Raw genomic sequence first — 243,793 nt, 5'->3', positions numbered from 1 at the left:
AGCACAGAGATGGTCCCTCTGCTCCTTTGCTCTTTTGTTGCTGGTATTTTCTTGCAATGTGCCTAGTGCCACCATCGGTGCAGCCTGTCTTGCAGCTCTCCATGAACCTGGTGTGACTTCTCCTGTCTGTTTGTCCACCGTGTCACCCTCCACCATGGCTGCTGCTGCCCCTCTGGTACGGATCAGGTTGTGGAGGACACATGCCGCGTAGACAATGGTCTGCACATTCTCGGGCTCCTGCTCCATTGTAGTCAGCAGGCATCTGAATCTGCTGGCAAGGATACCAAAAGCATTTTCCACGACCCTCCTAGCCCTGGACAGCCTGTAATTAAAGATCCTTCGCTCACTTGACATCTGCCTGTGAGGGTATGGCTTCATCATCCATGGCCTGAGTGCGAAGGCATCATCACCAACCAATGCGTAGGGGATGTCAGGGTTGTCTTCTCCCGGCAGAGGTTCTGGATCAGGAAGGCCTGCTCTCCCTTCTTCCAGTGCTTGCCCAAGGGAGGTCTCTGTCCAGATCCCTCCATCTGCGGCACTACCAGGTGTGCCCACATCCACATACAGGAAGTTGTAGTTTGCATCCACCACAGCTAAGAGCACGATGGAATGGAACTTTTTGTAGTTAAAGTACGTAGAACCTCCCCTGGGCGGACACCGGATGGCCACATGCTTCCCGTCAACTGCCCCACATGTGTGCAGGAAGTTCCATCTGGTTTGAAAGCCGTGCGCCACTCTCCTCCACTCGTCAGGGGTACTAGGACAGTCAATCATTTCTTCATATGCATTGTTGATGGCATCACAGGTCTCTCGGACAACCTTGCTGATGGTGTTGTGGGCCACACGGAAGTTGCACGAGAGGCTCCTGTAGGAATCCCCTGATGCAAGGTAGCAGAGGGTGATGGCTAGGCGCAGGCCTGGTTCCAGTGACTTCCTCATGAAGGTGTCCGTTTTCTGCAGAAGAGGACCGACTCGTGTCTTTAGCTCCTGAAACAGGTCAGGGGGGATCCTGGTGAAACATCTAAAGGCAGCCTCATCTTTCCGCTGCAGATCCGTCACCATGATCTCATACTGGCCCAAAGTGGGCCTCATCCGGAACAAAGACCTCGTCCACACAGACCTCTTCCTGGGTTTCTTGATAGCCTTCCTTGTTGTACTCTTGCCCAGCTGATCTGTGAGCATGAGGGCTGCTGCTAACAGAAGTCTCGCTTGCTGTTGCAGCAATGCAGTCTGTATCTCTTCCATCATGATGATGGTGTAACATTTATATGAGTGTAAATGACGTCACGCGCCAACTTCGCTTCCGGTTTTGTCGCGCCAGACGCGTGCAAGTGGGACAGGCCCTCCACTTACTTACTTACTCCTCTTTCCGGCATCCGTACTCACGTCTCCGACGTCAGCGGCGACGCACGCTGTCGGGGGCACGTATGTCGGTGGCGTGCGCCGAAGCCAAGCTGCGCCGGGGCTGGGGATGGCCGCACATGCGCTGAGGCGGCCGGTGCCGGCGAAGGTAGACTGCGCATGTGCCGTGGCGGCCGGTGTCGGCGAAGGTAGGCGCGCATGCGCTGCAGCGACCGGTGCCGGCGAAGGTAGGCCGCGCATGCGCTGAGGCGGCCGGTGCCGGCGAAGGTAGGCGCGCATGCGCTGAGGTGGACGCTGCCGGCGATGGTAGACCGCGCATGCGCATGTGCCGCCTCAGCCCCCCACTCCCCCCCACCGGGAAAAATCCGCACGGTGCAGCCCCCCCCCCCTGCGCACGCGCGGTGCCATCACCCAAACTGTCGAGCGACTAACATGGTGGGGATAAGCGTGTCCTAACTCCAGCAAATGGCAGCGGGCACCGGGCACAAGGTCTGGCGATGTACCGTGAGCTGCACCGAGCCTTGACTGCTCCTGGTGGCTGATCCCGGGGTTGGGAACAACGAGGCGGGCGGGCGGGCCGGCCGGCGGGTGGAGGTTAGGTTAAGGTTGTGTTGGCGAGGGACCCACCACGTTTGTTGCAGCGAGTGAGTGAGTGAGTGAGAGGGGGAGCGACAAGGCCGTCCCCTGACCTGAGCCACCATATTGCGCCGCCGCCGCCTGCTCTCCTGCCTCACTCCTTTTGCAATCTGCTCTTTGCACAAATTTCTCCCCGCAAGTCGGATTTTCTCCTGCAGCAGCAGCAGGGAGCAGGGAGAACATTCTCTTTTTTCTCCCAGCAGCAATCCCGGTGAGATGTTTGACCTTGTTTTATTTAAGCCACCTTTCCCGTTCCTACTTCGCAGGAGATTTTCTTTAAAAAGTACTAGTGTCTGGAGGGTCTATGTTGGATCCGGCGTGAGGGAGGGCAAGGTGAGGGGATGGTGGGGTTGTGGGTGTGGGGTTGTGTGTGTTTGTGGGGGGGGGGGTTGTGTGTGTGTGGGGGGGGGGGGGGGCGGTGCTGTGCTGTGTGTGTCTGTATGTGAGAACATGTCTCTCGGGCGGCTGCATGGCATTGAGCTGACCCGTTATGGAATCCACCCCTTTTTTGCTTCCTTTCCTCGCCTCCCTCTTTGACACGTTTTTTAAAATCATTGTTTTTAATTTTTTTAATATATAATAATAAATGAGGTGCAGAATAGAGAGGAAGAAAACCTAATAAACAAGGCCAGTTTCCACAGTAACAGCTGTGTGTGTGTGTGTGTGGGGCGTAACAATGGTGTGAAGCGGTGCGACGGGCTGGGCTGGGCCGGGCGGCGGGGTCGGGAGGAGCGTTCCCCGGGGGGTTGAGGGCAGCAGCAGCGGGGCCCGGGTCCGGTGGAGCGCTCCCCGGGCTGTGCTGGGCCGGGTAGCGGGGTCGGGAGGAGCGTTCCCCGGGGGGTTGAGGGCAGCAACAGCGGGGCCCGGGCGGCCACGTCAGTGCTACTCCACTCGCACGTGGTGGCGGAGAACTAGTGGCCGGGGCCGGGCTGCTCCATCCACTACACCCCATCTCCTCTTCTCCCCCCCCTGTACCCTGACAGTACCTGGTGGTCACTGCCTGCACCGTCCGGAGAGAGCATGTCTATTAACTAATTAGATAATAAATGTATCTATAAACTCTGCCCCACCCAACCCCAACATGCTTCTAACCTTGGACCAGCTGTTGCAGCTGCATCGGGCAATGGGGGCGACGTCTTCTATTTGATGGTTTACATTTTGTTTGATTTAACTAATTATTGTCTCTTGCATTCCACCCTGTCCCCTGCAATAAAAAAGCATCTCCATTTTTAAAAGGCTCTAAGTTTGCTCTCATTGATTGTGGGTCTGGGGAGGCGCTTTTAACTCTATTTTAACTGGCCAAGTGATTCTTTAAAGAGCAGCTTCCGAAGGACTGGACAAGCTAGAGATGCAGGAAAAATGTTCCCAATGTTGGGCGAGTCCAGAACCAGGGGCCACACAGTCTTAGAATAAAGCGGAGGTCATTTAAGACTGAGGTGAGAAAAAACTTTTTTACTCAAGAGAGTTGTGAATTTATGGAATTCCCTGCCACAGAGGGCAGTGGAGGCCAAATCAATGGATAGATTTAAGAGAGAGTTAGATAGAGCTCTAGGGGCTAGTGGAGTCAAGAGATATGGGGAGAAGGCAGGCACGGGTTATTGATAGGGGACGATCAGCCATGATCACAATGAATGGCGGTGCTGTCTCGAAGGGCCGAATGGCCTCCTCCTGCACCTTTTTTCCTATGTTTCTATTATACATTTTTTTTGTTTAATGGTCCTTTTCTAATTTTAATTCCGACAGTAAAAAGCGCCCAACAGATTATTTGTCGAGATTGAAGCACAAGGGGCGACCCAGCTGCTGGGGGCACCGACGATGGCTACCGACGTGGAGACTCCAATGCTCCAGCCCACCGACCACGACACTAGTAGCGGCGGCAACAGCAGCAGCAGCAGCAGCAGCTCTCAGGAAGAGCCGGCCGCCTGCCACCGGCCCCCATCGCCCGGCTCCGGGGGAGAGGAGAGACCAGACAGCGACCTGCTGGAGAGGCTGGAGCCGCAGCCCTCAGGCCCAGAGCTGGAGATAGAGCTGAACAAGGAGAACGACCAAAACCAGCAGGAGCCTGCGGATAAATTGCTGAAGAACTTCACCGAAGCGCCCCCTCCTAAAATCAACCCGTGGACCAAGAAGAAAAACATGGTCACCGCCAACAGCGTGAACGTCAGCAGTCAGGAGACAGGTTTGTGCACGAAATTGATTTTAAATCTCCCTGTCAGTGGGTTTGTAGCTGCAAGTGACAGTCAAGAGGCGATTGCCTTTATTGTTTGATTATTGCTGGCTCCGTTTTGTTGTAATACTTGGACAAAGTAAGGATTTTAAAATTCGTTTGTCCACTTTTTTTGTTGTTGCATATCTGGCTTGCTGATTGATAGTCGCTTTGACTGTCAATCTTTGGGTTTGCTGACATGAAGCAAATAATTGGATTAGTTTATAGGCCACGTGTCTCTTTAAAATAAGCAGCTTTCAAACCTGGAATAAATGAACGCGTTCGTCCTGTATTGTCACATCATTGACATCCCAGTTTTGTTTATATTTCAAGAAATTGAACGTATTCTGGGATTCTGGCCAGTCTTTTATAAAATATACGACTATTCTGTGTATTGTAGTATTGTAGTATTGAGAGAGGATGTTGGTCGGCCAGCTGCAAGTCTATTCCCTGGAATTAAAACATTAATGTTATAGTTTGACAGGAGTTTGTATATTATCATTGTCACTATATTAAGTCAGTCCTTTTACACCACCCTTCCTCCTGATGGCAGATAGTCGTTAAAAGAATTGATTATTTTTTAAGTACTAAGGTGTACAAGCAATTTCTATTAACCAGACTAGGGTCATTTGGTCTTGCTCACGTCTACTAGAAGTAAACGTCGCGTTTTGTGCGAACTACTATAGATGTTCATTTTTCTAACCGCACGTTCAAACTGGAAATCTTAAATAAGTGTTTGATCTGCCTCGCTTGCCTCTCATTGCTTGCGTTTCTTGGAGACTAGCAGTAAACGGACGGATATGCTGATGGCAGCGCATTCAACCTTGAGGTGCCGTTTAAATGCCGCCCTTCCCCCATTCCTAATCAAATTTCAGACGAGCACGTGTAGACCGACTGTAGGCAAGCAGCATTTCAAGTGAAGCAAATTATGTTGGAATTAAATGTTGAAGTCACTACTAACTGTTCATAGGAAAATACTGCAGTTTTGTTTGGCTTGGTAGAAAAACTTGTTTAATTTGGATCTAAACGGAATGTTTGTAGGCGTATTTCACTGGGTGAATATATTGTGTTAGCCAACTTGATTAAAATGTGCAACAAAGTTACTAAAAATGCTCAGTGGCATGTAATCGAATTTTTATATTGATCCTTGGTGAATTCTGAATGACAATGGCGTCATTTGTTAGTTTGACAGGTTTACTTTATCTAGTGGCAGTAAAACAAACTTGAGGTGCTGTGGGTGTATTTTCAGGCTCATTATTAAATATGCCCTCTTTATCAATATTTTTGGTGACCTTTTGCATTAGCCCTTGTTTGGACTCTATTTCTACAAGTTGTGCAGTTTCATCAGCAACTTGCACCAAATCCTGACCATATACCTGCTCAGCTGTAAGACACGTCCTGTTTCCCTCCAGGATATAACATTGTGGCCAATAATCCAGGGACTATTGATGGCAAGATTTTATGTTGCCTATATTTCATGAGAATCATATTTGATTTAGTCCTAAAATTATATGAATGTAAGTGTCAGCTGAATCTTTGTTTACTGAACATTTGTTAAGTTTACTCCTGTCTTTCCATGTTATAAAATTGTACACCCCAATTAACACTCCCCTCTGCTCCACTATTTTAAGAAAGCAACCTCATCAGCAAGTCTGCTCTCATGAGAACACTTCCTTAGCTCACAACATTCTTGTAAATCCCTGTACCCTCTCTACTGCTATTAGATTCTTCCTGTGAGATAACCAGTTTAAAACTTTTATCATGACTGACCTGTTCTTCTATACTTCACCTTGACCAATAAAAACCAGCATAGCATTTGTATTCATAATCATCTTATCTACTTGTTATCATGGTACCATGCCGTCAGAGATTTGATATTTTAAGTTCCACTGTTCATTCTTATTAGTAATATGCCTAATATTCATTTTGCTCTTCTCAAATATATTCTTTCTCTACGGAATGAACCGTGTGCGACTTTTCTGTTGCCGAAACAGACCATTGTCATTTTCCTACAGCTTTCTTCAATTATAATTTGTAAATATTGTCTGAAAACATATGCGCCATGACAGCTCTAAATCATTATTGCATACCACAAAGCAAAGGACATAATGGGAAGTCCTTGAGAGCCCCACATCAAATAGCTTTCTGGTCTGTAAAATGTCTGTCAACCAATGCACTTTGTCTCCTGTTACTGAGCTGATTTTGGATCCAATTTGACACATTTCTTTGGATACCTGTTTTTTGTTGCAGCATCTTGTCGAGCGCCTTGCTGAAATCCATATGGAATATGTATGTACTCTTTTCTCCACAGCCCCCGCCCAATTGACACTTGCTGTCAGACCCAGCCTTCTCTTAAGTCCACTGATTGGATTTTAATGCACTGGTTTTTAATAGTGATCTATGCAAGTCTCAGAATTTTAATTATAATGCTTTTAATGTTATTTCCAGAGAAAATTGAGCTCTGAGTATTTGGCCATCAGCTTTTGTTTCCATCATCCTACTCTCTGTTCTCCTTTACATCAAGGACAAGTAGATTTTGGACGACCTGGCCTTTTTAGAAACAGAAAATAGGTGCAGGAGGAGGCCATTCGGCCCTTCGAGCCTTTGGCCCTTGAGTCATTTTTCTTAGGGAAATGGTATCCGTTCCAAACTTTTGCTTTATCCAGTCTTCCTTTTATATGGGCACTGATTTGACTTTGGAGTCTCTAGTCCAGTTAAAGTTTACAATACTGAAGGGATTAGGTGAAGGGCTTTGCAGACCAGAGTATTGCTTATTTATTTCATTTAGTAATTTTGAACTAATCTCATTTGAGCATCAGTGGCAATTGGCGGAGAGTCGCACAGGTTTCTTGTTGCCTATCACTCATTGTTGTATCCATTTGGAGTAAGTATGTGATGAAGAGATCAGACCTTTTACTACTTGTACAACAAATTAACTTTGGCCAACAACTGTCTTGACTCTTGACTATTTACCATTTTACCACACTGTCTGGCACCTACATAACTCTATCCTTGAAGATCATTAATATGCTTAGAGGGGGGAAAAAATAAAATTTTCTGAGTTCAAAGAATGTAATTTTCGCCTTAAAATTGAAAGGTTCATTGGGACTAAAAAGGGCTAAGCTTGTTATTCAATTGGATGAGATTGATTGGACTGGAGATTAGATTTCTCCACCATATTTTTAAAAATTTATTTTTCTTCCCCCCTCTTTAGGTCTCCCTGCACCACCCCCCCCTGCCGAGAGAGGGCGGGCAGGCGACCTGCTCCCAGGCCTCTGCCAAAGCTGCTCTAACCAGTTGCTAGGAGGTGTGCAAGAGCATCCCAGGGTGAGTTGCCCTCAGCTTTTATTCCCCCACCCCCTCAACTGTTGGGAATTGGCTAACCTCTTCTATGCCTTTTCACCTCTGTTTCCACCCCTCCACCAAACCTTGCCCTTTCCCATTTGAGGTTAAGCACTCCACCTGTGGTCATTTGGAGGCATGAACTTATGGTAAACCAGTTGTGCACTGAGTTCATAATTCCAAGTATAGATAATTTAAAATAACAAGGAGGGGGGGGGAGAGAGAGTTGGTGCTGGAGTCTATCTAGTGAGTTATACCGAAGCTTTTACTATTCGGAACATAAAATAATTGCCTCAAAGCCCAACGTTTTAAAAACAAAGGATAAATCCACAGATCCTGGGCATCTCTCCATTTCACCCATGTGTGTTTGCTAGATTTCAGACATTGCATATCAGGTGATAACTACTAACTTAACAACTGAGTAATCCTAAAACAATTTGACTTTTAGTTTTAAAGACCATTTGACAACCAGCACTAAACTGTTTGTAAATTTTCTGCACTGCAACCTAGTGGTGGAGGAAGTGAACTAGTGGATAGCCTAGTGGATGAACTATCAAACAAATAGGTGGTTTTATTCTGGATGTCGTTCACTTTGATGATTGGAGCTGCACTTTTCTAGGAAAGTGAAGTGTGTTTCATCACACTGCTGACATGTTAGGGGAAACCTGTGTAACTCTCCTCATTGCTTGGGATGCTGAGATAGGGTTGGTTCTAGAGCAAGGGTTCACAACCTGGGGTAAATTTACCCCCAGGGGGTACATTTCACCCACCCGGGGGGGGGGGTAAATTTGTTGATTTTGGATTTGTACATATTTTTTCTCATTGACTGACTGTAATGGATCATTAGTTGTTCATAAATAAGTGAAATAACATTGTTATGTGCTATTAAAGTTGCCAGGGGTAAAAGGGACGAAAAAGATTGTGAATCCCTGTTCTAGCGGCTATAGAAATCTGGCTTCTAACCTGCTTTTGTGACTAGTCCAAAAAAGTTTGATCTCCCAGCACATTGGGGAATTTGTCGCTGACAAATTGAAGTTGAGATTCTCTAGTTGGTAAAGGTCTTGTGTAGTGCAAATCTTATATGACACTTGCTTCACCTTTCAATACTCTGCTCACCAGATCAGTTATAAAACCAGGCCATTCACAGTGATATGCATTGAATTTCTGTTCAACCTGAAGAATGAATCAGCAGAAGATGTACCTAACCTGGTTCTACATGACTTCTGGAATCAGTCATGTGCAAACTCTGTTCTGTCGTTGCAAAGGGGCCAATTGAGGAAATGTCAGGTTAATTAAAAGATACGATTTTTCTGAATGTAACCATGTCAGGCAGGTTTGGCCGATTTGTGGCTTAATGTCTGGTTCAAAAATAGCTCCTCAAATGGTTTTGACAGAATTTTCCAGAATTTTCGTGAATGTTTCTTACAGTGATAGCCTTCCAAATCAGAAACTTATACATTTTGTTTAATAACTATATTTCTATTGGCATTGCCATTACAAAACTATAGGGATATAAATATTTATATGATTTCACTATTGAACATAAATTAGAATTTTACATTTGACCAGGGATAATTATATGAAGGGAAAAAAAGATTTGAACAGGATGTATTCACGTGAGGATTGTGACAGTTTTGTTTAGGTCTTTTTTTCTGCTGGGAGAAAAAGCCAAGAATACCCAAAGTCCACTCCTTGGAGTGTCATGTAAGGTCTTTTATTTAACCCTGCTGGTTACTAGCTTGTTCACATAAATCATCTGACTTTTCTCCATACTGCTGTGCCTTCATTTTAAAACAAAAGCGTTTTTGTGTATGTCAATTTTTGTGGTCATTTGTTGACCAGTCGTGGTTTCGAATGAAAGAACATCTATTTTTATTGGACTAATTGCTAGTCATTCAAAATTGTGTAATATTTACAATATTTATCTTTGGTGAAGTTAGATTATATAAACAACATTGCAATTGCTATATCACTCCCACTGCTATCAGCATTAGGTCCCTTGCATTACTAGAGTGACTGTGGCAACCTGGCTGGTTGCATGCTGGTTCTTTTGATTCCAGAAGGGTCAGGAATTTGTGCGGTTCAAGTGGCTGAATATGGACTAGAAAAGGGGAAATAAATCAGATACTCATTGCACGTATGACTTAATACCTGAAAGTCTATGGGCACAGCATGAAGAGAAGATTGGATTGACCTGTGATGTCATTGATATTTATGTACAGGATACTGAGTTGGATGATCAGCCATGATCATATTGAATGGCGGTGCAGGCTCGCTGCACCTATTTTCTATGTTTCCATGTACCATTTTTATACCTGATAAACAATTTAAGATTGGCTCATTGTCTGTAGATTTCTTGCAACTACAGATTTGTTTGTCATCAAATTACTAAACTAAATGACCATGAAGGAATGACATCTGTAACTGTATCTCAGCAAAGTTGTTCATCATGTGGAAAGCAGGAAATAATGGTGTTGGACGTGAGGAGCTTTACCTAACATTTTCATTTAGATAAAGAAGTGTGTTTTTATTGTCACATGCTTCGTTCAAGTAAAATACTTCAGTTTGGAAGTTTGCAGGCTTGTGTGAATTCTAAAAGTTTGGATTTTCATATAAAGTTGTAAATAACTGAATTCAATGTAGAAATTGACAGGCCCAATTTAATTGATGTAAAATTAAGCCCCAAGTAATTTGTCTCGCCCCTCTGGGTCTATAATATTCTACTTGGAGATTGAGAAACACTAGAGGCAGGTTACATGTTCCCGATGTTGGGGGAGTCCTGAACCAGGGGCCACGGTTTATGACTAAGGAGTTAGCCATTTAGAACGGAGACGAGGAAACACTTTTTCTCACAGAGAGTAGTGAGTGTGGAATTCGCTGCCTCAGAGGGCGGTGGAGGCAGGTTCTCTAGATACTTTCAAGAGAGAGCTAGATAGGGCTCTTAAAAATAGCGGAGTCAGGGGATATGAGGACATGGCAGGAACGGGGTACTGATTGGGGATGATCAGCCATGATCACATTGAAGTAGGATGGCTCGAAGGGCCGAAGGGCCTACTCCTGCACCTATTGTCTATTGAAAGTAGACAAAGGAAAGAAAGACATTTTCTCAGTGTGATAGAAGATACGAGGTTCATTTATTCCCCCATTCTGGAAGTTCTCACTGTTCACTTAGTGAAACCAGTCTCTTAATGTTGTTTTGTATTCAAGAATGCAGTTTCCATTGTGTTGCTGGGAAAATACACTGCTTTATTCACTTGTCTGTAGAACGCAGCAAAGAATTGTAAAATATACAAACATGTACTTTCCAGTGGTTTCTTTGCATTTTTATTGGGGTAGTTCATGCATCAAAAGTTGTGAATTTAAAAAAATCTTGTGAACTAGTTTAAATATTTGATAGAGAAATGCATAAACAAATTCGTATTTGTTTTTCCTATTTATATCTGAAAGTTTTGGATTTAACAAGTGATGCTGCTAAAATGTCAACGTGTTGATAAAGACTCAATGATACATCTGAATTTACAGGATGGCATTAATTCCAAATACTAAATTTAAGGAGTTATTTTCTTAGTTTTAAATCAGCTTTTTGGATAGGGGGCTAAAACTAATTTTGTGTTGGATTTGCAGATTTTGCTGTTATGGTTTGTGCACCAAGATGAGAGTGTTTATTTACCCGTCCAAAAACACTTTTTCCTCCATGTTTCTGGATCAGAACATTAACAACTACATAAATTGTCACTCTGGGCCAACTGTTGGGAAGTTTCAAGGACAGCTTTCATCAAAAGTAGATTTCCAGTTCATCCAAAAACAACACCCTAGTTGAATAATTTGAGAATCAATCTCATTTAGTTGCTGCTACCATATTGCTAGTTTTAAGTATTACTGTAAGATATTTGCAGGGCTTAAATATTGAGAAATGTTTCCCATTATCAGATTAATTGGTTTAAAGTATGAATAGGAGATTTAGAGGGGGGGCTTTCACCCAGAGAGTGATTGAAACTCAGAACTCACTGAGAGAAGAGTTGATGGAGGCATACACCCTCAAATATAGATAAACACTTGAAATACTATGGCATGGAAGAATACTCGTCAAATGTTCGTAATTAGGATGCTTACAGGCTCATCACAGTTGGTGGGGAAGTCTGTTTTAGTGCTAGATGATTCTTTGATTCTTAATCTCTATATAACTAAAAGTCTTCGACTTGTTTGTGTGTGCCCACGATGTGTCAATCTGCTTTTCCCATCTTCTTCCAAATGCTAGGCCACAGCCTTCCCACTTTCACATGTCCTACTCACATTTTCCCCGTCGTGGCGATAAACATCTTCCCATCGCATTTCCGTAGTTATTAATCCTTTAAAATTTAAAAACAGCCCCAAAACCTCACCCATTTCGGGGGAAAGAAACAACCCACCCCCATCCTCTCTGCCTCCCCTCCCTCTCTGCCTCCCCTCCCTCTCTGCCCCCCCTCCCTCTCTGCCCCCCCCTCCCTCTCTGCCCCCCCTCCCTCTCTGCCCCCCCTCCCTGTCTGCCCCCCCTCCCTGTCTGCCCCCCCTCCCTGTCTGCCCCCCCTCCCTGTCTGCCCCCCCTCCCTGTCTGCCCCCCTCCCTGTCTGCCCCCCCTCCCTGTCTGCCCCCCCCTCCCTCTCTGCCCCCCCCTCCCTCTCTGCCCCCCCTCCCTCTCTGCCCCCCCTCCCTCTCTGCCCCCCCTCCTCTCTGCCCCCCCTCCCTCTCTGCCCCCCCCTCCCTCTCTGCCCCCCCCTCCCTCTCTGCCCCCCCTCCCTCTCTGCCCCCCCTCCCTCTCTGCCCCCCCTCCCTCTCTGCCCCCCCTCCCTCTCTGCCCCCCCTCCCTCTCTGCCCCCCCTCCCTCTCTGCCCCCCCCTCCCTCTCTCCCCCCCCTCCCTCTCTGCCCCCCCTCCCTCTCTGCCCCCCCCCCCCTCTCTGCCCCCCCCTCCCTCTCTGCCCCCCCCTCCCTCTCTGCCCCCCCCTCCCTCTCTGCCCCCCCCCTCCCTCTCTGCCCCCCCCTCCCTCTCTGCCCCCCCCTCCCTCTCTGCCCCCCCCCTCCCTCTCTGCCCCCCCCTCCCTCTCTGCCCCCCCCTCCCTCTCTGCCCCCCCTCCCTCTCTGCCCCCCCCTCCCTCTCTGCCCCCCCTCCCTCTCTGCCCCCCCCTCCCTCTCTGCCCCCCCCTCCCTCTCTGCCCCCCTCCCTCTCTGCCCCCCCCTCCCCCTCTGCCCCCTCCCCCTCCCTCTCTGCCCCCCCTCTCTCTCTGCCCCCTCCCCTCCCTCTCTGCCCCCTCCCTCTCTGCCCCCTCCCCCTCCCTCTCTGCCCCCCCTCCTCTCTGCCCCCTCCCCCTCCCGCTCTGCCCCCTCCCTCTCTGCCCCATCCCCCCTCCCTCTCTGCCCCCACCCCCCCCCTCCCTCTCTGCCCCCTCTCTGACCCCCCCCCCTCTCTGACCCCCCTCCCTCTCTGACCCCCTCCCTCTCTGCCCCCTCCCCCTCCCTCTCTGCCCCCTCCCTCTCTGCCCCCTCCCCCCTCCCTCTCTGCCCCCTCCCCCTCCCTCTCTGCCCCCTCCCCCTCCCGCTCTGCCCGCTCCCCCTCCCTCTCTGCCCCCTCCCCCTCCCGCTCTGCCCCCTCCCCCTCCCGCTCTGCCCCCTCCCCCTCCCTCTCTGCCCCCTCCCCCTCCCTATCTGCCCCCTCCCTCTCTGCCCCCTCCCCCCTCCCTCTCTGCCCCCTCCCCCCTCCCTCTCTGCCCCCTCCCCCCTCCCTCTCTGCCCCCTCCCCCCCTCCCTCTCTGCCCCCTCCCCTCCTCCCTCTCTGCCCCCTCCCTCTCCCTCTCTGCCCCCCCCCCTCTCTGCCCCCTCCCCCCTCCCTCTCTCTAACCCCCCTGCCCCCCTCCCCCCCAGCCAAACTACAGTGTCTTATATCTTCTGTATTGAATGATCAGGCTTGGGTAATGTGTAGAAAAGAACTCTGCTATGTTCGGGCACCTCGTGTTTTATGCGGGGGATTCGCGCTTGATAAGCAGCGCATAAATCGAAAGGTGCACATATCAAACATAGGCCGGGCATGGCACAACAAGTGGAATGATATAAAATGGCATCCCCGGGCAAAAATCACTCAATGGTAGACAAGCTCCTTGTCTGGTATTTTCCCCTCCTGAATCTGTTCCAATTCTAGGAGCTGCAGGTGCACCTTTTTGTGCCTTGAAAGCTGGCATTCATTTCTTCTATTGTGAAGTGTGAACCTGTCTAGTCATCCTGAATAATAGGCCTGAGGCTGAAATTTGAGAGAGTACAGCTACATGTACGTAGACTTTTATGACTGGCTAATATGCATTTCAGAGACCAGCGGACTGGAAAGCATTTGAGTGAAGGCATTTTATAATGCAATTCCTAAACTCATTTTTAAAATGAAATGGTAGCTTTGGTAACTTTTTTAATACTACAAAATGATTTGTTTTTGTTGTATGATTTTTGTGTGATTTATTCATTAAAATTGACTTCAACTACGAGAGTGTAACTATGTTTACAACTAGGTAGAATCAATAAATATCAATTGGACGAATTTAAATTGTTTAATAGAAAAATAACCTCCCATGTCAATGAGGAGGATATTTGTAGTTAGTTAACAATAGGAATGACCAGACTAGAAGCTTCATCCAGCCTCTGTTTAAATCCAATTTATTCATGTGAGATGTGGGCAAGATTTTTTTTACACTTTAAAACTTCAAACATTGATAAAGTTGGATTATTATTCTAATCCCCTTTGTTTTTTTAATAGTTTCTAGCGATGATCACTGCAAAGATTCCTCAAATACAAGATTCCTTTCATCTTTCCATTTACAGAAGGCAATAATCTATTTAATTAGTATTTGAGGAATCATCTTAATGTAGAAACAACATTACAATGTTGAAGAAACATTGTAGAAGCTGTCGGTCAAAAATTTTGAAACGTGCTTTTCCTATTCCTGTTATACATTTTAAACTGTTTTAGAACAGGAGTCAATAAACTAGCAAGTATAACAGTTTAAGAGCTAGGTAGGATTCTAAAAAGTAATGTGCAATTATTTATTACATTGATTTGTATTAAAGTACATTTTTGAATCTGAACTTTTTTGGTAATACAAAACAGAAATGAATGTTGTGAAATGCTTTAAGAGAAAAAATAAAGGCTAGATTTGCTAATATCCATGTAAAGTTGAGATCTATTTTCATTTAGGATTTTGTCAATGTATGCAAAACAAAATTGAAGTTAGGTCTGTTGATTAAGAAATAAACTTTGTGTTTCTGCTTGTAGCCATTTTACTTCAGGGAAAGAGTCAGCACAGCGTTAAATTTTTTTGCACCTTGCTTGGTAGAATGAATTGAGAATAGGGAGATAGGAAAATGAAATACAATGAAGTGTATCTTTAATGTAATAGAAACAGAAATTTGTATCATTCGTTATCTTAATTCTCTCCTGTTCTCCCATAAACTCTTCCTTACTGCTTGCTTCCACCCCAATCGTTCATTACCCTCTTAATAAATAATTTGAATGTGAACTACACTTTGTTGCTGTATTCTAAATTTCCAGCTACTGTATTTATTGGCGTCGAAGACACACCCCCATTTTGAGTTGCTAAATTTTGAAAAAAGGCTGGCGGGACAGGATCAAGGGTTTGGTTCAAGGAAGCAATGAGGACCGGGGAGCCTCCATCTTCGCCTCTCCCACAATGCGCTGTGCGGTTCAGGTCTGAGGGACGGGGACTTCCTGGCTCAGGGAAATCACACAACAGCGAGAGAGAGCCCGGGATGGAGCAGCCAGCCTTCTGCCCGCCAACGACCACCTCCACCGGTTGCGCCTGTGCCGAAGGACATCTTGGCTCGTGGGCCGGCAGAAGGCGCTGAGGTGGCGGCTAGTTCCACTGTTCGGTCCCGGCGACCGCTCGCAGCCACCCCAGCTACTGAGTGAGTGAGTTGCTGACATGATCCCCGACCCCCTCCTTCTCAACGCTCCTGCCCTCCCCGCAACTTTACCCCTGGCGGCCCAGCCATGTTTGCTGCGTTGTGCAGCCCAGGACGTGCTGACCCGGGCCAGACTCCCCACACGCTGTGGAAAGGAACTCTTCCCTCCCCCCCCCCCCCCCCCCCGCAGCACTGTCCTTTTACTGCCACTTCCCACTTCCCACAGTTCCGGGGTTGAAGGCGTGGCAGGTTCCGCCGAGCAATTCAAAATATTTTTTCTGCACTTTGATTTTTGTCATGTAATTCCTGAATTCTGTTCTCAAATGCAGAAATGGCACCGAAAATTAATTGACAGATATTTAAGTGTTCTTAAGGGTCTGACCATGTAATTCATTTAAAATGTTATATACACAGCAGATACATTTTTTTTTTTTTTACCTTGGCCCAGATGTATATCAATAGGAAAATATCCAAAACATTGAAAACATGCAGAAAGCATGTCACAGTTCATCGTTATGACTTGCAGGGCATTGCATTGTAAGCTCCTATTGTTTAATTTCCATTAAGCATAGTCTGAAGAAGGGTCTCGACCCGAAACCTCACCCATTCCTTCAGTCCAGAGATGCTGAGTTACTCCAGCATTAAGTTACTCAAGCTTAAATTATTCATTAATGGCATGTTGTAGTTCAAGCGCTTCCACACAGCACCTAATGTTTTTTACCTACCAAATAACCAAACACCAGTGTGTTTACAAAGCTTGCTATGTAAAATTACTATTTTAAAATCTGTATAATTCACTATTGCAACATTACACTTAACAGAACATTCAGGGTAGAATGAGAGATCACATGGAAAAGGTGTTTTTAATTTTTATCATGCAATTTTGTATTTTTTTTAATATTGTCTGTTTAAATTGATGAGATAATTTATTTTCCATGTTTACATTCACAAAACCAAAGAGGAAATTTCATTTGAAGATATAACTTATCATGCTCGAAGGAAATATGACACTAGTTGGGAAGACATTTTCCTAATTTGAAAGCATAGACTCCTGATGCAAATCATTGATTTCAGGTGTATTGAAAGCAAAGGTTGCAAATATGTGGTAGTGATCTATTCAATACTCATTAATTTTCAAGGTCTTGGTGTTGTGCATGGGATGAAAATTAGATTTGACGTTTATAATTGATACATCCAAGCAAGCATGATTAAACAGATCTCTCTGTGATAGGTGGTTTATAGCCAAGTACATCAGAATATTGAGGCTTCTACATGATGGCATGTCAGTCACAGTGCTCAGCAAGTACGACTCTGAGTCTGAGCCCTTCACTGTGGAAACAGGGATGCATCATCGCACCCACACTGTTTGTAGTCTTCATTGCTGCCATACTTCACCTCATTGGTGAAGAGCTGCCACAGGGGATCCCAATCCTCTACTGAACTGACAGTGGGATCTTCAACTTTAATAGGTTGAAGGCCAAGAGCAAAGTCAGTAACACCGCCATCATGGAGCTTCAGTGTGCAGACGATTGTGCCATTGCAGCACACTACACAGAAGATCTCCACAGCATCCTGAATGCCTTTGCCAAGGCATACAGAGCCATGGCCTAGCCTTAAATATCAAGAAGACCCAGATCCTACATCAACCTCCACCCAACCAGCATCTTACCCAGCCCACTACAAAAGTGGACGACACCACTCTTGAAAACGTTGACCACTTCCCCTACCTTGGCAGCATTCTTTCCTCAAAAGCTGACATTGCTTCTGAGGTCAACCATCCCCTAAGTTGTGCCAGTGGAGCTCACACCAGACTCGGGAAAAGAGTCTTTGAAGACCAAGACTTCAAGGCTCAAACAAAACTGCTGGTCTACAGAGCCGTTGTCCTCTTCACCTTGTTGTATGGAGCCGAGTCATGGACCACCTACAGCAGGCACCTGAGAGCCCTGGAACAATACCATCAAAGATCCTTACGAAAGATTCTGAGGAGCAGCTGGGAGGACAAACGCACCAACATCAGCGTTTTGGAGGAAGGCAACATGACCAGCATCACCACCACAATAAAGCAGCACCAACTTCGATGGACTGGCCATGTCATCCGCATGTCCAACACAGGTCTCCCTAAACGCATCCTGTACTCTCAAGTGAAGGAAGGTCAGCGAGCCCCTGGCGGGCCAAAGAAACGCTTCAAGGACAACATCAAGAATAGCCTGAAGAAATTCCACATCACATCAAGCAACTGGGAGCACATTGCACTGGACAGGCGCTCCTGGAGGTAATCCGTGCAGGAAGGAGCTGCACGTCACGAAATGGAACTACGCCGTGTCACAGAGACAAAGCAACAGCACCGTAAGGAGAGAGAGAAGGGGGCTCGACCACCGCCAGTCTCCACTGCCCACGTTGCACCAAGGTGTGTGGATCGCGGATCGGCCTCTACAGACATCTGCAAACCCACCAGTAGACGGCCCTATGGAGAGGAGAGGACCGTCATACTTGTTTCGAGTGACCGCCAATGGGTGCAGTAGTTAGATTTTGAAATGTGTTGATTGATTATACTTCAGTCCAATAACTAAAATAAAATGTTGTGGTGTTAATGTGTATATGGGCAAGCTAGGTGTTGGAGGTTAAATAACATCTTGGGCTCACTGGAAAGATTCAACCAGCTCACACAAAATGTTCACAATTCACCGTAAGGATAAATGAGCCAACGTCAGAGCTTTCTCAGGCTGACATCCTTAGAATGGAAACTCTAATTATACTCGAGTCCATCAGGAAAGGTTAGTCTTGCGTGTTGCCAGCATCAGACACCTGGAAAAGCCACTACACCAAATTGTTGTGCAGAGTTTTTGCCGAGAGAAAAGAGGAAGAGGTTCGAATACTTAAAGCTACCGTGTAATGAATGTATCACTGAATCATGGGAACAACTAGCCCGTGACCATTCGAAGTAGAGAAGGAGTATTTTGAATGGCATGGAGAATTGTGAGTCGGTGTGTTGTAAGTAAATAAAAAGTGTAAATGGGCACACTATCTCCCAAACAATGCACTCACCTGTTCTGTTAGATGCTTCTTGTCCTGTGAAAGAGCTTGTATTTCACTTCTCCCTCAGAACCAGAAAGAAAGCAAGTACAGTAAACCCTCGTTATTACAGACCTCTTTTTATAAACAGCGGTTGGAGCATCCTCATATTAGTCTGAAGAAGGCTCTCGACCCGAAACGTCACCTATTCCTTCGCTCCATAGATGCTGCCTCACTCGCTGAGTTTCTCCAGCATTTTTGTTTACCTCCTCGTATTAATCCGACACCACAGTTGCATTAAGAATACAGGCCCCAAGTTACACTATGGGGTGATTGAAATTGACAAGCTTTGATCCACACTTGTGCAATGATGAAGGACACAAAGTGCTGGAGTAACTCTGCTGGTCTGGAGAGCATGGATAGATGGCGTTTCAGTCAAGACCACCCCTGCTGGATCACTGCGCATCCCATAGCCATAAGGCCGGGACCCACAGCTGCGTAGGGAGATGCAGTGCCAACGTTTACCACCTCCGAGGCCCGGACCACTGAAGCTTCCACCACCCCAGCTGCTTCCAGGCCAGAACTACTGACCTTCACTGCCAGGCCGTACTACCGTTGCCAACCCAGACCGCTCCCTCTGTCCGCTTTCAGACCTGACCTACCTAGGCAGCACCCGCCAGGTTGGACTGCCAACGCCGGCCCGGGTTGCCAGGTTCCCTGGCTACATCTACTGCTGGCATTCCGCTCGCCCGCGGGCCCTGACCAATGATTCTACTGATCCTCTCCTCTTCCCCCAACTGCCAGCATCTCGCCTGCATTCCAGGGCTAGTTCCAGACGGACAGTCTGAAGAAGGGTCCAAAATGTCACCCGTATCCATGTTCTCCAGCAATGCTGCCTGAGGTGCTCCAGTACTCCAGTGTGCTTTTGGGAATTAATCAGCATTTGCAGTTCTTTGTTTCTACTACGTGCAATTCTTCTTCCTCGTGTCCGGCCATCTTCCATATCACGTCTTTCTGATCGGTCAGTGACGGTTGACGGTCGGTGGTTACAGAATTGGCTACTTCAGTCAGTCACTGTGGTACAGTTTCTGTCGTCAGCATTGCCCGGGATGCGCCACGTGGAGGCTTCTGCTTGCACCCCTCTACGTGCAATTATTACTCTGTAATCCTATACTCGGGTATAGTGGACAATCGGCAATAACAAAAACCATTTCCCCCCTCCCATGATCCGTTATAAAGAGGGTTTACTGTGTTATCCAATCTCATAGAAACATAGAAAATAGGTGCAGGAGTAGGTTATTCGGCCCTTCGATCCTGCACCGCCATTCAATATGATCATGGCTGATCGTCCAACTCAGTATCCCATCCCTGCCTTCTCTCCATACCCCCTGATCCCTTTAGCCACAAGGGCCACATCTAACTCGCTCTTAAATATAGCCAATGAACTGGCCTCCAACTACCTTCTGTGGCAGAGACTCTGGAAACAAAAGTCACTTTTCAGTCACTTTTTTCTTGTCTAGATTATTGGTTATTTAAAGTGTTTTTCTACCGTTTTTAAAAATCATTTGAATTATTTATTATTTCAATTGTCAATAACATTTAAACTCCATTCAAAATTAATAACTGGTTTTAGTCAAATACGTAGTTTTCCCCCCCAGCTTCAACACCTATAGTTTAGGGACAGTGCTTCCTGAGGTTATGCTGCCTGAGGCCTTGATCCTAGATTTAAGGATCGAAAGAGCCGAAGGGAGATGCGTTCTGCATCTAGCTTTGGTAAGTGTTTGTGCACAATGTCTAATTTTCAGATCTAAGATATCCAGCATGATCCAACCGGGACTTTTATGTTGTCAGGAAAAATGGAAGCTAAATGAAAAGTGACAATGAAAAATGGCAGTACTGAATAGAAAGGAGGAGTTCTGAAGAACTGCCACAGGCATGAAAATGCTGATGACTGGTTGAGACAGGGCAAAGGTAGAAATATGGTATTGGTTCACATTGAAATGTTGAACTGGCTTGAGAGTTTTAACCATCCTTTTATATTTTGTATCCTTGTGTAGGATTTAATTAAATATTAGCAAACATTATCTGGTATTATAATTGATGTTACCTTAAAGTTATTATTGTCTAAATCTCCAAATTCGTTAGGATTAGACTTGGTACTATTCTTTTTGTGTATGAGAAATGAAGCATTAATCAGGAGACATGCAAACAGCATAGTTGATTGCTCATAGGCAAGGTTTTAAATGTGTTCTACAAAAAGTTTATTGCGAACATCTTGTGTATAATTAACTATTGTACACATCCTGGTTCAAAACGTATCTTCAAGTTGGAGCACCTATCACTTTCTTGGGTTGCTGGCCCAATTGATAGCATCACATTGTTGTTAAGATTCCTCGGTAACGCAAGCATCACAGCATGTGCATTTGCAGCGTCAAAATTAATTATGGTGGCTGTCATTTTTATGTCACTTGGATACCGTGTGAGGCCAAACTGTCAATGGAAAAAAGTTTTGGAAACTAGTCAAAGAGGTCCTTCTGCAGTTGCACAGAGCCCTAGTGAGACCACACCTGGAGTATTGTGTGCAGTTTTGGTCCCCTAATTTGAGGAAGGACATTCTTGCTATTGTTCTTGCAGCGTAGGTTTACAAGGTTAATTCCCGGGATGGCAGGACTGCCATATGCTGAGAGAATGGAGCAGCTGGGCTTGTACACTCTGGAGTTTAGAAGGATGAGAGGGATTCTTATTGAAACGTATAAGATTGTTAAGGGTTTGGACACGCTAGATGTCCTGATGTTGGGGGAGTCCAGAACCAGGGGCCACAGTTTAAGAATAAGGAGTAAGCCATTTAGAACGGAGACGAGGAAACACTTTTTCTCACAGAAAGTGGTGTGTCTGTGGAATTCTCTGCCTCAGAGCGCGGTAGAGGCAGGTTCTCTGGATGCTTTCAAGAGAGAGCTAGATAGGGCTCTTAAAAATAGCGGAGTCAGGGGATATGGGGAGAAGGCAGGAACGGGGTATTGATTGGGGCTGATCAGCCATGATCACATTGAATGGCGGTTGAATAGCTCTAAGGGCCAAATGGCCTACTCCTGCACCTATTGTCTATTGAGTCTAGAGACACAAGTTTACACAAATAAGTGTAGGAGATGGGTAATAAAGTAGATTTTGCTAAAAGGAAGTACATAGATAAACTAAGATTCCGGTAACGAACCATAGTCAATCGACATGAGATTGAGGAGAGGTGTTGATTGGTATTTAGTATGTATGGTGGTTGATGGTTGGTGTGCGTGCAGAGAATCTCTTGATACCTGCTGACAAATGTTTGTGTGCCACAACCTCACAGTCAACATACGCTGTTAATTAATTTTCTACCAGTATTCACAATAACCCATCAGCTATTGGCTCTCAGTGGTCGAAGTAAAACTAAGTAGCATTTTGAAATTACAACAGAGTTACTTCTCTGATACAGTGGCTATTTCTACAATTAGATCTGTTATTACACCGCCATTATGTCTTCCTTGTCTGCTTACGAATAAACTTAACATGTCATTGCCCAACTAGAAGACAGCTTCATGTTGCAGTCGTTACTGTGACATGTATCTAAATAATGCTGTACATATAGTTTGGAGTAGTAAAGCATTATGTTAAAACGGCGTAAGATTTTCTTTGGTCTTTATTAGAACTAGGCATTTTATTTTTAGTGTAAGGAGTTAGATTTTATGACTTGAATCACAGCCCAGTGTCACAGAATGTTAGTCAAGTAAGGAATCAACATATTACCTACTGAAAGTTTCTATTGTTATTGGATGAAGACATTGTTTTGAAAGAGAATAAGGAACATTGATTGCTTTTCACTGTGATCAGTAATTGAGAATCCCAGCTGAGGAGCTGCAGTCCTTGTGTATAACATCAAAATGAATGATGAGAAAGTAAAAGAAAGTTAAGAGTCAGGCATTTGATATGTTGCTACATAAAAGACTATTGCAGAAAGAAAGAAGGTAATATACTGGAGGTCTGTTTGTCTGGCTAATGAAAAACAGTCGAGGTAAATGAGCCATTTTCATACGACTGATTGTAACTGCAGCTCGTGGGGATTATTGCTGGGGCCTTAACTTGGATTCATGGACGATGTGCACCAATGGGGCCTGTTCCTGTGCTATATCATTCTATGATTAACTACACAATATACATTACACATGGTGAAATGCACTAAAGCCAAATTTTCTGATGGTACAAATATTAGCAAATTATGAGTTACAATGGGATTCGTAGATGGGTTAAGTGAATGGATAAAATCTTGGCAGATTATAATGTGTGCGTATTCCGTTTCGAAGAAGAAATGAAGAGAAAATTATTATTAGACCAATCTACAAAATATCGTGATACAAACGGATCTTGGGGTCCCATGCATGGCCTGCAACTGCACTCATTATGTTTGCGAAGAATGTAAATGGGGAGTATTTTGAAATGGAGTAAGTCAAGAGCAGAATACCGGGTGCGTTTTCAGCATGGAGCAGGAAAAACAGTAAACTTGTGTTTATTAACTGTATCAAAAAAAACATGAATTATTGTTGGTTTTACATTGCCTTTTCGTAATGTGTTAAAGAAATTAGGATGAGAAACTGACAATGTTCGACATTGGAAGATTTTTTCTTTCTAATAGCTTTTTCTTCAATAGATTGTATTCCATTTTGAACCGTGCATAGTTAATTAATTATCTGATTACTTTTATGCACTATCAGAAAACATAGGGTTGCAATTTGGTATTTAAAAAACAATCTTTGTTAAATTAGGTCTGTTATTTGGTTTCAATCTTCTATAATTGCGTATTCCATTGTTTCAATAAGTAGTAGAATGTTTATTACCTAAATAATCATGACAGAATGTTTAAGTAGTGTCTTTGACTGGTATTGGAACATTGGTCAACCAGTTACATACTGTTGTTTTTCAAAAAAACTGCCTTTATCCTGTTCCCAGCTGCATGTGTTGGAGGGTAGTTGTGATAGCAAACTGGCAATTTGTCACAACGGATTTCTTTGAATAAGGTAGAGAGAATTTAACACACATTTTTGAATGGCCAAATAAGGAGAAATGAAGTAAGACTCCTCAGAATTACAAACAACTGCATTTTTTTGAGGGAATTTTTCAAATTCAGCAGGTGAGCTTACTCCAGAACCTTTATCCTTTGACATGAAAATATGACACCTGTTTAAAATGTGATGGCAGGGATTTATTACAAGTGTAACGCTTTGAAGAAGTATCAATTTGGTGTAAAACCCTTGCCCAATACCACCCCCCCCACTTTTTTTTTTTTTAGAATAGTTTTAAAGTAAGGAAGACTTTTATAAATTCTGTCGTTCTGGAGCATGATGTTTTCATTCTCAACAGCTTGTCCGAGGTGTACTTTCCTGTGTCTGAATCTTTCTTTGAAAGTTGGATGAAAGTTAGATAATTCTGGTGATTGGGAAATTTATATAATGGGTATCCAATCCCTTATATTATGGGATTTGTGATATACAGGCTATCAAGACATTGCTGATTTTATGACTATTGTGCAATAAGTAAATTGTGCTCCATTGAGGGGCTGCTGTAAATGCATCCTCAAATTACCATCTCTTCTCATAATCTTTCCTTGCCAGCTTTTCCTGCCCCCAATTGCACATGTAGATACAACATATATCCATCCTGAACCGTGACTTGTGACTGCGAGCCAGGTTCTAAACGCTCACATTGGTAATGAAATATCCCCCTCATTTGGCGATATGCATTTACATTGAGGAGTCTGCTGAATGTAAATTAGTTTTATGTCCACCACCAACCTGCCTGGGAAATCTCCACATTTGACTCTGTATATCTGGTAATTTGTGACATTTCATGGATCTCTGCTTGATTTGTCCCAAGTATCTGACGCTGATTATGTACTGCCAAATTGCAGATAATTAGGCCCTGAGCTCAATTTGACGTGCAAGTCTCCACAAAGGAGATTGTCTGAGTGGTGTGACAAGAAAAATCACTGGGCCAGTTTACTGCAAGATTTCCCAGTTACGTATATCTGAACTTTTTTTGAGATGTTTTCTGAGTGCCTTTGTTGAAGAACGGTTTCCTGTGCACAAAGATTCTCAAATGAGTTTCAAGTTTAGTCGATCCTTGTAAAGCAGCCTGGCCATTCCAGGTTCTAATAGTCTATTATACCTTCCCTTAAAGTGCTTTAAATGCATCAAAGTCATTTAATAGGTTCACTGCAATGCACAGTTCTCGTGATGAGGTCTTGCCTGTGCCTATGTAACTGGGTCAAATCTCCCTACTTTTATGTTGAGTTCCCCTAAAAATAAATGATATTGAGTTGGCCTTCTTGACTGTTGTAAAGGTGCACTGCCCTGTTTCAACAAGTTACGTAGTAAAATGCTTTAAATTTCCCTAATCTTGAAAATGAGCATAATTATTGTGCACAGTAAAATTTACTGAGAAGATGCAAGAAAGTACTTTTGTGGAGAGGTATTCAGAAAACAGAAGTTAATATGATTAGATTTTTGTATACTGATCAGATCCATACTGATTTTTCCCCCCTATCACTGCATTTTAAGAGATTTTGCTGTATGAATATTGGCTGCAGTATTTTAAACTGCTCTGTCAATGCGCTTAATTGATTATAGGTTTCTTTGTCACATTCTGAAAGGTGTTTGTATATATTAAAATTGAATGATTTTTCTACGTTTTGATTTCTGTTCTCTGACTTACCTCTACATTTTAGTTTCAGAAGCCCAAAGTGCAACCAAAGTCATCAAGGCAAACAAGCCCAAGACGATAAAGAAATCTGGCAAGGTATGTAAAAGAAACAAATAGATTGTCTCTGTGAACTTAATAATGGGCCTATTCTATCACAGCCCCAACGTATGTAAAAAACAATTAACCCCTTGCCACAGCCACTCCCACCCCCTGGCTCATTTGGCTCTCCTATTTCTTTGCTCTTTTTCTTCTATTCTTGAAGCTCTTGTGTCCAGCTCCCCAAATCTTAGATTATTAAAAATGTCTTGGCTGAGTCCATTTGCAGCCATTCAATTCCTTTGATACCATTACTTCTGCTTCACTCACCAAATGTTGCGTGATTTTTGAGTGTTTCTAGCTTTTCTGCTTTTATTTCAGATTTCCTACCTGTAGTTTTTGATTATCCATCTTTTCCTTCTTAACAGCATCTGGTGTGCTGGAATCGGTGCTAAGCAGAAATATTTTCGTCATGATTTGACTTTTTTTTCTTGCATTGTTTTCTTGTAGCAGGTTAAATGAGCATGAGGCAATAACAATTTAGAAGTTTTTATATTAATAGCCTTCTTGGTAACACCTGTTGGAAGGAAAACGTTTTCTGGCAATCCCCACAGACTAAATTACACAAATTATCACTTTCCCTTAGGACTAGATAACATTCACCACTAAGGAATTTACTTGAAAGTAATGAGTTCTGAAAGCTCCTATAAAGACATTGGCTTCAGTGCATGCTACATACGACAAATTCTGGTTATTGTGCCTCTAAATATTCTACAAAATATTCTGGTGACAAAAACAAAACAATTTACCACCTGACTAAGTAGTGTTATGCACTACGGCACTTTGTTTAATACTGGTCTATAACGGAGCATGTTGCACTTGATTACAATTACATTATTTTTGTTTTGTTACTTATTTTTATAGTGAAGGTGTAACTAAACTGTGGAACTAAATCCTAACCAAGGTTGTCAAAGTTTAGAGATAAGGGAGATGGGTTAAACAAGACTAGATAGGATTGGAGGTATTCTGAACAGCTGGATTGTATTCTTTCCCTTGAGAAAGCAAGCCACATTTATTTTTGTTTTTCCTCTTGCATAAAAGCCATCATGCTGTGGGAGGAGAAGACATGAGAGTCAAATACAGCCATTTTTATAAAGGTTGTCTTAGCCTTTATTGAAACCTTGTTCTGAATTAAACATCTGCCTTTTTCCTTTCTACTTAGTCGTACAACACACGAGCGGGCCCTTCAGTCCACCAAACTTGTATCAACTATTAAGCACACATTTGCAATGGCAACAGTAATCCCATTTAATTTATCCCACATTCCTGTCATTACCACACTCCACCAATCTGCACATCTATGGGAGAAACAGGAGCACTCTCAGGAACCCCATCTCAGGAAATCCCAATCTAACTTCACTTAGACGTCCTTTACAGATTACTGTATTTGAATCCTTTTGCATCAAAGGTGTACATATGTTGTTATGACCTTTTCCTTCTTGATATACACTGGTTACGATACTACTTAGCTAACCTACAATATGCCATATTGTAATGTCATTTCTCTAACTTTCCAAATCACAGTCATCAAATGACACTGCACCTGCACTCTTTTATAGCCACAGTTAATTTTAATCGGACACTAACACCAACTTGATTTGTGAAACCATAAAGGAACAGCTGTCTCTTTGCCAGTGCTAATGACAGCACCCACACCAAGCTTTGAGAATAACATTAACAAGAATGCTTTCCCGATTTTCCAACCGACCTCATTGCGACCGTTGAGTTTCTTTTCTCAAACTGTAGCGCTACAATGCCTGGATAGAGTGGATGTGGAGAGGATGTTTCCACTAGTTGGGAGAGTTTAGGACCAGAGGTCACAGCCTCAGAATAAATGGACGTCCTTTCAGAAGGCGATGAGGAACATTTATTTTAGTCAGAGGGTGACAAATCTGTGGAATTCATTGCCACAGAAGTCTGTGAAGGCCAGCTCAATGGATATTTTTTAACGCAGAGATAGATTTTTGTGTCAGGGGTTAGAGGGAAAGATAAATCAACCATGATTGAATGGCGGAGTAGACTTGATGGGCTGAATGGTTTAATTCTGCTCCAAGACCATATGAACCTATGCTGGAAAACGACATTCTGCACTTGCGTATTGTTCTCTGTGCACTACCCGTTGTACTTGTGTAAGGCATGATTGTACTTGTGTGCAGTGACAATAATAAACCAATACACTGAGCTTACCATTCCAATAGGATGGTTATTGAACCTATATCTATCTATATTACTAAAAGTCTGTTCTTGACTGGCTTTGGCCATCTGTGCTGCGATTTCCGAGAGAACGCCGCCACCTATGGCCGTCATTTTTGGCCACCTCGCTCAGAGCCCCCCTCCGACGTATGTGTGCCGAGGATTTTTCCCGTAGATGAAATATGACAGAGATATTAATGATTTTACAAAATTCCCCATTCTCTCTGCTGCTCCTGCTGGCGGCAGGGGGGAGGGACTATAAAACCAGGAAGTGGTGTGCCTCAATCAGTGTCTGCAAGCTGGAGGAAGGCAGAGGGTCACGTTTCTCCGAGCTGTGAATAACACTGAACACATGTCTACACAAATGTAAGTGTCCTTAGTGGTTCTAAAATGCTTGCAGAATGTGTCTATTGGTTCTAAAATGTTTGCAAAAAGTGTTTATTGGTTCTAAAATGTTTGCAAAAGGTGTCTCTTTTGGTTCTACAATGCTTGCAGAATGTGTCTTTTTTGGTCCTAAAATGTTTTTTAGGTTCTCCCCCCCCTTTCCTCTCCCCCCCCCCCCCCATTTCCTCTCTCCTCTCCCCCTCCCTCCTCTCCTCCCCCCCCCCCTCCCCTCCCCCCCCCCCCCTCTCCTACCCCCCCCCTCTCCTACCCCCCCCCCCTCTCCTACCCCCCCCCCTCTCCTACCCCCCCCCCCTCTCCTACCCCCCCCCTCTCCTACCCCCCCCCTCTCCTACCCCCCCCCTCTCCTACCCCCCCCCTCTCCTACCCCCCCCTCTCCTACCCCCCCCCTCTCCTACCCCCCCCCTCTCCTACCCCCCCTCTCCTACCCCCCCTCTCCTACCCCCCCCTCTCCTACCCCCCCCTCTCCTCTCCGCCCCTCTCCCCCCCTCTCCTCCCCCCCTCTCCGCCCCCCCCTCCTCCTCCTCCTCCTCCCCTCCCCTCCTCCTCCCCTCCCTCTCCTCCCCCCCTCGCTCCTCCCCCCCTCTCCTCCCCCCCCTCTCCTCCCCCCCTCTCCTCCCCCCCCTCTCCTCCCCCCCCCCTCCTCCCCCCCCCTCCTCCCCCCCCCCTCTCCTCCCCCCCCTCTCCTCCCCCCTCTCCTCCCCCCCCTCTCCTCCCCCCCCTCTCCACCTCGCCCCTCTCCTCTTCCCCCCCTCTCCTCTTCCCCCCCCTCTCCTCTTCCCCCCCCCTCTCCTCTCCCCCCCTCTCCTCCCCCCCCTCTCCTCCCCCCCCTCTCCACTCGCCCCTCTCCTCTTCTCCCCCCCTCGTCCTCTTCCCCCTCTTCTCTTCCCCCTCTTCTCTTCCCCCTCTTCTCTTCCCCCTCTTCTCTTCCCCCTCTCCTCTCCCCCCCTCTCCTCTCCCCACTCTCCTCTCCCTCCCTATCCTCTCCCCCCCTCTCCTCTCCCCCCTCTCCTCTCCCCCCTCTCCTCTCCCCCCCCTCTCCTCTCCCCCCTTCTTCCTCTCCCCCCCTCTCCTCTCCCCCCCCTCATCCTCTCCCCCCCTCTCCTCTTCCCCCTGCATCCTCTTCCCCCTCTCCTCTTCCCCCTCTCCTCTCCCCCCCCTCTCCTCTCCCCCCCTCCTCCTCTTCCCCCTCTCCTCTCCCCCCCCTCTCCTCTCCCCCCCCTCTCCTCTCCCCCCCCTCTCCTCTCCCCCCCCCTCTCCTCTCCCCCCTCTCCTCTCCCCCTCTCTTTCTCCCCCCCTCCCCCACCATTCCTCCCCCCCTCCCCCACCATTCCTCCCCTAAACCCCCTCCCCTCCACACACCCCTACCTCCACCCTCCCTCCCCCTCCCTGCTCCCCACCTCTCCCCCTCCCCTCTCAGCACACCCTCTCTCTCCCCTCTCCTCCCCTCCTCCCCTCCATCCCCTCCCCCACCCTCCCTCCCCTAAACCCCCTCCCCTCCACACCCCCTACCCTCTTCCCTCCACCCTCCCTGCTCCCCACCTCACCCCCCTCTCAGCACCCCCTCTCTCTCCCCCTCACTCTCTCCTCCCCTCCTCCCCCACCTTTCCCCCCTCACCCACCCTCCCTCTTATCCTCCTCTCCACCCCCCTATCCCTCTTGCCCCTCTCTCTGTGTTTCTGTCTCTCTCTCTCTGTCTCTGCCCCTTCTCTCTCTGCCCTCACTCTCTACCCCCGCCCGCCCCTCTCTCTAGATGTGATTGCAAGTTGGGGGCTATGCGTCAGTAGATAGGGTGGTTATGGGGTAAAAGGAGCAAATTAATAATATTAATATAATATCAAGGGGGGTAATTAGCGTGAGTGCGGGGGGGGGGGGGGATAGTTAGTGTGTGTGACGCTGCATGCCGCCTCCCCCCCCCCCCCCCCCCCCCCCCCCCCCCCACAACCGCACGTTGGGGGAACAGACCCAACGGGTCTGCACTTGGTCTAGTGTATGTTATAGGGTGAATAAGTATACAGTTTAAAATGTACATACACACGCATACATATAAAATGGGGACTTTTTTAAAATGAGAGGCTTTGGTTGGGGGGGGGGGGTGGTATTTGGATTATTTTGATAGTTCTACCATACTATATCAGTAGTAAAGAAAGCAAATTCAATGCTGGAATTTATTTCAAGAGGGCTTAGATACAAAAACAGGGGTGTCATGTTGAACCTCTAAGGCACTGATAAGACTGCATTTGGAATATTGTCATCAATTTTGGGCACCATATCTGAGGAAGGAAGTGCTGGTTCTGCAGAGGGTCCAGAGGAGGTTTACAAGAATTATCCCAGGAATGAGAAGGTTAACCTATGATGAGTGTTTGTCGGCACTGGGCCTGTACTCGCTGGAGTTTAGAAGAATGAGGGGGGACCTCATTGAAACAGAATAGTGAAAGGCTTGGATAGAGTGGATGTGGAGAGGATGTTTCCACTAGTGGGAGAGTCTAGGTCATAGCATCAGAATTAAAGGACCTTCCTTTAGAAAGGAGACGAGGAGACATTTATTTAGTCAGAGGGTGGTGAATCTGTGAAATTCTTTGCCACAGAAGGCTGTGGAGGCGAAGTCAGTGGATATTTTTACGGCAGAGATAGATAGATTATTGTGAAGGTGTCGGTTATGCGGAGAAGGCAGGAGAATGGGGTTAGGAGGGAGAAATATATCAGTCATGATTGTATGTCAGAGCAGACTTGATGGGCTAAATGGCCTAATTCTACTATTCCGGATGACATATCCTTCTATGCTGTAAACGTTTATGAAGTCTATTGCTTTTCATTATTTTCTTTTTTTTTAGGCAAGTGATTTCAGTGACATCACAAACTGGCCGACTCCAGGAGAGATGGCTAATAAAGAGGTATGTATGCTGCTTTGCTGTATGCTGGGAATAAACAAATACTTCACAAGCTGGTCTCTCAAATAGAACAAAATACTAATGCAATGCTGGTGGAAAACAAACTAGCTGCTGCCTGTCCATGGAGACGTTTTTTTTAAAGAAGGAAGATGGCCATTTACCCCTACTGAATAGGAAGTTCTTAAGTCGGATGTACAAGGAAAAATTAGCATTATAAATCTTTTGATTTATATCTTTGAGATGAGTGTCATTTTTTTCCATCCTGTATCCACATATATCTTGCTTATTTGTTGTCGTCTTTGATATTCATTTCTCTTAATGACCTGGAATTTATTTATTATTTGTAAGCAACACTGTCAGAACTCATTACATTTTGATAAATGTAACAGCTGCTTCCAAGTCTGCATAAGTACAGTTAAACACAGGTGAAGTGACACGTTTTTGGCCATGTGATTGACAGTAAGGAGGAAAGGTTTAGACTACAGAAAGATACAGATGGTCTGTATGGAATAAAAAGAAAGAACCCAAGGTTGCATGAACTTGAAAACTCGCTATCCGAAAGAACTCGAAACCTGAATATTTTTTTAAATGTACAGGTTGAACGATGATTTTCCGGCACACTCCGTTCCAGAGCCTTTAAGGATTATCGGTTTTCAGACCAACAGAGGTCAGGAGATAATGAAACATTACATCCCTAGCCTGCTAATGACACCTGTCTGTGTCTCTACAGCACCATGGATGCCATAAACGTAAAAATGTAAACTGAATGTGAATGGACTGACCTACCGACCCATCCCTGGCTCCCCACCGTTCCCTGGATGTTTACAGCTCTGGTTTGCAACCCCACTCCACCTGGCAAGGTGCACCGGCGATCCCCGCTCACCTGCTGCTGTTTCTTGCTGTCGGCAGTGGCTTTATCCGCTCCGCACTCGACCGCCACCGCCTGTGTCCAATCATCCTTTTCCCACTCCGCCCACCCGCAGTTTCTCCCGAGAGTTGCCGCCAACAGCAGATGAGAGGGGTGGGGGAGCCCAGTGCTGGAGTAACTCAGCCCACTGAATCAGTCTGAGGAAGGGTCCCGGTGTCACCTGTCCGTATTGTCCAGAGATCCTGACCCGCTAAATTACTCCAGCACTTTGTGTCTTTTTCTCTATTAACCATCATCTGCATTAATGGATGCCACTGCCTCCGCTGTGGTCTGTTTACAGTAAACCCTCGTTATATCGCTGCAGTAGTTGTCATTGAAACCTTGCTTTAAGCGATGCTGTTAGTTTTTATTGATCAAATCACGGTTACAGTGTGAACTAAAACTAATTACACCCACTGATCCGCTTTAAGGTCAAGAGAAAAATGAATCTCGAACCTTGGAAGAAAATTATTTTCCCGATTTTTAAAAATTTTATTTGTTTATTTTTTTAAATCTTCAGTATCTTCCCTAATTTTGTGTGCATCCCCCAATTTTTAGTTCACATCTTAATAATTTAAATGTCATTTAGATTTCTTCTATTTTCTATTTCTTCTCTGGGCTTCTGTGGGGATTTGCTATTCTTATAACTGTTCCAAATGCTTAACCCATTTAGAGACTGTTTACAGTATTCATTTCAGAATAATGTTGAATGCAAAGCTTGGGTTAATCATTGTTATTTATCTTCCCAGTTTCATTATCTGTTTTCATTATTCCCAGTATCTAAGAAGATTTAGAAAAGTGACCTTGATTTAAAACCAACAGTAGATTACTTTAAAACGGTCAATATAATTATGTTTAAAGATATGTCCCATTATAGATTTGTATGAGCTTTTTGAAGATATAAATGTGATCTTTGATTGTATCTTTTCACTTGTAGCATCATAACATCATGAACCAACCAAGCAAAAAGCCTCTGAATAAAAATAAGAAGAAAGATAAGACTGAAAAGAAGGACAACAGCGAGAGCAAAGAAAATAGAGAAACGCTCCAAAATGATGATGAGGAGAAGTCGGCCATTGATGATGAATCCCAGGGATCTTCACAAAAGGGGAAAAAAGGTAGTTTCTTCTATACTGAAAAACCTTAACTTTATGATTTGGATTCTCATCCTTCAACCTTCCCACATAAGGAACTCAAGAATAAAATTACAGTTTAAAAAAAAAAAAACTACAATCCATTGTGAATGCCCAAACACGTCATAGAAATGTAAAGATGTGCTGTTGGCCATAATATATCCAAGAGAAGCACATCTCCATGGTCTCTGGCTGCTATGGTTCTCCAACTGGATTGGAAAATCGTAGCTGTAAAGTTGCATCAAACATGACACAGTGTGATTATGCATCCTTTTCTCACTTTTCCCCTTGCCACATTTTTCAGATTTAATAGCTCATTTTTATGGGTAGCAGACAATTCCTAATCTTGGTATAGTTGGAGAGTGCTATATTTGTCTGCCTCTTTATCCATGTATATTAAGCATTTTTCCTGTTTGTCTTTGATTTTAAGTAAAAGAAAAATAGAGACAATCAAACATTTGTGTAGTATGTTTCAAAATCATTGCAAAGCCAATGATCATGCGTTTATAGTCAAAGTTGAACAAAGAATGAGCTGTAAAACATTAGTCAACATCATTTATAAAACCCAGAATGTTTTTAAATAGAAAATGCCTCTGCATATACTTCCTGTTGGAGGAAAATGCATGTTACATAATATATTTTCTATATTTATTTATGCTTTTGTTTGGTGCATTTTAACAAATGTACAAAAATATTGTTCATAATTGCGTGGAAGCTAAATTATATTTCTGCAAGTTATTTTTCATATTAATGGCAGGCATGCAAATAAATAATATGGAATTTGAATCCAAAATTAGATAAACAGTGAGGTCAATTAGTGATTTTGCAAATTAGCTGCTACTTTTGATGATCCTGACCAATCAATTATCATAGTACTTTGTTGAATAATATTAGAGGCATTTACATTCCAACATAAAGCTGCTGCATTTTTTAGTACAATGTAGCACTTAAAATGCCGCAGCTCTATGTTGGAATGTAAATGCCTCTAATATTATTAGAGGCAGTTTTTTGTATTTATTAAATAGTTTAATTAAGTGCTGTACAATAGTCTATGCTATTTTTGGCTCATGCTGTACTTTTGTACATGCAGTCAAATAATTCAGCTTATTATTGATAGAGTCAAATTTATTAAAATGTCGTGATTTCCATTCATGGTTTTTATATTTGGAGTCATGATTGCTTTTCAGAGATGATGATAAGTTGGTCAATTTGTCGTTTAAGGAAGTAAATATGGATAAATTGGCATATTATTGGCCAGTGAGCCTTGGGTTGTCAAAACACAGCAGGCAAAAGTGTCCATTAGTGGTGGGGGAGTTAATTGACAGGAATCTTAAGGATAGCATTTGCCTCCATTTTGAAAAGCATGGGCTTATTATCGACTGGGCAGGGCAGGTCTTGTTTTGGTCTGCATTTCAAGGAAGTGACCAAGATGATTGATATGGGTCGAGTCGTGGATGTTGGCTGCATAAGGTCACTTGTGATAGGCTAATCCAGAAAATATAAATGCATGGGGTTCATGGGGACTAGGCCAATTAGATTCAGTTCATTATTATTATTGGAATTAATTTGGTATCATGGTCTGCACAGCCATTGTGGGCTGAAGGGCTAATTTATGCTGTGCTCTTCTATGTTCTATCTCATTGGAGACAAAATCTTGGTTTTTCACTTCCAAACTAAAAGATGACTTCCTACATTTCCCTTGTTTTACAACTTTTATTTGTATTCTGGAAAATCATCTTGATGGAGAGTAAAATATAACCAAGCACAGTTATTATTGTTTTCTTTTAAAACATTAGCCACAAAGCATAAATGGGTTCCGCTACATCTAGATGAAGTGAAGCAAGATGGGCAAGAGAGACCAAGTTCACGCAACAGTTCACGATCTCAATCGGATACAACGCGATCAGTTCAAAACAACAAAAGAAATGATTATTCAAGAAGTAAGTGGTTGGAATATATTTAAGTTTGGTGCAATATTTCAATGTTTACTTGGGATTGGAATCAAAGCTATTAATCACTCGGAACGTGAGAAAAATACCAGTTATCATAAATGATAGGAGTAGAATTAGGCCGTTCAGCCCATCAACACTCTACCATTCAATCATGGCTATTCTATCTCTCCCTCTAACCCCATTCTCTCACCTTCTCCCCATAACCTCAGATTTCTGATTAGTACAGGTGTCAATCTATCTCTACATTTAAAAGGACGGACGGCCTCTGTAGCCTCCTGTGGCAAAGAATTCTACAGATTCACCACCCTCTGACTAAATACATTTCTCCTCGTCTCCTTCCTAAAAGAACGTGTAATTCTGAGGCTCTGACCTCTAGTCCTAGACTCTCCCACAGTTACCAAATAGTAATGATTCATCCTGGGGAAATATACATGTGCCCAAAGTAGATATCCAACGTACATTGAATTTAATAATGCAGTAGCGGTTTTGTAATAGAATGCATACATGTGCTTCAATCGGTTTGATATTGCAGCTTTCATTTGGAATAGTCAGCCTTCAAAGCTTAAGTTAAAGCATGGATACAAACTAAATTAAAGCTGTTGTTTCGCCATGACATTTATAACTGGGAAATAGTTTTCATTCTTTGAAATATTTGTATGGATTTTTTTTTAATTTCCATAAGCTTGCTGAATGATTTTATATTTGCGGGAAAGGGAATTACATGATCTAGGTCTGTGATTAAATTGATTTGGAAGTACTAAATGATAAACTGCATGTTTAATCAAACCAAACAGTTAACTTTGGACATTTTTTTCACTTTCTCCTTGTGAGCTAAAAGTTGGGAACCGCCAAAATTGCTCCACTAAATTATTCGCATTTATCATTGCTATAAAATATTGTAGTTATTTTATTAAAAATCTCATTTCAATGTGGAATCCTGTGGAATTCTCTACCTCAGAGGGTGGTGGAGGCGGGTTCTCTGGATGCTTTCAAGAGAGAGCTAGATAGGACTCTTAAAAATAGCGGAGTCAGGGGATATGGGGAGAGGGCAGGAACGGGGTACTGATTGGGGATGATCAGCCATGATCACATTGAATGGCCCGAAAGGCCAATCCTGCACCTATTGTCTAATGGCTATTTATTCACAAAGGTTGGCGCCGGGATGACAAGCGTGATCGAGACAGAAGAGAAGATGCTGATGAAGTTGGCAGCGTTAGGAGTGAGAGCGGTGGCATGCGTGGAGGTTTTAGAGGCAGAGGTCGTGGAAGAGGGAGAGGCAGAGGGCGTGGCAGAGGAAATTCGCATGGTATGTACTTTTGCTGTAGAATTTGCCAATAATTTTATTAGTGAATAATTTACTACTTAATTTATCAATTTACAATTTGACATGGTTATGCTTGTGGCTACAGTATTGGTTGGGAAAAAATGGCTTGTGCATATGAAGACATTTTAAGTCAACAAAGGTTACGGCCTGTTGTGCAAGGATTGATTCAAAATGCAATATAGATCTGTTTAAGAAGGAACTGCAGATGCTGGAAAATCGAAGGTAGACAAAAGTGCTGGAGAAACTCAGTGGGTGCAGCAGCATCTATGGAGCAAAGGAAATAGGCAACGTTTCGGGCCGAAACGTTGCCTATTTCCTTCGCTCCATAGATACTGCTGCACCCGCTGAGTTTCTCCAGCACTTTTGTCTACATGCAATATAGATCTGCCAGAAGATTATTTTTTTGATTTTGTAGTTAACAACCGGTTACAATATTCCTGAGATGAGAAACTAACATTTGCAATGCGGTAAACGGTCCAGTGTCATTATATTAGAATAAACGAAATACTTTTTCTGCATTCCAGTGTTTGGTTTAACACAGAAAACACTTTGTGTAATCATTGTATACAGAAATCTATCCCATGTGCTAGATTTGTAAATGGTGAGTTAGGAGATGATGTCAACAATGAAGGTAAATTCTATAATGTCACTAATTTAACTTTTCCTTAGTGAATTATGATTACCCTTATGGGTACAAGCATTCATACGAGACATCTGACCAATATATACCAGAATACAACACTAACATGATGTACTATTATGATGATGGAAGTGGAGCGCAGATGTACACTGTGGATGAAACTCTACTGAAGGAGTACATAAAACGACAAATGTACGTAACTTTTGGTTAAATAATCCTTTACTAAAGATAACAACTGGAAAGTATTTTAACGTTGATCACTTCTTTTTAAAGCGAATATTACTTCAGTACCGAAAACCTGGAAAGAGATTTTTTTCTACGGAGGAAGATGGACGAACAAGGTTTTCTACCCATTTCCTTGATTGCCAGTTTTCATCGAGTACAGGCACTAACCACAGATGTAAATCTTATTTTGGAGGTAAATGTCTTTTTTTATGTCTCTGTTGTGTTGATTACAGGAAATAGTGCATTTCTAAATGCATTTTTTCCTCATGTTATATATGATTCTTTTAAATGGTGCGGGGGAATCCAGTTACATGGATAACTGGGCTCACCTCCAGGGCAGGTGTGGAGGTTTGAATGAGGGTGGTCGGGGTGGGGGCCTGGGTGGGGGGGATCCATGCAATGGGTCAACACATGGGGGTATTCAAATGTTAGGTCAAGACATTGGTGCTGAAATCTCATTACTAGCTTTTGATGTGACTTTGAAATGCTCCTGTTTATGGATGCATGATTGAACAAGATTATTGATTACTTGTTTTTGTGTTTGTTGAGTTACCGCCAGCTGTAATATTAAGATGCGGCTTCCCATTACATTATCATGGGCTTAATGTGGGATTTTTATGCAACAGCGCAATCACTTGAATGCAAAGTATAATTTATCACCAATATTTTAGTTTGCACGTGGAGAGTGAACTCTTTATTGAAGATGTTGTCAATCATCCTTGTAAGAAGTATTGCACAAAAGTTATTAGATAGATTTTCCACAACTACAAGCTCTGCATATGTGAATGGTCTGTGAATGTGGGTAGCATTGGTCAATTATTCCTTGTGTAAAAGCTGTTGCTTTGTTCATTCCTCTGCCTTTAAATTCATTATTGGGGCTCTCAATGATCGTGAATGATGCCCCGGCATCAAAAACCTAACTTTTATTTGTGAAGTAATGCCCCTGTCCCACTGAGGAAACCTGAACGGAAACCTCTGGAGACTTTGCGCCCCACCCAAGGTTTCCGTGCGGTTCCCGGAGGTTTTTGTCAGTCTCCCTACCTGCTTCCACTACCTGCAACCTCCGGGAACCGCACGGAAACCTTGGGTGGGGCGCAAAGTCTCCAGAGGTTTCCGTTCAGGTTTCCTAAGTGGGACAGGGGCATAAATAAGGAACAATACAATTGGATAATTTACCATCCAATTGGAAAGTGTCCATCAGCTCAGAATTATAGAAGCCAGCAAAGCGAAACACATTTATTGTTTATTGTGTAGGTTTATTGCGGTCGCAGTTGTATCTTGAAAAAGACTAATACTTTACCATCTTTAACATGCTGAATTGATTGATAAAATACATCTCTTGATGCTCCTGAACACATCATCAGTGATGTGACCTGGGGTCATTGGGTGTTTCGGGTCTTTCAACATCAGACACCCTCACCCTGGCGACCCAGCCGTGGTTGATCAGACCACGACTTGTGTTCAGGTGGCATTCGCTCCTCCCCATGGACCTCCTCTCCTGATCCAGAGCCATCTCGAGGCCTTCTCCGCTGCCTCTGTGGTGTTCTTGATGGCCCTTCTCCTCGCCACTCCGTTGATGCACAGTGCACTCAAGGCTTTGTAGAGCGATTGCCCTGCTAAACCTCTGCAGCCAACCTCAATGGGCATACACCTAGCCTTCCAGCCCTGCTTACAGTAGTCTATGACCAGCTCTTCGTACTTGGTCATCTTCCTCTCGTGGGCCTCCTCCAGACGGTCCTCCCACGGCACTGTCAGTTCCAACAAGACAATGTTTTTTGTCACCTCTGAGACCAGGAGGATGTCTGGCCTCAGGTTGGTCGTGGCAATGTGCTGTGGGAACATCAGCTGTTTCACCAGGTCCACAGAAAGCTGCCAGTCCTGTGCAGTCGCCAGGATTCCTGACGGATTCCCTGCTGCTGTGGTTATTGGCAGCTGCACTCCAGCCTTCACGAAGGTGATCATCTGGGTGGTGGGGCGTGCTAGTCTGCAGCTGCTGATTCCCATGCTGATGGCTGCTTCAGATTATTCTGAATAACCTTAAAAAGCCTGTATGATGTTGTCTGAAAACGAGATATGAAAGCTGTGTTTGAGTTTGATGCATTGATGCAAAAAAAGATCTATTTGTTAATGCAGTAGTTTAATTTCCTAGGCTTTAAAAGGAAGTACAGAGGTACAAATTGTGGACCAGAAGATGAGGAAAAAAGAGTGTCCTGAAAAATGGCCAATTCCGGGGCCGCCTGTTTCTGATGTTCCAAGGACTGATTTCTCTCGTTTAATCAATTGTCCAGAGTTTATACCTGGACAAATGTATGGCTCTCAAACTGGTGAGAATACTGTCATTCTTTCAGTTCTGTTGATCCCGTGAATTGGCTGCAAAGGTATTTGGAGGTAGTCCTTCTGCTTTGACCCTTCCCTCAATCTTGACTTGCAGTCCTGATTGTTCTGCAAAGCTGAGCCACTGGGATTGACCTACGAATTAACAAGCTTCACCTCAGTGGAAATTGAAACTGATTTTAAACCGATGGCAAATGTTGAAGTTACCGTGGTGCATAAATATTGCAGATTTGGCATTCTATCTTTTTGTCATATGATTCTAGTTAACAAATATCCTGGCGTATGTGTTTTTATAGATTTACAAAAAAAACACCCATTGATCTAGCGATTATTTTAATTCCCATTTTGTATATTTGTCTTGCTTTGACACTTCAATTTTACTAATCAGTTCAAAGCAATACTTGTACATTAGTTCAGAATGAAGAGATCAGGGTTTCCAGTACTGCAAATGGTTGAGGATTTGCTGGAGGCATCAACTGTATAAGTGCTGATCACAACTAGTTAGAAGGTAGACAAAAATGCTGGAGTAACTCAGCGGGTGAGCAGCATCTATGGAGAGAAGGAATAGGTGACGTTTCGGGTAGAGAGCCTTCTTCAGATTGAGTTAGAATGTTTGTGCTAAGTTCTGCAGAGAAGCAAGAGGTCCAAATCTGATCTTCCACTTATTCCTAACTGTGGCTTCCTTTAGTCTTTGTTCTTTGCAGTTGTATGTAGTAATGCAACGTAATAATGTGGTTAATTATCTTGTGATTTCAGAATCTGCTCCTAGTTCCCCGAGGCTGGGCAGTCCTGTTGATGCAAAGACAAATGTTGAAACCAGTAACCTTCAAACAATGTCTAAAGGACTTTCTACAAGTTTACCTGATCTGGAATCAGATCCTTGGATTGAAGTGAAAAAGAGACACCGGCCATCACCACTTAATGTGAAGGTATAGCCAGATGTGTTATGAGTTGTCGTCTTCCTTGCAAGATGGAAATAAAATTCTGATATGCCTTGTAATTGGAGTGATGCAAGGTTTCAACGGAACAGTTCATTTATATAGTTTCAGAAGTACAGACCTCCTTTTCCATTCCAAAATGTGATATATTTGTGAGATCTTGCTTACTTGTCTGTACGGAAGGCTGTGTTGGGGTGTTAATCGTGTATTTACAAGCATACGTTTTTGTCCCTTTCTGTTTGGATTTGCTCTCCTACCCTCGATATCCTTTTTTCTTACTAATTTTGTTTTCTCTTGTTTCCGACCTTTCTTGCATTCTTTCTTAGATTTTTTTTTTCCTTCTCAAAGATCTAGTAAGAGTAGCATAAGGATATTACTGCTAGTTTTTTTAAAGGGTGGAGTATTCCTTCCTCTCCTGATAATTCTTGCCCCCGTAATAATCTGCTTTAGCTACATTGTGGATTCTTGTGATGATTTCTGCTGCTGGGAGTTTGATACGGAGTATCAAATATGGAGACTGGATAGACTCGGCTTGTACTCGCTGGAATTTAGAAGATTCAGGATCTTATAGAAACTTACAAAATTCTTAAGGGGTTGGACAGGCTAGTTGCAGGAAGATTGTTCCCGATGTTGGGGAAGTCCAGAACAAAGGGTCACAGTTTAAGGATAAGGGGGAAGTCTTTTAGGACCGAGATGAGAAAAATATTTTTCACTCAGAGAGTGGGGAATCTGGAATTCTCTGCCACAGAAGGTAGTTGAGGCCAGTTCATTGGTTATATTTAAGAGGGAGTTAGATGTGGCCCTTGTGGCTAAAGGTATCAGGGGGTATGGAGAGAAGGCAGGTACAGGATACTGAGTTGGATGATCAGCCATGATCATAATGAATGGCGGTGCAGGCTCGAAGGGCCGAATGGCCTACTCCTGCACCTGTTTTCTATGTTTCTATGTATACCCAGCATTCAGAAAGTATTCAGACCCCTTCACTTTTTCCACATTTTGTTACGTTACAGCCTTATTCTAAAATGGATTACATTCATTTTTTTAATCATTAATCTCCACACTATAGCCCATAATAAATAAAGCGAAAACAGGTGTTTAGAAATTTTTGCAAAGTAATTAAAAAGAAGTGACAGAAATAACACATTTACATAAGTATTCAGACCCTTTACTCAGTACTTTGTTGAGGCACCTTTGGCAGCGATTACAGCCTCAAGTCTTCTTGTGTATGATGCTACAAGCTTGGCACACCTTTATTTGGGTAATTCCTCCCATTCTTCTCTGTAGATCCTCTCGAGCTCTGTCAGGTTGGATGTGGGGCATTGATGCACAGCTATTTTCAGGTCCCTCTAGAGATGTTCGATCGGGTTCAAGTCCGGGCTCTGGCTGGGCCACTCAAGGACATTCATAGACTTGTCATGAAGCCACTCCTGCGTTGTCTTGGCTGTGTGCTTAGGGTCGTTGTCCTGTTGGAAGGTGAACCTCCTCCCCAGTCTGAGGTCCAGAACACTCTGGAGCAGGTTTTCATCAAGGATCTCTCTGTACTTTGCTCTGTTCATCTTTCCCTCGATTCTGACTAGTCTCCCAGTTCCTGCCGCTGAAAAACATCCCCACAGCATGATGCTGCCACCACCATGCTTCACCGTAGATATGGTATTGGCCAGGTGATGAGCGGTACCTGGTTTCCTCCAGACGTGACGCTTGGCATTCAGGCCAAACAGTTCAATCTTGGTTTCAGCAGACCAGAGAATCTTGTTTCTCATGGTCTGAGAGTCCTTTAGGTGCGTTTTGGCAAATTCCAAGCAGGCTGTCATGTGCCTTTTACTGAGGAGTGGCTTCTGTCTGGCCACTCCACCATAAAGGCCTGATTGGTGGAGTGCTGCAGATATAGTTGTCCTTCTGGAAAGTTCTCCCATCTCCGCAGAGGAACTCTGGAGCTCTGTCAGAGTGACCATCGGGTTCTTGGTCACCTCCCTGACCAAGGCCCTTCTCCCCCGATTGCTCAGTTTGGCCGGGCAGCCAGCTCTATGAAGAGTCCTGGTGGTTCCAAAGTTCTTCCATTTATGAATGACAGAGGCCACTGTGCTCTTTGGGACCTGCAATGCTGCAGAAATTGTTTCATACCCTTCCCCAGATCTGTGGCTCGACACAATCCTGTCTCGGATGTCTACGGACAATTCCTTCGTCTTCATGGCTTGGTTTTTGCTCTGACATGTACTGTCAACTGTGGGACCTTATATAGACAGGTGTGTGCCTTTCCAAATCATGTACAATCAATTTAATTTACCACTGGTGGACTTCAAGTTGTAGAAACATCTCGAGGATAATCAATGGAAACAGGGTGAACCTAAGCTCAATTTTGAGTGTCATAGCAAAGGGTCTGAATATTTATGTAAATGTGATATTTCAGCTATTTTCAATTACTTAGCAAACATTTCTAAACACCTGTTTTCGTTTCTTTATTCCGGGGTATCGTGTGTAGATTGATGATTTAAAAAAATAATTATTTGATTCATTTTAAAATGGGTGTAACGTAACAAAATGTGGAAAAAGAGAAGGGGTCTGAATACTTTCTGAACACACTGTATATCAGCCCAATTGTCTTTCATGTACTATGTAGCCCCTCATCCCTGGTGCAATGTTTCAAATGTCTTTTGAAAAAGGAACCAATGTTTGAACCACCGTTGGTTTCAATATATTTAAAAGAGAGTCCATAACACAAGAAATAACAGTCGATACTTATTTTATTAAGCTAAACCAACTCTGCGTTTTGCTTTCCAAAGATGATTTTCTTAAATAAAGTTAATAGTTTCATCTGGATTTGCAGGAAAGTGAATCGCCCAAACCTCAACAAACGCACAAACCGGAGCAAGAAGAACAGGAGGAGCTCGATTTCATGTTTGATGAAGAAATGGAACAGATAGAGGGCCGCAAAAATGCCTTCACTGACTGGTCAGATGATGACTCTGACTATGAAATTGATGACCGTGATGTGAACAAGATATTGATTGTGACCCAGACTCCACCTCACATGCGCAAACACCCAGGTGGTGACCGTACAGGAAATCATGTCTCTCGAGCAAAAATCACCACAGAGTTGGCAAAGGCTATCAACGATGGGTTGTACTACTATGAACAAGATCTATGGGTGGAGGAAAATGGACCAGAATATTCAATGATAAAGGTGAACTATCCTCTAGCTATCGGTCAGCTTAACATCATTGATGCTAATAGAAAATTAAATAGCTTGAATTTATTCTGCTTTCAATGCTCTGGCAATCAGATATCACCTTGTGATGATAGTAATTTATATTGACCTACATTTGAACATTCTGTACTTTGTGTTCCTCCCTTTTTTTGTTAAGATGGATTTAAATCTAGGTTAAAATTTACATTTAATTTGTTTAACCAAATTCTATGGATGGGAGTGGCATAGATGCGGCGGCTTGGTCAGTATTGGATGAATTCAGACAAAGGGCCTTTTGTTTGTGTGCTGTGTGATTCTAAGCAGATGTATATGCAATTAATGGGCATTCTGTTGCTTGTAAATTACCTTGGAACTGTATCCTTTAAAGATATAATATAAATAGACAAAGTAATTAAGTCTTTGTGGTTGGTAGGGAAGTACTAATTGGGGAGCAATGAGGTCAGTGTTGTGAAATATGAGTCTCTCTCTTTCTGCTCATTTCATAGATAATGAGTTAAATATTGTGGGCAAAACTACCACGTAATATTGTGAATTCCCAAATTGCATAGGCATCCATAATGTGCTAATCTATGTTGAGTGGGTCTTCACCATTTCAATATTGTTGAGTAACATATTAAATTAAGGCCCCGCAGTTGTACAGAGCCCTAGTGAGACCACACCTGGAGTATTGTGTGCAGTTTTGGTCCCCTAATTTGAGGAAGGACATTCTTGCTATTGAGGGAGTGCAGCGTGGGTTTACAAGGTTAATTCCCGGGATGGCGGGACTGTCATATGCTGAGAGAATGGAGCAGCTGGGCTTGTACACTCTGGAGTTTAGAAGGATGAGAGGGAATCTCATTGAAACATATAAGATTGGTCAGGGCTTGGACATGCTAGAGGCAGGAAACATGTTCCCGATGTTGGGGGAGTCCAGAACCAGGGGCCACAGTTTAAGAATAAGGAGTAAGCCATTTAGAACGGAGACGAGGAAACACATTTTCTCACAGAGAGTGGTGAGTCTGTGGAATTCTATCCTGAGGCAGGTTCTCTGGATGCTTTCAAGAGAGAGCTAGATAGGGCTCTTAAAAATAGCGGAGTCAAGGGATATGGGGAGAAGGCAGGAACGGGGTACTGATTGGGGATGATCAGCCATGATCACATTGAATGGCGGTGCTGGCTCAAAGAGCCAAATGGCCTACTCCTGCACCTATTGTCTATTGTCTGTCTGTTTTGGCAGAACCTGGGAGCTAAATGCTCTGGCCCATAATTTTCCCACTTTTGTGTAACAGGATGATGGAACTTGCTACAAAATCGCTACGTACTTTCTTCATTTTTTCTGAAACTATTTGTGATGTATTCACAGTGTCATGTTCTGACATGTTTTTCTTTTCTGGGATGACCGGGAGTCAGTTCCCACATCTGTCACTGAGGTTTAATCTGCATTCAAGTGAATTAAATCACTCCAGACCATGTCCACCCCTCTGATGTTCAATTGGCTCTATGGGAAGACAAAAGGGAAACTACGTCTTAAAAATCAACTTAGATTTATTTTTCTAAAAATAGAAACATAGACATAGAAAATAGGTGCAGGAGTAGGCCATTCTGCCCTTCGAGCCTGCCTGTTTTTATTTCAGATTGTCAGCATCTGCGGCTTGCCGATGACCAATGACCATGGTTAGGCCGGACTCGCTTCCTATCCCCCATTCAAGAACAAGGGCTTTCCATTTTAAAACCACTCGAGTTGTCCTTGACTGAACATCTGAACATGGCTGATCATCCAACTCAGTATCCTGTACCTGCCTTCTCTCCATACCCCCTGATCCCTTTAGCCACAAGGGCCACATCTAACTCCCTCTTAAATATAGCCAATGAACTGGCCTCAACTACCTTCTGTGGCAGAGAATTCCACAGATTCACCACTCTGTGTGAAAAATGTTTTTTTCATCTCGGTCCTAAAAGATTTCCCCCTTATCCTTAAACTGTGACTCCTTGTTCTGGACTTCCCCAACATCGGGAACAACCTTCCTGCATCTAGCCTGTCCAACCCCTTAAGAATTTTTTGCATCTATCAGGGAATAAATTGTGAAAAAGCTTTGTCCATGAGAATTTTCTAAAGTAATACCCTTTAAACTATGGTTAATAGTGGAATAATTGATTTGGAATAATTTGGTCATAACTAAAGTTACTTGGCTAGAATTCCCCAACGTTGACTCTGCTTGGTGGTAAATTAAAACCAAACACTGCCAGATAGAACCTGGCTTGATGTCTTTGTCACTTTATGGATATCCTGTCTTATCTTTGCCATAACTCAAACATGCTATTTATCTGGAGGAACAGGTGACTGCAGATGCAGGATTCTTGAGCAACAAACACTCAGTGGGTCAGGCAGCATCTGTGGAAGGAAATGGACAGACGACACTCAGTTTGGGATCCTTTATCACTGCAGTGCAGCCTGACCCACTGATTCCCTCCAACCTTTTGTTTTTTGCTTCAGCAACATTTGATTTGTTTGATAAGAAGATGCCCAATATTGATCAGAGAAACCAGGCAATAAAAGGGAACAAGTTATTTTACATTGGACCAGCACAACCCAAGTGCACACTTTCTCAAAATTATATAACTACAACTTGAATTTCAGCAGGCTCAGGTTGGGTAGCCAGGCGCTGTCCAGTATCATTGCATGTTTTGGTGTTTTATACTGAAAAAATGTAACATTAAATACTACTGCCAGAACAAAAGTAGTAATTATATTTTTCATATCCACGCTCGATAGACTAAGACATTTTGATTGCACTAGTGAATTATCACTTGTGTTGCCACTTTGTGCTACCATCCTTGGAGGGAATGGCTCTTTGAACAAGCACTGCCATTCAATATGATCATGGGTGGTCATCTAAAATCAGTACCCTGTTCCTGCTTTTCCCCCCATATCCCTTGATTCCGTTAGCTCTAAGAACTAAATCTAACTCTCTCTTGAAAACATCCAGTTATTTGGCCTCCACTGCCTTCTTGAATTCCACAGATTCACATCTCTCTGGGTGAAAAGTTTTTTCCACATCTCGGTCTTAAATGGCCTCCCCTTTATTCTAAAACAGTGACCCCTGGTTCTGGCCTCCCCAACATTGGGAACATTTTTCCTGCATCAAGCCTGTCCAATCCCTTAAGAATTTTATATGTTTCTATAAGATTCCCTCTCGGCCTTTTAAATTCCAGTGAATACAAGCCCAGTCGACCCATTCTTTCATCATATGTCAGTCCTGCCATCCCAGGAACTAACCTGGTGAACTTACGTTGCACTCCCGCAATAGCAATAATGTCCTTCAAATTAGGAGACCAAAACCGCACACAGTACTCCAGGTCTGGTCTCACCAGGGCCCTGTACAACTGCAGTCGCACCTCCTTGCTGCTAAACTCAAATCCTCTCGCAGTGAAGGCCAGCATGCCATTAGCTTTCTTCACTGCCTGCTGTACGTGCATGCTTACTTTCAGAGCAGGGGAACGTAATCTTGTGGCCATTTAGGTCAAGACACAAGGACGATCAAGAGCAAGGATGGAAAAATCATTGTCATAGTTACAAGAAATAATACCAACTTGTAGCCCTCTGACTAAGTAGATATAATTAGGTTGCAAAATGGGTCAAATCACGTCATGTAATAATGAGATAAGTATGTGTAGAAATGAGAAAAATGTATAACCTGGAAACTGGTTATGTTAGTTCACGATCTTTCTGGATTTCTTTCTAATGACTAAATAGTTTTGACATATTTTATGTTTATCTCAAGTGCTTCTCAGTTTGAGAGCAATTAAGGCTGGACAATAAGTGCTGACATTACCAGCACTATCCTCGTCCTTGGACCAAATATTTTTGTAATGTCAATGCCCAACCTTGTGAGGAAAGGACAAGCTTTAATGTCAGGTGTAAATGTGTACACAATGTGCTGATATAATCATTTTTACTTTTGGAACGGGGAATTTGTGATTCAGTTGTGAGTGGAAGTTTATGACTTCCTGAATAATAAACAGTGAGTTAGTAGTGCAAATTTATATGCATAATGTAATTAGTTCTGGAATTTTAAGTAGTAAATGATTAGTAGGGTAAAATCACAGCATTCTTTTAATTTATACTAAAATACATAATTATAATTTGCCTATCAATTATTGTGCGGAAAATCATCATGGCTCTTCTCTATCTCTGCTCGAGGCCTTGATACTGAAATTTAAAATCTATTTGAAACAAAAGATCAGGAAAACGTTTTTGCATATGTTACATGATGCATTATGTTGAAATAAATTAGTTGTCCGTCTTATTTTCACTGCACAGAAATCTCCTGCAGTTTTACTCAAATTGACAGTTGACCCAATTTGTTTTGGTGCTTGCACAGAAACCAATCCACAAGTCTACATAAATATATTTACAGCTAGCGGGAAATTGCTAAATATAGCTGGAAAGAGTGCAGAGAAGATTTACGAGGATGTCTGGATGCTTTCAAGAGAGAGCTAGATAGGGCTCTTAAAAATAGCAGAGTCAGGGGTTATGGGGAGAAGGCCGGAACGGTACTGATTGGGGATGATCAGCCATGATCACATTGAATGGTGGTGCTGGCTCGGAGGGCATAATGGCCTACTCCTGCCCCTATTGTCTATTGTATGTCGCCAGGGCCTGGGGGCCTGAGCTAGTGGGAGAGACTGGGGAAGCGCAGGAGACTGAAAGGTGTATAAAATCATGAGGGGAATTGATAGGTGAATGGACAGACCCTTTCTCCCCGGTTAGGGGAATCAAGAAACAGAGGACACTGGTTTAAGGTGAAAGGGGAAACGTAATGGGAACCTGAGTGGCAACCTTTTCACTCAGTGTGGTGGATGCATGGAATGAGCTGTCAGAGGAGGTAGTTGAGGCAGGTATGATAACAACATTTAAAATATATTTGCACGGGAAAGGAAAGTTTTTGAGAGATACAGCAGTCTACTGATGAGCCCCTCCAGCCGTTGAACAGTAGACAATAGGTGCAGTAGTAGGCCATTCGGACCTTCGAACCAGCACTGCCATTCAATGTGATCATGGCTGATCATTGTGATCATGGCTGATCATAGTTCATAGGCTGAACAACAGTAGTTCTCCAATGTTGTTCATTCTGGGCAAGATGTGTATAACTTTAATATCTCTCTGCAGCTAAATGGGGCTGACTTAGATGGGGCATCTTGGTCAGCATGGATGAGTTGGGCTGAAGGGCCTGTTTCCAAGCTGTTTGACAACATCTCACAAAGAGAAAGTAGGCTGATTTATCAAACATTTTAAAATGTGTAACTCATCTCCTTTTCTTATATTGAATATAGCAAGAAATTGAGAACTTTAAGAAGTTGAAAGTCATCAGCAAAGAGCATTTTGATACTCTGGCACCTGAACCATCAATTGAATCACACCAAGACGTGCCTCCTGGACCACCAAAGGCCCACCCAGGTAAGATCAGTATAACCTAGAGAGAACAAAGGTGTATTTTGGTCTATTGGCACAGAATGCACACCAAATCAACAACCACCTACCCCTTTCCAATAGAGTATTGAATGTACAACCATGTGGTATCAAGAGCAACCCCATTCAGTCACTGCATTGCATCAAATTTGGAAAATGAATAAGCTACAAATCCATCTTTTGCTGACATTTTGGACTAGTTGCCCGGGTGACCTACAGAATACTCAAACATTAGTTAAATGGTCATACTTGTGTAATCAATTCTTAAACAATAGCACCCCTCAGTACATAGCTGACCTTTGAGCATTGCAAAAAGATTTTGGGTGTGGATGAGAATGGCGTTTGGGAAATGTTTAAAATTGACTCTACAACCTTGATAAGCTTCGTAGCCCCAAGGCACATTTTGCTACAGTGACATGATAAGCATTAGCATCCTTCATCTCTCATGTTGATCATTGCAGGGAGCACGTGGGTGGCATGGACTTTAATATCTGCCAGCCCATCACTTGGCCCAATTGTTGGTACATACATGGGTTGCAACAAATGGCAAACTATTTTTCCTGACTATTGTCAATGATCTTAAATCTTAAATCCTCCCTCCCTGAGGAAAAAAGCAGTTTCCTCTGGTCTTTCCACAATCTGTTAATCTGACATGGATGTAGCAAATCTCTTTCTGCTTTCTAAATCTGTTTTCTTTTTCCTCTGTACACAGTATTTGGAACTATACACAGTACTTCCTCAGGATCATATTCTGTAATTTATAAATCTTTAGCATAATTGTTTACCTTGCATAGGTCCATATACAAGTCCATGTATCTGGCAAAGTTTTCTTTTCTTACTATATCAACCCCATGTGTCTTTAATTGACAATGTAAAGAGGACATAATCCACAGTCGGCTTCATGGCAACAGGTACTTGTGCCATGATGTCTCGTCATCGCAGGCTAAATTAAAACAACTGCCAGGAATTGATTACTGATAAACTGAAGATGGTGTATTCTGTACTCGTAAAATAGAAAAGACGTCTGCTTGCAACCCATGTGTGAACGCTTGCTATCTTTCACTTGGATCATGATTTTACAGTTGTGCAAGTAGTATTTTGTATCTTGGCTTCAACTCTTTTGAATAATGGAATTTGAGTGTCATTTGAAGGCTGATTGCTTGATGAGTAGTTTGCTTTAGTAGAGCAGCTTGACTGATTAAAACAAAAGAATGTAACATAAATAAATCCTGATTTGTGTCTTAGATTATACTGAAGAATTAGCCAACAAGCTGTTTGGTGTTCCAGAGCCACCAATTTCAAATCTAGCCCGCTCTCTGCCTACAACTGTGCCAGAATCGCCAGTATGTTCAGCCAGAACGCCAAGGACACCGCGTACACCTAGGCTACAAGATCCTAATAAAACTCCACGTTTCTATCCTGTTGTGAAAGAAGGGCGGCCATTGGATATTGAGGTATAATTATTTTTATTTTTGAGTGAAAGGATAAAATATAAAGCATGCTGATCTATTTTTGGCCTTGTATTCTAAATGCTTTTGATCTCAGCTCAATGTTTGTGTTTCATATAAGCAGTAGGCAGTTTCATGAGAACTAAGCCTTGCAGGTGTGCATTGCTTTGTTACTCAAATGTAACGCCAAAATACCATTATTGTTATGATTTCAGAATTTATTTGGCTGCTTTTGCTCTTATACCTGAATTTAAAAATTGTAGATTTATTATCCTTGGAGACTTTTCCTGTAGGCTGTCTATTGGACGACAGATGGCACAATGGGCTAAGTGTTCGGCTGGCAACCGGAAGGTAGCCGGTTCGAATCCCGCTTGGAGTGCATACTGCCGTTGTGTCCTTGGGCAAGACACTTCACCCACCTTTGCCTGTGTGTGAATGTGTGTGAGTGATTGGTGGTGGTCGGAGGGGCCGTAGGCGCAGATTGGCAGCCACGCTTCCGTCAGTCTGCCCCAGGGCAGCTGTGGCTACAGAAGTAGCTCACCACCACCGAGTGTGACTGAGGAGTGAATAAATAATGCGATGTAAAGGCGATGTAAAGCGCCTTGAATATTCTAGAAAGGCGCTATATAAATCCCATCCATTATTATTATTATTACCAAGGCCCTGTACAACTGCAGTAGAACCTCCCTGCTCCTATACTCAAATCTTTTTGCTATGAATGCTAACATACCATTTGCTTTCTTCACTGCCTGCTGCACATGCATGCCTACTTTCAATGACTGGTGTACCATGACACCCAGGTCTCGCTGCATCTCCCCTTTTCCTAATCGGCCACCATTCAGATAATAGTCTACTTTCCTGTTCTTGCCACCAAAGTGGATAACCTGACATTTATGTATTTGTCTCCACCACCCATCATTGTGCGTTCCAGACACCACACTTTATGGTTTTTATTGCCCCACACATTTCCTTTAAATCTTGCCTCTCTCACGTTCTCGTTGCGCATTCTTTTGACGTTTCCACACTGGGGGGAAAAGATACTGACTGACTACCCTATCTATGCTCCTCATCATTTTATATACTTCTATCAGGTTTCCCTTCCGTCTCTGATACCGAGAAAACCATCCAAGTTTGTCCAACCTCTACTTATAGATAGTATCCTCGAATCTAGGCAGCATTCCAATAATACTCCTCTGCATTTTCTCCTACCTTCCACACCATCCTGTAATAGGGTGGCCAGAACTGTTCAAATACTCCAAATGCAGCCTGACCAGTCATATAAAGCTGCAATATGATTTCCTGACTCTTATACTCAGTGCCCGAGTTGATGAAGGTATACATACCATAATGTTTATCCTAAATGAGTGATTTAAACGAGGTGTATTTTACCACTTTACCACCATGTTCACTTGGTATAGTAGCAGTCTTGCATGAAGTCCCAATTGAACCTCATAATCTCTCTACCTCAGGCGCTTAATGACGTCACAGTGACTTGGGCCAAATACATGGTGTGAATGTGTACACTGTGGGTCAAGTGTAATTTACTGAGGCACAAACTAAGATATTGGCAGTTTTGATCTACAAGGTGGTTGTTGTTACAGACTCCTAGGAAGCGGAAGACGAGGCATAGTTCAAATCCCCCACTTGAATGCCATATTGGCTGGGTTATGGATTCTAAAGAACACAGACCAAGAACATCATCTGTTAGGTAAATATTTTTGTTGATTGATTTTGATAATATAAGCATTGTGGAAGCATAAAACAGCAGTTAACGGGGCAGTTGTTATAGCCATCTTTGAAAACAGCAAGCATTCACGTGTTTCAGTGGATTGATAGTGACATTTTGGGAGGTTTCTCTTTCAATGTTCATCTCGTATTCTGAAATATTAGTTTTTAATGCAGTGAGTGTTATGATAAATAGTGTTTAATTCACATTATTTAACTTGATGGGTATTACTATCCAGTGACAATAGGCAGCCTTTCTTTCTGTTACATGTGTGGAGAATTTAGCCCTGTGCTGTAAGTGTTTATTTTGACATTTGTGACTATCCCACCCCTTGCAAATGCCATCAGACTATTTTATGTTTTCAAAACATAATGCTCTTGGCAGAATTTTCCGTTGCTCTGCATCAGCTTGGAAAATTCCAATTATCTTGTATCAATAAGTGTAATCTTAACATTTGAAAAGTATTTTGGTATAATAGATATTTAACATCAAGCAAACGTGTTATCAATTAATATAAGATTGAAAATAAATATGGAAACATTGGCAGCAGAAAGGGATTTAAAAAAAGACACGGGCTGTTACAAATCATGCATGACAGAGCAAGGCCAATACATCAATGTGTATTTTTAGACTGAGGCAAAATATCTTGAGTTCTGTTCTGAACATGTTGTGAACTTAAAAGTCTGGGTTTTGTTGTACTGGTTCAGTCAATCTATTGTGAACATCAAATGCAAACTAACGAAGTGTAAAAATACTGACCCACTTTATCCACATGATACCCAGAGGGAGATACTTCAGTGAGGAAAATAAAGATTGTTGAACTTTGTTGTGTTTGTTTTCTTTAGTAGCTCAAATGCCAGTCCTTCAGAAGGCACGCCATTTGTTGGAAGTTATGGCTGCACACCAAACTCGCTGCCCAAGTTTCAGCATCCTTCACATGAGCTTTTAAGAGAGAATGGCTTCACCCAACAGGTTTACCACAAATATCGTCGGAGATGTTTAAATGGTGAGCATGTCTCCTACTTTTTCAAATGATGTCATGCATGAATGTTGAAATTAAGTGAAAAGAAAGGAAATTATTCATCAAATGGATCAACTGTAGTTAATAAAAGCACATATGTTTTCCATTTGTTTATCTTTGTAACTTTGAATTGGATTAATATTAGTAAGAGAGTGGATGTTTATTTTGTGATGGAACTGAAAAGCGGAATTCTAATGTGCTGTTACCATAAGGTAATTTTGAGATGCAGAGCAAATAACACTAGACCTTCTTGGGCTTAGTTTTAATCCAGTGTATATTTTTTGTTGTTGTAAGGATCTTGTGCTAAATATGTTTGAGTAATTTATCATAAAGACAGATTCCAAACTGAAGCTTGTATATTATGAATACAATAGGTAGACAAAAGTGCTGGAGAAACTCAGCGGGTGCAGCAGCATCTATGGAGTGAAGGAAATGGGCAACGTTTCGGGCCGAAACCCTTCTTCAGACTGATGGAGGGTGGTGGGGGGAGGGGGGGGGGGGGGAGAAGAAAGGAAGAGGAAGAGCCCGAGGGCTGAGGGAGAGCTGAGAAGGGGGGGAGACAGCAAGGGCTACTGGAAATTGGAGAATTCAATGTTTATGCCGCTAGGGTGCAGACTGCCCAAGCGGAATATGAGGTGCTGCTCCTCCAATTTCCGGTGGTGCTCACTCTGGCCATGGAGGAGGCCCAGGACAGAGAGGTCGGATTCAGAATTGGAGGGGGAGTTGAAATGCTGAGCCACCGGGAGATCAGGTTGGTTAATGCGGACTGAGCAGAATACAATAGATTGGCTTGGATGACACTCTAAAGAACACTTGGGTTATGCAGCACAGGATCCTATGTACCAAAGGTGTAAAACATCGTAATGTAGTGAAAACCTGACAGGAAAATTCTACATCCTGTTTGTATATCTTTCAAGATGACTCATCTGAATGTTGAGGATTCTTTTCCGTGGTCTGGAGGAGGAAGATTCTTAGACTATAATCAAAACCTAATCTCCCGGTTGCTAAACACTTTAATTCCCCCTCCCATTCCCACGCTGACCTTTCTGTCCTGGTCCTCCTCCATTGCCAGAGTAAAGACCAGCTCAAATTAGAGGAACAACACCTCATATTTTGCTTAGGCAGCTTATACCCCAGCGGTATGAATATTAACTTCACTAACATTGTCTTCCCTCCCTCTCCACCCCCTTCCCAGTTCTTCGACTAGCCTGACTGTCCTCATTTACATTTTATCTCTGTTTGCTTTGTTGTTACATTTTCCTTGAACTCCATCCCCTTTGTCTTGTTTTCACACCTTTTTTTCCATGTCTGTATCTCCTCCCTCTCCCCTGATTCAGTCTGAAGAAGGGTCTCGACCCAAAACATCACCCATTGCTTCTCCAGAGATAGACAATAGGTGCAGGAGTAGGCCATTTGGCCCTTCGGGCCAGCACCTCCATTCAATGTGATCATGGCTGATCATCCCCAATCAGTACCCCGTTCCTGCCTTCTCCCCATATCCCCTGACTCCACTATTTTTAAGAGCCCTATCTAGCTCTCTTGAAAGCATCCAGAGAACCTCCACTGCCCTCTGAGGCAGAGAATCTGTGAGAAAAAGTGTTTCCTCGTCTCCGTTCTAAATGGCTTACTCCTTATTCTTAAACTGTGGCCCCTGGTTCTGGACTCCCGCAACATCGGGAACATGTTTCTTGCCTCTAATGTGTCCAAGCCCTTAACAATCTTATATGTTTCAATGAGATACCCTCTTATCCTTCTAAACTCCAGAGTGTACAAGCCCAGCTGCTCCATTCTCTCAGCAAATGACAGTCCCGCCATCCCGGGAATTAACCCTGTACTGATGCTGCCTGTCCCGCTGAGTTACTCCAGCATTTTGTGTCTACAATAAAATGTGTGTGTTTGTTTTAAGTCGATTTTGGTGTATTATTACCTCTAATAGGATTTATTTCAATCAGTCTTCAGCCAGTTTGATTCACTTCATACACTAGACATGAATCCAGCAAAGAATTTAGGGCAGACAACTCTCTAGTTACAGCACGGAAGACCTATGCTCCAGAACTAACCACAAATGTGCAAATGTAACATCTCCAGGTGTCGGTATCTTACATAGAGAGGAGGTGCTTCAAGCATGATCCCATCCTCAATAGTGAGGCACAACAAACGTGTGGTGCAGTCAAGTCTGATGTGTTTGCAACTCGGGTCCACTTCAATAACTTCCTGAAATCCCCACCGTCATGGAAGCTGATCTTCAGCCAGTTTGCTTTCTCCCAGACTCCATATGATATCAATGTGAATCCAGGAAAGTATTTAGGGCCAGACAGCTTGACTTTAGTACGGAGGACATGTGTTCCAGAACTAGCAACACCTCCAGACACAAGCTGTTCCAGACGGATGTTACAACGGTGACACCTGCTTAGCATTGTGGAAAATTACTCAGGATTACCTTGTCCATAAAGAGCAGGACAAATCCACACTGACTGCCAGCAGAATGATGAAAGCAAACTATTAAGTGACATTTACACGTCACTAGCCTGCTCACCAACACCACCTTTGGGTTTTGTCAGTGCAGACCAAATCATTATTTGTCCATCCTTGAACATTAGAAATAGGAGGAGGAATGGTCCTTTGTCCCTGCAAGGCTGCTCCACTATTCAACTGGGGCATAAACATAGAAAATAGGTGCAGGTGTAGGCCATTCGGCCCTTCGAGTCAGCAGTGCCATCCAGTATGATCATGGCTGATCATCCAAAATCAGTACCCCATTCTGGCTTTTTCCCCATATCCCTTGATTCCCTTAGCCCCAAGAGCTAAATCTAACTCTCTTGAAAACATCCTGTGAATTGGCCTCCACTGCCTTCTGTGGCAGAGAATTCCACAGATTCACAACTTTCTGGGTGAAAACGTTTTTCCTCGTCTCAGTCCTAAATGGCCAAACCCTTATTCTTAAACGGTGACCCCTGGTTCTGGACTCCCCCAATATCAGGAACATGTTTCCTGCATCTACCTTGTCCAATTCTCTTAAGAACTTTAATTCCAGCGAATACAAGCCCAGACGACCCATTCTTTCATCATATGTTAGTTCCGCCTGGTGAATCTGCGCTGCACTCACTCAATGGCCATAATGTCCTTCCTCAAATTAGACCAAAACTGCACATAATACTCCAGGTGTGGTCTCACCAGGGCCCTGTACAACTTCAGTAGGACCTCTTTACCCCTAACCTCAAATCCTCTCGCAATGAAGGCCAACATGTCGTTAGCTTTCTTCACTGCCTGCTGTACCTGCATGCTTACTTTCAGTGACTGATGTACAAGCACACCCAGGTCTCATTGCACCTCCCCTTCTCCTAATCTGACACCATTCAGATAATAATCTGCCTTCCTGTTCTTGCCCCCAAAGTGGATAACCTCACATTTATCCACATTATACTGCATTTGCCATGCATCTGCCCACTCACCCAACCTATCCAAGTCAACCTGCAGCCTCATGGCATCCTCCTCGCAGCTCACACTGCAACCCAGCTTTGTGTCATCTGCAAACTTAGAGATGTTACACTTAATTCCCTCGACTAAATTGTTAATATTTTGTAAACAACTGGGGTCCCAGCACCGAGCCTTGCAGCACCCCACTAGTCACTGCCTGCCATTCTGAAAAGGACCCGTTAATTCCAACTCTTTGCTTCCTGTCTGCCAACCAGTTCTCTATCCATGTCAATACCCATACCAATACCATGTGCTCTAATTGTGCACACTAATCTCTTGTTGGGACCATGTCAAAGGCTTTTTGAAAGTCCAGATACACCACACCCACTGGCTCTCCCTTATCCATTCTACTTGTTACATCCTCAAAAAATCCCCAAATATTAGTCAAGCATTATTTCCCCTTCATAAATCCATGCTGACTTTGGCCGATCCCGTCATTGCTTTCCAAATGCGCTGCTATTACATCTTTAATAATCGACTCCAGCGTCTTCCCCACTACCTGTGGCTGCTGTGTGTTCTGTCTACAAAATGCTGTGCAGTTGCTCACCATTACGCAAAAAAGCATCGCCCTAACCTCCATCGTGCAGGGCCAAGAAGGACAAAGGCATTCAAGACGGAGGGAAAGCAGCCTTCGAAGCTACATAGCATTTTGACCTGGAAATAAATCACTGGGCCTACAGCTGGAATTTCTATCCAGCATCAATAGAATGACTTCAGCAGTTCATGATAGTGGTGTCACAGAAATGGCAATACATGTTGGCCATGTCAGAGATGTCCAAATCCCAAATAATCAATTATAAAAAAAGGTTATCCTCTGAGCCCAAGCAACATCAGATAAGTGAGACTGGAAATCCAGTAATTCACCTGGTTCTTCATATTAACTACTCGACACCTTGACCAAATGAGTTTTTTACATAGATACCTGGCTCTCTATCTAAAGTCACGGTGGAATTTAGATCAAGAATGGCAACTTTTTTTCCAGGTTTCGATTTGCTTTTAAAATTATACGAATGTCATTGCATTTTTCTTTCTTTTTCAGAGAGAAAGCGATTGGGAATTGGGCAATCCCAGGAAATGAACACGCTGTACCGTTTCTGGTCCTTTTTCCTCAGAGATCACTTCAACAGGAAAATGTACGAAGAATTCAAACAGCTGTGTCTTGAAGATGCAAAGGACAATTACAGGTATGATCATCAGTCGTGTGGGAAATCTGTCTGGTGTAAAAATTGTGAATTCTTCCTCATTCAAACTAAATGGAAGACATTAGTCCACCCATAACAATAACATGGAATTGTATGGCACAGTTGACAGACTGAATATTGGGAGTTAAGATCTAAATATTAAACTTTCAGGATTACATCTTGTGCTCCTTGACAGTCAGGGATGTAATAGCAGAATAAATGGAATGAATACCTGGCTAGAAGAATGGTGTAACTGGCAGGGTTGGTGCTGGTTCTGGGGGGAAGCAGGACCGACACCGGTATCAGAGAGAAGGCTGCAGGAAGAAGAGCTAGTGGGGGTTGTACACACATCCCCAAGCAGTCGTGGTAATGTTGAGTATGGTATTAAGCAGAAAATTAAGGGCACCTGCAACAAGACTACAAGGGTAATCATGTCTGACTTTAACCTGTGGATTAATTGAGCTTGCCAAATTGATGACAAACCTCTGGAAGAATTCCAGGAATTACCTGAACATAGAGGAACCATCTTGCAAGCAGGCCATCCTCGATTGATTGAGTAATGAGAAAGGGTTAAATACAATCTCATTGTACAAGATCCTTGGGAGGAGCAACCATAACACAGAATTTGAATTGATAATTAATTAATTAATTCTCCAGTGTTTTTTCAAGAAGGTATGATATCTTCCTCAGATCAGGAGCAATTATCTCTGGATAAAATCCAAATAACTGTGTGGAGAATCAGTGGCAGGAGCTGGAAAGGTCGCAAATATGAAGCTTTTATTTGATTTTAAAAAAAAAGATACGCTGGTTTTGGTAGACTCCTAAGTTCTTTAGAAAGACCAGGGCAACTTTCTCCCAGTTTCACTGAAGTTTTCCAGTGCATTGTTCACACCGATATCCTGTAGGTAGGACAGATATTCTCAGGAAATTACTGTTGCACTGGTGATTTGTTTTGCCGTGCTGCTTTCACTCTGCCTATATCATTTTAATTCAATTGGTTCTTACAAGGTCATCCCATACACTCAAAATAACGTAGGTTGGTTTGGTTTCTACAGCTTGAGCTTTTCAGAGTGATCTGCCTAAATAAATGCAGACATTTCATTGTCTATGCTATTTAAATTCCAGCTTGCAAAATGTGCAACCTGTATGCTCACAGTATGTTTCTTTTTCCAGGTATGGGTTGGAATGCCTATTTAGATTTTACAGCTATGGACTAGAGAGAAGATTCCGATACGATATATTCAAGGACTTCCAGGAAGAAACAATAAAAGACTATGAAGCAGGTAATCTTCATCCCAAATTAATAAACCACAAGTAATCCAACAAGGAGCAAACGTAAGTTTACTTGTGGTTTATTAAGACCTATAACAGTTAAAATTAGTTTTATTTTTAGGAATCATTGAGTGAGATTATGAAAATAGAAGACACAAGGCCTGTGATTTCAGCTGCTAGCAATTTTAGAATTAAAAAATACTGCATTGTAATAAATGCATAATTCTAGATATTAAGGTATTGACTTTTGAGCGCTTTTGATTTTAGGTCAGCTCTATGGATTGGAAAAGTTCTGGGCTTTTCTGAAGTACACACAAACCAAGCATTTACCAATAGACCACAAACTGCAAGAATACCTGAGCAATTTCAAACGACTTGAGGACTTCAGAGTTGACGTGAGTATTTTATTTGTTTTATCATATTAGTGGTAAGTGGCAGCTGTAGAATATATTTTTAATTAGCCAGTTTCATTTGTAAATTAATTTATTCAACTTTCCCTTTAAGCATACTCTCAGACTCTGCAACAAATTCTCTCCCTCATTTATCAGGCTGCTGAGCTGTCCTTTTGTAAGCTTACGGTCGTATTGAATTCATCTCCACTATCTAGTGGACATTGGACTTTGTCTGTGGAACTGATGTGCTACAATGATGAGAATTATATTCTGCACTCTGTCTCTTCCCTTTTGTTCTATTGATTATACTTGTGTTTGACTTGATTGTATTTATGTGTCGTATATCTGATCTGTTTGGATAGAGTCAAGTCGAGAGAGTTTATTGTCATGTGTCCCTGACAGGACAATGAAATTCTTGCTTTGCTTCAGCACAACAGAACATAGTAGGCATGAATACAGAACAGATCAGTGTGTCCATATACCATTATATAAATATATACGCACATGACTAAAGAAACTGATCAAGTGCAAATAACAGATAATGGGTTATTAATGTTCAGAGTTTTGTCCGAGCCAGGTTTAATAGCCTGATGGCTGTGGGGAAGTAGCTATTCCTGAACCTGGTTGTTGCAGTCTTCAGGCTCATGTACCTTCTACCTGAAGGTAGCAGGGAGATGAGTGTGTGGCCAGGATGGTGTTGGTCCTTGATGATATTGCAAGCCTTTTTGAGGCAGCAACTGTAAATGAATGATGAGGATAGCATGTAAAACCTAGTTTGTAACTGTACTTCAGTACACGTGACAATAATAAACCTAAATCTATCAGGGGTCTTCCAATTGCACATTGATTCCACAGGCTGCTAGAGTCCGCCAATTTCCCGTGCACCCTGGCTGATGCTTTGGGGCCCCGCCCAACCACCCCTCAATCTTAGTGGCTTTCCTGCAGAATAATGGCAGAGAGGTGGCAACCTTTAGACTTTAGAGACACAGCATGGAAACCCCCCGCGCCGACCAGCGATCACTAGTACTATCCTACGCACTAGGGACAATTTACCTACAAACGTCCCACATCTTTGGAGTGTGGAAGGAAACCGGAGCATTCAGAGAAACCCAAGCCGTCGCAGGGAAAACGTACCCACTCTGTACAGACAGCACACGTGGTCAGGATTGAACCCGGGTCTTTGGCGCTGTAAGGCAGCAACTCTTATCACTGTGCATCTGTACTATCCCAATGTATGCCCATATGTTTTATCCTCGGCCTGTGCTGACTAAGACATAATATTCTCTTTTCATAGAATATAACAGAACAGTACAACACAGGAACAAGCCCCTTTGTCCACAATACCTGTGCTGAACATAAACTAATCTGCCTGCTAATCATACCCTTCCTTTCCCTCCATATCCATGTGCCGATGTAAAAGTCTCTTAAATGTCACAATTGTGCCTGCCTTCACCACCACCCCTTCCAGGCACCCACCACTCTATAGGAATAAATAGAGAATAAATAGGAACTTGCCACACATCTCCTTTAAACGTTGCCCCTTTCAGCTTCAAGCTATGCATTCTGTTCTTTGACATTTCCATTCTGGGGACAAGTTTCTGACGGTCTACCCTATCTGCGCCTCTCAGAGCTTTATATACTTCTCTCGGGTCTCCCCTCAACCACCTTAGTTCCAGAGGAAACAATCCAGGTTTTGCCAACTTCTCTTTATAACTAATACCCTCCAACCCAGCAGTGTTTTGCACCCTCTCCAAAGCCTCCATGCCCTTCCTGTTATGTGACTATGAACGGTACATAATACTCCAAATGCAGCCTAAACAATGTTGTATAAAGCCGCAACATGACTTGCTGGCTCTGGGACTCAGTGCCGTGCACCTTCTTTACCACTCTATCTACTAGTGTTGCCGCTTTCAAGGAGCTACGGACTTGGATCCCAAGATCCCTCTGACGGTCCTTGTTCTGCAGACAATAATTTTGAGGTCCTAATGCTGAAATTAACAGTCATATAATGATGGTTTGGCTTAAAAGCAAACGTGTTGCAACCAAAATTGTTTTCTGCTATTCTGAGTCTGGTCGTTTTATATCCACTACTCTGAATTTTCCCCTGAAACTCCTCTTTACACCTGCTTTGTGGTCGGTACCTTGTGACCTAGGTAGCTTGCCTGCTTGCTAAAGAATGTATTCAGCTGTAATCCATTTTCAGTGTCCTACTTTTCAGTACATAGTTAATTTTAGTTCTGACTTGTTGAAATGTGTTACTAATAACAATGCTACTTATTTCTTAGCCTCCATTTGGTGATGAGGTTGGTCGAAAGCGACGTTCTTCTGGAACGGATGAGAGCGGTCGCAGAAGGCATCTATCAAACTCTTCTACTAGTAAATCAGTAAATGCTGCTAAGTCCTTACTCACCAATCAGCCTCAGGTCTCAACAAATCCTTCCAAGTGGGATGCATCTTCCGGGAAATGTGAGAATAGGAGCCAGAGTACTGCTGCCATGACTACCACTGAGCCTGAAACTCCCGAGAAATAGACTTTCTGTGTCACGTCTCCCTGCTTATACAAATCACATCAGTATTTTAAGCTCAAGGACCTTGTCCAGTTTTTAGACTGCCTCAATGAAAGAAACAAAAAACTTGAAAATATTCATATTACTTTCAGTTTTGGGGGTGGGGAAACCCAAGTTGGGTTTTTGAGTTTTAGGGGAGGGGAGCTTGGAATCCTACAATTTGTCACTCCCCTCACTTTGATTTTCAAGATTACCTTGAGCTACTGTTTACAGAAACGCATTCCTGCAAATATGCAAAAATGACACATTTGAATTTTGGGATGCCTTACATTTCAATGAGGATTTCTCATACTTCTTAAAGAAGAAAATTTTATTTTTTAGTCCATTACCATAGTGCTTTTGCAGCCAGTTCCTCCTATTATTATTAATTATATATGCCTATATCAAAGTACAAATTTATTGCTGGAAAGTATACAATTGAAATTACTTGGGTAGGTAGAGAAAATCTGGAAAGAAAACTTGCATCCAAGATGGTTGTAACCATGGTTGCAACCTGATTTAAAAGCTTAGTTAACAGCGTTGAAAACTGGTTGTGGATCATCTTGGATGCAGAGTTCTAGGTTTAAAGCAGTTGGTTACCTAGTTACTGACAATTTAGTGGAGATTGTTACAAAAATGATTCATACAGATGGTATTGTTTGGGCTTGAATGAAAGTAGAACTAAGGAATGTGTGGCTTTTTAAATATGGTCTTCTGAATCACTAATATCTTGCACTGCTTAAATTACCTACTGCATCTTTCTATGCAGGTCAAGATAAAATTGCAGATTATTCTCGTTTCAGGAGGTACTGTGGTGTATGAGAGGTGGCGTGGATTTGTTTCATCACTTTATTTTATGCTTGTAGTGTGCTTTCAGTAAAGCACTACAATTGATTTGTCATTTTCTAATGCTATTATATTGTTGTAAAATGTTCAAATTTTTTGTGGAAAATTTACAAAAAAACAAGTGCACATTTACTGAAGTGATTTTTGTTTAATTTTGCTCTTAGGGATTATTAAGACAGTGTCATTATTTTAAATTATACTTAACGCGGGGTGTGGGTTGCCGGTTTGTTTTGCAAGGTTGTATTCACATCTGTGAAAATTACTGGAAAAACTTCAAAAATCAGACGTATTTTAAATGTATGCTATTAGGAATGACATCCTAATGCAACTAGTGAAAACAATCTAATGGTCTTCCTATCTGTTGAATATAGGAAAATCTGGGCAGTGCTATGAATTACTGCTGGTAATTAGAGGGCTAGAATGAACAGTAGCAGTGTGGAATCCACATATCTACCATTATAAATATGCTACAGCTGTACATGTTTTAATTTACTGAAATAACACACACACACACACACATACCTTAATGTATAATCTAGGCTTAACCCCAGCTGAATGGAGTAATTGTAAAATACTTAGATGAAAGATTGTATATACCATTCAAAGTAATCGGTTTAGAATATTGACCTTAATTTTTTCATCTAATGAAATAAGTGTGCACATTTAGCATTAGCGTGTGTAATTTGTGGCAATCTTCCCAACTTTTATAAAAATGCATATAAAAACATACAAAATGAATCAGAAAACATAACTGGTTGCACTTGTGATTCTTTGGAGATTTGTTTTGAAATAAGAGCAACAAAAAAACAGCCACAGCTGTGAAGCTGTTTTAAACAGGTAAACTGCACATACCTTCATTATTTGTAGTATTTTCACTTTATATTGTTTAACAGCTCTGCCCCATTTTAAATCTCTCCTTTCAATCAAAAACTGTAGCAAGTGATCTTTTTCTGTCAAAGCTCCTCAAGCCAAACACTGGTGGGTGGAAAATGTAACTGTGCCTTGGTTTCTGAGTTTTGTTTTCCTGGGGAATTATCCGGCCTTTGCTGCTGTGCCAACACAATCTGCCTGCTGTCTGTCATTCATTAGATTGCTAAAACCTATTCTCTTCGTGGTCACTCTAAAATTGGAGTCATTAACGGCAACTTCAGGAATGCTTCTAAATTCTCAGAAACCTCAACGTTTTTATTGCCATCTTTCATAATTGTACACATCTGTTCAACTATCAGGTTTAATTATTGCATGTATTTTCTGATTCCTGCCATCATATCCATTGTGTAGTTTTGCATTTGTGTGTGAAGATCTATGGTGAAAGCATGCAGTGTGGCAAAAATATTCTGACCCTGATAATAGTTTTAAATCAGCTCACAGAGAACACATTTATCAAAATAAGTATGTACCTTATTAAGCAGTAAACCTAGCAACTTGCTACATTTGTAAATATATTAAAGTATCACTTGTGCATATAACAAAAATGACCTGAACATGTATATACAAATCTGCCCACTGTTTTTTTTGTGTAATTCAATTTGATGTTTTGAGAGTTCATAAAAATTACAATGTCAACCTTATCTAAATGCACAAATCTAATGCACCAAGTTATTTCTTTACTGCATATGTTTCTCTTTGGTTAGAGTATAAATGTACTATATTGATCTGTCTTTCACATGTTGCGGAAGAAATGCATAGGTTGGGGAAAGCATAGAGGATCTCATCTGCACCGCAGCTTGTGTTTCTGGTGTCCAAGTTGTTGAGTACAAGGATCGACTCCACTGGTGTGTTGGATAAGATACTTGTATACACACAGAACCATGGATTTATCTGGGCTGCTGAATAACTGGATTTAAGGGAAATTTAAGACTAGGGGCAAATCCAAACACCTGGGGCCGCAAAAATCAAGCAGGACAAAGGGACAGGTGATTGCCGAAAGCTCAAATTGGGCATGGACCTGGATGATCACTTGTCATGTTACAGTTTTTACTGCTGTGCTGCTCAGAACCATCCAACATGGGTCTTTTTTTCTGTGTTTGATTTAACAAAAGATTGAATTTATGTTCTTTACATTTTTTTTCTCCAATATTTAATAGCTGAATGTTGAAATATTTTAGTACATTTTTCTTTCACTTGCCTGCAGCCATTGCATCAAATTTTCAACCAGGTGCAGCACAATTTGAAACCTTCCGCAGCTTTAGTTCCAGTTACCATAGGCCTTAAATAAATTGCAGTGTGGTATGAGTGTTTCATACAAGGATCACTGGCTACTGTTGTTGGCAGAATTTATCTTTTGTGATGAATGCCATAAAAAGGCAGAATATCTGCCTTTCCCGATATGTTCCCGATGTTGGGGGAGTCCAGAACCAGGGGCCAAAGTTCAAGAATAAGGTGTAAGCCATTTAGAACGGAGACGAGGAAACACTTTCTCACAGAGAGTGGTGAGTCTGTGGAATTCGCTGCCTCAGAGGGCGGTGGAGGCAGGTTCTCGGGATGCTTTCAAGAGAGAGCAAGATAGGGCTCTTAAAAATAGCGGAGTTATGGGATATGGGGAGAAGGCGGGAACGGGGTACTGATTTTGGGGATGATCAGCCATGATCACATTGAATGGCGGTGCTGGCTCGAAGGGCCAAATGGCCTACTCCTGCACCTATTGTCTATTGTCTATCTGTCAGCATTTCTATTTCTTCCCCTAACTGGATGAAACTTAAGTTTCTGAATGCATGTCCTTAACGAACAGATTTTCAATCGACTCCCCTTAAGGTTCAGCAGCACTAAAGCACCAAAACGCCATTTGCAAAAGTCCAACTGGGCCAGAGCATTAAGGAGAGTGGCTATGAGTTTCGTCAGGTTATTCTGCAGTGAGCAGTTCACACAACTCTAAAGATTTTGCACTAAGTTCTAGAGGAGTGTGATGGGGGACTCTCGGGTGGTTTGGAATCAACATACTATGCAGGATTTGGTGGTCCACTTGAGTGTATATCCATTAAACTGACCTTCCATTGGTGAACCATGATGGTGCAAATTTATAATATATTTTGCGTTATCTAAATCCATGTTCCAGCAATGTCATAACTAGAGCCAGGATTTCCCCATAAATGCCATGTGTCTTTTCATGCCTTTTTTGATGATTTCAGGAAGATAATGCCTTTTTCACGATTGAGTGCCTTATATCAGCCTTTTTAACGTAACTTTCAAGAAAATTCACACCACTGGGGCTAAACCCGGCTGTAAGTGGGTGTTAAGTAGTGATTGGAGAGGGGTGCGTGGGAAAGGGTCCAGTCTTTGCAAGCTGGAGTCATGCTTTAAGTAGGTGTGAAGTGGTGATTGGGGAGGAGTAGGTGGGGAAGGGTGCAGCCTTTTCAAACTGGAGTCAAGCTGTGAGTAGGTATGAAGTTACACAAAATTGCTGGGGAAACTCAGCGGGTGCAGCAGCATCTATGGAGCGAAGGAAATAGGCGACGTTTCGGGCCGAAACCCTTCTTCAGACCGGTATGGTATGAAGTGTTGGTTGGGGATGGGGTGTGGGGGTTACCAGGATTAAGTTTCTGTTTATCGAACCTGCAGTAGAACTCGTTCGGGTCGTTGGTCAGCTGACGATTGCCCAAGGAGCGGGGGCGTTTCCTCTTGTAGCTTGTGATTTCTTGCAAGCCCTTCCACACTGAAGAAGAGTCATTTGCTGAGAACTTGCTCCTCAACTTCTCAGAGTACCTTTCCTCGGCAGCTCTGATTCCTCTTCTCAGCTTATCCTTGGCCTGCCTGTAGAGGTCTACATCCCCGCTCCTGTAGGATCTACCCCAGCAAACGTCAAAATGCCTAAAGTCAAGTCAACGCCTTGTAAAAAACTGAACGATTTGGTGAGAGTATACGGGAGTGATACATTCTCTACAGACAACTGTGTGCTGTTTTGCAAAGCATGTGAGAAAGCAGTGAATCATGAGAAATATTTCGTCTCCTAGCATGTACAGACAGCTAAACACAAGTCGGTGGCAGAGAAACTGAAGGTAGGAAATGCGCAAGCTAGTCTCCTCACATTTACTGCTGGCTCCAATCGCAAATCTGAGTTTTCGAGTGATCTGTGCAACGCATTCATTGATGCTGGAATTCCACTGTGGAAATTGGAAAACAAATCTCTCAGAGGTTTTTTAGGGAAATACACAGAGGAACATATACCAAGCGAGTCATTGCGTAAAAATTATGTTGACAGCAACTTCAACATTGTTGTGCAAAAAATTAGAGATGAAGTTGCACGCAACAAAATATGGATCTCAATAGACAAGACAACTGATGCTGTGGATATGTTGCCAATGTGGTTATCGGTACACGAGGCAGGTCAACCATCAAAGGAGTATTTCTTGACATCGGAAGTATTGGAGAAGTCAAAGAGCTCAACTATTGCTTAGTTGTTCACATCTTCATTTGCTGTACTTTAGACTTTGCAATTTAGGTAAAGACATACAAGGAAAATGTGAGGGGGATTTTAGCTAACAAAGATCTTGAAGAAATACAAAACAGCTAAAGTTCTTAAAGGTAGTTGTAATGCACAAGATATCGACATGAATAGAGTTTGTAGCTTGTTTCAGGTATGCACCAGTGACCTCAGCTGGGGTAGACAGAAGTTTTTCACAACTGAAACATATTCTGTATGACAGCATAGTTTAACACCAGATAATTTGAAAAAAATGCTAGTAATTATGTGTAACCAGGCAACTTTGGTCGTTTTATTTAGTATACCTTTATATTATTATTTTCAACCATATTTTGGTGGCGGAAATAAATGCCTTTTTATGCATTTTTGGTCAATAAATGCCTTTTTCGTGCCTTTTTTGTAATTTTATTACGCCTTTTTGCCTGCCTATTTCAGATTTTTTTAGCACCTAAACATCCTGGCTCTAGTCATAACTATGAAATTACTATGTACTATATGTATATGGGTAGTTATTGGTAGGTCAAGTGCTGGAGCATGTAGACGGGCCTTCACTAGCAGAATGATCTGCAGCCATTCAAGGTGATGCAGAATCATCTCCACAGAGCAACAAAGTCCGAGTGGAAACTGAGGAGTCCAAGGACTGAGAGGAAAAAAGAGAAATTGTCCAATATCGAACACATCTTACTTCGTATTTGACTGTTTATTTTCGCCATCTTTCAAACAACTTTACACCAACCATTTCACTTGGATTTGGCAAAAGCTGACAAAGTTAGGTGTGGTGTAATGTGCTTTCCAAATGTGTTTCATCTTTTTTCTAATCAGTTAAAGGGCCTAGATTTTAAATGTCTTTGGGAATTTACTGTGTTATATATCTTGCCTAACCTTGTGAATGCATCCTTCAGTCCATGTACCTCAGATATCTGGACTGCAAGGTAGCAATGACCTTTAGTTCTGGTCAAGGTGGGCAATGACTCATTGGCATAGCCCGTGAATGCAAAATCCTTGTCTATAGATGCAAAAGCTCTGTTGGACTGGCAATGTTTTCAAGGAAATTTAGAAGTCTAGATTGCTTTCCATCGAATATGAAATAGATCCAATTTTTCATGTGTGCAGACCGGCTTTTAAACCTGTTAGAGAGATCAGTATTACTGGAGAACTTTGCAGTTCTCAAAAAATGAGTTCTGCACATTGATGGAGCAGCAGCTCATTATAAATCCAAAAGTAATATACTGTAAAACCCACAATGCTTGAAATACTCAGCAAGTGAGGCATTTTCAATGGAGAAACGCGTTAATTTGGCATCAGAACCAGTAAACATTAGAAGTAAAATGGTTGCAGACGGAGGAATTGGAGTGAACCAAGAAATAGTAGAAACGTTTTTCATTTATGGATAGAAATGTGGTGAAGTGGAAGGAAGCAGAGGGTGATGGTGGAAGGTTGCAGGCCTGTGACTAGTGACGTGCCTCAGTGTTTGGTGCTGAGTCCATTGCCGTTTTTCATCTGTATCAATGATTTGGATAAGAACGCACATGGCATGGTTACCAAGTTTGCAGACGACACGAATGTGGGTGGTATTGTCGTTTGTAAAGATGGTTGTCAAAAATTATAGCAGGATCTTGATCGATTCGGCAGGTGGGCTGAGGAATGGTTGATGGAATTTAATACAGAGAAGTGTGAGGTGTTGCATTTTGGGAGCAATAACATGGACAGAACCTACACTGAACGATAGGGCTCTGGGGAGTGTTGTGGAGCAGAGGGATATAGGGGTGGAGGTAGGTACATAGTTAGTTGAAAGTGGCATCTGAGGCCTTTGGCACATTGGCCTTCAGTCAGCGTATAGTTGGCATTGAGTATAGAAATTTGAAGGTCATGTTGCAGTTGTATAAGACATTGGTGATGCTGCATTTAGTGTATTGTGTTCAGTTTTGGACACTTATCAAGTTATCAAGATGTTGTCAAGCAGGAAAGGGGGCAGAGAAGCTTTACGACAATGTTGCCAGGGGAACCTGAGCTATAGAGAGGTAGAGCAGGCTAGGACTATTCCTTGGAGCACAGGAGGATGAGAGGTGATTTTATTGAGGTGTACAAAATGATAAGAGGTATAGATTGGGTAGGTGCACAGTCTCTTGCCAAGACTTGGGGAATCCAGAACCAGAGGACATAGGTTTAAGGTGAAGCTGGAAAAAATTAATAGGGACCTGAGGGGTAACTTCACGCAAAGGGGGTAGGTGTATGGAATGAGCTGCTGGAGGAGGTAGTTGAGGAGAAGGGACCATCGCAACATTTAGGAAACATTTAAGCTCCATGGATAAGATGGGTTTGGAGGGATATGGGCCAAATGCAGACAGGTGGGACTAGTGTAGATGGGACATGTTGGCCGGTGTGGGCAAGTTGGGCCGAAGGGCCTGTTTCCACGCTGTATCACTGACTATTCAGCCTTCAGGCTTGTTTCCTCATCTTTCCTAAAAACATTATTGCCTTTTTTCGAGCTGCTTATCACTAGTAAGATTTTGTTGCCATCTACCAATTTCCAGCCCTGGAACACCTTTTCCTTCTCCATCAGTGGCAGTGCAAGTAACTAATTCCAGCATGCAGCCAATACAGCTTGCACAACAGTACTCCCATATATAGACACAAAGCTGGAGTAACTCAGCGGGTCAGAATGCATCTCTGGAGAATAGGGATAGGTGACGTTTCGGGTCGAGACTCTGTCTGAAGAAGGGTCTCAACATGAAACATCGCCTGTTTTGTTTTTTTCTCTCTCACCAGAGATGTTGTCTGACCCCCTGAGTTACTCCAGCTTTTTGTGTAACTTCGGTTTAAACCAGCATCTGCAGTTCCTTCTTACACAGTACTTCTATACATCTTTCCTTAACTCTGATTTCCTTTTCACCATGGCTCACAAATCCATTTCATGCACAAATGCTCTTGCATTTCATTTCATTCCCCTCCCCACCCCCAAACAACTAGTTCCCACCTGTCTCCACAATTTCTAATACTATTAATGCAGCAAAGTGTACACCCTATGCTTCGAGTAGAGGGTAAATTGGAAATGAATGAGTTGGCAGTGACTAGTGGGGTGCCGCAAGGCTCGGTGCTGGGACCGCGGCTATTTACAATATATATTAATGATTTAGATGAAGGAATTAAAAATGACATTAGCAAATTTGCAGATGGCACAAAGCTGGGTGGCAGTGTGAACTGTGAAGAGAATGCAATGAGGATGCAGGGTGACTTGGACAGGTTGGGTAAGTGGGCAGATGCATGGCCGATGCAGTGTAATGTGGATAAATGTGAGGTTATCCACTTTGGTGACAAGAACAGGAAGACAGATTACTATCTGAATGGTAGGGTTTCGGCCCGAAACGTCGCCTATTTCCTTCGCTCCATAGATGCTGCTGCACCCGCTGAGTTTCCCCAGCAATTGTGTGTACCTTCGATATTCCAGCATCTGCAGTTCCCTTTTGAACACTATCTGAATGGTGTCAGGTTAGGAAAAGGGGAAGTACAACGAGACCTGGGTGTCCTAGTATATCAGTCACTGAAAGTAAGCATTCAGGTACAGCAGGCAGTGAAGAAAGTGAATGGCATGTTGGCCTTCATAACGAGAGGAGTTGAGTATAGGGGCAAAGAGATCCTTCTGCAGTTGTACAGGGCCCTGGTGAGTATTGTGTGCAGTTTTGGTCTCCTAATTTGAGGAAAGACATTCTTAATATTGAGGGAGTGCAGCGTAGGTTCACGAGGTTAATTCCCAGGTTAGCGGGACTGTCATGATGAAAGAATGGAGCGACAGCTTGTATTCTCTGGAATTTAGAAGGATGAGGGAATCTTATAGAAACATAAAATTTTTAAGGGCTTGGGCACGCTAGATGCAGGAAACATGTTCCCGATGTTGGGAGAGTCCAGAACCAGGGGCCACACTTTAAGAATAAGAGGTAGGCCATTTAGAACGGAGACGAGGAAACACTTTTTCACGCAGAGTTGTGAATTTGTGGAATTCTCTGCCTCAGAAGGCAGTGGAGGCCGATTCACTGGATGCATTCAAAAGAGAGTTTGATAGAGCTCTTAGGGCTAGCGGAATGAAGGGATATGGGGAGAAGGTAGGAACATGATCAGCCATGATCACATTGAATGGCGGTGCTGGCTCAAAGGGCCGAATGGCCGACCCCTGCACCTATTGTCTATGTATCTATGTAAAGTGTCTCTTTCTCTGTGTTATACCTCCAAGATGTACAGACTAACTAATGGGGACAAAGATGTAAAGTTTTACCATTCATTGTATTTATTATCCCTTAGGGTGGCTCCTCCAGGTAACATACACTACTTCCCCTGTCCGCTAGGTGGTGGTATTGTATAATATTTGACATGATCCATACATTGTGTATTTTGACCGTTGATGTCAGGAACTGAGAGACAGCGAGAAAAATTCTGGTTAACATCCAGCCTGACTCATTTGTCATTTTATTGCAGTAATCTTTCTTCCACTGTTTTCTTGTTTCGCTACTTTGGCTTGTAGCTGAAGATAGCAGAGGAAGGCAATCCTGTACACAGCAGCGTGATATCCACAGCATGTCCACTTGGGGCGGGAGATTGCAACCTTCACGTGGTCCGCCCTGTTTCGACGAATGCAATCAACCTGGCGTGCACAATCAAATAAGATCAAATAGAACAAGTTGTCCTACAGCTTTAGGCTGTGCACGCCATACGCAAGAAGAAGAAGCATGCCCACTTAACCCAGCCGTGTGAAACGAGACGCAAGGAACTTGCAAAACCCAAACTGCTGGAGGAACTACCTGAAACACTATTCCTCCCACAGATCCTGCCCGACATTCTGTGGTGTTTTGGGTTGGGGCCCTTCTTCAGACTGACCCAAAACGTCTCTTGTGTAAGTTTTGCGCTGTGTGAGAGATGAGTGCCTTCTGAATTTGGCACATTAAGTCCTATTGTGTCAGAACTTGGCAAACTGTGAGCTGTATGTGTGTGTGTGTGTGTGTGTCTGATCTGGACTGTGAGTGGTGTGTGGTGCAGAACTCGGTCGTGCGAATGCTGTGTGCTTTCGAGACTCGGCAGTGTGAGTGATATCTGCTCTCAGAACTGGCAGAGTGAGTTGAGACTGAAACGCAGATGCTGGAATCTTGAGCAAAAAGTGGGTCAGGCAGCATCTGTGGAGGGAATGCAGAGATGATGTTTCAGGTCGGGACCCTTCTATGGATAGAGGGGAAGGAAAGTGGAAAAGGGGATGGGAAATGTGGGTACGGAAGAGTAAAGGAGCAGGGTGACTAGGGTGGTGGAATATGGAGTTGGTGGGGGGAGGGTGGATATTACTTAAGATATTACTTAGAATTGGATAATTCAGTTTTCATACCATTAGGCTGTACAAGGTCCTGTGGCTTCATTCTGCCACTGGAGGAGGCTATGGCCAAAAAAGGTCAGTGTGCGGAGTTAAAGTAGCCCATAAACCAGTTCCAGCAGGCTTTGGCAGACGGTGCATGTATTCGGCAAAACGTAATGAACGTTTGGTGTTGCCGATTTGGGTGCACTGAATGCAATAGGTGCGGTTGGAAGAGGTGCATGTGAACCTCTATCATTGCCAATAATGCTATAATGCAGCGAGTCCCAACCTGGGGCCATATGACCCCCAAAGGGGCCATGGCAAATTTCAGGGGGGGCCACAAAAAAAATTGGGGATTTAGGGGGCCACAGGTTCAATGAAGGGGGGCACTTTTTCCCACTAATAATGTCAGGGGGGGGCCACGGAAAAATTAAAGAGCCCAAGGGGGCCATGAGCTAAAAAAGGTTGGGAACCACTGCTATAATGGATATATCTACTGTAGATAGATTGGTTAAAAATAGATCAGCGCGGACATCACTTTTTGTCACAAGCCCTCTGGTGACAATATGTTTCGGAAGTGAGCAGTTTGTCGGTGGTTATGCTCACAAACTACTCGTGCTGACGGATTTTGTAGTTAGTGTTTCAGTGAATTTTCAACATTGTGCGCTCTTATTTTCGCAGCTTCTTTCAAATCTGATCAATTTAGAGTTGCAGTGAATCTTCAGTAGGTGGTAATCAGATTTCTTTGTCCATTTTTAACCTGATCTTATGAGATCTGAGCACTCCAAGGGTGACTATTCCCTGTGTACATACCACTGTATTGAAATTAGAGCACATGGTATTGGGGGTAGGGTGTTGACATGGATAGAAAATTGGTTGGCAGACAGGAAACAAAGAGCAGGAGTGAACGGGTCCTTTTCAGATTGGCAGGCAGTGGCGAGTGGAGTGCCACAAGGCTCGGTGTTGGGGCCGCAACTGTTTACCATATATATTATTGATTTGGAAGAGGGAATTAGGAGCAACACTAGCAAGTTTGCGGATGACACAAAGCTGGGTGGCAGTGTGAACTGTGAAGAGGATGTTTGGAGGTTGCAGGGTGACCTGGACAGGTTGAGTGAGTGGGCAGATAGATGCGTGGCAGATGCAGTATAATATAGATAAATGTGAGGTTATCCACTTTGGCGGCAAAAACAAGGGGGCAGATTATTATCTCAATGGGGTTAGGTTAGGTAAGGGGGGGGTGCAGCGATGCCTGGGCGTCCTTGTACACTGGTCACTGAAAGTTGGCGTGCAGGTACAGCAGGCAGTGAAGAAAGCTAATGGAATGTTGGCCTTCATAACAAGAGGATTTCAGTATAGGAGTAAAGAGGTCCTTCTGCAGTTGGAGTATTCAGGAGTATTATGTACAGTTTTGGTCTCCTAATTTGAGGAAGGACATCCTTGTGATTGAGGCAGTGCAGCGTAGGTTCACGAGATTGATCCCTGGGATGGCGAGACTGACATATGAGGAAAGATTGAAAAGACTAGGCTTGTATTCACTGGAATTTAGAAGGATGAGGGGGAATCTTATAGAAACATATAAAATTATATGAGGACTGGACAAGCTAGATGCAGGAAAAATGTTCCCAATGTTGGGCGAGTCCAGAACCAGGGGCCACTGTCTTAGAATAAAGGGGAGGTCATTTAAGACTGAGGTGAGAAAAAACTTTTTCACCCAGAGAGTTGTGAATTTATGGAATTCCCTGCCACAGAGGGCAGTGGAGGCCAAATCACTGGATGGATTTAAGAGAGAGTTAGATAGAGCTCTAGGGGCAAGTGGAGTCAAGGGATATGGGGAGAAGGCAGGCACGGGTTATTGATAGGGGTGGGTTCTCGGTTGTTTTTAAATTATTGTCTGTAACTGTGGAACTGCTGCTGTCTGTCTTGGCCAGGACTCTCTTGTAAAAGAGATTTTTTATCTCAATGAGACTTCTGGTTAAATAAAGGTTAAATAAAAAATAGGGGACGATCAGCTATGATCACAATGAATGGCGGTGCTGGCTCGAAGGGCCGAATGGCCTCCTCCTGCACCTATTTTCTATGTTTCTATGTCTATGTTTCTGTGTATTGTGACACCACATCTGGTAGAAGGACCATAGGAACATAGAAAATAGGTGTAAGAGTAGGCCATTCGGCCCTTCGAGCCAGTACTGCCATTCAATTTAATCATGGCTGATCTTCCAACATCAGTACCCCGTTCTGGCTTCCCCCCCCCCCCCCCATATCCCTTGATTCCCATAGCCTCACGAGCTAAATCTAACTCTAACTCTCTCTTGGTCGGGAACAAAAGGCTGATAGGAAAAGAGAAAGTAGGAGTGAAGAGTGGGAGTTGACAGATGAGGGAAAGGAAAAGGTGTGATGTGTGTTGGGAGGGCCAAATAAAGACTGAAGGAAGCAGTGCTGGGGAGAAACTGGAAATGATGGAAATTGAGGGCGAGTGGCAATGGAGGAGATCGGGAAGGCTTTGTGGATGGTCAAGGGTGGTGGGATGGAGAGGCCGGGATTCGCAAGTATGAGGGTGAGATGGAGAGGCCACTGTTTTGTGAGGGGGGGGGGGAGGGGGAGCAGTAGGATCTAGCACAGTCAGACCACGTGGTATGAGAGTCTGCATCGTGGAGGTTGTGGGCCTTGTGCTGAGCCTGGACCTCAGGTGAGGGGACGGTTCTGGCCCGCTGGTGGGCGATGGACTGGCGTAGAGACATGGGTCGGCGGCAGCAGCATTGGTGGTCCCGGGGAGACCACCAGTGAAGGTTGGTGTTAGCAGCGGCCGTGGCCCCAGGGAGGCTGTGAGAGGCCACGGCTGTTTCGGTGGTTGGGGCATGGGTTTGGCCAGGATGGCGGTGAGAGTCGGTGGATGTTGGTGCTAAATTACCCTTGTAATTATCATGAGTACTGTTTACTCCATGAGCTTCATGCGAACAAGGAATTTTATTGCACCCTGATATGTACAACAATTAACTAATCTGAAACAATTAGATGGCAGAAGAATGGATCTAATGGGCAGGAAATAGGTTAGAGGGAAATAGGTGAGCGAATGAAACTGGTAGAAATTGACTGAGACCAAAGTGAGAAATATGAATGACAATTCGCTTCATTGCACTGCTAAGCACATCATTTCTGATTTCCATTCTTTGCTGTTTCTTCAGTGCAAACCAATCCATGTAAACAATTTCATTAACGTTAGTTAGTTTGATATGATATTGGGCCAAAGATCAACTTTGTTTATTTTTGTGTCTTGTGCTTGCAAGTAATTTGGGCCCCCTTTTGTCAAATACCGGGAAGACATAGCCAGTGCCCTGGGAAGAGCGTATTGAAGAGGCTAATGAGAGGAAACACACAAAGTACCAGGAACTGGTGGAGATGTGCCAGGACAGAGGCTGGAAGACATACTATGAGCCCATAGAGGTGGGCTGTAGAGGCTTTGCCGGATGCTCACTCTGCAAAGTCCTCAACCAGTTGGGCATCACGGGGCTGGCAACGAAGAGGGCCGTTCAATCCGCAAGACAAGCCGCAGAGAAAGTCACTAGGTGGCTTTGGATTAAGAGGGTTGATCCGTGGGCGGTTGCTGCTGGGCCGCAAGTCGGGGCCTGATCAACCCCGGCTGGGTCGCCTGGGCGAGGGTGTCTGATGTCGTGAGACCCGAAACACCCGATGACCCCAGGTCACATCACTGAGGATGCTGAGGTCCCAGCACATCTAGAAGATTTATCTTTCACACTAAGGTCATGGGGAGAATGTTTATCTGACATAGAGCGAGGGCTAGGAGCCTTGAACACACAATCATGGATATTGATGCAAGAAGATAATATAATGGTGTTTTGGACATACAAAAAAGTTACAAAACAGAAACAAGTGTTCAATCAAACCAATTGTTATTCACCACTAAAGCAGGAGTCCTTTTTCTGTTATTCCTTCCTTTTTCAGCTCAATGTCAAATTTATTCTTGGTTAATGTTTCCTAATGTATTTGAGCTCAAGATTGGATTCCACAACCTCGCAACACTCCGCACAAAATAAATACCCATGCTCCTTGTCATTTTGTGTCTCATTCTAATTCTTAACAAGACCTAATTCATCTTTTGTGCTTCTCTTTTAAATATTTTCTTGTGGGCTATTGGGATTTTATCAATTTCAACTGCCTATTTACAGAATCAAGAAACTGTAGATGCTGGAATCTTCAGCAAAACATAGAGTGTTGGAGAAACTCAGGAGGACAGACAGCATATGTGGAGAGAATGAGTCTGAAAAAGGGTCCCAACCTGAATATCCCATATCCATTACCCCCACAGATGCTGCCTGAGTTCCGTCAGCACTTAGTATTTTTCCTGTTTTCAGATAGTTCAGAAAAGTATTTCACACTATTGTTTTGCACTTTGAAAACAAAAGTAATCTTTGGTTAACATCCAGTTTAACTTCCGTTTTAATACTTACTAGTACTCATTTTAGCAACATTATAACACCATGAGATTTACGTTTATCTTTTCCATGTTCTATTCCTTTGAAGTTTGGTGTTAAATATAGAACTGATCAAATGCATGGGCAATATTTCTGTAGATCATATTACATAGCTGTATGATTTACTGAGCTGCAGTCTTTCCCATATGCAGAGTATCTCTGTACACCACTTTAACCTCCAGCTATTTATTTTTTCCCTGATATATTACTTCCAGATTATTTTTAATACCTGGTAATGTTTCAATATTTTAGTTAACTAAAATGTCTAGTTATTGTTTCTTTTTAAATTCCAGTATTCCTTTATAAATAACCATGACATAGAAATTGCATTTAGCAGCAAAATTACTGCTTATCACTGACAGGAGAATTTTATTTCCCTTAGAAACGTAGACAACAGGTGCAGGAGTAGGCCATTCAGCCCTTCAAGCCAGCACCGCCATTCAGTATGATCATGGCTGATCATCCAAAATCAGTATCCCATTTGTGCTTTCCCCCCATATCCCTTGATACCGTCAGCTCTAAGAGCTAAATCTAACTCTCTGTTGAAAACATCCAGTGAATTGGCTGAGAATTCCACAGATTCACAACTCTCTGGGTGAAAACTTTTTCCTCATCTCAGTCCTAAATGGCCTACCTCTTATTCTTAAACTGTGACCCCTGGTTCTGGACTCCCCCCCCCCCCCCCCCCCCCCCCCCAACATGTGGAACATTTTTCCCGCATCTAGCCTGGCCAGTCCTTTACGAATTTTATATGTTTTTATAAGATATCCTCTCATCCTTCTGAGTCCCAGTGAATCAACTTGATGAGAACTTTTCCAGTAACTTTTGGAACTGTCTGGTGAGAGTTTGAAACAGACACAATGACATAATCATGTGATCATTGCTGGTATAATGGCAATTTCTAATTTTTCCAGTGTCTTCTTTCTCGTTGCCATTCCTACACAGGTAAGTAGGAGTGATCTTACGCAGACCAAAAATAACAGATCTTCTAGTCATTATTTCCTGTTTAATTGATTCTTTATTGAAGTAGTTGTACAAACAAAGAGATGAACATACCAGGTTCTCCTTATTCCCATACAAGTTGTAGCTTTCTGTTCTCCCTGATCTGGTGAGAACCGTGTACCCTCCACCTCGTGTGACTGGTCTGGTCACTCCCTGTCCCCTAAGCCCATATGTTGCGCCCCTCTATGCATCAAATGACCGCCCCCAAGTGTCCAAATTAATAGTGCTAGAAATACCAAGAAATATAATAGAATAGGCCAACAGTAGCTAGCCCAAACATAAATGGCTCCCAAAGCTGGATAAGCAGTCAATCACATTCTGCTATTGGTTGTGAAGTGCGTAAGAATTCAAGACACATTAATCATTTTGCAGTCACACTAATCATTTTGCAGTGCCCCTAGAAATCCTGGATGAATTGGTGATCATTTTCCAATGTTCTCTCGCCTCTGGCTATCCTCCAGTGCACAGGAACTGATCCAATGCAACTCCACTTTTTAAGAAAGGGGGGAGAGAGAAAATGGAATTATTGACCAGTTAGCCTTACATCAATAGTGGGGAAGAGCAGACAACACAGAGGGGGAGCAGCGAGAGTGGATGTTGTAGATGTTCAAGATGTGGACACTTACACATCGGGGAGACCAAACACAGACTGGGCGATTATTTGTGGAACACCTTCGCTCAGCCCGCGTGAACCAACCTGATCTCCCGGTTTAATTTAATTCTCTTTCCCATTCCTGCACCGACCTCTCTGTCCTCGGTCTCCTCCATTGTCAGAGGCTAAACGCAAATTGGAGGAACTGAATTGGGCAGCGTACAGCCCAGTGGTATGAATATTGATTTCTCTCATTTCAGGTAGCCCCGGCATTCCCTCTCTCTCTATTCCTCCCACCACCCAAGTTGCACCAGCTTCTCATTTTCACCCAACAAACAGCCAACAATGGCCTGTTTCCTTTATCAGCGTTACTTTTTTGCATATCTTTCATTCCTTGTTCTTTATCTCTCCACATCTCCGCCTATATCTCTCGTTTCCCTTATCCCTAACCAGTCTGAAGAAGGGTCTTGACCCGAAACATCACTCATTCCTTCTCTCCAGATATGCTGCCCTGTCCCGCTGAGTTACTCCAACTTTTTATGTCTATCTTTGGTAGTGGGGAAGTTGCTGGAGTCGATTATTAAAGATGTAATCGCAGTGCATTTGGAAAGCAGTGACGGGATCGGTCAAAGTCAGCATTGATTTATGAAGGGGAAATCATGCTTGACTAATCTGTTAGAAGTTTTTGAGGATGTAACAAGTAGAATGGATAAGGGAGAGCCAGTGGATGTGGTGTAAAAAAGCCTTTGACAAGGTCCCACACAAGAGATTAGTGTGCAAAATTAGAGCATGTGGTATTTGGGGCTAGGGTATTGACATGGATAGAGAACTGGTTGGCAGACAGGAAGCAAACAGTAAGAATTAATGGGTCGTTTTCAGAATGGCAGGCAGTGACTATTCGGGTGCCGCAATGCTCTGTGCTGGGACCCCAGTTGTTTACAATATATATTAACAATTTAGACGAGGGAATGAAATGTAACATCTCTAAATTTGTGGATGACACAAAGCTGGGTGGCAGTGTGAGCAGCGAGGATGCTATGAGGCTGCAGGGTGACTTGGATAGGTTGGGAGAGTGGGCAGAAGCATGGCAGTTGCAGTATAATGTGGATAAATGTGAAGTTATCCACTTTGGTGGTAGGAACAGGAAGGCAGATTATTATCTGAATGGTGTCAGATTAGGAGAAGGGGAGGTGCAACGAGACCTGGGTGTGCTTGTACATCAGTCACTGAAAGTAAGCATGCAGGTACAGCAGGTAGTGAAGAAAGCTAATGGCATGTTGGCCTTCATTGCGAGAGGATTTGAGTTTAGGAGCAAGGCGGTTCTACCGCAGTTGTACAGGCCCCTGGTGAAACTGCACCTGGAGTATTGTGTGCAATTTTGGTCTAATTTGAGGAAGGATGTTATTGCTATTGAGGGAGTGCAGTGCAGATTCACCAGGTTAATTCCTTGGATTGCGGGACTAACATATGATAAAAGAATGGGTCGACTGGGCTTGTATTCGCTGGAATTTAGAAGGATGAGAGGGTATCTTATAGAAACATAAAATTCTTAGAGGATTGGACAGGGTAGATACAGGAAAAATGTTCCCAATGTTGGGGGAGGCCAGAACCAGGGGTCACAGTTTAAGAATCAGGGGTAAGCCATTAAGGACTGAGATGAGAAACATTTTCACCCAGAGAGTTGTGAATCTGTGGAATCCTCTGCGATAGAAGGCAGTGGAGGCCAATTCACTGGATGTTTTCAAAAGAGAGTTAGATTATTATTCTTGGGGCTAAGGGAATCAAGGGATATGGGGGGAAAAACCGGAAAGGGGTACTGATTTTAGATGATCTTATTGAATGGCGGTACTGGCTCAAAGGGCCGAATAGCCTACTCATGCACCTATTTTCTATATGCGTTGTTGGATTGAACTTAAACGTGACCAAAGACGCCTTCAACACCTTCAACATCACAGATCGCAAGTGCAGGACAAAACAAAAGGTATGTCGTTTATTTAACATATTATCTTGCTTTTTGGTGTGGCTTCATTTTAATCTGCTGATGCAAAAAATGTTAGTTAGGCCCCGATACCAATTGGCCGTGTCTTGCTTAAATCATGGCAGCGGCAATATTCCAATCGATCACATTCCAGAAACATCCACTCATAGAAACATAGAAAATAGGTGCAGGTGGAGGCCATTTGGCCCTTCGAGCCATTCATTGTGATCATGGCTGATCGTCCCCAATCAATAACCCGTGCCTGCCTTCTCCCCATATCCCTTGACTCCACTAGCCCCTAGAGCTCTATCTAACTCTCTCTTAAATCCATCCAGTGATTTGGCCTCCATTGCCCTCTGTGGCAGGGAATTCCATAAATTCACAACTCTCTGGGTGAAAAAGTTATTTCTCACCTCAGTCTTAAATGGCCTCCTCTTTATTCTAAGATTGTGGCCCCTGGTTCTGGACTCGCCCAACATTGAGAACATTTTTCCTGTATCTAGCTTGTCCAGTCCTTTTATAATTGTACTGTATATGTTTCTATAAGATGCCCCCTCATCCTTCTAAACTCCAGTGAATACAAGCCTAGTCTTTTCAATCTTTCCTCATATGACAGTCCCACCATCCCAGGGATCAATCTCGTGAACCTCCGCTGCACTGCCTCAATCACAAGGATGTCCTTCCTCAAATTAGGAGACCAAAACTGTACACAATACTCCAGATGTGGGCTTACCAGAGCCCTATACAACTGCAGAAGAACCTCCCTACTCCTAAACTGAAATCCTCTTGTTATGAAGACCAACATTACATTAGCTTTCTTCACTGCCTGCTGTACCTGCACGCCAACTTTCAGTGACCGGTGTACAAGGACACCCAGGTCTTGCTGTACCTCCCCCTTACCTAACCTAACCCCATTGAGATAATAATCTGCCCCCTTGTTTTTGCCACCAAAGTGGATAACCTCTCAATTATCTATATTATACTGCATCTGCCACGCATCTGCCCACTCACTCAACCTGTCCAGGTCACCATGCAACCTCCTAACATCCTCTTCACAGTTCACACTGCCACCCAGCTTTGTGTCATCCGCAAACTTGCTAGTGTTGCTCCTAATTCCCTCTTCCAAATCATTAATATATATGGTAAACAGTTGCGGCCCCAACACCGAGCCATGCAGCACTCCACTCGCCACTGCCTGACATTCTGAAAAGGACCCGTTCACTCCTACTCTTTGCTTCCGGTCTGCCAACCAATTTTCTATCCATGTCAACACCCTACCCCCAATACCATGTGTTCTAATTTTAGTCACCAGTCTCCCGTGCGGGACCTTATCAAAGGCTTTCTGAAAGTCTAGATACACTACATCCACTGGCACCCCTTCATCCATTTTACTTGTCACATCCTCAAAAATTCCAGAAGATTAGTCAAGCACAATTTCCCTTTCATAAATCCATGTTGACTTGGACTAATCCTTTTACTGCTATCCAAATGCCCCATTATTACCTCTTTAATAATTGACTCCAGCATCTTTCCAACCACCGGTCAGGCTAACTGGTCTGTAATTCCCCGTTTTCTCTCACTCCTTTCTTGAAAAGTGGGATAACATTAGCTATCCTCCAATTCACAGGAACTGATCCTGAATCTGTTGAACATTGGAAAATGATCACCAATGGGTCCACTATTTCTAGAGCCACCTCCCTGAGGACCCTGGGATGCAGACCATCAGGCCCAGGGGATTTATCATCCTTCAGTCCCATTAGCCTACCCAATACTATTTCTCGCATAATGAAAATTTCTTTCAGTTCCTCGACCCCCTTAGGTCTTCTGTCCTCCAGTACATCTGGGAGATTGTTTGTGTCTTCCTTGGTGAAGACAGATCCGAAGTACCTGTTCAACTCTTCTGCCATTTCCTTGTTCCCCATAATAATTTCACCCATGTCTGCCTTCAAGGGACCCACATTTGACTTTGCTATTCTTTTTCGCTTAACATATCTAAAGAAGCTATTACTGTCCTTCTTTATATTCCTGGCCAGCTTCCCTTCATACTTCATCTTTTCAGCCCGTATTGCCCGTTTTGTTTCCTTCTGTTGTCCTATGAAAGTTTTCCAATCCTCTGGCTTCCGGCTACTCTTTGCTGTGATATACATCTTTACTTTTAGTTTTATTATATCCCTAACTTCTCTTGTCAGCCACGGTTGCCTCCTACTCCCCTTAGAATCCTTCTTCCTTTTTGGAATGAAATGATCCTGCATCTTCCGGATTATGCCCAGAAATTCCTGCCATTGCTGTTCCACCATCATTCCTGCTAGGACCCCTTTCCAGTCTACCTTGGCCAGCACCTCGCTCATGCCTTCATAGTCCTTAACGCAAAAGCTGTGATCGAGTACAGTCAATTGACATAAAAGCCCATAACTTTCTTAAAAAATAAGAGAACTGAATGAAATTTTCAGTTATTATAGATTGAAGCATTCTGAAACAAATATGATACATCTTACTTGGACGACCTGAAATTAAAGCATATAATTAGTTAGTTACCTAATTGTAGCTAATTACAAAATTGACCATTGTGACGGAAATAGTAATAAACATCCAAACTGCCTTGAAAATTCAAAAATGTGATATTCTCAAGATCAGAACGTTAATATTATTGTAACATTAAAACAAATAGTACATACCCAACAAAACATTAATATTCATCAGTGTCATCAAATCAATTAAATTCATCTAAAATCAATTACTAGATCTAAACATCTATCCCATTCTTAAGAAAAGGCTAAAAATATTTTTTTAAATAGCCAGTATCCAAATAACAAACTGATCCCATTCACACAAGAATTCACAATATAATATGATTTTTAAATCTCACTTTGTCATGAATTTCTATGCCAAATGGAAGGAATTTAATGTTTTATTCCCATAAATTAATCCAGAAACGTCCACTCTCAAGATAATCAAAATCATTATTTTTTGCACAATACATCTGAATAAAACTGTGTATATACAGTATGAAAATATTGATAATGGATAGACAATAACACAAAATATACGTTATTTAGACGTTCTTATGACATGATTGTGCAAAAAAAAAAAGAATTTGATTATCTTGAGAGTGGATGTTTCTGGATTAATTCTGGCAAGAAGACGCTAATTGTAGCAATGTTACAACATTTTGAGATTTAAAAAATCAAGTCTGTAATTTATCCCATCAGATAAAGCATAAAAAACGTTTAATTTGACACCTAATTCACTTTCATATCTTCAGTATTAAAAAGGTTATGGACATTTTCATACTCGGAAATTAGCATCTTGTTCCCTATTGCTTTTCCATTGACTTAACACAAAAGCTGTGATCGAGGACAGTCAAAAGCCCATAACCTTCTTAAAAATTAAGAGAACTGAATGAAATTTTCAGTTATTATAGATTGAAGCATTCTGAAACAAATATGAAACAATCTTACTTGGATGACCTGAAATTAAAGCATATAATTAGTTAGTCACCTAATTGTAGCTAATTACAAAATTCAATTACTAGATCTAAACATCTATCCATTTCTTAAGAAAAGGTTAACATTTTTAAATAGCCCAAGTGTCCAAATAACATTCACACAAGAATTCACAATATAACATGATTTTAAAATCTCATTGTCATGAATTTATAGGCTAAATGGAAGGAATTTTGTGTAAATTAATGGCCAATTAAATCATCTTGCGAGTGGGTTTTTCTGGAAAGCGATGGTTTGGAACGTTGCGGTTGCAGTGAATTTGAACCCCATAGCGGCAGGAAAAATACTGCCGGTTCGGATGGGTCCCAAGTCACCTTCTCGCAACGTAAAAATTTGATTAAAGGCATCTTAAGAAGCACTTTTTTATGTAAAAATAAACGGCGTACCTTGCCTTGTCCCCTACATGAGATCCGTCCCGTTGTCGGCGTTTACGGCTTTAGAAGATTTTAAATTTACTCTAGCAATTAAATTATCCAACGCAGTTTAAAAATAACTCCAGAGAACCAAAGTCGGAGCGATTTTTCTTGAGCAACTAAACAGCCTGACCAACATCGATTTAAACAGCCTGGAGAAAAAGGTCGTTTTAAACCCGCCCCCCCTCTCAAAGGCGCCAAAGTCACGCACACGGGCAGTGACAGAACTGCAGCGCCGCTGAAGGTAAGTTTTGTAACATACCTATTAATTGGTGTTATCTACAGACCCCCAAATAGTAGCCCGGATGTAGGGTGTAAGTTGCAGCAGGAGTTAAAACTGGCATGTAACAAAGGTAATTCCACTGTGGTGATGGGGGATTTCAATATGCAGGTAGACTGGGAAAATCAGGTTGGTTCAGGACTCCAATAAAGAGAATTTGTAGAGTGCCTCCGAGGTGGATTCTTAGAGCAGCTTGTAATGGAGCCGACCAGAGAAAAGGCAATTCTGGATTTAGTGTTGTCCAATGAATCAGAGTTGATACGAGAACTCGAGGTAAAAGAACCGTTTGGAGGTAGTGATCGTAATATGATTAGTTTTAATCTGCAATTTGAGAAGGAGAAGGTTAAATCTGAAGTGTCAGTGATGCAGTTGAACAAAGCTGCCAGCCCACCAGGCCTGAGTGACTCAGCTGCCACCTCAAGAATCCATTCAGCCCACAATGTGCATACTAACCCTCTGGAAACCAGTTCCTTCGGCCCACAACACCCATACTAGCGCTCCAAAAAGCCCCACCCCCACTGGCCACCAATATTGGAATTGGTGGAGAGGTGGAATATTGCGTTGGGGACCAGCACTCCCGTGTGAACATGAGACCCAACGGGTCACACTTAGTATAGTTGTGATTGATACAAATACATGAGGCTCCTGAACACATCATCAGTGATGTAACCTGGGGTCATTGGGTGTTTCGGGTCTTTCAACATCAGACACCCTCACCCAGGCGACCCAGCCGTGGTTGATCAGACCACGACTTGTGTTCAGGTGGCATTCGCTCCTCCCCATGGACCTCCTCTCCTGATCCAGGGCCTTCTCCGCTGCCTCTGTGGTGTTCTTGATGGCCCTTCTCCTCGCCACTCCGTTGATGCCCAGTGCACTCAAAGCTTTGTAGAGCGATTGCCCTGCAAAATCTCTGCAGCCAACCTCGATGGGCATATACCTTGCTTCCAGCCCTGCTTGCGGCAGTCTATGACCAGCTCTTCATCGACATCCTCATCGAACTGATGCCAGACTGCCGTCTTGCAGGCCTGAGGCCATTTGACTCGAACCTTCACCGGAGAACTGTTCCGAGGGACTAGTTGGGCCACTTGGAGGCTTCGGGCTCTATGGGGTGATTCCGGTCCCGGCTCCTCCTGCGTTTCACCAGGTAAAATACCTGTGCGTTGTGACACTCCCTGTCCCTCCAAACACTTCATCCGGGTCTGGTGAATCTTCAGGCCTCGGCTGTTCTTGCAAACATTACCACATCTGCATTTGATACTCATAGTCGGTTGTCCATTGCCATTAGTCGTCAACCTTTGATCCGTCAAAATGAGGTGCTCATCCTCCCCCCCTCTCGGGCACCCCTGGGGGTATTTTTCCATGTGATTTTCTGTAGCATGATTTGGGTCTCATCTCAGAGGATGCGGTTTGGGCTGCCAACCCGGCCCGCCCCAGTTGCCGTAAATAAATGCAAGGAAGAATAAATTAAATTATGCTTGAGGCCAAACATATTCATCTTAAATATTAGTCTCCTAAACTACCACACGGTTAGACCCATAGGGAGGAACTGCAGGTGCTGGTTTAAACCGGTAGACACAAAAAGCTGGAATAACCAAGCAGGTCAGGCAGCCCATTCTCCGGAGATGCTGCCTGACCCGCTGAGTTAATCCTGCACTTTGTGTCTGTCTTGGGCCGTTTACAACCCAGGGGTATGAATATTAATTTGTCTAACTTCAAGTAACCTGTTGCATTGTCCCTCCCCCACCCCAGTCGTTGTGCTAGTTTCATTGTCTGTATAACAATGGTCTGTGTATCACTTGGCCCACAGCTAACAGGGGATGGCGATGAGTCAGAGTACGAATCACAGATGGTGATGAGTCAGAGTATAGAAGTGAGATCGACCGATTGACCAAATGGTGCCAGCACAACAACCTGGCTCTCAACACCAGCAAAACCAAGGAACTGATTGTGCACTTTGGAAGGGGTAGGATAGGGACCCACAATCCCATTTATATCAATGGGACAATGGTGGAAAGGGACAAAAACTTCAAATTCCTGGGCGTGCATATTTCCAAAGATCTTTCCTGGTCCCAACACACTGATGCAATTATAAAGAAGGCACATCAGCACCTCTACTTCCTGAGAAGATTACGGAGAGTCGGTATGTCAAGGAAGATTCTCTCGAGCTTCTACAGGTGCACAGTAGAGAGCATACTGATTGGTTGCATCGTGGCTTGGTTCGGCAACTAGAACATCCAGGAGTGGAAAAGACTGCAGAAAGTTGTGACCACTGCCCAGTCCATCATTGGCTCTGACCTCCCCACCATTGAAGGGATCTATTGCAGTCGCTGCCTCAAAAAGGCTGCCAACATCATCAAAGACCCACATCATCCTGGCCACACACTCATCTCATCGTTGTCATCGGGAAGAAGGTACAGGACAAAGATCATAGAGCTCTATGATCTTTGGTATAAGAGCCTGAAATCTGTAACATCCAGGTTCGGGAACAGCTACTTCCCCACAGCCATCAGGCTATAAAACACGACATCAAATAAGCTCGAAGGGTTTTGGCCTGAAACGTTGCCTATTTCCTTCGCTCCATAGATGCTGCTGCACCTGCTGAGTTTCTCCAGCTTTATTATTATTATTATTGCACTATATCTGTTTGTTTATTGTGTATATATGGTCTATAGACACACTGAACTTATATCTTCCGTTTTGTATTATGCTTACATATTGTGTGGTGCTGCAGCAAGTAAGAATTTTATTGTCCTATCTGGGACACATGACAATAAAACTCTCTTGACTCTAACAATGGGCCGTTTCCTTGACCATAGTTACTTTTTGCATCTTTCATTCATTTGTTCTATAGGGTGATTTCACGAAAGGTCACTGGAGCGTAGATCCGCACCCACGTGACCGCAAAATTTAACTGGGGGACAAGCGTCACTTCCGGTACATGTTAGTGAATGGGAAAACACGCACTTTCACACCCGTTAAAAACCGCGAAAACGGCCAGTTTTTGAGCTGCAATTTACTGTACCAGTCGGGGTGACCGTGAGGCACAGCTACCTAAATTTACAGTTAAAAAAAAAGATAGAAACTAAGGTAAATTCAAGAGGGAGCTGAAGGTGCAAAAACAGCGGAAGTTGTTAGCAGACATTTGTCGTGGAGATTTAAAGATCCAAAATATCGGGAATTATCGCGTTTGCTCGCTGCATTTCATCAAAAGTAAGGCATTATTGGCTTTGTTATCTTTATTCATTTGTTAGATGAAAAGTATTAAAAGTTAGAAATCCTTCAGTAAAATTGCAAAATCGCCCATGGTTCTCGGGTGGGTTTTAACATGCAAAATGAAAATGCTTCTGAAGCTCCATTTACCATTTAGATAATTGTTCAAAGTTCAGCATCAACTTGCAGAGCTATAGATGCTTGAGCTGCGACCAAATCTGCTTTAATACTCTCTTCTTGTTGCACGTGCATGGCGTTCTTGTGCACATTGTCTATCCTGCTCACAGTGGGTGCCCAATCAGGATTGTTGACATCATTCCATGCTGCAGGCTTGTCTGTTATTAGATGATAAATAAATAAATAAGTAGTTTGGGTGATTGTGCAGGCTTTAAACAAGAAACATTGAGAAATATATTTTGGCAAATAAAAAATCTCCTGATTTTGTCCAACTAACAGCTGACAATTATCCCATTCCTTCGCTTGCATTTGAGTAAAATTTATTTCCAAACGCATTGAGAGTTTACGATTATTTATAAATGGTAAATGTAGCTTTTCAGAAGCATTTTCATTTTGCATGTTAAAACCCACCTGAGAACAATGGGCGATTCTGCAATTTTACTGACGGATTTTTCACTTTTAATACTTTTCATCTAACAAATGAATAAAGATAACAAAGCCAATAATGCCACTTTTGATGAAATGCAGCGAGCAAACGCGATAATTCCCGATATTTTGGATCTTTAAATCTCCACGACAAATGTCCGCTAACAACTTCCGCTGTTTTTGCCCCTTCAGCTCCCTCTTGAATTTACCTTAGTTTCTATCTTTTTTTTTAACTGTAAATGTAGGTAGCTGTGCCTCACGGTCACCCCGACTGGCTCAGTAAATTGCAGCACAAAAACTGGCCGTTTTCGCGGTTTTTAACGGGTGTGAAAGTGCGTGTTTTCCCATTCACTAACATGTACCGGACGTGACGCTTGTCCCCCAGTTAAATGTTGCGGTGACGTGGGTGCGGATCTACGCTCCAGTGACCTTTCGTGACATCACCCTATATCACCGTCTCTATATATCTCCCGACTGTCAGAAGAGTCTCGTCGCCCAGAGATGCTGCCTGTCCAGCACTTTGTGTCGAGTCACCGGTAACCTGCTGTGACGTCACCGCGCCGTGCGCCGAGAGTGACGCTACCCCGGCGGGCTACGTCACTCGGTGCGCCAGGTTGCCCGCGGCGATCACGCGCCACGTTGCGCTGGCTCGCTAGTGAATGGCACTCCCTATGACGTTATCGTTTCGGAGGGGGGGGTCGTGCCACCGCGCATGTGCACGGGGGCGCCGTGTAGAACTACATTTCCCGTCGGGTGTTGCGGCGGCGTGTGATTGGAAAGAGCAGGTCGCCCAATGGGAGGCGACGATACTGATGTGTTTATGCGCTGCTAGCCAGCGGGGTTGTTTGGTTAACGTGCAGCATGGCGGACGATGTGGAAGGCAAGGGTGCTGGCGAAGGCGCTGCTCCCGCTTTGGATGAGGAGGAGGCGGCCGGGATGGCCGGGTTCGGCGTCGGCGGCTTAGTGTTTAATGTGTGCCTGTTGCTGCTGGCTCTGCTCGGGGTGTACAGGCTGTACTGGAGGAGGCGGTGCGGCGGCGAGACGGAATGCAAAGAGCCCGCGCTGCCCAAGATGAAGAAACGCGATTTCAGTCTGGAACAGCTGCGGGAATACGACGGGCTTCACAACCCGCGCCTCCTGCTCGCCGTCAACGGCAAAGTTTTCGATGTGACCAAAGGGAAGAAATTCTATGGACCCGGTCAGTACAGCAGCAAATCGCACACCTCAGAAACAAAACACCATATTCCGCCGTCACGGAATGCAGATGGATATCTGACCCCATACACTTTGCTAATGCTTGGCTGCGTGTGCCGTGTGGAGTTCCCATTCGGTCTTGGTACATTGGTGTGCTAAACTGTTTACTGCCCACCTTGGAGCAACACAGGCCATGGCTAATTTCTTCTATTGTGCAATATCATCACGGTGCAAAGGCAAGAGGTTTAGGAATTTATGGAATGCCTTTTGTTCGATTGTTGCAGTTTTTGATTTGTGTTTCAAAGGAAGCGAAAGGCTTATAATGATCTTTCATGTGTAGCGCACACTTGAATTTCGGGAACCTAGGCTTTCCTGTTTCCTGTGTGTTTTCAGCATTCCTTGACTGCTGGAACCAAGCAAGAAAACGGGAACAGGAGAAGGCAAGCAGGCCTCTTTAAGTCTGATTGTGACTGATTAGTGCTAACGTCAATTCTTCTATGCCAGTTCCCCGAAATCGTCAATTCCCTGACCTTTTCAAGATGTGTCAATCTTCTATATATCAGAAAAATTAAATATTTAATGACTTGTCCCACACCACCCTTTAGGGGAGGGGTAGATAATTTCAGTACTCTCTACGTGCTGAAAATATTTTTTTCACTCACTTCAGTTTTAAATGACTTTGCAATTATTTAGTAGCTATGTCCTCTCGTTTGTGATTCTTCCATCGTCTCAATATCTACCCTATCAAGTCACCTTAGGATCTTGTATATTTGAATAAGGCCACCTCTTGTTCTAAACTCCAAATAGTTGAGCCAAATTGTCCAGCTTCTCTTGATAAGTAGCATTGATCGTTGTGATTCAAAGAGATTGAAGTGTTTCTTTTATCAACACATATGGTGAATTCACTGTCAAACATGAAATGGCAAAGATCTGTTACAGTTAAGTTTTTGCATTCCAAATTGTTGTGATATGTTTCCAATGTTAGATGTTTTTCATCCACTTACATTTTCATGGAGTGTCTTAAAATTAGCAAAATAGGTTTGACTTTCCTACAAGAAACTACTAGATAAGTAAACAAGAGTATTGCAAACATTAGTTATGCAGCAGTAAATTTTTTAAGTGCTGTTTTTTTGCTGAGTATTTGTAACATTTGGAGAAAAAAAATATTTTGAAAGAATGCCATTGAGGGGCATGTGCAAGAGAAGTTAAAGGGATATGGGAGAGTGGAACTTGTTGGAAAGCTAATAAGGTTGGTCCCTTAATTTTTTTTTACCAACCACAAAGTTTACAAGATTGATGATGCATCACAGATGTGGGTGAACTTTGGATGATTCAGCTTGTCACATGATGATTATCAGTTCTACCACAATTTTGACTGATAAATTACTTTTTATTCCACCAGAGTTTATGGTGATCAGAATCATATTCCAAATTTTCTCTACAAAGTTCTGCAATCAAATACAAGCAGAATATTTGGATAACTGGCACAACTTTCAAATTCGAGTAAATTGTTTGACTTTATCTTGGTGTGAGAAATGTAAACATGACAGGTTGTGCCTGCATGTTCATTCTGTGAGTTTAATTGAGGTTAAGATTCTGCAAGTGTCTCGGGTACACGGTGTGTCCACTGGAAAAATATTTATTGTGTAAGCCATAAAAGTTGGAACTTTTTTTATAAGGCTGAATTATGGAACAAAAATTGGATGTGTATTTGGAAAGTTGTAAATCTTTCCCCTAAAAATGTGTATTTCCATAAGTCATTCCACGAGTACTTCTGCATATTTGAGATATAGCAACTAATTTGAATGTAGAAAGGTCCTCTAATGAGCAAGATGATAGTAGTTTTGACTTTTAGGGAGAAATAGTGCCCTAGATGTGGAAGAAGTTCCCATCTCTGTGCTGTTGATCAGAAGATGTTACCCAGTACCCTCTATAATGTTTGGACCAAAGACCCATCATTTATTTATTTGCCTCCATACTCCACAATTTGGTATTTGTAATAGAAAAAAATCACACGGTTAAAGTGCACATTGTCAGATTTTAATATAGGACATTTTTATACTTTTTGGTTTCACCATGTAAAAGTTACAGCAGTGTTTATACATAGTCCCCCCCCCCCCCCCCCCTCCCCCCTCCCTCCATTTTAGGGTACCATAATGTTTGGGACATAGCAATGTCAAGTAAATGAAAGTAGTCACGTTTTGTATTTTGTTGCATATCCTTTGCATGCTATGACTGCTTGGTCTGCCAGTCATCTGCTTGGACATCACCAGTTGCTGGGTGTCTTCTTTGGTGATGCTCTGCCAGGCCTGTATTGCAGCCATATTTAGCTTCTGCTTGTTTGGGGGCTAGTCCCCTTCAGTTTTCTCTTCAGCATATAAAAGGCATGCTCAATTGGGTTCAGATCGGGTGATTGACTTGACCACTCAATAATTGACCATTTTTTCGCTTTGGAAAAACTCCTTTGTTGCTTCAGTAGTATGTTTGGGATCATTGTCTTGCTATAGAATGAACCACTTGCCAGTGAGCTTTGAGGCATTTGTTTGAACTTGAGCAGATAGGATGTCTGTGCACTTCAGAATTCATTATGTTACTACCATCAGCAGTTGTAACATCAATTAAGATAAGTGAGCCAGTACCTTCAGCAGCCATACATGCCCAGGCCATAACACACCCACCACCGTTTTTCACAGATGATGTGGCATGCTTTGGATCTTGGGCAGTTCCTTCTCTCCTCCATATGCTCTTGCCATCACTCCGATATAAGTTAATCTTCGTCTCATCTGTCCACAAGACCTTTTTCCAGAACTGTGGTTACTCTTTTGGTACTTCTTGGCAAACTGTAACCTGGCCATCCTATATTTGCGGCTAACCAGTGGTTTGCATCTTGCAGTGCAGCCTCTGTATTTCTGTTCATGAAGTCTTCTGCATGCAGTGGTCATTGACAAATCCACACCTGACTCCTGAAGAGTGTTTCTGATTTTTCTTTATTATAGAGAGAATTCTTCTGTCATCCTTGGCCTGCCAGTCCCTTTGCGATTAGTAAGCTCAGCAGTGCTCTCTTTCTTCTTAATGACATTCCAAACAGTTGATTTTGGTAAACCTAAGGTCTGGCTGATGTCTCTATAACAGTTTTATAAGTGTTTCTTAGTCTCATAATGGCTTCTTTGCCTCTCATTGGCACAACTTTGGTCCTCACGTTGAGAAACAGCAATAAAAGTTTCCAAAGGTGATGGAAAGACTGGAGGAAAGACTAGGTGTTGAGAGCTCTCTTATATTTGCATTAAGGAGGCAATTAAACACACCTGAGCAATTACAAACACTTGTGAAGCCATGCGTCCCAAACATTATAGTGCCTGAAATGGGGGGGCTATGTATAAACACAGCTGTAATTTCTACATAGTGAAACCAAAATGTATAAAAATGGACATGACTAAAATCTAACAATGTGCACTTTAACCACATGTAATTTTCTTCTATTACAAATCTCAAATTGTGGGGGGAAAAGAGCATGAAAGAAAGCTTGTGGGAAATATAAAAACTGACTGTAAAAGTTTCTTTAGGTATGTAAAAAGGAAAAGATTAGTGAAGTTGAATGTAGGTCCCTTACAGTCAGAGACGGGTGAAATGGGAAACAAGAAAATGGCAGAACAGTTAAACAAGTACTTTGGTACTTCACTGAAGAAGACACAAACAATCTCCTGGAAATACTAGGGGACTGAGGATTTAGTGGGAAGGAGGAACTAAAGGGAATCCACATTAGTCAGAAAATGGTGTTCGGTAAATTGTTGGAACTGAAGGCAGATAAATCCCCAGGGCCTGAGGGTCTGCATCCCAGAGTACTCGAGGAGGTGGCCCTAGAAATCGTGGATTCATTGGTGATAATTTTCCAACATTCTCTTCACTCCGGCTACCCTCCAGTCCACAGGAACTGATCCAATGTAACTCCACTTTTTAGGAAAGGAGGAAGAGAGAAAACGGGGAATTATAGACCCGTTAGCTTTACATTGGTAGTGGGGAAGACGCTGGAATCGATTATTAAAATGTTATAGCGGCGCATTTGGAAAGCAGTGACGGGATCGGCCAAAGTCAGCATGGATTTATGAAGGGGAAATAATGCTTGACTAATATTTGGGGATTTTTTGAGGATGTAACAAGTAGAATGGATAAGGGAGAGCCAGTGGGTGTGGTGTATCTGGACTTTCAAAAAGCCTTTGACATGGTCCTACACAAGAGATTAGTGTACACAATTAGAGCACATGGTATTGGTATGGGTATTGACATGGATAGAGAACTGGTTGGCAGACAGGAAGCAAAGAGTAGGAATTAACGGGTCCTTTTCAGAATGGCAGGCAGTGACTAGTGGGGTGCTGCAAGGCTCGGTGCTGGAACCCCAGTTATTTACAATGTATATTAACGATTTAGACAAGGGAATTAAATGTAACATCTCTTAAGTTTGCAGATGACACAAAGCTGGGTGGCAGTGAGCTGCGAGGAGGATGCTATGAGGCTGCAGGTTGACTTGGATAGGTTGGGTGAGTGGAAGCATGGCAAATGCAGTATAATGTGGATAAATGTGAGGTGGAAAGAACAGGATGGCAGATTATTATCTGAATGGTGTCAGGAGAGGTGCAATGAGACCTGGGTGTGCTTGTACATCAGTCACTGAAAGTAAGCATGCAGGTACAGCAGGCAGTGAAAAAAGCTAATGGCATGTTGGCCTTCATTGCGAGAGGATTTGAGTTTCGGAGCATGGATGTCCTACTGCAGTTGTATAGGGCCTTGGTGAGACCTCACCGGGAGTATTGTGTGCAATTTTGGTCTCCTAATTTGAGGAAGGACGTTATTGCTATTGAGGAAGTGCAGCGCAGATTCACCAGGTTAATTCCTGGTATGGCGGGACTAACATATGATGAAAGAATGGGTCAACTGGGCTTGTATTCGCTGGAATTTAGAAGGATGAGAGGGAATCTTATAGATACATGTAAAATTCTTAGAGAATTGGACAGGGTAGATACAGGAAAAATGTTCTTGTTGTTGGGGAAGTCCAGAACCAGGGGTCACAGTTTAAGAATAAGAGGTAGAGGTCATTTAGGACTGAGATGAGGAAAAACGTTTTCACCCAGAGAGTTGTGAATCTATGGAGTTCTCTGCCACAGAAGACCGTGGAGGCCAATTCACTGGATGTTTTCAAGAGAGAGGTAGATTTAGCTCTTAGGGCTAAGGGAATCAATGGATATGGGGAAAAAGCCGGAACGGGGTACTGTTTTTGGATTATCAGCCGTGATCATATTGATTTGCGGTGCTGGCTCGAAGGGCCGAATGGTTCTATGTTTTCATTGGGAAGGTGTTTGTGCTTTCTTAAATCATTTCAACTATTGTGATGAAAGATTTGCAGAATTGCTTGATAGTGGGATGAAATTATATCTCAAGTTTTCAGATTTATACCAGATCCCATAGGTTTTGCTCTTTATAGAGTCCTCAGCAGTTTCTTTATTATATGGGAAAAGTAAATTAGTTGAACTGGTTTTTGTCATCCCGCATATCTCAGGGTGGGGATGGTCTTTGTGATCAGGCTGAGATGATTGTCACACACTTCAGTTTAAAGAAACCTTGTCTTTTGTATTTACATGCTGGGCTCCACATCAGGAAAGATGATGCGCATGCTTCCTTCTTCGCTGATGAAATTCCGTTTTATTTTAAAGTCTCAAATTAGTTAATGTACTATCGTGAATATAAACAGAAAATACTGGAAACACTTGACAGGTCAAACAGTATTTGTGGATAGAAAAACAGTTCATTAGAAGGGTCTTGGGCCTTCACAGCTGTTTCTTTTTCTGTAATTGGTGCCTGACAGCTGAGTGTGTGCAGCATTTTGTTTTTGTTTTAGATTTCCAGGATTGTTTTTATATTCATTTCCATTCAAGGTACAACCTCTCCAGACCAAATTGTAATTTGTCACCAATGAAAGCTGTAGGCATAGTTCATATTTATTTTCTCCAAATAGGTCTCCTTGCTGGGAATTAGATGGTGATTTTTTTAATTGACTAAGTGGATTCAGCTGGCCTTCAATTATTTATAAATCACCATGGAGCACAAATTGCATAGAAGTTAAAGTGCATTGGTACTCTTGAGAATGATTCTGTGCCATTTGCACAATATGTTGGAGCATATTTTCATTTGTCAGTGTTACTAGGTCTTGATTTAACAGTGATAGCTTTAGATGTTGTATATCTTGTGCTAAATAGGTGAAATAAATGAACTTAAATCCATAGTTGAATGATGCTGTAGAGGAACTAAAATTATAAACTGTATTGTGTATTTTTTTCCCCATTGAACCGTGTGAAGGTGTTTGCAGTTTAAGATGAGCTGTTTTAAAAACATGGATTATTGCTAGATAGAATATACTTTAACGTTTAATCAGATGTTTCATAAAAGATGTCTGCATACATAAAATCAATTTGATTATGATTAGTAATCATTAATTGAGTGAATTGGGACTGGCTGTTGACTACTTAGTACAGTGTTAATTATTGAATAAAATCAAAGAGTCATGCAGCATTTGTAGACCTTTCAAGTCTTGTCACGCTTTGTCAGAATCATTATTTGGTGCTACCAAAGGAAAAGTTCATGTGTATTCACTGAAGAGTGGAGAAGGTGGTTCTTAAAGCAGTGAAGGGAATTGTTAGAATAATGTTTAATCACATTGTGATTGTGGTTAAATCTGAGACTTCTCGGGTAAACTTAATCCAGGTGGCATGAGTCGAGATAGTTTTACACAACAATTTGGTTGTCCAAGTTAATTTTAGTGTGCACGTGGTTAAGTGTGAGAATTACAGTCATTGTGCTTCTGTTCCTTATTAATACCTATAAACGCTATAAAAGGCAAAAATAATGTTGAGCAAGAGATTCATATGATGAGTATTCCTGAAAAGTGGCATTGAATTCAAGAAAACCAAAAGCTAATACTGGGGATTTTGGAAATGTTAAAATTGAAATTGTTGGACCAAATAGGTTGCTCTCATCTATGAAGGGAAAAAAATCAAGGTTAAAATTTCAAATCTTGTGATTCATGTCTTTGAATTTATTCTATATGGCCCAAACTGTTTAACATTTAACAGCATGTACATTTCTATTTGGATATTAGTAATTTCATTAAATTGGCAACTTAAAGTTCTTAAAGTGTAGTATGTGCATTATGTCAATAGTTTTAACATTTATTTGTGACAAATTTCAATTTTGAGAAATCCTGTCCAGTCTGAAGTGTTGAAAGAATGGCTTAATAGCTCATTACCAGTTGTGACACTATTGTGCGCATCCTTAACAACAATGCACATACTATCTTTAAGATGTTTGCAAGTGTAGCATTATTACTCCAACTTTTATTAAGTAATGATATTTATTCTGGTCTTTTTAATGCTGTTTTCAATAAAGGCCCCATTTAAAAAAAAATCTGGCACCTTTTCCTGCCTTATACATCCTAACGTATTTTGCAACAAATTAAATACTATTTAAGCGTTAAGCTTTGAATCACCCGAACTGCATGTAGTAAACTTTTCAACATCAGCGCACAGATTAATAATCTACGATGTTACTGGTGAATGTGGGTCTGTTGACCCAGACCCTAACAGCTCTTCTGTCTTTTGAATAGCCTGAACAAATACACAGGACGTCCACTAATATTTACCTGGAAGTGCAAAATAAAATAATTCCTTGTTTTTAGCACAAATTTCTACTCTTTGGACCTAACAAAGGTTCTTTAAACAGTAGTTTCTGGCCAAGTCTTTGGCGTTGTCAAATAACCATAGGTGTTGTGAAGCAGTGTAGATATTTTTGCTCTAACTATATGCATTTGAAAACATACTCGGTAGTTAAATTATCTGCATTTGCTTAATTGGGGGAACCAGCATAATTTTATAACTGTCCCTTGGGTTGCAAAGACTTTAGATACTGAATAGAAAGGATGTGAGCTGCTGAGGAAAAAAGTTACAATTACTTAAAATTGTCATGAAAAACACGGGGAAAAATCTATAAAATGTTTTGACCGATCTGAATTTAAAGCCAGGAGTTCTGGATTGCTTCCACTGTCACAGTTTGCAAGAATTGTTGTATCATATGACAGAAGATACCAGTGGATGGAAGGTGTTACTCATCATCTGATAGGCACGTAGTGTAAATTCACTTTAGCATTGTGTGATAACACCAATGTTCCTCTTGTACTCTGAGCTTTCCTTGTTTCCATGGTGGTGACTCTTTCATGGTAATGCTGAATTTGTAGTTCATGTTCTTGAGTACATGGTGGAAGGAAACTTCAAGAGTTCAAGTACAGTTTCAAGAAACATTGATAAATATATGCTCTTAATTTCTGAACATACAATATTGAGAGTTCTGTTAACCACTTCCCCATTATTTATCAATGCATCAAATAGCAGATTAAGATAATTTAAGTGTCGACAAATAGTTTGTGCTTTAACCTCCCCTCCTCCCACATGGCTCTATTTATGCGTTGGCAGCCTATGATGAATGACAATGCGTTCTGTTTTGATGAAACTTGTTTCTTAGTCCTAGTCCACAAGTTTGTATAGTTCAGGTTTCAAACATAATCATCATAAAGCACTTTTTCTTCCATACGTCTTGATACTATGATATGGAGGTGGGAGAGGCAATGAACAATATACTTGGGTCTTGTTAGTTGAGTATAGGATGTTTAGTCCCTTCAATCTGTTCCACCTTTCAGTAAAATCATGGCTGATCTGTGACGTAACTCGATATACTAGTCTTTTTCCAATTGGCTTGATGTTAGAAACATAGAAAATAGTTGTCGAGCCAGCACCGCCATTCATTGTGATCATAGCAGATCATCTACAATCAGTAACCCGTGCCTGCCTTCTCCCCATATCCATTGTTTTCGCTAGCCCCTAGAGCTAACTCTCTTTTAAATTCATCCAGTGAATTGGCCTCAACTGTGGCAGAGAATTCCACAAATTCACAATCTGGGTGAAAAAGTTTTTTCTAGTCTCAGTTTTAAATGGCCTCCCCTTTATTCTTAGACTGTGGTCTGGATGTCCCCAACATTAGGAATTTTTTTCCTGCATCTAGCTTGTCCAGTCCTTTTTAATTGTATACGTTTCTATAAGATATTCCCCTCATCCTTCTAAAATTCAATCAATACAAGCACAGTCTTTCCAATCTTTCATCATGACGTCCTGCTATCCTGGGGATTAACCTCGTGAACCTAAACTGTACTGCCTCAATAGCAAGGATGTCCTTCCTCAAATTAGGAGACTAAAACTGCACACAATACTCCAGATGTGGTCCCACCAGGGCCCTGTACAACTGCAGAAGGACCTCTTTACTCCTATACTCAAATACTCTCGTTATGAAGGCCAACATATATGGTTATATGGTTAACATGGCATTAACTTTCTTCACTGCCTGCTCCACCTGCATGTTTACTTTCAGTGACTGGTGTACAAGGACACCCAGGTCTCGTTGCATTTCCCTTGTGGACCAAGACCCTTCTAATGAACTGTTTTTCTATCCACATTGCGATTATCTGCCTCCTTGTGCTTGCTGCCAAAGTGGATAACCTCACATTTATACTGCATCTGCCATGCATCTGCCCACTCACGCAATCTGTCCAAGTCACCCTGCAACCTCCTAGCATCCTCTTAGCAGTTCACATCTGTGAGATTGTGTCTTATTTAGTGAAGACAGAACCAAAGTACCTGTTTGACTCTTCTGCGATTTCCTTGTTCCCCATAATAATTTAACCTGTTTCTGCCTTCAAGGGACCCACATTTGTCTTTACTAATCTTTTTCTCTTAACATATCTAAAGAAGCTTTTACTCTATATTCTTGGCCAGCTTTCATCTTTTCAGCCCGTGTTTCCCTTTTTGTTACCTTCAGTTGTCCTTTAAAAGTTTTCCAATCCTCTAGCTTCCCGCTACTCTTTGCTATGTTATACAACTTTTCTTTTAGTTTTATTCCATCCCTAACTTCCCTTGTCAGCCACGACTCCCCTTAGAATCTTTCTTCCTGTTTGGTGAACATTCATATCAATTTTATGATTTAAAATGAATATTTGACCCTAGCATAATTTGTTGAAGGTGGAGGAACCCAATTGCTATGACACAGGTTTACACTGCTCTGAGAAGGTTCACTGGACCTAAACACTCACTGGATGCGCTATTTTATGAAGAACTAGACCAAGTTGGACCCGTTGGGTTTAGTTCTCCCAACGCAATATTCCACCACTCACCCAACTGCGCCGGCACGGCTGAGGGGTTCCCGTTGTGATGCCAGAATCACTGTTGTGACACGCGTCACGGCAACCCTCTCCCAACTGTGCCTCAACATCACGGCAACCCTCCACCAACTGCGCCTCGCCACCCCTCTTCCTACCCCTATCCTCCATTCCCCCTCATCCCCCAGCACCCCTCCCCTTCCACGTCACCCTCCCTCGCTCACCTCTCCCTTCCTCTCTTCCCCTACCCTCAGTCCCTCCATCCCTCCATAACCCCTCTAACCTCCCTACCCCTCCTCTTCACCTCCCCCACTTTCCCCTCCCTCTCCTCCCTACCCCCTCCTCTCCCACAATCCCCCCAGTTTCCCCCCCCCCCCCTCACCTCCGGATCTCGATGTAAACCACCGCTGGCCCCGTTTTCTCCAGCGGGGAAGCGATGAAGTTGCACTTGGGGTGGGGGGGGGGGGAGTGTCCTGGAGCCAGGGGAGGGCTTGAGGCGGGGTTGTGTCCTTTGTGACGCCTGTCAAGTAAAGATGGCAAGTGGGGGGCAGTTTTTAAAAAAGTTTTAAAAGTCAATAACGTAAAATATACCATCAATCTGAATGAAACTTGTTTAATTTCCATCACAGGACAATGGTGAGTAAGGTGGTCCAAAAATTGTAGCGCTATCGTGTACAGTTTATGTGCAAATACAAACTGGGCAAACAAACAGAATGGGAGTTTTAGCAAGAAAGAGATGATCCTGTGATTGTGCTCTTTACATGGTGAATATTGAGGGAATGTTTAATTTTGAACTAGCATTTGGGGCATGGTTTTTTTTTTAAAAACACAATGGCTAAAAAAAATTGTCGCATGTATATGAATATTTGTAGCTGTTTTCCTCAGTTGCAGAGACACTTTGAATGTTTATACTGAAGAGATAGATAAATGCTTGATAAGAATTGAAACGTTACTGTGGTAATGTGGAATATGGAAGAAGTGGTCATTGGCTTGGCTTTAACCTTCACCTTCAAAGATTAACCCTCTGACTGAAAAAGTTTTCAACCACAGTGTCACAAAACCACAAAATGGGAGAGAGTTGGGCCAAAGGGTCTGTTTCCATGCTGTATGACACAGGCTGTATAACCCTGTTTTACTGGTCTCACTTCATCTACACCCTGTTTCATTGTAATACACCCTTCCTGTTCTTAAACGACACTCCTTTGCAATATAGGACAACATTCAGTTTGTTGTCTTAATTACTTGTTGGATTTGCCTGGTTGCCAGCTTTTTCTGATTTATGCATTAGAACACCCAGATCCCTCTGAATTACACTCATGGCAGTTTCTCTCCATTTATCTTTTGATTCCTCTTTCCAACTTGCTTCACTTCACACTTCCTCAGATTAAACTCCTTTTCCCAGGTGTTTTGCCCAATCACTTTTACTATACCCTATTGCGTGATCACAATGTTGCCTTCACAGCATGCCCTTCCCTGTTAGTAGACAGTTAAGGCCCAAGCACTGATCCCTGAGACACTAGTTGCATCCCTCCAGCCTGATAAGGACTCCTCTATTCCAACTTTTTTTTTAATGTGACAACCACTTTTCAGTCTAACACACTCAGCAATATTTTGAGTTCTTAATTTATGTTGCAGAAACCCCTGCGGCACCTAAAATATACCTTGTTGGTAGGTTCCAGTCCATCAACTCTCCATGTCACCTCTTCAAAAAATTCCAGAATATTTCTAAACCATTATTTGCCGTTCATAAAACTTGTAGACGTGTTTTGCTTGATAATGAAATTCAGGGTCTAAAATGTGCTAATCATGCCTAAATGCATTCTGGTAAGTCAATTCATTCCTCTAAGGCAGCATGTTTCCCTTAAGATGTGATGTTCAGAGCTGCCCTCGGTCCTTCAAGGTGCGTTTTTGTTGTATAACCGCTCCACGTCTAAACTGCAGACTTCCTAGATACAATGACTATTATCTGTTCATGTCTTGTTTACATTCTACACATATATTGATGAAACCAAGCATAGACAAACCAACATTTTTACAGAGCACTCGTCCAGTATCCTCAATGACTGCCACATCCAATAAGCGAGTTCGGTATTCCGACTGCGCATGCCCAGGTCATAGGTGTGCAAAGTACTTCTGATACAGAGTCATTATATATCATACAAGTACTTTAATTTGTATACATACAGAGACCATCGAGATGAGCACTGTAGGCTCCGATTCGCAAGTTAAAACTAAAACACAACATGGCTGCCCGCATGCACGAGGTGGCGGTGGTGTGGGAAACCTGACATGGATTATGGATCAGATCATCATCTGCAAAACCAGACACGGATCAAATCATGAATACTGTTTGATCTACAATAGGTAACTCGTGATAAACACTCCCGGCAGCTGCGCCGCTGCATGCACACGAGCCCCATCCGCAGCAAGCACCGCCGAACGGCCTCTCCCGTTCCCCCGATCGTCCCATCCCTGTCCGGGGGCGGCCAAAAACGCCCGGGGCGACCCCAGATCAGCAGCCTGTTTCAGCGGCAGCCCAGGCCCACAGCCAGCGCGGAGAAGAAGCACGAACTCCAGCCCAACTCTGCCTGTCCCGCCGGACCAACTGACCGCCCTGGACTGACAACACCGGCCCGGAGCAGTTGTTAGCGTTTCTCCTCCGTGCCGGCTGCAAGCCTGGGCCGCCACCGCAACAGGCCAGCGCTCCACCAGTCCAGGGCCGCCGGTCAACCCGGCGGGACTGGCAGAACTGAGCCGTAGCCAGCCCCCCCTCCGCACCAGCTACAAGCCTGGGCCACCACTGCAACAGGCCGGCGCCCCGCCAGTCCGGACATCTCCGGCTGCCCCCGGTCTGGGACAGGACACCTGGGAGCGGACGGCCCAGCAGCAACTATACAGCACTGGAGACCCGGGCCTGAGCACGGACGAAAGGCAGGTCTGCACACATGCAGCAGCACAGTCGCCGAGAATGTTTATTGCGAGTGACCCCTGACAATTCCCAGGATTCCTTGCGTTTTTCGGAATACTGAACTCGCTTATTGCGTGTCATTTTAACTCCCCATCCTATTCCTACACCAGTTTATCTGTTTTTGGCTTTTTGTTGCTTGGGTGAGGTCAAATGCATTTGGAAAAATAACACTTTGTATTACTTTTGGGTAGCTTGCAAACTTCTGGTATGAACATTGAATTTCTAATTTCAAGTAACTAACACCACTTGTGTTCTCCCCCACGCACTATCTGCCTTGGTTTTCTTTCTCCTTTAGTTTACCATTCCCATCTGCTCCATCAGCCCTACTCTGGTTTCATTTTTTCAGCTATTCCTCCCCTCTTTCACACTGTAATATCTATATTACTAAATCTCTGATCTTGACCGCTTTTGGCCCACTGTGCTGCGATTTCCGACAGAACGCCGCCACCTACGGCCGTCATTTTTGGCCACCTCGCTCAGAGCCCCCCTCCGCCTTACGGGTGCGGAGGATTTTTCCCATCGATAACAAATCAGAGATATTAATGTTTTTTAAAAAATTCACCATTCTCTCTGCTGCCCCTGCTGGAGGGAGGGGGAGGGACTATAAAACCAGGAAGTGGTGGGCCTCATTCAGTCTCTGCAAGATGGATGAAGACAACGGTCACGTCTCTGAGCTCTGAATAACACTGAACAAATGTCTACACAACTGTGAGTACCCTTAATGTGGTTTGAAAATGAAAATTTGGTTTGTTTGAAGTAAAAAGGCACTGCCTGCAAATGGTTGTTTGGGTGCTTTGACTTGAAGTTGAAAGGCACTCCTTACTGCAAATAGTGGCTTGGGAGCTTTGGTTTAAAGTTGAAAGGCACTACTTACTGCAAATGGTGGCTTGGGAGCTTTGGCTTGAAGTTGAAAGGCACTACTTACTGCAAATGGTGGCTTGGGTGCTTTGGCTTGAAGTTGAAAGGCACTACTTACAGCAAATGGTGACTTGGGTGCTTTGGCTTGAAGTTGAAAGGCACTACTTACTGCAAATGGTGGCGTGGGTGCATTGGCTTGAAGATGAAAGGCATTGCTTACTGCAAATGGTGGCATGAAGTTGAAAGGCACTATTTATGGCAAATGGTGGCTTGGGTGCTTTCGCTTGAAGTTGAAAGGCACTACTTTCTGCAAATGGTGGCTTGGGTGCTTTGGCTTGAAATTGAAAGGCACTACTGCAAATGCACTTACTTCCTGTTTGCACTGTATATTGATTTTAGTTAAAACGCTACCACTTACGGCTGTGAGTTTTGGCCATCTTACTCAGTCCCCCCCTCTGCTGAGCAGGTGCAGAGAATTCTTCCCATCAATGAAAAATATAAGTGTTATTAGTGTTTAGAAAATGTTGAGAATCTCTCTCCTGTCAATCAAGCCCTGAAAGCCACACATTTTCCAGGGGGATGGGTTATAAAACCCGGAAGTGTGGGTGTGGCTCAGTCTCTGCATGAGGGAGGGAGAGGTCATGACTCTGTCTGAGCTGTGAATCAACTGAACACACTTAATGTCTACTGAACTCCGAGTTTGGTGCTTTGTGTGGTTTTATGGTGGTTTCACCCTGCATTAAATGGTATGAAGCTGCATTTGAATTTGGTGGCCTTGGACCCTGCTTGAAGTGGAATGAAACTGCACTTGAATTTGGCGGCCTTGCATCCTGCTTGAAGTGGTATGATTCTGCACTGAATTTGGTGGCCTTGCACTCTACTGGAAGTGGTATGAAGCTGCACTTGAATTTGGTGGCCTTGGATCCAGCTTGAAGTGGTATGAAACTGCACTTGAATTTGGTGGCCTTGCACCCTGCTTGAAGTGGTTGGAAACTGCACTTGAATTTGGTGGCCTTGCACCCTGCTCATAGTGGTAAGAAACTGCACTTGAATTTGGTGGCCTTGCACCCTGCTTGAAATGCAATTTCAAGGAATAGTCATGAGTCAACTGCCAGCCCACCAGCCGTGTGAGTGAGCTGCCAGCAGATCAGTCTTGAGGGACTGAGCTGCCACCCCAAGAACCCATACCAGCACTCCAGAAAGCCCCCCCCCCCCCACTCGCCACCAATATTGGAATTGGTGGAGAGGTGGAATATTGCGTCGGGGGACCAGCCCTCCTGTGTGAACATGGGACCCAATGGGTCCCACTTATAATAATAATAATAAATTTTATAATTAATGGGCGCCTTTCATACAAAATCTCAAGGACACCTTACATAGTAATCGGAATAAAAACATATAATCGGAGTAAAACAAGTAATTAAAGACATCACAATGACACAAATTAAAAACAGAATTCAATCCAAAAACAGAAAATCAAAAACACAGTGTGAAGAGAGAGCAGCGGCAACCAATTCGTGCCAGCGTCCACTCTCTCTTCACGGCAGCCATCTTGGACACAGACCTACAAGACTACAGTTAGACAAAAAAAAATCATCCCCCCACAGTGGATAGCACTGTGGAGGAAGGCACAATGTCCAGTCCCCATCCCCATGTTCACCCCAAAGTCAGGCCTATTGGGCCACCGCAATTGCCTCTACGGAGGCCCGATGTCCCTGGCCGTTCTCACCGGGTGGTCTTGCCCCGGCGTCGGGAGAGTCCTTTCGGCGGCTGGGCCACTTGGAACGGCCGCTTCTTGGTTGGAGCCCGCGGCTGCCGAAGCCGACAAGGCCGCGCCGGTTTGGCGCTCCTAGGCTCCCGATGATAAAGTAGGCGCCCGCTCTCCTCACTGCCGCCTCTACGCACGCCGCCTCTCCGCTCCGCAAACCCGCAGCCCGGAGATGTTGCTCACGGCGGTCCAGCTCGCCAGAGCTCCAGCGCGGCGACCCAGGCAAGGCATCGCCCGCTCCGCTCCGCTCCGCAGCGCTCCGCAGCGCTTCAGCGCTCCAATGCAGTGCCGCCACGCAGGCCGAGGTGCTGGGTGGTTCCCGCCAAGAAACGGCGCTCCAAGCCCGCTGGTAGGCCACGACGACGGGTCGACGGGCAGCCCGGAAAAAAGGCTGCCACACCGACCAGGTAGGGACCTATAAATAAAGTAACACCTACCCCCCCACATTAAAAATTGTCATCTCGACCACTTAGTCTAGTATTGACTATTTTTCCTCTTGGTCTACATTAATATAGACCTTTAGTCGGCACAGATGCTATCAACCCACTCGGGTCTTACAGTTTTCATTTTTGCTCCAATATCTGACGCTGTTCTGTATGCAAACTTCTTTCTTTTAAGTGTCAAAGTATTTGCTCTGCAATATTATCAGAAATTTGAACCGAAATTCCAGATTTTGGAAGGAGCAGCAGAATTTTTCACTTGTGGTGGATGTTTAAGTAAATGCATGTGAAATGTACTTGGTATTGTTTTTATAATGTTTTCAACTAAAATTGTCATCTCGACCATGTTACAGCAGGTCCAAAATTTTGATTTGAATCTCTAAATTATATTCCATTTGCATGTTCCTTTATTTGATCTTTGATTCCAATTAATTAATCAGTTAACCGTATTGGGTCTCAGTTTATTGTCCTCTTCAGGGAACATGGATTTGCTGATTTAGAAAGCATGATTGTAGGTTTTTATTTATTTCCCTACGGCCAGTTTGTATCTCAGCTGATTAACACAGCCAATCTCTTCCAGCTAATGATTTCCTTGAATTTGTATCTGCTTGTCAAATTACCCCTGGACTTTACCATCACGATGATTCTACAGTTCAATATTATCATGTCATTGTCGTACAGCACAGTATGTCATCACAGAAACTGGCCCTTCATATGGTTTATTTATTTATTGTACCAAGAATGAAAAGCTTTGTTTTTGCATGCTATCCAGGTAAATCATACTATTTTTGTACAGTAGGTATGAAACAGAATACATTGTTACAGCTGCAGAGAAAATGCAGGTTAAATAAAGGTTCAAGGGTGGAACGAAGGTGGGTTGGAAAATTGGGCATTTGTCCCTAGCATATGGGAGGTTCATTCAAATGTCTGGTTGGAATCATTGTGTTGAAGGAGCTACAGTCAATTAGTAGGTGTCTGACGTGTCCTTGTTATCCAAATGTTCCATGGAGGAGTATAGGGCCATGGACATGGTGTCTGCATGGACCTATTGCAAATTGTATTTAGTCAAGTACCTAATCTATACTTATCAAATTCTCAACCACTTGATACTATGCTATGGAAATTCAGTAGCTCATCCAGATACTGCTGCCTCTACCACCTTCTGAGGTAATATGTTGCAGACTTCAACCAATCTGTGGGTGAAAACATTCTTCCTTTGGTAGCTTCCAAACCCCATTTTAAACCTATGTACATGTGAAAAATTCTCACTGTCTCAAAAATTTCCATACCTATATCACATCCCTCCACAGTTCCATTTGATTGCAATTAGTCTTCTGCATTCTCCAAGAAAAACAAACGCTATATTCCAGGTATTTTTCTCGTGAAATTCCTGTCTGCCCTCTGCAATCGCAGCCTCCTTACAGTGTGGCAACAACTGAATACAATATTCCAGCTGTGGCCTAATTAGTGCTTCATTAAGTTGTCCCAAGGCCTCTCCTTGTATTTTACGCCCTGGCTAATAAAGCAAGCATCCTATATGCTGCCTTCACTCTTGTCTATCTGTCCATCTGTTTCTTCCTTGCTACTTACAAGTGTTCTTCCATTCATGGTGTACATTCCACCCTTTTTATTCTCTAAACGTCTGCCATTGTTCTGCCCAATGTACCAATTGATAAACATCATTTTGTGGCCTTCATTGTCAACAATATTACCAATGTGCTGATTTGGAATTCTATCTCCTGCATTCACATTCAAGTAATTAAAGTATACAACAAATAGTTATGGTCTCACTGCTGATCCATGTAGTACTGCTAATATGTTTCATTATTACTGAACTTTGGTACAGATAGGTAGCCAATTAACCTATAATGTTATAATACCGTGCAAGTTAAAACATTTTAACACAATCTGCTCCTATTTATGCATTAATTGTGACACTATCTCAATATCGAATTGCTGTTCTTTGATCAGTCTAGCTTTAAAAATTAAAGATGGACCAAATTGGCTGCAATTAGTCCTCTGTCTGTTCTAAGAAAAACAAAACCAGCCATTCCACTTTCTCTTCAGAGCTGAAGCACTACAATAGTCTTCCTTTGAGCATAGAAAATCTGCAGTCGTAGATGTTATTTTGTAAGTTTAAGGGCTTTGGAAAAGCGTAGATGATCTCGATGTCTGCATGAGTTGGTACATGTATTTGTACCTCCCTCTAACTGGTTTGGAGTGCGTGTATTTGAATATTATCTGATAATCTGAGTGTTTACCTACACAGTGCTCTTGTTGAGAGCTAAGGTCATAAGTAACAGGAGCAGAATTAGGCCATTCGGCCCATCAAGTCTACTCTGCCATTCAATCACGATTGATCTATCTCTCCCTCCTATCCGCTTTCTTCTACCTTCTCCCCATAACCCCTGACACCCTACTAATAATGATTTAAAAAAAAAAATCACATACATCACATGCCCATCATTTCCATTTTGGGTTTCTTTCTGAAGAATGGAATAAGGGATTTATTTATGATAGCCTGTTTGATATGCCTCTTCAGATTCTTAATTATTTTCACGAGAAACATTGTGGTATAAAATTGCCTTTTTTATCTATATGATTAAATATTCAAGAATTTATTTCCAGCTATAATTCTAGACCAAATCTGTTTTCACTTGGCAACTTAACCAGTTAGTAATAGCCTATTCATTAACTGTTCTCCCGCTTTCCCCACCCTGTCACTACAGATGGCCCGTATGGTATATTTGCTGGCCGAGATGCCTCAAGAGGACTGGCTACATTCTGCCTTGACAAGGAAGCGCTGAGGGATGAATTTGATGATCTTTCTGATTTAAGTGCTGTGCAGATGGAAAGTGTTAGAGAATGGGAGATGCAATTCATGGGCAAGTATTCATTGTCTTTTGCTGGTTCTATTTAATATCAGTTGATGCATTCCATCAGGAAATTTGTTCAACTGTTTACATTTTTATCTTGGTTCATACATTTCTCATTTGGAATTCTAATACTCAAATTGTATTTATTTATGAGCAGGAAAAGGAGATATTCGATGGAAGATAAATACTTGGTCAAAGATGGAAAGGCAAAGGGGTTTGGGGATGGAATTCGTGTGGGGTCTTGGTGGCTGTAGAAATGGATACCAATGATAATGCAAGACTTGGCACAAAACTCAAATAGGCCACAGTGATCCCTGCCCTATATGCTTCTGAGATGTGAACTACCTACAACAGACATCTCAAGGCAATGGAAAAATGTCACCAATCATGTCTGCAAAATCCTCCAAATTCACTGGAAGAATAAACGGACCAACAATGATGTCCTCTCGCAGGTGAATATTCCCAGCAATGAGGGCCTGGTTAAAGTTAGTCAGCTACATCTGGCTAGCCACATTGTTTGCATGCCTTACACCAGGCTACCGATACACACACTCCATTCCAAGCTTTGTTGGTGGGGGTGGGGGGGGGGGGGGGGTTTACCGGGCACACAAATAAAAAGATTCAAGGATGTGCTTAAAGCTGCTTTGAAATATGATTTCTCCACTGACTCCTGGGAACCACTAGCCATGACACCCAAATTTGGGATTGAACAAAGTAGATATTGGATAATCTCCAGACCATGCATCGGGAACACACAGAAATTCTGTATTCAGGGAAGGCGCACTCAAATTACCCAACCAGTCCTTTGAGGTCATCACCATCGGTAGGCGAAACACTGGTGCCCATATTGGCCTTACGAGCCACCTCAGAACCACAAGTCCAGAGTCCAAAAAAAGCAGTGGGGTGGAGGGGGTAGTTTACATCGGCCCACAGTGTCTGTGCCAAACATGATGCCCAGACAAACTCATCTATCTGCTTGATAGATTAGTTTATCCCTATGATCCATTGTTCTCCGTTACTGCATATTCAAGTGCCTATCTGAAAGCTATTGTACGCCTCATTATTGTATCAGCCTCCACCACCACCCTGGCAGCGTATTCCAGGCACCCACCACCATCTCCGTTTAAATAATAACTTGCCCTGCTTATTGTCTTTAAACTTTGTCCCCATACCTTAAAGCCATGCCCACTAGTCTTTGACATTTCCACCCTGATACTGACGTATCTCACAGTGCCCTCCATAATGTTTGGGACAAAGACCCATCATTTATTTATTTCCCTCTGTACTCCACAATTTGAGATTTGTAATAGAAAAAAATCACATGTGGTTAAAGTGCACATTGTCAGATTTTATTTGACAATTTTATACATTTTGGTTTCACCATGTAGAAATTACAGCTGTGTTTTTACATACTCCCTCCATTTCAGGGCACCATAATATTTGGGACACATGGCTTCAAGGGTGTTTGTAATTGTTCAGGTGTGATTATTTGCCTCCTTAATGCAGGTATAAGAGAGCTCTCAGCACCTAGTCTTTCCTCCAGTCTTTCCATCACCTTTGGAAAGTTTTATTGCTGTTTATCAACATGAAGACCAAAGTTGTGCCAATGAAAGTCAAAGAAGCCATTATGAGACTGAGAAACGAGAATACAACTGTTAGAGACATCAGTCAAACCGTAGGCTTAACAAAATCAACTGTTTGGAACATCATTAAGAAGAAAGAGAGCGCCGGTGAGCTTACTAATCACAAAGGGACTGGCAGGCCAAGGAAGACCTCCACAGCTGATGACAGAAGAATTCTCTCTATAATAAAGAAAAATCCAGAAACACCTGACCGACAGATCAGAAACATTCTTCAGGAGTCGGGTGTGGATTTGTCAATGATCACTGTCCACAGAGGACTCCATGAACAGAAATACAGAGGCTACAGTGCAAGATGGAAACCACTGGTTAGCCACAAAAATAGGATGGCCAGGTTACAGTTTGTCAAGAAGTACATACCTGGGCATGTATGGCTGCTGAAGGTACCGGCTCACTTATCTTCATACAATTGCTGATGGTAGTGACATAATAAATTCTTAAGTGTATAGACACATCTTATCTGCTCAAGTTCAAACAAATGCCTCAAAACTCATTGACCGACGGTTCATTCTACAGCAAGACAATGATCCGAAACACAAAGGTACACAAAAATGCTGGAGAAACTCAGCGGGTGCAGCAGCATCTATGGAGTGAAGGCTAAAGCAACAAAGGAGTTTTTCAAAGCTAAAAAACGGTCAATTCTTGAGTGACCAAGTCAATCACCCGATTTGAACCCAATTGAGCATGCCTTTTATATGCTGAAGAGAAAACTGAAGGGGACTAGCTCCCAAAGCAAGCAGAAGCTAAAGATGGCTGCAATGCAGGCCTGGCAGAGCATCACCAGAGAAGACACCCAGCAACTGGTGATGTTCATGAATCACAGACTTCAAGCATTGCATGCAAAGAATATGCAACAAAATACTAAACATGACTACTTTCATTTGCATGACATTGTGTCCCAAACATTATGGTGCCCTGAAATAGGGGGACTATGTATAAACACTGCTGTAATTTTTACATGGTGAAACCAAAATGTATAAAAATGGCCTTTATTAAAATCTGACAATGTGCACTTTAACCACATGTGATTTTTTTCTATCTCAAATTTCTGTACTCCACAATTTTTTTCTATGTCAAATTGTGGAGTACAGAGGTAAATAAATAAATGACGGGTCTTTGTCCCAAACATTATGGAGGGTACTATACATTTGCAGATTTGAAAATATTTTTGGGGTTGTCATTGGGTCAGCACACAATGAAAGAAAAGAACACAGGGGTACATTGCGTGGAACCATGAAAGGGCAATACCACAAAAAGATTGAGAGATTTTGGAGTAAGATCATATAAATAACTGTCATAGGCAGCAGCGGTCAAGTGATCAAAATCGTAGCAAAAACTATAATTTGTGATTTTTGCTGGGACCCTTTCAGTTTGTTGCTGTTACATTGGAAGAAACATGGGGAACTTTAAACAGAGCAGAAAGATGGGCATGGAAAGACAAAATAATTTTAGTGCTTCTGGAGAAGAAAATGAAATTGAAAATTGGGTACTTCATGTGAATAAATGCATTGCAGTGTTTTTGTTTTTGCCAGTTGTTTCTGGTGGAGATTTTGAAAGGGGGAGATTATTTATTCAGGATTATAAAGCATGGTAGCCATAAAATTGACCAGGATATCTCAATGTACCAGTGACCAGCGAATTCACTGGACCAATCACAAACATTGAAGCGACAAGAAAGGGAAGAAGACTGGGTATATTGCGGCAAATGTTGCATCTCACTCCCAAAGCCTTGCCATCATTTACAAAACACCAGTCAAAAATGTGCTGGAATAATTTCCATTTGCCTGAATATTTTCAGTTCCAGCAATATTCAAATCGTCTTGCCTGAGTGCCATTCCATCATTCATTAACGTGACATCCTCCATCACTGACACACTATGTTTGCAGTGTGGTGCCATCTGTAACATGCTAATCATTTGCCAAGACTTTTTTAATAACACTGCCCTCACCTGTTGCCTCTGCTTCCAAATAGAACAAGGGCAGAAGTCCTGTGGGAGCCCCACCCCCGTTGCCCTATTTAATTGTACACTATCCAGACTTGAAAATATACTGCTAGGTCTAATTCCTGAAATTTCCTACCCAACAAGATTGGAAGTACAAACCTTAGATGAACTTCAGCAGTTCAAGTAGGTACTTCCCCTATGTTGGGGTATTTTCCAGATAACACTCATCAGATTACATGTAACTCATTTAATTTCTGTCGTTTGTGTGTGAAATATTTTGGAAACTCTCCATGCAATGAGGCATTGTGTATATATTGTTTTTTTTAAATTCTGTATTTATTTTATGATGTTATCACTCCAATCAAAGTTAACATACGTTCATCCAGTGTGTAACACTTAAAAAAAAAATTTGAGTTTAAACCTCTCAGGAAATTTAACAGAAGTTGAAACGTCAAGTTTTGATCAGTTGATCCCTTTCTGATGTGCAGCACCAGAAAAATTAAACAATATTATTTGCTTGGGGATCAGCTTGCACAGGACATATTTTGAGATGTTTCCTGGGCATTGCATAGTTACCCTGCTTTGACATTGTGGTTATGTTGCAGGAAGCAAATGTATTGCTGAAACTGACCCAAAGTGTTGTGACCCAAAATGGCTACCATATCCTCCAGCATTTTCTCTTTTGTAAACTAGCATCTGCAGTTCCTTGTATTTCCATATTGGTGAAATTGCATCGAGTGAACATGTAGTGCAGCAAATTTTGAGTGTTACATTACTGGATCAAGTTTTCTGCAATAATTACCCTAGATTTCACAATATTTCTCAGTGAAAATTGGCTTTTCTGTGGCATGTTGTTCCATGAAAATTCAGGTTTCAAAGTGCTGGAGTGACTCAGCAGTTGAGACCCAAAATGTCACCTATCCATGTTCTCCAGAGAAGCTGCTTGACCTGCTGAGTTACTCCAGCATTTTGTGTCCTTTTGTGTATTAACAGTTCCTTGTTTCTACAATATTCAGGTCTCAGTGACTTAAGACCAATGAGTGTGAATTTCCTGCATTTGCACATAATTATTCTTGCCATTTTACATAAGCCCAAATAATTATTTCTGGCATTTTGTGGTATTTTAAATATTTAGCAACAAGTATTTATCTGAGGATATTTTTATTCAGATGCATTTTTCCAGTACAGGATTCGGGGATGTTAAAAGAAATGGGTGCAGTGAAGTTGTGTTAAGCATTTTATGTTTAATGTGCATAACTGATGGCTTTAATCTTTATAGCTTTTTTTGCATTGATTTGCATTTTTATTTTCTGGAGTATTCTGGTATAACTCGAGCTTAAGATAGTGATTGTAAGATCATTGTATGTTTTCCAGTAATACTAACCTGATTGTGATGGAGGGAAATGCAGGCCAGGACAATTTCCTTTGAAATTATCATCTTGCAAATTAGCTGATGTCTATTTTAAATAATAGGATCCATTGTATGGAAATGATTGCATTTTTATCATTGAAGCCTTTTATAACCATATAACAATTACAGCACGGAAACAGGCCACCTCGGCCCTTCTAGTTCGTGCCAAACACTTATTCTCCCCTCGTCCCATCTACCTGCACTCAGACCATAACCCTCCATTTCTTTCCCGTCCATATACCTATCAAATTTATTTTTTAATTATAAAATCAAACCTGCCCCCACCACTTCCACTGGAAGCTCACTGGAAGCTTTTACTTTAGTTCTTGGGACAAGCGATACAATGTTTGAGGGATATAAGATGTTGCTATACAAAATTATATAGAAAATGATTTAAGTGCAGTGTTTTACTGAATCAAAATCTGTGCCTATTTGGTTTACAGAAAAGTATGACTATATAGGCCGACTGTTGAAACCATGGGACGAACCATCAGAATATACAGATGAGGAAGACGTTAAAGAGCATTCGAAACAGGACTAAAACTGTTCGGCAACCAAAGCGAGAGCGTTCAGTGCTGCAACCCATTTTATTCAGATTTCTGGAGCTTTTGTTTTCTTCATGAGCTACAAATGATAGAATGTGAAATGTATTTTGCATTCAAAGTAAATACTCTTATGTGGAGACTTAAATTAAAATATCCAGTAAATGCTGCCAAAATAGTTTTGTGGTTGATGTAACAAGTCAGGTGAGGTTACATCCATGATGGCAGAGATAAAAAGCGCAGTGGTATTGATTTACCCGGGGTTTTATGTTTGCCAGTGGGTGAGGGGATGAAAAGATGAATGTGCTGAAGCCATCCGACATTACTAATGTTTCAAGATTATTTCAACTAGGCATTGTACAGCATTGCAAGCAATTGCCTGTGATCTTGCTTTATACAATAACAGTAAGTAGTTAGCGCTTCCGGAAGCTGGAATTTAGAATTGATTTTTTGAATACTCTGCACAAGATTATTTAAAGATGTTTTCCCTTAAAACTGCACTAAATCAGTATACAGTAATTAAAGGAAAGAGGGCTTACTGGTAACTGATTGTGCTGGCTCAGTTTGAAAATGCTATGTTTATTCCCCCACTGAATGTTACAAAACTGTATTTCTCTGCAGTCTGGTTTCCCCTCCATTTATTGAAATGTAGGTAATATTCATTGTGCCTTATTTTGATTACTTTTCTACTTCAACTTGAAATATTGTAAATCAGTTTCCCTAAACCTGAGCCAATGGTGTAATAGTGTTCAAAGGAAAAAAACAGTCATTGCATGGAGACCTTTTTATCTTTGCCTGTAGTGTATGATATTGCCATTGTTCGAGTGGGGAGAAAAATGCACTCACTCTGATGTATTTGCAGTTAGCATATCCCATGATACTGCCATATTTATGTAGTGATGTATAGTTTAGTGTTATATCAGAAACCCATATTTCATTTCCTTCCCTATTGTTGGAGTAACATTTTCTATCTGAGGAAGAGGGAATGGTCTTTAGTTTGTGTGGAATAAAATAAAATTGGGATGGTAAGACATTTCAAATTTGTAAATATGTGTATCTGTTTTAATAAAAAGCATGTACTACAAGCAGACAGATCTGACTTTGTGCAGAGTATCAAATCTTGAACCAGAGCTATAGGTTATGATGGATCAGATGGAAATTGCACAATAAACAATTGTTTGATAATATTTGTCTGAATTGTGGTTCATTTTGAAATTGCTTATAATCACTTCATGCCTTGGGTATGCAAAGAAAAAATAAATTAATTTGGCTTAACTATTTGAATTTTTAAATGTTTGTAGCCTTATGACTTGCGTACTTGTAAATTTGAGTAAAGCTTTATCTGATTCAAATTGTATCTGTTTATTAGATGGATAGAAATCATTGTAATACAAAAATGTAAATGCACGGTACAATGGAAAATTGACTAACTTGATGCTTTCATTACTGCACTCTGTAGGAATGCAAATTTGTTTGCAATATTGTCATCAGATATACCCATATTTTTATGAACGGGCTTCTAAGATGTTTGAAGTACATATATTAAAATATATAAAAATCTGAAATACAGATTTTGTGGATTCCTTTTTTTCTGTATATTCAATCTTTTAGTTTGTTATATTCGTCTTTTACAATATTTTCTCTGAACTATTCCTGTTGATTTTACAAATTCTGTATTTTCCTCAAACATATCTTAAAAGTGCTTTTGTTTCTTTTAAGGCTGGACTTGTTGAAAGCACCACGTATGTAAATGTTAAACATGTCTTGGAGCATCTGTTAATGTAACCATTTCAAAATAAGTGAACAATAGTTCAAATTTAATTTGTGCAATTTAAAAAAAAATCACATTTGTTGGAATGGCACATCTCGTTTGATATTAACTTTTACTAATCTATTGTTAATAATGTCATTGTAAAGTTCTCTATTTCAGATTACAATGGCATTTTTTGTCTCCACCAGTATGTTAAATTGTATTAAATGTAATAAGTAAAAAATTGATGAACTGGAGATTGGTCTGGCCCATGTTAAGATGTGTTTCAGGTAATCAATGAGCATGTTAAAGTTTAGTAATTGCTAACTTTCAATCACGTTGCATATAAAATTATTATTTTCTGTTCAAGTAAAATCCAAGATCTGTCAATACTGAGGAGTCTTTGTAAAGAAAGTAAAATTTGACATTATTGAAGCAGATGGATTCTTGCAATAATCTGGAATGTGCCTGATCACCATTACTGTTACCAGTTATTTAGGTTATTGAATTTAAGTTATTCCTAATGCCATAGTGAAATTTGAACATGTTTCTAAAATTTAATTCCCAGTCCAGTAACGCCCGTATTATGCCACCTTAATTCACTTTTTGAATGACTTCCTGTTTTCTGAAATCAAAGAAAGTGAAAGAAGTCCAAATACTTAGCAATACACGGAACCCTAATAATCTCACTTAATTTTAGACTTTTGCAAAAAAAGTGTATCGGCATAATGTCCCAGATGTTAACACAAGATGCAAATGTTGTTTATTCCGGAAATAAAATGCAATAGCTTTCACTATGACATTTCTGTTGCATGTTTTACCACCTTGTGTTCCTTCTCCCAAATGTAGCCATGTTTCTATTGCTTAAACATGACTTGTTTCAGATAATCTGCACAATCTATTTTGGACAGATTTTCTTTATTTGCTTTAATTAATACACCCACCTGGATACGTTAAGCCACAAATGGAAATGACATAACTGACCAAACTGCGTACCCATATCTCAAAGCAATAACATTTTGCAGGTGAAAATGTACCAATGATATCCAATGGATTGTTATTGCAAACTTACAGTATTTATTTCTCCAAATTACCTCGATTAGATGCCATTTTCCCAGTAAAACTTAAATGGTATATGCCTAAGAATTAAAATAAACCAAACTTGTACAAAATGAAATCCTCTCTTATAACATGCTAGTTTTGTATGTTCATCCCCATTTAAGTTTAATTTAGTCTCAGTTTAAAGATACAGTGGGGAAACAGGCTCCTCGGCCCACCGAGTCCTCATCTACCAGCAATCGCCCTGTACACTAGCACTATCCTACACTAGGGACAATTTACAGTTTTCACCAAGCCAATTAGCCTACAAACCGATGGCCTTTGCAGTGTGAGAGGAAACCTGAGTTCTTGAGGAAAACCCACGCAGGTCACAGGGAGAATATCCAAACTCTGTACACACAGCATCCGTAGTCAGATTCAAACCTAGATCTCTGGCGCTGTAAGGCAGCAGCTCTATGGCTGCACCACCGTGCTGCGTAAAGTCTTCATGTTTTGGGAGTGAAGGTCAATAAATTGACATCAGTCTGAAGAAGGATTCTGACCCTAAACATTGTCCACTTTCTTCCACAGACGTTGCCAGGCCCACTGAGTTCCTGCAGCAGTTTTTTGTTGTTCAAGATTCCACCATCTAGTCTCTTGTGTCTGAATAACTTGCTGTTGGGTTTTGCATTCCTTCTCTGGAGGGTGGATGGAAGCTCCAGGAAAAATGCACCTGTATGCGTGTGTTTCTTTCTTATCTGTAAAGAAGTGCTCCAGCATCTCAATTTTGGTCAGGCGCTTGTCTTATGGAAATATTTGTTTCAGAGAATGGGAAAAAAAAGACTAAAATAAATAACATGAAATGAAGATATCCCACAACTTGATTCCTTGAATTTATGCCTTGAATTAGGGAGAATTTACTTTGTCTCCTGAACCACTGTTGGTGCAGCAGATTATCCTACCATTACAACCTGTAATTCCTTTGAGTATTTCAAAATGTGGGATTTGAATTTCTTTAATATTTACTTTCACTTTTCTTTTAATTTTATCTTTGCATTCTGTAATGTTTGATAAGTTAATGCAGGTTGCTTAGCCAAATTTATATCTGTTAATACTGCTTTTGTCAACGTTAAAGACATAGAAAATAGGTGCAGGAGTAGGCCATTCGGCCCTTCGAGCCCGCACCGCCATTCAATATGATCATGGCTGATCATCCAACTCAGTACCCTGTACCTGCCTTCTCTCCATACCCCCTGATCCTTTTAGCCACAAGGGCCACATCTAACTCCCTCTTCACAAAACTTCATTCTGATGTAAAATGTTCCCATGCAAAAAAAATTATCTCCGAGAACTTGGGCAGCACGATGGCGCAGAGATAGAGTTGCTGCCTTACAGCGACAGAGACCTGAGTTTGATCCTAACCATGAGGCTGTCTGTATGGTTAATTGGCTATGGTCAAACATTGTAACCATTGTAGGATAGTGCTAGTGAATGAATGAATGATACTTTTGACATGTCACTGAAATTCTTTGTTTTGTTTTGCTAGAGTACGGGGATTGCTGGTCGGCGATGACATGGTGGGCTGAAGGGCTTGTTTCCACGTTGTGTCTCTAAACTAAAATGGAAAATGGTAGAAAATACCAAACCTTGTTTTTCTCGGGATGCCAATTAGCATTGGCTATGAAGGAAATTAATATTGTCTTTGTAATAAGAATAGTATAAATAATATTTTACATTGTTAATATCAATAATATTAATTATGATTAATATTTCATAATTTAATTGACCCGTTATATTACAAGATTATTGTTAATGCACAAGGAGAATTATATTAAGGAAATACAATTTCTTAATACTGTTGATCCATGCATTCTTTGTGCTTGTGAAAATTTAAGCATGAGTTGACAATTTGTTTGATTATGTGAATAAAACAATGCCAATTATGGCATTTAAATATTAAAGAATTGGGCCTTTATAATTTTTTCCTTGGACACTACCAAAAAGAAAATTATGGGCAAGAGATGGCGCATACTTTGAGAGCAAAATAAAATGAATTTGGGTTTCGTTTTGGAATTAATCTGTGGAATTGTTGCTTGATATTGGTTGTACCTGACTACCTCTTACAGCCAGCTGAGCCTCTCTTTGAAATGCAAGTTTACATGTTTAAGTGAAGATGAACTATATTAAGTTAAGTTAGTGAACTATATTAAGTTTTTAAATAAATCTTAAATGTGCATGTTTCTTAGCTTTTTGGATATGTCATTTTTCTTAAAACTTAGGAACTCCTAGGCTTCTATCATGGCTATGGATGGTCATTGAAAATGAACACATTCTATACTCCAAATAGGCGCCTTTTTCATATTGCAAAGTTTTCTTATTGTTCTCTTTACTACTCAACTACTTGGTGTTTTTGACAAGATTGCCCTGTTTCTTGTCCCCGGGTGGAAATTCCAAATGCAAAACGTGAGGGTGCCATTGATGAGCTGAATGGAATCTATGATGGGGCCAAAGGCAATGATTTGATCTCTAATTATATTTTGTAAGAAATTGCAGCTCATTTGAATCTAGGTATGGGAGATAGTCCTGCAACAAGTAGCCTGTGGAGGTTAAATGGGAAGGTGGAACTAGGAGTTATCAGCTTGTAGCTGGTGTCAAAATTTCGGCCTCAGTGATATTGATAGTAGAAACCGGCTACCCAGTTACTTATCTGGTTTGTCGGTGCTTCATGTGTATTCAGATAAAATTCTTGCGCTTTGATTGGGCCTTGTTGTCTCATGTGTTTATTCAAGCTTATACAAATCAACAGCATTTAAAAAAATATTCTAGTTATGGTCATGGTCAGATCTAGGGAAAAAAATTAAAATCATTGGGTCTTTATGTAAACTGAGCTAAACGATACCTGATTAACCATATAACAATTACAGCACGGAAACAGGCCATCTCGGCCCTACAAGTCCGTGCTGAACAACTTTTTTCCCTTAGTCCCACCTGCCTGCACTCATACCATAACCCTCCATTCCCTTCTCATCCATATGCCTATCCAATTTATTTTTAAATGATACCAACGAACCTGCCGCCACCACTTCCACTGGAAGCTCATTCCACACCGCTACCACTCTCTGAGTAAAGAAGTTCCCCTCATGTTACCCCTAAACTTCTGTCCCTTAATTCTGAAGTCATGTCCTCTTGTTTGAATCTTCCCTATTCTCAAAGGGAAAAGCTTGATCACGTCAACTCTGTCTATCCCTCTCATCATTTTAAAGACCTCTATCAAGTCCCCCCTTAACCTTCTGCGCTCCAGAGAATAAAGACCTAACTTATTCAACCTATCTCTGTAACTTAGTTGTTGAAACCCAGGCAACATTCTAGTAAATCTCCTCTGTACTCTCTCTATTTTGTTGACATCCTTCCTATAATTGGGCGACCAAAATTGTACACCATACTCCAGATTTGGTCTCACCAATGCCTTGTACAATTTTAACATTAGATCCCAGCTTCTATACTCAATGCTCTGATTTATAAAGGCTAGCATACCAAAAGCTTTCTTTACCACCCTATCTATATGAGATTCCACCTTCAAGGAACTATGCACGGTTATTCCCAGATCCCTCTGTTCAACTGTATTCTTCAATTCCCTACCATTTATCATGTACGTCCTATTTTGATTTATCCTGCCAAGGTGTAACACCTCACATTTATCAGCATTAAACTCCTGCCATCTTTCAGCCCATTTTTCCAAATGGCCTAAATCACTCTGTGTTGATCAGGTGATAATTCTGCTATAAGCAGTTCATCAAAAGCAATTTGCAATTGAATTCCAGCTCTCCAAAGTACCATACTATAGTCAAGATAATTTTGCTTCATATTACTCTGTCCTAGATCAATAGCAATGTAGATGCAGCACACAAGTTCTGCTTGTCTGTAAACAAAGAGTTGGAGTGAAAACTAAATAACTGATTTGTCAGGTTTGCCCTCATGGTGGCCAGGCCAAAGTCAGCTTTTAATTTTAGACCCAAATAATCCTCTGTTGGTCTTGGATTAGGCTTTGATGTTCTATATAAACAGACCTCCACCGCCAAAGATAGATCATTTATCGGGACGACAGATGGCACAATGGGCTAAGTGTTCGGCTGGCAACCGGAAGGTAGCCGGTTCGAATCCCGCTTGGAGTGCATACTGTCGTTGTGTCCTTGGGCAAGACACTTCACCCACCTTTGCCTGTGTGTAAGTGATTGGTGGTGGTCGGAGGGGCCGTAGGCGCAGATTGGCAGCCACGCTTCCGTCAGTCTGCCCCAGGGCAGCTGTGGCTACAGAAGTAGCTTACCATCACCGAGTGTGACTGAGGAGTGAATGAATAATGCAATGTAAAGCGCCTTGAGTATTAGAAAGGCGCTATATAAATCCCATCCATTATTATTATTATTATTATTATTATTCATTGCAAGTGATAGCATTGCTACAGATGCTCTGGCCATGGTTACATAGGAAAGACAGGAACATGAGAAGGATGCCATAACTGGCAGAAATAATAAGAGAGGTGGGAACAGATTGGTATTGTCCACTACGTCATAGCATATCATCCATTATTTTCCTATCTATAGTCTATCAAGATGTCATTGGCCATTTTGATCGGATCTGTTTTGACATTAAAAATGTGGGAGGAAACCGAAGAAAATTTGTCTGAGATAACACAAGAGCAGGACGTTTGGCCCACCAAGTCAAAGCTGCTCATAGTCATCCTACCCTAAACATTTTATCAGACACACACACAGAGACACACAGCCACACACACAATCCAGGCTGGTAAATACTGTACATTACAAAGAAGGGAAATGTTTCATTTTAATTTTCTTTTGTACAGGTATTGCTGGAAGATGATGGATTGCTTCTTGGCACTAGATGGATAACTCTAAATATTTCACTCTGAAGCATAAAGATTCATTTTTTTATGTTGAACATTAGAAAAGGTCATTATTAGACATATTGGTAAGATTATTTTTTAATGAGATTTGCCTCTTAATCCATTACATATTCTCACTTCTCATTGATATAAATCACATTTTCTGGTCTGAAGAAGGGTCTCGACCATAAACGTCACGCCACCTATTCCTTTGCTCCATAGATGTTGCCTCACCCGCTGAGTTTCTCCAGCATTTTTATCTACCTTTGCTGGTGTATTAGTAGATATATCTAATATAAGCATTTTTAATGGAATTAATAATGGAACATGGTATGGGATTCTTATTGGAATCCAACAAGAATAGTAAGATTAAACGAGAACTTACCAGTTTGAAGTTTGATCTTTATTTTATGAGGAGTTACGTCGAGGGACTACGTGAAGAAGGCCGTCCAGGCGCACGCGCGTCAAACTTCAAAGCAGCGGTGTGAAATCACAGATGATATACTCCGAAGCATAATAGTAAGCTACGTGATACATACTTAACTTACCTTTTATCTTATTAGGGTGGGAGCGGAGGGCACGTAGTCCCTTGACGTAACTCCTCATAAATTAAAGATCAAACTTCAAACTGGTAAGTTCTCGTTTAATCTTACTATTTTACTTCGGAGTCACGTGAGTGACTACGTGAAGATTTTAAAGCTTCTGTAATTTCAGGCCGTAGATTGGGTTCCGGCGTATCACTGCATTTTGCTTGACTCTATGAGTGAAAAACAGTCAATAACATGCAAACCATCATACCTGTTTAATTAATTAATGGTTTATTTTATGGTAAAACATTATGTGTCCTATTTTAATCTCTAGAGACATTAATACTGAATTCAAAATAGTACCACCAATTACACCAGGGTCTGCAATTTCTTTGTGATAATACTCGTGCAACATCCTTTCATTTTCCCAACCTGCGGCCGGAAGGATATGGTCTATTGGAACGTCCAAATCCTTGGCCGCCAATGTGGAATGAGGTTTAAATTTGTCAGTATCAATTCCTGCATCCAATAGCACCTTCTTCAGCCATCTTGAAATTGTTTGTGTTGTTACTGTTTTGTGTGGCTTTTATTGCTGATGAATAATCCAGATTCTACACCTCTAAGATGTTTGGTAGTCTCAATGTAGTATTTTAAATATGTAACTACACAAAGTCTTTGATCTGCAGGATATGCTGAAAATCAATTTACACCCCGAGACTCCTGTTCTGCTCTGTTTTAGCAGGTCATAGACATAGAATGTAATTTCCTCTGTTTTCATTCCCATTCTGTCTATCCTTAACTTGTGTAATGTTTGTACTCTCTGAGCTGATACTAAAGCCATTAACATGACTACTTTTATCGTAATTTTGTCTAACGACAAATTTGAGATGGGATCCCAATCCCTAAGTAGCATTAAAGATGCCCTTCATGTATCTACAAGTCAAAGGGTGTGATCCTAGAACTTGATGTTCCGATGGTCTCGATAAGTATGCCGACAAAGCATTCCTTGCTGTGTTGATCACACTATAGCTTAAATTATCATCAAAATGTAATTTTGACAGATTTCTACAACATCTGAAGCGTCTGCAGTGTGGTAAGAAATATTTTGTGTTGAAGAAACTGTTCCCATTTCTTAATGTAAGAAATGTACTGCTTCTAGGTACTTTTTTGAATCTGCAAATCAATACGATCATATAAAGGATGAAATTTACCAGTTACAGGGTGCACAAGTAGGTTTTCTTGTCTAAAGACATCCATAATGGGTTCAGTCACCATTTTTAACCCTAATGGATACCATGTTAGTGTGGGCCAATCTGGAACCACCAACAATCCTGAAGCATAATCTTGTTTGATCTTCTGTAGACACCTATTGATGAGACAAAAGGGAGGAAATGCATACAAAACATTCCACCCCAATTTAACGTAAACTCATCTGTTTCCCAAATTTTTTCACTATTTTGTGGAAAATGTCACTATTTAACATCCATTCTGTGTTGTCATTGAAATTTCTTGACATAGTATCTGCAATTATGTTGAATTTACCTGGTATGTAAATTGCAGAAAGCCAAATATCTTTCTCAATGCACCATGCCAAATCATGTTTGCCAATCTGTCACATGCTTCTGCCTTGATTCCACCCATGTGATTGACGTGCCACTGCCGTAGTGTTGTCAATCTGAACCTGTACATGCAAATGTTGTACCTTTCGGCAAAGGGCTTTCAACCCATGCAATACACTTAGTAATTCAAGATAATTTATGCCATGTGTCTCGAGCAAAGGTTCTTCCTCTGCATTCCATGTATCTCCACAGCTTGAGATGGTATCCGCAGCTCCCCATCCCAGTGCACTTGCATCTGTTTGTAAAATGGTAGCTGGTGATTCAATCAGAATTTTCCTGTAAGAGTAATCCACATTTTTAATCCACCATTTTATATACTCAATTGCTGTGTTAATTGCATAGGCCTAGCGAAATGTCCAGCATGTCTTCCCAATACTGATATCTTTGCTCACTGCAGCTGCTGATAATGCAGTGGTCCAAACTGAACAGCTGGAAATGAAGCAATTAACTTGCCAATTAGACTTGCTACTTGCCTGATTAATGGTTGTTTGCCTGCAATTAGCTCCTTACAACCCTTAATCACTTGCAACTTTTTGTACTTGGGTAAGCTCACTGTCTTGTGTTCTGAATTAATAGTGAACCCCAAGTAATCAGTTATTTTGTTGTGTGTCAAGTCTGGATTTTTCTCGGTGATTCACAAAGCCCAGTTATTGAAATGTAAGTTAACTTTTAAAACTGAGGCTTGTTGCCATGTCTTCAGTGTCTCCCACAATAACATGTCATCCAAATAAGCCATTATCAAATGGCCTTGAGCTCTTAACAATGCTAAGATTGGTTTTAGCAGTTCTGTAAACAATCTAGGAGCTGAAGTTAACACATAGGCAATGCTTTGAATTGCCACAATTGAGTCATCCAGACAAATTTGAAATCTCTACGATCTTTATCTTGGAGATGTATGCTTGCCATTGTAGATGACATGTGCATGTACCTTTAATATAGTGACCTTACCACTACTAACCACTCCCCATATCAGAAGTATAATTGCAACCTCCCCACCCATTGATCTCTCTCTAGCTCCTGTGACAGACCACGTACAGCTAGGGCAGCAACATTTGTGTATTATCAATAAATAGTAGTAAAGACACAGTGTGTTTATGAGGATACTTTAGGAATAATTTTTGTGACAGTTCCATCAAACTTCAATACTAACATCCTCAAATATAACAGTTCCTTGGGGTAACAGTTTCACTTCAGTGGCAACTTCTTTTCCATTTCTTTCTTTGATCGTAAATTCCACATAATCGCCAGGTTGCAATGTGTCTAGATTGGACACAAGGTGGTGGTGAAAGGACACAAGGTGGTTGTGCCCGCTGCGCTGCGGGACCACTAATTTCAATCCGCCCACCGCTGTCATCCTGAGGCCGAGGCCACTCTGTCCCACGCCCAGAGTCAGTTCTACTGGCCCGGCATGGCCCAAGACATCCGGGAGAGGGTCTCCGCCTGCGCTACCTGCAATAGCCTCGCTCCCCATCAGCAACGCCAGCTGCTTCTGCAACAGCCTGCCCCTGAACTGCCCTGGATGGCTGTCGCCACTGACATTTTTGAGTGGCGTGGCAAGCACTTCCTGGTCCTCGTTGACTCTTATTCCAGCTGGTTCGAGGTCGACCAGCTGCACTCCCTCACCTCTTCAGCCGTCATCGGGAAGCTGCGCTGCCACTTCGCCACTTTCGGCTCCCCGGCGAGCCTCCAATCTGATAACGGCAGCCAGTTCACCAGTGCCGAGTTTCGGGGTTTCGCTGCCAGCTGGAACCTCCGACACTACACCAGCAGTTCAGAGTACCCACAAAGCAACGGCCTGGTGGAGCGCGCTGTCCGCAGTGCTAAAGACTTGCTGGAGCATTGCAGACTGTCCGAATCCGACTTTTACCTGGCCCTCCTCAATCTTCGAAACATCTCCCGCGACCCTGCCTTGGGCTCGCCAGCACAGCGGCTGATGGCTCGCACTACGCGACCTCCACTCCCTGTGAACCAGCAGTCCCTCGTGCCCTCTGTTCTCCAGCCTGCTGCTGTCCAGGAGCGCATTGCCCTCAAGCACGCAGTGCAAAAGCGCTCCCATGACCAGTCCTGCCGTTCCCTACCGCGTCTGTTCCCCGGCCAAGTCGTCCGGATGCAGTCCCCCTTCGGTCACTCCAAGCTTGCCACCGTCGTCGGTGATGCTGGTTCGCCGCGGTCCTACCTGGTCGACCACGACGGTACCATCTACCGCCGGTCCCGCCAACATCTGCGGCTTGTCAATGAACCCCCACCACCACCTGCCGACCCTTTCTCCCCTCCGTTGTCCGCCACACTGCCTGCCACCCCACGCATGCCTCGGTCCCTGCCATTTCAGCTCTTCCAGCCCCGCTCTCCGCCTGGCAACCCTCGTTCCCCTGCCCGTCCACCCACTGCTGCGCCTGCATCCCCTCCTCTGACTCCGCCCACTCTTTCTCCTCCGGGTTCCCCGGTTCCGTCACCCGCTCCCGCTCCGGCCCCTGCTCTTCCTGCAGAGGGGGGGAGATGGCGAACTGCGTACCCGGTCCGGCCGGCTGGTTAAGCCGCCTGTCCGCTATGGTGAATTTGCTTAACTGTTTGCTCATCTGTTTGTTTAACTGTTTGCTTACCTGCTCGTAGCGCATGAGACGTGGTCGCCCCGTCACTACTGTATTGCTTTTGTTTCCAAGGGGAAGGATGTAGATGACATGTGCATGTACCTTTAATATAGTGACCTCACCACTACTAACCACTCCCCATATCAGAAGTATAATTGCAACCTCCCCACCCATTGATCTCTCTCTAGCTCCTGTGACAGACCACGTACAGCTAGGGCAGCAACGTTTGTGTATTATCAATAAATAGTAGTAAAGACACAGTGTGTTTATGACTCCTCTTTACAGCCATATAGCATTCTGTTGAAATTAATTGCAAAGCATTAGTAAAATCTCCATTTTGAAATGTTTATACTGTACAAAAAGGTTTGAGATTTGTGAGGTTTGTTATGTTTTCTCTATTACCCCTTTTTTACTCAATATCAATTCCTATTTGAATTTTCTAATCTCTTCTTTAGAGAAAATGGAATACTTTTTGGAATATGTTGAGTAGGGGAATTTCATTCTGTTAAAATTCAATTCTAAACCTCATTATACTGCACAGTATATATGCATCAGATGTTATTAGTTTCCATTCTTTAAAAAAGAATTGTAACCTACCCCCATTTGTAAGTAGGACACATCTGATATTCTTTCAGAACCAGAACCACCTACCTCAGGGTTTACCGGTATCACTTTTTGTACCTTGCCCCTTGTGGGAATACCATGTCCTCCACGTCCTGGGGTTTTATTCAGTTCCCCTTCGGTATGGATATTGCCTTCTAGCTGTGCTGCCAAGCATCGGTGGCTTCATCATCCCGATGGTTATTGATTCTTCGTTGAGAACCTTCAGTTTTTTGGCAAGCACCACTCCAAAGAGTAAGGGTGGCAATTATATATTAGATGGTTTACAAAGCCCTGCAAACTTAGGATGTATGTTAGGTCTTATCACAGACTTACTCCAAAATGTGCATTACACATCATTCCCATCACATCCTGTTGTGACGTTGCCACATTTCCTTCTTCCAGATCTCTGGCTAATGCCGTAATGCTTGACCCCATTCATTTTAATACCTGCTGTAATCTCATTTCTTGAGCTCTTACTGCAGTGCCCATATAATTCCACACTTTGTTAACAGCTGGAACTCCTAACCGAGCACAGTTCTGCGGGATTTTATATTTGTTCACAATTTCATCCATCGTTGGTCTTCCAACTGATGGGAAAGCAGGTAATTTATACTCTCTGCCATCTCCTCTGATAGAGGTTGTCTCTTGTTTCTGGGACTAGAGAACTTTTGGGCCAGCCCTGGCACTTTTCCTTTTTGCATTGGCTCTGGTCCTCAACTGATTCGTTATCAGAGTATTCTGGATATTCCTCCTCATAATGGGTTTCACCTGGATTTTCATATCAGGTATTACATGCGATGGCTCTATGATAGGCCTATGCATTTTTGTCCCTCTTTGGGGTACATCAAGCTCTTCCATTGAGCTGTATATTGGCAGCCCACTTTTGGGTGCTGCTCCATATTCTGGGTCTCCTGTAGACCAACGTCTGTGGTATCTTTCAGACATTTCTGGTGCTGCCTCCGTTTCAGGCCAGACCTTTTTTCCTCTTTGAGGTACATCAAGCTCTTCAATTCAATTCAATTCAATTCAACTTTAATGTCATTGCACAAATACTGAGTATGGGTACAACGAAATGCAGTTTTGTGTCAGTCCGTAGTAGTAGTGCATATAGAAATTAAAAAAAAAGAAGATACAGACTAATCAAAAATACAGAATAATTAAACAATGGGGACGGAGGGACCGGAGAAATCTATCGGCGGGACTCCGAGTTCAGCAATGTGATGGTATAATTGTAGAAGCTGTTCCTCATCCTGCTGGTACGAGACCTGAGGCTCCTGTACCGTCTCCCTGATGGGAGGAGGGCAAACAGTCCATGGTTGGGGTGGGAGGGGTCTTTAATGATCTTCCCAGCCCGTCTCAGACACCGTTTTCGGTGGAGGGCATCCATGGCAGGGAGCGGGGCACCGATGATGTGCTGCGCGGTTTTCACCACCCGTTGTAGTGCCTTCCTGTCCGCAACAGTGCAGCTGCTGTACCATACCGTGAAGCAGGTGGTCAGGATGCTCTCGATGGTACAGCGGTAGAAGTTGGTCAGTATCTGGGGGGACAGGTGGGCTTTCTTGAGCCTCCTCAGGAAGTAAAGGCGCTGCTGTGCCTTTTTGATCAGCTTGGAGGTGTTGAGGGACCAGGACAAATCCTCCGAGATATGTACCCCGAGGAATTTGTAGCTGGAGAGGCGCTCCACCTCAGTCCCGTTTATATGGATGGGGGTATGACTGCCTCCTCTGACCTTCCTGAAGTCGACAATAATTTCCTTTGTCTTCTTGGAGTTGAGGACGAGGTTATTGTTGGCACACCAGGTTGTCAGGTGCTGAACCTCCTCTTACATTGAGCTGTATATTGGCAGCCCACTTTTGGGTGCTGCTCCATATTCTGGGCCTCCTGTAGACCAACGCCTGTATTATCTTTCAGACATTTCTGGTGCTGCCTCCGTGTCAGGCCAGCCCTTTTTCCTCTTTGAGATACATCAAGCTCTTGCATTGAGCTGTATATTGGCAGCCCACTTTTGGGTGCTGCTCCATATTCTGGGTCTCCTGTAGACCAACGCCTGTATTGTCTTTCAGACATTTCTGGTGCTGCCTCCCTGTCCGGTCAGCCCATATATTCATCTTTATCATCAGGCATTTCGGTTGCTGGCTCAAATCTGGGCCAACGTTTCCCAGAACCTCTTCTGGGTGTTCCATGCGGTTGCTCTTTAAGCCCGCGTCTTTTATACTCCTTCTGGAGTTTGTTTTACCCATGAGGAATTCCAGTTTATAAATTCTATATTTCAGACTCCTCCGAGTCTTCCAGGCCTGTTATTTCTTTATGGCCTTGCTCCCTATGGGAGTTTCAACGGGACTTTCCCCCCCCCGTGTAAAATAGTTATTTCTTTACAATCGACTTTTTAGTCGGGCGCCCGCTACTCTCAGACACTTTGTCTTATTGAGTGCTTACTGCGGTGCGCTTACTATTCTTCCTCCCACCTTTCTCCATACATAAGACTTGCCTGTGTCTCTGCACGCAGTCTCCGAAGAAAAGCAGCCTGAAAGTAAAAGTAGAAAATACTTGCGTTCAGGTTTTTTTTTCACTCACCGCTTGGAGGTCCGTCCTCCTACCGTGGTCGCAGCGCAATGCGTCTGACGAGATGACGCGCGTGCGCCTGGACGTCCTTCTTCACGTAGTCACTCATGTGACTCCGAAGTAAAATCCAATATTCTTGTGGATTCACCTTTTGAGTGCCAGCCGCACTGCATTGCAAGGAGAATACCATTTCACACAGTGAATGCAGACTAATTTAAGACACTTAATGTCAAGACTTGTCATGTTAACACTTGAGTCTATTCAGCTTGAAGCATAAGGAATAATTACATTGAGGGAGGTCACTCTAATGTTAAAATTTACGATTCAAACAACAACTGCATTCTTTAAATTCTCAAAGTGTTTCCACCAACCAGTTAGTAAATAATTACCTCACCTTTCTCTGACAACTCTTAACCTAGCAGAAGCATAAAAATGACAGCACTGATAATCTTTGTATTAATTATTACTCCACTGCCTTGTCTTCTCCCTCAGCTTTGCCATGCAATTCTTTTTTTTCAATTGTAGATAATGATTTGCAGGAGCCAGGTAGTGCATCGTTAGTGCACTTCAACTGTGGCATCATCCTAAAATTAATTAACATTAGCCATAGTGTGAAATGAGTAGCTTTGCGCTGCTCTCCTTATCATTTGGCTGGTTCCTAAATAGTGTATCCCACAAGAATGCACTGTACAATCCTGCAGGATTCTTTGTGAGATACATTGCCATAAATACAAAATACATGACTACATTTCATCAGATTAGTGACAGTGTTCAGGTTTTCTGAAGTGTTCTGGTTATGTTAAGGTCCCCAACTAAAAATGATGCTGATTTTGATATGCCGTTGAACCTGGGATTAGAACACGGCAGGCTGTGAAGGGGTTTCATTAAGATATAGAAAAATGTGGAACCTCGACTGAGTACTTCTCGACTATTTCTCGTGACAGAGGGTCTAATATCAGGTGGTAATGAATTAAAGTAATCAGTAGGATTAGAGGGAATTTCTATTTTCCATCCAGAGGGTGGTTGGAGCTTGGTACTAGCTATCTTAAGGGGTGGTGGAGGCAGATATTCTCAACACATTTAAACAATAGTTTTATCTCAACCGGACAGAGGCAGGTGAGACGTTAGAAGCTGGTATGCAGGGAGGTGAGAAAAACTTTAGAGGACAGAATAGGCAGGGGAAAGGCAGAGATCGAGGAAGGTTGGTTTAAATTGTATGTATTTTGTACAAGGGGCCTGACAGGTAAGGCAGAGGAGCTTGGGGCATGGATAGGTATGTGCGACTGGGACGTTGTAGCCATTACTGAAACCTAGTTAAGAGAGGGGCAGGACTGGCAACTCAATGTTCCGGGGTACAGGTGCTTCAGGGGAGACGGGGGTGAGGGTAAAAGAGGAAGGGGATGGTATTCTTGGTAAAGGTGGATGTCACGGCAGTGTTCAAAGGTGACATTACGGACGGTTCGTCTAGTGAGGCTATATGAGTGGAGCTGAGGAACAAGGAAGGGATGATCACCTTGTAGGGTGTGTACTAGACCCTCTTCGGCTCACAGTGTATATAACCAACAAATAGTCAATGGGAATTAGAAGAACAAATATGCTAGGAGATTGCAGACGGCTGCAGGTCAAATCAGATTGTTGTAGTGGGGGATTTTAACTTTCCCAATATTGACTGGAAAAATCATAGTGTGGAAGGTTTAGACTGGGTGCAATTTCTCAAAAGTGTTCAGGAGAGTTTTCTCCAGCAACATGTAGAGGGCCCTTCACGTGAGAGGGCAACACTTGATCTCGTCTTGAGAAATAGGGAAGGGCAAGTGAATGAAGTGTTAGTGGAGGAGCCTTTATGGACCAGTGACCACTGTTCGATTAGGTTTAAGATAGTTATGGATAGGGACAGAGGACAGAGAGGGGTCACGTGTTAAATTGGGGTCAGGCCAACTTTAAGGGTATGAGAGAAAGTCTCGCTCGGGTTGATTGAGGGGAAAAAAACATCAGCCCCCTAAAATGCAAGTCTATTGTTCATGATTGGATCAAGGCCGCAGTGAGTACTGTGCAAGTGGTTTAGGAAAATGCAAATACACAGACTACATCAATTGGTTTGTGCCTGACCGTGGGGTGGTATAAGCGATGTCACCACACTGCTTCCAAACTTGGAGCAGTATGTCACCACACCTACCAGACTTGACAGAACGCTGGATCTGTGTTTCGGTAATATACCGGGAGCCTATGTCTCAAAGCCCCGCCCACCACTCGGTCGCTCCGACCACAATGTCATTCTGCTGCTTCCAAAATACAGACAAAAACTAAAAACAGAAGATATACAAACAAAAACTATTCAAATCTGGAACGATGACTCTGTCGATGCATTAAGGGGCTGCATGGAGATCACTGACTGGGAAATATTTTTCCAAAGTTGTGAGGGAGACCTAAATCTGCTGACAGACTATCTCCTCCTATTTGTCATTCTGTGTGGACGCTGTTATACCAACAAAACAGGTCAAGCTGTACCCTAATAACAAGCCTTGGGTTACCAAGGACCTGAAGCAGTGTCTTAACAACAAAAAAGTGGCATTCCTACAGGGAGACAAACACAGAGTAAAACAGTATAATAGTGAGTTGAGAAGGAAGACCAGGCTGGCCAAACTCCACTACAAAAACAAAGTGGAGGAAAAATTCACCACTGGCAATGCAAGGGAGGCATGGCAGGGACTTAACACCATGATGGGCAGAGCCCAGAAACTGGCCCTGATCCAATGCTCTGACCCCGCCACCTTTGCTGAGCAACTCAACATCTATTACAGCAGGTTTGACAGGACACACCCCCAGAATGACTGGACCCTCACCAGCAGTTCATCAATCACAGTGGATAAAAGGAAGGTTACATCTATACTGGGCCGCATCAACCCTCACAAAGCTTCTGGCCCGGACAGGCTCAGGGGCAAGGTGCTGAGGGAATGCTCAGTTCAGCTGGGTGATGTCATCACTCAGCTATTCCAGCATCTCCTTGACTCCAGCTGTGTACCACGGATGTGGAAGGAGTCCACACTTATACCGGTGCCGAAGAAATCTAACGCCATGGAGATGAAGGACTTCAGACCGGTGGCACTCACATCCATTCTTTCCAAGTGTATGGAGAGGGTGGTAAGTGATCACCTCACTGCTATGGTGGTGGACAGGCTTGACCCACTCCAGTTTGCCTATAAGGCAAGGCGTGGGGTGGAGGATGCCCGTTTGACTCTCCTGGACACAGTTAGCAGACAGCTGGACTCCCCACACACCCCCGCACACGGATTTTATTTATGGACTTTTCCTCCGCTTTTAACACAGTCAACACGGTCACCCTCTGCAACCGCTTTCTGGATCTACAAGTCAACCCATCACTTATCCTGTGGATAAAAGACTTCCTGCAGGACCGGCCTCAGCATGTGGTGGTAAATGGTTTTAAATCCAAGAACATGATTTTAAACACCGGTGTCCCCCAGGGTTGTGTTTTATCACCGATTTTATTTTCCATCTACACAAACAACATAACAAACAATAACAGTGACATTTCCCTTTTTAAGTATGCAGACGATATGGCCCTGGTGGCCCACATCAAGGATCACACTTCTCTGGCTGCCTACTATCAGCAGGTCAACACCCTGATGCTGTGGATCAAAGAGAGCTCTCTGGAGCTTAACATCTCCAAGACCAAGGAGCTGTGTTGTGGGGGGAGGCGAACATCTTCCCCCCAACCTCTCTTTGAACCTCTGAGGCTGAATGGGCATACAGTTGAGCAGGTAGAGGCCTTTAGATACCTGGGCACAGAGATTGACACCCGCCTGTCCTCCCAGCACACAGACTCTGTGTACAAGAAGGCACAGCAACGCCTGTTCCTGCTGAGGAAACTCAGGAGCTTTGATGTCAGACAAGACATTTTAACAGCTGTCTATAAATCACTTATAGAATCTGTACTCACCTTTAACATCACATCCTGGTTCACCCTCACCTCTGTCAAAGACAAATCAAAGCTTTCCCGGATCATCAATCAAGCAAGCAAAATAACTGGCAAAACTCAAAATCAATTATCAGTACTCCACACCCAGGCAGTTAAAAGGAAAGCCAACCTCATTACACAGGATCCCACCCACCCCCTGCACAAGTCCTTCCAACTTCTGCCATCAGGCCGCCGATATAAAGTCCCCCTATCCAAGAAAAACATCCACAAAAACTCATTCATACCCATTGCCATAAACAGCTTAAATAAAAAATGAACAAGGGACAAATTAACCCTGACGCACCGTCACTTTACACGTATCCACAACTTTTATCTTGTCTATTTTTATAGTTTCTAATCTTTATACTTGCTTTTAAGATCTATTCACACTGTGTGTGCTCGCAGAAATCTGTGTTGTATGACTGCTTATCAGTACATTGTCCTGGTTGTATGTTGAGCCACGTCAAAGAAGATTTTCTGTTACGACAGACAATAACGTTTTCTGAATCTGAATCTGAATCTAAATGAATTTGGATCTATCCTGCATTTTGTGCATAAATTTACATTTTGTTCGTAACAAAAAAAGCAAGTAGTTAACCATCAAGTTTTTTTGAGATGATGCAAAGCACATACAAAATAACTTGACTGAATCTGAGATGGAGTAAAGTGTAACATGTTTGTTCACAATCTGCAGGTCAATGGAAAATTTCACAAAGCTTCATCATGGAGGTTAGCTATATTTGATCATCTGTTTTAAGAGACTGAATGCATTGGGTAGAATCAACAAACGCACATTTAAAAACAGGTATGTTTTCCAGTTTCTCTCCTTTTACAATTTTTCCTTAATTGTGTTTCCATTTTTTGTTAGTTAACAATCGTAAAATTTACAGCTAATAAGTTGTGGGGGGAAAACCAATAGGTCAAAGGCAAAGATAATAAAAATGAAAGTGAAAGAAATGTAAATAAAATAATGGAGAAAAACAATCTTAAAATATCACTTCCAGACGACATTGAATGATGCAGTTTTATTGTGATGTAATTAGGAGCCCGGTTTTATGCCCCACTAATTCCAATCTTACTGAGTTACATGTGGTGTGACTGCAGTGCTGTGGTGTTGAAAACAAGAGATAGCTGATAAGATAAAATGTTTATTGTAAAAAAGTTGAAAGCACCAAAGTTAATTTTTAATTCAGAATCTTAACATGCCTGTCAGGACTTTGAACTGTCGTGTTTTCAGTTCTACTTCTATCTTCTGACAATTTCAGGTAGCTGATTAGCAACTGGCAACTAGTCCTATAAGCAGCCAATAAAAATGACATGATTGACTGAAAAATATGATCAGCTGAAGCAGCAATAATAGAATAGCAACTTTAATACAAGTAAATCGTTCTTTTTGTTCCAAGTGAAGGAGTTTGTGCTTCTTTCAGTGGTTGCAACTGAAAAGTCTATTCTATAAATTGCCTCTTGTTCACAGCTTTATAAAGTTATGGTTTTGATTATGTGACAAGATTTTTGTCAGCTTGGTTCTGATCATTGTTTGACTGCAAGTGAAGAGAGGCTATGCTTCAACTTTATAGGCCATTGGTGAAACCGCGTCTGGAGTATTGTGTATAGTATTGCTTCCCTAATTTAAGAATGATATTAATGTATTAGAAGCAGTTTGGAGAGGGTTTATCGGACAAATATGTGATATTGGCAGGTTATCTTATAAGGAAAGGTTGGGCAGGCTAGGTTTGTTCCGTACAGGTTACTGAACAGCTTCTTCCCATCAACCATCTTGAACTAACCTTGCATAACCCTAACCACAACCTTACCTACTATGGACTTTGTACTACTGAGGTTACCCAACATACTTTGGCTTGCATTATTATGGTCTGCTTTACCTAGTAGAAGTGATCATTTGTGTTGTGTTTAATGTGTCTGTGAAGCAGTAGCAAGTAAGGATTTAATTGTTCTGGTCCGTTGCGCATTTTATTTAAACACTCTTGATATTTTTGTTTCTTGTACTCATTGGTGTTTAGAGGCACGATAACAGACCTGAAAGAAACATTTAAGATTGTGAGGGTTTTTTATAGGTGAATGCAAAAAAGAGTTTTCATCTTGTGGACAAATCTAAAATTAGCAGCATGCTGTTTGAAAATAAAGAGTCCGCAGTGAGATTATTTTCTCTCTGAAGGTAACGAATATTTGGAATTTCTTAAACAGTGGTGGAAATAGAGTCTTTGAATCTGTTTAAGGCAGAGGTAGATATGTTCTTCATAAATGAAGAAGGGTAACAGTGGAAGATTAGAATGCAGAGGGGAGGTTAATTTGGATTGTATGTTGCTCTTGAAACAGCTTTTCAACTCTGCTTCTGTTACTATAAAATCCTGCAAAGATTTTATGTTTAATTATATATTCTGCTCCATCCTTCAAATACACCAACTCAGATTGTGATTACTTGGAGCACAAAAAAGTTTCTGGATCGTGATCCAATTATGCCTCATTCAGGTCTCTCCGCAGACTCCCTCATGCAAGAAATCAATTGCCAGTGCAATTGATATCCCTGCAAAACTGATGGTTTAAATTTAGATTCAACTCATCTGACCTTTTAACTTCCTTTATATCTTATGTCTTTTCCCTTTCTCTGTGAAGGAACTACTCCCTTTTGGTTAATGGAATGAATTTCAGAGAAGGAATGTTGATGCTACCCTGTAGTGCAAAAACAAACAAATTCCGGGTCAGATAGCATCTGTGGATGCAGATGGTTGGTCGATGTTTTTGGGTTGAGACCATGCATCAGAAATGAGAGGGGAGATGGGATAGGGCCAGTGTACGCCTGGAACAGTGATTGTTTGACGTACCCTACAAAGAGGCAGGCATAGCTGGAGCCCGTGCGAGTGCCCATAGCTACACCTTGGATTTGGAGGAAGTGGGAGGAAACGAAAGAGAAGTTATTAAGGATAAGGTCCAGCTCTACTAGGTGGAGGAGAGTATTAGTACATGGAAATTGGCTGGTTCTGCGGTCGAGGAAGAAACGGAGGGCTTTAAGACCCTAGGGGGTGGGGGGGAAATGGAGGTGTAGAGTCCTATCCCCAAACTTTACCTCCTCTATATTGATGACTGCATCGGTGCTACCTCCTGTACCCATGTAAAACTCACTGACTTCATTAACTTCATGACTAATTTCCATCCTGCACTCAAATTCATTTGGATCATCTCCAACATCTCCCTAATGTTTCTAGATCTCACCATCTCCATCACAGGAGACAGACTATTGACTGACAAACCCACTGACTCCCATTGCTATCTAGACTATACTTGTTTCCACACTGCTTTCTGTAAAGACTCTATTCCCTACTCCCAATTCCTCCGTCTACGCCGCATCTGCGCCCAGGATGAGGTTTTCCATACCAGGTCATCGGAGATATCCTCATTCTTTAGGGAACGGGGATTCCCCTCTTCCATTATAGAGTTTAGCGGAAACAGTCGTTTTGGCCCACCGGTACAACCAGTCCCGCTGGGATCGGATCAATAATATTTATACATTTAATTTAAACTATGTAAGACCTAGAAGAGAAATGTTGAGACATTATTTCATTTGGAGTTCTGAAAAATCAGGAAATATATCTGAGATGGTGGTGGAAGTATCTCAAAAATAATTATAGAGAGACTTGGATACATATCAAGGGTATGAAACGTACTACGATGTTATAGACATAAAATAGAGATTTGCGTCTATGCGCAACTGATCTTTTAAATAATCATAAACCAATTATAAACTAAGCCTGGAATGGTCTGGAGGAAGAGGACTGAACTTTTATTGCCTTCCCTCACAGTGGGGAAACGTTGATTCCGCTGTAGGGGATGTTTTATGTTGAATTCTATAGTGTTGTGTTTATCTTATTTGTGTGCTGCATGGTAACTCAAATTTCACTGCACCAATTGGTGTATGTGACAATAAATGTCTTTTGTCATTTGTGCAGTTTTTGAGAGAACTGCTAGCATGAACTGTAGATCAGTGCATTCCAGAATTCTTCACCAGTATAGTGCACATTGAATCCAGCGTTACCTGAACTGAGCGGCATACACTGGCCCCTCTGCTTTATAGTAAGTTTAACTGTTCCATATTTTTCTTTGGGAAATACATGAATATATAATAGAAATAAAAGAAGGGTGTTGTAGATTGGTTATTGCATGTGAACCAATCAGAGTAGTGTAGCATCATTAACTCCACCTTACTGTACACTTTATATTAACACCCATTTCCTACATTACGTGGTTATACTAGCGGTAGCAATGAACTAACAACCTACTGTACCGCTCTATTATATCTTATGATTAAAGATGATTTAAACTCCACACCTGTGTTTGTTAAGTCGTTTACATTGTGTCAGAAGTGGGATTTTATCTTGTTGAAGGTTCTTCTGATTAAGGCCCTCTGTGGGACTTGTCTGCACACCTTGTTCCACCATAGGACTTTGTCTTGGTGGCAAAAAATGGAAAACCAGTAGCTGCTAAACCCACAGAAGCACCATATTGTTGGCCAACTAAGGATCCTCCAGCAAACTGGCTGTATGGAGTCATACTATGGAAAGGACTGTATGATGTAGGGGGTTGAAATGAAGCATTTGTCGAAGTGCTCAGGGAAGAATGTACAATGGCAGGATCCTGAGGTTGAGGTTTTGGAGAGTCACACACAGTAAAATCTTTGATATCACTACCACGAAAGATGATATATTCATAGATATCATCTCGTGGGGCAATTGGTCTGTCTGTGGGCCGATCTTCTGTACCAAATGATCGCACCTTGGCCAGGGCCACGATCGAGATGTCCGTGTCGATTGTGTACAAGATGCCCTCGTAGCGGATCTGAGCCTTGGAGATGAGTCTGATCTTGCCGCCGCTCATGTTGACGGGCCTGAGGGACGCGGGCTGCCGAGATATTATTTTATCTTTATATATTTCTCTCTCTTTCTTTTCCTGTGGCGAGATAGTCACGAAAAGCCCCCTCGACGGACGCACAAGCCGTCAGAACCGTTAATACAGGGTCAAGTGGTCCGTTTGCAGACTGCTGTGGGACATACCTATCTGGGTTTCGTTATAGGCCCATCCATGGAACCCCGTTCCTACCTTGTCAACGCCGATGGTGTTCTGTACCGGCGCAGCCGTCAACATCTCCTGCTTGTGAACGAGCCGCGATCAGCTCCTACTGGCTCATATGCACCACCTTTGCCGTTGAAGCCCTCTGCTGCCGCTGTTCTCCCTAGTCCCAGCTTGCACTCTCCGCCTCGGTCGGTTACCCCATCCACCCACGTTAACATTCCCGCATGCTCACCCCGCAGGTCTCCTCAAGTGACCCCGTCTGCATTCTCCTTTTCAGGTTCCCCGCCTCCCAGCTCCATTGACTTTTGTGGTACGGAGGGAGAGGGGTTTGTCCGTACACGTTCGGGTCGGGTTAGTAGACCACCTGACAGGTATGGCAAATATGTTTAACGGCATGTGTTTAACATTTGTCTAACAACTTTTCTCTCTACGGGGAAGGATGTAGATTGGTTATTGCATGTGAACCAATCAGAGTAGTGTAGCATCATTAACTCCACCTTGCCGTACACTTTATATTAACACCCATTTCCTACATTACGTGGTTATGCTAGCGGTAGCAATGAACTAGCAACCTACTGTGCCTCTCTATTACACCTTATGATTAAAGATGATTTAAACTCCACACCTGTGTTTGTTAAGTCGTTTACAAGTGTTAAATAAATTTGACTTTCAGTGTTAACACTTTTTCAATTATTTATATAAATGTCAATTATATCCTGCACGGGAGACCCGACCTTTTCTTTGTCGGGTCTCCGTTGTCGTTGGGGCTGCAACGAGGAGCGGCCTCCAACAGGAAGACCGGGGGCTGTGGTGCCGACTACTCACCTCACCGTCGCGGAGCTGGCCGAGTCCAGAGCGGGTGGAGCTGTGGTGGACGCTGCTGCGGCCCGACCCCCGGAGATTCGGTGGCTGCAACTGCGGGTTTGGCGAACGGCACCGGGAGCCCGCGGGTCCCTGGAGGGAGACCGCTTTTCGGGGCTTCCGCAGCGGCGACTTCTCCCGCCCGAGTTGAGGGGTTGAAGAGCTCCTGGAGCGGGGCCTTACAGCACCGCCCCGCGCGGCTTGGAATGGCGGCGGGTCTCTGCGAGCGCACGCCGGGGGCTCTAACACCAAGACCCGGTGTGCGACCTTGCATCACCCGGCGTGGCTTTAATGGCCACGGGACAATCGCCATCGCCCGCCGGGGGCTTTGACTTTGACTCTGACATCGGGGGGGGAGAGTGCAGTGGAGAGAGAAGTTTTTTTGGCCTTCCATCACAGCAATGTGATGGATGTTTATGTAAATTATGTTGTGTCTTGGGTCTATTTGTTTGTAATGTATGGCTGCAGAAACGGCATTTCGTTTGGACCTCAAGGGGTCCAAATGACAATAAATTGAATTGTATTGTATTGTATTGTATTGTATTGTCTGCTATTAGCAGAGAGCCTTCAAATGTCGGCAGTGCAATATTGGGGAAGTGCCAAAGGATGCAATTGCCAGAGGCTTGGTTGCCCCTCAGCCTGTTCCTCTTCACAGGGTGCAAGCCTTTAAGTCACTGTGAGAGTTGTGAATATGTGGAATTCTCTGCCACAGAAGGCAGTAGAGGCACTGGATGAATTTAAAAGAGTTGAAAAGAGCTCTAGGGGCTAGCGGAAACAATGGATATGGGGAGAAGGCAGGCACGGGTTACTGATTGTAGATGATAAGCTATGATCACAATGAATGGCGGTGCTGGCACGAACGGCCAAATGGCCTCCTTCGGCAACTATTTTCTATGTTTCTAACATCAAGCCAATTGGAAAAAGACTAGTATATCGACTTACGTCACAGATCAGCCATGATTTTACTGAAAGGTGGAACAGATTGAAGGGGCTAAACATCCTATACTCAACTAACAAGACCCAAGTATATTGTTCATTGCCTCTCCCACCTCCATATCATAGTATCAAGACTTATGGAAGAAAAAGTGCTTTATGATGATTATGTTTGAAACCTGAACTATACAAACTTGTGGACTAGGACTAAGAAACAAGTTTCATCAAAACAGAACGCATTGTCATTCATCATAGGCTGCCAACGCATAAATAGAGCCATGTGGGAGGAGGGGAGGTTAAAGCACAAACTATTTGTCGACACTTAAATTATCTTAATCTGCTACTTGATGCATTGATAAATAATGGGGAAGTGGTTAACAGAACTCTCAATATTGTATGTTCAGAAATTAAGAGCATATATTTGTTAATGTTTCTTGAAACTGTACTTGAACTCTTGGAGTTTCATTCCACAACTCAAGAACATGATCTACGAATTCAGCATTACCATGAAGGAGTCACCACCATGGAAACAAGGAAAGCTCAGAGTACAAAAGAGGAACATTGGTGTTATCACACAATGCTAAAGTGAATTTACACTATGTGCTTATCAGAGCAAGTGATGAGTAACACCATCCATCCACTGGTATCTTCGGTCAAATTATATGAAGACCAATGTGTACAACAATTCTTGCAAACTGTTACAGTGGCCAGGTAAGTGAACTGAATATAATTTGATCACCAGGCTTAGTCCTTTACACTATTAAAGACATAACGGGAAGATTCTAATAAAATGTTGAGGCCTACAAAACTTAAAACAATCCAGAACTCCTGGCTTTAAATTCAGATCTGTTACTTAACTGTTGCTTTAAATTTAGATCTGTCAAACCATTTTATAGATTTTCCCCCATATTTGTCAAGACAATTTTAAGTAATTGTAACTTTTTTCCTCAGCAGCTCGCATCCTTTCTATTCAGTATCTAAAGTCTTTGCAACCCAAGGGACAGTTATATAATTATGCTGGTTCCCCCAATTAAGCAAATGCAGATAAATGAACTACTAAGTAGGTTATCAAATGCAAATAGTTAGAGCAAAAATATCTACACTGCTACACGCCAATGTTTAGGGTTTCGCCAATGAAGAAGGGTTTCGGCCTGAAAAGCTGCCTATTTCCTTAGCTCCATAGATGCTGCTGCACCCGCTGAGTTTCTCTAGCATTTCTGTCTACCGTCAATGTTTATTTGACACTGGCAAAGTCTTGGCCAGAAACTACTGTTTAAGAACCTTTGTTAGGCCCAAACAGTAGCTCTAGAGGTTAGCGGAATCAAGGGATATGGGGAGAAGGCAGGCACGGGTTACTGATTGTGGATGATCAGCCAGGATCAAAATGAACGTCAGTGCAGACTCGAAGGGCCAAATGGCCTCCTCCAGCACCTATTTTCTATTATGGCACATGTTGATCCTACATTTTACAGCTTGTGCACATTTAACCACGATGACAAACTAGAGGTCATAGTTTTAAGGTGAGAAGGGAAAGATGTCAGGGACAAGTTTTTCACAGAGGTTATTGGGTTAATGGAATGTACATCCAGAGGAAGTGTTAGAGGTGGGTACAATAACATTGTTTAAAAAGAATTTGGACAGGTACATGGATGGGAAAGGATTGCAGGTGCATGGGCCAAAATCAGGCAAATGTCACTAGCTCAGGTAAGTGCCTCAATCGATGAGTTGAACTAAAGGACAGACAAAAGTGCTGGAGAAATTCAGCGGGTGCAGCAGCATCTATGGAGCAAAGGAAATAGGCAACGTTTCGCCCCGAAACGTTGCCTATTTCCTTCGCTCCATAGATGCTGCTGCACCCGCTGAGTTTCTCCAGCACTTTTGTCTACCTTCGATTTTCCAGCATCTGCAGTTCCTTCTTAAACAGTTGGACTAAAGGGATTGTTTTCATGCTGTATGGGTCTATGAAAATAAATAAATCAACTATAAAGATTGCACAATACCCCTTGTCTCTTGCAGAAGTTGGTGTACAACTAGAGCAGTAGGACTTAACTATATCTACACTTTAACCCAGCTGCAAAAAGCACCTTAAATTTGGTGTATTGAGGACATTTCTCCATGTTTAACATCCTATTCCTGCGTAAAAATTATGAAAGCGCAAAGGCAAAAGGCTTGTGCACAGTTCTGATCACCAGGAGGGATGTGATAACATGAGAAAACGTACAAAATAAATTCACCAGGATATTGCCTGGATAGGAGGGCTTTATTTATAAGGAGAGATTGTTTAGGTTAGATTTATTTTCATTCGCATGTAAGAGGCTGCAGAGTGACTTTTTAGAGGTTGATGGGCGTGGAATCTAAGCTTAGAGCGCATCCATTTAAGCAAAGACTAGAAATGTTTAAAGAAGATCTGAGGGGCACGTTTTACACACAAGGTGGTGGTTCAGTTTAATTTAGAGATACAGTGCGGAAACAGGCCCTTCGGCCCACCGGGTCCCCGCCGAACAGCGATCCCCGCACATTAACACTATCCTACACCCACTAGGGACAATTTTTACATTTACATAGCCAATTAACCTTTGGAGTACGTCTTTGGAGTGTGGGAGGAAACCAAAGATCTCGGAGAAAACCCACACAGATCACGGGGAGAACTGTGCAAACTCCGTACAGACAACACCCGTAGTCAGGATTGAACCTGGGTCTCCGGCGCTGCATTCGCTGTAAGGCTGCAACTCTACCGCTGTGCCAACGTGATAATGAAGAAATAAGCAGATAGAATTACAATGCTTAAAAAGCATTTGAATTGGTAATTTAATAGGTAAAGAGAAGAGGGATATGGGCTTAATGCAGGAATGGGTGGAGCGTAGACAGATATCACGGTAATTATGGATGTGTTTCCATGGTTGTACAATGTTTTGACTCTTGGCATTCTAGCAATAGTGCCAAGTTATTGTGCAATGTCATTATCTTTCTACTCTCCACGCTGGTAGAAACATTAACAGAAAATCCAGTCCACGTCATCATAAGAGGGCAGGTGCATGATGTCAATATTTCAAAGGTCAGTAGTGGCGAAAAAAGTCAATTTTGGATAAATTATTGAATTGAGATAACATCCAAACTCTCAACCAAAAACAAGGAAATAATTTGAGACATGAGAAACTGCAGATGTGGAATGTTGAGTAAAACAGCCGAAAAGATAGCTTCTCTGGAGGACATAGTCGTGAGCCAAAACATCGCCTATCCATGTCCAACAGAGATGCGACCTGATCCATTGAGTTACTCCAGTACTTTGTGTTTTAATCAATTGGTAACATTTCTAAAGTACCTCAGCGATGGTGCCCCACTTTGGAATACCTTTAAGCTTTGGATTATGATATGCAAAAAGAAAGCTCTTACATTTGAAGTGAATTGGGAGATACCAAGAGGGGCGATGAAGTGCTATTTGCATAAGTCAATCTTTCAGGATCTGGGTGTCCCTGGTGCAACCAGAATTTGTGGTCCATTCCTATGACTCTGCTCTTGACAAAGTTGTGTAGGTATGTTACAATACTTACCTTCAGCGGCGCTGCAATTCTGCCACTGGCCGTGTGCGCGATTCTGGTGCCTTTGTGGGGGGGGGGGGGGGGGGCGGCGGGGTTAAAACGCGTTTTTTTTCCTACCGTCCTAGATTATATTTGGTTGGAGTGCAAGCATTTGCTGAAGAATCGTTCCGACGGCCGTTCTGTCTATATTTTTTTTTTTTAAATCGCCCGACTCGTTCAGCGCTGGAGTCATTTTAAAATCAGCTTCTAAAGCCGTCAACGCCGACAACGGGGACGGATTTCATGTAGGTGACAGGTAAAAGAAAGCTGTTTATTTTTATGTATAAAAGTGGTCCTTAAGATACCTTTAGTTCACATTTTAATTTGCGAAACGGTGATTTAGTCCCCATACCAACCAGCAGTGTTTTTCATGCAGATATGGGGGTCTAAATCACTGCAAACCGCAACGTTCCAAATGGTCGCGTTCCAGAAAAACCCACTCGCAAGATGATTTAAATGGCCATTAATTTACAGGTATTAAACATTAAATTCCTTCCATTTGGCCTATAAATCCATGACAATGAGATTTAAAAATTATGTTATATTGTGAATTCTTGTGTGAATGTTATTTGGACACTTAGGCTATTTAAAAATGTTAATCTTTTCTTAAGAAATGGATAGATGTTTAGATCTAGTAATTGAATTTTGTAATTAGCTACAATTAGGTGACTAACTAATTATATGCTTTAATTTCAGGTCATCCAAGTAAGATTGTTCCATATTTGTTTCAGAATGCTTCAATCTATAATAACTGAACATTTCTTTCAGTTCTCTTAAATTTTAAGAAAGTTATCGGCTTTTGACTGTCCTCGATCACAGCTTTTGTGTTAAGTCAATGGAAAAGCAATAGGGAACAAGATGCTAATTTCCGAGTATGAAAATGGACATAATCTTTTTTAATACTGAAGATATGAAAGTGAATTAGGTGTCAAATTAAACTTATTTTTGTGCTTTATCTGATGGGATAAATTGCAGACTTGATTTTAAAAATCTCAAAATGTTGTAACATTGCTAGAAAATGGCCATAACTTTTTTAATACTGAAGATATGAAAGTGAATTAGGTGTCAAATTAAACCTATTTTTGTGCTTTATCTGATGGGATAAATTGCAGACTTGATTTTTAAAATCTCAAAATGTTGTAACATTGCTAAATCTATGTCATGTGCTCTTGACAAAGATGTGGTAACCACTTCTTTCTTGAAATGATGCAGATCTTCTGATGAAAGCTCGTAACAATAAACGAAACTGTCAATCTCACTTTACCTGTGAAATGTAAGTGTTTGATCCATGCGAGGATTAAAGCTGCGATGAATGATGATGATGATGTCTGGAGCAAGAGAGGGCCCCAGGTGAAACCCAGAGCCTCCATTCGTTGATGTTACATGTGTTTTTGATGTGTGTGTGTTTCTGACACAGCGACCCCCAGCGGCGGGGGCGGGGCGGGGCGATGCCGGGCGTCCGTTGGTCGCGCGCCGTTTGAATGGGTGACAACGGGCGCTGGTCTGGAGTCACGCGGCGTCTGTGGAGCGGAGAAGGAGCGGGTGACGTTTGTGGACGAGACAATTGAAGGGTCTCGACCCCGAAGTTACTCCAGCACTTTGTGCCTTTCGCCTGCATCTGCAGTTCCTTCCCTGCACTGTCAGCGAGTGCGCAGGCCCGGTGGCGAGCGAGCTAGCTAGCGCGCGTGCGCACTGGGCCAGCTGCTTCCTGCGACACCGGCTTCCTGCGATGGCGGCGCAGATAGATTGTGAATTTCTAGTGAAGAAAGCGCGGGATTTAGTCACGGACGATCCTTGGGCCGCCAAAGCCTGGCTAATTACCGCCAGAACCCTGTACCCTACTGACTTCGGGATTCAGGTCGGTGTGAGTGAGGCGGGAGGCGGCGTGGCCTCTTGTGTGAGCCCAGGTGTAAAGGCACTGCGGGGGGATGGGGATGGGACATCCCGGCTGGGACATCTCATAGAAACATAGTAGGTGCAGGAGTAGGCCATTCGGCCCTTCGAGCCTGCACCGCCATTCAATGTGATCATGGCTGATCATCCCCAACTCAGTATCCCATCCCTGCCTTCTCTCCATAACCCCTGATCCCTTTAGCCACAAGGGCCACATCTAACTCCCTCTTAAATATAGCCAATGAACTGTGGCCTCAACTACCTTCTGTGGCAGAGAATTCCACAGATTCACCACTCTCTGTGTGAAAAATGTTTTCCTCATCTCGGTCCTAAAAGATTTCCCCCTTATCCTTAAACTGTAAACTTTATCTGTTTTGTAGTAAATGCCTACTATTTTTCTGTGTGCTTAAGCAAAGCAAGAATTTCATTGTCCTATACAGGGACACATGACAATAAACTCACTTGAACTTGAACTGTGACCCCTTGTTCTGGACTTCCCCAACATCGGGAACAATCTTCCTGCATCTAGCCTGTCCAACCCCTTAAGAATTTTGTAAGTTTCTATAAGATCCCCCCTCAATCTTCTAATCATGGGGAACATTCATTGCCGCCATTCACACCCTTTACTGCCCCCCAGGCCGTCTGCTATTTTTACACACGATGAGCTAGCTACGCCTTATTTAATAATTTGCCGAGCATTTTCTGAGAAGTCCATATGGCTCTCTAATGCACATCTCTCTTCCTGTGATTTACATGGTTCCTGGTTCCTTGGTCCTCCAAAATATTCCAAATTGAATTTAAACTGGAGGTGGTGGAGGGAGGACTTAAGCCAGAAAGGGTTTTTGGGAAGAAGAGCTACCTTAAATTTAGTTGCATCTGTTTGGGCAACTGTGGTAGGGATACATGTTTAATTTATTGTCACACGTATTGAGGTACAGTAAAAAGCCTTGTTTTCATGCTATACACAAATAAATCAGACATACCATGCATAGAAGCAAACGGTTCAAACTCAAGTTCATTAGAGCAAAGGGGAAGAGCGTAGAATATAGTTCTCAGCATTATAGTGCATTTGAGCGCATTAGTTCTTGAGACAAAGTCCAATGTCCTCCTTGGAGTAAAAGTGAATTGAACAGACACACAGCTTATGGAGAAACCGTTCAGAAGCTTGATAACAGTGGGGAAGCAGTTGTTCCTGAGTCTGGCTGTACGCGCTTTCAAGTTTCTGTACCTTCTGCTGGACAGGAACAGGGAGAAAGGAATGACAGGAGTGACACAGTCTTTGATTATGTTGGCTGCTTTTCTGAAGCAACATGAAGTGTAGATGGAGGAAGTGGTGGAAAGTCTGGTCTGTGTGATGGACTGGGCTACAACTCTGCAATTTCTTATGGTCTTGGGCAGAACCATTCTCAAACCAAGCTGTGATGCAACCTGACAGTATCCCATATATGGTGAATCTGTAGAAGTTTGTAAGAGTTACTGGAGAGATGCTGAATTGTCAGCAACCCTGTAAAATGGCAGCTCTGCAAATGTATGCAGCAGTTTGCATCACATATGTCAACCAGACATTAGTGTAAGAAGGAACTGCAGATGCTGGTTTAAATCGAAGATAGACACAAAAGGCTGGAGTAACTCAGCGGGACAGGCGCTGGTTGTCTGAAGAAGGGTTTTGACCCAAAATGTCACCCATTCCTTCTCTCCAGAGATGCTGCCTGAGTTAATCCGGCATTTTGTGTATAATTTGTGTAGGAACGGTACAGCAAGTATTGCTAACATTGAGAGTGACATAACTCATTATTCATAACTTCCAACAGCAATGCAACAAAACCAAAAAATGCTGAAAATACCAGCAAGCGAGGCAGCATCTGTGGAAAGAGAGACAGTTAATGTTTCAGTTCAGGGCCTCTTTATCAGAATAGACAATAGGTGCAGGAGTAGGGCATTCGGCCCTTCGAACCAGCACCGCCATTCAATGTGATCATGGCTGATCATCCCCAATCAGTTCCTGCCTTCTCCCCATATCCCCTGACTCTGCTATTTTTAACAGCCCTATCTAGTTCTCTCTTGAAAGCATCTAGAGAACCCGCCTCCACCGCCCTCTGAGGCAGAGAATTCCACAGACTCACCACTCTCTGTGAGATAAAGTGTTTCCTCGTCTCCGTTCTAAATGGCTTACTCCTTATTCTTAAACTGTGGCCCCTGGTTCTGGACTCCCCCAACATCGGAAACATGTTTCCTGCCGCTAGCGTGTCCAAACCCTTAACAGTCTTATATGTTTTAATGAGATCCCCTCTCATCCTTCTAAACTCCAGAGTGTATAAGCCCAGCTGCTCCATTCTCTCAGCATATGACAGTCCCGCCATCCCGGGAATTAACCTTGTAAACCTACGCTGCACTCAATAGCAAGAATGTCCTTCCTCAAATTAGGGGACCAAAACTGCACACAATACTCCAGGTGTGGTCGCACTAGGGCTCTGTACAACTGCAGAAGGACCTCTTTGCTCCTATATTCGATTACTCTGGTTATAAAGACCAACATGCCATTCGCTTTCTTCACTGCCTGCTGTACCTGCATGCTTACTTTCATAGACTGATGTACAAGGACCCCCCAGATCCCATTGTACTTCCCCTTTTCCCAACTTGACGCCATTTAGATAGTAATCTGCCTTCCTGTTTTTGCTACCAAAGTGGATAATCTCACATTTATCCGCATTAAACTTCATCTGCCATGTATCTGCCCACTCCCCTAACCTGTCCAGGTCACCTTGCATTCTCATAGCATCCTCCTCACAGTTCACACTGCCACCCAGCTTTGTGTCATCTGCAAATTTGCTAATGTTACTTTGAATCCCATCATCCAAATCATTGATGTATATTGTAAATAGCTGCGGTCCCAGCACCGAGCCTTGCGGTACCCCACTAGTCACTGCCTTCCATTCTGAAAGGGACCCGTTAATCCCTACCCTTTGTTTCCTGTCTGCCATCAACTTCTCTATCCATGTCAGCACTCTGCCCCCAATACTATGTGCCCTAATTTCCCACTAAGGTCCCACTAATCTCCTATGTGGGACCTTATCAAATGCTTTCTGAAAGTCCAGGTATACTACATCCACTGGCTCTCCCTTGTTCATTATCCTGGTTACATCCTCAAAAAATTCCAGAAGATTATTCAAGCATGATTCCCCCTTCGTAAATCCATGCTGATTTGGACCGATCCTGCTACCCCACTAGTCATTGCCTGCCATTCTGAAAGGGACCCGTTAATCTCTACTCTTTGTTTCCTGTCTGCCATCAACTTCTCTATCCATGTCAGCACTCTACCCCCAATACCATGTGCCCTAATTTTGCCCACTAATCTCCTCTGTGGGACCATATCAAATGCTTTCTGAAAGTCCAGGTACACTACATCCACTGGCTGTCCATTTTCCTAGTTACATCTTCAAAGAATTCCAGAAGATTGGCCAAGCATGATTTCCCCTTCGTAAATCTTTACGTTTAGTTATTGTCACGTGCACTGAGGTTCAGTGAGTCAAAGGAAAGACTGTATATGATTACAATTCTTCTTCTTGCATATGGTGTGCACAGCCTAAAGTTGTAGGACAACTTGTTCTATTTGATCTTTTTTGATTGTGCATGCCAGGTTGATTGCATTCGCTGAAACTGGGCGGACCACGTGAAGGTTGTCCCACCCCACGATTACAATTAAAATGCCAACAGTGCATGGATAAAGGGTACAACATTTAGTGCAAGATAAAGTTCAATGGAAGATAGTTCAAAGGTCTCCAGTGTAATAGATGGGAGGTCAGGACTGCACTCTAGCTGATGACAGGATTGTGCAGTTGCCTTATTACAGCTGGGAAGAAATTGTCCCTGAATCTGTTTGGAGGTCTAGACTTTTTTATGTGGGGGGTGGGGGTGGGGGGGGAGGGGGAAACTACCTTTCAGGGTCCCTACCTGGTCGGAGAGGCAGCTTTTCTCCGGGCTGCAGCTTTGACCCGTCCTCGCGGCCTACCAGCGGGCCTGGAGCGGCGTTTCCTGTCGGGGACCGCCCAGAACGTCAGCTTCGGCAGCGGCACAGTGCTGGAGCGCTATCGCGGAGCGTGCGATGCCTTGCCCGGGTCGCCGCGCTGGAGCTCCGGTGAGCTGAAGATCGCTTAAGAAAACATCACGGAGCTGCGGGACTGTGGAGCGATCAGCTGCGGGCGGCGGCGCTGAACTTTACACCGGGAGCCTGGGATCTCTAGATGAGATAGCCAGTTGTGGAGCTCCAACCGGCGTGGCCTTGTTGGCTTTGGAAGCCGCAGCCTCCAGTACGGAAGCGGCCATTCCAGGGTTCCCAAGCCGCTGAGAGGACTCTCCCGACGCCGGAGCAACATCACCCGGCGATAACGGCCTGGAACATCGGGCCTCCATAGAGGCAACTGTGGAGGCCTCAATGGGCCCCGACTATGGGTGAACTGGGGTTGGGGACTGGACTTTGTGCCTTCCCTCATAATGGGAACCATTGTGGGGCGATGTTCTTTATGTTTAAAACTCTTATTAATGTTATGTCTGTATTCCTTCTTTATGTGCTGCAAAATGGCAAGAAGCATTTCACTTCACTATACCTAGGTGTATGTGAATGTGACCAATAAAATACCTTTGATACCTTTGATCTGGAAGTATGCATTTTCAAACTTCTATTCATCTTACGTGAAGGGAGGGGGAGAAGAGGGAGTGACTGTGCTGAGACTGGTCCTTGATTATGCTGGTGGCCTTGCCAAGGCAACATGAAATGTAGATGGAGTCAATGGAAGGGAGGTTGGTTGTGTGATGGTCTGGGCTACGTCCAAACTCTCTGCAATTTCTTGTTATCTTGGATGGAGGTGTTCCCGAACCATATTTCTTGCGGTCTTGAGTGGAGCTGTTCCCAAATGTACACCCTTCACATTTTATTCAAACTACAAATGAGCTAATGGGTTTATATGTTTAAAAGTTATATAAAAGTAATAAAGCATGCGAGCTAAAGATTTTAAGCTTCACTGGATTTTGATAAATAGATCTTTAGTTTCCAAATCCAGCCATACAACTTCTCTATTTTGTTGTGTGGAATATTGTATGCTGTATTTGTATTTTTGTTTTATAGAATATTTCACCCATCTGAATTGATATAAATCCAGTCTATGTTTGTGAGCAAAGCACCGTCAAATTCCTTGTATGTTTACATACATGGCCAATAAAATGTTATTCTGATTCTGATTAAATCATCGAAAGAAAGTTTCCTTGCTTATTCCTTGGCCGTCTGAAATGTGTGAATTCTCAAACCAGAATGTTAATTTTTAAAACTAAATTTGAAATCTTAGTCCTAATATTTTAAGAAGGAACTGCAGATGCTGGAAAATGGAAGGTAGACAAAAGTACTGGAGAAACTCAGCGGGTGCAGCAGCATCTAAGGAGCGAAGGAAATAGGCAATGTTTCGGGCCGAAACGTTGCCTATTTCCTTCGCTCCATAGATGCTGCTGAACCCGCTGAGTTTCTCCAGCACTTTTGTCTACCTTAGTTAATTTGTGAGATTAATAGCCAAAATTAAGGCCACAAAGACATTTTTATTCTGCAATTGGCTTGACTAGATAATTATAATAGTTGATTTATTTGCGCAACATTTGACCCATCAAGTCTGTACCAACTATCAAGCACTCATTCACAGTAATCTTACACAAATCCCATTTTATTTTCTCCACATTCCTATCAGCTATGACCAGTTACTTTCACTCACCCACACATTTGGCCAATTAACCTGCCAACTCATCTTTGGGATGCAGGAGAAATCTCATTCAGTCATGGGGGGAAAGTGCAGGCTCCACACGGCCCTATGCCTTTGTGGTTCCCCGTCTAAACATGAAAGTTGACCAATATTTTAACTCGAGAGTATATTCTGTTGAGATATTAGTTATTGTGTCATACGCTCAAAAGTCAAGAGTGTTTTATTCTCAATTGGCCTGAGATGGAACAATAAAATTCTTACTTGCAGCAGCATAACAGCCCAACGTTGTACTCAGTAGACACTGTAATAAATAACTAAAAGAACTTCAATCAATAAAAACAAACAGACAATATAGTGCAAGGACAAAAACAATGCCCCTGAAGTCTCTAGTGCAACCAAGGCAGTTTGTAGTTAAGAATTCTCCAATCCTAACATTTGGCTTTTGTTGATAGTGGTCCTAGAACCAGCTTGAGATATCTTTAATACATTAATAGTGCCATATAAACTAATTGTTGCTGATTATAAAATGTTACTTATTGATCACAAAAACTGTGTGGTTAAAGATGAATAAAACTGAATTGATAAGTTTGTGTCTGCAGGGCTTGGAATATTTATTGATGTAATTTTCAATTTTTAAATAATTTTTGATTTTAGTACGAAATGTATATGATTGAACGGAATGCTGAGAGAACGGCTTCAGCTGGAAGAATCCTTTATGACATGTACGTAATATGTAGCCACATTCCATATTTGGATCTCATAAAGTTTTTTGTAATAGAATTGGGCAGTATTTTGAAAGATGATAAAATTACCTTACAAGTGACAGAAATTGAAATGATTAACAGAATTCTGGGATTATGTAAAATTCCAGCAAGGTTTTGAATAGATGAAAATTTCAGCTAAGGTGTTGAGTTGCATGCAAGATTGTTTAGGATTTGAATATAACACGTTATACATCAGGAAGCCAGCGCGTTTGGAACCTCATTAGAAGATTTTTCAGACTATCGATTGTTATTTTGTTAATACACTTTAATTAACTTTTATATACGATGTTACACAATGAGAGTTCAGGGAACCTGGTAAATTTCAAAGGAAATAATCAAATTGCTGGAGGAATTCACTGGGTCAGGTAGCATCTGTGGGGGGAAATGGACAGATGGCATTTTGGGTTGGGACCTTTCTTCAGACTGGTCCATTTTCTTCTGCAGATGCTTTGTTTTTTGTTCAAGACCCCAGCACCTCTTGTGTCTCAAGTTTCAAAAGAGCTCGTCCATTAGAACCAGGTGAGTTTAAAAGGGAGAGTGTGAAAAGGTGGCCAGCAAATTAAAAGAAATGTGGGAAGCTGTATGAGTGGAAGGGACATGTTGAGTAGTCGGGAAGCTTGGAGACCAGGGATTTTGCGAGTGGGCATGCAATGCAGGAAAGGGCTGGGTGAATGTTTGTAAATAAATAAATGCATTATTTTGTTGTTACAGGTTTGTAAATTTTCCTGATCAACCAATGGTTTGGAGAGAAATAAGTGTTATTACAGCAGCGCTGCGTAATGATGCTCAGGACAAGCAGACACTGTTTTTACGAGGTAAAAATATACTATTATGTCAATGTATCATGTTCATCAAATTGATTTAAACCAACTAACTATTGTCTGAGATAATTAAAGATACAATTTGTCAACATTTATTTAAAACAATATTCTGGAGATGGGAGAAAGGATAGGAGAGTACGTAGCAACCATGTATGAGGGGAGGAGAAATTGGAAGATGGAAGGCTATTCTTGTTGATTGCTAACATTTTGTTTTGCAAATGAAGGAAGCCTGGCTGTACATTTGGCACCCCATTACTAAAATTTCAAAATTCAAATTGATTTAAATTTACAATAAAGGATAAGAATTTGTCTTTACAATTTTTGAATAGTTCAAGTATCTCATTATTAATCTCATTACAACATAATGTAGATTGTTATATTTCTGAATAGTAAATTAGTGAATACAGATGCTCCTCGACTTACTTCGACATACGATATTTCAATTTTACAATGGTGCAAAAGCGATACACATTCAGTAGAAACCGTACTTGGAATTTTGAATTTTGATCTTTTCCCGGGCTAACGATATGCAGTACGATACTCTGTCGTGATGCTGGTCAACGGCAACGAGCCGCAGCTCCCAGTCAACCACGCGATCACTAGTGTAAACAACCGATAGCACAGCCAGCAAGATGTCGCGTCTCTGCCTGCTTGCTGGATGCCGCCACCGACAAGACGTGCTCGGTGACGGTGGGCCGACTGGCTCCTTCTTGCGCAGCTGCACTGGCTGGGGCTGCGGCTGAGCCGGTTGTTGTTATGCCAATATCTTCTCTACTGCTAAAGTGTCACTGCTTTTGTAAAGTTGCCTTTGAAAAGCCAACTGTTTGAAAGGATCTTATGATCTCTAATTCAGCTGACTCTGATTTCAAAAATGCCTAACATTATCTGAAAATTTATTTGTGATTAATTTTCTATTGGTGACATTTAAATGTTGCATAGTGTCATTGCATATGTGAAGCAATAGAATAATCGGAAACATGATTAGGCCATCTAATCGCTGAAACCCACTCATTTAGATTAATTTACAACATGGCTGCCCTGTACCTAACTCTATTCACCCATCTTTGGTTTATGTCCTTTGTTCCTTGCCATTACATATCTGTCTGCACGTTTGAATTGTCTTACTAACAAGAGTTTAGATTTTTATAATCTTTTGTGTGATCTTTGAATTCGTTTTCCCAGAAAAGGGAGCAAAAATACTTTTTAGTATTCACATTCCCTTCGACAAGGGTCATGAAAAGGTTTTCTTAGACCAAGCAGAGCCCAATTCGAATTGATGGCCACAGAACAAATTCCTGTGCCATGTTTAATGTGGTGCAGAGAAATTGAGCAAGAATTCCCATGCCTTAGCTTGGCATCAGAATGGCCCAGCTGCTGGTGACATATGCTGTTTGATCAGTGAGGATGATAATATATTGACGTGAATTACCAATGATGCACAGGTAAAACATACAGCAAACGCTGGTGACCCTGGTTTTGCGGGAGGATCATTGAACCAAAACGTTAACAGTATTTTTTCCATACTGAAGCTGTTGGGCCTAATGTGCTTTTCCAACATTTTCAATTTTTGTTTTTGATTTCCAGGCTCTGCAGTTTTTTGACTTTATGTACAAATTAAGTATAGAAATGACATATACACTATCTGAAATAGCAGTTTCACCTAAATGTGAATATTTCATAAGATATGGAAGTAAAAATAATATACTGAACTTTTTAGAATAACTTTATGTAAATTGCAAATTTAGAGTCTATATTACATTATGTTTCAGGTCTGTTTGAGACTCTTCCAGGTCGAATACAATGTGAAATGCTCCTCAAAGCCACAGAGCAATGCTTCAACACATTGGAAAGGGCAGAGATGTTGCTGCTTCTTTTGAGACGCTTCCCAGAGTCTGTGGTACAGCATGGAGTATGTGTATTCATACAATATTGATTTAGTTATTATACTATTGTAACCATGGCTGATATGATGTACAGGCACTCCCTGACTTGCGTAACAGGCGAGTTACGTAAACTAGCACTTACATAAATAATTAAAAATAGATGGTTCCGTTTCTTGAATGACCTGTGTTATTACAACAGGAGGATGGTGAGGGCTTCCCGTCCCGCTCATAGATATAAAATGGTCACCCGGGCTTACTGCTCTTCCAACAATGCTGGGAAGGTGAACGAATGAGGTGGTGGAGACCAGCTCCTGGCTGAGTTGCAGACATTTTCCACAAGGAGCGCTTCTTCACCAGCTGCCACATATTTTGGTTGATGCAGCTGTCAATGTGGCTCATGTTGTAGCCCCTGAACGACAGTTTCCTTCAGGCCGCCACCACCGGCAGGATGCGCAGGGTCACTGTGAGACTCCCTCCCCTCTCACCAGCTGCCGGTTCATCATGTCGGCTGTCACTTTGTCCGCTTTGTTGCTTCCCTCTCCAACGCCATCTCCTCCAACTCCCGTCACTTTGTCTACTCCGCTGCCTTCTCCTCTCCCTTCTCCCCTGTAGTCGCTGACATCAAGGTGGGAGGTGTCTTTGGGGAGAAGACATCTGGGGAGAAGGAAGAGGAGGCAACACGAGGGGGGAGCGGTGGAGTGGATAAAATGATGGCCGACAGGAAGAAGTGGCAGCTGGTGAGAGCGAAGGGAGCCCCACAGTGGTCGAGTGCGTCCTGTTGGTGACGGTGGTCTGAAGAAAGCGCTGTTACCACATGACCCACAACAACCGCTGCATCAACCGGATGGTGCGGCAGCTGGAGTAGAAGGGCTCGCTGTTACAGACCAGCGACATTGACGCCGATATTTTAAGGCGAAACAACACAATGGAGCAACTCAGCAGACAGAATCAGTCTGAAGGAGGGTCCGTCCCGTCCCCCCCCCTCCGAAACATAATCTATCCATGATCTCCAGAGATGCTGCCTGACCTGTTGAGTTACGCCAGGACTTTGTGTCGTTTTTTGCATTAACCAAGATCTGCATTACTTTCTTTCAATGCAGTTTTAAGGTGATTTTGACGAGTAATGGTTAATGGAAAGTAACCATTTTGTAAGTCAGGGAGTGCCTGTATTATGTTTCAGCAATTGCTATTAGGTTACTTATGATGTGTAATTTTAAAATGTACATTGTCTTTTCTCTTGCTCTTGCATGAATTTAATTTGTGAAACATATTATCGTTAGTAGGACACTTGAACTGAATTAATAACAAGGAACTACTGATGCTGGTTTACAATAAAAGACAAAGTGCTGGTCTAATTCAGTGGGTCAGGCATTGGAGAACATGGATGGGCGATATTTCGGGTTGGGATCCTTCTACTGATGTCTGAAAAAGGGTCCTGACCCAAAATGTTACCTACCTCCAGAGACGTTGCCTGACCCGCTGAGTTACTCCAGTACTTTATGTCTTTACTTGAACTGAATTACTACTTTCTATTATTCTAAAACTTGCTCCTTAATGTGGGTGACTGGCTTTGGAGGTGAAATTAGTTTGGTGAGTAAGAACATACATTTAGGTAACCCCCCCTGGGCTAGAACATTATTAGATATAAAAGGGGTAGAAAATACTTTCTATGCCAAAAGTAGAATCATCTCATTTTGTGATTAAGGAGAGGATTTTATGGTTTGTGCAGAGATGAAGAAGACAAAATTGATATTTACTAACATCAGTTTAAGCACTCAGAAGCCATTGAAATTGATGACTCCTGGCTCCAATACAATTCATTAGTTTAGTTTCATTTTAAGGTGTTGACTTTTCATTTTGATCATACATTATTTAGAATTCTATGACTCCACATTGGTAATTCCATTTTCAGTTTTTGTTATTCAAGTCTGTTTTAATTGTCCTTGGTAACTTTTTGTAACATTTTTGACACATATATTTATCTTGTAGCTTTCAGTTGTTCTTTCAAATGAATGAATAACTTATTTTGTAGAACTTTAAGGTCCTCAATACTGTCCTACCAATCCTAAATAACTAAAATATGTGCCCCCACGGATATTATACCTTCCCTGTCCACATTATAGTTGTATTAATGTTATTTGCATTCCTTTCATCAACCCTCACCAGGATCCAGTATTGGCTATTCCCTTGCTGCTTCAGCATTGGGATATTGGAAATTTAATATTTTTTTAGTATAGTGGATTCAATGAAAAAATATACTGACAAATCAATATTCCATAAATGCTCTATGAATGAACCGCTGATCTTATTGGAGAATAAAAGGAAGCTTTGTGCGGGATAGATAAGGAGATAAGCATAGTGGTAGGAAATTAGTTAAGGATGCTGATGCTGTAAGCCGATCAACACAAAATGAATGATAGCTTGGGTCAGGTTGTGGGACTGGAAAGTATTGAGTTGGTAAAGGAGGTTGAACGTAAGATTGAACTGGATATTAAGGGTGGGGGGGGGGCAGGCTATCTTTAGTCTGATAAAAAGGTGCTTGGAAATCAATTAAAATATAAGTAATGAGGTGATGAAAGGCATTTGTGTAGGGTCAACTTTATGTACATGTCGGATTGAAAGGTTGAACTAATACACTTTTCAAACAATGTTTTAAAATTGAGCCTTCCATTGCAACACAAACAATGTTTTACATTTTATTTCAGGATTGATGTCAGAAACCACTAACCACACAATGATTATTTGGTGGAATAGTCTCATAGGATGGATTTTTAGGATTGACATTATTATCTATTAGACTAGAGAATGATGGGAATCATGATAAAACATTAATGGAAGGATAAAGTGTTTTTATGCTGTATCTCCAAACTAAACTAATGAAAAATGGGCCAATGGCCTCCTTTATATGCAATGGTTTTTCTGTAACTTTCTCTGAAAACCGTGAGTGATGCTGTAGCATTAACTAGGACTGTTAACAGAGACATTTTCAAGTGTTCATCCAGATGATAATTTGCTGCTTTTTCATGAATTAGGTCAGCCTTGGTGAAACTTTATTGGAAGCTGAAAACATGGATGATCAAGATTCACCTGTCAACTGTTTTAGAAAGTTATTTGGTAAGAATCATTCATACCACAATCAGAAAAAATTACAATAACAATGCAGTTTACTTTGATTTGGAACCTCCCAGCCATTCATTATGACCCATTCTAGTCACGGGTGTGACCAAACAGAGGAAAAATCGTGGAATACATCTAATTCTGAAAGCATTACCGGTACATGTCTTGTGCTGTATATATGATTCATATTTTTTTTCAGTTTATCAAGTGAAATTTTAGGGTCAGAGGTCAAACAGGACTGGTCACGTGTGTGACACAACACGGAAGCATTTTACAAACTGAATTTTTAAAAAGCTAGAATGTTCATATCTTTAGCAGGCATGCATTATAGTTCTGTAGGTAGGAACATAGCAATGAATAAGATTAACCAGCACATTTAATGTTTTAATGTATCACTTTGTGATGACATCTGGTCACGTGTGTGACGTTTTGGTTCACTTTCCAAAGAATGGGTTTGGTCCTGTCATGTAGTGAAGTAAGATCTGTCCATCTAGATTGGGTGTGAGATGAATATCCAATTCCAGTACCTGTAACTCTAGCATTGTGTAGTTTCCTCATTCCAGCAACTGCAGTTTCCTTGTGTATTCATTTCACTTTCTTGTCAGCTTGTTCGTGTTAATGAAACTTAAACAGCAGTTGCTGGCTTCAAGAGATCAAAGTAGAAAAAATAGAATGGCATTTACAAGAAAGTTGCCAGGACTCAAGAGCCTGAACTATAGACAGAGTATGGGCAGGCTATGACTTTATTCAGAGCGCAGGAGGCTGAGTGGTGCTCTAATCAAGGTGGATATCACCATGAGGGGACTAGACAAGGTGAATGCACAGTGTCTTATCCAGAGTAGAAGAATCAAGAACCATGGTTCAAAGTGAGAGGAGAAAGATTAATAGAAATTTGAGGGGCAACTTTTTCACACGCAGAGTGGTAGGTGTATTGAGTGAGCTGCACGAGGAACTGATTGAGGCAGTTAATGTAACAACATTTAAAAGACATTTGGACAGGTATATGGAAAGGAAAGGTTTGATAAATATGGACCAGACGCAGGCAGGTGGGACTTGCACAGATGGGCATCTTGGACGGCATGGACAAGTTGGGCCGAAGGGTCTGTTTCCATGCAGAATTATTCGGTGCTGTCAACGGATCTAATACAATTCTTGTCATCTTAAGCTATTTATTTCCTCTCTTTCTTATGCATCGTAGACTGTTTGGAAGGTGAGATTGCATGGGACCCAGGGTGTTAGCGAACTGGATAGAAAATTGGCTTGTTGGATTAAGTCAGAGAGCGGTAAGGGCCTGGCCCACTTGGGTATCATTTGGGCGACATTCAGCCGACAGCCGAAAAAGTGGTTGTCGCATCGTGACGCCTGGTGACGCATGCAGTGACGCGCGGTAACGCTGTCGCCATTGGATTTTGGAATGTTCAAATGGAATGTGGAATGTCTCATCATGTCGTGCGCCCTGTCACACGCTGACGTATGCTGTCCTGTGGGTGATGCCCATTTAGGGTTAGGGACCACAGATGGGATGTAAAATATTCTTCCTTCAATGCATGGGTTTTAAACATTAGGGCTAGGATTAGGGCCAGGGCTGGGGTTAGGGTTTGGGTTTCCTCCCGCACTCCGGCGCACAGGTTTGTATAAATTGTCCCTAGCGGGTGTGGGATAGTGTGCGCGGGATTGCTGGTCGCAGGCTGGGTCCACAAATGGGGGGGCGTCGGGGAAAGTGGGGGTGGGAGGATGGAGAATGGGAGAAGGGAGGGAGAGGGGGAGAAGGGGATGTGAGGGGAGGGGGTAGTGGATAATGGGGAGAAGGGAGGGGGAGGGGAGAGGGGAGGGGAGAAGGGGTGGGGGGAGTGGAGAAGGAGGGATGCGGGCGGGAGGGGGAAAGAGGGGAGAGGGGAGTTCAGTCTACACTCACTGAATCCATCCCTGGTGATCCGATCTGGAAGCGGACCAATACATCTATAAATAAAACAACGACAGCATCTTTTCATTTGCACAATTGATTTTATTGTATTAAATTTAATATATTAATGTTTAAATCCATGCATTGAAGGAAGAATATTTTACTGCCTCAACCCTAACTGGGTGTCATCCACATGACAGCATACGTCAGCGTGTATGTCGTGCAACTTGACGGTTTTTACGGCCGTCAGTCACTGACGCTCCGCAGATGCCCAAATGTCGTCCACGTGGGACAGGCCCTGTAGTGGAGGGTTGTTTTTCAGATTTTAGGTCTGTAACCAGTGATATGCTGCAGTGATTTGGTGCTGACTCGTTAATTGGTGTTGCATGGCAAGTGAAGAAGGTTGCCTATGGTTACAACAGGATTTAGGTTAACTGGGAAAGTAGGCAAAATAATTCTTATTATCCAATTTTTGTGAAAATGTATGGGAAATATTCTCCTTCTAAAACAGTTTTGTTTGAAGGCGAGACAATAATTGTTTAGCTTTGTATATGCAACTAGAGTTCTATATCTATGAAAACTTTATATTTTGCATTGGATATGTATCTGCAACCCTTTGTACTTCTTTGCCTACAGTATGTGATGTCTTACCTCTAATTATTAATAACCCTGAAGTGAGATTACCTGCTAACCTGCTGTATCAGTATCTTCACAAGGCAGCTGAGTTTTATATTGGTTACTTGACTCGATCACCTTCATTGGAAAGTCAGCACCAAGGTAAGATAATGCACATCTGAGAGATGATTACTGCACATATTGTGCATGCTAGCATGAAAATCTTTTTTTCCTGAATTATATTTCATTAATCACCTGTGTAAACCTGTTAAAATAGAATTTTCTAGCATTCTATCAGTTTTACTTTTAGTTGTTTATTTTGCTTCTCTTCTTCTCAGTCTCATTAATCTAACAATTCTTCATTTAAAAGGAAGTCTGCAGCATTTTCCCAAATAGTCATCTAAATATACTATATATGATTGCTTGGAAATATAACCACTGTGGAGTAACCACTGGTGAGGCTTTGTAACCAACAGCCACAAAATTCCTGGAAGATTGGAAAAGTTTCACTGACCCACCAGTGGTACCTTGATAATTCCATGCTCAGCCTTATGTCGTTTTTGGTGGAATCCGAGGGAGATCTCCATCAGTTTTAGGAGTTCAGAGATTATTTATCTAAATCCAATGTGTTCATCAATTGTCTTCAGTTATTTACTAAGCTATTGATCGTGCCTTTATGGAGTTCTGGGCCTGTCCCACTAAGGCGATCTTTCAGGCGACTGCCGGCGACTCTCAAATCGTAGCACGTTGCTGAAAAACCTGAGACTGGAAAGGTGACTGGAACGGCAATAGCCAGAGTGGAACACAGACACACACATACAAACTACTACAAACCCACTGACTCCCATGGCTATCTGGACTACACTTCTTCCCACCCTGTTTCCTATAAGGACTCCATCCCCTAGTCCCAATTCCTCCGTCTACGCCGCATCTGCACCCAGGATGAGGTGTTCCACACCAGGGCATCGGAGATGTCCTTATTCTTTAGGGAACAGGGCTTTCCCTCTTCGACTATAGATGAGGCTCTCACCAGGGTCTCCTCTATATCCCGTAGCTCCGTTCTCACTCCCCATCCCCCCACTCATAACCAGGACAGAGTCCCCCTTGTCCTCACCTTCCACCCTACCAGCCGTCACATACAACAGATAATCCTCCAACATTTTTGCCACCTCCAACGTGATCCCACCACAAGCGGTCTTTCCAGGTGAGGCAGAGGTTCACCTGCACTTCTTCCAACCTCATCGATTGCATCCGCTGTTCTAGGTGCCAACTGCTCTACATCGGTGAGACCAAGCACAGGCTTGGCGATTGCTACGCCCAACACGTCCGCTCAGTTCGCACTAACCTGATCTCCCAGTGGCTCAGCACTTCAACTCCCCCTGCCATTCCGAATCCGACCTTTCTGTCCTGGGCCTCCTCCATGGTCAGAGTGAGTCCCACTGCAAATTGGAGGAGCAGCACCTCATATTTTGCTTGGGTAGTTTACACCCCAGCGATATGAACATTCTCCAATTTCAGGTAGTCCTTGCTTTCTTCCTCCTTCCCCTCCCCCTCCCCTTCCCAGCTCTCCCACAGCCCACTGTCTCCACCTCTTCCTTTCTTCTTCCCACCCCCCTCCCCCCCCACCAACCCCCACATCAGTCTGAAGAAGGATCTCGACCCGAAACATCACCTATTCCATCGCTCCATAGATGCTGCCTCACCCGCTGAGTTTCTCCAGCATTTTTGTTCACACACAAACACACATCGCTTCCTTCACCAGCCAGTTATGCAGGCGGGTTACAGGGCAAGCGGGGGGAGCACTGTCTGAGTGAAATTCACACAGTACAAAGCCAGTGTGATACAAACACACACCGCGATGAACAGCCTGCATTAAGACGGTGAAAGCACAGTGTATGGGAAGGGTCACGCAAGTCCTTTAAAAGAGGGGGGGAGAGAGGGGAGAAGGAGTGGAGACAACTTTTAAGAAGCAAGAGATACACGGCTGTGAAGCTCGGCGGACATTAACATTACCGGTCGGTTATCCTTGGTTCTGAAAACTACTGTTTACATTTTTATTCCCAATGAGCCAATGAAATTCACCGGTCAGCACCGGCGGCAACCTATGACAACCTACGACGTCCTGGCGACCCACTACCACTGCACCTACATCACGAGAATTCTCGTTACTCTCCATGGCGTCAAAATTCTGGTCGCCACTAATTTTACAATGTTGAAAAATTAGCAGTGACTAGAATGCAGCCAAGACTAGTTACGAGAATGCGGGAACTACACACCACCATGCAGGCGACACCCCGGCAACCTTCGCCGAACATGTGGCGACCTTGTGGCAACCGCATAGTCTTCTGTAGTCGCCTAAAAAGTTGCGTAAGTGGGACATGCGCATTAGAGATGTATGTTACTGACCCTGGTATCTCGAGTCATTCTTTGTTCCCTACTTTGGAGCTTTTAATAATGATTGTGTAATGTATGGCTGTTGTCATTATCTCCTTCTATAAATATGATATAATAAATGGCAGAATCCTTGGAATCATTGTGGCGCAGAGGGATTGGGGTGCAGCTATCTAACTCCCTGAAAGTGCCAATATAGGTTGTTCGGGTGGTGTAGAAGGCATCAATTCTATTCAATCATCAATTGGGGGTGCTGAATGTAAAAGTCAGAAAGTCTTGTTGCAGCTGTATAAAACTTTGGTTTGGCCACATTTGGAATATTGTGTGCAGTTCTGGTGGCCACATTAAAGGAGGGATATGCAGGCATCAGAGAAGGTGCTGAAGACGTTTACCTGGATATTGCCTGAAATAGAGAGTATTAGCTTTAAGAGAGTTTGGTTAAACTTGGATTGTTTTCTCTGGAGTGTTGGAGGCTGATAAGCAAATGGATGGAAGTATATAAAATGAGAGGTATAGATAGGGTAGATAGTCTTTTTCCTAGGGTGTTAATGCCAAATACTAGAGGACATATCTTTAAGGTGAGAGAGGAAAGGTTTAAAGTAGATTTACGGGACAGATTTTGCCTCATATTTGCTACCTGAGGAATTGATGGAAGCTGACACGATAGCAAATTTTAAGAGGCATTCAGTCAGACACACAAACTGACTAAGCATGGAAATATAGACCACATGCAGGCAGATGTGCAGCTTAAATTGGCATTGTGGTTAGCATAGATGTTATGGGTTGCCTGTTTCTGAATCCCATTCCTGCCCCAATTTAAGTGAATGTCAGAGATTGTTGTGGAGAATGGGACAAGGTCCAGCAGTTTACCTCTGTCCAGTTTCCAGCCTCTTCATTTAAGAAAGCAGGCACAATTTGTCAGAAAATGTTGGTAGCACTGTTATTTCTTGCTATTATTTTGGGGAAGCTCTTGATTTTCATGATAAACTGAGGGGGAATCATAGTTCAGTGATGCAAATTGGTACTGATAACCTATTGTAAAGGACAAAAGCTTTAATATGAACGCAGAATCTTGGAACTGTTCATATTGAGGAATTCAAAATGTCAATTCCCCACAGCCATCAGGCTATTAAACCTGGCTCGGACAAAACTTTGATTATTAATAACCAATTATCTGTTATTTGCACTTTATCATTTTATTTATTCATGTGTGTATATATTTATATTATAGTATATGGACACATTGATCTGTTTTGTAGTCAATGCCTACTATATTCTGTGTGCTGAAGCAAAGCAAGAATTTTATTGTCCTATCAGGGACACACAACAATAAACTCACTTGAACTTGAACTCAATCAGTTGCATTATTTTGTCTTGTAAATTGATGGCAGAAATATTTTGGTGCAGAAGAATTTCATTCTTGAATAATGCCTCCTTATGAATTCTGAATTTTTCAGAGTTAGGCAGTGGAAAATGAATGATGAATATGTATGTGTAGCCTTTGTATTCTGGCAGCAAATACATCCAATCAACAAAATAACCCATTGCCATCTTCTGCTAGGTTCCCAAGACTCAGCTGATTTAAAGTCACCTACCAAGCGGAGCACCCAGAAATATATTATCGAAGGCTTGACTGAAAAGTTATCCGTGATAATAGAACCCTGGGATAGATTGTTTGAAATCCTATCTATCGTGGCAATGAGGTGTGAGTGGCAGATGGACAAAGCAAACAGGTAAGAATTGTGAGCATTTTTATCATCCATTTTCTTGAATAAGAGTTACAGAAAAATTCTCTAGATTTCACTGCTGAATGCAACAGTCAGATTAAGTATTTTGCCTTTTATTTCAAGAGGAAAAAGTTTGTGATAATCAGTTGTCTACTAAAGCAATCTTCTAAACATTTGTCACTGTGTGAACTCCCAACTTTTAACCTTTGCAGTCTTAATTCTGATTGGTTTGGATAGGAATAGAGGGAAACAGTTCTTACTAGAAAATGGTTCGTGGACGAGAGGACATTTAAAATTTTGATAGGAAAATACAAAGGAGGTGTACAGAAAAAACCATTACTTGGGATCTAGAATATATTGTAAAAATGGTTGAAACTGCATGATTCAGCATATTTTCAAAGGGTTTTAGTTAGGGACGAGGGCCCAAAGGAAAGATCTGGGTATTGGAACTGACATGAATTGACATAGGTTTCATTGAGTGAATGACTGCCTCCAATGCTGTAATCATTCTATATCAAGCTGCAAATATTCATTTCCTGCACTTTAATTTTAGTGAACTGTATCTTCAAACGTATCTTCAAGCAGCTTTGTATAAACATAAAGATTATAAATGAACTTGAGGAATGATTGATTCTTAATTCATTTTTTAAAAACTGAATATGAATGTGCAACATAAACATTTCTTAAAAACAGACGATTCTGGTATAGTGTGGTTAAATTTTTTTGTACTTTTTAAATTATTGCAATCATTTAAGTTTTGGATTCTCTCGTTATTATTTCAGGAGTTGTGGTGAAATTCTGCACAGAATGAAAGATTTATGCAGATATATAAACAACTTTGATGATGAAGGCCACAGGAAATATAAGCATCAAGTTGTTTATTCCACCCTGTTGGTATTTTTCAAGAATGCATTCCAATATGTTAGTAGTATCCAGCCATCTCTATTTCAAGGTTAGTTAAGGAATTGCAAAGGAAATAACATTGTAGCAGACAGATCAAAATTAGTGTTCTTTTATTTACAGGAATTCCCTTATCAATTTTATCTGTATGTTGATGTTGGAAGCAAAGCATGAAAATTATGGAATAGGACGAGAAAAGATGTGTACTGGTACTATGATTTTAAAATTTAATGAACCGAAACAGAGAAGATGCATACATTCTTCATGAGATATAATAAGACATCACTACATTACTTATTGCAGAAGTGCCTCTTAGGTGCTGCTGAACGTGAACCAATGTTGACACAAAATCATTTGGATACAAATATATAAAATGTAATTGTAAAAGGTTTCTTGTGTCAATCACAAATATATAGAAAAATGGCTAGGAAAAAACATTATGTGGAAAATGTGGCCTGCAGGACCACTCCTATAATTTGCGAGTTCTGAACCTCAACAGATTGCAAATAGGCTGAGAAGTATGGTTTGCATGGTTTTAAGAAAACAAAATGTTGAGCTCTAATGCCTGGACCTTGTGTTCCATGTGCATGGCAGGAGGATGGATGAGTGTTACAATTTGGATGGGATCAGAATCCTTTCTCACAATAGATATTTTTGAAGAGATAAAAGTGTTAGTTAAAACCACTTCCTTCCTCCCCTCCAATTTAATGATATTTGCTTAACAGCTAGAATCTAAGCTTTATTTCTGTCGGCTTTTCCTAATTGTCTTGCGAGGGAGGGATGGAAGGTAGATATTTTTCAAGTATGTCTTGTTTTAAACCTGTGAATTATTGTTTTTTATATCATGATTACTGAAAAAAGATTAGCTTGACATCTTGTATACCCCCACGCTGCTTCCGGCTCGCGTTGCATCCCTCCATGGAGGTGGCCCATGCCATCTCTGGGCTTGCGCTGCTTCTAGGTTGGAACTCCTGCCCCTACCGTTGGCCCACACAGCGGCCGCTTCCAGGCCCGTATCTGCACCCTGGCAGCCTGTGGGCTGCAACCATTGAACTCTGCCAATCCTCGACTCTTCCCCCCCCCCCCCCCCCCCCCCCCCCGCCGCCAGCAGGCCATGGCCGTTAACTCGCCTGGATTCCAGGCCTAGTTCCTGACTGAAATCTGAAGAAAGGTCTTGATCCAAAACACCACCTATCCGTGTTCTACAGAGACCTGCTGAGATACTCCTGCACATGGTGTCCTTTTGAGTATTAACCAGCAACTGCAGATGTTTATATCTACTACTTATACAATAAACTGACACCATTCCTCCCCTCAATGGTCTGTTATAATGAGGTTACTCTATACTGAATTCTTGAAAGAAAATTTAATTCAATCCCAGAAAATGTCCTGTTAGTGAATAGCTGTTGAAATTATCTTTAATTTCCAAGTTCACAAAACCTTTCTTTCTGGTTCCAATCTGCAGATGTTCGTGATTTAAAAAAAAATGTATAGATAAATATATAAAGTAATGTAAGTGAATGTATTTTATCAATGAACAAGAAAGTTAGCAAGAATCAACATCAAAAACAATTAGGAGGAACGGCCAGGTGTGTTTGTTGATTTGAATGGTGTCTATCATAAAATGTGTTATGTGCCATTATTAATGTTAACATGGATTTTAATATCATATTTTAAGTTGTATATAATGCACTGTGAATCAAACAAATTTTAACAAAAATACCAGAATGATTTTGTTATTGTTTAAGAAGGAACTGCAGATGCTGGAAAATCTTCAATAGAAAATAGACAAAAATGCTGGACAAACTCAGCGGGTGAGGCAGCATTTATGGAGCGAAGGAAATAGACAAAGTTTCGGATTGCGACCCTTCTTCAGACTGAAGGAAATAGGCATCGTTTCGGGTCGAGACTTTTCTTGTTAATAGATGTTAATAATATTAGCATCTGTCACAGACTGTGAAGAAGGGTCTCGACCCGAAACATTGCCTATTTCCTTCGCTTCATAGATGCTGCCTCACCCGCAGAGTTTCTCCAGAATGATCTTGTTAAGTCATTTTGGTTGATGCACATTGGTTTAACATTTAAATCAACTTTCTTACCAGTGCCAAGCCCTTCCAGCAACCAGGTTCCTCTTATTTTATTGGATGATTTGTCAAATATCTATGGTGATGTGGATATTGATCGCAGTAAACATATTCATAAAAGACGAAAACTTGGAGATGGGAGAGAAAAAACATTGGTGAGTAATCTTGCATTACTGAATATTTCATTATTTTGGGAATTTTCTCTGTCTTTAATGGCCTGGTATCAGATGTTTTGCAGTGTTGTGATGTTATCTGCAGAAATTGGTCAGCTTCCATCAGTATACAAATGGCACCCTGTGATTCCTCTATCACTTTTCTTGATCTTGTAGTTGTCTATAGGTGATCAGACTATCCATCTGATATCAGTCAGATTAAACTGCGATTTCAATTAAAAAAAGGAAGACTAAAGTTAATATTATTAGCATCTGTCGCAGACTGCGTCTTGTAAATAATTCCAATTCCATCCTAATAATTTTATCAATTAAGTCTGGCTTGATTGTTGCATTGAAAGATCTTCATTAAAATCAATTTCTGATCAAACCTTAAATGAACCTTTCTACCATTTTCATTTTTCATATGCATCCACAAACTGCATTGTGTTGTTTTTAGTCAATTAAAACTAACATGTAATTGCAAATTGTCATATTCTTTGTGAATATTTTGACAGTCACCTATTAATATATTTTCAATTTCATTTTCCCTGTCAAATTTTCCTCAAAAAAAGAGTATGTGTTTTTAGTGGGAGCAGATAAAACTTTCCATTGGCAGTGATTGAATGCATTGCTATAATGACACCTTGGTGTATTTTATATTAGGAGAATTTGCAACAAGTTGAGCCAATTTTGCTTCTCTTATTTGATATATCAAGAATGGTAGATTGAAGTGTCATCACATGCTCAAACATTGATGTCAACATATTTTTATTTTTTTACTGGTTGATTTTTCCATTTGGTAAAACATAAAAATATGTTTCAGAGGAGAAATAAATTATCCCGTGTACCCTATTTTTCAGCAGACTTCCTCTGCATAGTGCAGAATACAAAATTGCACAGGCCTAATGTAGTATACTACTTTGTTGGTAACCTTTTCTACTTTGACACACCATTCAATTAACCATATTACTGGATAGTGCTTGATAGATTTAAAATACTGGGACATAGATTTAAAATACTGGGACATAACTTGAAGTCATCAGGTCACGGCCCATTTTGGATCTATCACTATTCCAAATTCCAAAATTGTTCTGTGCCTCCTGTGACAATGACATTCAAAAATAATATAAATCAGTTTAGCATTACAACGATATTCAAGATAAACGAAAGGGCATAGATTTGGGGTAAGGGTTATAGACAAGAATAAGGTTAGGGTCAGTTGACGTTGAATGACCTGGAACTGTTCATTGATGAGCATGGAAAAGGACCAGTAACTGGGTAGAAGGTGTTAACCTCTTCAGTAGATGATAAACCAGAGAGAAAATTGCTAGAAACACCTGCAGTTAGTGTCATAAGTAATATTCATTACTGCACGTGCTGGAATAAAGAGATAAAGTGCTGGACCCGAAATGTCACAACCTCCTCTCTAAATGTCACCTATCCATCTTTTCTGGAGATGTTGCCTGACCCGCTGAGTTACTCCAGCATTCTGTGTCATATGTAAAATGATTTATTTGACTTTTAAATTCTGAAGAAATCAATTTGTTTTTATTTCAGAGTTCAGATGATGAAGAATGTGCCGGCAAATTACGTAGCCGTCACATTGTTGTCAATAAGATTGAGCTGCCAAATTCAGTAGATGTGCTTGAGAGCTTTAAAGTTGCAAGAGAAAGTTGGGAGTTGCTGCATTCCCAAGAGGCTTTAGAAAAAGGTAGGACCGCTTCCATTCTGTTAAAGAAAGTAACCTCTCTCGGGAGGTTAAATACCTGAAGAGAAAGGGATTTTTTGGTATATCTGTCAAGATGAGAAATTGTGCACATTACTCCAAATGCGGCCTAACCAAAGTGCTATAAAGCCGCAACATGACTTTCTGGTCTTATATCCAGTGCCTTGACCGATGAAGGCAGGCATTCCATATACATTCTTTACCACTCTATCTACTTGTGTTGCCATTTTCAGGGTTTCAGGTCCTCAGGTTTTTCTATGTTTTACTTGGGGAGTACACTGAAAGGCTACATTAAGTATTTTTTATGATCTCACTGTCATGTTTAATTGTTGATATCGTATTTTATTTTATCCTTTGAGGTTTGAACTTATTTTTGAGGAACTGGTAATGTGTTTTTTAGTGGTAAAGTGTTTGCAAATAAATATTTTGAGCTTTGGAATACAACCAGAGTTTTTCTCAATCATTTAGGTGGCTCCCCTAATAAAGTTGGATTTAAACAATAACCAGCTTGCTAAATTAAAGTTAAGCTAAACTAAGCAATATAGAGAGAATGCATCAATTTGCCATAATGCCTATATTTGTTGCCAATAATAACATAAGGGCTAGGGATTAATTGCCCTAGAATTGTTTATTATTTTACATTAATTGCATTTGTCATTTTGTCATTCTTTTATATTCTATAATTTAATCTGAATTTTCTTCCCACTAGAATTCACGCGGACATGTATATCGTGGAAGACTGAAACCTGGCTATGGCTGAGAATATTTATAACTGACATGATAATATATCAGGTAAATTATTTGTCATCTTACTGTATGTGAGATTATACATCAACATTTTTTCAGAGGCAATGAGCCCCATTGGCAATTAACATTCCAAATTTATTAACGGAGGTTTGTTATCTCCTTAATAAATATTTTGTTTTAAACATTATTACTTGTGAATGTTGACATTCTTTGATTTTTCTTTCTTGATTTTTAACTGCAATGTGATCTGCATAATTTCTACTTTCCATTTGGTTAATTTGTCCTTTCATTTCTTGCCATTTACATTCCATCAATAAATTACATATGCTCCTTCAAATTAAACGTTCCGTATTTTCCTACATTACTGCTCTTTAGAATCCAAATTCATGACCTTGCAGAAACTCAAAATAATTGCGAATGTTTTTTTTTCTCTCTATGTAATCTCTTCTCCATAAGCATCACCCATCCTCAAACATTGTTTTGTAACAAAACTGCTTTTGCTGCCCTGAGGATGATATAAATAATGTGAAAGGTGAATTTTGTCACTTGCAGGCCAGACTGTGGTAAAGATAACACAAGTTCCTGGAGGTTTTCATGGGATTGAATTTTCCAGTTTATTTATCCTCTAGTTGTTGGTCTAGTACAGGAACTCTGTCACTCCTGCAGTCATTTTCTGGAATGTGTAGCACTCTAACTTAAAATGGAGTGATATTTTCTTTAATGTCCAATACTTTAACTCAGTCAAAAGATTCATAGGGAATTATTTTCAATCAGACACAATTTCTTAATTGTAGGTTTGAACTAATTCTTTAAGATGTATTGAGAGAGTATCCAGACATATTTGAACAGATATAAATGTGAGAATAAATTGGTTTTCAAATAGTTTTTAAATTAACATTTAACTACCCTTATTTAAGTAATAAACTTCTGCATTTCAGAGGTTTGCCATATTGACACTAGCACACCATCTGTTGGTGCAGCTCGCCATAGAACAGCAAATTATGTGCTCTTGAGGACAAGAAGGAATGGCAATAGATTTTAAAAAATAGGTGTTTTTTATATAAATGCACAGTACTTTATAGGAAAACAGCTCAGTTTTCTCTGCTCATTATAAATATTTCTGATTTCTACATTTTAATGTGTACATATTGTATTATTTACCTGATGTTCTTTACTTGGTTATATTTTTGTGTAAATATTGAAACTTTTGTTTGAAGGGTCAATATAGAAAAGCGATAAACAGTCTTCACCAGTTGGGTGCTCTTCAAGGAACCCAGCAGCATGTCATAAACCGGGGCACACTCGAACAGCAGAGGGCATTAATCCAAATGGCTGCCTGTCATTTTGCATTGGGAGAATACAGAGTAAGTTCACAATGGTATTTTTAAAAAACTTCGAGGACAGATTTTGCCTACCTACTTAACACAATTCAGATTTCATACAACATTATATTTCAAATCACAGCTAAATGGAAAATATAACAAAATGTTATGCCTTATCAAGTCTGACCACGAAAGCTGAGACATTGTTCTGTAATTCATTTTATATGAATATTTGATATTAATACTGTAAATGAAGAAATAAATTATTGTTGCTCTTCCTCTTGTATGAAACTAGATTGGCTACTTGATGAGGGGTTGTAGGCAGATGTAAAAATGAAATCCAGGACATAATACATAAAGTTTATATTCGAATGAAGAATTTACTGTTTTGCACGCTTGGGGAAGAGACTACATTTTCTGGTTTGTGTTCAAAGATTTAATTGTGTTCAATGATTAGTAAGATTAATAAAACACACAATTTAAATTGATTCAAAAAATAATTAGATACATCCCAAAATTATATATGATTGAAAAGAGTTGGTAGGAAGATTTGAACAGTTTCGGAAAAAAATTCATGTTCTTACTTAAACTGCCAAATTGCTTTAATGGATTTAAAACATATTTTTCTCACTATTTGAAAAGTCTGCAAATCAATTGAAAATGTGGTAAAGGTTATCCTTGAATCTGAATTTTGTTTCCTTCTACAGATGACATGTGATAAGGTGTTGGATGTTATGTGTAGCATCATTCCATGTACACAGGATGTGGTGAAGGTACAGGAGGAAATTCCAAAAGTGAAACCTAGATTCAGAAAAGGTAAGGAGCACAGCTATCTAGTCGTACAACACAGGAACAAGCCCTTTATCCCATCAAATGCACCATCTCACATTTTTTGGGATGACATTTTTTTCACCGCCCAAATAACCAACTGATCAATCTGGTTCTGTAGTTGAAGACTAGCTATGCCACTATCCACAACACTGAAGTCCATTCTAAAACATCTGTATAAGCCTGGTTGCCACACTTCATCACCTCTTCGAAAAATTCCGTCAAATTGGTCAAACAGGACCTAATAACAAAGCCAACCTGTCGTGTCTGATCAATCACTGCTTCTTCAAATGCAGGTTTGAATTTTTCCCCATAATTTTCATACAACTAATGTTAAAATGATAGACCTTTAATTATTTGGCTCATCCCAGTGGCCCTGATTGTGTAAAGATGCCATGTTCAATGTCCTTTGATCATCTTGCACCTCTTCTGCCTTCTGACGCCCGAGAAAGTAGGTGCAGGAGTAGGCCATTCGGCCCTTCGAGCCAGCACTGCCATTCAATATGATCAATTAGTACCCTATTCCTCCTTTTACTCCATATTCTTTGATTCCATTAGCCCTAAGAGCTATATCTAACTCTCTTTTGAAAACATCCAATGAATTGGCCTCCACTGCCTTCTGTGGCAGAGAATTCCACAGAATCACAACTCTCTGGGTGAAATCGGTTTTCCTCTTAAATTGTGACCCTTGGTTCTGGACTCTCCCAACATCGGGAACAGCTAGTCTGTCCAATCCCTCAAGAATTGTATTTGTTTCTATAAGATTCCCTCTCATCCTTCTAAATTCCAGTGAATAGAAGCCCAGCCGATCAAATGTCAGTCGCACCATCCCGGGAATTAACCTGGTGAATCTATGCTCTACTCCCTCAATAGCAAGAATATCCTTTCTCAAATTTGGAGACCAAAATTGCACACAATACTCATGGTGCGGTCTCACCAGGGCCCTTACAACTGCAGAAGGACCTCCTTGCTCACAAACTCAAATCCTCTCGCCATGAAGACCAACTTTCTTTAGCTTTCTTCACTGCCTGCTGTATGTGCATGCTTACTTTAAGTGACTGATGTACAAGCACACCCGGGTCTCGTTGCACCTCCCCTTTTCCTAATCTGACACCATTCAGATAATAATCTGCCTTCCTGTTCTTGCCACCAAAGTGGATAACCTCATATTTATCCACATTATACTGTATCTGCCAAACATCTGCCCACTCGCCCAACCTATCCAAGTCACCCTGCAGCCTCATAGCACCCTCCTCGCAGCACACACTGCCGCCCAGCTTTGTGTTATCTACAACCTTGGAGATGCCACATTTAAGACAAAGATAAATAGGGTTTAAGATATTAAGAGAATCAAGGGACTTGGGGTTAATGCAGGAAATTGACAAGGAAATTTAAGGTCGGACATTTTATTATGAATGATAGAGCTTATGAATAAATGGTTGAATTGCCTCTCCATTTCAATAGACAATTTCCTTTGTTTTTAATATTTTTTTTAAGTGGAGGGACATATATTCTGCAGATTATGTATGTATCTACAGTCTACAGCCTACTGATGTTTACATTTTTCTTTTTTAACCCATTTGCTTTTTAGGTTCAGATCTTAAGCTCTTGCCATGTACTAGCAAAACTATGATGCCATATTGCCTTCAGCTGATACTGGCTTGCTTTAAGGTAAGATGATTAAACATGAGCTCATGCTTCAGTGTAACAATAGTCCATAGAATTTACTCTTAATCATAATTAAGGATTTGAAAGGCGTCTATAAAAAACATCAGGTAGTTAGGGTGGAGACACAAGGAACTGCAGGTGCTGGAATCTTGAGCAAAACACAAAATACTGGAGTAATGCTGACTTTGTGTGTAGTTGAAGCAGCACAGAACTTCCGAGAGTTAGCAGCTGATGTACAAAAACTGACAATGGAGTAATCAAATTTTGAAATGCTTATATAAAGATTTTTTTTAGGTTTTAGAGCTAAGTGGGATTAGAGGGTGGGGAGGAGCAAGGTCAGAAAGGGAAAGTGGATGAATGAGGTGTTTCAAGTGCTTATTCAAACGCTTGCTATGTGTTGTTTATTCTGACCTTGTTCTTGCATGTAGCTGTTGATGCGTGATGTTTTTCTATCAAAGACCACAGTATAATCATAATCATGATCAAAAACATAATTTCTCCCAATTCCATCTCGGACCTCTCTTACTCCCTCATCTCCTGGTTGCTAAAGCCAAACTAGTATCCATTTTGTTGCTTATTTAGGAAGAACGTACGTACGAGGCACGGAAATAAGAATAGAAGTAGATGCAAGGATGGTTACAAAAAAAGACACTGCAGTAATTCAGCAGTCAGGCAACATCTCTGGAGAACATGGATAGGTGATGTTTCAGGTCTGGACCCTTCCTCGTACTCAATGGCCAAGTCAGACTCAAGAGCCAAGTCTGAAGAAATAGAAACTTTTGGTAGACCATCACAATGCAGTGTTTTTACCAAATAAACTATCCAGGGCAGTTTTTTGTTGTTGTTGTCGGAACCACAACCTGTACATTTACTCTGCAAATGCAGTGGCAATAGAAACTGTGTCTGGCTCATAACCTACACTTCCCAGCAGAGCTATTGAACAGTGCCAGGAATTGAAATGCTAGCTCATATTTCCCCACCCTAGCCCAAAGCATTAGTACTGTATTTAATCCTCATGCTGATGTCAGATAACACAGTGGAAACTGGTTATTTATTCAGCGGATTTCAGGTCAGTAGCTGCCGACATATGTTGCTGCTGTTGCTGTACACCTGTTGGGGTTTTACCAGGATTTACATACCTGAAAGACCTGCTAGGAATACCTTTTGCAATCTCCAGGCGTAGTATGTTCCATCAGTTTCACGTTTGCTTTGTGATAGGTTAGATGCCCCCAAAAAAACAACTGATCATTAACCTAATTTATGGAACGTTGTATAGGAATTGTTTGCTGTTTTTACCAATATAGTGTGGGTACCACATTAAATAAATGAACCTCAGTATTTTAAAATCCAGGTTTACTCGGGATATGACCGATTCAGTTCCTGAGAATTTACAAGTTAGAAATGTGGCCACCTGGCAACATACTAAAATAAACAATTAGGCCAACCAAGGGCAGCGTTTAGTTAAGCCAGTGCGTTTACTCAACCGTTCACTGCAAATCGAGCACCCACTGAGTTTCTCCAGCACTTTTGTCGATCCCCAATGTCAGATGTCTGTAGCCCAGCAGCAGCTGGCAAATTCACCCTGACTCACCCAAAATCTCATTTGTATGAATGAGCTGTACATAAGTCGGGTGTTTATAACCTGGGGAAGACCTGCAGATGTCAAAAATCCCTTTAGTTCGTTCATGTACATTAAAAAGATTCTAAAATCCCTTTAATAGTACCCTGGCAAATGCTTCACTTGCCCCCAAAAAACAATGGTTCATTGACCTAATTTGTGGAACTTTCTGTGTAGGAGTTGTTTGCTGTTTTTGCCTATACAGCGATGAATGCATATCAATAAATAATTAGCTGTAATTTTTTTTGAGACATGCCGTAGATTTGCGAGGGCAATGCACACATGCATATTCAAATTATTATGTTTTATCACCCCTTCATTGTTGTCTTTGCAAAATAACCTACAGTCACATATACAATGCAAGGTAAATAGATTGCTACAAACTGAAATGGGGACTGTATTCCCAGCCAAGTCTTTGCAGTGATTACAAAATCTGTGCATCGTCAGCTCAAATCATCTTTACAAAAGAACCTCCATCTACATTTTCGATAGAAGGTAAATTAATGAGCACAGACTGAAAGAGGGACTCGATTCTCACCCAAGTTTTTAAACCAAGGTTGAATAGGTATTTACATTTAGCAGTTTGATACCAAATGTGTAAAGATGACAATTATGTATATTGGAAGTAGTGTGCTATTCACTGTTCTTTATTTCTGTTAACCCATTCAATGCCATCCGGAAGATTTGACAAGTAATTTTTGTTTTGCAGCTGAGAGCCTTTACAGACATCCGAGATGATCTAGCGTTGGGTCATGCGGTTGTACTGTTACAATTGGACTGGCCTCGAGGAGAGAACCTTTTTCTCAAAGCTGTTGATAAAATCTGTCAACAAGGGTCTTTTCAGTATGAAAATTTCTTCAATTATGTCACAAGTATCCTTTGTATATACAATAAAGTCTGGTTGTACCATTCTGTTTATTAATTATATTTAATAGGAATGGAGCCTTGTCGTAACCTGGGGACTGTCTGTATGTCTTAGGAAGCATGTCATTCCTAATGGGCCTATCCCACTTAGGCGACTTTTTAGGCGACTACAGGAGACTATGCAGTCGCCACATGTTCGCAGGTGGTTGCCGGGGAGTCGCCTTCATGGTCGTGAGGAGTTCCTGCATTCTGGGAACTAGTGGCCTCATTCTGGTCGCCGTGAATTTTTCAACATGTTTCAACATTTCAACTTGTTGAAAAATTAGCGGCGACTGGAATGAAGCCACCCTGGAGAATCCTCGAGCTGTAGGTGGGTCGCCAGGAGGACCTAATGGGTTGCCTGGAGGTCGAAGGTTCTCGGAGGTTCTCGTAGGTTGTAGCCGGTGTTGACCGGTGAATTTCATTGGCTCATAGGGAAAAAAAAAGGTAAGCAGTAGTTTTCAGAACCAAGGATAACCGATCGGTAATGTTGAATGCCGAGCTTCACAGCCGTGTATCTCTGGCTTCTTCAAAATTGTCTCCACTCCTTCTCCCCCTTCTCCCCCCTCTTTTAAAGGACTTACCGTACACTGCTTTAGCCGTCTTTTTACAGCGCCAACCTTCCTGTTCATCGCGGTGTGTGTCTGTTTCACCTTGGCTTTGCACCGTTTTTAGACAGTGCTACCCCCGCCTGCCCTGTCTCCAGCCTGCATAACGGGCTGGTGAAGAAAGTGATGTGTGTGTGTGTGTTCCACTCTGACAGTCGCTGGTCCAGTTGCCGGTTTTTCAGGTGACTACCGGCAACTTGACAGTGGTCGCCGGCAGTCTGCTGAAAAATCGCCCAAGTGGGAGAGGTCCATAAGAAACTTCACTTTTTTGTGGTTTTCTTGACAATGTTAGGACGTATAGGCAGCTTATGTTTTGTATCTTCTGCTTTGTATTGGTAATGCGGTTTTTCTCATCTCTTTGTAGATTTTAACTTAATTTCTCAAATGAACCTGTTGTATGTGCTCCTTGAATTGGGAACTGTTTTTATATTCACATTTGTTTTTCACTTAACTCTAGGGCTACTTTTATTATCTAATTAAGTCTTTACTATTGTTTTGAGACTTTTTTCAGCTGTTCTTAATCATATTTAATGATGTTTCGTGTCTTCTGCAAATATTTATTTGCCTTTTTGGAGGTGTATTTTCTTTTCTTAACACAATCTTTTTTATTCTTATTTCTGACCTCTGGTTCTTTGTGGCTCAATGCTAACTTGTTTCTTTAGTTTCACGGCCCAATTTTAGGGGTTGGAACATGTTGACGGGATAGATAGTTGAATGGATAGCAAATTGGTTAAACAGTAGAAAATAGAGAATTGACACTATTTCCGTGCATGAAGCTCTGACATGAAGGGCATTGTTAACCAGATGGTGTATCGAAATTTGGATCATCCTTCCATGGGAAATAATTAAGGCAAATAGTTTAATTACATTCCAAAGGGAACTGAATTTGGATACAAATAAATTGGTAATGAAAAGATGTGCTGAAAATGAGAGACTTGGTAGTTAAAGTGAGAGAAGACTGAATAGAGTGAAACACCAGCATGGATCAGTTAGGCCTAGTGGCTTATTTCTGCATTGTATATAATCTGTATAATTTGTTAAACTGTTTAGATCTCATTATATAAACATGATATTTTTGTACGTGTAAATTCTCCCAAAGAACAAATAAGATTGGGTGGTAGAATTAACGAGGTACAAAATAGAATTGATAGTTGTCCTTAACATCACCCACAGACATTGATATGTTGGAAGAATTTGCTTATCTTAGAACTACAGAAGGTGGTAAAATTCATCTTGAACTGTTGCCAAATCAAGGCATTCTCATAAAGTGAGTAATGTGCTGTAAGGCTGCGATTCTGGTGTGCACTGTGATTGAAAGGTTGAAGTTTCTGTCTGAAGGGAAACGGTGCTGGGAGTTAAACCCCAAACCCAAAGCCTGATTTTTACAACTATTTGGGAATATCAGTGATAGTTTTTTCAGTTTTTACTGTATTTATTTAAAAAAAAAATTTTGTTAAATCATGTAAGCAGACTTTTTTTCCCTCATTTTAGTGGCAGTCTAATTATTTCCCAAAGTAACTTATTAACCTATCCAGGGACTGCAGTATAGGATTTAGTTGTGGTAGTTTAATGGCTCATCTGTGGATAAAACTCCTTTGGGAAAATGCTGAAAAGCTGGGTTTTAAAAAAACATATTTCACTATGTCATTGATGCCTTGATGATCCAAGTACTCGTGTAAAACTGGTTAAGAAATGTGTGTGCATGTGTGAGAGTGTATGTGTATATGCGGATGCATATATCCAAAAGTGGATTTCTAATCCAACTAAATGGAATTGCAGGTAAGGTTAGTTTTTCTCCAGCTTGGCAAATTAGTATTTCTTGAGAGCTTAAGAGTACAGGGAATTTGAACAATAATTAACTAACCAGTTGAGAAACTTTTAGAAACCGTGAGGAATTCCACTTGTTTGGGAGATTAATGCGTTATTGAAATCACTTCTTTGTTGAAGTCTGTTTGTTAACTCACTGTTCCTGTTTTTACATTTGGGCAGCTGATATAGTTGACTTGAATAGACTGAAGAGTACTAGTGTTTATTCTTTATTCTTTATTCTTTGGAGATCCATTCTTTATTCTTTGGAGCGCAGAAGGTTAAGGGGGGACTTGATAGAGGTTTTTAAAATGATGAGAGGGATAGACAGAGTTGACGTGGAAAAGCTTTTCCCACTGAGAGTAGGGAAGATTCAAACAAGGGGACATGACTTGAGAATTAAGGGACTGAAGTTTAGGGGTAACATGAGGGGGAACTTCTTTACTCAGAGAGTGGTAGCTGTGTGGAATGAGCTTCCAGTGAAGGTGGTGGAGGCAGGTTCGTTTTTATCATTTAAAAATAAATTGGATAGTTATATGGATGGGAAAGGAATGGAGGGTTATGGTCTGAGCGCAGGTATATGGGACTAGGGGAGATTATGTGTTCGGCACGGACTAGAAGGGTCGAGATGGCCTGTTTCCGTGCTGTAATTGTTATATGGTTATATGTTGAGAAGTAGGAATTAATCTACACGTTTAATGCAAGTGGTGTTGATGTAAGGAAAACAGTTGTATATTTACTTTTAGCAAAATAGTTTGGGAGTTGTGTTTGGAAATAGCTGAAATATTTTCCTCTCTTTACAGAAAGTTTTGAAACTTAAATATGATAGTTGAGAGTGTAAGGGTGATATTTGGGACTGTTAAATGAAACAGGCATGTATGTTCATAGCTATCTGTATCCAGTTCTCATAATCTTACTCCTTAACCTAATATTACAAATCCCCCTGAAATCATCGATATTTTCTAAACAATTGACCAAACATGGGAAAAGAAACGGTGAAAAGAGTCCACGTGGATAGCTCTAAAATAGGTGGTATTGACAATAAGGATGAAAAATTCTGTTACAAATCTTGAACATTGACATATATACAAATCACAATTTCAATCTTTCTAAATAATTTTTAAAAATATTAAAAGCTATTCTGAAATCAATAATCTTTGATGCCTGAAATATGCTTTTTAGGGAGCCAGTATAGTATAAAAGTATTGAGAAGATTGGAGCAAAGATGGATCTTAGTGTGGTGGTGCCACATGGATATCAAGGATGTACAGGCTTCATAGTACTGTATACTTGAATTTGCTGTGCTTGTCACTTTGTCTATTGTGGAAGCAAGCACCTGGTAACATTGCCTCCCACCCATGTTATACTAGTTACAGCTCTTATGGATAGCAGAGAGAAAAAATCACTGATATGGACAAAGTAGTAGTTTTCTGTTGACCATATCATATAAAGTCTAGTTGTCCTTTTACCTTGTTTATTCGAATCCAGTTATTCTGTTGGAAAACATGAGCTAAGAAGTAATGCACCCACTCGTATACATTTCCTCAATATTTCTTTCTGCAATGAACCAAACATTTAGTCAGGTGCACTGGATGTAAATGAAAATTCAGGAGAGAGTGACACATGAAGGGAAAATTGCCGAAAGCGTTGAGAACAATCCTTTGTTGCATTTGTCAGAGGAGAGACGCAGGGTAGTGAATCTGCAGGAAGAAAGCAGAAAGTTTTGCTCCAGTTCTTAAATCGATGTAATGATTAATTGTATGCACCTTTTGTGGAAATATCCGTCTAGTAATTTTAATACAGGCAATAAAAATGTGTACAAATGTTCTGTGTTTTGTTACAAATGCTACAATTAATTAATTAATTAATTTGCATGTTGTTTCAAATTATTGATGCTTATATTTCTGGAATGTGTACTGTATGTGTATTAATCAGTATGTTGGTGTTTTTTGATGCCCCAGGTAATTGGTGAAACTTATGAATTTCAATTTTATAACACACTCAGTTCACTTCCAGTTATTTATTTTCTCATATTGGTAACAGGTAGAGAGATTTGTGCTATTAGGTGACAATGTGTGAGTGTTGAATGTACTGTTGATGTTTACTGTTTTCAAGGAATTCTAGCCCTCCACTGGGGTTACTTCCACAGGAGTTCAAACTGCAGCCCAGCAGTCAGGCAGCTGACAGGTACCATACGACCTGTTCGTCATGTGCTGTGTTTGTCACCATGTTAATCCATGGGTTTTTAAATATTTTTTTTTCTATTTACACTATCCATGATTTAAGCATCATACCATACATACAATGATCATTTTAGTTATTAGTGCTTCACAAAATGCAATTGCTATGAGACTTTTTCAGTACAGTTTTTTTAAAAGCGCCCTTAATGACTGTGTTTTGTTTTGTAAAATGGATGCAAGAAGGGAGCATTTTTCAAAGTAACAACAAAATGTTGTGCTTTAGTTAGAAAGAATGAATGTTTAATCGTTTTTTTGCAAAGGCTTTCTAAATATTATTTTCTTAAAAATGTCAGTTAGTGCAAATATTCTTCAGACAACTATTTACAAAAATTCAGTAAAATATTCAAATTATAAATGTCCTTTCTATATTGTATGTATATGTTATCAAATTGTATTTGTTAACTTTTAAAAGCTAGAATTTAAGTTATCCACAGCTGACAGGAATGTAAACAGATAGATGATGTGCCTATTTCATTTCTGTTCCAGACATCATACCGTAACCCGGGGTATCACAAAGGGAGTAAAGGAGGACTTCCGGTTAGCAATGGAGCGACAGGTTTCTCGTTGCGCAGAAAACCTAATGGTTGTGTTACATAGATTTTGTATTGCTGAGAAGATCATATTACTCCAGACCTTGATGTGAGGGATATTATTAAACTCTTTCTTTTAGAATATATGGATGGTTATGTCATTCTGTCTTTTGCTGTTGTGGATGAAAGATGTACTGAATTTTCAACATTAATGTTCACCTAAGCAGAATTCAAGCAAAGACAGGAAAGTACATTTTATTTCCAGCTCCACTGATGTTACCAATATACTAATTCTTAAAGTGCTCCACTTTTGACGAGTGTGTGCATTCATTAAAGCTCGAGGTCGCTGTGCTAAAAGACTAGAGTATTTTTCATTCCATTTTTTGCCATTGAATGGCACCATTCTGGGCAGATCTCCAGTTATGTGTGGAGGAAATTTCACAACGGATCAGCAGTTTGCTTTAGCCTCAAGTCCCATCCTCAGAAGAACACACTCAACTCACCAATGTCCATTTCTGTATTTATTGCACCAGGTTACTAAATCACTGACTGTCAGATCTTTGGAAAATTATTGTCATATTAGTATTGTGCATTTAACATCACACCAAAGCCTTTGGTTGGTTTTCCTTAGGAGATACCAGCAGAAGTAGTATTTTCTATTTCTCTATCACTCACGAGCTTAAGATGAAAGGAGAATGCTGTAATTCTTTATTTCTGATCCATAATATAATGATAAAACTGAAAATCAGAGATCATATATTAACATTCATCCCAGTATTCAGCCTGCCTTGTATTAAGAGAAAATTTTATTAGCATATCAGTTACAATTCCAAAAGTAGTGCAATTCTGTCAAGGGCCTCGACCCGAAACGTCACCTATTCCTGTTCTTTAGAGATGCTGTCTGACCCGCTGAGCTACTCCAGCTTTTTGTGTCTATCTTCTGTTTAAACCAGCATCTGCAGTTCCTTCTTACACATTATCCAGTACTACTACAGATTAATCAACATTGTCCAGGCAGAATACCTCTTTCTGAAGGTACACAAAATTGCTGGGGAAACTCAGCGGGTGCAAACCTCTTTCTGAAGTTTGTTTTTCCCCATTTGTCCATGTTGTATAATGCTGAAACTCGTATCTAAAATTATTTGCTTCTAAAGAAATTGTGCATTTTGTTTCCAATGTTTTTCTTCTAGCCACAGACACAGAAATAATAATTCCTCTTAATATCAGAAATAGCATCGCATAACTTATTTACTGTGGCAGGGATCTTGAAATAAATATTTCTGAAGGAAATGTAGGATGTTTTGAAAAATCATCAAACTATGCTGTTGTACATTTGATAATGATTATAGGTTAAAGACTTTTTAAGTTTATTTTTTATAATTTTACACTTGTGAAATGTTGTGAATTTGGAATTAACAGCTAAGATTGGTGATCCTAGTGTAAACATTTTTCCACTTATGCGGACCTTCCTCAAAGTAATATCAGTTAAATGTTTAAATTAATCACTTTATAAATTTTCCAATTTTGTTTACAACTAAAGGCTGATGTAATGAAAAAGGTTAAAAATGTTTTTAAAGTTATTGTCTTTCTTGCATTGGACACCAGCTATATCTGATGATCAGTATTAATTACACAACCATAACTTGGTAGAACTTGTTTAAACTTTTTTTGTTATTTATCCAGGTATGTAACATCATGACAGTTGATTGAGATAACATTCAGACATTCCAAGTCCAGATCTTCAGTGAACTGCAATAGGCTGGGTCCAGAGTTGTAGGACAAGTATTTGTTTGATCAAAATATTTGGAGTATGTGCCTGCGATAACCTCTTGCAGCAAACCTCCAAAATTAAAATGGTATCAATTTTAATAACCATTCCAAGGCAATTATATTTCAGAGAATCATTAAAAAAAACCATTTGCAATGAATGTTTGCTTATAAAGAGGAAGGGTGATCCTATCTGAAAATGATTTTGAGAGAAAGGGAACACTCCACTTTGGGTATCAGAATGTGAGGCACAGGGACTAAAATCTTCACACGATTTAAGCCTCCAGCATTACATTTTATTCTCAGATTTGTATCTATTCAATTTATTTATGTGTGAGATATTCTGTTTAATTGGTTAAACTGCCAAAGCTGATGCCCAGAGCTTTAGTAGAACAGTGACTCATGATAGTGTGAATTTAAGATGCAAAAGGTAGATTATTTTACAGACCGATTAACTATTTATTTTTTGTGTGTATTGTCATTTGAAGGCAGTGTGGGTCTCCTAATCACCAGAAAATATTTATTTTTTGTCGAATTCTTGTACAAATGTATAGAACACTTGTTAGTTTTTATGGAAAGCTTTTTCTGAAAAAAAAACGCCTTTTGTTGATTTGTTGAAATTGGGACATAACTGTCTTTTTCTCCTATGACAATTAAAGGTATGAAATGTATAACATCTAAAGTTTAAATATATTTCTTGAATATGTGATTCAAAATAAAATCTGGCAAACTGATAGCCATTTTCCCCCCTCCATAAACAAAGCTTAATGCACTTAGTAAATTATATAAAACAATAATTTCTCCAGTGTTCACTGACAGCAGCTTTTTGTAGTTCTTGGTAATCTTGATGGTCAGTCAGTTGTTCACGGTATTCCTGAAGTCTGATGCAAGAGCATAAAATTGTAGAGCATTATAGTGGCAGGGAATCAGTCTGAACAAACTTGGAAACAGTTGAAGCCTGGCATTCATAATATGTGACATGTGGCTATACAAAACCTGGCTGTTAGAAATTGTTCTAGTCCGCAAACAGATTCCATTTATATTGTAGAACCCTCTAGCCTGGTTATGGCCGTTGGAGCCAGATTCACTCAATGATGACCCAGTGGGAAACTGAGCCAATCAGTCTTTATTAACAGTTCAGGGGAGAGTGCAGGTGACTGTCTATGAATTTTAAGGCAGTTTATACCTACTGTACTGGCCATCAAATATGATTATTTATTCAGATTGAAGGGCTTGTCTGGTCAAGTGATGCCTTCTGTGGTTCGAATCCTCAATCAAGTTCATTTTGTATTTGGGGAGCCAGGCATTCGTCTAAACATTTATTATGGAATTACATTTTTCAAGAAATCATTTAATCTTTTATGCACCAGCTGAAGGAAATTGGTAAGTTATCTCCTAAAAGGGGTGTGATTAAACTAGTGAGGATGCAGAAAATATTCACGTATGGTGCCTGGACTGGAGGGCTTCAATTATAAGGAGAGATTGGATCTGTTTTCCCGGTCCTGATAATGAAGGAACCTGAGAAGTGATGCAATTGGCGTGTATAAAATTATGAGCCGTTGCTATCCAAAAGGGCACAGGTTTAAAATGAGAGCGAGGAGATGGAAAGGGGATCTGAGGGGTAAATCTTTAATACAATGAATAGTGGTATCAGGAATGATCTGCCGGAGAAGTAGGTGGAGGCAGGAACAGTAACAACATTCAAGAGATAGAGACATGTACTTGAATGAGCCAGGCATAAAATGATGATGGAATGAATGCACACTAGTGGGATTAGTATAGATAGTTATGCTATTCCCTATATCTTGCAGCATCAATCTCAATTCCCTTTCCTCTTAACATCTTTATCAAGTGCAGCTGCTATATTGTCTTCAATTACTCTTTGCAAATTCCATATCTCAATCATAGGGTAAAGCTTTTTTCCCCCCCTTAATTCCTTATTTAATTTCAGACTGGCGCTCATATTTGATGCCCTCTAGTTATGATCCACCCAATAAGTGGAAATGTTTTGCAACCACACCTAGCAAAACCTTTCACGATGTTAAAGATTTATTTTAGCCATCACATAACTTGTTCAAATGTTCACCAATCAGAAATCATCGATTAACAGTGAGGTCCATCACCTTGTGAAGTCCAAGTTAAAAATGTTCAAGTCAGGCGATCCAAGCCATTACAGGAAGTCTAGGTACAAGTGACACACGATGTGCCAAAAGACAATTCCAGATAAGCTGGAATCCCAGACTAACCACACAAACTCCTGACAATTGTGACGAGGCTTGCATGTTATAACAAGCTACAAAATGGAGTCCGGCAGAAATTTCTGGCACAATGCTAACCTCCCCAATGACATCAATGCTTGTTCTGAATAGAAGGTTAATGGATGATAACCTATCCTGACAGCTTTTGGGGGGGGGGGGGGGGGGGGGTGCATCTGTACTCATAGTCACAATTGCAGATGTAAAATTGCCCTTCTGAGAATGACCCAGCAAGACGCGACTAGCCTGGATGGTGTCATCAAAACTTGCACAGACCACCTAGCAGGAGTATGTGCAGACATCTTCAAACTCGCTCTATTCCAGTCTGAAGTTCTCACATGCTTCAAGACCATGATTATCCCCTTGCCAAAGAAGATAGCTTGTCTTAATGATTACCGTATAGTTGCTCTGATATCCGTCACCATGAAGTGTTCTGAGAGGTTAGTCATAGTGCACGTCAACAATTCACCTACTACCACAACAGGACTAGCCTCTACACTCAGCCCTGAAACAGATTGATAACATGGATATCCACGTCAGACTTATTTATTGATTACTAGTGTGCCTTCAACATCATACTTCTAACCAAACTCCTGAACCTGATTCAGTTAACTGTTATCCCCTCTACCCTCCCTCCTCTTCCCCCTCCCCCCCCTCCCGGCAACTGGGTGACACAGCGGTAGAGTTGCTGCCTTACAGCTCTTGCGGTGCCTGAGACCTGGGTTCGATACCGATTACGGGTGCTGTCTGTATGGAATTTGTACATTCTCCATGTGACCACATGGGTTTTCTCTGAGATCTTCGGTTTCCTCCCACACACCAAAGACGTACAGGTTTGTAGGTTATTTGGCTTGGCATAAATGTAAATTGTTCGTAGTGTAGGATAGTGTTAATGTGCAGGGACCACTGGTTGGTGTGGACTCTGGGTCGAAGGGACTGTTTTCACACTATCTCTAAACTTAATTGGATTCTTGATTTCCGGACGGATCAAATCAATAACGATAGGCAACAAAACATCCTCCACACTAATTCTCAGCACCAATGCCCTGCCAAGCTGCATTATCAGTCCCTATCCATACTCATGACTGTGTAGTCCAATCTGCTCTAACTCCATTTAACTTGGTGAGACCACACTTTAAGTACTAGGCACAGTTTTCGTCGTACAGCTAAAGGATGTCATTATGTTGGAAAGAGTGTACAGAGATTCACTAGGACATTATCTGGGCTTGTGTTATAGGGAGAAGTTGGATTGGCTGAGACATTTTTGGTTGGAGTGTAGGAGGTGACCTTATTGAAGTGTATAAGATCATGAGTGGTATGGATAAAGGGAACACATAGACTTTTTCCAAGGGTAGAGGATTCTAAAACCAAAGAGTATTGACATAAGGTGAAAGGGACCTCAGTAGCAACTTTTTTTCCACACAGATGGCAGTCCATACCGGAACTTCCAACAAAGCCCTAGAAACAAATAAAATTATGGCTTTTCAAATATAATTGGACAGATATGGATAGGAAGGGTTTAGAGGAATATGGTCAAAATGCAGGCAATTGGGACTAGTCCAGTTTGTCAACTTGTTCAACGTGGACAAAGTGGGCCAAAGTGCCTCTTTCTGCGCTGTTTAGGTCTATGACTCTATTGCACATGACGCCACATAATAGGCCAGATCACAAATAATGATGAGACTAAGTACAGGAAAAAGAAAGAAAACTCAATAGCACAGTGCAAAGACAACAAACCTTTCTGTCATTGTCAGCAAAATGAAGGCAATTATCAATGAATTCAGGTTGCCTTGAAGCAGGCTGGTGCACACAACCTAGCCTATATTAATGGTGCTGAAGTTGAGCTGGTCAAGTGCTTCAAGCCACATATCACCAACTGGTTGTCCTTGTCCAACCACATCGAGACGATGGCCAAGAAAGCACACTAACGCTTCTGCTTCCTTAGAAGGCTTAGGAAATTCAGCATGTCTTCAATGACTTCATTTTATTCTGAGAACCTTTAATATCCAAAATTCAAATATTTCAAGTAATAATGAACCCACTATTCCTTCTACCAAATGGGTAGAAAAGGTATGGTAAACAATCTCAATTGGGAATGTAACGTCTGAACAGCCAGAGTCTCTGCACTGCTCCTTATGGAACACTACTAGCCACTCTCTTTACTCACAATCTCTACTTCTGCCTAATCCAATCTATTTCTCTCCAACTCCCCATTATCGAACCATTATTTAGCTATGGAATCTTTATACATGATCATTGTTTATACTGTACTGTTATCTCTTGAAAAACCCCAATAAAGTTGATCATACAAGAACTGCAAGTTGAATGATAAATTTCAATCAGATATTGGCACAGATTACTTTAAGATATTGGCTCATAAATCTTGTATGGAAGATTATTCCCGATGTTGGGGAAGTCCAGAACTAAGGGTCACAGTTTAAGGATAAGAGGGAAGTCTTTTAGGACCGAGATGAGAAAATAATTTTTTACACAGAGAGTGGTGAATCTGTGGAATTCTCTGCCACAGAAGGTAGTTGAGGCCAGTTCATTGGCTATATTTAAGAGGGAGTTAGATGTGGCCCCTGTGGCTAAAGGGATCAGGGGGTATGGAGAGAAGGCAGGGTGGGATACTGAGTTGGATGATCAGCCATGATCATATTGAATGGCGGTGCAGGCTCGAAGGGCCGAATGGCCTACTCCTGTACCTATTGTCTATGTATGTAATAATGCAACTGATTTAATTTTACATTTACATTATGGCTGACATTTTGATGAACTCATTAAAATACAAATGGTTGTGCTACTCCATACTAATAATCATTATGTGTGATTTACAATATGTGGAAAGGGTGCTTCTGACAAGGTATTTATTTTAGGTACAAGGCCTGTGTGCTGGAAATCTATAAGCATACACATAATATAGTAATTCATTCAAGGTTTAATGATAAAATCTTTGATGGGCTCCAACATTTTTATGCATATAGACATTTTTTTGTAAATACAAATGTTAGTAATTTTTAGTACATTTACAGTTTGTAAGCACTTTATAAGTGATGAAACAAGTTATATACAATATAATCACATTCCCGAGATAAGGTTGTGGTTATGTTACTGAAATGATGTAGGTAGCTTTAAGAGATGGATATTTGACATAACTTAGTTCCCATTATAAACAGACGAACTTAAAAAAAATGTATGCACTCTCCCAAAATGCCAACAAAATGCAAAAAAAAGAAACCATCCATAGCTTCAAATAGAATTTGGTTCTGAAAGTAATACAAAATTTACATTTTGCAAATAAATCAAATATTTCTGAAATAGAACAGATATTTTGCAAAAAGATTCTAAGACACAGGTACGCTAGAATTATGGCGAGAAATACCATTTCAGTAAAAAAATTATGAGCCATCTCACTACCATAACACCAATTTAATTATACTCTGGATCAGTGACAAGGAATGCAAGACTCTACCCTGCAGAAATCTGCATTCTGCGCTGTTCAATGTTAAAATCATATCTGTAAACCACAGAGAGAATTAAAGTCTCAACCTGCCAGAGTTACCAACTCAACAAGTATTAAGTACATGTAGTGCACACCTCTTCCCCTGTGGTAGTCATTTTGGTAAACACATTGTAGAATAATGGTTTCGGAATCTGAAGAAGGGTTTCGGCCCGAAATGTTGCCTATTTCCTTCGCTCCATAGATGCTGCCTCACCCGCTGAGTTTCTCCAGCATTTTTGTCTACCGTAGAATAAGAAAACATTGGCCTTTATTGTTCAATACTGGCAAGGAATGTGGGATTCTGTTTTTTATTTGCAAAGAGTTATTGATCGTGGTGATCTAAAGGCCACTGCCAGCAATGTTGCAAGAGAGATGTTTAACAATGTTTTATTAGTTCTATTGTAACTACCATTGTTAAGTCTATAAAGTGTCAAAGAATGCCTCATCTAACTTAGCTTAAATAACCTGGAATTTTAATTAAAAAAATTAGAAAATTAGTTCAGCTAAAACATACTTTACAGATTGGATATTTCCATGATTCAGACTAGAATTAAAAGTGAAGTTATTTTCTATATAAGGAATCAACTTCCAAGCGCAGATTCCTCCAGTAACTAATAGCTTCTCATGTACCAAAGTAACAACTACCATTGGCATTTTAAAACTACATTAACCTATTAGAGTGCTTGAAGCAGACATAGTGTCAAAGATGGCCTTCACAGCATGGACTTAATTACAGCTATTGACGACTCCAACATTTCCCCTTTTTTGATGATGTATGCTGCTTGTATGTAAAATCTCAAGTCACTTGATAAATTGATCGATGGCTCATTCAAGTTAGAGCATGCTGGCTAGAATGCCGTGAGTGGCAGGAATAAAAAGGCATCTCAACATGTCGTGATGTTCGGTTAATGACACTTTGTCACTTTGCACTTTTAATTGGAGTCTCTGACTCAGTAGATTGTCTTTCGTCTGTCCATGCTTTTCTGGTATTCTTCAGTGCCAGTGTTCGCTCTTGGTCCACCAATACATAATCTACCTTTTCATCTGCTGCTACTGTACCTGTACCATTGCTTTTCTGAAAATCAACAAACAAAAGGGTACAGTGTTATCCAGTTCGTAGTCCAAATCAAGGCTGAGTATATCGCATTTCCAACAGTGACAACGTTTGATCACATTTCCCAAATTTCAGCACCTCAGAACCCACACCCGAGTAGATATAACATCGCAGATTTTGTATAATAAAGTCAAATAAAAAAATAATGGCTGGTCTTACAGTGTAATAGCCAAGAAATGTATCTGTGCATTACCAAAGAAAAACACTCCTGTGCCAAAATGTATGAACTCTAAAGATGCTTTGGCCTTCAGCTCACCCAAATAACACCAGTGCAATGTCATGCCCAAACTTTGTTTCTGGTGAGATTGCATTGGGCTGAACCTAAATTGGTTTTCTCACAGAGAACAAAAATGTAATGATGAAGACTCAACTGGAAAACTATTTAAAAGAGTCAGGCATACCTCTCTGTAGTTACACAGACAGGCTGCTGCACAAATCTAGCAAACAAACCTTATGCTGTCTGACTCAAACTGGGATTCCAATAATACAGTGGTTTCAACAGGTTCACCTTAAAATTTAGTGGCCAGAAGAAATCCTGTAAAAAGATAAATAGTTCCCAATTCATCAGGTCAGAAATGAATGGGAGACTCTAAGAATATAGATATATGGGGTACCAATCATGGAAATCACTACGAAAGTATCTCAAGGGGCAGCAGTGCCCTCTATAAATATCTGGGTTTTGTTTAAAAAAAAAATATTTGACACTGCAGACAAATGGCCCTTCCATGTGTGATGGAAAAATCAAACTGGATGTGTTTGCAAGGGAGCCTGCTACAATGATTTTGGGAGCAGCACTAACAAAGTGTTAGTTTGGGAGCAACACTATAAAGTGTTAGAAAGTTTGTTAAATGCAAGAAGAATGATGCAGACAAATTTGTAGACTTGCATCTCTTCAATGCTTCATCTCCAGCTGGAGTGAGGGTTTGAAATGATAGGACTACTTCAGGGTTGGTTCCTAAATCACAGGCAATTCTACATATTTTATTGAAAATTTATGAGTGTTACAATTATTTTTAATCGCTACTTCGCGCAGCTGTAGTAAATTCTTTGACTGGACAGCACGCGAACAAAAGCTTTTCCCTGTACCTCGGTATATTTGATAATAGTAAACTAAACTAAAAAAACTACACAGATCAGGTTATGAATTCTCACCATTCGTACCTTTCGTGGAGGTGTTGATTTTCCAGAATCTAGATCCAGGTCTAAATACTCAACTTGTTGTTTGTCACTTTTAGATCGCGTTAAACTGCTTCCGCCATCACTACATTGTAGTATTCCTTGTTTAATGCTCTGCAAAAGTCCGACAGGAATAAGCCCAACATTATCATGGGAACAAGAAGACACCATCATTCCCCCCCACCCCAGCAAAATGTTATAAAACCTCCCAAAAGGTTAACGTGACCTTGTTTATAACATTATAAGAATGATTGGAAAATCTAGACAAACATGACTACTATCAGATGATACAGCATGGAAACAGGCCCTTTGGCCCAACTCATCCATGCCGACCAAGATGCCCCATCTAAGTCCCATTTGCCCGCATTTGGTCCACATCCTCTAATCATTACTATTCATGTACCTGTCCAAGTGTCTTTTAAATGTTATTGTGGCTGCCTCAACTACCTTCTCGGTCATCTCATTCCATATAATCACCATATTATTATAGATTAATTTCTATCTATGTTTATAAAAACAATTGCTTTCATTGGAATGATATTCCAGATCTTCTGTTTGCTGCTTTATTTAAGAAACACTATAAGTAATTTTATCATCTTGTCAGAGGGAAGATGTGGCTGCTGACAAACATGCCCCTTTGAAAGTGTCTTGTAGAGAGCATTAGACAATAGACAATAGATGCAGGAGTAGGCCATTTAGCCCTTCGAGCCAGCATCACCATTCAATGTGATCATAGCTGATCATCTACAATCAGTACCCCGTTCCTGCCTTCTCCCCATAACCCCCGACTCCACTATTTTTAAGAGCCCTATCTAGCTCTCTCTTGAAAGCATCCAGAGAACCTGCCTCCACTGCCCTCTGAGGCAGAGAATTCCACAGACTCACCACTCTCTGTGAGGAAAAAGTGTTTCCTCATCTCCTTTATAAATGGCTTACTCCCTATTCTTAAACTGTGGCCCCTAGTTCTGGACTCCCCCAACATCGGGAACATGTTTCTTGCCTCTAGCGTGTCCAAGCCCTTAACAATCTTATATGTTTCAATGAGATGCCCACTCATCCCTCTAAACTCCAGGATTGGTCAAGCGATCTGTAGCCCAGAGAAGCGGATCTATTTACAATGCTTCCCCTGGCATGTGAAAGACAGGAAAAGCTCATTCAATGAATGAAGGCAATTACAACTAGACAATCTTGCCTTCAATGGTACATAAGCCTAAACGGAAGTGGAAAACTGGTAAAAAGGTGTGAGATGACTTGGATTATGGAACAAGTTCATACAGTATTTACTGTTATAATGTTTACTTCAGAAGCAGTTATTTTAAATTTAAAGTCACCTTTAGGAAAAATCCACCATGAATATGGTTTAGCTCAATTGTCTATTAAAAATGAAATGGAGAGTGTTCATGACCAACAGATTACTGTAAGGGTCAGGGTAAGGATAGCAAGTCTTGGAATCTGGTTGTCAAGGGATATCAGAGCCTTGGTGAACAAAGAGAAGAGAACAATATGGCAGGAAAAGAGTACTGACGATAATCCTCTCAGGAGTACAGAGAGTGTGGAGAGGCGCTAATAGGGCAAAGAGAGGCATTAAGTATCATTGATAGATGAGAATAAGGAAAATCCCAAGGCGTGTTAAGAATGAGTTTACCAGGGAAAGAGTGGGGCCCATTAGGGACACATGGGGCAATACGCAAGGCGCTAGAGGTAACTGATCTAATATCACTGGCAGGTAAGTAATTGGAAACAATCTGAGGGACAGGATTAATCTACACCTGGGAAAGCAAGAATTAATTGGGGCGAGTCTGTTGGTAGGAGATCCAGTCTAATGGACTTCAGTAAGGTCCCATTTGAAAGACTGGTCCAAAATGTTAGAGCCCATGGGATGGCAGCAAGTTGGCAATTTTGATCCCAGGAAGCGAGTGGGCAAGATCATCTCTGACCCCTCTCACCCTGGCCACAAACTCTTTGAATCACTTCCCTCTGGAAGGCGACTCCGGATTGTCAAAGCTGTCACAGCCAGACATAAAAACTGTTTTTATCCACGAGTAGTTGCTCTACTCAACAGCCAAAAATCTGTGGCCTCCCTTTGATCTGGTATTTAGTTGGTTCACATGCTTGATCAATGGTGTTTTATCATTAATGTCTTATTATTATTAATGTTTAGTGTTTTCTGAATCATTCGTAACTGTCACTGTATGTCATGTTGTTACTTGTGGGCGGAGCACCAAGGTAAATTCCTTGTATATGAATACTTGGCCAATAAACTAACTTACTTACTTACTTAAATCAGCCTGATAATTGAAGAATGAGGGTGGTGGTGTACTATTGCTTTTGTAATTGGAAGCTTGTGATCAGAGGTGTACCACAGGGATAGGTGACGAGACCCTTGCAATTTGTTGTATACATCAACGACTTAGATGTCAATGTAGGATGTATGAGTAGTATGTTTGCATGTGAAACAAAAACAATGGTACTGCAGCTAATAATCAGGAGGAGAATCTTGGGCTCCAGAATGATATTGGTCAGGTGGAATTTAATTATGTTTAGTGTGAGAATGTATTTTTTTGAGGGGGGATCTTATAGAAATATATAAAATTATAAAAGGACTGGACAAGCTAGATGCAGGAAAAATAATGGTAATGCTATTGTTGGTTGCCAGGGAGAGCTGAGCATCAACAGAGACCTTGGTGTAGAAGTCTTAAAATCCCTGAAGGTGGCAGCACAGGATAGTGAAGGCATCAGGACCCAAATATCCTTATTACTACAGAACAGAAAGTGCTGGAGAACTCAGTGGGTCATGGACAAAATAGGTGACGTTTCAGGTCAGGATCTGATTGTACCAGGGTCCTGACCCAAAGCGCGCCTATCCATGTGCTCCAGAGATGCTGCCTGACCTGCTGAGTTACTCCAGCACTATGTGTCTTTTTCTGTAAACCAACATTTGCAGTTCCTTGTGACCACAGAGCACATCTCTCCATAAACCATCACCTAAATGCATTTATTTTCTCGTCCCCACCTCCTTTGATTCTCTCCAGATCTTTACTGAATGCTTGTTTCTACCTCCCAGTACTAACATTATTCATAACAAGAGGATTTCAGTATAGGAGTAAAGAGGTCCTTCTGCAGTTGTATAGGGCTCTGGTGAGACCACATCGGGAGTATTGTTTACAGTTTTGGTCTCCTAATTTGAGGAAGGACATCCTTGTGATTGAGGCAGTGCAGCGTAGGTTCACGAGTTTGATCCCTGGGATGGCGGGACTGTCATATGAGGAAAGATTGAAAAGACTAGGCTTGTATTCACTGGCGTTTAAAAGGATGAGGGGAGATCTTATAGAAATATATAACATTATAAAAGGACTGGCCAAGCTAGATGCAGGAAAAATGTTCCCAATGTTGGGCGAGTCCAGAACCAGGGGCCACAGTCTTAGAATAAAGGGGAGGTCATTTAAGACTGAGGTGAGAAAAACATTTTTCACCCAGAGTTGTGAATTTGTGGAATTCCCTGCCACAGAGGGCAGTGGAGGCCAAATCACTGAATGGATTTAAGAGAGAGTTAGATAGAGCTCTAGGGGCTAGTGGAGTCAAGGGATATGGGGAGAAGGCAGGCACGGGTTATTGATAGGGGACGATCAGCTATGATCACAATGAATGGCGGTGCTGGCTCGAAGGGCCGAATGGCCTCCTCCTGCACCTATTTTCTATGTTTCTATATAACCCGTGAGTTTGCATGAGAAAGATTCCCTTCTTTTAAAATGGATAAATTAAAGTATTATCTACATTGATGCATGCAATTCAGGCTTAAATGACCAAATCGGGAAGAGTGGTTGGTGCATTATAACTAATAAATCATCTCAATAGTAATCATAGGATTATTGAACATTATCCTCTGTGTGACCTTAACGGAGTGCTCAGGCGTAGTTGACCAGAAAGAATACTACATACAAAATCTTTTCATGAAAAATAAAGCGGTTAATAAAAATCAGCTGCTTACAGATATAAAAGCTGTTGTCCCCATATCTACCACCTCACCTCTTCTGCCCATTCTCTTCCTGATACTTCCCGTTCAATGGGTGTGATAGGGACAGTGCCATAGAAGGATTCTTCACTAAAAATGAAGGAACAGGAAGAAAGGAAATGTAAAACGTAAAAAAAAGGTGAAACCAGAGCAAGCAGAAAGATTCAAAAGACCACAAACACAGAGCAGAGCCATGAAGCAGAATAGCATAGATCCTGAGAAAGAGAGTGAAAGGAAAACAACTCTGCAAAAGGTAGCAGGAAGCTTTGTTGCCCTAAAAGAAGCAATAGTTAAAGTCAGAAGCTTCTAGAAGAAATCCTAAAGAATCAAAGAAAGAAGGCTTAAAAAGGACAAACCCAACGTGAGTAATCCCACATATTAATGAAGAGTCTTTCTAAATTCATTATTCCAAACTGGCCATTTTGGGACATAATGACATTCAACCTTTGAGGCAAAGATTGCTTTTGAACCACTTGTTCTAGATACAAATACAGCATTAGCACGGGCAACCAACAAACATCCTACCTTAAAGTTATTCAGTGAAAATATACACCTGTTGTTAATAACCTGGTTTCTAATGAGAAGAATCATGTGTGAGAAACATTGTCTGTTGCTCTTGCAAATTCCAATTGTGAATGCTACTAATACTCTGTCCCTCCAGGGCACTGTATTCCCAGCTTCTCTGCTGAACCTGAAACATGATATTACTGCAATAAAATGGATGAATGTGAAGGTTACATACTGGATCATCTGTGGAGGGTGCAGACTCCATGGCCACGTAGTTCTCCTCACTGTCCTCATGTGAATCAGTGCTGGAAGCAGTGCTGTGGACGGAGGTTGGTCGGGGATTGACAGGAAACCTGGAGTGGCTGATTCTTACGAATTATCGGAGGAGGGAAAAAAAGCAACAGTCCATATCGTTACACCTTATGTTCCTCCCGTATAAAAGCTCACCATTTATATAGAAACGCTATTTGCACATCATTTTTTAAGTTGATGAGGTAGAGAATGAACTGATGACAATAAATCAGAAGTTATGTTCGATTCATGACAATATGAAAGTTAATGAATAAAATAAATGATGTAAAATAATGTTAATTTGTCTAATTGAATTGACATGCTATATAGAACTTCAAATTACATTTTCACGTGAAACAGCTTTGACAATTAGGATTAAAGATGACAGGTAAAATTATGAAGAGTAGCAAAAATATCAGGAACCATGGCAACAACTTGAAATGTTGAATATGCTCAATATTATTTAAAAAGTTTAAACGAATCTGCTTCTCAATATTTGGTTTACTTTTAATGAACACTAGGCAATGGTTACATTAAAACTATGAAAATGTCCAATTTGTAGAATAAGAACTAAACTGTTTTGCTCTCCCTATAACAAAAATTAATATTATAATCAAAATGATATGTGTGAACCACTTGTAGCTCAGTGCCATCGAGGAATCGTTTGTTGCTTCAAATCCTACTTCTGGGGTTTGAGGGGAAAACAAATCCTAGGCTGACAGGTCAGGACGGTACGGAGGGACAGGTGTAATGTATAAGGTGGCATCTTTCAGAAATCTGATCTGCCCTTTCAGGTAAGTCCAAAAATTAACTTGGTGCTATTGTGAATTAAGGAGGATTAAGGAGAATCTGAGGAAAGACATTCTTGCCATAGAGGGAGTACAGAGAAGGATCACCAGACTGATTCCTGGGATGGCAGAACTTTCATATGAAGAAAGACTGGATAGACTCGGCTTGTAGTCACTAGAATTTAGAAGATTGAGGGGGGATCTTATAGAAACTTACAAAATTCTTAAGCGGTTGGACAGGCTAGATGCAGGAAGATTGTTCCCGATGTTGGGAAAGTCCAGAACAAGGGGTCACAGTTTAAGGATAAGGGGGAAATATTTTAGGTCCGAGATGAGAAAAACATTTTTCACACAGAGACTGGTGAATCTCTGGAATTCTCAGCCACAGAAGGTAGTTGAGGCCAGTTCATTGGCTATATTTAAGAGGGAGTTAGATGTGGCCCTTGTGGCTAAAGGGATCAGGGGGTATGGAGAGAAGGCAGGTACAGGATACTGAGTTGGATAATCAGCCATGATCATATTGAATGGCGGTGCAAGCTCGAAGGGCCGAATGGCCTACTCCTGCACCTATTTTCTATGTTTCTATGTTTCTAACATCTGGTACAAAGGCTTGAACACAACTTCAGCTAGGAGGATTGGGGGAGTACAATACACTGGGATGTTATGCTGTGTCCTGTGAAGAGGATAGTTCTCAGGTTGTGCTGCCCCAAATGTATCCCTCGACCAACATCACAAAAATACACAACTTGGTTATATCTTTCACTGCTGTTTACGGTATCTGTATATGATATCTGGCTGAATTAGTTGTTAAAACAGTGGATAACACATCTAGTCATTACAATTTCATTGCATGTGAACTGTTATGGAATATCATGAATGGTACAATTCAATTTAATACAGAAAAATGTAATTTTTTCCCCAATTTCCGTTGTCAATTACTATTAGATGAAATTTGTTGAGCTATAAAACACTGTTCATACTATTCAACCCAACAAAAAAAAAACTGCTTTTATAAACGTTTATATATGGAAATCCCCAGTAACATATATCACTGAACGATGAGGTACAGCTCTTCGCTAGGTGGTCAATCCCAATAGCTCTCCTGAACAAATAAATGTGCTTTCATCTGATTGTCCTAGTAGACCACCTGGTGGCCAGCACAAGCATTACAGGGCAAGAGCCTCGCTGCCTATTTCCCTTCTCAACAGGTGATGTACAATTAAATGCGAAGGAGACGCAAGCAAAAGGGGCCGAACATTTAAAAAAAAAATCGCAACAGAGAAATATTCAATATCACCTCTATATCCTAACCAACAATTTTACATGTTGCACATTTCACAAAGTCAACAACAGATTATAAAAGGTACACAAAAAAGCTGGAGAAACTCAGCGGGTGCAGCAGCATCTATGGAGCGAAGGAAATAGGCAACGTTTCAGCCCGAACGCTTGGGAGGGGAGGGGAAGGAAATAGGCAACGTTTCGGGCCGAAACCCTTGGGTTTCGGCCCGAAACGTTGCCTATTTCCTTCGCTCCATAGATGCTGCTGCACCCGCTGAGTTTCTCCAGCATTTTTGTCTACCTTCGATTTTCCAGCATCTGCAGTTCCTTCTTAAACAAATTATAAAATAAGCTTGTGCATTGCAATAGAAACTAATATTAGGAAAACACCCCATTAGATTCACATATTTCTTACTACTTTTTAGTTTATTCTCTAAATTGTGATTCTGCAGAAATTGCAGATTCTCAAATATTCTGGGTTTACTATCATTTAATTTTGCCATCAGTAGGAAGTACGATCCTATTTATCTACTATTTATCTTATTTATGACTTTGATTGTGGCCTAGACAGCTGGCCAAATAAAGGAAACACAAAGACAGCATAGGCAGGGTAGAGAATGGAAGGAAATTGGTGTGGAGGGACCGATCTGCCACATCAGGGGGTTAATGACTATCAGCCACTATTCATTTAGTGGCCAGATTGGTGGAAGGTCTTATCCACCACACCTCCCAAAAGCCAATTCATTGTCAAAGCCGGTCCCTTGTCAAGCCGCAGGGTGGAATCTTCTCACCTGAGGACTGACTCCCCTGCACTACTCAAGGACTGAGCCCTGCAGATGTTGTTTAGGTGGAAATGGGCAGCTGAATGCTAATCTTATGCAACCCTGGCCTTCCTCAGGGCCTCTGGCTCAGCCTGGGGTGGCGAGGGACCATGTGGTAGAGAGTATTTAGTGAATCGGGAGCTCGCGGGTCCCTAGTGGGAGACCGCTTTTCGGAGCTCCCGCAACGGCAACTTCTCCCGCCCGAGTTGCGGGGTTGAAGGCGACCTGGAGCGGGGCCTTACAACGCCCGGCGCGGCCTTAATGCCCGCGGGACTTGCCATCGCCCGCCGGAGGCTTTAACATCGGGAGAAGAATGGAGAGCAGGGGAGAGACAAGACTTTGCCTTCCATCACAGTGAGGAGGAGATTCACTGTGATGGATGTTTGTGTAAATTGTGTTGGTGTGTGTCTTGGTTCTTTTCTTGTTGTATGACTGCAGAAACCAAATTTCGTTTGAACTTCTTTTGAGATTCAAATGACAATAAATTGTATTGTATTGTATTGTGGGTTGTCGGCGCAACCAACGTCACAGCGGCCTCTGCAGTCCGTCTGTCTTTTTTTATTTTATTGTCTTGTAGAGTGTAAAGTTTGTGGTGGGTTTTTGACTGTGTATGTGTGGGGGGCGGGGGGTGGGTGGGGGAAACTTTAAAATCTTTTCCCTGCACGGGGACCCGACCTTTTCCCTGTCGGGTCTCCGTTGCCGTTGGGGCCTAGCGCCGTGGAGCGGCCTCCAACCGGAACGACAGCTCAAGTCACGGAGCCTGCGGAGCTGCGGTGCTGCCGACCTACCATCGTAGAGCTGGCCAGCTTCGGAGCGTGGAGAGCTGCGGTGGCGCGCGGCTGCGACCCGACTCCGGTGGGAGACTGCTTTGCGGGGCACCGGCAACGGCGACTTCTCCCGCTCGAATTGCGGGGTTGAGAGTGACCTGGAGCGGGGCCTTACATCGCCCGCCGCGGCTTTAAATGGCTGCGGACTTGCTAGCGCCCGCCGGGGGCTCCGACATCGGGACCCTGAGCAGGGCCTTACATCGCCCGGCGCGGCTTTAAATTGCCGCGGACATGTTAGCGCCCGCCGGGGGCTACAACATCAATACCCGGAGCAGGGCCTTACATCACCCGGCGCGGCTTTAAATGGCTGCGGACTTGCTAGCGCCCGCTGGAGGCTTTGACTTTGACTTCGGGAGAGGAATGGAGAGCAGGGGAGAGACAAGACTTTGCCTTCCATCACAGTGAGGAGGAGATTCACTGTGATGGATGTTTGTGGAAATTGTGTTGGTGTGTGTCTTGATTCTTTTCTTGTATGGCTGCAGAAACCAAATTTTGTTTGAACTTCATGTGAGGTACAAATGACAAATAAACGGTATTGTATTGTATTGTGAATTGTAAATATGAAGCAACAAGCCCAAAGTATATTGGACCACTAGTTGAATGAAGATATGATCATAATTTATTTTTAAATTTAAAAAAAGTTTTTTGAAATAGATTTTCATTCTTAAGTTCATTTGTATTTCCGTTCCTCAGCTGTATATTTTTAGAAGGGGGCTATATGTCATTCCCCACCCCCCCAGTACAAGCTCAAATCATGTGGATGGGTGCAGAACGCAACTGCAACTTATTGGCAGAGGGGGTGTGGACACCAAATTGCAAGATATTGCCCAAAAGATTTACATCTCATTTGGAATTTAAATTCTGCCTTGATAAATGCCAGTCTCATAGGCCAGACTTCCAGCTAATTATATTTCTTAAAGCACAAGTATTTAGTGTTGATAAATGATTCGATGGTTTCCAAAAATGCCCAAAAATTCCCAAATGGATCCCAAGTAACCAGTCTTTCTGTCATTTTCTCTCAGGTCTGTTTACTCAGCACCATGCACCACACCTTCAACCAGTTAGACGAGGTGCTTGAAGCAAAATAAAAATGCTGATTTCCTTGCTATCAATACCCAAATTGACTGGTGGATGTGACATTCGCAAAAAAACACACCCATCTTCAATTGTCGACTTCAAAATCCATTGGTATAGTTACATTTAAGGTTTGCTTTTTATAAACAATCTAAGCTAAACCGAATGGAGAAACAGATTTAGTGGAATCTAATATTAAGACTAAGTTTGCAAAACGAATCATTGTGATAATAGACCTGATGATGAATACCAAGTACAATTTGCAAATAAGCCAACCTTTGCCCACTGAAAATAGTACTTTCATATAATGCATCTCATAAAGGATTGCTTTGTCAAAAATCAACAAATATATGTGGATTCATATGATTTAATTAAACTGTTGGCTTTATTTAACTAAATTAAAAGAACACAGGGTCCTGTGAAAGATGGCAAGTAGGTTTATGCATCCAATCTAAGCAATTAGACACCCCAGAACCTGGACAGTTTCAGTAAGAGTTTAACCTGTTTCGGTACAATATGCTGAACAATGAACTCCGAAGTCCTAGGAAGCAAGTTCTGGCCTGCACACATTACGTTCTTTCAGCTGATACCAAAATCAATGCCATAAATACACTTAAGAGTTTGTTTTGTGGCATCAATGCAAGGTCTTGCTTCTGCAGAACTGGGTGCGGACCAATAAATCATCGGCATTTACAGTCTGTCCCTACTTTATCCCACAGATCTCAATTAAGGGATTAGTTTATAATATTATAGGATAAATTAAATTTTGTAAAAGACAAGATCTACATGAAGGGACAGGTAGTTTATACCCTTCCAGCCAAAAGAACAAAACCATTATTTACAACATGACAATAAGCTAAAAAAAATGAAAATGCATTTACTTACTTATATAATCGAATGTATCTATTAAATAAGCGGATGTACTTCATTTATCAAATAACCTGAGAGTATTTCATTCTTTCTCTCATGGTGGAATAGCACTGTGCAAGAGAATAGAAGATATGCTGATCCAAAACCAGGGATTTGAAATATTAATAACTTCTTAAGGACATCCTTGTGATTGAGGCAGTGCAGCGTAGGTTCACGAGATTGATCCCTGGGATGGCGGGACTGTCATATGGGGAAAGATTGAAAAGACTAGGCTTGTATTCACTGGAGTTTAGAAGGATGAGGGGAAGTCTTATAGAAACATATAAAATTATAAAAGGACTGGACAAGCTAGATGCAGGAAAAATGTTCCCAATGTTGGGCGAGTCCAGAACCAGGGGCCACAGTCTTAGAATAAAGGGGAGATTATTTAAGACTGAGGTGAGAAAAACTTTTTCACCCAGAGAGTTGTAAATTTATGGAATTCCCTGCCACAGAGGGCAGTGGAGGCCAAGTCACTGGATGGATTTAAGAGAGAGTTAGATAGAGCTCTAGGGGCTAGTGGTAGTCAAGGGATATGGGGAGAAGGCAGGCACGGGTTATTGATAGGGGACGATCAGCCATGATCACAATGAATGGCGGTGCTGGCTCGAAGGGCTGAATGGCCTCCTCCTGCACCTATTTTCTAAGTTTCTATGTTTCTCTCTGCAAAGATACTCCTGACTTGCAGAGTAATTCCAGACATTTATTCATATCGCTATTTCGTCAGCAACTTTGCAATTTCTTATATTGGCAATGTAGATGGGCTATTGACAGTGACAACTAAGTTTTAAATTATATTGGATCATAGAGCTATAGACTAACGGAATAAGATATTTGTTTTCTGAGATTAAATAGAGCAAGTCAGGAGACAATGCTCAAGGAGTGAATCAGATGAGTTATGGCAGGAGAGGATACAAGTCTCTGGTGGATTGTCACCATGGCAATATATTCTTAATAGGAATCTTTGTTTTCTAAAGTCAGCATAAAGTCAGAGACCTCCTCTAATATTATTCTGAAGTTCAAACCCGTAACAAATTGCAAGCAAGCACACAAGTGGTTAGGAGTGCAATTCCTTCCAGGCCAACCTTATCCAAAGATTGCTGAATAAATGCAATGGTAAAAGAAGCTTACAGAAGCTTACAGCTTACATTAAACAGAAACTTACTCTCTGATGAAGGTTTTGGTCACTGGCGATCTGACTGGAGCTAATTCCTGCATTTCTTCAAATTCAGGTAAAGGTTTAATTTCCAATGGAGCAGGTTTAACTGTGGTATAAAAAGTGCACATGAGTATATCTTTTATATATAAAGTAAGGTGTTTGCTGAGTAATATCATTTTCTTAAAACATATAAAATGTTAAACAGTTCAGATGGAACATTTGCTATATTTTGAAAGGAAAACTTTAAAACCCCAAGCAGTTACTAAGTAATTAACACTGCAGGTAGATGTAAACTAGCATTACTGAGTTCTTACAAAATACTCAAAATTAATACAGCATTGTGATGATTTTTACATTTTATTACAGTTTCAACTGTGTTTTTACACACGTTTCAACTCTTAGTGATTATCCTGACCACCAGAAAAAACATCTGGCAACACACAGTATGCAGTTAATTCTCAGAGAGAGAGAAACAGAAGATGGGAGCCCCAATCAAAAACTCATTCCTCACACTATCCCTGTCACAAAAAAAGTCATCAAATCTCTTGTTTAAACATCAGTCTTTCTTCAGTTAAGCAAGTCTGACTCCAAGTCCACAAGGAAATTCCATGATTTGGCTGCACTAGGCAAAAATAGATTGCATTTGTGCCCCTATCCTTCTGATCAAGGAATGAAAACACTGATTTTGAGTCAGTTATATAGCACAGAAACAGGTCTCTCAGCCCAATTTTCATAGATTCATAGAAAATAGGTGCAGGAGTAGGCCATTCAGCCCTTCGAGCCTGCACCGCCATTCAATATGATCATGGCTGATCATCCAACTCAGTATCCTGTACCTGCCTTCTCCCCATACCCCCATACCCCCGATCCCTTTAGCCACAAGGGCCACATCTAACTCCCATTTGATCCATATCTCTCCAATCCTTTCCACGTTCCTGTCCAAATGTCTCTCAAATATTATTATTGGACCTGGCTCATCGACCTCTTCTGCTAGCTCGTTGCATCTGCTCACCAACCTCTGTATGAAACAGTTGTCCTCAGGCTCCTATTAAATCTCCCCTCACCTTAAAAATATGTCCTCTAATTCCTCATTTCCATTCCCTGGGAAATAGACTCTGTATTCACTCTATCTATTCCCCTCATGATTTTATACATCATTATAAGATCACCCTCTGCCTTCTACGCTCCAAGGATTTTACATGCCTATACAATTGTACATTTTAATTTGAGAGCTCAGAAAACAGTAGACATTACACACCTGAATTTCTAAAGCATACCAGCCAACAAAACCTCCTTCCGACTGCAAAGATTCAAGATCTGTCTCCTGATATCAACCACACAATCAAATTAAAAATAATCCTTGGAGTTCTACAGGAGGACACAAACAATCTTCCTGATGTACTAGTGGCCAGAGGATCTGAGGTGACGGAGGAACTGAAGGAGATTCACATTAGGCAGGAAATGGTGTTGGGTAGACTGATGGGACTGAAGGCTGATAAATCCCCAGGGCCTGATGGTCTGCATCCCAAGGTACTTAAGGAAGTGGCTCTAGAAATCGTGGACGCATTGGTGATAATTTTCCAATGTTCTATAGATTCAGGATCAGTTCCTGTGGATTGGAGGGTAGCTAATGTTATCCCACTTTTTAACAAAGGCGGGAGAGAGAAAACAGGGAATTATGGACCATTTAGCCTGACATCGGTGGTGGGGAAGATGCTGGAGTCAATAATAAAAGATGAAATAGCGGCACATTTGGATAGCAGTAGCAGGATCGGTCCGAGTCAGCATGGATTTACGAAGGGGGAATCATGCTTGAATAATCTTCTGGAATTTTTTGAGGATGTAACCAGGATAATGAACAAGGGAGAGCCAGTGGATGTAGTATACCTGGACTTTCAGAAAGCATTTGATAAGGTCCCACATAGGAGATTAGTGGGACCTTAGTGGGAAATTAGGGCACATAGTATTGGGGGCAGAGTGCTGACATGGATAGAGAAGTTGATGGCAGGCAGGAAACAAAGAGTAGGGATTAACGGGTCCCTTTCAGAATGGAAGGCAGTGACTAGTGGGGTACCGCAAGGCTCGGTGCTGGGACCGCAGCTATTTACAATATACATCAATGATTTGGATGTTGGGATTCAAAGTAACATTAGCAAATTTGCAGATGACACAAAGCTGGGTGGCAGTGTGAACTGTGAGGAGGATGCTATGAGAATGCAAGGTGACCTGGACAGGTTAGGGGAGTGGGCAGATACATGGCAGATGAAGTTTAATGCGGATAAATGTGAGATTATCCACTTTCGTAGCAAAAACAGGAAGGCAGATTACTATCTAAATGGCGTCAAGTTGGGAAAAGGGGAAGTACAACGGGATCTATGGGTCCTTGTACATCAGTCTATGAAAGTAAGCATGCAGGTACAGCAGGCAGTGAAGAAAGTGAATGGCATGTTGGCCTTTATAACAAGAGGAATCGAATATAGGAGCAAAGAGGTCCTTCTGCAGTTGTACAGAGCCCTAGTGAGACCACACCTGGAGTATTGTGTGCAGTTTTGGTCCCCTAATTTGAGAAGGACTTTCTTGCTATTGAGGGAGTGCAGCGTAGGTTTTCAAGGTTAATTCCCGGGATGGCGAGACTGTCATATGCTGAGAGAATGGAGCAGCTGGGCTTGTACACTCTGGAGTTTAGAAGGATGAGAGGGATCTCATTGAAACATATATTGTTAAGGGTTTGGACACGCTAGAGGCAGGAAACATGTTCCCGATGTTGGGGGAGTCCAGAACCAGGGGCCACAGTTTAACAATAAGGAGAAACCATTTAGAACGGAGACGATGAAACACTTTTTCTCACAGAGAGTGGTGAGTCTGTGGAGGCAGTTTCTCTGGATGCTTTCAAGAGAATGCTAGATAGGGCTCTTAAAAATAGCGGAGTCAGGGGATATGGGGAGAAGGCAGGAACGGGATGCTGATTGGGGATGATCAGCCATGATCACATTGAATGGCGGTGCTGGCTCGAAGGGCCGAATGGCCTACTCCTGCACCTATTGTCTATTGTCTATTGTCTACAAGCATCTTTTTTTGAAACTATTGAACGACAGTAATGTTAAAGTTGACACACACATTCCAAATTTTCTTGGTGATGGAAATCACAACTCATTTCGAAATCTTCAATCTGCAATTTAATCTTTTTCCCCTTCTCTAGTCCTCCATTTTCCAAAGATTTATGAAGCAGATTCAATGAAAACTATTTACACTTGAGGTTTATAAAATGTGTATACGCTGAAGGCTAAACTAACAGTACAGGTGCACAACCTTTTATCCGAAAGCCTTGGGACCAGACACTTCTCGGATTTCGGAATTTTTCAGATTTCCGAATGGAAGACTTTTAGCGTAGATTAGGTAGGTAGCGCGGGCGGCTTGAAAAGTCTGGAGCGGCTGCCTCCTCCCCGGAGACCGGGGAATCATTGTAAATCATTGCTTAAATGTTAGTCAGTTAGTTTGGAGGGATTTTATGTGGTGGGGGGGGTGAAGGGGGAAACTTTAATTCTTAGTCCCCTACCTGGTCGGAGAGGCGGGGAGCGGGCAATGCCTTACTGGGTCACCGTGCAGTAAGCTCCGGAGCGCTGTGGCCGCCGACTCCCAACATCGCGGAGATGGGGGCTGCGGGCGTCCGGCCGCGGGCGGCGCCGGTTGGTGCTCCGACCCCGGCAACTCTACCCCTGGCTGCGCGGCGCTCCAAATCCAGCGCCGCCCGCGACCGGACGCCCGCAGCCCCAGCTCCGCGATGTTGGGAGTCGGCGGCCACAGCGCTCCGGAGCTTACTGCACGGCGACCCGGTAAGGCATTGCCCGCTCCCCGCCTCTCCGACCAGGTAGGGGACTAAGAATTAAAGTCCCCCCCCCCCCCCCTTCACATAAAAGCCCTCCAAACTAACTGACTGACATTTAAGCAATGATTTACAGATGTTTAAGTGTCTCCCCGGTCTCCGGGGAGGAGGCAGCCGTTACAGTAGTACAGACCTGGGTTGACCGTGGGTCGTTTCGGGTCAAGTTTGGCGCCAAACGCGAGCTTTGGTGTGCAGACGACATCCTGGAAAAAATGTCTGGTTTTCAGAGCTTTTCGGTTTCGGGAACTCCGGATAAAAGGTTGTGCACCTGTATTCTAAAAAGCAGTCTGTAGTTATAATTTCCCCTGCCCTTTCTGCATTCCCGCGTTTGATCAGTAGAGGTCACACTAATCTAACTTTCAGTTCTGTCTTTCTCAGAGTAATGAAATGAGTTTCCCAGTCCTTAAATGGAAGACCATTAAGTTGTCAGTCAATTCTGTTTTGAAGGTTTAACTGAATCGCTAGCAAAAGAATCAAAACATTTTAAATAGAGACAACAGCAACCAGTAAAAATGCAAATATTACACTAATGTAGAAAATTCTGAATCAGAAGCAACAAGCAGATTCTGTGACTCATTCAGGAATTATTCAGTGAGCCAATGAAGATTTCAAAAAGGAGAAAACAAGCCTAAAATGCAAACAGAGTTACCATAGCTACAGATCAACAAAGCAAAATGTAACATGTTGATGGAATGGTTAATATTATTTTATGGATCAATTTTAATGTATGGGATATTACTGAGAATTTAGTAAATTAAAAGTTCCAAGCCATCTAAATATAGCATGCTGAACATTACCTACCCTTGTGTCGTCTTGGAGTAAAGTCACCTATGGTTTGAGTATCAGTTCGTTCTAAAACAGGTTTAGCTCTTAATATTTTTGGACTTTGACCTAATTGATGAGAAAAGAAGACTCTTCGGTTATAATATTTCTTCAGTAACCTGGCTGTGCAACATTGGACTTCAGCATGGCCAGTTAGCAAGTGCAAGTATTAACTAGCTGAGCAAAAGCAATGACTATACCTCTGGCAGACCATCATGGACCTCATCATGCTCATGCTTGAGGCTTAAAGCATTATTTATTGTTTAGTTAGAGGAGCAAAAAGCGACAGCATGCGTCCCGTAAAGTGTAGGAACAAATACCAGGCATTTGCACAAGTGTAACATTTTTCTCTGGTATTGCCAAGTAATCAATAGGTTGTTCCCAGATGCTCATTATAACCACCAAGCACAAAAGCCACACACCCTTCCATCTATTTTACTTTTGGGATACCAGATAACCTGGGTCACAGATAGCCTGCTCTCTGATACATTAGGCTATGTCACCAGATCAACATCTCCAGCTCCAGCATAGAGATGTGTGCTCCAACCATCCTGTCTCTATCCAAGCAGTTGCAGTACAAATACAATTACAATAATGTACAATTAGTACCGAAACAAATGGACAATCACTGTTTAGCTTTTTTGGAAGATCATTAGAATTTCAATCAGCAGCAAGTGACGGAGAGTTTATTTGTTTTAGCCCATAACTTGCTCACTTTTGGCTTCACCAAAGTCATTCAGTTCAATTTCTCACGATGACATTTGTCCAAACACAAACCGACGGTCAAGTGGCAGAAATGAGCTTTAAACTAATGGCATCGTGGGGGAATTGTTGGAGGTCGATCTTCCAGTCCCTGGATGCCACTGTGGGAATTCTTCAGGGCAATGTATTCATTCAACAATTGCCACACTGATGATGCAGTTGAACTTTCTTCCTTCATGCAGTCAGGAATACGCAACGGAGCGGCAAGAAACTACAGCTGCAGAAAATCCATGATGTTTGGTTCCCTTCACATCTTGCAAGGAAGTGAAGCAGCCCATACGTGTACACAGTGAGGCAACATTCATGCACAGGCTGATCATGCCCCTGTCCCACTTAGGAAACCCGAACGGAAACCTCTGGTCACCTTGCGCCCCACCCAAGGTTTCCGTGAGTCGCCAGAGGTTCTGGTCACTCCCCTGGAAAGCCTCGACCGAAGCGTGAGTTGCATCTACTGACCACAGATCCTACAGGATGTTTGCTACCGACCACGCACACGCACACACACACACACACGCACACGCACACACACACGCACACACGCACACGCACACACGCACACGCACACGCGCACACGCACACGCACACGCACACATCGCCAAGGTGGGGGCCAGGGACAGCGGAGGAGCGCTGTCTGCGCGATGAAGAGGAAGGTAAACGGCTGCCACAGACACGGTAAGTCCTTTAGAGAGCGCGGGAGAGGGGGAGAAAAGGGGAAAGAAAAGGGGAGAGAGAAGGGGAAGAGGGGAGGGGGGGAGAGGAGAAGGGGGGAGAGGAGAAGGGGGGAGAGGAGAAGGGGGGAGAGAGAAGGGGGGGGGGGAAGAAGGGGGAGAGGAGAAGGGGGGAGAGGAGAAGGGTGGTAGAGGAGAAGTGGGGGGGGGAGAAGGAGTGGAGATAGTTTTAAGAAGTTTAATAAAGTTAGCGGGCATTTTACCATCCGGCGGATCTTCTAGGTCCTGAAAACCAAAGATCCTCCAGGATCTTTGCTGAAAACTCCAATGAGCCAATCAAAATGGCCGGTCAGCGAAGGAGATGGCCTTCGACTGCCTGTAAGTAAATAGCGACCCCACTCCACTGGCTTCGACCAAACGGCAACCTATTTTTAGTCGAGGACGTTTTTTTTTTTTTTTTAAGTAATCGCAGGAACATAGAAGCCTCGACTACGCGGAAACCACTTTCCACCATTAGGGAGAGTGACCAAAACCTCCGGCAACCGCACGGAAACCTTGGGTGGGGCGCAAGGTCACCAGAGGTTTCCGTTCAGGTCTCCTAAGTGGGACAGGGGCATAAGTCGCAACGTGCACATTACATAAGTGCCATTTAAAGTCATCTACAATAACAGAAGTTTAAGTAAGTGAGGAAGTAAGTTTATTGGCCAAGTATTCACATACAAGGAATTTGCCTTGGTGCTCCGCCCACAAGTAATCAACAATACACAACATTCTACAGCATTCTCATTGTTGAAAATCCCACCATCAACGTCCTGAGGCTGCCACTGTCCAGAGTCACTTCTTCAAATGGACAGTCATTTAAATGCTCTCACAAAACACAAGTGTGAAGAAAACACAAATAGTCAGTACTATGCAGTAAGGAGCAAGGTGACTATTTCTCCAAAAGATTCTCCTGCCCACACCTTAAAACCACAACCACTACTATAGAGGAGGAAGGGGCAGCAAACACAAGGGAACAACATCTGAAGATTATCCATCAAGATGCACATCCAATATAATTGGAAGACAATCTCTATTCCTTGGTAGACAAAAGTGCTGGAGAAACTCAGCGGGTACAGCAGCATCTAAGGAGCGAAGGAAATAGGCAACGTTTCGGGTCGAAACCCTTCTTCAGACCCGAAACGTTGCCTATTTCCTTTGCTCCATAGATGCTGCTGCACCCGCTGAGTTTCTCCAGCACTTTTGTCTACCTTCGATTTTCCAACATCTGCAGTTCCTTCTTAAACAGATTCCTTCACTGGTGCTAGGCCCAAATCTTGGAATAATACCAGGTCAACAATAACACCCTGGTCAAACCGACCTCCTTCCATTTGATTCCATTTACATCTCACGCTGCCTCGACAACACCATCAGCATTATCACGGACAAGTCTCACCCCGACCATTCCCTCTTCTCCCCTCTCCCATCAGGCAAGAGATAAGAAATTGCACACCTCCACATTCAAGGACAGTTTCTTCCCAGCTGTTATCAGGCAACTGAACCATCCCACCAACAACTAGAGAGCAGTCCTGAGCTACCTACTCCCTCATTGGAGGCCTTCAGACCATCTTTAATCATACATTTCTGGATTTTATCTTGCACAGAACGTTATTCCCTTTATCGCACGTCTGTACACTGTGGACGGCTCGATGGTCATGATGTATTGTCTTTCAGCTGACTGGTTAGCACGCAACAAAAGCTTTTCACTGTACCTCGGTACACGTGACAATAGACAAAACTAAACTAATACCACGGGAGCACCTTCGATGAAAGGACTAGCGGTTCAAGTAAGTGGGGTTTGTAGAGATGGGCAAGAAATCCTAGCCTCGCCAATGGTAAATAATAAAGAAAGCTGATGTTAAGGAAACTGAAAAAAAAATCTATGGAACCAAATATATTTTTTCATTGTATTTTAGGAACAAAAATGTACAATTATTCTTAAGAAATGCTGTGGACACTCTGAGCTTCACTCGTTGCAATGTTCAGAAGCATTTTTGTGTTATCATGGCATCTTATTTTGATTTTGCCCTTGTGGTTTGGTGTTGCACACAAGAACAGATTGATAAAATGATGGCATGAAGAGACAAATCTTCACTGGAGACTACACTGGAGACAGTGGATGAACAACTTCAGATATTTCTTCATGGTTATTTTTTAAACAGCATTTTAGATTTCCTCATTGCCAGTTTAAATGCCATTTTAGTTATTTTTAGATCATTTCAAGTTCACTTTAAAGCTCCCCTCTACTATTTGCTTTGGATTTTGTTTATCTCATCATTCATTCTATTAACAATGCAGACAATGTTTGAGTTCACGGGTGTGAATGATCAGTTTAGAGGCCAATTCTCAGTGGTTTTATTTCCGCAGAAATAAACAGTAGGTCCACTGCAGTTTGTTATTTATATAAACGATTTGGATGTGAATGTAGGTGGCCCGGTTAGTGAGTTTGCGGGTGAGACTAAAATTGGTGGTATAATAGACACTAAATATTATCTGCGGTTACAACGGGATCTTGATCAACCGGGCTGGTTGGGTGAGGCCTGGTAAATGAAGTCTTATTCAACTAAATACGAGGTATTGTATTTTGGCAGGCTAAATCAGGCAGGACTTAACAAAAGATGGTGTGGCCCTGGGGAGTGTTGTAGAACAGTATGAAAAGGAGTGATGTACCTAGGGTGCAGCTACATAATTCTATGAAAGCATTGATACAAGTAGACGGGGTGTGAAGGTGGCGTTTTGCAACCTGCAGTCAGTGTATTAAGTACAGGAGTGGCTTGTACCACAAGTACGTCATGTTATAGCTTCATGTATACCGTCATGTACGGTGATGGGGAGGCCACATTTGGAGAACTGTCTACCCTCGCTATTATTAACCTCTTTATAACAGTTTCTGTACAGAGCGCGTTGCCACAGTAATCAACCGTACCTGTCTCTTTAAGAACGCAGTCTGCTAATTAAAATGTTTCTTCGTGTGTTTTGTGTGGGGGGTGGTGTGGGGGGGGTGAGGGGGAAACCACTTCGGTCGCCTCCTCCAGGGAGAGGCGACTTTTTCCAGGTCGCCTCCCCCGTGGCCTAACATCAAGGATCGACGCGGCCTTTCCCGGAGACGCGCCCGGGGCTCCAGCGGCGGGCGCAGCGTGGACTCTCGGCGTGGAGCGGGTGAGCCCTCGCTGGGGCTCGCTGGAGGGGAGCGCTCCGTTTCACTGACCCGGGGCAGCCGGCAGCCTGAAGTCGCAGCCTGAAGTCGCGGTCTGCAGAGCTCCAGCTGGTGTGGCGTCTACAGCCCGGGATCTTACGTTGGGGACCCAGGGGAAGAAGAAGCCATCACTGCCGGCCCGCGGCCAACTTCTACCGCGGGTGCGGCATGGACTTACCATCACCCCTGGAGGGGAGCTTCGACCGCCGGCCCTGCAGTCTACGGTGCTTCTGGCTGCGGCGGGGACTTTAAATCTTGACCGCCGGCCTGCGGCCTACAACAACTTAAAGCCGCGGTCTCCGGTGAGGAAGAGCCGATCCTGGACTGACTCTGGACTCTGGTCCTGACCACGGGGGGGAAATGGAGGAGGACTGGCCAAATTTTGTGCCTTCCACCACAGTGATGAATGCTGTGGTGGATGTTTGTGTTACAGTTTTATTGTGGTTGTGTGTTCTTTATTATTGTATCGCTGCAGACAACCCAAATTTCCACCAACCCTGGTTGTGTGGCAATAAATTATATCTAATCTAATCTAATCTAAACTGCAGGAATTCATTGAAATTGACAAGCGCTTGTTTCCATCGACGCTTGTGCAATGATATTCTATTAAACAATGTGACGAACACCCTTTGCAGTAACAAAAATAATTTTGTATTTGAAAACAACTCTTTGTTTCATGGAGCTCGCACTAGGTGATTGGAGCGACTCCCTTACTCGGTTATAGCAGACAATCGGCAATAACAGACACCATTCCCCCCCTCCCCTGCTATGGTGCATTATAACAAGGTCTACCCATACTGCAGACAGGTCTAATGGCCCTGTTACACACAAAGGAAGTCATTAAACTGGGGCTGAAGGGTGAACCTTGTAGAGGGGCATAGAAAATGGCAAATAGCCACCATTCCTCAGGGTAAGGGAGTCTAAGTCAAGAGTGCGCAGGCTTAAGGTGAGAGAGGAAAGATTTAAAAGGGGCAACTTTTTCCACACAGAAGATGGGGGTGCGTGCATGGAACGAACTGGTAGAAGAACTGGCGGAGGTTGTTATGAGGGTAATATTTAGGCAGGTACATGGATAGGAAAGATTTGGAGGGATATGGGCCAGGCACAAGCAATAGGATTAACTTAGTTAGATATGTATGAGTTGGGTCAAAGTGCCTGTTTCCATGCTGTGCTCCATGTAATGATTCCCTGAGACTTAGCATAGCATAGATTGTTCTCCAGGTATGGCCTTATTGTTACCTTGTACAGCTATAGCATGATGTCCCATGATTCCCTGACTCTATTTTCAGCAATGGGGTGCAAAGAAGACAAAAACACCAATTGTCGTTGTAATCCCTTTGCATAATGGCTTTTGTTACCACAAATGGGCAGCTTTTACAATCAAACGTCACAACAGTAGATTCATATGGGTCATAGAATCATACATTGTGGAAACAAGACCTTTGGTCCAACTTGCTCACACTAGCCAACATGTCCCAGCTACATTAGTCCCACCTGCCCGTGGTTGGGCCATACCCCTCTAAACCTGTCCGATCCATGTACCTGTCTCAATGTATCATAAATGCTGGTCATTTCATGATCTCTGTGGTGAGGCTGAGAATCTAAAATAAGAAAGCAGGAAGCAAGCCTATTTCTGCTTTCTGCAAAAGTACATTGGAAATAAATCCAGAGATTCCCCTGGAGTTCCGGAGTTTTGGAGTTCAAACAAAATTACCAATGAAAATATTACGGTGGCCGTAAATGAAAATACTCTGGTTACCTTTACAGAAAACACAAATAGACTTGCTTCCTGCACTCTGATTATACATTCTCAGTCTTGCCACAGAGATGAAATGACCAATGTTTAAGAAACATTTAAACAGGCACATGGATAGGACAGGTTTAGAGGGATATGGCCCAAACACAAGAAGGTGGGGCTAATGTGGCTGGGACATGTTGGCCGGTGTGGGCAAGTTGGGCCGATGGGCCTGTTTCCACACTGTATCCGAGAGCATTAGGCTCAGGTCTGTCAAAAGAACAGAAAGACCTTTCTCTGCATCAGCTGTGTTACCTACTTGATCTGGGAATAGCTGAACAAAAGACCAAAAGCGTGAAGTTCCCATAGTGTGTTGCAATAAAAGCAATTTGCATGTATAAATCACTTTTAACATGGCAATTCATTCAAATACTTCACAAGAGTTAACAGATGCTGCAATCATACAAGAGACAGGAATGAACAAACTTATACACTACCACTATCAACATACCCACTAAAACAGGAACAAATCAATTCTGAGGAAAATGTTCTACAAATACTTGTTCACGCATTCCTTTTACCAGGTTGCAAATATATATATTTTAAATTTAACACGCACCTTTTCCAGCACATTTCTTCAATAACATATCTCCATAATGAAAATATCTCATATGCCAATCTCAATTTGCAATGCTACAGGAAATTTGCCATTCCTGCCATCAATTTTACTCAATATTCTCTGATAGGAGATAAAGATCTAATACAAATGCATGTCATTGCTTGCCACAGCAGCCATAGGAAAATGTGTCTTTGGAAGATTGCAATTTGCTGCTTGTTTGTAGTGAAAAAAGATAGGAAAATGAAATTTGGACCTAGTTCTTCGTCTAGTTAACAAAAACTATGGAGGAATTGGTTCCCAGTTGATACTACCTTGAGTAATGTGGACAGTTGTTTCACAACTGCAAACATCGTTCATTTGAGGCTGCAGATTTCCCAGAATCATCTGCCTAGGCTTTACAAAATGCGCAGAACAACGTCTCTGGTGGGACAAAGGGAATTCCAGATATTCCCCCCCACTGTGTCTTCCACAAAGCATCCAACAAAACAAGGGACACGTACCCAATTTTGAAGTTCTCAAAGAGTTTCAGGATGAATTCCACCTCCTTACTCCCTACGTCTCTGCCCGGAGAGCATTTTGACAATCCACTGGCAAAAACATCCTCAATTTGCAACGAAGCATTTAATGAACGCAAATCCAAATGAACAACATCAACAAACCATCAACAGCAATTACAGCAACAATGTAATCAGAACAATTTTCAGCAGACAAGGGATTGCTGGTCAGTGACTGCATTTCCTTCATGTCAAATAAGATCAGACACCAACACTCAAGTGTATTGTGACGCTAGGCAAAGTGCAAATCTATTTAGAATTTTAATATGTGCGATAAGCAAATTCTTAAGTTGCCTAAAATTGTCCTTAAAATGGCTGCTTTGTGCACAGTAGCAATAAAATAAACTCAGTCAGTCAGTGAAGATATTTTCATGCTATATCTGCAACATAGTGGGTGGGAATTTTATGATTCCAGAGCAGTGAATCATTTGTTCAGCTCAACTGTAAGCACTTCTGATCAAGTAAGAGATTACAAGTTCAAATCCCACTCGATGTTTGAGTACTCGAGATATAGGCTGAAATATACGGGAAATCCTCGTAAAAATAAGAGTTATTTGGGAAAAATATTCTCCTCATTTTCAGAATTTTAATTTATTAACACAAACTGTTCCCCCGCAACGTTGATTACACTGCGAGTTGGGTCGGGTCGGGTCGGGTTACGGAAATGGATTAAAAAAAGGCCCACGTTCCACTCCGTTGCGTACTACACATCAGCCCATTGCATTTAGCAGGAGTGGTCTATCTTGCTATAGGATCTTTGCTTAATACTGCTATCTTAGTAGTGATCCAGTCATTTAGATAAGATGGTAACTGAAATCCTGTCTACCTCCTCAGAAAGATGTACATATATGTCTAGGAATCTATTTTGAAGAGCAGTGGAGTTATCAACAGTGGTGCTAGACAAAATGTATCCCTAAATCCACTAGAACATAATTCTATATATTTCCCTTCATGGGGCCTTTCTGTGTGCAGGAATCTTCTTGCCTGAATTGCAGCAGCCACTTTCGAAAATATTTCAAAACACTTCGGGATGTCTCAAATGTTGAAAGGCTTTGTATGAATGCACACCTTTATTCCCTGTGATCCCCTATATCACTGTAAATATGTTGAGACCAGGAACACTGATTGCATGGAGTGGGGGCTAAGAAAGAACAGGGGGTGGTCCATCGAGGGGATTTATCGCAGTCGCTGCCTCAAAAAGGCTGGCAGTATCATCAAGGACCCACACCATCCTGGCCACACACTCATCTCCCTGCTACCTTCAGGTAGAAGGTACAGGAGCCTGAAGACTGCAACAACCAGGTTCAGGAATAGCTACTTCCCCACAGCCATCAGGCTATTAAACCTGGCTCGGCAAAACTCTGAACATTAATAACCCATTATCTGTTATTTGCACTTGATCAGTTTATTTATTCATGTGTGTATATATTTATATAATGGTATATGGACACACTGATCTGTTTTGTAGTCAATGCCTACTATGTTCTGTGTGCTGAAGCAAAGCAAGAATTTCATTGTCCTATCAGGGACACATGACAATAAACTCACTCGAACTTGAACTTGAACTTGCTGTGAGCAAACTGTTCAGGTAACATTTGTCAGCGTTTAATATGTATATTATTGTCACCAGGAGCTTAATAAAAAGGCAAGCCATTAATCTTGATACTGTGAAAAGATGTAGAAATACAATTGTATCATTTATCTATACTAACACACAAGTTGTGTGCTGAATTTATCGTGAGATGTATACTTGCTCAGTGAACAAGAATAGAGTTCAGACCCATGTACTGAACTGTCATGTCAGAAATACATTGCATTGAGTACATTCTCCCCCCTAGCCTGCTGTTACTGGCAACAAGATAGCAAATGAACCTAGTGACAATAATCATGCAGGAAACTTTGATTCACTGCCTTAATGTAACATGAACAATCATTCTAAGACTACATTTATTTTGCAAATATTGTTAAAATTAACTCATTTCTCAGCAGCAGGTGCAAAGTGGTGCTTAAGTACTAACGTAGCCAGCAGCATCCTTCACCAGCAGCAGGTGCACAAGAAAAGCATTTGGCAGTAAGTATACTCAAAGCCCAGGTGCAAGAGCACACTACATTGTGTATACATTAAAAAAACAAGCATCACGTATAGTCACAGTACAAACACAATCACAATAGTTTAGCATTTCCCATTTTAAAACTGCTGTGAAAGTAGCTTTCCATAGCAGGACAAGAACAAATTGATGTGGTTTACTGCAATAATCATAATATCATAATTAAACTATAAAGTTCAAGCTGTCCAAGGTAATTTTGTATAGGTAGAACATTTTGGATCATATATGTCTGAATAATGTCACTTCCCAATCATTGACGAAACTAATCACTGAAAATGAAAAATGACTGTCAGTGAACCAACAAGAACTATCTACATGTTGTGGTACACCAATATAGGATTATAAAGTTACAAACATTTAAGAGGGTAGGTGTCTTTGTAACATGAAATAGATTAGCACCAGATTTCTAGGAATTCTACACCAGGCTAATTAAGGATGGATGAAAAGTGACTGTACAGATCACTTTGTTCGTGATAATGTATTCAAATAAATCTCAAATTAAGATAAAAATTATGTTTACTTTTGAACTTGTAGTTCTAGTAATGAATATAAATTGTAAGAAAAAGTTTTGAATCCAATTTCTCAGTTTCAAATCTGATTTCTATCATATAATCAGACTCGGTTTGTACTCGCTAGAATTTAGGGGGGATTGAGGGGGGATCTTATAGAAACTTACAAAATTCTTAAGGGGTTGGACAGGCTAGATGCAGGAAGATTGTTCCCGATGTTGGGGAAGTCCAGGACAAGGGGTCACAGTTTAAGGATAAGGGGGAAATCTTTTAGGACCGAGATGAGGAAAACATTTTTCACACAGAGAGTGGTGAATCTCCGGAATTCTCTGCCACAGAAGGTAGTTGAGGCTAGTTCATTGGCTATATTTAAGAGGGAGTTAGATGTGGCCCTTGTGGCTAAAGGGATCAGGGGGTATGGAGAGAAGGCAGGTACAGGATACTGAGTTGGATGATCAGCCATGATCATATTGAATGGTGGTGCAGGCTCGAAGGGCCGAATGGCCTACTCCTGCACCTATTTTCTATGTTTCTATAAGTGCACGTGAGCTTGTAAGTATTTTTTTTGATTAGTTCCACCCCAAAACGTGCACAAATTTCCATACTTTTAATTTTCATCTTCAGCAGAAATGTTCAAAATTTGAAATTGTGATGCCAAGTTTGGTTTTGATTTTTCAATAAACTATTTTGTACCAGAAGTGTCTCGCGATAAAGTTAAAATAGTTACGAGTTGTGCATTTTTAACTCGGCATGGTTAAACCAAAACATAAACAAACTAAATCAAATGAAAACAGAAGGGATCTAATCTTACCTTTTCGGTCAGGTTTAAGGTTCCTGTCCACTGGTGGTGGCTGGCAGTCAGCATTAGGTACTGGTCTCCTGGGAGGAGTTTTGGGGCTTACCCTGAAACCCATGTGCGCTGGAGGTGGCACTTGCATTCCCAACGTGGGGAAATCAAAAGTACTCGGTGTCATTGCAACATAATTAGTGTCCTGGACTGGCTCCGAGTGGCTGACGGAATGCAGGCGAGGCGGAGAGCTCGCATCCATGGGCACATAGTTCTGGTCAGCTTCATCAGTACCCGAACTTGCTAGTGGCATCATACCCTTCTTTTGCTTAAAGTAGAAGAAAACAAAGTTTGCAATCATTTTCACCAAGATAATTTAACATCGGACAATGTTCACCTGAGTTGTGGTTCGCTTGTCGTACTTGAGTGCAATCTCGTCACCAAATTGGGAAAGCACTGAGCTCAAGCCCCAGCATAGGACTTGTGCACCAGCGAGGATGTTCTGCGTTGTCCAAGAGGATATCAAAGCTAAGGAGTCTAGAAAACCCATTGCGCTATTTAAGTAGTAGAGCATTAGGCTCTCAATATCCGGGCCAACGTTCGAACCACATCATCAAAACATGTTAAGTGGTCATTGATACTATTGCAATTTCCGAGATCTTACAGTATGAGGCTTGCCCATTATGTTTGTCTACATTACATTGTAGCTTCAATTCAGAAGTAATTCAATGGCTGATGGGAGCTTTGGGTGACCCAATAACTTAAAAACACTGTGTTTATTCACTCTGATATGTATGGCTTAGTACCATCACAAACATGATGTGCATTCTGAAATAATGGTATGCATACACTTGCCAAATTTGTTATATTAAAAAACACACACTATACATATTACATATACTTCGCAGGTTATCACTCCAGTGCAAAATTAGGCTATGAAATATAGCTTTATATTTTGTCAAAATATAAATGAAATACATGAAATATTTCTTTATATATAATTTTTTATACCAAAACAATTAAAATATACTTACTAGGTAACTGCTAAAGCCTTCCCCAAGATCTACTGAATGTGAAAATTTTCTGGGAATATCATAGCTATCTTGAGGGCCACAGTCTGCAAAAGAATGGTCACAAAAAAAACAATATGCTGTTTTAGTGAAGAAATTCACTGTCTCGTTATTGAACCATGTGTAAGTGAATAAGCCAATAGTTTGAAGTTCAAATTAAATTGCACCTCTCTAACCTCTTTTTAAAAATGACAACCGAGACCATATTCAAGTGTATATTATTTTCTGCGCAAGCCACAAAAATGCATCGATTGTAAAACCTCATAATGCCTGAGGGGTGGTATATTTATTAATTTGGTTGATTCTCAAACCACAGAGCTACTGCAAGTTAATATTAAATTGTTAGCAAAACATGAAGAAATTATTTGAAACGAATATGACAAAATAAATAAATGTGTAGAAGTTACTCAGTGCCAGAGTTCTATCTCAGTCTCCATCTTCATTTATTAAGCACGTCTATTTATTAGGTACCAGTTGTTCAAAACAGAAACAGGAGCTTGAATGAAGACGTAACATTTTATGTTAAGAAAAGCTGCAGTACCGATCATTCATTCAGAAATGAAAATATAAAAAAAGTTAGCAGCAATAATGAATTAAGACATGGATGTGAGTCACTTGGAGTACAATTCCAGTTCACACCAGAAACTGACTGACTAGCAAATCACTCACCTAGAAGATTGAATATACCTCGCTAAACACAAACGTCACCAGAACCCGCATGCACGTTCCCTATACTTTGGCAACACCAGTAGCAGGACGTGGACTGTTCTTAAATGAAGCAAATAAAATGATCTTGCTATTCTTGACAGCAAAATTAGCTAGTGCCAGATTTATCAAAGGAATGTTAAAAGGTATTAAAACATGTTTTACTATGTACCTTCCGTCTGCTATTAGGTCATAAGGTCAAAAGTGATAAGAGCAGAATTAGGCCATTCGGCCCATCAAGTCTACTCCGCCATTCAATCATGGCTGGTCTATCTCTTTCTCCCAACCCCATTCTTCTGCCTTCTCCCCATAACCCTTGACATCCGTACTGATCAATACTATTCAAACTATTAATGAGCTAATCGGAAAGGTATTTGAGTTTCCAGATACATCTGAATGGTAACTTCCTCATGTCATATCCCTCTGAACACGCACAAACTTGTCCAAACTTACTAATGTTCAAACTGTTAAACCATACCATATCCTTTGTTGACTTCACATTTCAAAGAACATTCTTTTCTCAAAAACATTTTTCCTCCCCTCATTTAAAAGCATTGATTCTTCAAATTGGTTATGATTAATAGAAGAGAGAATGTTGTTAGATTATTCAACTATGAAGGGAATAATATCAAGCTAATTCTTGATCATACCTAATATACATTCATATTTTTTATGGGAGATCACTGCATATTGATCAGAAAACTATTTTACTACTCCTCTCACTAGCCACAAATCAGTTGGACGAACTCTTCGTGCAGTTACTGCATTTCTCAGCACCATCTGGCCAATGGATCTGTTTGGTTTCTGCACAATTCAATCAGTAAACTGTTGCCGTTCCCGTAACTCGCTGAACTGACCTTTTCTTAGCCAGTGGCCTTCCACCGTGCCAATGGTGTTGCTTCGAAGAGTTTTGCCGGATGTGGGAACGCTGTAATTGGTGTCGGCCTCGGAGGATGATCGAGGTACGCAGTAGGTGTCCACCGGGGAGCGGTCATGAGACAAAGAAGGTTTTGGTGGGCGAGGTGGGGGAACGTCTGGTATAGGCTCCAACTTTGAGCAACTTTGACTCAGTGTCCCCTCTCCCGAAGGCCGCGGAATCTGATATGTGCCTCCTGGTGTTGGAGGGATGTCGTAACACACTGAAATCTGTCTCATTTGATTCTCGATGCCAGATATCCGTGACGGTGTATTAAATACATATAAATCTCCTTCACTATCAGCGGCCGACAGTGAACAAGTTCCAGTAGTTATGTCTGGAGAATAACTCCTAGGCAGGTTGTAAAGACTTGAATCTGTAGACTTTGAAGCGAATCTAGGTGGGGGAGAATCGTAAAAACATGGTTGTGAGAAGAAGCCGTTCATCGCCTGTTTAGGTGGTGCTGGAGGTTTGTGTGAAGGGACGTTGTCATTGCAGTCAGTTTCTGATGATGTGGACTTGGTTGAAGAATCTGCAAGCAACCTAGAAAACAAATCAGAACAGTTCAGACATTGTTTCTCACACTTGTGCCTTTCGCAGTGTGGCATCAGGGACCAATGCAAATCAACATCTCACAATCAGTGTCCCTTGTATTGGGGGGGAAAACAATTTCAGGCAGGCAATTTAGCAAGCCCAACTTTTCTTGTGGACAGAGTCGTAATCTTTGGATTAGAATTCATAACACGAATTTTGCAATAATTTCAAACCATATCAAGGAATTGATAGTTGAGGTCAGACTTTCAGTGGACAAAGGTTTTATCCTTTACTAATATAACTGACCACGGCTGAAAAGGTGGGGCTGCTGTCAGTGCACACCAAGTAATCAAATCGCCAAGCAGACCAGAGAAAGTCAATTTGTGGAAAAGGTATACATGCAGGTCAGAAGTTTTACATTTTCAACTTCAAATGCATTTTCTTTCCGATATAAACTGGAATAACATATTAACCTCTCACAAACCTCAGCTCATCCAAAATTCTGCTACTAAATCCTTTTCCCCATCAGTTCTCATACAACCATAACCCGCAGCTTTGCCAATTTACATGAAATAATGAAAGAAAATCTCACAGGTGTTTAAAAGCTTACTGGTTTAACTTCCCCGCCTCCTTCCATATGATGTCAACTTGACTCCTCAGACTGGCATTTTGTACCACTGTCAGATGCATCATCTATTCTGCACACAAACCTCACACCTGATACTATTTTGCCTCTCCTACTCCTTTATTACCTACCTTAAAACCAACGTCTTTCATCGTCAGAATCTCACAGATTTTAGTTTTCCCATCAGTATTCCTGTCATCTTCATAAAATGTTGAGCCTGGTCCTTTCTCAGTTAAAGGTATGAAATAGCTTGTAGATGGAAAGGCAAGGGCTTTACATTTAGAAATTCCTCACAACGCACATTATACTTTTACTGTATTTCCTTGCATTTTCAAAAGAGGCAAGAACACAAATTTGAATACTTCAAATCTGTGGAATTCTCTGCCTCAGAGGGCGGTGGAGGCCGGTTCTCTGGATGCTTTCAAGAGAGAGCTAGATAGGGCTCTTAAAAATAGCGGAGTCGGGGATATGGGAAGGCAGGAACGGGGTACTGATTGGGGATGATCAGCCATGATCACATTGAATGGCGGTGCTGGCTCGAAGGGCCGAATGGCCTACTCCTGCACCTATTGTCCATTGGTGTTCCATTCTATACTGAATCCTCTTCTCTCTGATAAAAGATCTGAACCATGGCTTTGCAAACTAGCGCGGTGAATAATAATTTGGCCATTTAATTATAAAGATCCATAAATCCTTAATTAAAGACAACACAACAGGAATTTACAAGGTTTGTTGAGGTGAGGAAATAAATGCAAATGGGATGAGATACTGGGACGATTTATACTGGAACTCTTTATATTAGAGTGAAATATCACTCCGTGGAGACTTATAATTTAAAAATTTAGCCGTGATTTTTAAATTAACGATGGGAGGAAATTATCAATTTAAAGTGGTCACAATGAATAAACAGCAGTTAGAAGAAGCATCTTTGTACAGTTGTCGAGTGGTTGAAAATGATGTTTGTTATCATGTTAATGACTAGTCAGAAATTATTGGATCTTTTCAGGATCTTTATTTTAATATTTAAAGCTGAGAAGGATATCGAGATATATTGTGAGCAAACAGCATGCAAAGGAATATATATGTTCAAGAAGGAACTGCAGATGCTGGAAAATCGAAGGTAGACAAAATTGCTGGAGAAACTCAGCGGGTGCGGCAGCATCTATGGAGCGAAGGAAATAAGCAACGTTTCAGGCTGAAACCCTTCTTCAGACTGATGCAGAGTGGGGGGGGTGGGGGGCAGGAAGAAGAAAGGAAGAGGAGGAGCCAGAGGGCTGAGGGAGAGCTGCGAAGGGGAGGAGACAGCAAGGGCTACCGGAAATTGGAGAATTCAATGTTTATGCCGCTAGGGTGCAGACTGCCCAAGCGGAATATGAGGTGCTGCTCCTCCAGTTCCCGGTGGGCCTCACTCTGGCCATGGAGGAGGCCCAGGACAGAAAGGTCAGATTGGGAATGGGATGGGGAGTTGAAGTGCTGAGCCACCGGGAGATCAGGTTGGTTATTGCGGACCGAGCGGAGGTGTTCGGCCTACGCTTGGTCTCACCGATAGATGAGATGATTAAATGAATATAAGCTCTGTTTTATATCAGCTTTTCTTGTGTAGAACACCAATATTCCTCAGTCCAAGGTTTCAGTCTTGCGTTGCTTCGCGTAATTCCACCACATTTTCCATCCATTTTGAAGGGACGGTACTACTGATAAAAATGTGATTCATTTTTCACATCCCTTGCAGGAGGAAACACATTTTCTCAGTGTGAACAGTAGTCATAGAGTCATACAGCATAGAAAGAGGCCCTTTGGCCCAACTTGCAAATACTGGCCAACATGTCCTATCTGCACAATTCCCACCTACCTGCCTTTGGCCCATATCCCTCTACACCTGTCAGATCCATGTACCTGTCGAAATGTTTTATAAACATTGCAATAGTACCTGCCCCAACTACCTCCTCCAGCAGCTCGTTCCACACACCCACCACCCTGTATGAAAAAGGTACCCCTCATATTCGTATTAAATCTTTCCCTCCTCACCTTAAACCTATGTCCTCTGGTTCTCGATTCCCCTTACTCTGGGTAAGAGGCAGTGCTTCTACCCGATCTATTGCTGTCATGATTTTGTACTCCATCATCTCCTGCGCTTCAAGGAATAGAGTCTTAAGGGCCTGTCCAACTTACGTGTCCTTGGCACGCAAATTACTCGACCTCTTGGTCGCGTTGAGGGGCACGTGGCCGCGCGGGGCCGGTCCCACTGAGAAGCGCGGAGGGGTATGTAGTTGTGCGCGACATAGCGCGGGGCTCCGAAATTTTTGTAGTGAACGGAATCTTCTCGCGCCAACGGCCTGTCGCGGAACTGACGGCCAAAGTGGGACAGGCCCAAGACCCTGGCGCGACGCAACGTCTCACGTCCAACAGCAGCAGAAGCGGGCAAACGATCGCCGAACTCGGCCTGGGGCTCACGGCCGTTGCGGTCCGGATCCGCCCCCACTTCTACTCCCAGAGCGGGGCCAAGAAAATTGAAGATAGACACAAAATGCAGGAGTAACTCAGCGGGACCGGCAGCATCTCTGGAGAGAAGCAATGGGTGACGTTTCGGGTCAAGACCCTTCTTTTCAGACTGAAGAAGGGTCTCGGCCGTCTGGTGCGATGCTCCTGGTAGGGCCACCCATGGCGGTAAGGTCGAGGGAGAGGTCTCTGACAAAGAGCAATCCAACCAAGACCTCAACGGTGGAACAGGCGGAGTACGATGGCTGACCTTAGTGGAGCGTCACAACGGCTGGGAAGGCGGATGAAGGCTGCAGCAGAAAAAGGTCTCCGGTCGTCTTGGACTCCATGCCACTGGATCCTGACCCAGATCTGTCAAGGACCGTGGGGTGGCTGTCTGTGCACCAGTCTCCCCACGTTAAACAAAGTCACGCACAGGCGTCCTCCATATAGGGAATAGCACCCTGGAGACACCCATGGTCAGCCATGACCGCACGGGGCCTAAGAGAGATCATGAGAGGAATAGATTGGGTAGATGCACAAAGTCTCTTGCCCAGAGTAGGTGAATCAAGGACCAGAGGACATAGGTTTAAGGTGAAGGAGAAAGGATTTAATAGGAATCTGAGAGGTAACATTTTCATAGAAAGGGTGGTGGATGTATGGAACAAGCTGCCAGATGAGGTAGTTGAGGCAGGGACCATCCCAATATTTATGAACCAGTTAGACAGGTACATGGTTAGAAACATAGAAAATAGGTGCAGGAGGAGGCCATTCGGTCCTTCGAGCCAGCACCGCCATTCATTGTGATCATGGCTGATCGTCCCCTATCAATAACCCGTGCCTGCCTTCTCCCCATATCCCTTGACACCACTAGCCCCTAGAGCCCTATCTAACTCTCTCTTAAATCCATCCAGTGACTTGGTCTCCACTGCCCTCTGTGGCAGGGAATTCCATAAATTCACAACTCTCTGGGTGAAAAAGTTTTTTCTCACCTCAGTCTTAAATGGCCTCCCCTTTATTCTAAGACTGTGTGGCCCCTGGTTCTGGACTCGCCCCACATTGGGAACATTTTTCCTGCATCTAGCTTGTCCAGTCCTTTTATAATTGTATATGTTTCTATAAGATCCCCCCTTATCCTTCTAAACGCCAGTGAATACAAGCCTAGTCTTTTCAATCTTTCCTCATATGACAGTCCCGCCATCCCAGGGATCAATCTCGTGAACCTACGCTGCACTGCCTCAATCACAAGGATGTCCTTCCTCAAATTAGGGTTAGGACTGGTTTGGAGGGATATGGACCAAATGCGGGCAGGTGGGGCCGAAACGCCTGTTTCCAAACTATATCAAGCTATGACTATGGGAAATGTGATTGGTGATGGGATCACGTTGAAGGTGGCAGAAATGTTGGAGAATCATATGTTGGATGCGGAGCTGGTGCAGTGAAAGGTGAAAACCAGAGGTACACTATATTAGTTCCATTGGGGCAGGGTTTGGGGGGATAAAAGGGAAGACTTTGGGACACAGAGGAGATGCAGGTGAGGGATCTATCTATGACAGCGGGAAATTGCAGAATAAAATCTGAACGCATGTATGAAATTATTCCAAAGCACATCTAAAAGTCTGGTGACACTTGCGTTTATTTTTATACTTTGAAAGTAAATCTTAAAAGAAAGGTAATTAATTTTTATTCTGTAATAAAAGTACGCATCTTAAATCATTCATGGGAAATTAAAGAGGTGACAATCTTGTATCATGTAAGCATAAACAATCATTTCATGGGCCTTCACAGTTCTGCTGCTACAAGCTGCAACACATCACTTATCAGTCATTTCGGGACAAATCATTAAAATGTATCTGCTTGACTGAAATTTATGACATGGTGAATGAGAAGGATTTAAATATTTATGAGGTAATAACATCTTCTATAATTCACAATAACTTTATGCAAGAATACATATGCACACCTGCCAAATGACAGAGGGGCATGTTCATATTTAAACAAGACAGTAACTCAAAGTGGACAGGCAGCATTTCTTCATTCTGAAGTGGGGTCTCGACCCGAAACTATCTAAATGGCGTCAAGTTGGGAAAAGGGGAAGTACAACCGGATCTGGGGGGCCTTGTTCATCAGTCTATGAAAATAAGCATGCAGGTACAGCAGGCAGTGAAGAAAGCGAATGGCATGTTGGCCTTTATAACAAGAGGAATCGAATATAGGAGCAAAGAGGTTCTTCTGCAGTTTTACAGGGCCCTAGTGAGACCACACCTGGGGTATTGTGTGCAGTTTTGGTCCCCTAATGTGAGGAAGGACATTCTTGCTATTGAGGGAGTGCAGCGTAGGTTTACAAGGTTAATTCCCGGGTGGTGGGACTGTCATATGCTGAGAGAATGGAGCAGCTGGGCTTGTACACTCTGGAGTTTAGAAGGATGAGGGGATCTCATTGAAACATATAAGATTTTTAAGGGCTTGGACACACTAGAGGCAGGAAACATGTTCCCGATGTTGGGGGAGTCCAGAACCAGGGGCCACAGTTTAAGAATAAGGAGTAAGCCATTTAGAACGGAGACGAGGAAACACTTTTTCTCACAGAGAGTGGTGAGTCTGTGGAATTCTCTGCCTCAGGTGGAGGCGGGTTCTCTGGATGCTTTCAAGAGAGAGCTAGATAGGGCTCTTAAAAATAGCGGAGTCAGGGGATATGGGGAGAAGGCAGGAACGGGGTACTGATTGGGGATGATCAGCCATGATCACATTGAATGGCAGTGCTGGCTCGAAGGGCCAAATGGCCTCCTCCTGCACCTATTGTCTATTGAAACGTCACCCATTCCTTCTCTCCATGGATGCCGCCTGTCCCGCTGAGTTACTCCAGCACTTTGTGTCTATCTGCAGATTAAACCAGCATCTGCAGTTCCTTCCTACGCAGTAACTCAGAGTAGGTTAGTCAGAATCCGTGGAGTGAACAGACGAATTATAATTGCCTGTACAGCGTTCTTCAAATGAAATGTTAACCTTATTCCATTTTGCTCAATGATGTTGAGTGACAGGCTACATTTTTTGTTAACAATTAGTGTTTCAAAATCTGTAGCATTACTCTTCTGCTTATCTTTTGATCCAATCAAACAAAAAGTCTTCATAATACAGCATATAACTGAACTTAAGTCCCAGAGAAAGAAACATTCCTTAAATCACATGGCTAACCTGTCAGTAAATATTATGATAGACACAAAATACTGGAGGAACTCAGTGGGTCAGGCAGCATTTCTGGAGAAAATGGATAGGTGACGTTTCATGTTGGGGACCCTTAACATAGAAACATAGAAAATAGGTGCAGGAGTAGGCCATTCGGCCCTTCAAGCCTGCACTGCCATTCAATATGATCATGGCTGATCATCCAACTCAGTATCCTGTACCTGCCTTCTCTCCATACCCCCTGATCCCTTTTGCCACAAGGGCCACATCTAACTCCCTCTTAAATACAGCCAATGAACTGGCCTCAACTACCTTCTGTGGCAGAGAATTCCAGACATTCACCACTCTCTGTGTGAAAAATGTTTTCCTCATCTCGGTCCTAAATGAAAAAGAGTCCCAACCTGAAGAAGGGTTTCGGCCCGAAACGTTGCCCATTTCCTTCGCTCCACAGATGCTGCTGCACCCGCTGAGTTTCTCCAGCATCTACCTTCGATTTTCCAGCATCTGCAGTTCCTTCTTAAACACCCAACATTAAATGTTACCTATCTATCAGTGATGCTGCCTGATCGCTGAGTGACTCCAGCATTTCGTCTCTATCTTTGGTATAACCCAGCATCTGCAGTTCCTATTTATTACATGGTAACATTGCCATAACCAGAATCAGCAGAAATACATACAACATATGGACAGAATATGTATTGTTACTAAGTACTATCATCCAGCAACTTATTATGAACAGTGGTCCTTCAACATAACCCATTTTCAAATATATTTTCATATTCGCTGCACAAGTCAAACTAGAACATGCTAATGTCTAGTCATTCAGGAAGCACTTTTTTTGAATCCCCCTTCATGATTAGTTGGCTGGAGAAAGCCTTCTTTCATTTTAAATGCATAGTAAACATGGTTTTCAGATACATTGCATTACTTACAGGAATATATTTATAAAAATGTCAATTATGATTAACTATGATAAAAGGCATGGAAGGCATTTTTTCAACCAACATTCAATATTACCGGACCTAATCCTTGAATCGGAACATTCCCTCAATCACACTACAAATTTAACACATGCCTTGCATTTGATTTTTCCATGCTAACCAGCCAAAATATGAAAGTCAGGATCAATTTCACATTACAAATGAGTTCACTAAATGCAATTGGAAAGATCGTATGTAAATTGCCCAAGAGTCCACATTGGAGAGTGTTTGATTAAGAAACAAGTGCCATCATGCAATCTGCAGCAATGATTCAGGATTCACCAAGCAAGTTGCCATCTCCCACAAATTCTGGGTTGATGAAGCTTCACAGAGTTAGTTGGAAGATGAAATACTATGGTTAGGTTCAAGCAGTGGAAACAGTGGAATTTGCAGAGTGGAAAGCAAAACCAATTGTGTCACACAGATCAATTCTGTAGTACCAAGAACTGCAGAAGAGCCTACATTTGCACGATAGACCCATCCACAGATGATTAAAACTCACTGAATGTGAAACGGATGCTTTTTGCTCTCAAAATCTTCTAGCAGAAGATACTCGTCTCCCTCTTCTGTGGCAATTGATGATGCATGGCTAATTCACAAAGGAAATGGAAGGTGATAAAAACATATAGGCTTGGCGATGACCAAGTGTGGGGCTGAATATAGCAACCTCAATTCAACACAAACAAATATTTGCCTGCATGGAAGTGCCATCTTCCAATGAAATACAGCAGAAATTAAAGCAGTATTAAAAATGTAATCAAATTACAACATTTAACTAAGGTACACAAAAATGCTGGAGAAACTCAGAGGGTGCAGCAGCATCTATAGAGCGAAGGGAATAGGCAACATTTCGGCCCGAAACGTTGCCTATTTCCTTCGCTCCATAGATGCTGCTGCACCCACTAAGTTTCTCCAACATTTTTGTGTACCTTCGATTTTCCAGCATCTGCAGTTCCTTCTTAAATACAACATTTAACTATTGTCATTATGACTGGTGTCAATTTTATGGCCATTTCAGCATATAAATCAACTTAGGCACAAACAACTATATGAATAGCTGGTTTATTTTCTATGTTTCAAATTGAATACCATGCCTATTATTAACTTGGTTAAACATATTGTCTTTGTATCAGTTATCCATCTTACCACCATTTCCCTTCAAGGGCCCGTAGTACACAAAGGTCTCAGACATTCTCAAGATTAAAAGTTTGTCTTGAAGTATTAAACAACAAGTGTACATGTACAGGATATCAAGTTATTCTGTCATTCTTTTTAAGAATGCAATCAGAATTAAACATTTTGTGTAATAATTTACTAAAAACATTTCTGACAGCAAAATTGTTTTCAGCCTTGTATGTCTCAGTCTAGATTTGAAATGGCATGTTAGATTCAGAGATGGTCAAAAAGAACAAGTGGGAAGAAAAACAAATATATTTATATAAAGTCCACAGTAGGTCTATCTTCTCATTTTGATCTTTGATGAGATGAGATGACCCATCAGACATGGAAGATTGCATGAGCAACAAGAGGCCACTCTTCCCTGTTTAATTTACAGATACAGCATGGAAACAGGCCCTTTGGCCCACCGAGTCCATGCCAACCATCAATCACCCGTTCATACTAGTTCTATGCTATCCCTCTGTTGAATCCACTCCTTGCACATTAAGGATGGTTTGCAGAGGTCAATCTATCTATACATAACTAAAACTCTGATCTTGTGCTCTTCCGGTTCGTGTAGTTTTTCTATTGGCGCAAAAAACGGTACACGATAGAGCTACGATTTTTCGCCACCTTACTCGCCATTACCCTATTCTCAAGTGCAACAAGTCTTGTTCCGATCGACCTATAAACTTGCACGTCTTTGGGATGTGAGCACCCGGAGGAAATCCGTGTGACAACATCGATCGGTCTAATGTTGCTGATTACAATGGATGATTAAATGATGATGAGACAATTCAGTTTGCATGGTCAATTAGCCAGAATGTAAGGTGTAGCATTTAAAAATCAGCATGAATAAGGAGTTACAGGGCCATCTTAGCTCAATCACCAAAGAAATCCCAACAGCTTCCCATCAACATCATCTCTTGCTTAGTTCATGGATTTACATGGAGTCCAGAGTTGGTTCCTTGTCTTAGAGATGGTTCATTAGGCAGAGTGGGCTCATCTCTCTTCATTAAAGGGCAAGTTTTTTTAATACACTTGATTTAATATTAATTTTCAATTAGATTACACAAGTTGAATGTGATTTCAATTTTTGAAAATTTAAATCAATATATTTTTTTATTGTTTACGTATATTTTCAATATTTATTTGATTAGTTATTTAGAAACTGATTAACTGTCAAAGGTAACAAGGGCAGTCCAGAGATGAGGCCTTGTTTTATGTTTTCTGAAAAGTGGTTGCAGGGATGAGGTCTCAAGATGCTGGAATTGCCAAATACAGGTTTGTCTTTAGTAGATCCCCTGGGGAAAAAAACATCTCAACCATACAGAAACAAGGACCTGCAGATGCTGGTTTAGAAAAAAACGACAGAAGGTGATGGAGTAACTCAGTGGGTCAGGCAGCATCTCTAGAGACCACAGCGAGATGATGTTTCCGGTTGGGATCTTTCTATAGATTAAATATTGGGGGAAGAAAGGGGGAGTAGGACCAAGCGCAAGTGTTCGGCGAAACGTCGCCAAGTCTACACTAAGATTGTTAAGGGCTTGGACACGCTAGAGGCTGGAAACATGTTCCCGATGTTGGTGGAGTCCGGAACCAGGTGCCACAGTTTAAGAATAGGGAGTAAGCCATTTAGAACGGAGACGAGGAAACACTTTTTCTCACAGAGAGTGGTGAGTCTGTGGAATTCTCTGCCTCAGAGGGCGGTGGAGGCAGGTTCTCTGGATGCTTTCAAGAGAGAGCTAGATAGGGCTCTTAAAAATAGCGGAGTCAGGGGATATGGGGAGAAGGCAGGAACGGGGGTCCTGATTGGGGATGATCAGCCATGATCACATTGAATGGTGGCGCTGGCTCGAAGGGCCAAACGGCCTACTCCTGCACCTATTGTCTATTGTGTATTGATCTTGCCAATTTAAAGGATGCCACATTGGGTACACCGGATGCAGCAGTATATCAGGCTGGAGAAGGTGACCTCACTCTGCCTAGGCCTACAGTATTGCCCAGTTGCTAACCATCTACCCATTCCCATTCCCATGCTTACCTTTCTGTCCTGGGTCTCCTCCATTGCCAGAGTGAGGCTACACACAGACTGGAGAAACAGCTTCTCATATTCCGCTTGCGTAGCACACAACCCAATTATGTGAACAATGAATTCTCAAATTTTAGGTAATTAAAACCCCCCCCCCCCCCCCCCCAATTACCCCTCTCCCCTGTGCCCCAGCTGGACCTAGACGTATTATGCCCCTGTCCCACTTAGGATACCTGGACGGAAACCTCTGGAGATTTTGCGCCCCACCCAAGGTTTCCGTGCGGTTCCCGGAGGTATTTGTCAGTCTCCGCACCAGCTTCCACTACCTGCAACCTCCGGCAACCACCTGCAACCTCTGGGAACCGCACGGAAACCTTGGGTGGGGCGCAAAGTCTCCAGAGGTTTCTGTTCAGGTTTCCTAGGTGGGACAGGGGCATAACTCTCCAACTACATTCCTTTCCCTAGTTTCACAATTCGCAACTCTTCAATTCTTTTGTCTTTTCATTTCTGGCTTTTGTCCAACTATCTGCCTATTAAAACTCCCCCACATCCTGCCAGGCTTGTTCTGCCCCTCCTCCCATCCAGCTCTCACCCCCTCCCCCTCCCCCTCCCACGTTCAGTCTGAAGAAGGGTCTCGACCCAAAACATCACCAACCCATGATCTCCAGAATGTCATGCTGCCCGACCCACTGACATCCTCAATTGAACTCGCTCCAAACTCACTTGCAAGATGATGTGTATTACAGGACCATCCCATTACAAAGTGCAGAGAAACTCTTTTACAGCCAGTTCAACCCCTTGCCCCCCCCCCCGCCCCCCCGCCCACCCCTTATCCAGGATGAAACAGTTATCCAACTTGCAAAGCCTGTAAATCTCTTTAACATTCACAAACATTCAAAACCTTTTAAAATTAAACATATTAAACTACAAATGGCTGATAATGATTAAACAGTTACATTTGCTCAAATGAATCAAAAATAAATGTAAATCACATAAACTCTACTTGCCCCCTCTGTGTTAAAACTAATTGCTGAATTTACATTAGTCTTCAATCAATCAATCAATCAATCAATCAATCAATCAATCAATCAATCAATCAATCAATCAATCAATCAATCAATCAATCAATCAATCAATCAATCAATCAATCAATCAATCAATCAATCAATCAATCAATCAATCAATCAATCAATCAATCAATCAACCAACCAACCTTTATTGTCATCTTGCAAAGCAACAGTTGTACAGTGCAAAATGAGAAGACGTTTCCCAGGGAATACCGGAGCATCGCACATGAAACTTAAACATTTCACACATAAAATAAAAACAATCCAGTCCCTGATAAAACAGTACGAATAGTTAAAAAGTGCAGGTAAAAAACAGCAACATTAAAATACAAGTAAAAACAGTCATACATTGTCCAGGGCAGCTGATTTAAGTGGCCAGTGCCAGAGTATGTTATTAAATTGTCAGTGCAAAAAAAGCAGCAGAATCAGGTGGAGTGACTGTTTAGCAGCCTCACAGCCTGTGGCAGGAAGCTGTTTAGCAGTCTGGATGTCCGGGCTTTGATGCTACGGTATCTCTTGCCTGATGGCAGGAGATCTAGATGTGTGTGGAGGGGGTCTTAATCCAGCACATAATCAGTGGACAGACACTCCCAGCATTAACAGCTGGGATATAATAGACAATACTTTGCTCAGCCTGGGCTTCATGAGCTCAAAGTTGGATTGTCATCAGAACAGCAAGGAAATATGGGAGATGTGTGTTTATACAGCTTGTGCAGGAGCCCTGAATTTCCTCAGTAATGGAAGAAAATGCCAGTAGTTACATGTGAAACTACCACAGTTCCATTTGGAAATGTCAGGCGCTGCTGAAATAGAATCTTATGCCCCTGTCCCACTTAGGAAACCTGAACGGAAACCTCTGGAGACTTTGCGCCCCACCCAAGGTTTCCGTGTGGTCCCCGGAGGTTGCAGGTGGTTGCCGGAGGTTGCAGGTAGTGGAAGCAGGTAGGGAGACTGACAAAAACCTCCGGGAACCGCACGGAAATCTTGGGTGGGGCACAAAGTCCCCAGAGGTTTCCATTCAGGTTTCCTAAGTGGGACAGGGGCTTTAGCACATTTAGGGAAAATCTAGAAATAATCAATTTCTCTGTGACATTTTTGAAGTAGGCCATTTCTGTTGATTTGATAGTTTTAAACTGAATTGATTGATACGTCCAGCTCTAAATGAACAAATTCAATAAAGATGGATAGTTAAATTATCCTTTGGAACAATAGCTCTTAGCATTTAAATAATGAAAGATTCAAGAAAATAGAATATGATTGTCAGCAAAGCTATTGATTCTGAGGAATCTAATGCAAGTTGCAATTCTGAAGTTTATTGTCCAAAATGATCATCAGGAAAAAAGTCAGCAAAATTGGTATTAGTGGATACAAAGCTGGCTCAAAAAACCTAGTTCTGCTCCAATATTTCACATTTTCCCTACATCTCAAAGGATGATGAAACTGTTCAAAAAGCAATAACAAAATAAAAGCTGACAGCGTTTCTAAAAGCATGATTACACAGCAACTATTCTTGTGGACTTAAACCAAAAGCATAATTCACATCACCTTAATGATTCATTTCCCGCAAGCTCCTAATTGATTCTTCAACATTGAACCTTCATTTCATCTTACCCCAACTTTCACTGACAACAACTTCTTTTTTAAACCAAACAGATTTCAACTTTATTGACTTTGATCGCATCATGTTCATTCCATCGTACTATAGTGAAATGATCATACACGCACTATCCATTCTTCTGTACAGCTAACTGCTTGTGTGCCAAATACCCATCATTTTTAGCTACTTTATCAAAGGCCAATCTTTATATTATCCAGGGCCCAAATCAGTCTGGCTTAGTAGCAGGACACTCACTAGAATCAGAAGACCATGGTTGCAAGCTCAGCTCCAGAACTCCGATACATATCTGGCTGGCACAGCAATATAAAGCCCTAGTGAGACCACACCTGGAGTATTGTGTGCAGTTTTGGTCCCCTAATTTGAGGAAGGACATTCTTGCTATTGAGGGAGTGCAGCGTAGGTTCACCAGGTTAATTCCCGGGATGGCGGGACTGTCATATGCTGAGAGAATGGAGCAGCTGGGCTTGTACACTCTGGAGTTTAGACGGATGAAGGATGAGGGGGATCTCCTTGAAACATATAAGATTGTTAAGGGCTTGGACATGTTAGAGGCAGGAAACGTGTTCCCGATGTTGGGGGAGTCCAGAACCAGGGGCCACAGTTTAAGAATAAGGAGTAAGCCATTTGGAACGGAGACGAGGAAACACATTTTCTCACAGAGAGTGGTGAGTCTGTGGAATTCTCTGCCTCAGAGGGCGGTGGAGGCAGGTTCTCTGGATACTTTCAAGAGAGAGCTAGATAGGGCTCTTAAAAATAGGGGAGAGGCAGGAACGGGGTACTGATTGGGGATGATCAGCCATGATCACATTGAATGGCGGTGGTGGCTCGAAGGGCCAAATGGCCTACTCCTGCACCTATTGTCTATTGTCTAAAGCCACCAACCACATTAGCTGGTTATTTATCTCACCGCTGTAATTAGAAACTTCAATGTGTATACATTAGCTGCTGCAGTTGCCGTTGTTCATGGCGATTAATCCAAAACATAATTAATTGTCTGCAAAATACTTAAGAGTGTAATTTTCTTCAACTTTTCCGTGTGATTCTCTTCCCACAGCACCTCCAACTTGCCATTTATCTCCTTACTTTCAAAAGCATTCAGAATATTCTTCAGTTCACCGAGCACTGTTAGAATTCCGTATTAAATTGCCTGGATGTGGCTCCAGCTAACTTTGGACATATCCTTCCTCACAATAATATTATAATTAATCAAGTTGCTTGTTCTTTTTTAGTCAGTTGTTAAGAATCTCACGACTTCAAAATGATGTCCTGCACCATGGGCCAAGTTTAAGTTAATGACCAGATTCATGACTCATCATAAACCTCCCCAGAGTAGGGGAATCGAGAACCAGAGGACATACCATTACGGTTAGTGGGGAACAATTTAATAAGAACGTGAGGGGCAACTTTTTATTTTACACAAACGGTGGTAGGTTTATGGAATGAGCTGCCGGAGGAGGAAGTTGAGACAGGTACTATCACAATGTTTAAGAAACATTTGGACAGGTAAATGGATAGGATTGGTTTAAAGGGATATGGGCCAAAGGCAGGCAGGTTGGACTAGTGTAGCTGGAGCATGTTGGTGGGCGTGTACTTGATGCGCTGTAGGGCATGTTTCCACCATATATGACTCTATGACCAAACTTTATTATACGAGGCTTCAAATACATTTTTTCTATTGTTTTAGAAAGAAAATTACAAAATGTATATTTTATAGGTAGGGAAGTGGATATCAAAACACCATCATTGCAATATTCCGAATGACAGTTTAGTGGTGCAACTCTGACATGAACTAAATGTTTTATGTGTTTTTCTACTTTCTTTCCCTACTACACTAGTCTCTGACAAGCACACATGCTCATTCCACTTCCCTAAAGGGCCTGTCCCACTTGCATGCGATTGCATGCGTTTGGCGCGAGCAAACGTGGTCGCTTGAGGCATACGGGCACCGTATAGGCCGCGTGGGGCCGGTCCCACTTAGAAGTGCAGAGTTGTGCGGGGCTGGATCCGACATCACGCGGGGCTCCTAGAATCTGACAGTGTCCGAAATCTTCACGGGCCAACGGCCTGTCGGCACGTAGGCGCATAGTGGTCGTACGCAGCGTCTTGCAGCGTACGCAATGTCTTGACGGCGTACGCCTAGCGCTTGGCGTTGCACGATGACATCACCACCCGGCGTGGCGTTGCGTGGAGACGTCACCGCCCGACGCCGTGCGACGCCCAAATTCAGTCGGGCCGCCTCCTGCGCAGCTGATTGGTAAGGTTGGCGCAAATGACATCACGCGCATACTTAGCGCGAACTTTGCGTGAACTCCACTTCCGTTTGGTCGTGCCAAACGCATGCAATCGCACGCAAGTGTGACAGGCCCTTTACTGTCTCAATTCCTTTTGTCTAGTCTCTCACACCTCCCTTTCATTTCATCTCCAGCTTCCTTTTATGCCGAGATTTTCTCACCACGTGGTGTCTACTAAACCACGTGACCTCCACTACCAGCTGTCACATTCTGCTGTAGAACCAATTACCCGTGTCTATTTCTCCCACATTCCTTCCCCAAATTTGCATCCTCTACCGCAAGTTCCTAATGCGTGGGTGTATTTTTATTCCATTTATTTGAATATTGCTTGTGGCTATTGGGCTGACCCAGATGACCCAAACCCTGGATCATTTGATTTAGTCCCTTGTAACTGAGGCTGCTACGTTGATCACTCAGGAAATCCTGATGAGCCTACCACACTCCTGACCAAACTCTACGCCACACCATACCCCTCAATAATCCTCAACGTATGAGGAGGTTCACAAGACCTGCCCTTGCACTCACTGCCTGAGGTCATCACTTCCTTTGTTTTAAAAATCGAATGATGGAAAATATCTTTATGTCTCTTGATTGTGACCTGAGTTTGGAATGACTTTATATCTGATCCCGATTCCATTTACATTCAGAATTGGACCCAACCCCAATAATGGCCATAATGGAGAAACATTACAGAGGTTTCCATGGCCATGGAAGGAAGCAGTTTCTAAGAAAAATATTAAAGATATTTAAAAATAACTGGGACCTGCTTGCCTTCATTTAATTAGCTGCCCCAAAATGCATTTGACTTATTGGTTAGTATTTTGGGCAAGTAACTACATGGATAATATTCACCAAATTCACTTTGCATCAAACCACATTCCACCACAGTTCACGAGTCTCAGACAGAGATAGAGACCCAGGGAAACAGCAGCATCTCGCTTATCTAGGGGTCTATAACCATTCAACAGTTTAGCTGTGACAGCATATAGCTGCAGAGTAGAATGGCATTGTAATGTGTCTCGTTGCTGGGTCAACATAGAGAATGACCAACTAGAGTTTTAAAAGGAAGCTGTTACATTCCATACTTCTAATCTGAAACAAAAACAGATGTTGCTGAAGGCATAAGGCAGCATCTACGGGAAGAGAAACGGGATTAACATTTCAAGATCTTCATCGACCTAAAACCTGAGTTTCTCCTACCACAGACGTCCCTGACCTGATGGATGTTTCCTGCAGTTTCTGCTTTATTTCACATTTCCAGCATCTGCAATTTTTCTGATTTCTACTTCTAATGTGTTTAGTTTGTTGATATATGAAAGCCCAGCTGGGATAAGTCTGTTCATTCACGCACAGACACAAACTGGAATGAAAACAGGATGAAGTTCTTTTGTGGGGAAGCTTACATCTAGATTCCGCTTCTACTGATAAGTTGATACAACTCAGATGAAAGAGTTGATGGATTTTGCTACACTAGTTTTACAGAATGTGATCAAAATAGATTTAATAGGCTTTAATTTCCACAAGTATGTGATTCTAATCCAGTTAGGAAGCGACCTTTCAATGTTATGTTTGTTATGCTGCAATAAAGAACTTTATTTATAGCTTGTAATAATATGTAAAATGAGGTTACGATGAGATAATGGCCTGACTTGTCTAGTCAGCAAATTTGCCTCAAATGGATTCTGAAACTGGGAAATAAAACTGTCCTCATCCTGTCTCTGTTCATCCCAATGCTACTGTAGAGGGTTAAGGGCCTGTCCCACCAGTATGCGCCTGCATGCGGCGAGCGCGACCAAACCGGAAGCGGGGGCCGCGCGGAGGTCGAGTGAGTAACGTGAAATTCGAGCGAAGTCCGCGGGAAGTTCGCGCGTGACATATGGCGTCTAGACGCTGCGTACGGCGTCAAGACGCTGTGTATGTCCATCGAGGCGGTGCGTACGGCGTCGAGGCGGATGCGGGCCGACAGGCCATTGCCGCGCGGAATTTTTGAACACGGTCAGTTTTTCAGAGCCCCGCGCGATGTCGGGACCAGCTCCGCACAACTCCATACGGCTCCGGCGATCGAAGTGGGACCGGCCCCGCGAGGCCGTACGACTCAAGCGACCACGTTAGGTCGCGCTTGCCGCATGGAGTCGCATGCTCGTGGGACAGGCCCTTTAAGTAACAAACGAAGGAAAATGGTTAGCCAATGCAGCGGAACTGATAGTGGGCAAAGGCAGAGCTAAAACGTAATTGAGTGAGTGATTCAAAAACTGAAACAGTGAAGACAGTTCTGTTTTCTCGTCTGGACAAAATGCACCTTTTCAACTTGTCACTTTGATCACTTTGTTGCATAACATTTTACAGCATTTCTGCACGATTTTATTCAGTTAGAAAATAAAATTAAGATTGGTACATGTGACAAGAATCAACAAACATTGATCAAAAAATGTAGTATCTTTGGCTTGTCCAACCCATCAGCTCAAGTCAACTCTGGAAATTCAATTCAATTCACCTGCATCTCCTCCAACCTCATCTATTGCATCCGCTGCTCTAGATGTCAGCAGATCTATATCGGTGAGACCAAGCGGAGGTTGGCCGATCGTTTCGCCGAACACCTCCGCTCGGTCCGCAATAACCAACCTGACCTCCCGGTGGCTCAGCACTTCAACTCCCCCTCCCACTCCGTATCCGACCTCTCTGTCCTGGGTCTCCTCCATGGCCAGAGCGAGCAACACCGGAAATTGGAAGAACAGCACCTCATATTCCGCTTGGGGAGTCTGCATCCTGGGGGCATGAACATCGAATTCTCCCAATTTTATTAGCCTTTGCTGTCTCCTCCCATTCCTCAGCCCTCGGGCTCCTCCTCCTCCCTTTTTCCTTCCTTCTCCCCCCCACCCCCCATCAGTCTGAAGAAGGGTTTCGGCCCGAAACGTTGCCTATTTCCTTCGCTCCATAGATGCTGCTGCACCCGCTGAGTTTCTCCAGCATTTTTGTGTACCTCTGGAAATTCAATACCTTATCCTTTAAAAGCTTATAATTCTTTAAAAGTACACTGGTTAAAAAATTGCTGCAAAATTATGAAACTAAACAAAGATAAATTGTTAAAATTACATTCCTGTTTGGAATGAAAAATATTCCAGATGTACAAACTGTTAAATCAGATGAGGAATTGAAAGATGAAGTAATTTAGCATCAATAGACTTTGTGAACAGTGAATGTTTTACACTCATCTTACCTGGTGGGTTCAGGTTTTTTACTTTCACAGTTGGCTAACCATAGATAATCTTGTGGATCTTCTTGTCCGGACAAAGACTCCAGGTGACGCACACTAATCGGCTGGTATGGGGGAGGTAGTGAGCCCATGGAAACTGCTGATCGCACGGTGGGTTGTGTAGTACTAACGGAGAGAGGTACCTCAGTCATGGCAGTGGCAGAAGGATTGGATGATTTAACAGCATCTAAAATGTGACAAAAATAACCTATCAATAGCTGGCACAATAAAAATATTCTAAAAATTAAGTCATGTAACAATTCAGTTCATTTTTTAATTGCACACATTTGCACTTCCCTCTGGAAGGCGACTCCGGACTGTCAAAGCTGCCACAGCCAGACATAAAAACAGTTTTTATCCAGGAGTAGTTGCTCTACTCAACAGCCAAAAATCTGTAGCCTCCCTTTGATCTGGTATTTTGTTGGTTCACATGTTTGATCAATGGTGTTTTATCATTAATGTTTTATTATTATTAATGTTTAGTGTTTTCTGAGTCATTCGTAACTGTCACTGTATGTTATGTTGTTACTTGTGGGCGGAGCACCAAGGCAAATTCCTTGTATGTGAATACTTGGACAGTAAACTTACTTACTTACTTGAAACAGGGCAGATTAATATTTACAAATGAACAGAATCGATCATTATACTATTTATTTGAAACTCAAATTGTGGCATTTCATTCAGCAAACATTCAAATTGTCTGAAAACTTTATCAAATTGCATGCTGTGTGTGAAATTAATTGCATGTTTTATGCGGAACAGCCTTGCTGTGATACAATAAAACTTTCATTAGCCATAGATAGGATAAATAGTCAGAGGCTTTTTCCCGGGCTAGGGCAGTTTAAACTCGGCAGGTAAAAGGTGAGGGAGGATATTTAAAGGATATCTGAGGGCAGTTTCTCACACAGAGCGAGGAGTTGCATGGCATGAGCTGCCAGAGGAGATGGTGGAAGCAAATACAAAGGTTAAAATAATTTAGGCAGGATCGTGGATAGGAAGGGATTAGAGGGATGAAGCTCCAATGCAGGCAAATTGGATTAGTACAGACAGGATCAGGGTCAGCTTGGACAAATTTAACCGGATGTGCCTGATTCAGAACTCATCTTTGACTTTCACAAACGCAAACATTTAAGAAATACTTTCTCCTTGCTTTAATCTATTTCCCTTTGCACTTGGAAAAATGTATACTGTAGATTATGAAATACAATACTGTCGAAAGGCTAAATACCATAACATTTTGTAACTTCCCTAGTTGAGTAACCTCCAGCACCTTTGAACATCTTTCTCAAAAGCTGGAGCAATGGAATAATTGAGATCTTTCAAATGAAAATATGTTTTTGAGGCTTAGTTTAGTTCAGTTTAAAGACCTAATGCTTGAATCAATTACCCCTACCCCACAACTACTCGACTACCCAGAACCGTTGTGTAGAAAGGAACTGCAGATGCTGGTTTACACCAAAGATAGGCACAAAGTGCTGGTGCTACTTGGCGGGTCAGGCAGCATCACCAGAGAAATTAGATAGGTGACGTTTCAGATTGGGACCTTTTTTCAGACTGATTGTGATGGGGGACTGGAAGCTGGAAGAGGGGGGGGGACAGGACATGTCTGGCAAGTGATAGGTGGATACTGGTGAGGGGGGTGTTTGACAATAGACAATAGGTGCAGGAGCAGGCCATTCGGCCCTTCGAGCCAGCACCGCCATTCAATGTGATCATGGCTGATCATCCACAATCAGTACCCCGTTCCTGCCTTCTCCCCATATCCCCTGACTCCGCTATTTTTAAGAGCCCTATCTAGCTCTCTCTTGAAAACATCCAGAGAACCTGCCTCCACCGCCCTCTGTGAGGGCAGAGAATTCCACAGACTCACCGCTCTCTGTGAGGGCAGAGAATTCCACAGACTCACCACTCTCTGTGAGGGCAGAGAATTCCACAGACTCACCCCTCTCTGTGAGGGCAGAGAATTCCACAGACTCACCACTCTCTGTGAGGGCAGAGAATTCCACAGACTCACCCCTCGCTGTGAGGGCAGAGGATTCCACAGACTCACCCCTCTCTGTGAGGGCAGAGAATTCCACAGACTCACCCCTCTCTGTGAGGCAGAGAATTCCACAGACTCACCCCTCTCTGTGAGGGCAGAGAATTCCACAGACTCACCACTCTCTGTGTCATCACTGGGAGGCG

General features: G+C 42.1%; 5 protein-coding genes across 17 annotated transcripts in view; 3 read left to right on the top strand and 2 right to left on the bottom strand.

Annotated features, from left to right (window-relative positions):
* The first annotated feature begins 1,753 nt into the window (after positions 1 to 1,753).
* larp1b (La ribonucleoprotein 1B) lies at positions 1,754 to 64,395 on the top strand. Of its 2 annotated transcripts, none has more exons than XM_033013547.1 (20): positions 1,754 to 2,209; positions 3,742 to 4,177; positions 25,246 to 25,316; positions 30,746 to 30,805; positions 32,647 to 32,827; positions 34,639 to 34,782; positions 35,945 to 36,100; positions 36,788 to 36,950; positions 37,032 to 37,176; positions 39,133 to 39,307; positions 40,074 to 40,246; positions 43,080 to 43,436; positions 48,774 to 48,897; positions 50,155 to 50,363; positions 51,959 to 52,065; positions 52,929 to 53,089; positions 57,621 to 57,765; positions 58,936 to 59,045; positions 59,302 to 59,429; positions 61,712 to 64,395. In XM_033013547.1, the coding sequence occupies exons 2-20, from the start codon at positions 3,814 to 3,816 to the stop codon at positions 61,955 to 61,957; spliced, it is 3,219 nt and encodes a 1,072-aa protein (XP_032869438.1). In that variant the 5' UTR covers positions 1,754 to 2,209; positions 3,742 to 3,813; the 3' UTR covers positions 61,958 to 64,395. The 2 variants fall into 2 exon arrangements, with proteins under 2 accessions (XP_032869438.1, XP_032869514.1); XM_033013623.1 differs by lacking the exon at positions 1,754 to 2,209 and adding an exon at positions 7,419 to 7,531 and having other exon boundaries at positions 4,043 to 4,177.
* A 25,066-nt stretch (positions 64,396 to 89,461) lies between these two features.
* pgrmc2 (progesterone receptor membrane component 2) lies at positions 89,462 to 116,099 on the top strand. 3 transcript variants are annotated; one of them, XR_004410103.1, is made up of 5 exons: positions 89,462 to 89,842; positions 108,848 to 109,003; positions 109,152 to 109,446; positions 112,607 to 112,760; positions 114,432 to 114,557. XR_004410103.1 is itself a non-coding variant. In XM_033013424.1 (3 exons), exons 1-3 carry the CDS (start codon positions 89,506 to 89,508, stop codon positions 114,527 to 114,529), a joined length of 591 nt encoding a protein of 196 aa, XP_032869315.1. In that variant the 5' UTR covers positions 89,465 to 89,505; the 3' UTR covers positions 114,530 to 116,099. The 3 variants fall into 3 exon arrangements, 1 of the variants encoding a protein (XP_032869315.1); XR_004410101.1 differs by lacking the exon at positions 112,607 to 112,760 and having other exon boundaries at positions 114,432 to 114,562; XM_033013424.1 differs by lacking the exons at positions 109,152 to 109,446; positions 112,607 to 112,760 and having other exon boundaries at positions 89,465 to 89,842; positions 114,432 to 116,099.
* A 22,376-nt stretch (positions 116,100 to 138,475) lies between these two features.
* Positions 138,476 to 139,106, bottom strand: LOC116988237 (protein LSM14 homolog B-like). The gene has a single exon (XM_033045186.1). The coding sequence runs from the start codon at positions 138,978 to 138,980 to the stop codon at positions 138,501 to 138,503; it is 480 nt and encodes a 159-aa protein (XP_032901077.1). The 5' UTR covers positions 138,981 to 139,106; the 3' UTR covers positions 138,476 to 138,500.
* A 7,067-nt stretch (positions 139,107 to 146,173) lies between these two features.
* Positions 146,174 to 185,037, top strand: ints10 (integrator complex subunit 10). Of its 2 annotated transcripts, XM_033013161.1 has the most exons (19): positions 146,174 to 146,405; positions 152,836 to 152,903; positions 153,657 to 153,760; positions 155,536 to 155,675; positions 158,682 to 158,763; positions 161,306 to 161,446; positions 165,237 to 165,408; positions 166,185 to 166,354; positions 168,405 to 168,541; positions 170,096 to 170,249; positions 170,974 to 171,056; positions 172,229 to 172,375; positions 173,041 to 173,149; positions 174,753 to 174,832; positions 177,157 to 177,319; positions 179,132 to 179,225; positions 181,880 to 181,951; positions 182,491 to 183,569; positions 183,620 to 185,037. In XM_033013161.1, the coding sequence occupies exons 1-18, from the start codon at positions 146,277 to 146,279 to the stop codon at positions 182,645 to 182,647; spliced, it is 2,202 nt and encodes a 733-aa protein (XP_032869052.1). In that variant the 5' UTR covers positions 146,174 to 146,276; the 3' UTR covers positions 182,648 to 183,569; positions 183,620 to 185,037. The 2 variants fall into 2 exon arrangements, with proteins under 2 accessions (XP_032869052.1, XP_032869120.1); XM_033013229.1 differs by lacking the exon at positions 181,880 to 181,951 and having other exon boundaries at positions 146,220 to 146,405.
* A 4,437-nt stretch (positions 185,038 to 189,474) lies between these two features.
* Positions 189,475 to 243,793, bottom strand: part of gab1 (GRB2 associated binding protein 1) — a 234,172-nt gene continuing 179,853 nt past the window's right edge. For 3 of the 9 annotated variants that reach the window (XM_033012477.1, XM_033012890.1, XM_033012807.1), the window contains 10 exons: positions 241,574 to 241,796; positions 230,693 to 230,779; positions 222,329 to 222,930; positions 220,731 to 220,813; positions 219,721 to 220,024; positions 208,699 to 208,788; positions 204,021 to 204,120; positions 197,103 to 197,235; positions 192,325 to 192,462; positions 189,475 to 191,133 (listed from right to left, as the gene is read on the bottom strand). In XM_033012477.1, the coding sequence (XP_032868368.1) occupies positions 190,978 to 191,133; positions 192,325 to 192,462; positions 197,103 to 197,235; positions 204,021 to 204,120; positions 208,699 to 208,788; positions 219,721 to 220,024; positions 220,731 to 220,813; positions 222,329 to 222,930; positions 230,693 to 230,779; positions 241,574 to 241,796 (1,916 nt within the window). In that variant the 3' untranslated portion in view covers positions 189,475 to 190,977. The remainder of the gene's footprint in view (positions 191,134 to 192,324; positions 192,463 to 197,102; positions 197,236 to 204,020; positions 204,121 to 208,698; positions 208,789 to 219,720; positions 220,025 to 220,730; positions 220,814 to 222,328; positions 222,931 to 230,692; positions 230,780 to 241,573; positions 241,797 to 243,793) is intronic. The other 6 variants (XM_033012569.1, XM_033012724.1, XM_033013042.1 and 3 more) reach the window with 6 other exon arrangements.

Source organism: Amblyraja radiata, chromosome 1 (assembly GCF_010909765.2).
Source record: "Amblyraja radiata isolate CabotCenter1 chromosome 1, sAmbRad1.1.pri, whole genome shotgun sequence".
Lineage (NCBI taxonomy): Eukaryota > Metazoa > Chordata > Chondrichthyes > Rajiformes > Rajidae > Amblyraja > Amblyraja radiata.
This window is presented reverse-complemented; position numbering and strand designations above follow the sequence as displayed.

What these genes read in the sequence shown, in the direction of transcription:
- pgrmc2 (XM_033013424.1), top strand. Translation starts at nt 89,506, where the DNA reads ATGGCGGACGATGTGGAAGGCAAGGGTGCTGGCGAAGGCGCTGCTCCC. An exon ending in GAAGAAATTCTATGGACCCG is followed by an intron (nt 89,843 to 108,847) that starts GTCAGTACAGCA and finishes CTGTCACTACAG; the next exon opens with ATGGCCCGTATGGTATATTT. An exon ending in ATGGGAGATGCAATTCATGG is followed by an intron (nt 109,004 to 114,431) that starts GCAAGTATTCAT and finishes TTTGGTTTACAG; the next exon opens with AAAAGTATGACTATATAGGC.
- ints10 (XM_033013161.1), top strand. Translation starts at nt 146,277, where the DNA reads ATGGCGGCGCAGATAGATTGTGAATTTCTAGTGAAGAAAGCGCGGGAT. An exon ending in CCAGCCATCTCTATTTCAAG is followed by an intron (nt 166,355 to 168,404) that starts GTTAGTTAAGGA and finishes CTTTCTTACCAG; the next exon opens with TGCCAAGCCCTTCCAGCAAC. An exon ending in AGCAGTCAGGCAGCTGACAG is followed by an intron (nt 181,952 to 182,490) that starts GTACCATACGAC and finishes TTTCTGTTCCAG; the next exon opens with ACATCATACCGTAACCCGGG.
- larp1b (XM_033013547.1), top strand. Translation starts at nt 3,814, where the DNA reads ATGGCTACCGACGTGGAGACTCCAATGCTCCAGCCCACCGACCACGAC. An exon ending in ATGTAAATCTTATTTTGGAG is followed by an intron (nt 37,177 to 39,132) that starts GTAAATGTCTTT and finishes TTAATTTCCTAG; the next exon opens with GCTTTAAAAGGAAGTACAGA. An exon ending in GGCGGCCATTGGATATTGAG is followed by an intron (nt 50,364 to 51,958) that starts GTATAATTATTT and finishes TTGTTGTTACAG; the next exon opens with ACTCCTAGGAAGCGGAAGAC.
- LOC116988237 (XM_033045186.1), bottom strand. Translation starts at nt 138,980, where the DNA reads ATGAGCGGCGGCAAGATCAGACTCATCTCCAAGGCTCAGATCCGCTAC.